The 272837-nt window shown below is 54.1% G+C and overlaps 21 protein-coding genes and 1 long non-coding RNA gene across 38 annotated transcripts; 9 read left to right on the top strand and 13 right to left on the bottom strand.

Annotated features, from left to right (window-relative positions):
- Window positions 1-14167: 14167 nt before the first annotated feature.
- Window positions 14168-15208, top strand: LOC308235810 (galactoside alpha-(1,2)-fucosyltransferase 2-like; the record flags this gene model as incomplete). Its single annotated transcript, XM_080644953.1, has 1 exon — window positions 14168-15208. One exon carries the CDS (start codon window positions 14168-14170, stop codon window positions 15206-15208), a length of 1041 nt encoding a protein of 346 aa, XP_080501079.1.
- A 12191-nt stretch (window positions 15209-27399) lies between these two features.
- On the bottom strand, window positions 27400-31975 carry MAMSTR (MEF2 activating motif and SAP domain containing transcriptional regulator; the record flags this gene model as incomplete). 5 transcript variants are annotated; one of them, XM_080646100.1, is made up of 9 exons in its annotated part: window positions 27400-27683; window positions 27816-27870; window positions 27951-28136; window positions 28400-28594; window positions 28900-29002; window positions 29343-29527; window positions 29703-29911; window positions 30484-30522; window positions 31918-31975. In XM_080646100.1, 9 exons carry the CDS (start codon window positions 31973-31975, stop codon window positions 27400-27402), a joined length of 1314 nt encoding a protein of 437 aa, XP_080502226.1. The 5 variants fall into 5 exon arrangements, with proteins under 5 accessions (XP_080502226.1, XP_080502227.1, XP_080502229.1 ...); XM_080646101.1 differs by having other exon boundaries at window positions 29343-29524; window positions 29703-29878; XM_080646103.1 differs by having other exon boundaries at window positions 28900-29014; window positions 29703-29848.
- Window positions 31976-34420: 2445 nt separating this feature from the next.
- Window positions 34421-48652, bottom strand: RASIP1 (Ras interacting protein 1). The gene is made up of 12 exons (XM_080644654.1): window positions 48541-48652; window positions 48163-48303; window positions 46958-47643; window positions 44143-44495; window positions 40305-40958; window positions 39595-39632; window positions 39212-39363; window positions 38992-39095; window positions 37610-37853; window positions 37234-37406; window positions 35397-35544; window positions 34421-34837 (listed from the first exon to the last, which is right to left on the bottom strand). The coding sequence occupies exons 2-12, from the start codon at window positions 48297-48299 to the stop codon at window positions 34638-34640; spliced, it is 2889 nt and encodes a 962-aa protein (XP_080500780.1). The 5' UTR covers window positions 48300-48303; window positions 48541-48652; the 3' UTR covers window positions 34421-34637.
- Window positions 48653-48924: 272 nt separating this feature from the next.
- Window positions 48925-52788, bottom strand: IZUMO1 (izumo sperm-oocyte fusion 1). 2 transcript variants are annotated; one of them, XM_080644653.1, is made up of 9 exons: window positions 52113-52788; window positions 51660-51734; window positions 51218-51304; window positions 50945-50965; window positions 50565-50645; window positions 50277-50377; window positions 49878-50031; window positions 49296-49559; window positions 48925-49078 (listed from the first exon to the last, which is right to left on the bottom strand). In XM_080644653.1, the coding sequence occupies exons 1-8, from the start codon at window positions 52345-52347 to the stop codon at window positions 49312-49314; spliced, it is 1002 nt and encodes a 333-aa protein (XP_080500779.1). In that variant the 5' UTR covers window positions 52348-52788; the 3' UTR covers window positions 48925-49078; window positions 49296-49311. The 2 variants fall into 2 exon arrangements, with proteins under 2 accessions (XP_080500779.1, XP_080500778.1); XM_080644652.1 differs by having other exon boundaries at window positions 49316-49559; window positions 52113-52621.
- Window positions 52789-54457: 1669 nt separating this feature from the next.
- Window positions 54458-56806, bottom strand: FUT1 (fucosyltransferase 1 (H blood group)). Its single transcript, XM_080644633.1, has 2 exons — window positions 56590-56806; window positions 54458-56098 (listed from the first exon to the last, which is right to left on the bottom strand). The coding sequence occupies exon 2, from the start codon at window positions 56094-56096 to the stop codon at window positions 54993-54995; it is 1104 nt and encodes a 367-aa protein (XP_080500759.1). The 5' UTR covers window positions 56097-56098; window positions 56590-56806; the 3' UTR covers window positions 54458-54992.
- Window positions 56807-59217: 2411 nt separating this feature from the next.
- On the top strand, window positions 59218-60890 carry FGF21 (fibroblast growth factor 21). The gene is made up of 3 exons (XM_080643850.1): window positions 59218-59629; window positions 59836-59939; window positions 60497-60890. The coding sequence occupies exons 1-3, from the start codon at window positions 59398-59400 to the stop codon at window positions 60782-60784; spliced, it is 624 nt and encodes a 207-aa protein (XP_080499976.1). The 5' UTR covers window positions 59218-59397; the 3' UTR covers window positions 60785-60890.
- A 13480-nt stretch (window positions 60891-74370) lies between these two features.
- On the bottom strand, window positions 74371-87788 carry BCAT2 (branched chain amino acid transaminase 2). 2 transcript variants are annotated; one of them, XM_080645910.1, is made up of 11 exons: window positions 87761-87788; window positions 82801-82875; window positions 82280-82483; window positions 78552-78662; window positions 78353-78472; window positions 78069-78232; window positions 76237-76379; window positions 75998-76083; window positions 75658-75798; window positions 75512-75586; window positions 74371-74784 (listed from the first exon to the last, which is right to left on the bottom strand). In XM_080645910.1, the coding sequence occupies exons 3-11, from the start codon at window positions 82460-82462 to the stop codon at window positions 74746-74748; spliced, it is 1062 nt and encodes a 353-aa protein (XP_080502036.1). In that variant the 5' UTR covers window positions 82463-82483; window positions 82801-82875; window positions 87761-87788; the 3' UTR covers window positions 74371-74745. The 2 variants fall into 2 exon arrangements, with proteins under 2 accessions (XP_080502036.1, XP_080502035.1); XM_080645909.1 differs by lacking the exon at window positions 87761-87788 and adding an exon at window positions 86435-86509.
- LOC308236335 lies at window positions 77566-78465 on the top strand. The gene is made up of 3 exons (XR_013959261.1): window positions 77566-77684; window positions 77903-78008; window positions 78365-78465. It is a non-coding gene; the product is annotated as an uncharacterized lncRNA (long non-coding RNA).
- Window positions 87789-88112: 324 nt separating the features above from the next.
- Window positions 88113-111013, bottom strand: HSD17B14 (hydroxysteroid 17-beta dehydrogenase 14; the record flags this gene model as incomplete). Its single annotated transcript, XM_080644131.1, is given in 11 exon segments — window positions 88113-88181; window positions 88183-88275; window positions 88566-88618; window positions 89400-89499; window positions 89502-89519; window positions 99596-99657; window positions 99660-99686; window positions 108769-108835; window positions 110240-110318; window positions 110896-110971; window positions 110974-111013. Coding segments are annotated over 11 exon segments (684 nt in total).
- Window positions 111014-111334: 321 nt separating this feature from the next.
- PLEKHA4 (pleckstrin homology domain containing A4) lies at window positions 111335-140450 on the bottom strand. The gene is made up of 20 exons (XM_080645419.1): window positions 140132-140450; window positions 139584-139767; window positions 138024-138131; window positions 135979-136051; window positions 135771-135871; window positions 135504-135613; window positions 133901-134116; window positions 133249-133528; window positions 132400-132474; window positions 129771-129818; window positions 129558-129638; window positions 129021-129170; window positions 128003-128101; window positions 123518-123658; window positions 122228-122327; window positions 122079-122155; window positions 114127-114288; window positions 113216-113274; window positions 112051-112163; window positions 111335-111776 (listed from the first exon to the last, which is right to left on the bottom strand). The coding sequence occupies exons 2-20, from the start codon at window positions 139665-139667 to the stop codon at window positions 111514-111516; spliced, it is 2340 nt and encodes a 779-aa protein (XP_080501545.1). The 5' UTR covers window positions 139668-139767; window positions 140132-140450; the 3' UTR covers window positions 111335-111513.
- Window positions 140451-144355: 3905 nt separating this feature from the next.
- Window positions 144356-148536, top strand: PPP1R15A (protein phosphatase 1 regulatory subunit 15A). The gene is made up of 3 exons (XM_080644310.1): window positions 144356-144600; window positions 145595-147544; window positions 148100-148536. Exons 1-3 carry the CDS (start codon window positions 144541-144543, stop codon window positions 148448-148450), a joined length of 2361 nt encoding a protein of 786 aa, XP_080500436.1. The 5' UTR covers window positions 144356-144540; the 3' UTR covers window positions 148451-148536.
- A 1315-nt stretch (window positions 148537-149851) lies between these two features.
- Window positions 149852-156985, bottom strand: TULP2 (TUB like protein 2; the record flags this gene model as incomplete). Its single annotated transcript, XM_080644670.1, has 11 exons — window positions 149852-149985; window positions 150250-150421; window positions 150659-150757; window positions 150844-150958; window positions 151469-151581; window positions 153519-153622; window positions 154857-154976; window positions 155243-155380; window positions 155908-156034; window positions 156496-156547; window positions 156954-156985. 11 exons carry the CDS (start codon window positions 156983-156985, stop codon window positions 149852-149854), a joined length of 1206 nt encoding a protein of 401 aa, XP_080500796.1.
- Window positions 156986-157803: 818 nt separating this feature from the next.
- Window positions 157804-182193, top strand: NUCB1 (nucleobindin 1). Of its 4 annotated transcripts, none has more exons than XM_080644271.1 (13): window positions 157804-158087; window positions 158487-158623; window positions 161782-161889; window positions 164657-164789; window positions 170548-170651; window positions 174298-174483; window positions 174772-174862; window positions 179253-179311; window positions 179562-179654; window positions 179741-179833; window positions 180108-180278; window positions 180934-181039; window positions 181220-182193. In XM_080644271.1, exons 2-13 carry the CDS (start codon window positions 158498-158500, stop codon window positions 181330-181332), a joined length of 1383 nt encoding a protein of 460 aa, XP_080500397.1. In that variant the 5' UTR covers window positions 157804-158087; window positions 158487-158497; the 3' UTR covers window positions 181333-182193. The 4 variants fall into 4 exon arrangements, with proteins under 4 accessions (XP_080500397.1, XP_080500398.1, XP_080500396.1 ...); XM_080644272.1 differs by having other exon boundaries at window positions 157824-157886; XM_080644270.1 differs by having other exon boundaries at window positions 157848-157886; window positions 158487-158665.
- Window positions 182194-188849: 6656 nt separating this feature from the next.
- Window positions 188850-202929, top strand: DHDH (dihydrodiol dehydrogenase). 2 transcript variants are annotated; one of them, XM_080643811.1, is made up of 8 exons: window positions 189515-189679; window positions 190028-190139; window positions 191496-191659; window positions 194483-194735; window positions 198417-198541; window positions 199304-199457; window positions 199704-199814; window positions 202470-202929. In XM_080643811.1, exons 1-7 carry the CDS (start codon window positions 189590-189592, stop codon window positions 199811-199813), a joined length of 1008 nt encoding a protein of 335 aa, XP_080499937.1. In that variant the 5' UTR covers window positions 189515-189589; the 3' UTR covers window position 199814; window positions 202470-202929. The 2 variants fall into 2 exon arrangements, with proteins under 2 accessions (XP_080499936.1, XP_080499937.1); XM_080643810.1 differs by lacking the exon at window positions 202470-202929 and having other exon boundaries at window positions 188850-189679; window positions 199704-200101.
- A 3785-nt stretch (window positions 202930-206714) lies between these two features.
- Window positions 206715-211809, top strand: BAX (BCL2 associated X, apoptosis regulator). 2 transcript variants are annotated; one of them, XM_080644729.1, is made up of 6 exons: window positions 206715-206806; window positions 207364-207415; window positions 207502-207651; window positions 208200-208335; window positions 211022-211126; window positions 211539-211809. In XM_080644729.1, exons 1-6 carry the CDS (start codon window positions 206773-206775, stop codon window positions 211641-211643), a joined length of 582 nt encoding a protein of 193 aa, XP_080500855.1. In that variant the 5' UTR covers window positions 206715-206772; the 3' UTR covers window positions 211644-211809. The 2 variants fall into 2 exon arrangements, with proteins under 2 accessions (XP_080500855.1, XP_080500856.1); XM_080644730.1 differs by lacking the exon at window positions 207364-207415 and having other exon boundaries at window positions 206730-206806.
- A 2442-nt stretch (window positions 211810-214251) lies between these two features.
- On the top strand, window positions 214252-215966 carry FTL (ferritin light chain). The gene is made up of 4 exons (XM_080645887.1): window positions 214252-214717; window positions 214876-215022; window positions 215347-215472; window positions 215641-215966. Exons 1-4 carry the CDS (start codon window positions 214613-214615, stop codon window positions 215791-215793), a joined length of 531 nt encoding a protein of 176 aa, XP_080502013.1. The 5' UTR covers window positions 214252-214612; the 3' UTR covers window positions 215794-215966.
- A 1399-nt stretch (window positions 215967-217365) lies between these two features.
- On the bottom strand, window positions 217366-236300 carry GYS1 (glycogen synthase 1). 4 transcript variants are annotated; one of them, XM_080645442.1, is made up of 16 exons: window positions 235979-236300; window positions 234282-234463; window positions 230769-230960; window positions 229723-229908; window positions 229359-229503; window positions 227752-227869; window positions 227364-227484; window positions 226302-226408; window positions 224836-224895; window positions 224666-224744; window positions 222551-222664; window positions 222166-222292; window positions 220342-220437; window positions 220044-220207; window positions 219074-219154; window positions 217366-218828 (listed from the first exon to the last, which is right to left on the bottom strand). In XM_080645442.1, the coding sequence occupies exons 1-16, from the start codon at window positions 236094-236096 to the stop codon at window positions 218505-218507; spliced, it is 2214 nt and encodes a 737-aa protein (XP_080501568.1). In that variant the 5' UTR covers window positions 236097-236300; the 3' UTR covers window positions 217366-218504. The 4 variants fall into 4 exon arrangements, with proteins under 4 accessions (XP_080501568.1, XP_080501570.1, XP_080501569.1 ...); XM_080645444.1 differs by lacking the exon at window positions 235979-236300 and adding an exon at window positions 235092-235287; XM_080645443.1 differs by lacking the exons at window positions 234282-234463; window positions 235979-236300 and adding an exon at window positions 233759-233924.
- A 210-nt stretch (window positions 236301-236510) lies between these two features.
- On the top strand, window positions 236511-251851 carry RUVBL2 (RuvB like AAA ATPase 2). 3 transcript variants are annotated; one of them, XM_080645439.1, is made up of 15 exons: window positions 236511-236812; window positions 240918-240972; window positions 241733-241788; window positions 242065-242206; window positions 244486-244615; window positions 244772-244838; window positions 246877-246983; window positions 247068-247161; window positions 247457-247580; window positions 248015-248109; window positions 248205-248323; window positions 250558-250677; window positions 251033-251162; window positions 251505-251619; window positions 251744-251851. In XM_080645439.1, the coding sequence occupies exons 1-15, from the start codon at window positions 236801-236803 to the stop codon at window positions 251767-251769; spliced, it is 1392 nt and encodes a 463-aa protein (XP_080501565.1). In that variant the 5' UTR covers window positions 236511-236800; the 3' UTR covers window positions 251770-251851. The 3 variants fall into 3 exon arrangements, with proteins under 3 accessions (XP_080501565.1, XP_080501566.1, XP_080501567.1); XM_080645440.1 differs by having other exon boundaries at window positions 236683-236812; window positions 251747-251817; XM_080645441.1 differs by lacking the exon at window positions 236511-236812 and adding an exon at window positions 238369-238419.
- A 159-nt stretch (window positions 251852-252010) lies between these two features.
- Window positions 252011-252727, bottom strand: LHB (luteinizing hormone subunit beta; the record flags this gene model as incomplete). The annotated part of the gene is made up of 2 exons (XM_080644983.1): window positions 252011-252253; window positions 252545-252727. The coding sequence occupies 2 exons, from the start codon at window positions 252725-252727 to the stop codon at window positions 252011-252013; spliced, it is 426 nt and encodes a 141-aa protein (XP_080501109.1).
- A 1123-nt stretch (window positions 252728-253850) lies between these two features.
- On the bottom strand, window positions 253851-256537 carry SAXO3 (stabilizer of axonemal microtubules 3; the record flags this gene model as incomplete). Its single annotated transcript, XM_080644130.1, has 5 exons — window positions 253851-254162; window positions 254629-254756; window positions 255667-255810; window positions 255911-256114; window positions 256382-256537. The coding sequence occupies 5 exons, from the start codon at window positions 256535-256537 to the stop codon at window positions 253868-253870; spliced, it is 927 nt and encodes a 308-aa protein (XP_080500256.1). The 3' UTR covers window positions 253851-253867.
- A 2179-nt stretch (window positions 256538-258716) lies between these two features.
- NTF4 (neurotrophin 4) lies at window positions 258717-261578 on the bottom strand. The gene is made up of 3 exons (XM_080644488.1): window positions 261490-261578; window positions 260546-260669; window positions 258717-259628 (listed from the first exon to the last, which is right to left on the bottom strand). Exon 3 carries the CDS (start codon window positions 259614-259616, stop codon window positions 258984-258986), a length of 633 nt encoding a protein of 210 aa, XP_080500614.1. The 5' UTR covers window positions 259617-259628; window positions 260546-260669; window positions 261490-261578; the 3' UTR covers window positions 258717-258983.
- A 4548-nt stretch (window positions 261579-266126) lies between these two features.
- KCNA7 (potassium voltage-gated channel subfamily A member 7) lies at window positions 266127-268816 on the bottom strand (the record flags this gene model as incomplete). Its single annotated transcript, XM_080644202.1, has 2 exons — window positions 268220-268816; window positions 266127-266942 (listed from the first exon to the last, which is right to left on the bottom strand). Exons 1-2 carry the CDS (start codon window positions 268772-268774, stop codon window positions 266127-266129), a joined length of 1371 nt encoding a protein of 456 aa, XP_080500328.1. The 5' UTR covers window positions 268775-268816.
- Between the last annotated feature and the right edge of the window lie 4021 nt (window positions 268817-272837).

The following is a 272837-nucleotide window of genomic DNA, read 5'->3' as shown; positions in this document are numbered from 1 at the left end:
GCAACTGGACACTCAGTGGTCCCCTCCCTGGTCTCCTGTCCCTTGTGGGGGCGTGCCCACCTCGGGGCCTCCTAAGCAGACGGAGGGTCCATCCCTCGCCCCCAGGCTCCCACCTGTCCTGCCCCTAGCACCCCACGGTCTGACCTCCAGGCCGCCCCTCCTTGGCGCCGGTCCCTTCCTTCCCTGCAGACCTATTCCCTGAGCGCCGACCCCCTCTGTCACCGCCCCCCCCCACACACAGACCGATGCCACCTGCTCCCGTCCCCCGCCCCCCCCCCCCCTCCAGCCACCAGTTCCAGCCGCCAACGGGGGAACAGAGGTGCAGATGCAAGGCCGGGGCAGGGCGGTAGGAACTAGTCTCCTGTCCGCTCTTAGGGTCTGCCCCCCTCCTCTGGGAGGTTAGCAGGACCCCCCCCCCCCACAATGGAACACCACACACACTCGGGACCCAGGTTCTCAGGGACCCCAGGCTGCCACCCCCACCGGGAAGCCCGCCGTGGCTCAGAGGCGGCCTGATCTCTGGCTCCCGAATCCCACCCGAGTCGCCCCTCTGTTCCAGGCCAGAGAATGCAGTTGGGGATTTCAGGGGCAGCACCCCCGCCCCGCCCCCGTTTTGTCCTAACCCCTTCCCAGGGTTGTGATGCTGTCCATTTGGGGCCGGGATGGACGGGGCCAACCTACCCGAGCACACGGGAGGGGAGCGCGCCGGCAGTTGGGTGGGGACCGACTGGGCGACCCGAGCACCTGGGGGGGGGGGGGCGGGGGGATGGAGGCTGGGCGGGAGGAGGGGTTTCAGCGCAGCGGAACGGGACCGCGAGCCGCAGGGCGTGGCTGGGGTGGGCGGGGGAGGGGGCAGCTGTGACTTTGCCTGGGGTGGTGTTGGGGGGGAGCCCTGGGAGGCTGTGAGCAGGGGCGGGGCAGGGCCAGCTCTGGGTGTGGGGACAGACGTGGCGGGGGGTGGGGGGGGCCGCGCAGGAGGCTGGGCCAGGCTCCACGGGGGAGAGGAGGAGGCGGGTGGGGAGAGAGAAGTGGGCAGGATTTTAATTTAAACGAAATTTTCAGCAGATGTGGCCCCACTTTTCTGAGCAACCTGGAGGCCGGTTTCCTCATCCAAAGTTGGGGCTTCATTCCATTCTGTCTGCCAAGGACACCCCGCCAGGGGACTGGGGTGGAGGAAGGGACTGGGACCCCTCCTCTCATCACCACCCCCCCCCCCTTGCCTGGCCCGAGTGCCTGGCGCAGCTGTAGGGACTGAGGACAGGTAACCAGGTGGACTTCCTGACCTCGGAGGACTGCGGAAGGGCTGGCTCCTCCCACTGACCAGAAGCAGCCCCCAGCCGGTGCACCCCAAGATTTCCCACTGATAGGATGCCGGGGCTTTCCCAATTTCCCCACCCCAGCTCCTCGCCCAGCCCTGGCCTTGCCCCAGCTCCCACCCACCATCCCTGATCCTCTCTGAGCCTCAGTGTTCAGGCCTCACAGCCAAGCCCCACTCCCAGGCCCTGGGTTTCTCCCCTTGTGGCTCGCCCCACCTCTGCCTCCTCCACTCCAGCCTCAGTCAAGGTCAGGGGTCAAAGCCTGGAGGCAGTTCCTAACACTCCCCTTCCTGGGTGAGGAGGGGGAACAGCTAAGGAGGCTGACAGATGGTGTTCTAGAATGTTCTGCCTTTCTCTTCACCCAAAACCCCCCACAACGATCCCTACTGTCTTTTTGTCTGCTGTAAACAAATGTTGGGGGACATTCAGGGACAGCTGCTGCCAGCCCAGATATTAAGACGTTTGATCGTGAAGGTCTGCTCTTCCAATATTCATTTTTTCACCTACTAGGCGCTGGGAATGGAGACAAAAAAAAAAAAAAAAGAAAGAAAGAAAGAAAAGAGGGGGTGTAGGCACCTGAGAAACTGGAGCCAAGGCGATGCTGGCAGAGAGTCAATGCGAGAAGGAAGGGAAAAACAACACAGATGAAGCCAGACAAGGACTTGACAAAGGTGGAGACCGTATTCTGTTAAAAAAAAAATTCACCTGCCCTGGCCGGTTTGGCTCAGTGGATACAGCATGGGCCTGCGGACTGAAGGGTCCAGGGTTCGATTCCGGTCAAGGGCACATGCCGGGTTGTGGGCTCGATCCCCAGCGGGGGGCACGCAGGAGGCAGCCGATCCATGATTCTCTCTCATCACTGATGTTTCTCTCTCTCTCCCTCTAGCAAATCAATAAACATATATTTTTAAAAATTCAACTGAGTAAATGTATTGATTTGAGAGAGAGAGAGATGGAACATCAGTGATGAGAGAGAATCATCGATCTGCACGTGTGCCCTGACTGGGAATGGGACCGGAACCTCCTGGTTCATAGGTCAACGCTCAACGCCGGCCGGGCTCTGCTGAGTGAGTGAATGTAAAGATCTTACTGTCTTTATTCAAGGCTCCTGAACGGGGCAGCATCCCTCAAGCAGATAGAAAGGAGGTCAGAGTAGCCATACAAAACGAGAGCCTTTTATAGGCAGAAAGGAGAGGAAGAGGAAGCTACTCTAGGAAAAAGTGGGTTGGTTGTGGCAAGGTCGCCTTCAGGGGGACGGCAGGGTCTGTCAGGCGGGGGACGGCCTGGGTGCTGAGTAGATTTCTGACGGACCCGCCGAGGACGCCGCTCCTGGGAGAAGCTGACTCTGGTCTCTGTTGGGTGACCTGGGGCTGAGCATAAGCGACTCCGTTGTGAGCCGGTATCTTCTTTGTAACCATTCCCTCTGCATATATGTCCTGAGCACCTACTATGTGCCCAGCCCAGTTTCCGAGGATGGTGGGGGGTATGCAGGGAGCAGAGGACACCGTCCTTTCTTCATGGAGCTGTTTGTCATAGGCTGAGAACAGAGCACCTACTATCTGCCCAGCCCAGTTTCCGAGGATGGTGGGTGGGGGGTGTGCAGGGAGCAGAGGACACTGTCCTTTCTTCACGGAGCTGTGTCTGTCATAGGCTGAGAACTGAGCACCTACTATGTGCCCAGCCCAGTTTCCGAGGACGGTGGGGGGGGGGGTGCAGGGAGCAGAAGACACTGTCCTTTCTTCATGGAGCTGTGTCTGTCATAGGCTGAGACCTGAGCACCTACTATGTGCCCAGCCCAGTTTCCGAGGACGGTGGGGGGGGGGGTGCAGGGAGCAGAAGACACTGTCCTTTCTTCATGGAGCTGTGTCTGTCATAGGCTGAGACCTGAGCACCTACTATGTGCCCAGCCCAGTTTCCGAGGACGGTGGGGGGGTGTGCAGGGAGCAGAGGACACTGTCCTTTCTTCATGGAGCTGTGTCTGTCATAGGCTGAGACCTGAGCACCTACTATGTGCCCAGCCCAGTTTCCGAGGACGGTGGGGGGTGTGCAGGGAGCAGAGGACACTGTCCTTTCTTCATGGAGCTGTGTCTGTCATAGGCTGAGAACTGAGCACCTACTATGTGCCCAGCCCAGTTTCCGAGGACGGTGGGGGGTATGCAGGGAGCAGAGGACACCGTCCTTTCTTCATGGAGCTGTGTCTGTCATAGGCTGAGACCAGGAGATGCTGAGAGGGACTGATGGAGAAAGCGAGGACTGGGACGGGGCGGGAGCTGCCGGTGGGACGGGAGGGGACAGTCCATCCAGCCTGCCTCCTTACTTCTCTGTCTCACTGTCTCTGGCAACCTGTTGTCTCTCTATTCCTATCTCTGTCTCTGTCTCCCTGCCTCCTCCTTTTTTTTTTTTTTTTACATATTTTTATTGATTTCAGAGAGGAAGGGAGAGGGAGAGAGAGAGAGAAAGAAACATCAATGATGAGAACGAATCATTGATCAGCTGCCCCCTGTACGCCCCCTACTGGGGATCAAGCTCACAACCCGGGCATGTGCCCTTGACTGGGGAATCAAACCAGGGACCCTGCCGTCCGTAGGCCCACATACTATCCACTGAGCCACACCGGCTAGGGCTGCCTCCTTCCTTTTAATCGTTGATGATGAAAGTATCTCATACGTCCTCTTTTCCCCCGTTGACCCCCTCCCGCCCCCTCCTCCTCCTTCTCTCTGTCTGTCTCCTTGTTTCTCTCTCTTCTTGGCTGTCTCCATTTCTGTATGCCTCTCAGTTCCCCGGCTCTTCCTCTTTTTCCATCTCTCTCTCTTCCCTCCCTCGGGTCCTCCTCCCTCCCTTTTCTCCCTCCACCCTTCCCACAGCCACGTCCTTGGCCCCGTTGTCCCATGTTCCCTACTTGGCAGATTAGGAGCCAAACAGAGGAGCCAAGTTTACTCCTTGCCTTTCAAGTGCTGGTCTAGTTGGAGAAAGGGAGAGAGCAGGGCCCGGACAGGGGAGGTGGGAAGACACCAGGCGGCCACCCACAGGGAGTGCTCCCTCTGGGCTGGGTGTGCCCTCCTCCCCTCCCCTTCCTCCTGCCGCCCAGTCCCCAGTCTCTCTCCTCCCCGATCCAGGCGATCCAGGCCGGGTCTTAGTGGAAGCGCTGCTGGCCTGCAGAGAACGAACCCGGAAGCCACCAGGCACAGAGATGCTTTCTGTCTCTCCCTCGTGTGGTCCACCTCTCTCTTTTTTAAAAAAATATTGTTTTATTGATTTCAGAGAGGAAGGGAGAAGGCGAGAGAGAGAATCATCAATGCTGAGAGAGAATCCCTGATCGGCTGCCTCCCGCACCTCACACTGAGGACGGAGCCTGCAACCCGGGCACGTGCCCTGACCGGGAATGCACGTGGCCTGGTTCATAGGGCGACGCTCCACCACGGAGCCTCTGAGCTCGCCGGGCTCGCTCTGTTCTCAGGGCTGGATCCTCCCCGGGATGCCTGCTCCTCCTGGCCTTTCCTGAGTTGTCTGGGATGTGGCTTAAGGCGGCCGCCCTGGCTGCCAGGCCTCCAGTGCACGGGCCTCTATGCTTCTGCACCACGTTCCCAAGCAGAGTGTCTGCTCGGTGCAGCTTATTCTCTGGAGTCAGGACACACACACACACACACACACACACACACACACACACACACGTCATGGGCCGGCCACTGACGGGCCATTCTTGGGCCATTGTCATATGATAGAGAATGGGCTGCATTTTAGTTTTTCCTGTTTTAATTCTCATCCGAGGATATGTTTTTATTGATTTTAGAGAGAGAGGAAGGGGGGGGAGAGAGAGAGAAACATCGATTGGTTGCCTCCCATATGCACCCTGACCGGGGGTCAAACCTACAACCTAAATATGTGTCTGACTGGGAATGGAACCCGAAACCTTTTGGTGTATAGGATGATGCTCCGACCAACTGAGCTACCCAGCCAGGGCAGTTTTGTTGTGTGTGTGAGTGTGTGTGTGTGAGTGTGTGTGTGTGTGTGTGTGTGCGCGTGTGTGTGTGTGGGGGGGTGTGTAGGGGGGTGTGTGGGGTGTGTGTGTGGTTGTGTGTGGGTGTGGGGGTGTGTGTGGGTGTGTGTGAGTGTGGGTGTGTGTGTGTGGGTGTGTGTGTGGGGGTGTGTGTGTGGGTGTGTGTGGGGCGGTGGGGGGTGTGTGTGGGGGTGTGGGTGTGTGGGGATGTGTGTGTGTGGGGGGGTGTGTGGGTGTTTGTGGGGAGGTGTGGGGGTGTGGGTGTGTGTGTGGGGGTGTGGGAGTGTGGGGTGTGTGTGTGTGGGTGTGTGTGTGTGTGTGTGTGTAGGTGTGTGTGTGGGGGGTGTGGGGTGTGTGTGTGTGGGTGTGTGTGTAGGTGTGTGTGTGTGTGTGTGTGGGTGTGTGTAGGTGTGTGTGTGTGGGTGTGTGTGTGGGGGTGTGTGGGGTGTGTGTGGGTGTGTGTGGGGGGGGTGTGGGGGGTGTGGGTGTGTGGGGATGTGTGTGTGGGGGTGTGTGTGTGGGGTGTGTGTGTGGTTGTGTGTGGGTGTGGGGGTGTGTGTGGGTGTGTGTGAGTGTGGGTGTGTGTGTGGGGGTGTGTGTGTGTGGGGGTGTGTGGGGGTGTGTGTGGGGCGGTGGGGGGTGTGTGTGGGGGTGTGGGTGTGTGGGGATGTGTGTGTGTGGGGGTGTGTGTGGGTGTTTGTGGGGGGGTGTGGGGGGGTGGAGGTGTGTATGTGGGGGTCTGGGGGTGTGTGGGGGGAGTGTGGGGGTGTGTGTGGGGGGGTGGGGGTGTGGGTTTGTGTGGGTGTGGGTGTGTGTGGGGGTGTGTGGGGGTGTGGGTGTGTGTGTGGAGGTGTGTGGGTGGGTGTGTGTGTGTGTTTAATATATAAAGGTCCCACTCCTATTGGATTAGAGTACATCTTAGGGTGACCTCATTTGACTTGGTCACCCCTGTAAAGACCTCCCTCCAGGTAAGGTCACATTTGAAGTTCTGAGGGTTAGAATTTCACCCTCTATTTCTCTTTTTTCTTTTCCTTTTCTTTCCTCGCCTGAGGATATTGTTCCCATTGCTTCTCAGAGAGAGTGAAAAGGAGAGGAAGAGACAGAGAGGAACACTGATGTGAGAGAGACACATCGAATGGGTGCCTCCTGCAGGCACCCCGCATGCAGCCCACATGTTCCCCAACCAGGGCCGGGGTCCAAGCCTGCCACCGCTATGTGCCCTTGACTAGGATTGAACCCAGGACCCTTCAGTCCATGGGCCGACGCCCTCTCCACTGAGCCACACCGCTAGGGCTCATCTATCTTTCTTAGAGGGGCCCAATGCAGCCCATAATAGGCTGTAGCAAGGGCTGTGTGTTGGGTGAGCAAAAGTGTGCTACGTTAATACAGCCCACTCCCTGTTTGCCCATCACATATGCTCTTTCTCCCATATCTTCACCTCCATTAAAAAAAAAAAAAAAAAAAAAAAGGCCCTGACCGGTGTGGCTCAGTGGACAGAGTGTTGGCCTGTGGACTCAAGGGTCCCAGGTTTGATTCCGGTCAAGGGCATATTGGGGGTGTGCAGGAGGCAGCTGATTGATGTTTCTCTCTCATTGATGTTTCTAACTCTCTATCCCCCTCCCTTCCTCTCTGTAAAAAATCAATAAAATATATTTTTTTAAAAAGAAAGTAGCCCTGGCTGGTGTGGCTCAGTGGATGGAGTGTTGGCCTGCGGACTGAGGGGTCCCGGGTTTGATTCAGGTCAAGGACACATGCCCGGGCTGTGGGCTCGGTCCCCAGTGCAGGGCGTGTGGGAGGCAGCCGATCGGTGATTGTCTATCATCACTGATGTTTCTACCTCTCTCTCCCTCCCCTTTCCTCTCTGAAATCAATAAAACTATATATATTTTTTTAAAAAAGTAGCCAGCTTGGCCGGTGGCTCCATTGGTTGAGAGCTGTCCCATGCACTGAAAGGTCCCCTGCTTGATTCCTGGTCAGGGCACATGCCTGGGTCGTGGGTGTGATCCCCGCTCCGGGTGGGTACGGGAGGCAGCTGATGGATGTTTCTCTCTGGCATCAATGTCTCTCTCTCTCCCCTCCCTCCCTCTCTCCCTCTCCCTTCCTTTCTAAAATCAATAAAAAACATTTAATTAAAAAAAAAATCAAACATCAACCATGGCAGGTGGAATCCACGGATGCACTCACCCACCCCCGAGGGACGAACCCCAAAGTCAGCTCTGTCCATTGCCGCTGCATCTGGTGACACGGGGCTGCCCCGGTGGGACCCAGAATTCACAGCCTCTGAGCGAGCCGGATCCTCCTCCAGGTCCGTTCCCGTCTCATTCCTCCGTGACTCCTCCCAGTTCTGCGAGCTGTGTGGTGGGAAAGCTAGACTGACCAGGACCAAAATCCCAATGTGGAAAGCGGGAACCCCCTCCCCCCCCGCCCCGGTCCTTGGCCCAGAGCCCGTACAGAACGCGCCCTTTGCTTTGTCTGTGAAAATATCAAAAACCTATGGCACGTGCATGTGCGGGGGGCCGTTTCACGCCTCAGAGAAGTGAAGTCAGGCACCTAGAACCACACAGATGGTGAGTGTGGGAACCGGCAGCGTTTGGCTAGAGCAGGAGTTCTGCTCGGCTGGGTGACGAGGGCAGGGGCCTTCTGGGCGTGGCCCGTAACTTGTGGGCCATCAGACAGAATCCCCTGTGGAAGAAACCTGCCCAGCAAACTCAGCCTCCCTGTCTCCTTTCATTCCAGTCCAAGGGGGCTGGAGGGGTTGTACCAGCCAGGAGCCTATTTCTGGTTGGGCTCCGGGGGCCCAGACCCCCACCAGAATTGGCGAAGTTCAAATGCAGACACCTCGTGGACAAGCCGGAGTTTCTTCTAGAAAGATACCTTTCCCTCTATCCTCGTGGGCTCTGAAGCTTTGAGTGACTGCAATTCAGCAGCAGGGATGTGGCTAAGTTGGGACCCATGCCAACTTTTATTAGCCTTAGTTACCCGTAAAGGGCAAGGGCAACCCTTTAGAGTGCCTGGCACAAAGTAGGTACTCAATAAATATTTGTCCAATGAATGAGCCAATGAGGTCACCCTGTTTCTCCCCCAACTTTAATCCCAGAAGTCCTCTGGGGAAGGAAACCTCGATCTCCTTGCTCCAACCCCACCTGCTTCTGGCAGCTTGCCAGGTTCACCCAGGCCACACCCTGCTTGGTGTAGCCCCAGTGTTCTCTTAATGGCCATTGGGTTTAACACTTTGACCGGGAACTCCGGCCCTGAGCCAGGCCAACGGGAAATCTTTTGTCTCTAATCTACCTGTGCGAGGAGCCTCCAGGATCCTGGGCAGATTAAAGCCTGCTCATGAGGAAAAGTTTGTTTGTTTTTTAAAATACATATTTTTTAATTGATTTCAGAGACAGACAGAAGCATCCATGATAAGATAAGTGAGAATCATTGATCTGCTGACTTGTGCACGCCCCCCCATTGGGGATGGAGCCCACACCCCGGGCATGTGCCCTGACCGGGAATTGAACCGTGACCTCCCGGTCTATAGGTCTACACTCAACCACGGAGCCACACGGGCCGGGCAGGAAACGTTTTAGAAAGAGGGGGTGGGAAGCTCACACTCACCAGGAAGGAAAGGGGAATTTGGGAAGAGCTGGGAGAGCGGAAGGCCCGCCTCCCTTGGCTCCTCACTGCCGTCACTCAGGGCCCCATCTTGCTCATGTGGCAACATGGTGCAGGTGTGGGTCCCACTCGACTACAGAACGGCAGAGCCCACCAGTCATTTCGAGCTGGAATCTTTAGCAATAATAAAGTCACGAGGCGCCCTAACCAGTTTGGCTCAGTGGATAGAGCGTCAGCCCGAGGACTGAAGGGTCCCAGGTTCGATTCCGGTCAAGGGCATGTACCTCGGTTGCAGGCTCCATTCCCTGGCCCTGGTTGGGTTGTGTGCAGGAGGCAACCAATTGATGTCTCTCTCTCACATTGATGTTTTCTCTGTGTCTCTCCCCCTCCTTTCCACTCTCTTTAAAAATCAATGGAAAAATATCCTCAGGTGAGGAATAACAAAAAATAATCCTATATAATAAAAGGCTAATATGAAAATCGACTGAACAGCAGAACAACCGGTTGGTATGATGCACACTGACCACCAGGGGGCAGATGCTTAACGCAGGGGGAGCTCTGCTCAGCCAGAAGCCAGACTCACGGCTGGCAAGCACAGCTGTGGTGGTGGGATCCTCTCTCAGCTCTGCGGCAGCACTAAGGACTCCTTGGGGGATGTCCGACTGCTGGCTTAGGCCCGCTCCCCAAGGGGTCCCAGACTGCGAGAGGGCACAGGCCGGGCTGAGGGACCCCTCCCCCACCCCAGTGCATGAATGTCATGCCAGGCCTCTAGTAAATAAAATTAAAATAAAATAATGATGCCAAGCGATAGTTGCTCTCCTTCTCTTTGCTGGCTTCTGGCCACATCATGGTGGATGGGAACAATTCACTTCCTGCTCTACTCCACTTACAGCCACTCTGCTTAGACTCAGCGACCACGTCTTTAAGTCTCATCCTTTTGGGGCCTTTGACTTGCCCTAAGGGTTCCCAGATGACAGATCAATTCACCTCTTCCCTCCACGAACCACCGGTTCAAGTTGTAAGTCCCGGGATGCGGGGTTCTCAGGGCCCCACCTGTTACCGAAGACCGGAGAAAAACCAAGCCACACTTAGAGAAAGGGAGTTACATTTTATTATGCACAGGCCCAGAGAAAAATGTGCCTTTCAAATTCTGGGTGCCCCCCTCCCCCCATATGGAGGAAACCTTTTCTATTTATACTTTTTCTAGCTCTTTTGTCTCCCAAATTTGGAATGACACTTCCGGGCTTCTGGGACAGAAGGCCTGCATGCTGTTAAAGGGCCATGAGACCATATCTCAAGGCCTGGCCTGGTGCCAGCACTGACAACTCTGGGGCATAGTCCACGGCCTCTCTGGAATGGGAGTAGTCTTATTTTCCTTATTATTTAAGCCAGCAAGCCTTTACAGAAGCCAAAACAGCAGGGTTAACATTTCAAACAGCAGTTTTTATGTAAGATGGACGCTTCACTACCTCCTGCGAGTCCCAGGGGTTCTCGGGAGGCGGGTGCCCTGCAACCACCCGCTCCTGCCACTGACTCCTACAGTGACCAGAGCTGAAAGAACAGGCTGTGTCATCGCTCAGCTGCGCCCCCGGGCCAGGAACTGCCGATCTGCTGCGGATTCCTTGCGCGTGTGTTCCGGTGTTTTCTGGTTGCCAGCTCCCTCGGCTTCAGCCCGAGTCTGTGCTGGCCAGCGGCTCCGCCGTCTCCGCAAATGGAAGGCATTTGGTCTTTGAGCCTGGCTCCGGGCACAGCTCAGAAAAGCACTAGCATTTCCTGAGTGATAAGGGTGATAGGAGTGTTTATTGTTCGATACGGGGACTCTGGACAGTTTTAGGATGGGGTCAGGTCCACAGAAAAACCAAGCCTTGGTTAGAAGACTGGAACTTTCAGTCCCACCCCTCAACCTCTGGGAAGGGGAATGAAGACAGACTTAATCACTAACAGTCGATGATCTAATCGTTCACGCGCACCTGATGGCGCCTCAACATGAAAACCCCAACAACGGGGCTCAGAGAGCCTCTGCCTTGGCACACACACCCCAGCTCCCCCAGGACGGAGCCCCAGTGCAGGGCCCTTCCGGATCACCACCCTCGGTACCTCTCCTGACTGTTCATCATCATTATAAATGGCAGGCAAGGGCCTTGCTGAGTTCTGTGGGCCATTCCAGGCAGTTATCAAAGCTGCGAAGGGGGTCATGAGAACCCCAATTTATAGCTGGTCAGTTGGAGTATGAATGGCCCGGGACTTTGTTTGTTTTGTTAATCCTCATCTGAGGATATTTTTCCATTGATTTAAAAGAGTGGAAGGGAGGGGGAGAGACAGAAACATGGATGTGAGAGACACATCGATTGGTTGCCTCCCATACAGATCGAGCCTGCAACCGAAGTATGTGCCCTTGACCAGAACCGAACCTGATACCCTTCAGTCCGCGGTCCGACACTCTATCAACCCGGCTAGGGCGGCCCGGGACTTTTGATCAGTGTTTGAAGTTGGGGACAGTCTTGTGGAACGGAACTCTTTGACCTGTGGGATCTGATACGAACTCTAGGTAGATAGGGTCAGAATTGAATTGAGTTGTTGGACACCCAGTTGGTATCAGGAGGGGAAACAATCCTCTCATGCGCTCCCTGCCTTCTGAGCCTTTTAGTAAAAATTCTCAAGATAAAGAACTGGCCAGGTCACCTCACAGAGCCACAGGCCAAGCCAAGATGGAGGAGCCGCCGTGGAGACAGCGTATGTCTATCTCAGGCTCAGCCTGCTGTGTCCGGAGGGCGGGCGGGCCAAGCGGTTCATTCTGGGTGGGCCTGGCAATGTCCCCTCAAAGGGGATGTAGACGGCAGGGCCTGCAAAGACTGGCATCTCCAGAAGCGGGGTCCCCAGCAAATAGAGGCTCATATACGTGTACTCGCATATACAGACACCCACATATGTATACTCTCAGGCTATAAACACACAAGTCAACATACACTAAAGATGCACATAATGTATGTCCACTCATATCTCTACACTCACATAGACACACAGTCACGTGTTCCCAACCACCGGCACGCTCTCTATGTGTCACACAACACGTGTGCGAAAGGTTCGGAGTGGGCCGGGGTTGCGCACCTAGGACAGGAGGCCGTAATGTACCAAAAGAAATTCTATTCCAGGCACCTGAGTGCAGGTGGGCCGAGTCTGAGAAAGGGATCGGTGGAGACGGGAGGGAGAGAGAGGTTTTCATTGGTCCTTCTGGCTGCAAGCCATTCTGCTGAGGGGGGGCTGTCCATCCTTGGCTGCTCCCTGAGCCAGAGGTCTAGTCATCTGTGCTGTGCGGTGCTCAAGGCTGCATGCTTTCTGCAAGATGTCTGCCAAGCGCACTACGTTTTCTCTGCCCCCTTCATTCTCTTTAACCCCCTCAGTGTGTACACAGTACACACATACCCATACCATGCAATGGCCACACGTCCGGCTGTATACACAATGTTAGATGCCCAGATGCGCATACACACACTCTATATACACACGCGCACACACACGTGTATTCATACAGTGCACGTACCACGTGTATGCACACCATGCATACATACCCACATGTGTAAACACACACACACACACAACCCACTCTAAAGACAGACCCGCAAACACATCTGAGTATTGACACTCATTTACATGCACACAAAAGGTAAACCCGCCCCAGCCGGTTTGGCTCAGTGGATAGAGCATCGGCCTGCAGACTGAAGGGTCCCAGGTTCGATTCCTGTCAAGGGCACATGCCCGGGTTGCGGGCTCGATCCCCAGTGGGGGGCGTGCAGGAGGCAGCCGATCCATGATTCTCTCTCATCATAGATGTTTCTATCTCTCTCTCCCTCTCCCTTTCTCTCGGAAATCAATCTCTCTCTCTCTCTCTCTCTCTCTCTCTCTATATATATATATATATATAGCTCCTATCTAATAAAAGAGTAATATGTAAATTGACCATACCTCCGCCACGCCCACCAGCCAATCAGGAGTGAGTATGCAAATTAACCCAAACAAGATGGCTCCGGCCATGGAGAGAGCAGGAGGCTTTGGTTGCCCCGGCAATGGAGGAAGTCAAGCTTCCTGCACACCCTGGCTGGCCCAGGCCTCCGCTGAAGGCTACAAAGTTTCAATTATAGAAGATAAATAAATCCCAACAAAAATGGCTGCAGCTACGGAGCGAGCAGGAGGCTTGGCTCCACTCAAGGCTACAAAGTTTCAATTATAGAAGATAAATAAATCCCAGATACCAGGGCCTCCGCTTGGGTTGCCGGGGGGCATGGCCGGCCTGCAAACCACCACAGGCCCCTCGCCCAGGCAGCGTCACGCCCCAAGGGAACCCCCACCCTGATCCATGACACCCTTCAGGGCAAACCAGCCGGCCCCACCTGTGCACCTGGCCTCTATCCTATATAATAAAAGAGTAATATGCAAATTGATCATCACTCCAACACACAAGATGGCCACCACAAGATGGCCAGCAGGGGCGGGCAGTTGTGAAGAATCAGGCCAGCAGGGGAGGGCAGTTGTGAGTGATCAGGCCAGCAGGGGAGGGCAGTTGGGAGGGACCAGGCCTGCAAGGGAGGGCAGTTGGGGGTGACCAGGCTGGCAGAGGAGGGAAGTTGGGGGCGACCGGGCCTGCAGGGAAGGGCAGTTGGGGGGGACCAAGGCCTGCAGGGGAGAGCAGCTGGGGAGGGACCAGGCCTGCAGGGGAGGGCAGTTGGCGGTGACAAGGCCTCCAGGAGAGGGCAGTTAGGGGTGACCAGGCCTGAAGGGGAGGGCAGTTAGGGGCAATCAGGCTGGCAGGGGAGCAGTTAGGCATCAATCAGGCTGGCAGGGGAGTGGTTAGGGGGTGATCAGGCTGGCAGGCAGAAGTGGTTAGGGGCAATCAGGAAGGCAGGCAGGCGAGCAGTTGGGAGCCAGCTGTCCTGGATTGTGAGAGGGATGTCCGACTGCCTGTTTAGGCCCAATCCTAGTGGGATTGAGCTTAAACGGGCAGTGGGACATCCCTCGAGGGGTTCCAGATTGGAGAGGGTGCAGGCTGGGCTGAGGGACACACACCTCCGTGCACGAATTTCGTGCACCGGGCCTCTAGTATATATATATATATATATATATATATATATATATATATATATATATATATCCCCCCAGGCACACCCACCCACACGTCTGCACACACAACCCGCGCCAGGCGCACGCAGCCCCAGGGCTCAGCCCGCTAACCTTCCCTGCTCTCCTGCCCACAGCCATGCCCAGCACCCAGGGGCCCTTCTTCTTCCCCATGGCCCACTTCGTCCTCTTTGTCTTCACGGCTTCCACCATCTTTCACCTTCAGCAGCGGCTGGTGAGGATCCAGCCCCCGCTGGCTGGGAGGCTGCAGCCCCCGGAACCCGAGGACAACGCCTCCAGCGCCCCGAGCACCCCAAGCGCCGTGCCCCGGGGCATGTGGACCATCAACGCCATCGGCCGCCTGGGCAACCAGATGGGCCAGTACGCCACGCTGTACGCCCTGGCCAAGCTGAACGGGCGGCCCGCCTTCATCCCCGCCGAGATGCACAGCGCGCTGGCCCCCATCTTCAGGATCTCCCTCCCGGTGCTGCACGGCACCGCGGCCCGCAGCATCCCGTGGCGGAACTACCACCTCAACGACTGGATGGAGGAGCGGTACCGCCACATCCCCGGGGAGTACGTGCGCCTCACGGGCTACCCCTGCTCCTGGACCTTCTACCACCACCTGCGCCCCGAGATCCTGCGGGAGTTCACCCTGCACGACCACGTGCGGGAGGGGGCGCAGGCGTACCTGCGCGGCCTGCGCGTGAACGGGAGCCGGCCGGCCACCTTCGTGGGGGTCCACGTGCGCCGCGGGGACTACGTCCATGTCATGCCCAACGTGTGGAAGGGCGTGGTGGCCGACCGCGCCTACCTGCAGCGGGCCCTGGACCGGTTCCGGGCCCGCCACCCCTCCCCCGTCTTCGTGGTCACCAGCAACGGCATGGCCTGGTGCCGGCAGAACATCGACGCCTCCCGGGGCGACGTGGTGTTCGCCGGCGACGGCGTGGAGGGCTCCCCCGCCAAGGACTTCGCGCTGCTCACGCAGTGCAACCACACCGTCATGACCATCGGGACGTTCGGGATCTGGGCCGCCTACCTCGCGGGCGGAGAGACGGTGTACCTGGCCAACTACACCCTCCCAGACTCGCCCTTCCTCAAACTCTTTAAGCCAGAGGCCGCCTTCCTGCCCGAGTGGTTTGGGATTGCCGCCGACCTGTCCCCGCTGCTCAAGCACTGAGACCAGCCTGCCCTGGGCACCCCTTCTCCTTCTCTGGCTCCCCCAAGCTCAGATCCAGGCATGAGGAGCGCCCTGGTACATGGACCAGGACCCTTCCCTCTTGCATCAGAATACTTCCCGCCGCCTGTAAGAGTCTCAGCAAACTTGTTCAACCTAGTCATGTGACCAGAGGTGGCGCACGCCCAGGGTCAGTTAACTCAGCAGCTCAACAATGTCACCAGCGTCCCACTTCTACCCTTCAGATATATTATTGACTGACTTTAGCAAGAGAGCGGAAGGGAGAGAGAAACATCAAGTAGTTGTTCCACTTATTTACGTATTCATTGGTTGCTTCTTTTTTTTTTAAAATATATTTTATTGATATTTTACAGAGAGGAAGGGAGAGGGATAAAGAGTCAGAAACATCGATGAGAGAGAAACATCGATCAGCTGCCTCCTGCACACCCCCCACTGGGGATGTGCCCGCAACCAAGGTACATGCCCTTGACCGGAATCGAACCCGGGACCCTTGAGTCCGCAGGCCGATGCTCTATCCACTGAGCCAAACCGGTTTCAGCGGTTGCTTCTTTTTTTAAAAAAAAATATATTTTTTTATTGCTTTTGAGAGAGGGAGAAAGGGAGAGGGAGAGAGAGAGAAACATTGATGTGAGAGAGAAGCATTGATCAGCTGCCTCCTGCACGCCCCCATCCCGGGATCGAGCCCACAGTCCAGGCACGTGCCCTGACCAGAATCAAACCAGCAACCTTTTGGTGCACAGGATGACACCCAACCAACTGAGCCACACCGGCCGGGGCCCCCATTGGTTGCTTCCTGTATGTGCTCCGGACTGGGGATCAAACCTGCAGCCTTGGTGTATTGGGGACGATGCTCTAACCAACTGAGCCACCCAGCCAGGGCCCAGTTCTGGCCATCTCATTGAGCCGCCTTTATCTTCTCTCAGGCTGACTCCCTCACGGTCCCAAGAGGACCGCCACACGCCCAGGACTGTCACCTGCAGACACCCTCTCCCCAAGGCAGCAAGAACAGGTTCATTCTGGTCTTGGGTCCCTTTGGAAGAGGGAGGAAGACCTGCCGACGCCCCCAGCCACTCACTGCCCCTCGGTGAGATAAGCCCCTCATATCTCATTGACCAGAAGTGTGTCACGTGTCCACGTGAGCCGTCACAGGGCAAGGCGAGTGACCCCTGGGATCGGCTGAACTTCACCTCACTGAGACGTGGCCGCTGCAGCCGAGGATTTGATCTGCCTCCCGAAGGACATGGCTGCTGGCAGGAAGAAACGTGGTGCGCTCTTACCGAGGAAGGGGGGGGAATGGCTGCCGAGAACAAAGCAGGGGAGCCCTGAACTGTTGTGGCCCGTTGTTCCCTACACAAGGGTATGGGCCAAGAAGGCAAGTGGGGCTTGAGGAGAGCCCACGATCTGCTCTCCAAGCCGAGCGTCCTTGTCCTTGGGCCACGCCTACCCAGGGGACTCTTTTTTTTTTCTAGTTAGTCCGCCCACAAGAGTGACATACTGGCTGGTAGCTGGTGTGCATCCAAGACCAGGGAGCCTAATGCCCAGGATGATTACTGTTGAGAACTCAGAGACCAGCATGGCTCCGTGAACTTGAGGGAAATGTTTGTGATGGTGAGCCTACCAGACAGACACCCTGCTCTCAGGGGTGCAATAGCAAAACATAGTGGCCTGAAATGACAGCAGTTTATTATTTCCCACAATCCTGTGGGCCAGCCGGTGGTCCCCGGCGCCGGGCGATGTTGGCCGAGGTCTCGCACGCAGCTGCATTTTTGTGGGGTTCGGTGGGAGCGTCTTGAGCTCTGTGTGGCCAGTCCTGCAGGAGAGCTTGGTCTTCCTCACAACACAGCTTCCAGCTTGTTTGCTAGAATGTTCACTCTTGGAGCCCTCGTCATCATCATCATCACGTAAGAAATCCAACTAGCTGAAGCCGCCATACTGTGAGGAAGCCCAGCGTCACTGAGAGGCCACATGTAGGCGTTCCGGTTAACAGTATTAGCTGAGCCCAACGTCAGGTCATCTTCCCGCAAGCATCAGATACGTGAGTGAAGACGCCTGTCGATGCTTCCACAGCTGTTCAAACCAACTTATCACTTTTAGTGAGCCAGTGAGGCTCCTGACAATGTGTTACAGGGATGAGCCGTCTCTGAATCCCTGATTCACAGATTCTGTGAACATAATAAGACTGTTTTCTGCCACTACGTTTTGAGGCCGCCTAATATGCAGCCGTAGATAACGGGAACAAACGGAACAACCTAGTCTCTGCCTGCAGATACTTGCATGACTTTGACATGAATGTGGTCAACATGAACTTCCCCATCGGACTTGGGAGTCCACGTGCAAGTGTCCTGTGGCAGCGGGGAGTGTAGTTATACATGAGAGTGAATGGAGGCCAGTGGCTAGAGCACATGGAGCCGGATGTGGACGGGGACGTTAGCAGGGTCAGGCCTGTGTACGCTGACAAGGACTTTGGGTTTATTCTGGGACCAATGGGAAATATCAGAGGGTTTTCATCATGGAAGTGACATGATCTGATTTTCCTGGGTGTGAACATACCCAGCTTCTTATGTGGAGAAGAGGCTGTGGGGTTAAGACAAAGAGACCAATGAGAAGGCCACGGTAGCTGTCCCAGCAAGTAATCGTGGTGGGCCACGGAGGGAGTGGTGGAACTCGCGACAAGTCTCATTTCAGGGACCCAAGACAGACTCTCGGTGTCTCTGCCAGTTTCGCTTTCCTGAAAGAGACCATCTGATTGCCTCCGCTCATCTACCATGAGCCAATCAGCGGAGGCGGTGGGGAAGGCTCACCTAACACACACATGGCGGCCATGCTCCGTTCCAAGAGAAGGCAGTGGGAGGATGTAAAGATTGGGAAGATGCTCCCCAAATGGCAACACGGGGGTGAGGGGGGGGGTGTGTGCTGCTCACACTGCAGTGACTGCAGCAGGTCGCCTGGTCACACCCAGCTTCCAAGAGGACAAGCAAGAGTAACCCGTCCCCACGCCCCACAGTATGTATGCCCAAGTGACCACCTCACATCTCACCGGCGTGCACAGTCCCTCCTGCAGGTTCTCCCGGGGCCTCTTTCTTTCTTTCTTTCTTTCTTTCTTTCTTTCTTTCTTTCTTTCTTTCTTTCTTTCTTTCTTTCTTCCTCCCTTTTTTTCTTCTTTCTTTCTTCTTTCTTAAAAATTGACTATAGAGGGAGAGGAAGGGAGAGATAAAAAGAGAAAGCGAGAGAGGGAAACACTGGTTTGTTGCTCCACTTACCAATGCATTCATTGGTTGAGTCTTGTATGTGCCCTGACGGGGGATGGAACCCGAAACCTTGGCAGGCCTGGGGCGCCTTCCTTTTGGTTTGGCACCCACAGAACGGGGTGCCACTGCACTTGCTAGGCCAATAGGCTCTGTCTCAGTAACTATTTAAGTTATCCCCTCTCAAGTTTCCAGTCTCATTTTATTTTATTTTTATTTTTTATAATATGTTGTTTTTTAAAATATTTTTTTATTGCTTTCAGAGAGGAAGAGGGAGATAGAAACATCAATGATGAGAGAGAACCATTGTCCAGCTGCCTCCTGCACGCCCCCGACTGGGGATCGAGCCCGCAAACCAGGCATGTGCCCTTGACTGGAATCGAACCAGGGACCCTTCAGTCTGCAGGGCAACGCTCTATCCACGGAGCCAAACCGGCCAGGGCTTTTAGAGATAGAAGAAGAGAGAGAGAAACATTGATGAGAAACATCGATTGCTGCCTCCTGCACGCCCCCCACTGGGGACCGAGCCTGAAACCCAGGCATGTGCCCGGACCAGGAATCAAACTGGTGACTTCTTGGTGCGCGGACAGCCCTCAACCAGCTGCACCACACAGGCCAGGTTCCAGTCTTACTTTACGTAGATCGAACACGTGGTGGCCAGGGGACCAGGTTTGGCTGCTAAACACAGATAATCAATCCAGCGTGAGCTTGTTCGTTAGCTCACACTCTCTCCTCCTTGATGGGTGTTCCTAAAAGTGTCCCACCTGCTCCGAAACGAAAGCAGCGCCCTGGCTGGCTGTAGCTTCCAGGGGCAGCCCTGACAACATCCCGCCTGGATTCTAACCCTCAGACCTCCCTGCCCATCCCCCCGCACCACCCTTCCACTTCAGCCTGAAACTTGAGCTCACCCTGACCTCGTGTTCCTGCTCTGCCATCGCCCTTCAGCCCAAGTCTGTCTCTCCCTCTCCCTCCCTCTCCCTCTCCCTTCCTCTCCCTCTCCCTCTCCCTCTCCCTCTCCCTCTCCCTCTCCCTCTCCCTCTCCCTCTCCCTCTCCCTCTCCCTCTCCCTCTCCCTCCCCCTCCCTCCCCCCTCTCTCCCTCCCTCTCCTCTCCTCTCCCTCTTCCCCTCCCTTCTCCTCTCCCTCTCCCCCTCCTCCTCCCTCTCCCTCTCTCCCTCCCTCTCCCTCTCCCCCTCCCTCTCCCTCTCCCCTTCTCCTCCCTCTCCCTCTTCCTCTCTCCCTCCCTCTCCCTCTCTCCCCCCGTCCCCCTCCCTCTCCTCTCCTCTCCCTCTTCCCCGCCCTTCTCCTCTCCCTCTCCCCCTCCTCTCCCTCTCCCCCTCCTCCTCCCTCTCCCTCTCCCTCTCTCCCTCCCTCTCCCTCTCTCCCTCCCTCTCCCTCTCCCTCTCCCTTTTTCTCCCTCCCCCTCCTCCTCTCCCTCCCCTTCCCCCTCCCTCTCCCTCTCCCTTCCTCTCCCTCCCCCTCTCTCTCCCCCTCCCCTTCTCTCCCCCCTCCTCTCCCTCCCCCTCACCCTCCCCCTCCCCCTCCTCCTTCCCCTCACCCTCTCTCTCCCTCTCCCTCTCCCTCACCCTCACCCTTACCCTCTCCCTCTCCCTCTCTCTCAAAATCAACACAAAATCTAAACGAAGAGAAAGAAAACAGTCCTTAAAGACCTAGCCCAGTTAAGCTATGGTCACTGGGGTGGGCCCTAATCCGATATGACTGAGGCCTTATGAAAAAGGGAGGCTTGGGCCCTGACCGGTTTGGCTCAGTGGATAGAGCGTCGGCCTGCGGACTGAAGGGTTCCAGGTTCGATTCCGGTCAAGGGCATATACCTTGGTGGTGGGCACATCCCCGGTGGGAGGTGTGCAGGAGGCAGCTGATCGATGTTTCTAACTCTATCCCTCTCCCTTCCTCTCTGTAAAAAGTCAGTAAAATATATATATATATTATTATTTTTAATATATATATATATAATTTTTTTAAAAAAGGGAGGCTTGGGCACAGAGAGACACACAAGGAGAAAGCCAGGGGAAGAAGGTGGAGATCGGGGGGGAGGTGCATCTACCTGCCAAGGAACCCCAATGATGGTCCCCAAACCATTAGGAGCTGGAGAGATGCAGGGAAGGGGCCCTCCAAAGGAACCAGGCCTGCGCGAACCTGGATCTTGGACTTCTCGCCTCCAGAACTGAGACACTCCATGTCTGCGGTTAAGGCGTGCAGTGTGGGGTGCTTCCTTAGGGAGCCCCAGGAAGCTGAGGCCCGGGCCTAGGCAAGGGGGGGTGAGTGCGTTCCTGCCGGCTTTGTACCGTTCCTTCAGTCCTCCCAGCGTCCGCAGCATGCTGGCTGCTGCCCCGGCTGTTCGTTTCCACTCCAATCATGTTCATGGTCACGGGCTGTTTCTGCCAAGTCTTGGTGTTCCCCGGGGTTCTATCCGGGGCCCATGGTTCTCCCAGGAGGGTCCCATGGTGTCACATGCTGTATATAGATGGCTCTCACATTAAAAATATTTATATATTTTTTTACTGATTTCAGAGTGGAAGAGAGGGAGAAAGAGAGACAGAAACACCAATGATGAGAGAATCATTGATCAGCTGCCTCCTGCATGCTCCCCTCCCCCACTGGGGAAAGAGCCCGCAACCCAGGCACGTGCCCTTGACCGGAATCAAACCCAGGACCCTTCAGTCCGCAGGCCGACGCTCTGTCCACGGAGCCAAACCAGCCATCGCGGCTCTCACATTTTTATTCTGGGGTCCGAAGCTTCACTTTGGGGGAGGAAAAAAGTGAACCAATAGAATAAACTTTTAAAATTCCCAAAATAGAGAGCGCTGAGCCAGGCAAGCTCTACCAGGTGTTAAAAAATCATGTTAAGTCTCAGTAAGTAAAACAGTGTGATCCCAGTGGGCGGGGAGACCGATGAAAGGAACTGCCTCGCACAGGCAGAAGCCAGTTGGAGAGTGTAATGTGTTTTGAGGGTGGCGTTACACATTTGTAAGGAAAGGATGTCTTCTGAACAAACACTGAGCCACCGAGGGGGGGGAAAGTCCATAAAAAAAAAAAAAAGAAAAGAAAAGAAGCTTTAAAAACTTTAAATTAAATTAATAAATGTAAAAAGGCCAGAAGTCATTTTTGTGGTGGTTGTGTTTTTTCATGTGGAATCCCCCAAACTTTGGCGACTTGCTTTCCCCTTGTAGCCTGCTTGTAGCTAACACCTTTGCTTTTGGTAGTTGCACAAGAGTCCATCGTATTGGTGGACGGCGGCACACGCATTCTCCAGCAGAAAGGTGCGGGCGGCTGGCTGCTGTTCGTTTCTGTAACTGTGCCGACGAGCCCTGGCCCGGGGCTCAGTTGTGGGAGCATCGCCCTCTCCACCAGCAGTCAGGGAGCATGCCTAGGCTGAGGTTGGCTACTTACAGGAGGCAACCAATCGATAGTTCTCTCTCACATGGATGTCTCTCTCTCTCTCTCCTTTCCTTTCTCTGAAAGCAATAGACATATCCTTGGGTGAGGATTAAAAATAATAATAATAGCCCTGACCGGTTTGGCTCAGTGGATGGAGCGTTGGCCTGAGGACTGAAGGGTCCCGGGTTCGATTCCAGTCGAGGGCATGTGCCTTGGTTGTGGGCACATCCCCACTGGGGGGCGTGCAGGAGGCAGCTGATCGATGTTTCTCTCTCATCGATGTTTCTAGCTCTCTATCCGTCTCCCTTCCTCTCTGTAAAAAATCAATAAAATATATTTTAAAAAAATAATAATAATCCTATATAATAAAAGGGTAATATGCAAATAGACCGAATGGCAGAATGACCAGAACGCCTGTGGCCCCTCGCCTGGGATGGCCTGGCCCCCCAGTGGGCACCCCCACCCCGATTGGGGGCAGAGCTGGCTGGAAAACTGCCCTCGGCCCCTTGCCAGGTCAGCCCCGCCCCTGATTGGGCCTGCTGGACCCCACCAGTGCATGAATTCGTGCACCGGGCCTCTAGTAATAATAATAATAATAATAATAATAATAATAATAATGCCAAGGAGAATGTCCTTGTTACTTATGTCCGTTGGCTGAAGCGTGGGAAATCTTTATGCATGCTAATATCACTTTGTAAGGATCTATTATTAGAAGTGACATTGCTGGGTCATGCAGCATGCATTTAAACTCAATCCTGCTGTGTGCTTTGTGACAATTTTATGCTCAGTGCAACCACGTCTGAGTGCTCATTCTCCCACAGTTTTGTGACCCTGGCAGCGCGGTGCAGGGGTCCCCTGGGGCTGCTCAAGACTCCCCAGCTGACTTCCTGCTTCCTTGGCCCCCACTTTGGTTCAGCCCTCCGTTTTCCCCGATATCCCCCTCCCCCACCCACCCGGGGGAGGCTTAGCTCTCTTCTCGGGGAAGGAGGGAGGGACTGACATGTGTGGAGAAAGGCTGGTGACAGGCCTCAGCGCAGGATCAAAGCGGTTCCCCTGGCTCTGGGCTCACACTCCCAGGCCTGCGCCTCCATTCAAATCTCCACCTTCGGCAGAATTCCTCCGCCGCCCACTCTCTCCCGGGCCCCAGAGGCTCTCAGCGCACGGCTGCCCCCTTCTGGACGCAGGAGAGATGGAGACGGCGGCAGGGACCGGAGCCGGGGGGAGAAGGGGCAGATGCAGTGGAGATAGACACAGCCTGAGACCTCAGGCGCGCCCAAAGGGAAAGAGAAACAGAGGCCCGCCACGCCCCTTCCTGGTGTTTTCAGGCCAGGCCGTGCCCGTTTCCCGCCGGTGTTCAGCCGGACCTGAGGGGCCCTGCAACACCCAGCTGCCACCCCAAGGCGTGCCCTTCACCCTCAGCTTTGCCTGTTCTGCCTGCACGAGGATGCTTCCTCTACCAGCTCTTCCTGGGCCTTCAAGTCAGCAAATCCTCTCCCGGACCCTCTGCCCATCTCCCCGCGGCGTCTGGCCTTCTCCAGGCGTCATGGCCCTGCGGTCCCATGTGGGACTCTGTGGTCCCGCGGTGGGACCCTCTCTTTGCAGATGTCAGAGCTTCGCCAGAGCAGAGATTGAGGCTCCTTGTTGTTGTTGTTGTTTTAACTCTGAGGACTCGAGCTGCGGACTCAGGAATGTGGACTCATGAATTGAAAACCCCACTCCAGCCCAGCCAGCGTGGCTCAGGGAACGAGTGTGAGATCGCAGTTCGATACCTGATCACAGCGCATGCCCAAGTTGCGGGCTCAGCCCCCAGCAGGGCGTGCAGGAAGCAGCTGATCAACGATTCTCTTTCATCATTGATGTTCCTCTCTCTCTCTCCTCCCTCCCTCCCTCCCATCTGTGAGACACTGGCCATATCACTCCCCTTCTCTGATTTTCCATGACTTCATCTGGAAAGGGGTTCTTCTTCTGAAGACCAAAGATTGCCTTTGGCCTTAGCCGGTTTGGCTCAGTGGCTAGAGCATCAGCCTGCGGACTGAAGGGTCCCGGGTTCGATTCTGGTCAAGGGCACATGCCTGAATTGTGGGCTCATCCCCAGTAGGGGGCGTGCAGGAGGCAGCCCATCAATGGTTCTCTCTCATCATTGATGTTTCTCTCTCTCTCTCACTCTTCCTTCCTCTCTGAATTAATAAAAATATATATTTTTTTTAAAAGATTGCCTTTGCTTCACGGTACCGAGCATGCATTCCCTTGCCTTTTTCATGGGGGAACTCTCATGTCGAGGCACTAGGATTGTTGACTGTAAACTAATAATGGTGATTACTATTCATTGGCACGTCTCCCACGCCAGGTCCGGTTTGTAGACACTCTCAGCCACACGGTGCTATAGGTACAGGTGAGGAAACTGACAGCGGGACAAGGGGACATCACTGGCTCTCGGTCCTGTCACAGGTATTGTCCTGATATTTTGTCTTTTCCCACCTGTGTGGACACTGCTAGGGACCAGCCCAGGTCCCCTTACCACTTCTGTTCAGCCAGCCCCCAGCTGCTGTGAGCTTTGTGCATAAATAACGCCTTTCTCTTCTTCTGTACATCTCGGTAGTGTTTTGACATCTGGGGCTTTGCTGACCTTGGGGGGGCTGCCCCACAGGGCTAGCCACTCCCTAGCAGTAACAAAGAACTCGCCTGTGCACAGGCCTTTCCTATGCAGACCTAGCAACCCACCGCCTGGACTCCCAACCACTTCCCAGGACACTATCCTCTGCCTCATTGCCCCGGGGCCAGGCTCCAGACACCTGGGGGCCCAAGAGCCTGCTGAAATCACTCACACCAGCCAATCTCACACCGCTCACCCTGCCTCATCGGTTCCTTTTTTAAAAATATATCTTTAGCCCCAACCGGTTTGGCTCAGTGGATAGAGCGATCGGCCTGCGGACTCAAGGGTCCCGGGTTCGGTTCCGGTCAAGGGCATGTACCTTGGTTGCGGGCACATCCCCAATAAGGGGTGTGCAGGAGGCAGCTGATTGATGTTTCTCTCTCATCAATGTTTCTAACTCTCTCTCCTTCTCCCTTCCTCTCTGTAAAAAATCAATAAAATATATTTTTAAATATATATATATATTTATTAATTTCAGAGAGGAAGGGAGAGGGAGATAGAAACACCGATGGGAGAGAATCCTTGATCGGCTGCCTCCTGCATGCCCCCCACTGGGGATCCAGCCCACAACCCAGGCATGTGCCCTTGACCGGAATCAAACCCAGGATACTTCAGTCTGAGCCAAACCAGCTAGGGCTCTGCCTCAGCTGTTCCTTCTTGAGGGAACCACAAGAAATGCTCTTCCCCTCTCTCCCTCTGCCTCCTGCTGACACTGGGGCTTCCCCATGTGGCCCTACATGGCTTGGAATATTCCCTTCTTTTTTAAAAAACACACACACATATTTTTATTAATTTCAGAGAGGAAGGGAGAGGGAGAAAAAGCCAGAAACATCAATGATGAGAGAGAATCATTGATCGGCTGCCTCCTGCACGCCCCCTATTGGGGATCAAACCCACAACCTGGACATGTGCCCTTGACCGAAATCAACCCTGGGACCCTTCGGTCCACAGGCGGATGCTCTATCCACTGAGCCAAACCGGCTAGGGCAGGGGTATTCCCTGCTTTTGGGAACTGAGAATAACAAACTCTTTTCAATGGCGATCGGATCCTGATCTGTTGACTTCGTCAAACCTGAATAATACCAATATCTACATTTTAAAACTTTGCTGCTAACAACGTACCCTGTGACCTTCTTCCCAGGATCACCCGTGGGGTCAGAGTACTTGAGAGTTTGTGTCCTAGCCCCCTCTCGGGACCCATAGCCCATGACTAACTAGAGGGGTGTAGTAGAAAGTCTAGCAATGACTATGCCACCACCACCCCGATATTAACACGTTTTAGTAGTCCCTCCCATATTCAGCCTGGATTGGCCTGACTTGCATTAACAAATAGAAAATGGTGCCCGGCTGGTGTGCCCCTGTGGTTGAGTGTTGACCTATGAACCAGGAGGTCAGGGTTCGATTCCCAGTCAGGGCACATGCCCAAGTTTCCAGCTCAATCCCTAGTGCGGGGCGTGCAGGAGGCAGCTGACCAATGATTCTCTCATCATTGATGTTTCTCTCCCCCTCCCTCTCCCTTCCTCTCTGAAATAAAAAAAAATCTATTTTTTTAAAAAGAAAATGGTGAAAGTTCTGCTTCCTCCCCTAGAAACACTCACTTTGGGGAGCCCTGAGCTACCTACCGTGTGAGGAGTCCATGCCTCTGTTGGGGAGGCCACGTGGAGAGGGAAAGGGCGGAGACTGCGCAGAGAGTGAGAGAAACCCAGATGACCACAGCCCAGGCGAGTCCAGCCTAGTAGCCGTCCCTACCAAGGCGCCGGCATGTCTGCGAGCAGCATCGTGGATTTTGTAGCTGATTGGGCCCTAAGGTGACTGCAGCCCTAGGTGACATCAGACAGTGCTGAAGAACTGCCTTGCTGAGCCCAGTCCACCCATGGAATTGTGAGCAATCGTAGTTATTATTTTAAGACGCTACCTTTTGGGGCGGTTTGGTATTCAGTGATAAAAACCGAAACTGGGATCTCCCTTTGCCTTAAAGGGCCAGTTCCCTTTTTCTGAAGGTGGGAAAAGGCCCTGCACCTTTTGTTTTTGTTTTTAATATGGCTTTATTGATTCTTAGAGAGAGAGGAAGGGAGATAGAAAAATCGATGGGAGAGAAACATCATCAATCGGCTGCCTCCTGCATGCACCCCTACTGGGGATGGAGCCTGCAAACCAGACATGTGCCCTGACCAGGAATCGAACCGGTGACCTTTTGGTTCCTGGGTCGACACTCAACCGCTGAGCCGAACCACCGGGGCACGACCCTGCAACTTAATTCATCCTGGGGATTGGGCTGAGATCAGGACTTCACTTGACTTCCTCCTCCTGTTGGTCTTCTCCCCCTCACCGCCCTGTTTCACCCACTCCTTTTTGGCTTCTCCTGGGAGCATTTCTTTAATAAATCACGGGCACATGAATGTTGCCTCAGGCTCTGCTCAGAATCTGACCTGGGACACGACATTTCTGGTTTTCTCATCTCCAACCAGAAGCCAAGGGTCTAGCTCCCGATTCTCCCTCCCCACGCCTCCCTACCCCTCTCTGCATCCCTTCCAGATGCCCCAGCCACAGGTAGCCACGCAGTTGGTGGGATGAGAAGAAGACATCAGAGAGGTCTCTGCAGGAAGCAGCAAGCAGCTTGTTTGCCCGGGCCAGCAGCAAATGGAACTCCCGCCCCCAGCACTCAGCCCTGGAGGGGAGCCTGTGAGGTCGGGCAGGAAAAGTCAGGTGGTTGGTGAGTCACAGCAGTTTAGGGCTCAGGTGAGATGAGAGTTGCTTCTGATTCTGGGTCTGTGGTGGGAGGGGACTCTCCCAGTTGTTCCAACCCCTCCCTCAGGGAGTCTGTCTCTGTGACTCCCCATCCCTACCAGTTCTCCATCCCTTGAAACCCTAGAATCCATCACCATGAACCCTCCAGCAGGTCCCACAGCCGGGGGCCACTGGAGTCAGATAAATCAGCAGAGAAGATGCTGGGGGCTGGGGGACCACAGCCCAGCGGAGGACCCCCACTCAGAGCTTCCAGCCAGTCCAAAGAGTCCGTGGGGCCCCTGGGAGAGGGGGATGGGGAGTTTGTGGGGGACGGGAGCGAGGAAGAGAAGACAGAGGAGAGGCCTTCAGAGTCTGGGGAAGGGGACAGCACGTCGAAGGAGCCAGGGAAGTCCAGGGGGATGGGGGGCAGCAGGTCTGCAGGGGAAGAAATGGAGTGTGAGCTTAGGAAGGCAGGGATCCGGCCCCCAGTCCCCTAGGGGTTTCCCGTTTCCAGGAGTCCAGAACCTCAGCCCCCTTTGCCCCCAAATCTAGGAGTTCGGCTTTTACCATCAGGCTCCTCCTGAACCTCCAGGATATCATCGATGCCCCGGTTCGGAAGCAACTGCGGACAGGCAGAAGCGGAGTGAACCTGGGACTCTGGCCCGAATCCCGACCAGAGACCTCTAGCCCACGGCCTCTCACCTGCGCCCTCCGGATCGCTTCCTGCAGCTCCTGCTCCAGAGTCAGGGCTGCTGCGGCTGGTGCTGAGGGAGGGGTCGGTTCTACAGCCGGAGCTGGAGCCGGAGCCGGAGCGGGAGCCGGAGGGGGCACGTGGGTTCCCAAGGCACGAGAACCCGGCGGTGGGGGAGATGCTGGGCTGAGCTTGGACTAAGAACCCAGAGGAGGATGGTCCTATAAGCCACGCCCACTCGGCGCAAACCCCGCCCACTCCTAACCCGCGTCTCCACCCCCTGGCCCTGGCCCGCCCTTCCCTCCTGACCATGGCCACGCCCCTTATCTTCTCATTGGCTTCTCTTCCCGCCCATTTCCTCTTAACCACGCCCCGCGCTTTCCCGGCAATTCTCTTTTCCACCTCCCGCCCGTCCGCTTCGTCTTCTCATTTGCCCACACGCGCATAGCCCCGCCCTCACCGAGCCGTGTCGTCGGGCGGCGGCGAGGGCCTTGGGCCTGAGGCGTGGCCAGGGCGCGCCCCCGGGACCTTCTTCGCGCCGCGATTTAGGCCGCTCGCGGGATGGAGCGCCTCCGCGCATGCGCTCCAGGAGCGTCGACTTGGTCCCCGACACCGGGAGGCCCCGAAGGCGCAGCTGCTGCCGGAGCTCCGAGACCTGGGGCGGGGCGGGGAGAGGCCTCGCTGGGCGGGCTCCAGGGCGCGGGAGGGGGCCGGGCTGGACAGTGGACACCGAGAGGAGGGATTGTGGACACGCGCACACACGCGCACACACACAGCTCCTGGATCTCTCTCTCTCTCTCTCTCTCACACACACACACACACACACACATACACACCCGCTCCTGGATCACACGCACACCCCACTCTTGGGTCTCTGATGGGGCAGAAGCCGCAGGGTTAGCCTCCTGCGTCCCCCCACCAAGGGGGAGGGCAGCCTGGAGAGTTGCTCCCCACACTCACCGTCAGCTCCTCCAGTTTCAGGGTCTGAAGTTCCAACTTGTGTGGAGGAGGCGAGGGGCTGGAGACCCCTGGGAAGCCCGCGGGGAGGGAGGTGGCCTTCATCCTGGCGATGGTCAAACGGGGGTTAGAGGGCGCACAGAGGAAAGGCATTCGCGGCCGTGAAGACGGGGACTGGTGAAGATGCAGGAGAACAGGGGCCCGGCATTCAGGTCTCCGAGGAGCAAACCCAGGAGGCCAGTCCTGGGCGTGGGAAAGGAGGGGCAGGGCGCGGGCTCGGGCTGAGCGGGGCCCCTGGGAACTGCAGGGAGAGGGGCTGGGAGCCGGACTCTGGCGTCCTGGGGGAGGTGGGGTCTATGGGCCCACGCCCCTGACCTTGGACTCTGGGTTTGAAGGAGGAGGAGGATGGGACTTGAACTTCCCGAGGACAGAAATGGGGGCCATACCTAGGAGGTGGCTGCTGTGAGTTTGTCTCTGCCCAGGCAAGTGGCCGAGGGGCAGCCACGGCCGACCCTCGGGCCTGGGAGTCTGCCCTTGCCCCTTGTCTCGGCTCTGGGGGCAGGTACCGGTGGTATGTCAGGTTCCCCGTGGGCTTGGCCTCCGTCCAGCGTTGGGAGATCGTGGGAGACGCCTGGAAAGGCAGGTGTGATGTCGTATGCCGCAGCTCTGCTCCTCCTTCCCTGCTGAGCCCCATGTGAAGTAGGGGGTTAGCTTGGCACCGCCCGCGAGGGGCGAAGAGGCCAGCAGGAAAGAGGACCAAGGCTGGACTGTCGGGGGCACTTCCCCTCACTCTGGTGGAGACTCACATCCTTCAGGGGCCTCCAAGGGCAGCGTCGTGGCTCAGGGTGCAGGACCCCAGGACTGGAGAGGAAAGAGGCGGGGCCCGAGGGCGAGGCTGGGATGGGGGCCAGAGCCGGGCCTGAGGCTGAGATCGGCGGATCTGGGTCCGAGACTGGAGAGGTGGTGAAGGATCCCGAGAGGCCTTCAGGCAGCACGCCAGGCAGGGAGGAAAAGGCTGTGTGGGAAAGAGGGTCCCGGAGGCCTCAGACACCCCCACCCCACCCCACCCCCGTGTGGGGCAGCAGGACCAGGGAGTGAACCCCAAGTGGTGGGAGCTGGGTGCCCCGACGTCTGGATCTATGGGCAGAAGTGCTTGAAGCCCAGACTTTTCTGTTCTCAAGAAAGGCAGGAATCCTGTCCGCAGTCCCCAAGGGGTGTGGTGGCTACGGATCACGGATCTGGGGGGTTGCTGGAACGGGGTGGGGCCAGTACTCCTGGTCTTGAGGAGAGAGGAAAGCCGAAAGCCATGTCCTGAGACTCCTGAGACTCATGTGTTGCCAAAGGTGGAGCCTGGGGCATTGTCTTCTGGGTGCACGCATTTCACTGGAGTGGGGACACCAAAGAGCTCCGAGGGGGGGGGGGTGCAGGGGACCTGAACTCCTGGGACCTCCGGAGAGGATGCGTCTCAGTATCTCCAGGGAATAGGGACTCAGGCTCTGGAATCAGCCAGGAAATCCGGCAGCTAAACTCCAGGGGGCCCCCGGGGAGTGGGGCCCCCATCCCCTCCCGCGCCGGGCCCACACTTACTCAGGTCCTGATACCGTCTGTGGATCCGGAGCTGGAGGACTGTGGAGGGAACGAGGGAGTGGGAGGAGAGAGGCGGGAGGGAGTGTCCAAGAGCCTGGCCTGGCAGGCGGTTCGAGCTGCTGTTGTTGGCGGGACGCGCGTGCCCAGCCCCCTTACACACACACACACACACACACACACCCCTGCGGGCGGGTGGGCAGGCAGCCCGCTCCCTTTCCTGGGCCTCCCGCCTGCTCCCTGCCAGCAGAGCGCTGAGGGCCAGAGCCATTCTGGGGCTAGGTGCCAGCCAGCGTGCAGGCAGGAGGCAGCCCTGCCCCCCGACTCCACCTGCCCCCTTTAGGAGTGTGTGCCCACCCAACCCTGGCACAACCTCCATCTTGGCAGGCTGGCCTGTTTGCACCTCGCCCGCCTGGATCAGGCACTCCGCTTCGCACGCACTGCGGCCTTCTGAGCTGCCTCCGGGCCTCCCCAGTCGCCTCCTCTGCACACCCACCTTCGAACACACGTTCCCCTGGGCCCTAGTTTTGCACACACGCCGCTTCTGTGCCCTTGTGTGTACCTTTGACACTCACTCTTCAGCCTTGGCCCCTCACGGAGCCACATCAGCACCCTTATTTGCACAGTCAGGATCTGGTCCCTGCGCACATTTCTGCTCTTGTGTACCTGCACTCTTTGCACGCTCCTTGCTCTTTTTTTTTTTTTTTTTTTTTTGGTTATTGTGTCTTTGCACCCATCCACGTAGCACACTCATTGGCACACTCAGGTGTCTTTTGCCTACTCAGAAACTGACCTCTAGCCCTAACTGGTTTGGCTCAGTGGATAGAGCGTCTGCCTGCGGACTTAAGGGTCCCAGGTTCGATTCTGGTCAAGGGCATGTACCTTGGTTGCGGGCACATCCCCAGTAGGGGGTGTGCAGGAGGCAGCTGATGGATGTTTCTAACTCTCTATCCCTCTTCCTTCCTCTCTGTTAAAAAAATCAATAAAATATATTTTTTAAAAAAAAGAAAAGAAACTGACCTCTAGTTTCACTCACTTGCACACTTTCCACTGACACTGGGACCTAAAATACAACGCTGACACTTTCAAGGCTTAATAGCTCACTGTCCCCCACAGGCCGCTCTGAAGTCTCGCTCTGTGCACTTCACTTTGCACGCGTGTCAGGTTAAGCTCCTGTTCCTTTGACCCTCTGCACACCCACCTCTACCCGCCCACTCCCCACCGTTCACAGGAGCATTGGACTAGCCATTTGCACACTCATTGATCCAACACAACTTGACCCCCTTGCTGAGGCCTCCTTTATGCACGAGTGCTCTTTTGCACAGAAAAACACATACCGCTTGGGTCCCACCGCCCCCCTCCCACCTCACCCCACCCTGCACGCTCCCGGAGTTATAGTACTTCCCAGGCCCAGAGAACCCCTTCCCTACATCTCACCAGAGCGGAACTTGGAGCGAATGATTTGGGAGCGCTGGGAGGAAGCCGCCAGGGTCATGGCCAAGGCTGAGATAGGGACCTGGACTGGGGGGAAGGCAGGACCCCCACAGGAGGCAGGGTCACAATGGAGGTCAGGAGGTTGCCCCTGCACGTGAAGACTAAGAGACAGGAGAGGCTTTGGGCCACAACTTCTGGATCCTGGGGAAGGAGGAGGCTGGGACCCGGACTCCTGGGTCTGAGGGAGGAGGGGCTGGGAGCCTGGGCTCCTGGGTCTGAGGGAGGAGGGGCTGGGGGCCTGGACCCCTGGGTCTGAAGGAGTAGGGGCTGGGGGGATGGACCCCTGGGTCTGAGGGAGGAGGGCTGGGGGCCTGGATTCCTGGATCTGAGGGAGGAGGGGCTGGGGGCCTGGATTCCTGGGTCTGGGGGAGGAGGGGCTGGTGCCTGGACCCCTGGGTCTGAGGGAGGAGGGGCTGGGGGCCTGGATTCCTGGGTCTGAGGAAGGAGGGCTGGGGGCCTGGATCCCTGGATCTGAGGGAGGAGGGCTGGGGGCCTGGACTCCTGGGTCTGAGGGAGGAGGGACTGGGGGCCAGGACTCCTGGGTCTGAGGGAGGAGGGGCTGGGGGCCTGGACTCCTGGGTCTGAGGGAGGAGGGGCTGGGGGGCCTGGACTCCTGGGTCTGAGGGAGGAGGGACTGGGGGCCAGGACTCCTGGGTCTGAGGGAGGAGGGACTGGGGGCCAGGACTCCTGGGTCTGAGGGAGGAGGGACTGGGGGCTGGACCCCTGGATCTGAGGGATGAGGGCTGGGGCCCTGGATTCCTGGGTCTGAGGGAGGAGGGCTGGGGGGCCTGGATTCCTGGGTCTGAGGGAGGAGGGCTGGGGGGCCTGGACGCCTGGGTCTGAGGGAGGAGGGGCTGGGGGCCTGGACTCCTGGGTCTGAGGGAGGAGGGGCTGGGGCCTGGACCACTGAGTCTGAGGGAGGAGGGGCTGGGGGCCTGGGCTCCTGGGTCTGAGGGAGGAGGGCTGGGGGGCCTGGATTCCTGGGTCTGAGGGAGGAGGGGCTGGGGGGCCTGGATTCCTGGGTCTGAGGGAGGAGGGGCTGGGGGCCTGTACCCCTGGGTCTGAGGGAGGAGGGGCTGGGGGCCCTGATTTCTGGGTCTGAGGGAGGGGCTCAGGGTCCCAATTCCTGGACCCTGGGGGAGAAAGGACTTGGGGTCTGGGACCTCTAGGTCCTAAAAAGGCGAACACTGGGGCCGTGGTCCCCTGGGTCTATGAAAGGAAGGAAGGAGAAAAGGGAGAAGGGCTGGAACTCATTTCTCGGAGGGGACTAGAAGCCAACATCCTTGATCAAGAGGGGAGGAGACCTGGTAGGCCCTGGGCATGGAAAAGTCTCCTCCATCTCATTTGAGAAGGGAGCGGATGATTGTCAGCCACCAAGGTCTGTGGGGAAGGGACTGAGTCCAGAGAGGTGACAGAAGAGTTAAGACGGGTCTGACCCCCACCCCCTACCCCAGGGGCTTCTCACCGGGTGGCTCAGTGTCGCTGTACTCTGGAGCAGGTTGAGTCCAGAAGTGTAAGCTGGAGGCTGCGAGCTGCACCCCACCAGCCTGGGACCCCTCCCCCACTTTGGGGCGTGCTGGGAGTCCGTGAAGCGGGGCGGGGAGACAGGAGCCCCGCCTGGGACCGTGAGAAGGGGCGGGAGCTGGGGCTGAGAGAGACTGGGGCGGGGCGGACGTCGGGGTTCCCCCGCTCGCTCCTCCTCTGCGTCCTGGGGCGGCGGGTCGGGCGGGGCAGCGGCGGGTCGGGCGGAGCAGTGGCGGGCGGACTGACAGAAGCAGGTGCGGAGAGTGGCGCCGGGTGAGCAGCAGAGGCAGGTGGTCGCGTCCCGACCCCACAGGCAGGTGCCACCTGTCGCTTAGTTTTTCCCTGACGCAGCAGCAGGAGTCGGGTTCAGGGGAGTGAAAAGTTCAACTGGATTCCCGGACTCCCGGGCCTGAAGGAGGGGGAAAGGGACCTGGATTCCTGGGTTTGAAGGAAAGTGGGCGGGGCCTGGGCTCCTGGGTGTGAGGAGTGGGCAGGGAGCCCAGACTTCCGGATGCTGGGAATAGGGACTAGAAGTGTTGGGACTCGGCAGTGTGCCTGACAGACAGAAAGGTCCAGAATGGGCTGGGAACCGACTCCTGGGTCTGAGGGAAGAGGGGGCTCGAGTATGGACTTTGGGGATCAAAACGAGAGCATGAAAAAAAAAAAAAAAACCCTCGAGGATGGCTGGTTCCCACTGGCAGGCCCGAGGGGCTGATATTTGGAGAGCAAGCTTACAAGCTCTGTCCCGAGATTCGTGGGAGGCCCCCGTGCTCCTGGGTTGGATTACGTGCAAGAGGGCAAGCTGAGGCCGTGGTTATAAATACCTCCTCGCAGTGGGCAGGAGCCCAGTGCCCCGGGCAAGAGCCCAGGTGCTATATTCCGCAGAAAATCATCACTAACGTTTCCGGGTCTTAACAAGTGAGACGTTGTCAATACCACAGATACCTTTATTGCTCCTGGCACTCAAACCCCAAACCCATCTACCCACCGTCCCATCCTCTACGACCCAAAAACTCAAACTCCCAGCATTCCAAGCGGGAAAAGAACTACAACTCCCAGAAAGTTCTGCGCTCAGGAGGGATCCAGTGAGTAGTAATCCAAGAATTTTCAAGGCTCGCGCGCTCGTTTGCTATTGGTTCTCAAGGAGGCGTGGCCACAGGAGGTCCGTGGCGGTGATTGGCCGGCAGTTCCTGCTGCTCAAGGTCCCAGAGGAGGCGGCGGAGTCTGCGCAGTTCACGGTGCAAGGCATCGTCCGTCACCGGCCCGGTGAGGCGCAGGCGCGAGCTGCCCAAGGGCAGGATGAGGGGAGGGTGGGAGGAGAAGCTTTCGAAAATGTCACCTATGAGACCGAAAACGCAGAGTTAAGTTATGAAAATGGGCGTTAGGCAGCAGTGTCAGAGAGAGGCTAGCTAGGCTGTGTCACGTCCGAAGAAAGGAAAACTTAAAACCCCCAGCAACTCCTAGAGGTCCATTCCAACGTGACTCTTGGAGTTCCCAAGCATCATGGGAGTTGTAGTCCACACTATAAAAGGCCACCGTTGCCTGGGAAACGGGCGATGTAGTTAGGTTCTTGGGTCCACGAGGAAGGAAGGGCTGGAACTTAGTTTTACGGATTCCTTCGAGTGGAGGGCCTGGAGCCGGGACTCCTGGATGATGGGGAGGGAAGTTTGAGGGGGAAAGAAGCTGGGGGTCTGAACCCCAAGGAAAAAAAGAGGGAGCTGGGGGCTTGAAGTCCTGTATACTGGGGAGGAGGGGATTGAGGTCCAGCACTTAGGTACTGGGGGAGGCGAGGACGAGGGGTCCAAATCCTGAGTAAGAAGGAGGAAGGGGCTGGGGCTATGGATTCCTAGGTCCCAAGGACAGAAGAAATGGGGATTCCTGTCCCCATTTCTCCTCACCTGTGTCCACAGCATCCCGGTCTGCAGGGAGAGGGTCCCAAGCAGGTGGGGGCCCGCGGCCAGGACCCAGCTGGTAGTGGCTGAGCAGATGGTGAAGCTGAGCAGGGGTCAGTGTGGGGTGGTCAGTTCGTAGGCTGCTCCATGAAGCCTGGCGGGAAGATGAGGTGAGAAGTCTGTGGTCATTGTGGAGCCGCTGAGAAATCCTAAACAGAGAGCTCTCCATAAAGGGGCTGGATGTAGGGGGATGTACTGCTGTCTGTGCAATGTCTTGAGGGCACTGTGAGCCTGGTTGTCACTGAAGTGAGGGTAGGGAAGGCCGTGCTATCAGCTTTTTTAAAAAATGTGATTTGCTGCTCAGCTGGTGTTGCTCAGTAGTTGAGCATCGACCCATGAACCAGGAGGTCGTGGTCAGGGCATATGCCCAGGTTCCAGGTTCAATCCCCAGTCAGGATGTATAGAGAAGGCAACCTATTCATGCGTCTCTCTCACATCGATGTTTCTCTCTCTCACCCTCTCCCTTCCTCTCTAAAAAATTAACAAAAACATTTTTTAAGTGATTTGCTGCAGAATAAATGAAGATAGTAGTAGGCAGGGATGGAGAAGAAACGAACTTAGCCATTCCTTCATAGTATTGAAGCTGGTGATGTGTACCTGGGGATTCATTATTCCACTGTGGCTACTTTTTCTGTCTGTTTGAAAATCTCCACACCTGACCCAGCTGGCATCAGAATCATCAGTGTGGTCAAAACCAGAGACTGGACCCAGACTGACTGGGTTCAGAAACTCCAGTTTGGTGACTTACTACCTTCTGGCAAGTCACTGTGCCTCCCTCTCCTCCTCTGTAAATTGGGGGAGATTAGGAACTGCTACTAGGGTTGTTATAATGATTCAATATGGCAAGATTCTAAAGCACTTAGAACATGGCCCGGTGTGCCAAAACCGGTTTGGCTCAGTGGATAGAGCGTCGGCCTGCGGACTGAAAGGTCCCAGGTTCGATTCCGGTCAAGGGCATGTACCTTGGTTGCGGGCACATCCCCAGTGGGAGGTGTGCAGGAGGCAGCTGATTGATGTTTCTAGCTCTCTATCCTTCTCCCTTCCTCTCTGTGAAATATCAATAAAATATATTTAAAAAAAAAAAAAAAAAAAAAAAAGAACATGGCCCGGTGCTTATTAAATGCTCTGTACAAGTTTGACAAATAAAAATAAACAAATGAAGTCAAGAGACCTAGCCTACCTAATTCTCAGTTTCCTTGTCTGAGAAAAAATTGTCAATTAGTAACCTACTTCATGGGGCTTAGCATTCAACCAGAAGTGCTAAACTGCCTGGCATGTCGTTTTATGTTCAATTAGTGTGTTTCTTTAAAAATATATTTTATTGATTTCTACAGAGAGGAAGGAAGAGGGATAGAGAGTTAGAAACATCAATCAGCTGCCTCCTGCACAACCCCTACTGGGGACTGAGCCTGCAACCAAGGTACATGCCCTTAACTGGAATCAGAACCTGGGACCCCCCCAGTCTGCGGGCATATGCTCTATCCACTGAGCCAAGACGGTTAGGGCCAATGAGTGTTTTAACTATCCCATTCCTTGGTCTCATACCCGACTTCCTGAATCAGTATGTCTGAGGGTGGGGGTCCTGGAAACTATTATCAGTCCTGTGGAGATTCAGATGCAGCCCAGTTTGGACACTTGTTGGATACTTCCTTCAAGCTGCCAGGGCATCACCCATGGTTTCTGAGCTGGGACTGAGGATAACATGGAGACGCAGGGAAGACCCAAGGGGGAAGCTGAATACTGAGCACGGCTGAAGGGCCAGGGGCCAGGGGTCAGGAATCACCTTGAGCAGGGAGGTGCGAGGCACACAGAGCAAGTTCACAGCCATGGAGAGTTTCCGGAAGAACTCCATGGCAATGTCTCCCAGTCCAGCCCCCTGCAGCCAGTCCAAGACAAGGTCCAGGTTGGTCCGGATTTGGACAGCTCGAGACCACTGATAGAAAGGTCGGCCTTGACCTGTGGGGGAAGGGATGAGCAGTGATGGGTACATGGACCCTGCCCTTCTGCCGCCCAGGCTCTTCCTGTCCTTCAGCGTGGGGCCTGGAGCTTGCTTTCCGGAGTGCCTAAGAGTCAGGCCTTAGCCTGTGATGGGTCTGACTTGACCTGGATCTCAGGGACTCCTGTCTCTGCCTCCTCGCCCTTCCCCGTCTGACGCTCACCTCGTTCCATCAGTGAGTTGAGAAGGGATGCATTGGAGAAGAAGAACAAGTAGCCGAAAGTCTGAGACACAAGGTCCGGGTGCAGTTCGCACTGGCTGGTCAGCTCCAGAGCTGCCTGGAACACGCCCAGGGTAGGTCTCAAACCCGGAGGCATGGCCTCCAGCTCTGCGCCAGGGCCGGGAAGCTCTGCCCCCGCTGTGAAAGGGTTACTATCCAGGAGAGCTGGCAGCGTTGAATACAGAGTCTGAGGAGATACAGAGATGGAAACAAGATCAGACTACAACTCCCAGAAGTGTCAGGGTAGCAGCATATGAAGATACTGGGGAGCTCCCCCGAAGGTTTCTGGGAATTGTAGTCTCATTTTGCCTTCAACACCCTAAAGATCTCCATGAGTAAATTCCTACTTTCCAGTTGGGTGTCTAGCATGCATCGGGCCTGGGGCACCTCCGGTCTTAAGAAAGGCTTTGCAGAAGTTTCTTGGGCATTTTAAGACCACCTCTGATGCCTTACGGGACTTTCATTCTCAACAGAGACAACTCAAGGAAGACAAAGGATACTGAGCAAAGAGGCCCCCTTTAGTCAAAGAAGTATTTGTCCAGAATTCCTGAAGGAAAGAAAAAGAATGGAGAGTCAGGAAGTGGGAGGGGGGTGGCAGTTAGCCAGTGGAAAGTGAGATCAGGCCAAGGACAGGAAATAAAGTCAGAGCCAGAAAAAAAGTCAAACCACACTTGGCAGGGATGTACAGGAAGTGAAGCCTTCAGAAGGAAAGGGGTTCACCAATCAAGGCTCCTCAAGGAACATAGACTATCTGCTCCAAAAGATCCCCTTTGATTTTATAGATAGGGAATCAAGTCCGCCATATGCCAGAAACCCTGAGAATTCCAAGAAGCAATATGAAGGTCAAGGGTGGTGGCGAGGAACTGGGGCAGCAAACAGGTCCTGTAGGATGGGCACTCCAGAGAGAAAAAGGTCTGTGACTCAGAAAAGGGAGTGAATTCAGTTACAGAAAGTGAGGTCAGCAAACACAGGAAGGAAGGGCTGGTTAAAGAGGACCTTTAGTTTAAATGACAGTAGTTAACACTATATATATCTATATACCTATATATCCATCTATCAACTTATGAGTGACTGAAGAATTGACTCAGGAAAAGGGAGCTTGGGAAAGTGATATGATCAGGTAGGGAGACTAGACTGTCGAGAGGGGGTGGGTGCAGAGACAGGAAGAGAAGCCAGAAGGCAGGAAGTGATGTAGGCTCAAACAGGGAGTGATGTCAGAGAAGCAGGAACTCTTGTGAGGGCAAATGGGAAGTGACATCAGAGCGATGTGGTGTAGTTAATGGGAAGTTATGTTAGGCCAACAGGAAGCAAAGGTCAAGGCCAACCTTGGTGAGGTAGTAGACAGACTGCTGGAAGGTACACATGATGACTTCATCCAGGAGGGCCATGGCCTCATCACATAATTCCAAGTCATTGCAGAGCTGTGGGTCTGGGGATAGGCGTCGGGGTGAGAGGGAGAACCGGAGGCTGGCAGAGAGGAGCCGGGCCCCAGGGTCAGGGACTGGCAGTGGGCTGGGAAGGGCTGGGGTCTGGGTCCGAGCTCACCCTCCTGGTCAGCCTCCTTCTCCATCTCCAGCACCTTCTCCTGCACAAAGCTCAGCAGTTCTGTGGTGTTGGCCATCCACAGCATGAGTGGCCGCAGCTCCACGGACACAGCCTCGGGCGTCAGCGGCTCCTCAGGGACCCCCTCAGGGTGGCTGGGGAAGGAGGATGGGACCTGTGATCCTTGCCCAGCCCCACCATAGCGTCCAAACCCCGAGATCTGCGTCTAATTGTGGGTTGAATCTAACCCCCATCTCACAGCCGGAATAGTTGAGTAGAAGCAGGAAGAGCAGAAACTTGCGCTATGACATGCATGGAGTGGACAGAACTGACTCAGATCCCAACCCCCACATCCCTCTAGTGGCTTCTCCCAGAATTTCTCTTACTTCTCTGGCTGACGGTCTCCAATTTCCTTAATCTTTTCCTGTGGAACAATAAGGTTAGAGTCAAAGTGAGGGGGATCAGGGAGGCAGGCCCGGGGTTAATACCCGGATCTTTCTAGAAGCACCTTTTAGACCGAGACTCTCCGCGCCTTTCTAATGGACTCAAGCTTCGAAATGGTCTCTCCTCATCTTTTAAAACACACACCTCTCTCTCCCCCAGGTCCACTTCCCTAACAGAATTTCTTCTTACCCCCAAGAAACTTCCGAAATCTTCTAACAGGCCCACGCTTTTTAGAGCGCAACCCCTTCATTGCTTCTCCCTGGCAATTCCAGGTTTGTTCCCCCTCACCTCTAGCAATGGTCTCACGCACTACTTCGGACCCAGTGAGCTTCCTGCCTCACTTCCCACAATGATCTCTTCCAATTTTTCATACAATGGGTTCTCTTCCTCCCTCCCCACATCTCCATCTCCCAGAACGGTTTCTTCCATTAATCCCACAGCTGCAAAGGCAGGTACTGCACCGAGGATGAATCCACAACTCCCAGCATCCCATCGGATCCCTTTGCTTTATAGCCCAAGCCCCTCCTGAGGCACCATGGGAGATGTAGTTTCTCCCCGCCCACCGGCAAAACTGGGGTGGGAGGTGGCTAGCGGAGGCTGGACAAAGGACCTGGGGCGTAAGCGGAGCCCGACAGTGGTTTGGGTCGCTCACCCAGACAGACTCCTTGATCAGACGGGCCAGGCGGCCTAGCAGGCGCGGCAGGTGGCCCAGCTCCAGCTCCCGCGCTGAGTGCTGCACGCACAGCGCCAGCAGCGTGGCGGGCCCGAGCGGCGGCAGGTCCCCGGCGCCCGCAGCCGCGGTGCGCACGATCTCCCCCAGCAGCGCCTCTTCCTCGCGCGGCCGGAAGCGCAGCACGGGCTCGCGGCCGTCCAGGTAGGCGGCCAGCGCCTCGCCGCGCTCCTGCAGCCCACGGCCACACAGGCGGCAGGAGAAGGCCCAGCCCGGGCCCGGAGGCGTGACCCCGGGGCGCGCGGGCAGCCACGGCGGCCGCGCGGGCCCCGAGCCCCCAACGCGGGGGTCCTTGTACATGAACAGGAAGTGCTCGCCCAGCCCCAGCAGGTCGCCGGGGTGCAGCTCGGCCTCCCGCAGTAGGAGGCACCCGTTGTGCGTGACCGGGGCTCCCCGGGACGGGCGCACCGTGGCCGGGGATTCGGGGTCTGCACGCACTGTGCAGTGACGCGGCAGGATGTCGGGGGCGTTGAGAAAGGTGTCCACATACGGGGCCGGAGACCCACCGCGGGCAGAGGAGTTCCCGCCCCGGCCGAACACGTGCTGCACCCGCGTCATCACATAGACCACGAAGTCCTGCAGGGAAGGTGAAGATGCACTAAGGGAACAGTCCCCGGGTGAATGGATGCTTCCAAAGAGACCTCTTTATCATTGACTCCCCCATCAACTCCCTCACAGGAACACTTCCAAGGAGGTCTCCCGGGATCCCAAAGGACTCACCAACCACCCCACCCCCAGGAGTGGACTCTTCAAAGGCACTTCCCATGCTGGACTGTCCCATAACATCCAGCCTGAAGACCTGATACTTCCAAATCTTTTTTTTTTTATTATTATTATTTCAGAGAGGAAGGGAGAGGGAGAGAGAGAGAGAGAGAGAAACAACAATGATGAGAGAGAATCATTGATTGGCTGCCTCCTGCACATCCCCCACTGGGGATCGAGCACAAAAACAGGGCATGTGCCCTGACCGGGAATCTAACCTTGACCTTCCAATTCACAGGTGGACACTCAACCACTGAGCCACACAGGCGGGGCAGGAAACCCCATCTTGACATGGGCTCTACCATTCCCCTCCCTCAAAAAATGGATGATTCCCAGATCTTTCTCCAGTAGATTCTCCCATCTTCTCACCTCCTCTGAATGGACTCTTTCCAAGTGATCCCTACAGTGGACTCTCCCATCATATCCAGCCCAAAGAATGGGTACTTCCAAGGACAGTGTGCCCCCATTACTAAAATGGGCAATTCCATTACCCCCCCAAAGGAAAAATCTTTCTCCAAGGAACATTCCCATTTCCCTAACCCTTGGCCCCACTTACCCATCATTCCACCCCCATGATGGAGGCTTCCAAAGACATTTCCCCTTCTAAATATAGTTTCTTTCAATATTCCTAAAGCAAGGAATGGATATCTTTAAAGAGACTCCCCCCTTGAGCAAAGATTTCTTCCATTATCTCCACCCCATGAATGGACACTTCCAAGGAGACCCCCCTTTCTACAATGGACTCTCCTTTTTCCCCATCCTATGATGGACTCGCTTCCGAGGAGACATAAGCGTACAATGAACTCACCTATTACCCCCTCTCCCATGATGGATGTTTCCAAAGATGCTCTCCCATTGATGGATGCCCTCAATATTCCCATCCCCCAAAAAGGATATCTCCATGGAGGGGCAATTCTAGGAACCCCACCTTATTAACATGTTTTCAAGGACCTTCTTATCATGGAGGGTCCCATTGCACCCACCAAAGGAAGAGGTGCATTGCAGAACACCCCTTCCTAAAAATGACTCTCCCATCTCCATCCCATAAAAATGGAAGAGCTCCGTCTGATCCGCTTCTGACATTAGACCCTTCTGTTCTCCATGCTTGTCTGAGAGAACAGTCATTCTGATATTCATAGATCCTCTTCCTACACTGAGCTCTCCCATTACCTTTACCCAGCGGGTGGACTTTTCCAAAGGGACCCCTTCCTACAATGGATTTGCTCATCTGCCTCTAGAAAAAACAGACCTTTCCAGTCTGACCTCTTTCTGAAGGTACATGCTCCCATTTTCCATCCCTGTCAAAGGAATGGAATGATCCAAAATATTTGGCCCTAGCTGGTTTGGCTCAGTGGATAGAGTGTCGGCCTGCGGACTGAAGGGTCCCAGGTTCGATTCCGGTCAAGGGCACATGCCTGGGTTGCAGGCTCAATCCCCAGTAGGGGGTATACAGGAGGTAGCCAATCAATGATTCTCTCTCATCATTGAGGTTTCTATCTCCCTCTCTGAAATCAAAATATATTATATATATATATATATATATATATATATATATATATATATATATATATATATATAGTGAGCCCCCTTTCTAAAATGGGCTCTTCTGTTCCAAGAAGGGATGCTTCCTTAGCAGACACAGTGAACTCTCAGATTACAGCCACCACGAACAGAGGCGTGCAAATAAATTTCTTTCTATAGTAGACTCACCTCTTACTCCTTTTCCCAAGGAATGGACACTTCTCATAAAGCCTCTTTCTCACAAAGGAATTTCTCATGAACTTCACCCAAAAGAATGGATGTTTCCAATGTCTCCCCCTCTTCCCATATAGATCCTTCCAATTTGACCACATTCCCAAAATAGACCCTTTTTTTCTCCAACCTTGTCTGGAGGAATGAGCTGTTGTAATATATGCATACCCCTTCCTACAATGAACTTGCCCCATCCTGTTGGTCAACAAAGGAATGACTTCTGTTCTGTGCAAGCTCTTCTCTGAAGAGACTTAAACTCTCACCCACATACGCTGCTAAGCTGTGAACCCGCTGGATCTCTCTCTGACAGTAAAAACAGGACTGTTCCGTTAGCTCCACCACCTACAGTGGGCTTTCCCATTGATCCCAACCATACCTGTTGAGCTTGGCTGCCCAAAAGCAGACAACACTATAAGGATAATTCTCCTAATCATCACACACAAATATGAGTATTTCCACTAATACATTACAGTTCTATGAATGGAATAACTTCCCACCAACTCCCAACTGCTAGCCCTTTCTCCCTCTCTGCTCCTTGACACTCAGACAAATCTACTGCCACCCAAATATGTAAAATAAAAAGATCAGTACCACCTGCCCCCATCAATAATGGCCAAATCCTTCCAGTGTAAGCCACCTTTTAAAAAAGGATTGGTCCGGCTCTATCCGGTTTGGCTCAGTGGATAGAGCGTAGGCCTGCGGACAGAAGGGTCCCGGGTTCAATTCTGGTTGGGGGGGCGTGTACCTTGGTTGCAGGCACATCCCCAGTGGGTGGTGTAGGAGGCAGCTGATCGTTGTTTCTCTCCCATCAATGTTTCTAACTTTCTCTCCCTCTCCCTTCCTCTCTGTAAAAAAAATCAATAAAATATATATATTTTTTTTAAGAAAAAGAAAAAAAGGATTAGTCCGCTCCTCCCCAGGAAATACAGGCTCACCCAGAAGACAGACTCTCCCATTACTCCCCCTCAGGGCACTTTTACGGAGATCTTTCTACAACAGGCTCTTCCGTTCTCCCGTGGGAAAGACAGTGCTTTCCCCAACTTTGAATGAAGGGAACTATTCCCTACTTGTCTGGGTATCTTTCTCAGCCATCTATCCTCCCCCAGTCCTGCTATCCTCTCCTACCTTGCTGGGGCCACACCTTCCAGCATACGGTAACCCAAGGAATTCTGGGGGTTGTAGTTCTGTCGCCCTTTAACCTAAGGGTGGGGCATCGGGTTCTCTGGGTAAGAGAGGCTGAGCTTACCTGGGCATCCTGGTAGCCCTGGAGCAGCAGGAAGTAGGGCCGGTTGCTGGGGGCCTGGATGAGGCACTGGGTCAACTGGTCGAAGTCGCTGGGGTCTGTAGGTACTATTTGGGCGTCGGCTGCCCCCGGAGCCATGCTGAGTGCCTGCTGCCTGCGCTCCTGCTGCCGCCTTCGCCGGCCCTGCAGGCTGAGCTCGGACACGCTTCGCCGCAGAGAAAGATTTTCCGAGCGCTCCTTGCCCGACCCAGCCGGGGTACCTGACCCCGACCCGGGGCCAGGGCTGGCCAGGGCCGCCCCACCGGATGCTGCCCGGGAGCGGTTCTTCTGTGGCCTCCACAAGGCGGGGCCTGTGCCTGCGGAGAGAGTTGAAGAGCAATAAGGCTGAAACTGGAAAACGACGCGGGGAGACAGACTCAGAAATGGGGCGGTTATCAAGAGACAAAGAGCCCTAGCTGGTATGGCTCAATGGATAGAGCGTCAGCCTGCAGACTGAAGGGTCCCAGGTTCGATTCCAGCCAAGGGCACATGCCTGGGTTGCGGGCTCAGTCCCCAGTAGGGGGCATGCAGGAGGCAGCCAATCAATGATCCTCTCTCATCATTGATGTTTCTATCTCTCTCTCCCTCTTCTGTCTTCTCTAAAATCAATAAAAAATATATTTTAAAAAAAAGAGACAAAGAGTTGGCTCCGGAGAGATGGGGCTGCTTCCCACGTTTAGGTGTTGCCTATGCTGTACCCTGTGCCAGGAATATATTTTTTCCACCTGACTCCTACCCATCCCCATCTTTAAGTTTTCACCTCAGAAATTCATTCATTCTTTCAACGAACGTATTTTGAGCCTCGTCTAGTATGTGCTGGGCTCTATTCTGGCCACTAGGGACTTTGCAGTGAACAGAGAAGACCCTGCCCCATGAAAACAGAACACCCTTCCCTGACATTCCAAGTTGAAGCAGAGAATGGCACCCTGGGCACTTTGGGCTCTGTCTGGGCCCAGCACGGCCCTGGCATACAGTAGGCGTCTAGTGGATGAGGTGAACCAGTGAACCGATGTGTTTCTCACTCGGCTGTAAAATCTAGGAGGGTGGGAACTTCACCTGTCACTGTCCCCACTGTATTCTCCCAGGGTCCTTAATAATGTGTGGCCCAGAGTAGGTGCCCAATGAATGCTTTTTTAAATATATATATATATATATATATTTTATTGATATTTTTCAGAGAGGAAAGGAGAGGGATAGAGAGCTAGAAACATCGATGAGAGAGACACATCGATCAGCTGCCTCCTGCACACCTCCTACTGGGGATGTGCCCGCAACCAAGGCACATGCCCTTGACCAGAATCGAACCTGGGACCTTTCAGTCCCCAGGCTGACGCTCTATCCACTGAGCCAAACTAGTCAGGGCACCAATGAATGCTTTTTGAAGAATAATTTTTTTAAAAAAGAAGGAAGACAATAATGGCCTAGCTGGTGTGGTTCAGTGGTTGAGCATCAACTCAGGAACCAAGAAGTCACCGGTTCGATTCCCAGTCAGGGCACATGCCGGGTTTCAGGCTCGATCCATAGTAGGGGGCATGCAGGAGGCAGCCATGATGTTCCTCTCTCATCGGTGTTCCTATCTCTCTATCCCTCTCCCTTCCTCTCTCTCTAAAAATCAATAAATTTTTTTTAAATCCTCACCCGAGGATGATTTTTCATTTAGTTTTAGGGAGAGTGGAAGAGAAAGGGAAAGACAGGGGAAAACATCAATGTGAGAGGAACGCATTGATGGGTTTCCTCCTGCACCAGTCTGACCGGGGGAGGAGCCTGCAACTAAGATAAGTGCCCTTGACTGGAATCAAACCCGGGACCCTTCAGTCCGCAGGCGGACGCTCTATCCACTGAGCCAAACTGGCTAGGGCTAAATACATATTTTTTAAAGAGACAACGATAGTTACAATTGTCATTCCTTATTAAGCAACTAATGCGCCAAGCACTGGGCTAAAACTCTATACACTATCTCGTTGAATCTTCTAGCACTTTGCTGACTTTAACTGGCTAAGAACGGGTTGGAATCTCAGCTTGAGTTCAAAGCCTATGAGCTTAACTGCCACACCACTCAATCTCCCAAAAGGGGACTCAGAAACAGAAAAGCGGTTACAGCACTCCCTGAGCGGCCCCTAGCCCCGTGAGCCTGGCCCCACGCCTGCCAGGCTCTGCCCCACACTTGCCACTTCACCAATGGCACCACCTCCAGTTCCAGGCCCGATCTTCCCTGGTCTCCACCCTCAAGCCCCAGCGCTCAGACTTGGAAGCCAACCCTGCTTCAGGCCACCAGCTCCAAGGCCCGCCCCACTGAGGCTCCACCCATTCTCAGGCTTTGATCTGGCAGCCATTTCTTCGCGCTCCAGGTCCCTCCCCCTTCTAGTCTCCATCCGCAAAGGGCTGCCTGCCCTCAGGAACTACTGCTCCAAGAGGCCTCCTGCCGCAGGAACCCACGCCACACCCCCGCCCCGCCCAACACCTCCAGCTCCAGGCTCCTCTATTCTGCAGGCCCCGCCCCAGCACCAGAAGCCCTGCCCGTGGGCGCTGCACCTATCCCGAGGGCTCTGGCCTAGCACATCTGGCTGACTCGGGTCCGAACCCAACCTTTCCTCGGCTTGACCCCGTGCTATAGGTCCCGCCCAGTCCTTTTCCAGGGGCTTCGCTTCCAGCCCTGCAGGCCTGCCTCGCCCTGGCCCCGCCCCCAAACCCGGCCCATCCCTCCGCCTGGCCCCGCCCCTGGGTCAGCTCCAGCCCCTTTCCGCAGGCCCCGCCCCCAAGGCCCCGCGGGCCGCCTCACCTTCGCCGTCGGAAGCCCCGTAAGCCTCCTGCTCCAGGCGGCGAGCTTCCTCGCGGCCACGTAGCTCGAAACGCCGCGCCCAGCCCGGCCGCGCCCGCCACAGCTCCTGCACCAGCAGCGGGCGCTCCGCGTCGCCCAGCACGCGCAGGTGCTCCGCGCGCCACTCGCCGTTCCCCAGGCCGCCCGCCGTGGGCCGGCCCAGCGCGTCGCACAGCGCGAAGGCGTCCACGCAGTTGCTCTCGCCGGGGCCGCCGCCGGGGCTGCCGGCCAGCCCATAGCGCTCCAGCGCCTCGGCCACCAGCTCCCGGGCCGTGGAGCGCGCCGTGGCCAGCACACTCTTGTAGTTAGCGCCCGACGCCAGCCCGGCGCCGAAGATCTTGAGGACCCCCGGGGGCGCAGTGGCGCGATTGGCCAGTGGGGGCTCGGGGGCCACGCCCGCCGCCAAATCGGGCAGCTTCTTCTCGCTGGCCCAGCGCTGCGCGCTCCCCGGGGTCCCGGGACCTCCCGCAACGCCTGATCCCGCGACCCCGGTTCCCGAGCCCCGGAAGAGCTGGGAGATGCGCTTGGCGCGACTCCCCGAGGCTCCCCCGGCCGCCTTCACCGCGCCCACTCGCCGCAGCTCCACGTGCGACGGCGGCGGGGGCAGCGGCTCGCTGCTGCGGCTCCCCGTGTCTGAAGAGGAAGACCTGGGAGCCCGCCGAGGAGTGGAGATGCGGGAGAGAGAGAGAGACACGCAGAGACGCGGGAGTTAGAGAAGGAGGGAGGTGGACAAAGACCCAGATTGGGGGAGAGGGGGACAGAGACCCAGAGACGGAGTGACAGAGACCCATTGAGACGGGACAAAGACGGACAGAAAGGGGAGAAGCGTAGGGTGTATGGAGATGAGAGGTGGGCAGAAGCCGGAGACAAGGAAAGAGATTAAATAAATAAATAAGTAGGCGAGTCTCACAGAAGGGAATCTCAAAAGGTGATCAGGGAAAGAAGGGAATCAAATCCATCTCCTTCTGGGTCCCCACCCTGTGTCCACGCCCAGCACTTCCCCCACCGGGCCCTGCATCGCTGTGGCCCACCGTGTCCTTCCCACCGCCAGCCCATTCAGAGGCCCCTGGCACTGCCTAGTGCAGGGACTGGGTCGTAGACAAGGACGGGCAGGAGGCCGACCGGGCAGGGGCAGGGGCAGGAGTTCCGGGGAGGAGGGCACTCACTTGACAGAGGCTGCGCTGGGCCAGCGCCGCCCCAGCTTGGCCAGCTGCTTCCTGGGATAATTGATCCAAAGGCCCACTGGGAGATGCAGCTTCCCGAAGCGGGGGCTCCCGCCCTCCTTCCGTTCACCAGATAGCATGGCCCTACGGGAGGGTGGGCAAGGGCCCCAGCTCCTGAGGCTTTGAGTCGTGGGGAATGGGCTGGAGGGGGGCCTGGACTTGGGTCAGAACCTGGAGGGGGTTGGGACCCAGACTCCTGAGTCTGGGGAGAGGAACGGGAAGGGATCCTGGACTCCTGGGTGTGGGACGGGAAGTGGCTGAGGACTGAGTCCTGGATCTGAGGGAGGAGGGATCTGGAACTCCTGGGTCCCCCGCTCTTACCCTGCTTCGGGTCCCAGCAGCACCCCGGGGGGCCCTGGCTCCGTAGGCCTGGGTCTGTTCCCGACCCTACTGCTCCTGTTCAGCCTTTCCTCTGCCCCAGCTCCCAGCACTGGGTGGGGGACAGGAAAAGGCAAGAGGAAACCGGGCAGGAAGAGCGGGGAGGGGGCGTCCTGTGAGGGGACCGGGCCTGGAGGAGGAGATCTGGGTAGCCCTGGCTCTGCCCCACTCCTTAGTTCTGGATCATGCTGCAGCCCGTTGGGCCCTGCCAGGACCCACAGGGCCTGCCTCCAGCCCCTCCTCTCTCTGATAGGAGACTGTCCCCAGACCTCCCCGTTTGGGGGAACCAAGCGTTGAGATCAGTATGGAGGAGTGAGTCAGATTCTTAAACAATCAAATAAATCTTTATTGGCTCCTAGATTTTTTGGCCTTTTTCTCTGGAACCTTGGGGCTCTGAGCAGCCTCCTTGGCAGTGCTGACCCAGGACTTTATGGAATCAATGAAGTATCCAGGATTCTTCTCAGACCAATAGCAGAGCATCCTGGCAGACAGGGAGGTGCAAACAGCCAAACCGGATCAGATCCCAGCCTCCGTATATATTTGATCTTATTCTAGCAATTATCCGAGCTCCGCCCTCCTAGGTAAGCCCCAACTTGTTTTCTACACCCCATCCCCCATGGCAGTCCAGCTCTTAGGGTTCCATAGCTCCCACACCCACCTCTGCACTGGTAGTCCCACCCCTCACTCCAAGCCCTCACTTCCTCAGCAGGCTGCTCACAAGATGACGATGCTGGCTATCAGCACCACAAAACCCCAGATCAGCAGCCCGACCAGGAGGCTTCTCAGCATGTTCTCCACCGTCGGAGACGGTGCCGCGGAGGACGGTGACGGAGGTGGGATGGTTGTGGACGACTTGTTGGGAGCCCACGTCACTTCATCCAGGGCCACGTCCACGTCCAGGTCCTCCTGGTTTGGGACGATGCTTGTTGACGGCGTCTCCTCCACTATTCTTTTGGGCAACACTGATAGAGGAGGAGAAAGGAATAATCCTGGGAAAGCACGAAGAAGGTCCCAGCACAGCCAAGGCGAGCCCTCCCTGTCCCTGCCTGCCCCAGGACCCAGCCCCACCGGGAGGTAATCAACGTGCCTCCCATGGCGTGTAGCCGGAACCCACCCCGAAGAAAACCCTGCCTACGTGGCCAGAGCCACACGTGGGGCAGGAAGTGACACTCTCCTGGCCTAAATCCACACCGCGGCAGGAAGTTATTCCCCCACACACACCCCTGAAGCAGACCGCTCCCAACCCCGGACCCCTGAATCCTATACTCCCCAGCACTGACCTCTGACTTGATAATGGATGATCGTGGCTGGGTTGGATTTCACGGTGTCCAGCTGGCAGCGGTAGGTGCCCGCATCCGATGGCTTCACCATGGTCTTGGTCAGGGTGGGCGCTGTCCCCTTGTACATCAAGCTCTCAGATTTGTTCCTCCAAACCTAGACCCAAGCTCAAGGGGTCACAGAGGCCTGGGGAGTTCAGGGGTTGGGGGAGTTCAGGGGTAAGAAGGTTACGGGTCTCAGTGGGGGAGATGGGAGTCCTGTGTACTGGTCAGGGTATGGGGTCCTGAAGGGGTCATTGGCAGCCAAACCTAGTAGGTCATGGGTCATGGGGATTGTGAGACAGGGTTCACACAGGCCTGATGGACCTGGAGCTCAAGGGTACAGGGGTTGGAGGGCCCCACCCTGTAAAAGCTGTAATCAGTCAGGCCTTCAGAGGCGTGATGCCAGTTGAGCTCACAGTCCAGGATCATGTCTTCCATTTCATGGACCTTGATTCTGCGCTCTGGGAATAGGGGGTTACAGTGGGATGCTCCTTTATGGCTCTTGGCCTTCCCCCAACTCCCATCCACTGGGTCAGCCCCGCCTTTCCTCTTCAGCTGACTGTGGTCTTGGCCTTCTCTATACTCAGTCACACCTCTGGCTCCACCCCCTTTGCGCCAACCCCCGACTCTTGGGCCCAGTTCTCGCACCCCCGCAATCCATGTTCTTCCGACAAGCGTGAACCTTCTTATCGCAGGAATCGCACCAGGTCAGAGTCTGCAACATCATACCTGCAGGAGCAGGGTCAAGGCTGTCTGCACCCACTGAGAGGTGGGACTCGAAGGAGAGGGCCAGGGCAGGGCAGGGCAGGGCAGGGCAGGTCTCAAGTGCAGCTTGGTGGAAGCCGAGATCTAACCAGGCTCAGGAAAGAGTGCTCCCCCAGATGGCCTTGGTGCAGAAGGAATGCTGGAGACCCGGAACCTCGCAGGCGCGGAGAATGAACACCGAGACCCAGCAGGGGGAGGAGAAAGGCTGGGTATTCATAGTAGGGGCGAGGGAAAGAGGACCAGCTCCCATAATCCGCACTCACCACATTTGTTGGGACATAAAGCTGCCTCGGAAGAGAAAAAAAAGACAATCGTGTTGTTAAGTTAAAGGGGATGAGAGAGGGGGCAAGGGTAGGGGCTGGTGCTGGAGCTCCCAGCTTTGCGGGAGGAAGGACCTGGGTGCCTGAACCCCTGGGTCTGAGGGAGGAGGGTTGGGAGAGCTGAGGGACCAGACTTAGAGAAGCAAGGGGCTGGGGACAAGGACTCTTGGACTGTGGATGGAGGGGTGGCGGTCCAGGACTCCCATCTTCCCTCACCATCTTTTTGGAACAGAGAAACGTGTCTGGCCAAGGTCTCCTTTTGGTGTTTGAACATCCAGAACAGCTCCTTCACGAGGAGCTCACCTGGGAAGAAGCAGGATGAAGCAGAGCGGTCCCCTCCCCGCTTCAGGTGTGAGTGAGGAACAGGAAGTGTGCCTCTGTCTGCAGAGCCTGGCGCTCTGCTTTTCGGCTTCTCCGGGAAGAACAGTGAAACTGAATGGCCACTTAACATACTGGCTAAGCAACAACTGGGACGAGAGCACTGGTGTGGTGTCCATTTTAGGGTGACGAAGCTGCAAGGCCACACAGCTAGGAAGTGGCAGAGCCAGGAACTGAACCTAGGCAGTCTGGTTCCAGAGCCCAGTACCTGACCAGGCATCACCATCCATCACTACTGAGAGATTCCGGAGCCCCTTCCCTGTCCCCTCCATGCATTTACCTTTTACATCACTGTCCGTGATGCGTTTCAGTTCCTTCAGAAAACTCCAGGTTCCCTTTTCCAGTGTGGGATCATCTGTGTGTGTGTGTGGAGGGGGGCGGGGGGGGGGGGGACAGAACCTCAGATTCCAGTGTTACCGTATCAAGGAATCACCTAGTTTTAGAAACTACAATACCCATGGGGCCACTGGGCAAGGATAGGCCTGGTTAGGGGATTATCCGCCTGTTGCTTTCTGGGAATTGTAGTTTTGTTGCATAAAATTGCAGGATCAGGGGTAGGGGAACACAGTATTTGCTAGCCCTGGGGAAACCCCCTAAATCTGTACCCAAGCCTACTTCATTCCCAAACCCAGAAGACTCTGTCTCCAGCCCTCTCACCCCTGCACCCAGCAACCCTAGTCCCAGGCCCCTCCTTTCCCAGGACCCAGGAGTCCCGGCTCTGCCTGGCCCTCACCGATGACCTCCATAAAGGACTCCTCCTCAAGCTGCAGGTTCGCGAAGTCCTTCATGGCATTCTCTATCTTTTCCACCACGTTTTTCTGATGCTCAGCCCCCAGGTGGTCAGGCAGGTAATCCGTCTCCAAGGATTTTAGCGCATCCACGACCTTTTTATCACATAAGAGACAACCCAGGGCAGGAAGCAGGCAGCTGCCCAGCGCGGCCACCAGGAGGAGAAACCGCGGCACCATTGAGGCCAGAGCGTTCAATTCACGCCGACCTCCGGGAAAAGTCCTTTCCCCCGGAGGAGGTGAGCCCTAAACGAAGAGATGCCCTTCCCCGAGACTAAGGGACCCCCAATTTGCAGGACGCACACTTCTCGTTAGGAAAAGGAGGAGTCCCGATGCACCCTAATCAGCCACGGCCCGATCTGGACTCCAGAGTCTTGTGCTCTCAAACACCAGGGTTCGCTGAAGAGCCGACTCCAGGTTCTGAGGGCTTTGAGAGAGGAGGACCTTCCACTCTAATATTTTCCCATTTCTAAAATTAAGGGTTTTGTTAGGGGCGAGGGTGAGGTTGGTTGCGTGATATAGAGAGCATTTGACTAGGGTCAGAGGCACGGTTCGCCCCTATCCACAAGGTACTCCCACAGCCTCCGTCTTCTAACTTCCTATTTGGAGCCCCGAATTCCCAAGGGACACTCCCTGGGGGCTTCCTTTGCCCCGCCCAGAAGCTACACTCCGAGTCTGATTGGACCGCAACAAAGAGAGTCCCCGCCTATCGTGCTTTGATGTCACAGAGGCGGCCGCCTTTCAGACCGGAACTTTCCCAGCATTTATTGAAGAAGTACCTTTTCTGCTCTGGCTTTCCGGACACGAGGAAAGGAATTCCAGCCTCAGCTCCCTCCCCAACCCGGGCCCCAGGACCCAAGCTCCCAACTAGATGCCCAAGACCCCGGCGTCGACGTAGGAGGACGCGAGAAGCGGCCCTTCCCAGCCCTAGGAATACAACTCCCAGAAGGCCCCCGGTCTCTCTCCAGAGCGCCGCAGCCAACCCCATAGCATTATGGGAAATGTAGTTCAAGAATTAGCCCTGACTGGTTTGGCTCAGTGGATAGAGCATCGGCCTGCGGACTGAAGGGTCCAAGGTTCGATTCCAGTCAAGGGCATGTACCTTGGTTGCGGGCACATCCCCAGTAGCGGGTGTGCAGGAGGCAGCTGATCGATGTTTCTCTCTCATCGATGTTTCTAACTCTCTATCCCTCTCCCTTCCTCTCCGTAATAAACCAATAAAATATATTTAAAAAAAAAAAAAAAAGAATTATACTCCGCGCTCACTTCCTCCTCCACCTTCTCTCCCAGCCTCGGGCTGAATATCAAGATCCTGGAGGAAAGTGAGGTCTGGGGGGGGGGGGGCAATATTGAGAGGTGAGAATGGAATCGGGGCTCAGAGACCACAAGTCTGACAACAAGAGGCTGACAGATCTGAGCAGGGAGGATACCCTAAGACATGAGCCATGAGAGTCCCTGGAAGATCACTTTTCCTCCTAACACACACACACACACACACACACACACACACACACACGACTCCAAAAAAATTACAGAGGCAGAGTTTGGTGATGTGGACTTTTAATTCATACCTCCCTCTCCCACCTATGGCAGCTGAGTAGGGAATAGTCCCCCCCACCCCACCCCACCCCCCAAAAAAACTCCATGAGAAGACTAGAAACAAGTCTGTAATAAAAGTATCTACCTTCATCCCCTTCAAAAAGCATCAAGGGGTTCCTGAAATCTGAGTCAAGAATCCAGTCCTCCGTGGCCAGGTCCTCGCCAAGGGTACTCCTGCTTGGGTATGAGGCTAGTCCAGGGTCTGCACACCCTTGGATCTTTCCATCCCTCACTTGTCCAAGGCCAGAGTCAGAGAATTTAGGGGCAGACAGACAGTGGTTGGCAAGGGGGACAATACCAGCGGCTTTCTGCCAGCCCAGAGGGCACATTTATTCCGTCCCATCTCCCCCAGCAGCTCAGCTTCGGAGGAAGGACCACCCTTCACTGGGAGAGGCATCTCATACTAGGAGCCAACATGGGCAGTGCTTGTCTTTGTCAGTTTCTGAGCTTAAAAAAAAAAAAGTCTCACTACATTTCTGGAAAGTCTTGCAGCCAGAAGTCCCAGCATTTCAGCAGCCACCCCCTTCCTCCACCTCCCACCTTTCCGCCTATCTGCTGGGGGGAGGGGGAGTGTCTTTGTGGTTTTCCTCAGGGACTGAGAGTTGACTAGGGTTTCGCTCTTCTCACAAACTGCCCCAGCTACACACAGTTTGTCTCCCATCCATCTTCATGACAGAAGTGAGGTGCTGAGCTTTATTCAACTCTTCACCAAAGTGATCCAGAATTCCAGGACCCCCCGTCCCTCTGCAGGGTTCCTCACGGGCAGTGGAGCGGGCCCTCTCTAGAGCAAATGACCCATCTGGAACCACTCCAGAAACACAAGGGGCGTTGGCGGGTGCTTGCTCTAGAACACCCATGAGTTCCTTCAGTCCTGAGGGTCCAGGAGAAGAAAAACACCTCTTCTGGAAAAGACCTGAGCATTAGCACTAGAGAGGGTAGTTCCCAGCTGCTGGGCGACAGCCATCCATATTGTGGATAAGGGCTGGGAACTACAGGCGGCCACTGTGCTCTGCAGATGATCATGAGCCTCCCCAGACATTGCCAGTCAGGAAAATAGTTCCTGCTGGTTCTAGAATGTTCAGGCAGTTGCCGGAAGCCTCTCTTTCTCTGAAAGTCTAGCCAACTAGAATCTCTCTCGAAACGGTGCCCACCTGCTGCAGGACTGCCACAAGCTTCTCCAGAAGCAGCTGGGCCCCTGGAGACGCCTAGTGCCGGCCCTGGATGGGTCAGGCGATTCCCGAAGGCATTTTCTGGAGTGGAGACAAGTCAGCATTAATGCCCACCCACTCCGGCAGGAAGGCGGCCTCCGGCCTGAAGATCTTGAGGAAGCCGGAGTCGGGCAGGGTGAAGTTGGCCAGGTAGACGGTGTCTCCGCCAGCCAGGTAGGCGGCCCAGAAGCCGAAGGTGCCGACGGTCATGATGGTGTGGTTACACTGTGTGAGCAGCGCAAAGTCCTTCCCCGGGGAGGCCTCCTGTCCATCGCCGGCAAAGACCACGTCCCCCTGGGACGTGTCCACGTTCTCCCGGCACCAGGCCATGTCGTTGCTGGTGACCACAAAGATGGGGGCTTCGTGCCGGGCCCGGAACCAGTCCATGGCCTCCTGCAGGTAGGCGCGGTCGCCCACCACCCCCTTCCAGCGCTGGGGCATAATCTCCACATAGTCCCCCCGGCGCACGTGGACACCCACGAAGGTGTGCGGGAGGCCCCCGGTGCCCGGCAGGCGGAGCTGTGCCAGGAACCCTTGGGCCCTTTCCCGAAGGTGGTCGTGCAGGGCGAACTCCCGGCGGATCTGCTCCCGGAGATGGTGGAAGAAGGTCCAGGAGCAGGGGAAGCCGGAGAGCTTCAGCAAAGGCTGCTGCAAGTGGGCATACGCCTCCGACATCCAGTCGTGCAGCTCCAGGCTCTGCCAGGGCACGTGGCTGTCCACCTCGGGCGCCAGCACGGGCAGGGTGATGCGGAACATGGGGGCCAGGGCAGCGTGCATGGCGGGCAGGATGAAGGCCTGGCGGCCGTTGAGCCGGGCCAGGGCCAGCAGAGTGGCGTACTGCCCCATCTGATTACCGAGCCGGCCAGCTGGGGAGATAGTCCAGGCTCCCGAGGCGGGGGCAGGGAGCTGGGGACAGGAAGAGGAGGTGTTGAGGGCCATCTGAGCGCCTGACGGGCAGAAGATGGCAACCGGGGCCCCCACCAGGTGTCGGTCTGCACACAGGAAAGACAGGTCCAGGTCGCCATGGAAGAGGCCGTGGTAGATGTGGAGGAAGGAGATTCCCGCAAGAACACACAGGAGCAGGAAAGTCAGACAGAGGTGATGCCGGCCGAGGGTCCACATGGCTGCGGGGAGAAGAGGTGAACGAGCAGGAGCTCAGAGTCTGCGGAAGACTCGGGGAATCGCGGCCCCAAGGAATGAGGGGCCTGAGGGCGGAGAAGCTGGAGGTTTGGGATTTGGGAGTGGGAGGGTGATTTCCAAGACAGCAATCGTCCAGGGCCCAGCACCTGGTCCCCACATCCTGCAGCCTCCTGCCCCTGCCTGTCAGGCCCACATGCAAATTCCATGGTTTGACTGTGTTCCAACTCCTCTGTCAGGTGAACCTGTGTGTGAGCCACCGAATCCATCCCGGAGGCCACAGGAAGAGACACGCCAAACAGAGCTGAGGGCTGGAGGCCCAGGACTGATAAGGGATCTTGCCCACCCCAACCCCCCACGTGCCCCTCGCCTCCAGGAGCAGGAACTGGGGTTGTGGGTGCAGGAGGCTCCTCAGGTCATGGGGGTTAGAGGCTGAGATTGAACTCCTAGGCTTGGGGTATCTGCACTCCCCACTAACCTGAGCTCCTGGCAGGTGGCTGGCTGATCCGCTGCTGGCTTGGTGTGGGCGGAGCGCAGTCCCCAAAAGCAGTCTATATCCGGCCGCCCAGAACCGCAGACTCCAGGTTCCCAGGACCCGCAACCCTTCCCTCCAGCCTCCTCCCCTCGCTGGCCGCAGCAGCGCCGGGAGCAGGGAGAGCGGGCCCGGTCGGTCTGCCGGTTCCCGGCCTCTACCTCTCCCAGCCCAGCCCGGCCCAGCCCACAGCGGCCAGGTGGAGCCCCGCCCCTTCCCCGCGCCCCCAGCCAGGCTGGTAGTCCTCCCGCCCTGCCCTCTGGGCACCCACCGTCCTCCCTCCCCGCTCCCCAGCCGCACCCCCCCCCCCGGACTTTGGCCAGGAGGAGGGGTCCGTCCCGGGCAGCCTACCCGGCCACCCGGGAGCCGCATCCTCTGCAGGACTTGCAGGAGGTGCCATGCTGGACCTGGGCGATCCAGTCCGTCAACCTCTGCATCTTCCCCTCGGGTCCTGGGCTCCCGAGTGTCTGGATGCGCCCAGTCAGGCCTCGCCCCAGCCGCTTGGGGTGGGGCCCCCGACTCAGAGCCCGGCAGGGAGGGCAGTTCTGGCAGCCTGAGTCCTCCCGAGGGGAAGGAGAACCTGTTTGCCAGGTGGGAAGCCGCCTCCAGCTTGCAGGGTGGGTCCGGCCCGAGGGTGTCCCTGCTTCACCAGGGGCCCCGATCCCCACCCCCCCAACCCCACATTCCACAGTCACGCCCTCAGCCTCTCCTTTGGGGAGATTTTAGGGTCTGTGCTGAACTGCAGCTTTCTAGGCTGGCAGGTCCTGGAGGCACCCCTCCCAAGCATGGGGAATGGGAAATGCCAGAGTGGGAGAGTGCCTCTTTCTTGCCTGTCACAGACCCCAGCGCCCAGCACCCGGAGCCCGGACCCCAGCGCCCGGAGCCCGGAGCCCAGAGCCCGGAGCCCGGAGCCCGGAGCCCGGAGCCCAGCGAGAGAGCACAGGCCTGCTGCCCCCACAGGAAAGGAGGTGCCATTGCTAAAGGGGCCTGCTCACCGCACCCAGCGCCCCAGCAGTCTGAACCAAGAACTCTGGATTTGACAGTTGATCATAATCCCCAGACCAGGGCCGGCTGAGAAAATCCAGGCCGCCAGCACCTTCCTCCTTCAGAACTGGGGGTCCAATCTCTTCACCCGTAGGTTTCCAGAAATTGCCAATCTCTCATTCCTCTTGGGCTCTTGGGTCTAACTTCCTTCTCCGGAGCCTGGCTCACCTGCCACCTCTGAGTTAGAGACCCCACCCTCCACCCAGGCTGTGCTGGGGGCACCTTGTCTGGACTGAGGCCAGAGGAGGAGGCCCGGACGTTTGGGTACCAGCTGCTGGGCAGGGCTGGTGAGGTTGAGGGGAGGTTGGCGCCAAGCAGGTGAGAGGCTTCTGGTCCAGGACAGCTGTGTCTCCGGGAGGACAATGGTCACGGGGCACGTGTTCATTTCCTGATGCCTGAAGCAGCTCAGTGTCTGACTGCCAAAGCCAAGGTGTCCAGGCGGAATCAGACACAAGCTGCAACAGTCACTGCGGAGGCAGGCAGTTCACAGGCCCCCAGCCCCTCCTCCCCCAGACCCAGGCCCCCAGCCCCTCCTCCCCCAGACCCAGGCCCCCAGCCCCTCCTCCCTCAGACCCAGGCCCCCAGCCCCTCCTCCCTCAGACCCAGGCCCCCAGCTCCTCCTCCCTCAGACCCAGGCCCCCAGCCCCTCCTCCCTCAGACCCAGGCCCCCAGCCCCTCCTCCCTCAGACCCAGGCTCCCAGCCCCTCCTCCCTCAGACCCAGGCTCCCAGCCCCTCCCCCCTCAGACCCAGGCCCCCAGCCCCTCCTCCCTCAGACCCAGGCCCCCAGCCCCTCCCCCCTCACACCCAGGCCCCCAGCCCCTACCCCCTCACACCCAGGAGCCCATGCCCCCAGCCCCTCCTTCCTCAGACCCAGGGGTCCAGGCCCCCAGCCCTTCCTCCCTCAGACCCAGGAGTGCAGGCCCCAGCCCCTCCTCCCTCAGACCCAGGGGTCCAGGCCCCCAGCACCTCCTCCCTCAGACCCAAGAGTCCAGACCCCCAGCCCCTCCTCCCTCAGACCCAGGGGTCCAGGCCCCCAGAACCTCCTCCCTCAGACCCAGGAGTCCAGGCCCCCAGCCCCTCCTCCCTCAGACCCAGGAGTCCAGGCCCCCAGCACCTCCTCCCTCAGACCCAAGAGTCCAGACCCCCAGCCCCTCCTCCCTCAGACCCAGGAGTCCAGGCCCCCAGCCCCTCCTCCCTCAGACCCAGGGGTCCAGGCCCCCAGAACCTCCTCCCTCAGACCCAGGAGTCCAGGCCCCCAGCCCCTCCTCCCTCAGACCCAGGAGTCCAGGCCCCCAGCACCTCCTCCCTCAGACCCAAGAGTCCAGACCCCCAGCCCCTCCTCCCTCAGACCCACGAGTCCAGGCTCCCAGCTGGAAGGACCCCCTGCCTGATTGCATCACCCGTTCAGGCTGACCTGGCCACGGTGGAATCGGTGCTCCTGCCAAGTGGGTCAAATATCACGGGTCAGGCGTGGAGAAGGTGACTGGGCGGGTCCGTTTGGATATAAATCCTGGAGCTTCTGCATCTATCCCAAGAGACTTGGTTGTCCCATGGTCTGGGAATCCACGTGCAAAAGGACGCAGACATTTGGAGTACCTGAGCAGCAGTGCATGAATTGCTGTCCCAGACACCCAGGATCCGAAACAGAATCCAGACCCTTCAGTGATTGAGACTGCAGACTGAGACCTCGCCTGAGGACGGAGCCATTGATGGGCTGGGACAGGGCCTGGTTTCAGCACCCAGGACTGTGGGTCCCTGTGCTGGCTGTGCTGCTGGGAGCCTGCCAGGCACTCCCCATCCCAGACTCCAGCCCCCTCCTCCAATTTGGGGGCCAAGTGAGGCAGCGGTACCTCTACACAGACGATGCCCAGGAGACAGAGGCCCACCTGGAGATCAGGGCTGATGGCACAGTGGCTGGATCTGCACACAGGAGTCCCGAAAGTGAGTGTGGGGGCAGGGTCTGGGTCTGAGGGAGGAGGGGCTGGGGGCCTGGACTCCTGGGTCTGAGGGAGGAGGGGCTGGGGGCCTGGACTCCTGGGTCTGAGGGAGGAGGGGCTGGGGGCCTGGACACACCCCCCCCCCCGTCGGTCTGAGGGAGGAGGGCTGGGAAAAGGTCATCTGAGTCTCTGACCACTTTCTTCCCTCAGGCCTCTTAGAGCTGAAAGCCCTAAAGCCAGGGGTAATTCAAATCTTGGGAGTCAAGACATCCAGGTTCCTGTGCCAGCAGCCAGACGGGAGACTGTACGGATCGGTGAGTTTCCGGGGTACCCCTCCTGGGACCCCGTCCTTCCTCCCCCCATGTCACCATTGTGGGACCACCTCTGGCACTGGTGGCCCAGGCGAGGCCGGGTTCTGTGCTCTCTTCATGGCCGGAACCCCCCACCCCCACCGGAAACCATGAAGCCAGGCTGTTGTTATCCATGTTTGCAAGAAGGGGAAACAGGCTCAGGCAGTGATGGATACCATGGCCCCGAGTCACGAGGCCTGTGAATGAGAGACCGAGTCTTGTGTCCCTTCGCCCCTGCTGACCCCACAGGCTTCCACGTGTCTGGCTCACGTCTGGCTCACGTCTGGCTCATGGCCTGTACAGTGACCTTGACCTTAGGTGGCAGCCAAGGCTCCCTGCTTGGTCCTGGGGGGGCCTCAACTGTCCCCTGGGCTGGAATGTTAGTCTCTGTGACGTGGGCCCCGGAAGTGGGCCTTGCAGGGCTCTGTGGGGGTGTCCTCGAGGCCGGGGTGGGAGGCTGGACCCTGGGTCCTGCAGCGGGAGGTGTGGCCGTGGCTCTGACCTCTTTCCTGTGCCCTCAGCTCCGCTTCGACGCCGAGGCCTGCAGCTTCCGGGAACTGCTCCTGGAGGACGGCTACAACGTCTACCAGTCCGAGGCCCGAGGCCTGCCGCTCCGCCTGTCCCACGGCCCCCTGACCGGGGACCTGCCTCCCCGGGGGCCCGCCCGCTTCCTGCCGCTGCCCGGCCTGCCCCCAGCGCCCCCGGAGCCGCCAGGGGGCCTGGCCCCTGCACCGCCCGATGTGGGCTCCTCAGACCCCCTGAGCATGGTGTGGCCCTCGCAGGGCCGGAGCCCCAGCTACACTTCCTGAGGCCGCCGGCTGGTGATTGTTGGGTCTCCTCCTTATTTATTTGCTTATTTATCTTATTTATATTTTTATTTTTCTTACTTGGAACAATAAAGAGTCTGAAAGAAGGATCCGAGTGAGCTTGTGTGTTGGAGGAAGGGAATGGGAGCTGCCTCCCTGTCTCTCAGGGATCCCCAAAGCCCCTGCTCCCCGCGATTGCTGAAAGGATGTGAGAAGGTCCCAGCATCCCCCTGAGCCTCAGTTTTCTGCTCCCCTAAGATGTCCCCAGGGACCCTGGACTATCCCTGCCCTTTGACAGCACAGAACGTATCCCCATTCACTGTATCCCAACCTCCCGTTAGGGTTGTGGAACTGTTTCTCAGAGGTACCTCCCTAGCAGGGGGTTATTTTTAATGACACTGCCTGCCCACAGCCTCATGGGAGATGTAGTTTTCTGGGCTCATTTGGCACTAGAAATGGGAAGGCTTCTTGTCCTCAGAACTAAGACAAGGTTTCTTGCATCTCTCTCTAAAAATCAATTAAGAAAAAAGAGAGAGAGATTCTATTGAGTCATTCTAAGATCTCTGAGGGCCCAGAACATACCAGCACCTTCCATCTTCCCGTAGTCTCTTACTATTGGAGCTTGTCACACACGCACGCACACGCGTGCACACACATGACATGTGACTGCTGCTGCTGTTGTCATGTTCTCACCAAGCCCTTGACTGTGAGGGCAGCCTCTCCTCCAGGGCTGAGGGCTGGTGGGGGAATTCCAACCTCCACATTCCCTTCCCCCCTGTAACTGGTACTGGCTTGGCCCCACCCACTTATATTTCGGGGTCCGTGGGGCTCCACGGTCAGCTGGCTTGTGGAAGATGTTCTCGGTGAACTTCCGCTCTCCTGCTTGTTCTACGGGGGCTTTTGGGGAGTGGGATTCAGGAGATTAAGAAACTGCTGCCTCACCTGAGTCTAACAGGGAGGAAACGCCCCGGAATTCCAATCCGGGGACTTGCTGCCAAACAACTGGCCTTGGCTCAGAAAGGGTCAAGGTCCCCCTGACCGGTTTGGCTCAGTGGATAGAGCGTCGGCCTGCGGAGTGAAGGGGCTCAGGGGCTCAGGTTCGATTCCGGTCAAGGGCATGTACCTTGGTTGCGGGCACATCCCCAGTGGGAGGTGTGCAGGAGGCAGCTGATCGATGTTTCTCTCTCCTCATCGATGTTTCTAACTCTCTATCCCTCTCCCTGCCTCTCTGTAAAAAATCAATAAAATATTATTTTTTTTTAAAACAAAAGAAAGTGTCAAGGTCAAGAAGGAGAAAGACAGAGGATCTGCTCAGGTGAACGGAGACCAGAGAGAAGCCCCTGGGACGCAATTCCAGGAGGAGGCACTTCCCGCCCTGAACTTCCTGCCTGGGTGGCGTTTGAGTGGTAGATTGTAGGAATCCGTCCACCTTACACTTTCTGATTTTGATCGTCGTATTGTGATTCTTAAAAGGAATGCCCTTGTCCTTAGCAAATACACACTGAGGTATTTAGGAACAAAGGGACCTGGTATCACCAATGTTTTCTCAAATGTTTCTGGAAATGTAAATACATGATCTAGAGAGAGATAGAGAGTGAGCAATAGAGCAAATGGGGGTGGGAATTGGGGAACCTGGGTTTCAAGCCTTGTACACGGGGTTCTCTGTACAAGGCTTGAAACTTGTCTGTAAGTTCAAAATTATACCAAGTTCAAGTTACTCCTGACAAAAAAAATCCACGCTGCAGCCCCTTGGAGATGCATGGATAAGCTGATAAGAGGAAAGAGAGCCCAGCTGGCCGGCGTGGCTCCGGGGTTGAGCATCGATTCCCGGTCAAGGAGAAGAGGTTGGCCCTGGCTGGTTCAGTTCAGACTGAAGGGTCCCGGGTTCGATTCCAGTCAAGGGCACATGCCTGGGTTGCAGGCTTGATCCCCAGTAGGGGGTGTGCAAGAGACAGCCAATCAGTGATTCTCTTTCATCATTGATGTTTCTCTCTCTTTCTCTCTCTCTCTCCCTCTCCCTTCACTGTGAAATCAATAAAAGAAATATATTTTAAAGAAGAAGAAGAAAGAGAAATCTCCAGGTGCCCCCCCCCTCCATCGAAAAAGAAAGAAAGACAAGGAAAGGGAAAAGAAGGGGAGGGGAGGGGAGGGGAGGGTAAGTGAAAGAAGCCAGACCCACAGGGACGGAGACTATGAGCCCACTCATAAAGAAACACCTACAACAGGCACATTCATAAAATAGGAAGTAGGGTGGGGGTGCCGGGGCTGGGGGGGCGGGGAGTGGAGGCCGTTTCCTGGCCCAGAGGTTGGATTTGGGGCCACAAGAGCGCTACGGTTGAGAACAATGTGAATGTACCTGACGCCACCGAGCTGCACTCAACGTGGTTCACATGCTACGTGGGTCTCACCGCAATAAAAAAACCCACCAGCCCTCGCCGGTGTGGCTCAGTGGACCGAGCGTCGGCCTGCAGACTGAAGGGTCCCAGGTTCGATCCGGTCAAGGGCACGCACCCACCTCAGTTGCAGGCTCGGTGCCCAGTCCTGGTCACATGCAGGAGGCAGCCAACGGGTGTGTCTCTCTCACATGGATGTTTCTCTGTGTCTCTCGTTCCCTCCCACTCGCTCTAAAAATCCATGTTGAGGATTAACAACAACTCCCCCAAACTGCACTCAGAAACCTCAGCGGGGCCTCCCGTTTCTGTCTGAGCTCTGGGTGGGGAAGGTGGTTCTCTGTTTAAAAACTGTGTAACCAGCGGGGCCGACCAGTCACGTGGATGGGTCTGAAGTCGCCCCGGGTCGGGGAAGCTTGCCCCAGCTGGGAACCCACTGGAAGAGCGGTTGGACGAGTGACAGACCCAGCGCTGCCGGCCAAAGCAAAGGTCTCTGGAGAGACGCCACCCGACTCAGATGTCACAGAGGAAGTCGTGAATGAGTTCAAAATCCAAAGTCACAAAATTCACCAGGGCTCAGGGCACGTGGCATCTGCCTGCAGAAACACCGAGGAGACGACACAGCCCCGCCCACAGTCAGTGCAGTCAGAGCTGTCAGCGAAAAATGACGGTTCGAGACCTATTTGTTTGTTTGTGTGTTTATTTTGTTAATCCTCACCCAAGGATATCTTTTCTATGGGTTGTTTAGAGAGAGAGTGGGAGGGAGGGAGGGGGAGAGAGAGAGAGAAACGTCAATGTGAGAGAGACACATCCATTGGTTGCCTCCCACGCTTGCCCCCACCGAAGCTGGGGATCGAACCTGCAACCCAGATACGTGCTCTTGACTAGGAATCGAACCTGTGACCTTTCCGTGCATGGGCCGATGCTCTAACCACGGAGCCACACTGGCCAGAGCTCAAGATCTTTTTTTTTTAAAATATATATTTTTATTGATTTTTTACAGAGAGGAAGAGAGAGGGATAGAGTGTTAGAAACATCGATGAGAGAGAAACATCGATCAGCTGCCTCCTGCACACCTCCTACTGGGGATGTGCCCGCAACCAAGGTACATGCCCTTGACCGGAATCGAACCTGGGACCCTTCAGTCCGCAGGCCGACGATCTATCCACTGAGCCAAACTGGTTAGGGCTAGAGCTCAAGATCTTTAAAAAAAAATTTGTGATCAAATACACACAGCATAAAATGTACCATCTTAGCCCTGGCCAGTGTGACTGAGTTGGTTGGAGCATTGAACCCTAAAAGGTCACGGGTTCAATTCCCAGTCAAGGCACATGCTCAGGTCTTGGGTTTGAACCCCTGTGGGGGCGTGTACAGGAGGCTGTTCAATGTTTCTCTCTCTCATCAACGTCTCTCTCTCTCTCTTCCTAAAATCAATGAAAGCATATCCTCAGGTGAGGATTAAAGATAATATAATCACCCCAGCTGGTGTGGCTCGGAGGTTGAGAGTTGTCCTATGTGAACCAGGAGGTCACGGTTGGTTCAATTCCCAGACGCATGCCCCGGTTGTGGGCTCAATACCCAGTAGGGGGCGTGCAAGGGGCAGGTGATCAGTGATTCTCTCTCATCATTGATGTTTCTTCTACCTCTCCCTCTCCTTTCCTCTACTGAAATCAATAAAAAAAATATTATTTTAAAAAGCAAATTTGAAGACACTGCTTAGTTAGTTAGTTAATCCTCACCCGAGGATATTTTTAAATTGATTTTTAGAAAGAGTGGAAGGGAGGAGGAGAGACAGAGAGCGAAACATTGATGTGAGAGAGACACACTGATTGTAGCCTCCTGCACTTGCCCAGAATTGAGCCTGCAACCGAGGTACATGCCCTTGGCCTGAATCGAACCGGGGGACCCTTCACTCCGCAGGCCGACGCTCTACCCCCTGAGCCAAACCGGCGAGGGCCCCCCTCATTCTTTTGCAGGCGGGGATCCAGTTTTCCCAGCACCGTTTGTTGAAAAGATTATGATGAAATCTTTTCATGTGGGAAGAGCTTTTGTGCATGCACACAGCCATTCACAGCTATTTGATTTTTTGGTAATGATTAATTAATTTTTAAACCATCAACTTTCCTCTAATCACTCAGTGACTCATTCCACGGCTAAAAATAGCAAGCCATGAATTTCACCATCCTAGATTTCCCCAAACACTCGAACATTGATTGTAGATTCAATCAATGAACTTGTAACAGTCTGGTATCGCAGACGCCTTTAAAGGTGGCTTGAGTGAAGCGATTAGAAAGCACAAATTGCCGGTCATAAAAGCAGTCACGGGGACATGAGGCACAGCGTCGGACACACGGTCACTCACGTTGTAAGGACCACGCATGGCGTCAGAGGGGCTCTGCACGTATCAGGGTGATCGCCTCATACGTTATATACATGTCCAATCACTATGGCATTTATCTGAAACTAACATAACCTTACAGGTCAACTGTAATTGGGGAAAAACTTGAAAACAATACCAGTACGTGGAGAGAAAGTGCCTTGAATAGAAGAAAACCAGTAATACAATCTTTTTAAAAATTATTATTTTTTTAAATGTTTTTTTAATTGATTTTTTTACAGAGAGGAAGGGAGAGGGAGAGAGAGTTAGAAACATCGATGAGAGAGAAACATCCATCAGCTGCCTCCTGCACACCCCCCACTGGGGATGTGCCCGCAACCAAGGTACATGCCCTTGACCGGAATCGAACCTGGGACCCTTGAGTCCCCAGGCCGACGCTCTATGCACTGAGCCAAATTGGTTAGGGCTTGATTATATTTTTTTTAAAATGTTTTTATTGATTTTCAGGGAGAAGAGAGAAACATCGACGTGAGAGCACAAACGTGGATGGACCAGCTGCCTCCTGCACACCCCGTGCTGGGACCGAGGCTGCAACCCAGGCATGTGTCCTGACCAGGAACCCAACCGCAACCTTTCCGGGCGTGGAGGACACCCAACCAACTGAGCCACACCGGCCGGAGCCTGCTTCTGCCTCTTCCCTGGGATTTGTCTCACGGAGGACAGAGTTCTCTTAGCTAAGATTTTCCTAGGAGTTAGGCTTGGCTCATGCACCAGGTGAGGTTAGGTTCGCAGTTTGATGGTTGAAGGTTCGGCCCTGGTCCCTCCCACGTCCAGTCTCACCCAGCCGGAGTTCCAGGACGAGACCCGTTTTTGTTGCTGTTGTTTTTTGTGGGTTTTTTTTTTCCCCCTCATTAAACAGTCTCATGATCACATGACTTAGGAAGTTGATTCTGGGGATCCTGAGTTATCTCACATGTTTTCTCAGCGTCAGATCTTTTTTTTTTTTTCAGTGTCATATCTTTATAGCCCGGAGAACGTGTCCTACGCGTCATGTTTTTATTGCATTGGTTAATAAAGTTCCATAGGTTTCCCGTGTACAATTCTTTTTTTTTTTTTTTTTTAATATACATTTCAGAGAGGAAGGGAGAGGGAGAGAAAGACAGAAACATCAATGATGAGAGGGAATCATGGATCAGCTGCCTCCTGCACGCCCTCTACCGGGGCCTGAGCCCACAACCCGCGCATGTGCCCTGACAGATTCGAACCTGGGACCCTTCAGTCCGCAGGCCGACACTCTACCCACTGAGCCAAACCGGCCAGGGCTCCCGGTTACAGTTCTTTCCTACATCACCTCCAAGAGTCACAGCGCTGTCGCAGCCTGGGAGGCCAGGGCGCTTGGCAGCTGTCTGTTCCGGGGTCTCCTCTGCGGAACGCGCGCGGGGACGGTGATGCTTTAGGCGCACCCAGGCCGGCCCGGGCCCCTGCCTGTTCGGGGGAGGCTGCTGCTTTCCCTTCAGCGCGAGGCTCACGTTCCAACTCCGCGACCCCCTTTGCCAGCCAACCAGAGGGACGGGGGCGGGGGGGGGGGGGCGAGGGAGGGGAGAGCCTTTCAGGAGACCCGGAGGCAGGCGGTGGGACAAAGGGACTTCTTCCCCACCTCCCGCTCCGCCTGCGCCCGGCCAGCAGCCACGGCAGCAATGGCTCCCGATTCCAGCCACCGCTCAGCCCTGCGCCCCCTTTGGCAGGGGCACCGTCCCCCAGGAACCAGGCCGCCGTGGGAGTCAGCGCCAGCTGCCTGAGTCCCACGCCGGAAGGTCTGCGTTCTGCCCTGCAGGGGCCGGTTCTCCCAGGTCCCGCCGGCCACAGGGTCTGAGCCGGGTGTGGTGACTACTACCTCCAAGCTCAGGAACTGCCCTGTTCGCCCTGGACGCGCGGCTCCGTTGGTTGGGTGTCTCGTCCAGCGCACCAAAAGGTTTTGGGTTTGCCCCAGTGGTCGGCAAACTCATTAGTCAACAGAGCCAAATATCAACAGTACAACGATTGAAATTTCTTTTGAGAGCCAAACTTTTTAAACTGAAACTTCTTCTAACGCCACTTCTTCAAATTAGACTCACCCAGGCTGTGGTATTTTGTGGAAGAGCCACACTCAAGGGGCCAAAGAGCCGCATGTGGCTCGCGAGCTGCAGTTTGCCAACCACTGCCCTAGCCGGTTTGGCTCAGTGGATAGAGCGACCACCTGCAGACTGAAGGTTCCCGGGTTCCATTCCGGTCAAGGGCATCTACCTTGGTTGTGGACTTGATCCCCAGTGGGGGGTATGCAGGAGGCAGCCAATCAGGGATTCTCTCTCAACATTGATGTTTCTATCACTCTCTCTCCCTCTCCCTCTCTGAAATCAATAAAAATATATTTTAAAAAAAGAAATTCTTCTATAAAAACAACAACAACAAAAACATATGTTCCGGTGAGGGTTAAAAAAAAAAAAGAATTGTACATTAAAAAAAAAAAAAAAGAAAGAAATTACCTTTTGCTCTTGCAGCCTCCTGGCACTTTGTAACCAATGCTGTTCAGTAAAGTCCCTGTGTTTGAAATACCTGGTGTGGTCTCTGTTTTCCTCAGCAGAACCAGGACCTGGTCTCTTCTGGTTCAATTGAAAGCCTTTGGTCAATTTTGAAATCAAACCATATCTTTCTAAGAAAGCTTAAGACCTCTAACATTGTCAACTATAAAATGAACACACTCAAATGGCTAAAGACATTTTTTTAAAGGATCAGAAATGAGAGAAACCGAGGCAGTATTAAAAGACCATGCAGGTCTTGAAAAGAACAAAGTGGAACTTCCAGCAGGAATGAAACACACACAGAAATGAAACCACCACTGAAATGACAAAGTCATCAGAAGAGCCGAACAGCAGATTAGAAACAGCTGAAGGGAGAGTTCACAAACTGGAAGACATATCTCAGTGTCTTACCCAGGAGGCCACCCAGAGAGACACTGCTGAAAAACTGAAGGAGAAATTAAGAGGCAGGAAATAGCATGAAAAGTTCCAATAAACTTCCAGAAGAAAACATAGAGCTGAGGGGAGAGGTAAGCTTCAGGAAGATAATGGCTGAGGCTGGCCTGGCCGGTTTTGCTCAGTGGATAGAGCATCGGCCTACAGACTGAAAGGTCCCGGGTTCGATTCTGGTCAAGGGCACATGCCTGGGTTGCAGGCTCAATCACCAGTAGGGGGGCATGCAGGAGGCAGCCGATCAATGATTCTCATCATTGATGTTTCTATCTCTCTCTCCCTTTCCCTTCCTCTCTGAAATCAATAAATATCCTATATAATAAAAGCATAATATGCAAATCAACCCAATGGCTGAACAGCGGAACGACCATCCAGACGACCATCCGGATGACCATCTAGACGACCACGCTATGACACCCACTGGCGCCAGGCCAGCCAAGGCGGGTGCGATGCGATTGGTCGGGGGCCAGGCCATCACCCCTGATCGCCCGCAGAGGGAGGCCCAGGCCACCAACCGGCGGTGCGATCAATTGGGGAGCTGCCAGGACCCCTCCCTGCAGGGATTGCTAGGGGACACTTCTGACTTGAAAACGGTGCTTGGGGAAAAACAACAATCATTTTTTGCTCTCTTCCACTCACAATACGCCCCAAAATATCAAAAAGAACACCTTGCTCTAGCTGGTTGGCTCAGTGGATAGAGTGTCAGCCTGTAGACTGAAAGGTCCCGGGTTCGGCCCTGACCGGTTTGGCTCAGTGGATAGAGCGTTGGCCTGCGGACTGAAAGGTCCCAGGTTCGATTCTGGTCAAGGGCATGTACCTTGGTTGTGGGCACATCCCCAATAGGAGGTGTGCAGGAGGCAGCCGATCAATAATTCTCTCTCATCATTGATGTTTCTGTTTCTCTCTCTCTCTCTCTCTCCTTCCTTCCTCTCTTAAATCAATAAAAATATATTTTTAAAAAAAGAACACCTTTGTGCCCCTGATTTTTTTCACCGAGTGCTTTAATTTGGAGCTCTTTCCACAGGAACTCCTGGAGGGCCTTTCACTTCTTACACGGCAGCATAGTATTCCACTGGCCGGAGGTGCCATCAGGGACAAGGCTGTTCCCTTTTAGACTCTTTCCACGTCAAAGAAGGCTGCAGTGAAGAAGCTGTAGCTACTTTATTTGGCATGCACCAGTGTTTAGAGCACTTGTAGGCATTCTAGGCGGCAATTTGGCAACATCTGTAACATTGTAAATGTATCCTTTGGCCCAGCCATCCTATTTTGTGGGACTTAGTGTATATAATACACACATCTATATATTAGGTCTATACACACACACACACACACACATATTAGGTATATGTACCTTTATCTTTTTCCATATCTATTTATGTATATGTTTTTATGTATTGATTTGAGAGAGAGAGGGAGACATCAGTTTGTTGTTCCACTTACTGATGTGTTCATTGGTCGATTCCTGTATGTGCCCTGACTGGGGGTCGAACCTGCAACCTTGATGTATTGGGATGAGGCTCTAACCAACTGAGCTACCCAGCCAGGGCTTATGTATATATAAGGCTAATATGCAAAGTGTCCCCTTTGGAGTTCCACCGGGAGTTTGATCGCTCACTATGACATGTGCTGACCACCAGGGGGCAGCACGAAATGAAGGAAGGCCCTGATCAGCCCCGATCACAGGCCAGGCCCAGGGACCCTACCCGTGCGCGGATTTCATGCACTAGGCCTCTAGTTTGTGTATATTGAAAACCGTGAATTTATAATGCTATATATCCTGTTCAAGTCCAACACCCCTCACTTGTTCCCTTTCCATACTTATACCCCCCTTCTCCGGACGTGGGGAATCTGACGTCCATTTTCCTTAAATCGCCTCTTTGATAAATTCCCCTGTGTGTTCCCCATCCCCTCCTCCCCCCTCTCCCAAACCCCTGTCACCCAGCGTGGGTTTCCACTCCCCTCTCCCACTTGGAAGCTTCCCTCTGTGCTCAGCTGCCATGTGAGTGAATGCCCTCCACACCCCTCTACGGTCCTGACCCCCATTCTGGGCCACTGTCCCACCCCCACCCCAAGCTGGCCCGGCCTCCTCCGCCCAGGGGCCTTAGGACTTATATTGTTCAGGAAGGGAAGGAAAGGGAAGAGGAAGAATGTGTGACCCTATTTTGTGCATTTAAACGTATCAGTGTTCCTGTGTGTTTGTTTTTTCTGCCTTTTTTTTTTTTTTTTTAACGGCTTTTGGATTCTGAGTTCAAAAGCTTCCCTCCACACCCAGGTTGTAAAGGAACTTTCTAATGTTTACTTCTCATTCTTTTATGGTGTCACATGTTCCACTGAAATCTTTTTTTTTTTTTCCACCGAAATCTTTGATCCCTGTGGAGTTCAATGAGCGTATTATTTTCCCCCATTCCTTCCTTCTGTTGAGCTGATGGGGGTTATTTTCCTTTTTTGGTATTTATTCTTTTTATCAAAGTGACATATGCACACAGTCAAGTCACAAAGTGCTACCTGTTCAGTTTAAACGTCTACATCCTGGCCCTCCGGCCATTGATCCCCGTATGAGATAACCACCGAGGCAAACCAACTCTGAGATACCCATGGCGTCCACTACGGAGTTTTATTTCTCCTTCATGTGAAGTCCAATCAGCAGAGGGGCAGAGGGGCAGGAACCCAGGCTGATGGTAGCTGGGTTGTCTTAACATGCGACTCCCAAATTCTTCCTGGGGGTGGCAGCCAGACTCCAAGATGAACCCCAACAATCCCCACCTCCTGATAGCCCCTTGCTGCATCGTCCTCTCCCACAGTGCACTTGGGTTGGTCTGTGTGACCCATGGCATACAGAAGAGGTGAAGGGGTATTACCTCTTAGAGTAAGTTATAAAGACTATGGCCCTGGCTGGCTTGGCTCAATGGATAGAGCGTCGGCCTGCGGATTGAAGGGTCCCCGGTTCGATTCTGGCCAAGGGCACATGCCTGGGTTGCGGGCTCAATCCCCAGTGCAGGAGGAAGCCAATCAGTGATTCTCTCTCATCATTGATGTTTCTATCTCTCTCTCCCTCTCCCTTCCTCTCTAAAATAAATAAAATATATTAAAAAAAAAAAAAAAGACTATGGCCCTAGCTGGCTTGAGAGTGTCGGCCTGCAGGCTTGATTCCAGGTTTGATACCAGACAAGGGCACATGCCCGGGTTGTGGGCTCAATCCCCAATAGGGGGCGTGCAGGAGGCAGCCAATCAATAATTCTCTCTCATCATTGGTGTTTCTACCTCTCTCTTCTCCCTTCCTCTCTCTGAAATAAATAAAAAAATATTTTTAAAGACTATATGGCTCTCTCTCTCTCTCTCTCGGAGAGACTAGCTGCTGTGCCATGACGATGCCCAAACCACCAATGGAGGGGCCACCTGGCAGCAAGGAACTGAGGCCTCCAGCCAGCAGCCAGGTGAGTGCGCTTGGAAAGGAACCGTTTAGCCCAGTGGTTCTCAACCTTCCTAATGCCGCGACCCTTTAATACGGTTCCTCATGTTGTGGTGACCCCCAACATAAAATTATTTTCGTTGCTCCTTCATAACTGTAATTTTGCTACTGTTATGAATCGTAATGTAAATACCTGTGTTTTCCGATGATCTTAGGCGACCCTGCTAGCGGTTCTCATTGAGCCTCCAGGTGGTTGCAGTCCTGGTTACACAGCTTGGCTGGAACCTCATGAGACAGCCGGAGGCAGAACCCCCTGGTGACGCTGCTCTGGATCCAGACCCTCAGAAACCATGGGACACAGGCAGTACACGTTTGTTACATTAAGCTGTGAGGATTTGGGGGGTTACTTGTTACGCGGCAGTCGATAACTAATACACTGGCAGCACCATCCCATGAGCAGGTGGAGAAGGGAGAAGAAGGAGACACGAAGGTTCCGGGTGGTGGCTGGCTCCCCTGGGTGTGGTGCCTGGGAATGGGCCAGTTCCCTCTGCTCCTGGCTCAGTCACACACTTCCAGTGCCCGGGGTTGTTGGCCGCCCCAGTGGTCCGCAGCTTCCCAGGGCCAGCTGGTCCCGGACAGCGTGCCCAGCACAACTGTCCTATTTAACCCTCCCAACGGGCCCATGAGTGAGGTGCTGCTAATAACTCCATTTTATAGATAACAGAGGAGATAGATCCTTATCAGATATTTGATTTGCAAATTTTTTTTTTCTTCTTTAAGAAGTCCCTGGAGTGCCAAAAGCGGTTTGGCTCAGTGGATAGAGCGTCAGCCTGCGGACTGAAAGGTCCCGGGTTCGATTCCGGTCAAGGGCACGTACCTTGGTTGCGGGCACAACCCCAGTAGGAGGTGTGCAGGAGGCAGCTGATAGATGTTTCTCTCTCATCGATGTTTCTAACTCTCTATCCCTCTCCTTTCCTCTCTGTAAAAAAATCAATAAAATATATTTTTTTTAAAAAAAGAAGTCCCTGGAGTAGTTCTTGTCATGCTGGTTTGGTGGTGGTGAACCCCTTTAGCTTTCTCTTTTCTGGAAGCCTCAATGTAATCGTGTTTTTCTTTTTTAAATATATTTTATTGATTTTACAGAGAGAAAGGGAGAGGAATAGAGTTAGAAACACTGATGAGAGAGAAACATCCATCAGCTGCCTCTTGCACGCCCCCTACTGGGGATCAAGCCCACAATCAAGTTACATGCCCTTGACCAAAATCAAACCCAGGACCCTCAGTTCGCTGGCTGAGGCTCTATCCACTGAGCCAAACCAGCTAGGGCTCGATTTAATCTTATTGTTCATTGTTTTTTCTTATAACAAAGAAGATATGTATATAAGTGAATACTTTTTATCACCGCTATTTTTATATAATATCAGGTGTTCCTGAATAGAACAGAATTGATTTTATTAATATTCTTGGTCATTCATTAACTTAGAATTGGTACTTAGCATTCACAGATTAGACTAATCTGATTTTTTGGGGAAGTCATTATGGATAAGTTTTTGGTGGTGTTTTTTTGTTGTTGTTAGAAACCAATAAAAATGTTCACATCTAAATGCAGTATTGTTGAACTTGATTAGCAAAATTAAAACATTTCGTTTCAGAAAATCAAATCTGCAAAGTGGCTTTAGTACATGAACCCAAATATATTTTTGTGAATTTTTCCGAATTCGGATTACCAAATTAAATGGAAATTCACATGTTGGTTCTTTCCACTTAGCGCACACTTATCATTTCAAATGAAGAACATCCTGAAGCATGAATCTGGCTTGAAATATGCTGAAGAAAATCAATTTCCTGAAGCCATTAAGTCCCCTAAGTATTGAATAATTAAATGCATCCAATCTTTACAGATATCCATTTTTGCACAGAACTGAACAACTTTTTGGATAAAGCTAAAAAATGACAAGGCAAACTCAGTTGTCAAAAATAAGAGCAATTTTACAGCACTTTACAGGTAAATCACTTAACCCTGCTTGGCCTTGATGGATGGGCCCTGTTATCCTTATTTTAAAAATGAGAAAACGGAAGCTCACAGAGGTGAACTCACTTCCCCAAGGTCAGTTACTAGGGAATTCTTTCTATAAGAGTTGATCTCTAACTAGGCAATGTAAGAGGGTTATCTGAAATGTGAATATGTATACTTCCAAATTCTCTTCTTCACCCTAAGTGTGGCCCAGTGGGACTGTCCCCACGATGGGGACGTGGGGGAGGCGCAGGTTAGTGGGGCGGGGGGGGGGGGTGCGGGGAGAAGCTAAGTTCAGCAGTTTGTGATGAAGGAAGAATTTCCCAAGTCAGCGAAACCGCCAGGGCATTGGGAGCTCGGATGGAAAATGAATCCTGGTTAAGACCCTGGAGTCCCTGAGTGGTGACATCACTGGAGATGACAGCCGAAGTCTTGTATTTGGCATTTTATTTCAAAATTCCAGCAAGAAGAAGAAATCAACGGCAGCACTAGGGAGATCCGGTCTGAGAACGGAGAGGTGCAGAGTCGGGGCCAAGGAGTATCCTTGACCCTCAGCACAGAGCAGCGGGGAACCGAATCCCCAGGCCTGAGAGGCGGAGCTGGGGCCGAGACTCCTGGGCCCGGCCCTTAAGGCTTTGGGAGTGTAGCGACCACGAGGGGGCGCCCGAGACCCAGGCGTCCCGGCCCCCGGCCTTTCATTTCATATTGCACTTCAGGTTGAGTCCTTGGTAGGGAGGTGAGGATCCGGCAGGGGCTGGATGCTACGCGCCGGTGGATCCGAGGGGCGGACGGGCAGTCTGCAGCATCACACCTGGAGCACCCACTCGTGGGCCTTGGCTCCGTACTGCGGGCAACAGAGGCAGAGCGTGAGGGAAGCCACACTGGGTTCCCGAGGGCTGGGGCGTCCCCGGCAGCTCCTAGGAAATGCCACCAAGTACGGGGAGAGGTGGCGGGGGCAATCATTGCAAAGGTGGCGCAGAGGCTCAAGGGAGATGTAGTTCTGCAGAGGAGTTATTGTAAGGCCCTGAGAGCTGGCGGGGAGGCGGGGAGAAGGCCGGGAGAGTACGGAGAAGTGCAGCTCTAGGTCCCCATGCACAGTTCGAAGCTCACGGGGCAGGTAGCTCTGCGAGAGCCGCGTGCCAGCCTGCGCCGAGGTTCGCAGGAAAGATACCGTGGCCCAGCGAGGGAACCGCTTCCAGGGGTTATGAGAGGAAGCAGTCCTGGCCACCGCGGGCCCAGGGGCTTGTGGGAGAGACTTCTCCGGCCACAGGGACAGCCCAGGGCTCCAGGGGCATCCGCGGGGAGCGGACTTCCGTGGCTCCAGGTCCCAGAGCTCGTGCGAAGGGGGTGCCTCCCACGGGAAGGACACCCGGGGCCGCAGAGGCTCAGGGAGAGGGTCACCGAGCCCCAGGAGGTGTCCTAGGCCCCAGGCTGCAGGGCCCCAGGCCAGTGGGAGGGCCCAGGTCACCTCCTGGGACTACTGGGGGGGGGGGGGGGGCGGGGGGATGGGCTCCTGGGCGGGAACCTCTCGGGAACCAGCCACCGGCCGCCTCCCAGCCAGCGCGCCTCACCTGGATTGCCTTCAGCTCCTTCTGGAAGCGGAGGATCAGCTCGGGCCCGTGGTCCATGGTGGGAATGTGGAGGTTCTGGAAAGACCGCGCCGTGAGCACGCGGCCCCTCCCCGCCGGCTCTCCCACCTCCGGGGCAGCCACCTCACCTGGCCTTGGTACAGGACTCGATGCACAGGGCACACCTGGCAAGCGGTGCCTGAGCCGAAGACTTCCCGGACCCGCCCCTCCTCCAAGGCTCGCAGAAGCTCCTTCATGGTGATCTTCCGCTCCACCACGCGGAACTCACCCTGCGGGCCCCAAGCGGTGCCGTGAGCCGGCGGGCGTCCGGCTGCAAGGCCTGCCGCTCCCGCCATAAGGACGGTGGGATAGACAGAGACCCAAGGGGGGAGACGGACACCAGAGGACCAGAGGAGGGGGACAGAGACAAGCCAGTGCGCCCCCCGCCCGCACTCCCCCCTCCCCCATGCCCCCGGCCCTCCGCCTCACCCAGGAGCGGGCCAGGTCCAGCAGGCTCTGTCTCACGACTCCGGGCAGGATGACCCCCTCCAGCGGCGGGGTCACCAGTTCCAGCACTGGGTCAGGGGCGAGGATGGGGTGTCACCTCACACCCTCACACCCCTCCGTCCTCTCAGGAGCCACCCACCCCAACCCCCGAGACCTGCCCTCTGCTAGGACTGTACCACCCGCTTCCAGCAGGGCCCGCGGGGGGTGGTGGGTGGGCTCACCCCCGTCCTCGTGGGTCCAGTAGATGAAGATGTTCATGGTGCCCACCTCGGTGAGCTGGTGGTCAGGCCCGTACAGCCAGAGGACCTGCTCGCAGCCCTTCCTTTTCGCCTCCTGCTGCACAAATACTGTGGGCCCATAATTCCTGGTGGGGGACAGCGTGATCGCCCGGGGCCAGGGAACCAGCATGGCCCTCGGCGGGTCTTCCCACCCCAGGACCCACCCTGCTCCTCCCCAACTCACATCCTCCCCCCGCCCCGGGCTCCCAGGACCCAGGACGGTTGTTTGGGGTCAAGGCTCTAAGTAGTCCGTCCGCCCATCTCCAGGTCACGAGTGCATCCCCGTTTCCTTTTTGTGTTTTCGCTTTTTAAAAGTATTTTTTTATTGATTTCGGAGAGGAAGTCGGGGAGAGAGAGAGATAGAAACATCAATGATGAGAGAGAATCATTGACCGGCTGCCTCCTGTACACCCCTGACTCAGGATCAAGCCCACAACCCGGGCATGTGCCCTGACGGGGAATTGAACCGTGACTGCCTGGTTCGTAGGTCGATGCTCAACCACTGAGCCACGCTGGCCGGGCCCTGTTTCCTCTTCTGGGATCGCCTTCCTCATCCAAGTCCCCAGTGTCCTTCAAAACCCCGTGATGGCGCCTGCTCTCGGGGGCGTTTCTGAAGCTCCAGGCCGGCTGCAGGCCTCTGCACTCCCCCAATAAATCGGGCCCCCGCAGTGATCTCCCATGTCACTTTAACACCATCTCTCACCCAAAGCCCGCCTCACCCATCACCTGCTCACAGCCTCCCATGGCTCCCCATCATGGGGACTAGATCACATGCCCGGGTTGTGGGTTTGGTCCCGAGTGGGGGGCAGGCGGGTGCAGGAGGCAGCCGATCAATGTTGATGTTTCTCTCTCTCCCTCTTCCTTCTTCTCTCTCTCAAATCAGTAAAAACATATTTTGAAAAAGAAAAAGAAAAAAAGATCAGAGCCCCTCAGTGTGGTGGCCAGGCCGGGCCTGCTCTGCACGAGAATTATTTCCTCCCTGGACGCCCATGACCGCCCTGCTCCCCGCCCCGAGCACTGGTCCCGGATGAGCAGCTGTTCACCATGGTCTGCACCCAGGACCCGTCTCCTTCCCACCCTCGGACTCACTGAGGGTCACCACCTCCTCTGTGAAGACTGACAATGCCCCTCGCACCCCAGCAGAGCACACGCTGCCCTGGACAGGGGGCTCCCACAGCTTCTGCGTCCCCAGCTTCACTGGGCACAGGGCCGGGCCCCAGCCCACCTCAGATGTGTTTGGAAGGACCTGAGCAAACCCCCAGCTGCGACCACACTCGCTGTCCCAACACGCCGGTCCCCCATCCTCTGCCTCCATCATCCCCCGGGAGGCCCCCCCTGCCGTCCCCAACCAAGGCCCTGGTGACAGTCGGACACAGGAAGTCCCCACGCAGGTGATGGGCGCTGCGGCCCAAGGGCCTGGGGAGCTGGGTGGGGGGAGGGGGGCGAGCCTGGGTGCTCAGGGGGGAGACCAATGAACTAAGTGTAAATTTATTGCTGGGGGCTTCCCAAGGGCCAATCCTGGTTTCCTCACTGACCTCCCCCTCCCCCCACACACACACCGCCCTCACCACCATGGTGCCAATGACATCACATCTCCATTTATGGGCAGAGCTGTCCCCAACCGTGTGAAACAGGACGGGGAGGGCAATGGACATCCAAGGACACCCCCAAAGCATGGGTGCTACACCCTGAGACTGACTTCCAGTGGACCAGAGGTACAGGAGCGGGGCGCGGGGGGAGGGAGCAGCATGGGGGGGCGGGGAGGGACTACTTACCCGCCCAGCTTGCAGTCCCCGACCCCACCCACCCAGGCGCGGATGAATCCTGGGTCGGCCAGGAGGGACACAGGGCTCATGGCGTCTCCCGGGAAGTAAGAGCCCACGGGGCAGAGGATGACGAACAGGAGGGCTCGGCTGGCGCTGGAGACACCCAGCGAGGGCTGCGATGGGCGGAAGGGGCATCAGAACCCCGAGAGTCAGGCCTGCAGCCCCTCCGCTGACCCAGGGGTCCGGGTCCCTAGCCCCCCACCCCCACCCCCAGCACTGAGCGCCGGGCCCACCTCGTTCCCCAGGAGCACGGGCCGGATGTAGAGGCTGGCGCCGGCGCTGTCGGGGACCCAGTCCTTGTCCACTTCCACCAGCCGGCGGATGCACTCCAGCAGCTCGGCCTTGTCGAAACTCTGCACGGGATTCCCACGAGTCAGGGCCCGCGAGGCCCTCCTGCCCCCGCGCCCTCCTCTCCGGGTGCCCGGGCCTCACCGGCAGGCAGAGGCGCAGGGCCGAGCGCAGCATGCGGTCCATGTTGAGCCAGGGGCGGAAGAGGCGCACCTGCCGGTCGCCGCCCTTGAACGCCTTCATGCCCTCAAAGAGCTGCGGGAACAGGTGGGCGCGGCTCAAAGACCACCTCAGGCGCCAGGGAGAGGCGGTGAGAGAGACAAATGCACCAGCAAACAGGGGCAGAGACCAGCCGCTGAGCACACGGAGGAGGCGAGGGAGACCCAGAGACACTCGAGAAAGCAGAAGAGAGAGACCAGAGACAGAGGTGCAGAGGCCCAGAGCGAGAGGCGCAGAGGTCATGCTGCCCTGTTACTGGTAGATCTGATGATCCTGTGGGAGTTACGTTTTTAAAGAGCCCTTGTGGCCCTAACCGGTTTGGCTCAGTGGATAGGGCGTCGGCCTGCGGACTGAAGGGTCCCAGGTTCAATTCCAGTCAAGGGCATGTACCTTGGTTGCAGGCACATCCCCAGTAGGGGGTATGCAGGAGGCAGCTGATCCATGTTTCTCTCCCATCGATGTTTCTAACTCTCTATCCCTCTCCCTTCCTCTCTGTAAAAAATCAATAAAATATATATTTAAAAATAAATAAAAAATAAAGAGCCCTTGTGCAGCCCTGGCCGGGTAGCGCAGCTGGTTAGAGCGTCGTCCCCATGTCCCAAGGTTGCAGGTTGGATCCCTGATGGGGGCACACACAAGAGTCAACCAGTGAAGGCATAAATAAGTAGAACAACCAGGCAACGTTTCTCTCTCAAATCAGCTTTTTAAAAATGTAGAAAAGAGTCTTTGTGTCTTAGAGGAACAGTGAAATAGCTACAGATGAAATAATACAATGTCCAGGTTTTACTTTAAAATCCCACAGAAAGGGGGAGGGCAGATGAAAAAAGACGGTGAGCAGCCATTATGCTAACTGGTGAAGCAGAATGATGGGGGTGGGGGTGGGGGGGGCAGGTCCTATCGCTCTACTTTTACATTTGAAGTTTCCCATAATAAAAACACTTTTTAAAATAAATTAAAAAACACGTTGGCCTGGCCAGGTGGCTCAGTTCATTCAAGCATCATCCTATTCACCAAAAGATTGTGGGCTTGCCGAAACCGGTTTGGCTCAGTGGATAGAGCGTCGGCCTGCGGACTGAAGGGTCCCGGGTTCGATTCCGGTCAAGGGCATGTACATTGGTTGCAGGCACATCCCCAGTGGGAGATGTGCAGGAGGCAGCTGATCGATGTTTCTCTCTCATCGATGTTTCTAGCTCTCTATCCCTCTTCCTTCCTCTCTGTAAAATATCAATAAAATATATTTAAAAAAAAAAAAAGATTGTGGGCTTGATCCCCGGTCAGGACACATACCAGAATCAAGAATCAACCAATGAATGCGTGAATAACTGGAACAACAAATTGGTGTTTCTCTCTCTCTCTCTCAAATCAATAAATACATTTTAAAGAAGGCAGGATGCCCAACAGTGAGTATGACGTCTGCTACCTTTTGTGTGAAAAGAATGGGAATACACACATTGGTGTTGCTACCTAGAAAGCAGAGCTCGGGGCGGACTGGGGACAGGTGTGGGGGCCGCTGCCGGAGGGCAGCTGGGGGGCTGGGGGCTGGGGGCTGGCGAGGTATGTTCCCTCTTTCACACTTAGAATTCTGAACTGTGTGAATAGATGACCATTTTTTAAAAACACATTTTAATTTAAAAACACTCCAAATAAAATTTTAAAACTTTAAATAAGGGGGGGGGTTAAGGACAGAAAGCAGATTTTTGATGTATTATTCTGGGTGTGTATTATTACAACTGCAATAATAATAAAACAACAATACAAGTGGTCCATTTGTTATTCCACACGTGCCCAGTGTGAAGATGACGGGAAAGGGGTTTCCCCATGCCCTCGGCTCCTCATGAGCTTTAAACGAGAGGGGTCACAGAAAGCCTCTGTTTTGGTCCTGGCTGTTGTGGCTCAGTGGGTTGGACATCGTGCCGTGCAATGAAAGGTTGCTGGTTATTCCCGGTCAGGGCACATGCCTGGGTTTCAGGCTCGATCCCTGGTAGGGGCCATGCAGAAGGCAGCCCATGGGTGTTTCACTCTCACATCCATGTTTTTCTCTCTCCCCTCTCCCTCTAAAAATCTTTAAAAAACACACAAAAGCATATGTTTTGTATGCCAGGGCCTCCAAACCCTTTCATCTGCACTCCCTCAACTGCAGGAGGGAGTGCTGGGTCCTCGGCCGGAAGACAGAGAGGTAAATAAATGGTGGTTTCCAGAAAGCATCTTCCTGTGGTCAAAATCCCCACTGTCCATCCTTAGCTTCTAACTGCCACTGACGGCATGTCTCCTCTGCACAGAGTTGGCTGGTTCTAGTCAAATGTCCAGAGGGGAGGGGATGGGGGGAGAAGGCCTCAAAATTCTTAAAAGCATGCCTCATGCCACAGAACCATCTCCAAAGGAACAGAAGTTACTCAAACTGCAAACCAGCTACCAGAGCTGTAATATGTTCATTCAAGTCCCATCACAACTCAAGTCTCTGCAGGGAGAACGAGCCCTCAGCCAGAGCTTTAAGTCGCAAGCCAAATACCCTGGCTCTCTCCTCACAGGCCCCCACCAGCCCTGCAGAGCCGATCGGCCTCCCGAGTCCCCATATGCTCACAGTCCACGGACCTCCTGGTCACCCAGCCAAACCTCTGGGCACCATCCTCGCCCTCCCCTCTTCCCTCGTCCAGCCTGCCAGTCCCTCAGGTCCCTGAATGTCTTTGCCCCGTCACCTCCTGTCCAGCTCCCAGCTCCAGCCCCAGCGCAGGCCTCCTCACCCGCCTATTTTCTCCCACCTGGACCTTTGCCCCAGCCTGGCCTCCGGGCCTCCAGTCTCCCGCTCCACCTCACCCTCCACATGCCCTGAGCGGGGTCTCCCGGTACCCAGCGCTGGCCCTGCTCCGCGCCTGCTCAGAGCCTCCGTGGCTCCCAGCGCCCCGGCGAGGTCCCAGCCACTCAGCTTCTCTGTGGCCCTGATGACACCCTCCGCCTCTGCCACCGCACTCCAGTCCCACAATTCCCCCAGATATGCTGGGCTCTTCTTTGCACCATGCCTCTGTACTGGCTGTCCCCTCTCCCTCTATTGCCCTACCTTCTCCTCTTTGCCTGGACGGACCCTACTTTCTTTCAAGTTACAGGTAGAATTGGGTCCCTCCTCTGGCTTCCCACAGTGCCTTGGCCGCCTCCATCAGGGCTCAGGTCACACTAGCTTGTAACCAAATCATGGGGCTTCCTTTTTTTTTTTTTTCGTCCTCACTCGAGGATAATCTTCCATTGTTTTTTTAGCAAGATTGGAAGGGAGGGGGAGAGACAGAAAGAGAGAAACATCAATGTGGGAGAGACACATTGATTGGTTGCTTCCCACATGCACCCCGACTGGGGCTGAGGATCGAGCCTGCAACCGAGGTCTGTGCCCTTGACCCGAATCGAACCCATCGATGCCGTATCCACTGAGCCAAATGGGCCAGGGCAAATGGTGGGGTTTTCAAGGGAAGGAACTGGATCTGCTCATCTTGGGGACCTCAGCATCAGCCAGCACAGGGCCTGGAACATGGGGAGCCTCAGAGAACAGATGATGAAGACACGGAAAGAGGATACAAGAAGCAGACCCAGGGAGGTGGACCCGGCAACAGACACAGCAAGAGGGAAGAGATGAGAGAGAGGGGGACGGAGGTCGGCTGCCATGCCACCTGCAGTGAGTAGTGGAGAGCGGAGCAGGCGGGGTGCAGCGTGAGGTTCTGGAAGGGCTGGATTCTGGGGTGGCTCCAGCCCGTCTTCTCGGCCCATTCCACCATCAGCATGTGGTCGGTGAATGTCTTCCCGAACACCAGGGTCTCATTGGGGTCAGGCTTCTTGTGAGGCTTCTGTGTCATTTCCAGCTGCAGGTCTGCAGCCTGAGAAAAGAAAGGGGACTGGGTATCCTGGAATCTGCCACAACCTCCAAACTGGGGGAAAACTACAACTCCCATGAATCCCTGGGGCTAAGACCCAGACAGAAAAGGGTCCTGTGGCTCCAGAGGCTTCTGGGACGTGCAGTTTCAACTCTTTCCCACAGCCTGGTGGCAGGCAATCAGGCTAGCCCATTGCTGCCCACCTTGACCTTTGAACCGTGGACCTTTTGGAGATTCCCAAATCCCACCTTCAGCTCCCTCCTTCCTCAGACCCAGCAGTTCAGGCCCCAGCCCCTCTTCCTTGGGATCCTTCCTTTTACCTTGAAGCTGGATGAGGCATATCTTCTGGGGCCACACAGAAGCCAAGGGACAGGGAGAAGTTTTCGGGCCCAAATCTGGGGATGGGGACAGAAGAAAGGTGGTGAGGCAGGAGAGAGGGAGGGCAGGCCTTTGCTGCCTCCTTCACTTGGGAGGCCCCCCCGATCTGTTTTTTTCCAGGCCCAGGGCCCTCTAAGGGGCCATGTGGCCTGGCCAAGTCTTCCTCTGCCCTGACCAGAGGTGGCAGGAGGGGCTCCTGAAGGAGGCCAAGTCCCTCCCCCCTACGACGGCCACCCCTAGAAAGAGCTGACTCAGCTCCCATTCCCTCCTCCATGCTGGGCAAAGTCAAACACAGGCACCTCCCACCCCAGGGAACTTTGGCCCCAGCCCTGAGACCAGTTCAGACAGAAGACGACAAGGGAAAGTACACAGGTAAGTGAGGGCCTTGCCGGGGGACTCAAATCCCGATAAGAGTGGGGGACCTAAGGTCATGCTCCCCCAGAACCCAGGATCTATACCCCCACCTCCCTCCTCCCTCAGACCCAGGAGTCCAAGCCCCCATCTTCCTCCTCCCTCAGACTCAGGGGTCCAGGCCCCCCAGCCCCTCCTCCCTCAGACCCAGGAGTCCTAGTCCATATTCGTTCAGGGTATTAGATCCACTGAATTCAGATGACTTGAAGCCCCCAGTCCCACGCTTTGGACACCAGGGATTCCACTTCCCTTCAGATCCCAGCGCTGAGGGGTAGCCACGCGGACCTGGAGGCCACCCCAGTCAGCCATGGGCACTGCCAGGATGAACACTTCCCAGGTCTGGCTGCGCACAGCAGGGTGGCCTCTGCCCAGTGTCCTTGGGCCTCACAATGCCTCTTTCTCCAGCCCAGGGGGAAGGCAGCTGGGTCATGAGGCTGGGGGAGACGACAGTCTCGCTGCGCCTGCTCCTGTGAGCTGGGTGAGCTGACACCAAGCAGCGAGAATGGATGTGAATGGCAGCCGTGACTGGTCCGCAGGTGAGTCATGGGCAGAGGGGGCCGTGGGGCTTCCATGACGGAAAGTCTGGGCCATGAAGTCTGAGGAGTAGCCCTGGATAGCGTGGGGCACCGGCTTCTGGCAGGCTCAGGGTGTTGCTCCCAAACATGGCCTCTAGGTGGCGATGTGTGGCCTGCATAAGCCTGTGGCCCTGCTTACGTCCAGGAGGGAACAGGACACCCACCGTATGGAGTCTGAGCACACAGGGCAGAGGCAGCTCTCAGAGGGAGCAGACATGGGAAAGAATAAAAGAGCAAGAGAGGGAAGCTCAAGAAGGAGAAAAAGAGACAGAGGGGAACCAAAATGGAAAAGAATAAGAGGGTAAGAGAAGAGTGCCCTGCCGGTGTGGCTCAGAGGTTAAGTGGCAATCTGTGCACCAGGAGGTCAGAGTTGATTCCCGCTCAGGGCACATGCCCCGGGTCCCCAGCAGGGGGAGTGCAGGAGGCAGCTGATCAATGATTCTCATTGATGTTTCTATCTCCCTCTCCCTCCCCCTTCCTCTCTGAAATAATAAAAATATATTTTTCTTAAAGAGAGAGGGAGAAATAAATAATAATAATAATAATAATAATAAAATAATTTAAAAATTAAGAAAAGAGAGGGAAGCCGAAACCGGTTTGGCTCAGTGGATAGAGCGTCGGCCTGCGGACTGACAGGTCCCGGGTTCGATTCCGGTCAGGGGCATGTGCCTTAGTTGCGGGCGCATCCCCAGTGGGGGGTGTGCAGGGGGCAGCTGATCGATGTTTCTCTCTCATCGATGTTTCTAGCTCTCTATCCCTCTCTCTTCCTCTCTGTAAAATATCAATAAAATATATTTTAAAAAAAGAAAAAGAAAAGAGAGGGAAGAGCAAGAATGAGAAAAAGAGACAGAGAAATAGAAAACACACGCTTGAAAGAACAGAAAAGAAGACCAAGAGATGCCAAAACAGATTGGAGAGAGAGAGGCTGAGACAAGAGACAAGAGGGAGAAAAACTCAGGGAAAGTAGAGCCTGAGAAATCAGGAAAAATACTGAATGGAATACAGAGAGGCCACGAGAGCGAGGACGAGGAAAAAGGAAATCCATGAAGCCCAGACTTCAGCAACAGAGCACACAGTGAAAGGGAGACCACAGAGATGTGGAAGGGCTGGGAGGGAGAGAATGATGCCACGACCTGGAGAGACACCGTCTCCATGATGCTTAGAGACAGGCATCTAGGAGAGAGAGATACAGGGGCAGAAAGACATACCCACAGGGCAGGGAAGGTGCCAGGCACAGCGTCCAGAGTCCCTGTCACACTGAGAGAAGCTGCCTTCACCCTCCCAGGAACTCTCTCGGGGCTGAGAGAAGGTGCCCCACCATCTGACACCCCAAGCCATAGGGATTGGACCCAAAGGAGACTCTCGGGTGGTAGGTGGGCATTTGGGACAAAAAGTGTGAAAGTATGGGGCTAATTAAGAAATGAGGAAGGTGCGGGGGGGGCAGTGTGCACAGGGCAGGGCTCTGTAACATCATGCAGCCTCCACCGTGTCTCATTATGGCCGGGACTGTCCCCACCACGATCCAGGGCTGCCTCCCCACATGGCCCAGGTGTGTCACCATCAAAGCCCAGGGTTGTCTCTGTCCTAGTCTAGCACTGTCTTTCACACGCAGGCCTGCCCCTCCCCCCCCCCCCATCACACAGCAGGGAGTCCCCACAGTAGAGCACAGGACTCTCCCATCACGGACCAGAACGGTCCTGACAGCCCAAGACTCTCCACAGCCCAAGCCCAGACTGTCCCTGTCAGTCGCACCACGATCCCCAGGGCGCCCCGGCCATAGCCCAGGCCGGTCTCCATCAGCCACTGAGACCCCAAAGGAGTACAAACCCGCCCTGCCATCCATCCAGCTGGGCTCAGAGACCCAGACCGAGTCAGGTGCCAACTTAGCAGGAAACACTTCTCCCAAGGTTATGCTGCAGCCGGCGGGTGGTAATGACCTCCCCCTTCCTAGACTTGTAACTGTTTCCTTTCCCACTGAGAAACCTTGTTCTCCAAAATCACAGGCTTCCCGAAACTCTGCTGGTTAACCCCACAGCAAGAAGGGACTATCTCAGTCTTGCCCGGAGTAGCCCTATCACTCTGGCAATGCGCCGCTGCCTCGATTTCCAAGCCAGGTGCCGAGCTCAGATAAGGGGTTCCGGGGACACAACTGCCCACAACTCTCTTAACTTTTAGTCCCAAGAAGATAGGGGCTTGAATCCAATTCCCAGGCCAGACCTGAGGATGAATTCCGCGCCTTCATCCTAACCCCTCCCCTATAGATCCCGGGAGCCCGTCTCCCGCGACCCTCACCCGCTGACTAGTCCCTTCCCAATCCCCACCCAGCCCCGCGCCTCTCCCATTACTGTCCCCTCCTCCTTCCCAGACCCCGGTCCTGGTCTCCAGCCCACAAATTATGTCCCCGCATCGTCTCTAAAGCTCCGCATTCCTTTCCAATGCCCCCCCCCCCCCCTCCTCCTCGGCGCCTCGCAACGGCCCCGGGAGCCGGAGGCACGGCGCCCAGCGGGCGGGCTTGCAGGCGAGAGGTCCTCCGGGAAGCGCGCCTCCCGCCGGCTCCGCCAGCCCCCAGCGCGGCGCCCCCCGCACCCACCTGCCCCAGCGCGGCTGCTGCCATCGTCGTTGCGGCGGGTAACTGAGCCCGCCCCGCTGAGGACGTCGCGGCCCCGCCCGCTCCACGCCCCCTCCCACCCGGCTCCCATCCTCGCGGAGCCCGGCCCGCCGCAGCGCGCATGCGCCGGGGCGCGGGCGCGGGGAGTCCGTCCAAACCCCTCTCCCCGCCCCCACCCGCGTCGGTTCCAGCCGCATCCAGGCTGCTCGCGGGCAAAAATGCATTTCGATCGCTTCTACCACGGAGCGCGAGAGCAGAAAAGCAGCCCGAGGTAAGAGGGGAAAGGCCGGGACCCCGCGGGTCTCCATCCCTAACTTAGACCCGTCGGCGGTGCTTGTCACGTGAATGAAAAGGGAAAAGGCCTCTGAAGAGGGCGGCGGGTAGGGACGGAGGGGTTGCAGTCCCAAGTCCTGTTTGCATATAGTTTTTCTTCCTAGCGAGAAGATGTGTGTTCTTTATAACTTTTTAAGAGGTAAAAACGCACGCGGTTCACCATGCCTCCTTCCAGTCCCCTTCATCAGTGGGGCCGGAAAGTTTCCAATCCCCCAACTTATCAATGAGCCTCTAAGCATAGCCTAGGGCAGGATTTCCTGGTTACGCCCCTTCCTGAGTCTCCCCAACTTCAGGACCCAGAGGCGGAGGCAGCCAATTGCTTTTGCGTCACTGTGCCCGGGGTCAGAGCGCCCCAACTCCTGCATCCAGGTGACGGTGACCTCAAACTCCGGCCCTGAGCCGCTATGCCTCCGTAATTCTACTCTGGGTCATCTTCCCCCCAAATGCTGGGCCCCAGCCCTAACGGCCACGGACCCAGGCAAATTCCGAGCGTTCCTCCCGCCTCGCCCCGCAGCCTGGGGCTGCAGGGGTGTGGCGCCCGCAAGACTGCTCGGTCCCGCCCCTGCCAATCGGAGCTCGCCGCACACCCCCCACACCCCCCGCTGCGGCCAATCCCCGGCGGCCCTGCAGCTCCACCCCCACCCCCACCTGGGGTGCAACCCCCGCCTGGGCCCCGCGCCCCACTGGGGTAGTCCGGGGTCAGCCCTCCTAAGCGGAGGGGCCACGACCCCCAGTTTTCTACCCGCCCGTTTTCTCTTCTCCCAAACCAGGAGTCTCAACCCGCAGCCTCCTCTTCCCTCAGATCTTTCAGCGCCGGCCACCCTCCTGCTCCGCAGGCGGCGAGGTCAAAACCCCTTTCCCCTTACGGCCAGGAACAAAGAGGAGGCCTTTGGCTCACCTCCCGCATTATCTCCTAATTAGAACTTAATTTCCTGTCCCCTGCGGACCTTTAACTGGGGCACTGGTGAAACCAACCTGCAACTTCTCCCTGGAGCCCCCGGCGAGAGGCTCCTGCCGCAAGGCCTGCTGGGAGTTGCAGTCCCTTGGGTCCGCTGCTCGAGGGCTGGGGGAGGGGGACTGGGGGGAGGGGGGGCGGTGTGGCCGGACTCACAAAGGACGGAAAATAAATGTAACAATGCCCACCTCCTTCTGGCTGCCAATTGCTTTTGTGGGAACCTGTGGGGTGGATTGGCACATTGGTAAACGGGCTTAGCGTCTGGAGTTGGGGGTGGCACCCCAGAGGCAGAGGGCAGCAACCAGAACTTGGGAGACTGAGTTTGGAGAGGGAGAGACCTAGTCAGGGAAGCCCACGCGGAAATGTGGCAAATCAGGAAGGGATGGCAGGGGCCTCCATGGGGGTCCTCCACGGGGCCTTGCCCCTGCACCCCAGCTCTGCAACCCCCGGTCAGCAGCAGCACCTCGATGCCTGTGCAGAAGCGGCCTTCGGAGGCCAGGAACACCGCAGCAGCCCCCACCTCGGCCGCCAGGGGCTGGGGAGAGGAGGTCATGAGGAGCCCTCACCTGGGGCCCACGCACACCTGGGCCATTGTGCCCTCTCAGACTGTGGCCAGGCGTTGAGGCGGCTGGCTCCTCCCACAGTGGGGTCCAGATGTTTCCCAGGAGACACTGGGGAAGGGAGGAGAGAATCCCGTGGGTCTGCCGCAGACACTGCCTCTCGGGCTCACTGCATCTTCCCAGCCTCCCCGCCCCCGCCCCCCGCCAGGCTCTCAGTCCAGGGAAGCTGCTCACCAGTTGACTCTGATGCCACATTGACACTCACCCAGGGCAAAGCCTTGGTCATGCTATTAGTGCCCCCGCAGAAGACAGGGCCCCCTGCAGAAGACAGGGCCCCCCTACAGAAGACAGGGCCCCCTACAGAAGATAGGGCCCCCCTACAGAAGACAGGGCCCCCTGCAGAAGACAGGGCCCCCCTACAGAAGACAGGGCCCCCCTGCAGAAGACAGGGCCCCCTGCAGAAGACAGGGCCCCCCTACAGAAGACAGGGCCCCCTACAGAAGAAAGGGCCCCCCTACAGAAGACAGGGCCCCCCTACAGAAGACAGGGCCCCCTGCAGAAGACAGGGCCCCCCTACAGAAGACAGGGCCCCCCTACAGAAGACAGGGCCCCGGGAAAGCTCAGTCCAGGGAATATGAGGCCCCGCCCATGCCCTCTCCTCCCAACCACGGGGGTCCAGCAGGGGCATCAGAGTGGGGAAGTCCCTGAAGGCCAAGCTGGCAAGCACCAGGCTCTGTTTCTTGGGAGACGCCTCGTGCACAGCAACACGTCACAGGTTTTTCTTTGTGTGTGTTTTGAAGATATTTTAATTGATTTTTAGAGAAAGAAGGAGGGAGAGGGAGAGAGAGTGAAACATCAATCGGCTGCCTCCTGCACACCCCCTACCGGGGATCTAGCCAGAAACCCAGGCATTTGTCCTGACTGAGAATCGAACCGGCAACCGAACCGGCAACCTTTTGGTGTACAGGATCAAACCGGCAACCTTTTGGTGTACAGGATGGCGCCCCCTGAGCCACACCGGCGGCCGGGGGTCAGGGCCATCACAGGTTTTTATGCCTCCGGTCTGAGCCCCTAGGGAGGGAAGGAAACAGCAGGGTACCCTGACGGCCTATCCTGGTGGCCACATAGAGAACTGCCTGGGACTGGCCATTTGCCCCCACCAGGCTGGAGATGTTGATGACATCCCCCACCCCCCTCTTCCCCACGTGGGGAGGGTGAGCTGGGGAGATGGAGGCAGAGTAAGCCTCCCAAGGCCTTGGGTCTCCCCCAGCCTCCGGAAACACCCCGATGTCTGGGACAACGGCCGTCTCCCTGGCATGCTCACTAGTTGACCTGGGTGCCTCAGCGGGACAGCATCCCGACCTCCAGCACTCCTTGCGTCCCTCCCCCCGTCTCTCCCCCACCTCTCTGGGTCCCTGTCTCCCTCTCGCTGGGTCTTTGTTTGTTATTCAAACTCCTGTCCGTCTCAAGTCTCAAGACAGAAACATGCAACACAGCTGCATTGTTTGCAAAACTATGAGGAAGCTCTTTTATCCAGGGACAGTGTCTGCGTTTCAGGGAGAACTCCGTGGTCAGAATGTGATTGGGAGGCCTTCTGAAATGCACCTCTGTCTCCCCAACTTCTCCCCTAAAACTCCCTGGCTACCTGGAGGTCCCTAAACTAACCCTCCCCGCTCTCTCTCCCTCTCCCTCCCCCTCTCCCTGCCTTCCTCTCTTTCACCAGCCATGATCTTGAAGAAACTCAACTTCTGTCCTTCCACTTATTTGCTTGGGACAGCTGAACTGGCCAGGCAAGCCTGTTCCTGCCCCCACAGGGGTTCTCAGGGTGGGGATCCGCACTGGCTCCCTCGCGGGGTCACCCACCAGCTCTCTGAGACCTCCTTTACTCTCTCAAAAACAGCCCCCACCGTGTTCCCAGTGCTGTGTCTTCATATGCGTCCCGAGTGTCCCAACCTCAGGGCCTTTGCACATGCTGTTCCCGCTGCCGAGAATGCTTTTCCTCAGATAGCCACGCGACTCACTCCTAGGTGAACAATCACCCTTGTGTGGCCAGGACCAAGGGGTTTCTGGGGACGTGGGACCTTCAGCCCACAGTTTCAGTGCTAAAGTGGGACAGTCCTGGGCAAACCTAGTCCCTCAGCAACTTCAAATCCTGTTCAAATGTCACCTTCTCAGTGGGGCCTTCCTTCCCTGGCCTGACCATCCAATTCACTAAAACTGCAGCCTGCCTGCCCCTGGGTCTCCTGGTTCCTTTCCTCCGTGGCACGCATGCCCTCCTGACGCGCCATCTATATTTTACTTACGTATTTGCTTATTTTCTCTCTCTCCCACCAGAATGCAAAGACCCACGAGGGGACCGCTGAGGTTCTTATCTTGTTTTATCCCCCAGTACTAAGGTGTCTGGCACATAGTAGGTGCTCAATTAATACCTTTTGACTAAGTGAATGAATTTATTGAGGATCTATTATGTGCTGGGCCCAGTTTATGCAGATCAGGAACAGAAGGGTGAGTGACACACACAGAGGGTCACGTGACACCCGACAGAACCAGTCTTTGTAGCTCAGCAGCCAGAGACCAAAACCATAACCGCCTAAGAATTTCTGACAACTCTAAGATAAGAACCTTAGGATGCAGCATGTGTATATGTGGGCCTTGGGGGTGGGTGGAATTCTAATCCTCCAGCCTCTCCCCCAGGACCCCCCCCCCCCCCACACACACACACATGCATTCATCTTCTCTTCCCCCTCACTCATCAGCCTTGAAACCCTCCCTCTCTCAGGCCGGGGTTTGCCCAGCCCCCACCCCAGGCCCTGCTCCGGCCATACGTCTCTCCTCAATCCAGCTACCAAACTCCCTCCCCACCACCACCCTGCGAAGGTGAGGCCTATGAGAGCTGAGACATGGTTCATTGGTCGCCCTCTTCCCAGCACTGGTAACACAGCTGCCACCAAACACTATTTGTCCCACATTCCCTTCCCAACCCTCTCACACATTCCTTGGCCACGTCCTCCCTGCCCCCCCACCCCCACCCCCGCCGCTCCCCCAAGGTCACCTAGTAACTACGTGAAGGACCTGCTGGACTCAATGGCCTGACCCCCCCCACCCCCCTTCAACAACCAACGGGGCGCTGGCTTTCCTGGATGCCCTGTAGCCTCGTTCTGGCCTGACTCCATTTCTTCTAATGTTGGAGGTCGGTCCTTCTCACTCTCCCAGCTCTGCCTGGGGAGTCCCTACTTTGTTGGTTTCTCACCAGCATCTCCGAAATCTCCCTCAGAGCCCCCACCCTTGGGCCTCTCCATCTCAGTGTCTCAAGTGCAGGAATCAGCCCATTTTCTCCAAAAACTTGCCTCTCTTCTTGGTTAGCCAGCCTCGGACATGGGGCCCACTCCCACCCGCTTCTCAAGCCACAGACGGAGCCCTGGGAATCTCCCTGAGCCTCCCTCTCTCTCAGTTCCTCCTCTGAGCCATCACTTTTTTAAAAATATATATATATTTTATTGATTTTTTTACAGAGAGGAAGGGAGAGGAATAGAGAGTTAGAAACATCGATGAGAGAGAAATATCGATCAGCTGCCTCCTGCACACCCCATACTGGGGATGTGCCTGCAACCAAGGTACATGCCCTTGACCGGAATCAAACCTGGGACCCTTCAGTCCGCAGGCCGATGCTTTATCCCCTGAGCCAAACCAGTCAGGGCTGAGCCATCACTTTCTTGCTCAAATCCCTTCCATGGCTCCCTATTGCTCTTGAGATAAAGACCAGACACCTGCATGGCCCTCAAGGCCCCATGCGACCTGCTCCCTCAACCCCTTCCTCCCTCCACTCAGCCCCTCAACAGCACCAAACCCTCTCGCACTGCCAGGCCTTTGCACACGCTGTTCCCTCTGCCCGGAACACTTGTACCTGCACCTCTGTGCTGCTACATCCAGGACCCGCTGCACTCTTATTGGCCTGACTCTCCCTCCCCTCCCCTCCCTTTGGACACCGGATCTGGAGCATCCGCTTCACCGCCCCTCTAGCTAATGCTGCCCATCATTTGCTTCCTCCAGGAAGCCCACCCTGACCTCCAGAACAAGCCAGTCTCCCTGTCACACATCTCCCAGAACCACACCTGTCTAGCACAAAACACACCCCATAAGCTCCTGTCTGCATTGATTTAGTAACGCCTGGCTGCCCCACGGCTGTGAACACCTCAAGGGCAAAGACCATGTGGTGAACCCCCGGTACCTAGAATACTGCCTGACACCCACCCAGGTCTGTTTATCTATATATATAAAAGCCTAAGTGACCAGCTGAATGGCTGACTGGATGGTAGCTATGATGCACAATGACCACTGGGGAGCAAAGGCATGGGAACATGGAACAGACTGATAAATCTCAGAGGGAAGGGGGAAGGGAGGAGGATGGGAAAAGATTAACCGAAGATCTTATATGCATACTAGAGGCCCGGTGCACAGATTCGTGCACCAGTGGGGTCCCTCGCCCTGGCCTGCGGGGATGGGCCGAAACTGGCTCTCCGACATGCCCCAAGGGGTCCTGGATTGTGAGGGGACGCAGGCCAGGCTGAGGGACGCCACCCGTGCACCAATCCATGCACCGGGCCTCTACTTGATAAATAAATAGATGAATGAATGGATAGTTCTCTAAGAACCAACCCAGCTCTGAGAGTCTACAGGGGATACTCCTTTCCTCAAACACCCGCGGATCTTTACTGCCCACGAGATCTCGTTTCTTTGGGCACAGAAAGGTCCCTAATTCCTCCACTGTGTTCACTAGCCTAGGGAATCCCAAACTTTGCTTGTGTCAGAATCCACCAGGGAGGCCACTGATGCAGATTTAGGAGGTCTGGGCTCCGGCCCAAGAGTCAACATTTCAAGAGCTTCCAAGGGATGTTGTTGGTGACGGTGGTGGTGATAATGATATTGATGGTGATGAAGATTATGATGGTGACGATGGCCATGACGATGGTGAAGATGATGATGACAGTGATGGGAGTGATGAGGATGATGGTTATATCGATGGTGATGATGGTAAAGATGATGACAATAGGAATGTGGTGGTGAGGGTGGTGATGATAATGGTGATAGTGATAATGATGGTGATGATGGCCATGATGATGGTGAAGATGACAGTGATGGGAGTGATGAGGATGATGGCTATATCGATGGTTATATGATGATGGTAAAGATGGTTATATGATGATGGTAAAGATGATAACAGGAATGTGGTGGTGAGGGTGGTGATGATAGTGGTGATAGTGATGATGGTGATGATGGCCATGATGATGGTGAAGATGATGATGACAGTGATGGGAGTGATGAGGATGATGGTTATATCGATGTGATGATGGTAAAGATGATGATGCTGATGATGGTGATGATAATGGTGATAGTGATAATGATGGTGATAATGGCAGCAACTCGCTCATTTTGACATATTTTCTTGCAACAGGCACAGTTTTTTTGTTTTATTTTTTTGTTAATAATTTTAATGTTTTACTTATTTATTTTTTATTTTTGTTGTTCTTAATCCTCACTTGAGGATATTTTTCCATTGGATTTTAGGGAGAGTGAAAGAGAGAGGGAAAGAGAAACGTCCTCACACATCGATTGGTTGCCTCCTGAACAAGCCCTGTCAGGGCTCGGGCTGGGGAGGAGCCTGCAACCAAGGTACGTGCCCTGGACCAGAATCGAACCCAGGACTCTTTGGTCCGCAGGCCGATGCTCTATCCGCTGAGCCAACCGTCTAGGGCCAGGCACAGATTTAGGTGCTGGGACAGAGGCGTGAACAAGAGACAGGGGTCTTGCCCTCCAGTAAACCGAATATAATGTGTGGACTTTGTCCGGAGCTTGGCGTGAACAAACCAACTGTTATAAGACATTTGGGAACAATGGGGTGAATTCAAATAGGGCGTGGGTATTCAGTAGTAGTGGTAGTAAAAATTACCATTAAATTTCTTAGAAGGCCTAATGGCAGTTTTTATCTTTAAAAAAAGTCTTAACTTTCATTTTTAACATAAAGTTGAAAGTATTTTTAAATTAAACCCATTGGCTCTCCCTCACCCCTTGGGTGGGGATAACTGTGAGGTGCACATTTCTCTCTGACTCCCAGAGTTCCTTGGGACTAGCGCCATGTGCCCCGGAGGTAATTTGCTCAGTGGTGCCCTGCATCAGCTGCCTTGCCTGTCCACAACCACCCCCACTCCCAGGGCAGCACTTCCGGGGGTCGCCTCCCACACATCCTGCACTCCATCCTCATCTGGGGTCTGCTTCTGGGGGATCCCCAACTACATCAAGTGTGGCCAAGGACCTGTGATGGTAAGAATTCTAATAATCTGCCCAGCCAGCGTGACTCAGTGGTTGAGCATCGACCTATGAACCAGGAGGTCACAGTTCCATTCCCAGTCAGGGCACATGTGTGTGGGTTGTGGGCTCGATCCCCAGTGGGGGACGTGCAGGAGGCACTTGATCAGTGATTCTCTTGCATCATTGATGTTTCTATCTCTCTCTCCCTCTCCCTTCCTCTCTGAAATCAATAAAAATGTATATTTTTTAAAAAAAGAATTCTAATAATCTGAATAGGAAGGTCTCCAGGTTGGCTAAGACCATGGGGTCAACATGAAGGTCCCTGATTGTTCTTGTGTTTAGGAAACGCACTCCCAAGTACTAAGGGATGAATGGACATCAGACCTGCAACTTGCTCTCCAATAGAGAGACGGAAAAATCAAGCAAATGTGGTAAAATATAAGCAATGGAGAGTCTGGGTATATGGGAGTTCTCTGTACTATTCTGGCAATATATTATAACCCTTAAATTATTTCAAAATAAAAATAAACTTTGTAATCCACTGGTAGTATTTATGAAATTCTTACTGATGAAATTATATGACGCGTGGGTAGAAGATTACAAGAGCCAATGGGTAGGACAAGTTTAACTTGGTGCTTATAATTGCTAAGCTGGAGATGGAGGCGGGGGTTCTCTTGTTCTTAGAAGACACTCGGGCGTTTCAGCCCCAGGGCCTTTGCACATTCTTTTCTTAGTGAGTGAAACACTCTGTGCCCTATTTCTCCACTTCCTTTCCTCCCACTCAAGGTCCAGCTCAAATCTCACCTTTTCCCTTTTACTTCTCCCAGGTTTCATTTGCCCAATATGTACCTCAGAGACCTCAAACTGAGGCCCTAGCCAGTTTTGCTCAGTGGTTAGAGCATCAGCCCACAAACTGAAGGGTCTCAGGTTCGATTCCAGTTAAGGGCACCTACCTCAATTGCAGGCTCGATCCCCAGCCCTGGTCAGGGCACATGCGGGAGGCAATCAATCAATGTGTCTCTCTCACATCGATGTTTCTCTCTCTGTGTCTCGCCCCTTCCCTTTGACTCTCTCCAAAAAAAATCAATGGAAAAAATATCCTTGGGTGAAGGTTAACCAAACAAAACAACTGAGGGAGGTAGATTAGCCACAAGAAACAGAATGGGACAAGGTTCATGACAAACAGTAATAACTTGGAGACAGCAAGCTCTGTGCCAGGCATGTTCTACGGGCTTGGTGGGTGTTTCACTGAATCTCATTCAGTTCTCAGAGCAGCCCTGTGAATTAGGTACCATGATTAGCCCTATTTTACACATAAGGAAGTTGAAGCCCAGAGAGATTAACTTGCCCACTGTTGCCAGTAGGAAATGGCAGAGAACTTAGGCGGGCGGCCCCCGATCTAGACCCTTTACTCACAGGTAACAGTCAGGCAGCCAATCAGGGGAGGCAGGGACTGGGTTACCAGAGCCGGCCACACTTAGCAGAATGTCACCTGCCCCCATGGTCCGGTTTATCAACTTTTCATGAGAAACCAGAAATCCAGTTGTTATGTAAAATCACTCTCTTTTTAAATATTGGCAACTAATGAGGGAATATATATATATATATATACATATATATATATACACACACACACCCCGAGTGGCCAGATTATTATGATCTCTGAACGCACAATAATCTGGCCACTCAGTGTGTGTGTATATATATATGTGTGTGTGTGTGTGTGTGTGTGTGTGTGTGTGTATATATGTATGAATTCGTGCATGGGTGGGGTCTGGCCAGCCTGGCCAGAAGGAGGGGACATGGGCGGTTGGCCCACCTGCCTGCTGGTTGAACTTCTGGTCTAGGGGACAATTTGCATATTAGCCTTTTATTATATAGGATATACACTGAGTGGCCAGATTATTATGTGTTCAGAGGTCATAATAATCTGGCCACTCAGTGTATATCTACACTAATAAAAGAGTAAGATGCAAATTGACCATACCTTTGCAACGCCCACCAGCCAATCAGGAGTGAGTATGCAAATTAACCCAACAAAGATGACAGGTTAATTTGCATATGCAGGCACCAAGCGGCCAGAGGCGTTCTGCACTGCCCCAGCTGCTCCCAGCCTCTGGGCAGTGTGGGAAGTCGGGAAGGCGGAAAGGCAGCTCTGGGCCAGAGCGAAGGCGGTGCCAGCAGCCAGGGGAAGGAAGGCCCATTCTTGTTTTCCTTTTTTTTTTTTAAATATATTTTATTGATTTTTTACAGAGAGGAAGGGAGAGGGATAGAGAGTTAGAAACATCAATGAGAGAGAAACATCGATCAGCTGCCTCCCGCACACCTCTTACTGGGGATGTGCCCACAACCAAGATACATGCCCTTGACCAGAATTGAACCTGGGACCTTTCAGTCCTCAGGCCGATGCTCTGTCCACTGAGCCAAACCGGTCAGGGCGGAAGGTCCATTCTTGCACGAATCTTCGTGCATCGGGCCTCTAATATATAAAACAAAAAACAACAAAAAAACACAACCTTTACAGGCTGTGGTATATGTGTCTTAATTGTGTGGAGATGCCAGTCCTTAGAAGGTGACAGAAACTGGGGACAGGAGGCAGGGTTCACCAGTCAGGCGGGGACGGGATGACCCAGTTGGGACATTCCACCTGGATCTCAGATCAAACCTTGAAGATAGTGCCGGGGCTTTCCCCAGCCGGTGACCCCTGACCCACTCCCTGGGCCTCTCCTGCTCTGTCTACACTCGCTTTTCTGAGCTCCTCCAGCCTCAGGCCCAGAATGTCTCCAGAATGTCTCCAGGCCTGGACCCTCAGCCCAGACCCATGATTCCCACTCCACTCGTCCCCCACCCATCTGTTACCCCCCACGGTCCTGGTAAACAACAACAACCATTTCTTTCTCGAGTTCATCCCCATATCTAGTCTATGAGGAAATCCTGACATTTCTGCCTTCAAAATGGACCCAGAATCAGGCCACTTCTCACCAAATCCACTGACCACCAGCCTGGTTAGATCCAACATCACCTCCCTCCTGGACCATCCGCCCATGATCCCCCAGTCTTCGCCCCGCCCCCCAATCTGTTCCCCAGGTGGCCATTAGGGGGCGCCGGTTCCCACTTACAGCAGTTCACGCCCTTCTGCTCCAAACCCTCCCTGGCTCCCTGCTCACTCCGTGTCAAAGCCAAGTCCTCCCCCTGGTTTACAAGGCCCCATACAATCTGGGTCCCATTGGCCGCTCTCTACCCTCACCTTGCACCCTCTCCCGCTTGCTCACCCTCCTTCAGTCACACTCCCCCTCTCACTGTTCTGCACGCCACGCAGTCCCACCCCAGGGCCTTTGCACTGGCTGTGTCTCCGCTGGACCGCTATTCCCCACTCACCTCCTTGGGGTATGACTCAAATGTCTCCTCTCAGAGAAGCACACAAGTACACAATTTAAAACAACCCCTCATCTGGTAAAGATCATGCTGAATTATTTACAGGTAGAAATACCACATCTGGGATTTGCTCTAAAATAATTCAGAAAAATAAGGGGTCTCCAAGAAAACAAGAATGGCAGGATGCTGATCATTGGTGGCATTGGGTGGTGATCAGGTGGGGTTCAGTATATGATTCTGCTTTTGTGTACACTTGCAAAATGCCATCATAAAAATAAATAAAACGCCCAATAAAAATAAAATAGCATTTGCACTTACCCCTCACTCATTATCCCCCTTCTTTTTTTTTTAATCACTTTATTGATTTTTTTTTTATATATTTTATTGATATTTCACAGAAAGGAAGGGAGAGGGATAGAAAGCTAGAAACATCGATGAGAGAGAAACATCGATCAGCTGCCTCCTGCACACCTCCCACCGGGGATGTGCCCGCAACCAAGGTACATGCCCTTGACCGGAATCGAACCCGGGACCTTTCAGTCCGCAGGCCGACGCTCTATCCACTGAGCCAAACCGGTTTCGGCACTTTATTGATTTTTTTACAGAGAGAGGAAGGAAGAGGGATAGAGAGTGAGAAACATTGATCAGCTGCCTCCTGCACACCTCCTACTGGGGATGTGCCCACGACCAAGGTACATGCCCTTGACCGGAATCGAACCCAGGACCTTTCAGCCCACAGGCCGACGCTTTATCCACAGAGCCAAACCGGTTAGGGCATTATCCCCCTTCTTTCCTTCGCTTCCTATTTACTTGCCCACTGTCTGTCTCCCTGAGCTAGAATGTCTGTCTGCTTTGTCCCTGCCGGATGCCCAGCACTTAGCACATGGCTGGTGCTAAGTGAATATTAGTTGAATGAATGGATGTGAAAGTGCTTTGATGAAAATAAACACGCTGTTACCATAGAGAATGAATATGGACGTGTAAGTGCCGCATCAGCAAGGGTGGCCGGGAAAGGCCTTTGGGAAGAGGTGACATTGGAACAGAGACGATAAGCAGAGGGCATCATGGGAAGGTTGAAAGGAAGGGCACGGGGAGAGGGGCATGCTCTTTGCTCCTAGTAACGACTGACTGGGTGGCAGAGCTGCACCTGTCTCAACCTCCCCCATGTCCTTAACAGCCCCCCCCCCCCCACACCAGTGCACAACTTTGAAAGGTCCTGAAAGGCTCACAAGAAGCATAGGCTAGCTCTAACCGGTTTGGCTCAGTGGATAGAGCATCGGCCTACGGACTGAAAGGTCCCAGGTTCAATTCCCGTCAAGGGCATGTACCTTGGTTGCGGGCACATCCCCAGTAGGAGGTGTGCAGGAGGCAGCTGATTGATGTTTCTAACTCTCTCTTCCTCTCTGTAAAAAATCAATAAAATATATTTTAAAAAAAAAAGAAAAGAAGGATGGGCTATGGACCCACCCAGGCAGCTTTTGCTGGATGTAGGCATTTGCACTAATTATTTCCTACAAAAACGGAGCCCCTGGGGAATAAGATTTAACCCAGGCACCGAACACATTCCGCTCTCAGTGGGGTTGACAGTCTCATTGTCAGGAGGCCACCTGGCACCTTGGTGCAGGCGTATGTCCCCAGCAGGTTCAGCTCCAGTAGCTGCCAGAAGCCCTGGGCGGAGTCTCCTCAGGCCACTGCGGAAGCAGGTCTAAGGGCAGGGTTTGGAGGGAGAGGAGAGAATGAGGGAGGCCTGTGGACAGGAGAAGCGGAGGGAAGTAGGGGTGATGGAGGAGGGTGGGGGACCCAGGTGGGGCTGGCAGACAAGAGGGTCAGTGATGGTGAAAAGAAGGGAGACTGCACATCAATTAATAAATAAAGCCGTGTCAGGGGCCAGGAGGCCTGGGTTCGAATCTCAGCCCTGCCATTTCCTGGCTGTGTGGTTTGGGGCAAGTCACTTGGCCTCTCTGTGCCTCAGTTTCCCCATCTGCAGAATGAAAATAACCCATCTTGAGCTTTGAAATGTCAAAGTCAATATTTGTGCCTGGCCCTAACCGGTTTGGCTCAGTGGATAGAGCATCAGCCTGCGGACTCAAGTGTCCCAGGTTTGATTCCGGTCAAGGGCATGTACCTTGGTTGCGAGCACATACCCAGTAGGGGGTGTGCAGGAGGCAGCTGATGGATGTTTCTCTCTCATCGATGTTTCTAACTATCTATCCCTCTCCCTTCCTTCCTGTAAAAAAATCAATAAAAAATATATTTTTTAGTTAAAAAAATATATTTGTGCCTGACACTTAATACCATAATGTGCCTCCTGCACGCCCCCTACTGGGGATCAAACCATTGTTCAGTGGTTTGTGAAATAGGATTGACCCTTGAACAACTCAGGGTTTAACTGCATGGGCCCACTTATACACAGCACTTTTCTTTTTTTTTTTTTTTTTTAATAAATCTTTATTGTTCAGATTATTACAGGTGTTCCTCTTCCCCCCCCCCATAGCTCCCCTCCACCTGATTCCCCACCCCACCCCATGCCCTTACCCCCCCACCACTGTCTTCATCCATAGGTGTAAGATTTTTGTCCAATCACTTCCCGCACCCCTCACACTCCCTTCCCCCTGAGAATTGTCAGTCCACTCCCTTTCTATGTCCCTGATTCTATTATATTCACCAGTCCATTCTGTTCTTCAGATTTTTTATTCACTTGATTTTTAGATTCACTTGTTGGTAGGTATGTATTTGATGTCATTTTGTTGTTCATAATTTTTATCTTTACCTTTTTCTTCTTCTTCCTCTTCTTAAAAGAATACCCTTCAGCATTTCATGTAATCCTGGTTTGGTGGTGATGAACTCCTTTAGCTTTTTCTTATCTGTGAAGCTCTTTATCTGACCTTCAACTCTGAATGATAGCTTTGCTGGGTAGAGTAATCTTGGTTATAGGTTCTTGCTGTTCATCACTTTGAATATTTCTTGCCACTCCCTTCTGGCCTGCATAGTTTCTGTTGAGAAATCAGCTGACAGTCGTATGGGTGCTCCCTTGTAGGTAACTAACCATTTTTTTCTTGCTGCTTTCAAGATTCTCTCTTTGTCTTTTGCTCTTGGCATTTTAATTATGATGTGTCTTGGTGTGGTCCTCTTTGGATTCCTCTTTTATGGGGTTCTGTGTGCTTCCTGAACTTGTAAGTCTATTTCTTTCACCAGGTAGGTAAAGTTTTCTGTCATTATTTCTTCTAATAGGTTTTCAATATTTTGCTCTCTCTCTTCTGGCACCCCAAAAATTCGGATGTTGGTACGCTTGAAGTTGTCCCAGAGGCTCCTTACACTATCTTCATATTTTTGGATTCTTTTTTCTTTTTGTTTTTCTGGTTGGGTGTTTTTTGTTTCCTCATATTTCAGATCTTTGGTTTGATTCTTGGGGTACGTTGATCTACAGTTGAGTTTCTGTATATTCTTTATTTCAGACAGTGTATGCTTAATTTCTGACTGGTCCTTTTCCATTTTTTTGGCATTCTCATTAAGATCCTTAAAGGTCTCACTATGTTCCTCAGCGGTTTACAGAAGATTCTTGAGTAACCTTATAAATGTGGTTCTGAACTCTATGTCGTCCAGTAGTTTGCTTTTCTCCATTTCTTTCATTTGTGACATGTTTCTTTGTCTCTGCATTTTGCTGCTTCCCTGTGTTGATGGAGTGGCTTTGTGTGGTAGGTGACCTATAGAGGCCAGTAGCTCAGCCTCCCCAATCACCTGAGGTGGATGCTCTTGGTACAACCCCTTTGTGGGCTGAGTGCAGAGTCTTGGTGTAGTTAAGCCTTGATTGCTGTTGGTACACTGGGAGGAATTGACCTCCAGGCCAATTGGCTGTGAGGACCCGCTGTGTCTATAATGGAAGAACTGCTGCGCTGGAGACACACTTATGGTGCAGGACTTGTTTCAGTGGGGCTTTGGTGCTCACTGAGTCTGCCTCTTGAATGTGTCACTTATGGATGTGAGGAGTTGAAATCTGGTGTCTCACACTGACCACTAGGTACACTGGCTTCTGGATCTCCAATGGGGTGCAGGTCAGCTACTGTCTGAGGCCACCCAGCAGGAGCTACAGCGAGAACTACAGTTTTCTCTTCTTTGCTTGGGGTTTGGAGGTTTTGGAGCTGTCTGACCCGGGCTGCAAGTTTGCTAGGTTAAGCTGTGATAGGGCAGGCCATTCATATGCTAAAGCCGCTGCTTGGAGCTTGGGTGGTTTTGTAGGTTGTGCGGGGTGGGGTCTCAGGGCGTCACTAGGCTAGGGCGTGGCAAACAGCAATGGCTGCCAGTTAGTGGTCCCCGCGCCCCGTGCCCCAGCACAGTAAACAATTATTCCTGCGGGCAGCCCTGCAAGCAAGCCACCCTCACTTTCCGACCCAATGGCAAACAGTCCAGCTTCTCCCCGTAGGAGTTTGGGTCCCCTGCGTCTCCCCAGAAACTGGAGTTCTGAGTAATTGGGAGCTTATCTGCCTTCGGGTTGAAAAAAGCAGCGCTCCCAGTCGCCCGCCGCCAGCCCGATTCGCACACCTGCGTACCTCAGCTTTTCAGCGCTTGTGCACGTCTCAATGCTCTTTTCTCTTTCCTTCTATTTGTAGAACTTCCTCTCAGCCAGCTTTCCCGTGGTTCTGGGTGATAGACGTTTTGTCTTTTAGTTGTAGTTTTGAAATTGTTGTGCGAGGCAGTAGTTTAGGTGTTTACCTACGCCGCCATCTTGGATCCTCCTGTACCATACACAGCACTTTTCAATAAACATACAGTTGCCCCTCTGTATCTGGGTTTTGTATCTTGGATTCAGCCAACTGCAGATCGAAAACAATAACATCTTCTTTTTAATTTTTTAAAATTACAATTTACATTCAATATTACTTTGTATTCGTTTAGGGCATACAGCATAGAACAATAGCATTTTTGATCCACAGTTGAGAATCCACGGATGCAGAGGGCTGGGTGCATGCATTGTTCCACCCCTTTTTATGTAAGGAACTTGCGGGGCCAAGGACTTTGGTTTCTGAATGGATCCTGGAACAATGCCCCACAGATACCAAGGGACTGAAATAACGTTTGAGGGGAGTCAAAAGGTACATGGGGTTTTCCACTGCGTGGGGGTCGGCACCTCTAACCCCCGCACTGTTCAGTGTTCAACAACAAATAGAAGGGCCCCCGGTGTGGCTCAGAGGTTGAGGGTCCACCTGTGAACCAGGAAGTCATGTTTGGGATGCCTGGGTTTCGGGCTTGATCCCCAGGTGGGGGCGTACAGGAGGCAGCCGATGAATGACTCTCTCTCATCATTGATGTTTCTATCTCTCTCTTCCTCTTCCTTCCTCTCTGAAATCAATAAAAGCATATTAAAAAACAATAAATAGAAGGAACGGGGAGGGGAGTAGTTAGAGGGAAAGAAAAAAAAAAACGTTCATAAGAAAAGGAGCTGGGAAGTCGGGTGAGTAGAGCCTCCCTCACCACGGGATGGGCTGCTACACACAGTCAGTTCCCATCCCTCGGGCCAGGCATGGTCTGCAAATCACCATGAACATTGAATTAGTGAGTACTGACCCACTGCTCCTGGGGGAAGTGTGCATCCTATCTAATAAAAGAGTAATATGCAGATTGACCATCACTCCAACACACAAGATGGCTGCCCCATGTGGACACAAGATGGCCACCACAAGATGGCCAGCAGGGGAGGGCAGTTGTGAGGGACCAGGCCTGCAAGGGAGGGCAGTTGGGGGCGATCAAGCCTGCAGGGGAGGGCAGTTAGGGGTGACCAGGCTGGCAGAGGAGGGAAGTTGGAGGCGACAGGGCCTGCAGGGGAGGGCAGTTAGGGGTGACCAGGCCTGCAGGGGAGGGCAGTTAGGGGCAAACAGGCTGGCAGAGGAGGGCAGTTAGGGGCAATCAGGCTGGCAGGGGAGTGGTTAGGGGGTGATCAGGCTGGCAGGCAGAAGCAGTCAGGGGCAATCAGGAAGGCAGGCAGACGAGCACTTGGGAGCCAGCAGTCCTGGATTGTGAGAGGGATGTCCCAGATTAGAGAGGTTGCAGGCTGGGCTGAGGGACACACCTCCCCCACCCCCATGCACAAATTTCGTGCACCGGGCCTCTAGTCTATATATATAAAAGGCTAAGTGTCCATCCTACTGACAGGTAGCTATGATGCGCACTGACCACCAGGGGGCAGATGCTTGACGCAGAAGCTGCCATGACATGCACTGGCCATTTAAAAATAAATGGCACCACGGACCTGGCGCTGACAATCAAACACTCAGCTATCCCAAGTGGGACACAGGCCCTGCCACCACCCCGGAGTGACACCCCACCAAATCGCAGCCAATACTGCCAAGACCCCATGGCACAAAATGCGGCCCACAGCCCAGCTCAGCCCAGCCCAGAAACGGTGGCTGTGGGCACTGGGTAGTGACCTCATGTAGCAGTGCCCAGCTTCCTCTCCCTAGCGACTAGCCTCCTTGGAGTTTCTTCAACCCAGGAACATGACTTGCTTTATAGCCAGGTGCAAACATTTTACACTTTTTTAATTATTATTATTGATTTTTTACAGAGAGGAAGGGAGAAGAATAGAGATTTAGAAACATTGATGAGAGAGAAACATCGATCAGCTGCCTCCTGCACACTCCCCCACTGGGGATGTGCCCACAACCAAGGTACATGCCCTTGACCAGAATCGAACCTGTGACCTTTCAATCCATTGGCCTACGCTCTATCCACTGAGCCAAACTGGTTAGGGCAGTGGTTGGCAAACTGCGGCTTGCGAGCCACATGCGGCTCTTTGGCCCCTTGAGTGTGGCTCTTCCACAAAATACCACATGTGGGTGCACATGTACAGTGCTATTGAAACTTCGTGGCCCATGCGCAGAAGTTGGTTTTCAGCTCTCAAAAGAAATTTCAATCGTTGTACTTTAGATATTTGACTCTGTTGACTAATGAGTTTGCCAACCACTGGGTTAGGGCAACATTTTACACTGTAACCAAATGTCTGTGAAGCGTTTTCCGTGCCTCATCTCATTTGATCCTCACAGAGGTCCTGGAGTAGGTAGATGGGAATCCTATTTTCTTTTCATTAGCCGGAAAACGGAGATTTAGAAACTTAGAAACTTGACCCGACTGAAAAGAAGAAAGAAATGGTGGACCTTGAAAATGACTTCAGGTTTTCTCGCTGTGCAGAATATAGTCAAACACTGCTGCAGTTAAATATTTTACCCTTTGTTCTCCCTGCGTAATCTACAATAATAATCTGCTTCATGTTGATATTTACTGCTGTGTTGCTGACAATTAACTGAAAGAAAAGTTGGGGTGCTTCACTGGGCTGGAAAAAGTTTAGCCAAATCAGAAAGCAGGTCTAATTAAGCAAGTTTATTCTCTCTCTATATATAAAAGGCTAAGTTGACTTGTGCATGTGCGATACATATAAAGCTCTCGCTGGCACCAGTCACACATGTATGTTTCAATCTGTCATTGTCAATCGTGAATTGGGTTGACACTTCTATTATAGAGAAAGGGCGAATAGCAATATTAAAATATTTCTTCTAGTTAATTTCCTTTCAATGTGCACAAATCCGTGCACCGGGACACGAACATGTAATAATGTGAACCTGCTATGGACTGAATGTTTTTCCCTCAAAAAATTCATGTGTTGCCCTGGCTGGTGGCTCAGTTGTTTGGAGCATCATCCCATACACCAAAGGGTTGCGGGTTCGATTGCCAATCGAGGCACATACCTAGATGCGGGCTCCATCCCCAGTCAGAGTGCGTTCGGGAGACAACCGATCGATGTCTTTCTTTCACATCGATGTTTATCTCTCTCTCTCTCTCTCTCTCTCTCTCTCTCTAAAAATCAATAAAAACACATTCTCAAGTGAGGATTTTTAAAAAAAATGTATATGCTGAAATCCTAACCTTTAAATTGATAGTGTTTGGCCCTGGTGGGTTTGGCTCAGTGGATAGAGCATCAGCCTGCGGTCTGAAGGGTCCCAGGTTCGATTCCAGTCAGGGGCACATGCCCAGGTTGCAGTCTTGATCCCCAGTGGGGGTGTGTGTGTGTGCAGGAGGCAGCCGATCAATGATTCTCTCTCATCATTGATGTTTCTATCTTTCTCCCTCTCCTTTCCTCTCGGAAAGCAATGAAAATATATATTTTTCTTAATTTTTTAAAATAAATAGATGGTGTTTGGAGGTGAGAGCTTTGGAAGGTGATTTGGCCATGAGGGTGGAGCCTTCATGAGTGGGATTAGTGCCCTAGAAAAGAACCCCATCCTCCCGGGGCTCCCGAAGCCCGCCCACCTGTGAGGACACAGCCAGAAGCTGGCCCTCCCCACGCACGGAATCTGCCGGCACCTTGGTCTTGGACTTGCCAGCTTCCAGAACTCCGAGAGAGAAATGCTTGCTCTGTGAGTCACCCAGCCTATGGATTTGTTTTAGCAGCCGGAACAGGCTAAGACGGTGCCTATACGTGTACGTATGTGTATATGTACACATAGAGAGATACATGGATATCTCACACAGATCGTCATCTTCAATCCTAGAACCAACTCCTACTGGTAAACTCTATTTGGTTGATTTTGCAAATAAATTGCCTGAGGCTGCCCCACCCACAGGCGCCCGCCCTGAGAGTCAAACCCGTTCCGCGGGCCCCAGAGCCCGAGCCCTTGGCTGCGCTGCCCCCTCGTGTCTGTCCTCCGGGCATCGCTGTGCCTGAGACCTGAAACCAGGGCAAAGCATCCTCTTGCGCAACCTCCGCGGGGAACACGCGCTGCAGACAACTCCAAGTCTTGCCGCTCTGCGCATGTCCCCGGAAACTGGAACAGCACCATGAGCGCTACTGACTTCGGGGCCCCAAGGACGTTTTAGCCGCTTTGGCTCAGTGGATAGGGCGTGGGCCTGCGCACTGAAGGGTCCCCGGTTCGGTTCCAGTCAAGGGTACATGCCTGGGCTCAGTCCCCAGTAGGGGGCGTGCAGGAGGCAGCAGACCAATGTTTCTCTCTCATCATTGATGTTTCTATCTCTCCCTTCCTCTCTGAAATCAATAAGAATAGTATATATACTATATTTTTTAAAAGCACTTTTTTTGGCAAGTGGGAATTCACAAATGTGGAATCTATGAATAATGAGAATTACCTCCCGGCGAGGTGGCTCAGTTGGTTGAGTGTCGTCCAATGCACCAAAAGGTTGTAGGTTCGATTCCCAGTCAGGGCACATACCTAGGTTTCAGGTTTGGTCTCTAGGCGGGGCACATAGGGAGATTGATGTTTCTCTTGAGCATCAATGTTTCTTTCTCTCCCTCTCCCCCTCTTCCTCTGTCTCTAAAATAAATTTAAAAATATCCTCGGGTGAGGATTAAAATAATAATAATAATGAGGGTCACCTGTATCTGTCTCCTTGTCTATTTCCTTCTATTTTCTTACTCTAGAATGTGAATCCCATGAGGACTGGAATGTTTTGTCTACTGTTTTATGAAATATTTTTTTTAATATATTTTATTGATTTTTTACAGAGAGGAAGGAAGAGGGATAGAGAGTTAGAAACATCGATGAGAGAGACACATCGATCAGCTGCCTCTTGCACACCTCCTACTGGGGATGTGCCCGCAACCAAGTTACGTGCCCTTGACCGGAATCGAACCTGGGACCCTTCAGTCCGCAGGCCGACGCTCTATCCACTGAGCCAAACCGGTTTTGGCATGAAATATTTTTATTGCCTGGCCAGTGTGGCTCAGTGGTTGGGCATGGACCTATATACCTGGAGCTCACGATTCAATTCCCAGTCAGAGCACATGCAGGTTCAATCCCCAGTAGGGGGCGTGCAGGAGGCAGCCAATCAGTGATTCTCTCATCACTGATGTTTCTATCTCCCTCTCCTTTCCTCTCTGAAATCAATAAAAAACATATATTTAAAAAATATTTTCATTGATTTTTTTTTTAGAGGGAGAGGCTAGGAGAGGGAGAAAGAGGGAAACATCGTGCGCCCTGACCAGGGCTGGAACCAGCAACGTGGCGGTGCCCAGGACGATGCCCAACCAACGGAGCCACGCCAGCCAGGGCTGTCTTCTCTGTTTTGTTCACTGCCAAGTCTCTGGTTCCTAGGACAGAACTTGGGACATAGTAGGTGCTCAGTAAATATCTCAATATCTGTTGAATATACAAAGGATGCAGAGAGAAAGGAGGAACTAGTACCCACCATCTGTTTAGTTCTCCCAACAACCTCAGAAGGAAAATGCAGCCCGGAAGGGGTGAGCCCGTGTGTGAAGAGGCCCCACTGGGTGACCTCGGGGCACACAGTTCACCTCCCTGAGCCTTAGTTTACCAGCAGGAGGCCTTCTTATCAAAGGCAGTCATGAAACTGATGGTGGTTTCCCTCCGAAGCCACCACACTGAGCCCTGTAAGCCACAGACCCTGAGCCGTCTCCCCAGCCACCAGCAAACGGAGGCCACAGCCTCACCTGACGGAGAGAGTTCTGGCAATTGCGAGGCTGAACAGTCTACCTTGTCCAATGCTCACCGCCCTGCAGGGAGGACCGCCATCATTATCCCCACCTTAGGAAGGCAGAAGCCGAGCTCTGAAGAGGGGAGGTCACACAGCGGGGACAGGCCAGGGCCAGGTGGAAGCCAGGGGTGGGGATCGCACAGCTGTCCTGTCCCACCCATGTGGACAGAGAGGAGGGCGGGGGAATCAGGGGCAGAGAAAAGGGGAAACTGAGGCTCAGGAGGAAGTGGTGGGCAGCCAGGAAGTGGGTTGACACCGGTGGAGAATGGCTCTCAGGCCTCACAACCCACGGCAGCCAGCCTTGTGGACCACACGATCCAGGCGGTCAAAACGGCGGAGGGTCTCAGATATGAGGGTCTGAGGAGGAAGATGTCTTGTGAGTGAGGAGTGCTGGCAGCTAGGGCTCCCAAAAGCAAGGCAGGAAGCGGGAAACTGGAGCCACAGCTGAGGGGACAGAAGCTAGGGAAGCGGGGGACTCCTGTAATCACCAGTCAAGGCAGGAGGAGACAGGAAGCCAGGGGGCCCCCAGCCCAGAGGTCACACTGTCCTACTTCCTCCAGAGACGTGGGTCCGGGGACAGAGACCCAGGGGGCAGGTATCAGAGAGATACTGACTAAAGCAGTGGTTCTCAACCTTCCTAATGCCGAGACCCTTTAATACAGTTCCTCATGTTGTGGTGACCCCCAACCATAAAATTATTTTCGTTGCTACTTCATAACTGTAATTTAGCTACTGTTAATGAATCGTAATGTAAATATCTGTGTTTTCTGATGGTCTTAGGCTCTACAGCAGCATTGAGAACCGCTAGCAGGGTCACCTAAGACAATCGGAAAACACAGATATTTACATTACAATTCAAAACAGTAGCAAAATTACAGTTATGAAATAGCAACAAAAATAATTTTATGGTTGGGGGTCACCACAATATGAGGAACTGTATTAAAGGGTCACGGCAGCCCGGGCCGGTTTGGCTCAGTGGATAGAGCGTCGCCCTGCAGACTGAAGGGTCTCAGGTTCGATTCTGGTCAAGGGCATGTGCCTTGTTTGCGGGCACATCCCCCAGTAGGGGGTGTGCAGGAGGCAGCTGATCGATGTTTCTCTCTCATCGATGTTTCTGACTCTCTATCCCTCTCCCTTCCTCTCTGTAAAAAATCAATAAAATATATTTAAAAATTTTTTTAAAAAAAGGGTCGCGGCATTAGAAAGGTTGAGAACCACTGGGCTAAAGGGAAGGGACAGAAACCCTGAGACAGGTGTGGCAAACTCCTACAGAAAAGGCCCACTCGCCGGCCGGCGTGGCTCCGTGGTTGAGCATCGACCTATGAACCAGGAGGTCATGGTTCGATTCTGGTTGGGGTACATGCCCAAGTTGTGGGCTTGATCCCCAGTGCGGGGTGTGCAGGAGGCAGCTGATCCGTGAGTCTCTCATCTTTAATGTTTCTATCTCTCTCTCCCTCTCCCTTCCTCTCTGAAATCAATAAAAATATATATTTTTAAAAAGTCCCACTCACTGGGAGGGACTCCTTTGTTCCAATCCACATGACAGGAGTGATAAGAATCTTGAAGAAGTGGGAGATAAAAGAGGACCCACCCAGGAGACACTGGACCCGCCAGCAGAATCCGGGAGGAAAGGACACGGAACTGAAACCTTCAGGCCTGAGCAATTTAGCCAAGAGAGGGAACAGCATATGCAAAAGCCTAGAAGAGAATGAAGCTAGAGAGAAATTGGATATAGGGGGTGGGGACAGAAAATAGGCTCACCCTCACATCTTCCTCCTGAGTCACCTCACAGAGAAGGACAGTTCCAGGAAGCTCCTGCTCCAGGGCTCGGGCCCCCCAACTTTGCAGGGAGGGAAGGGCTGGGGCCTGGGTCTGAGGGAGGAGGGGCTGAGGCCTGGACTCCTGGGTGAGAGGGAGGAGGGGCTGGGGCTGAAGACTGAGAGACCCTCACTCACTGTCTTTGTCACAGGTAACCACGTGGGCCCCGCTTTCCACTGAGTGGGAAGAGAAAGGTTACCCCAGCACAGACCTTGGAGAGGCCTCTGCTGCCCCCTTGTGGCCACCCGGAGTGGGCCTATCACCCAACTCGGTTCCCCTGGTGACCTCAGTCTCATGGTGACCCCCAGGACAAAAGGCAGAGGCCTTGACACCTAATCTCCTTAGCTACTCCAAGTACCTGCTGAGGTTCCTGAGACCACCCCCCCCCCCCAATCTCCGGCTTCCGGAGTAAACCCTAAATCTGCAAGAGACATCCCCCAAACCACCCGTTTTGTAGCTCTAATAACCGAGACCCAGAGATAGGGAGTGAGGATTTGGGACCTGCCAAAAACTCCGGCTGCAGGATACCACTCCCAGGCATTCCTTAGCTTTGCAAAATGGGATTTAATAAGATAAGAATCAGGACTCCTTCTTCCCACCTGGTCGCTCCTCTCCCAGAGAACCCCTCCCCGAAGGCTCGCACGATCCCGGCTCCGATGCCGCGCCCCGCCCCCCAACAAGGACCACCTTCCCGGCATAGCGCGATCCCGTGGCCATCCCGCGTCAGTCAGTCAGTCAGTCTGTCCCTCTGTCACACTCTGAGCCTCTCCCCACCTCCAGAGTCCGGGGAGGCCGTGGGCTGGACACTGGAAGCCCGTCCCTGGGGGGCGTTGCCAGGAAGTCCCGATGCCTGGAAGTTCGGCCCCAGCCTCCTCGGCCCTCAAACCCAGTCAGCCAGACCCCCGTTCCCTCCTCCCGCAGCCCTACCAGTCCGAGGTCCCTGCCCCTTCCTCCCCGGGGACCCAGGATTCCAGCCTCCAGCTCTGCCCTTCAGAGTCCCCGGGGTCACAACCCCAAACAGAGAGAAAGCTATTAACTAACAGTTCAAAAAGTTTTAATCCGGATTTGGACAAGTGCTGGGAAAACCCATAGAGACCACTCCCTTGCAGGCCGCCGGGGAGGACCAGACCGCGCCCCGGGTGCCTAGGGTGGCTCCAGGTCTCCGGTGGGGGCCGCCAGGCCACGCCCTCGTGTTCCTATTGGCTGCCGCCCTGGGCTCAGAAGCTGGACTGCAGCAGAGTGACGCGCAGAGGCCACGCCCCCTCGTCCTGGGTCAGGGCGGGAGGGGCCGCCCCCAAATCCCACGTGGGCGCCCAGGAGGCGGGGCCGGCGCCACGCCCGCTGCCCCGGCGGGAGAACCGGGGGGAGCGGGAATTGGCCGCCGGAGGAGACCGTGGGGGCGAGGTCAACGGGGGCTTGGGGTTTGACGGAGGCGGCGGCACCGGCGGAAGAGGTTCTCCTCCGGAGTCCAAATTTCCGCCTGGAGAGGACGAGGGAGGGATGAGAATGGCAAAAAGTGGGGCCCGAGACTCCGGACCCCCAGCTTTTCTTGTCTCAGACCCAGGAGTCCTGGGCCCCAACCCCCTGCTGCCTGGGATCTGGAACTCCCAAACCCTGTCCAGCTCTTTCCTCATCAGGACCAAGGATTTATTTCCAGGGGCCCTCGGACCCCGCCCCTCCAGGAGCTAGGATTCCAGGCCTCAGGCTGCCTCTTCCCTAAAACCCGGAGCCCGAGGTCCCCAGCCCCGCCCCACCTGTCATCATGCGGTGCCACTGCGAGGCCTCAGTGGCCAGAGCTTGAGAGAGGCTGAGGACTCGCTCCCGATGACCTTCGGACATCGGAATGTAAGGGGTGGTGTTCCTCGAACTAGAAAAACAGATTGGGGGGAGACGTGCAGTTAGCCAGCACAGTGATTGCCCCCACGTGTCCTTCTGGGAGTTGTAGTCCTTAGCACGTGTCTTCAAGGACTTTAAAGCTGGCCAGGCCGGCATAAAAAGCTCCTGTGCACTATGGAATTTCCCCTCCAGTCACCGGTAAATGTCACCCCATTTCCAGATGGTGGCGGGGGGGGGGGGGGGGGGGATATCCACCCAGGGTTGCAGTTTTAGGGACTGCTGTTCTCTCTGGGGATCTAGGGCTTTCTGATGCCCCAGGAACTCTAGAAGGTTCTTCAATCATCCTGGTCGGGTGGTTCAGTTGGTTGGAGCGTCATCCCGTATACCGACAGGTGGTGGGTTCGATTCTAGGTCAGGGTACATACCCAGGTTGCAGACTCGATCCCCAGTCAGGGCGTATACAGCAACCAATAGATGTTTCTCTCTCCCTCTCTCCCTCATTAATTTAAAAATTAAAAAAAAAAAAATAGCCCTGGCTGGTTTGGCTCAGTGGATAGAGCTTCAGCCTGTGGACTGAGGGCTCCCGGGTTTGATTCTGGTCAAGGGCATGTACCTTGGTTGCCGGCACATCCCCAGTGGGGGATGTGCAGGGAGCAGCTGATTGATGTTTCTAGCTCTCTATCCCTCTCCCTTCCTCTCTGTGGGAAATCAATAAAATATATATTTTTAAAAATAGTAATAAAAGGCCCTAACCGGTTTGGCTCAGTGGATAGAGCGTCGGCCTGCGGACTGAAGAGTCCCAGGTTCGATTCCGGTCAAGGGCATGTACCTGGGTTGCGGGCACATCCCCAGTGGGGGGCGTGCAGGAGGCAGCTGATCGATGTCTCTCTCTCATCGATGTTTCTAACTCTCTATCCCTCTCTCTTCCTCTCTGTAAAAAATCAATAAAATATATTTTTAAAAAAATAGTAATAAAAGGCTGCAATCTGCACTTCAGAACTCAGGAGACATACATAACAATGCTACTTGCCACCCCTTGGGAAATTGATTTGCCTGCTCCTCGTGGGCACCCCAGTTCCTTACCTGCTCCAGGACCCGGAGCTTCTGAGCCATTTCTGGGCTCCTGCGTGTCCCAGGCCGGGCTGCAAAGGAAACGGGGCATAGTCCTCCTCACTTGGGAGCCCCCCTTCTCATTGTGAGGGTGAAATGAAGGAGGCTCAGAGAGGGGATGAAATGGTCTCAAGACACTGGCAATGATGAACTTTATACGTAGAGAACCTGCTTTGCCGTCGACTTCAAGACACAGAGGCCCCCACCTCGCTTACCGGTGACAAAGCCAGAACAGACCCTCCAGATTCCCTCTTCACCTCATACCTGACTGGCTGAACTGTCCGTCCCCCAAAACTGGCTAGACAGAGACACACGTTTGGGTTCGTCGGACTGAGACGCCCCCTGATGGAAAAAAACAATCCTACCCATAAAATCACCCCACCTACGACTTGTCTAATTCCTCCTCGAAAAGTAAGATGAAACCACCCTGGCGAGCCACTCTGATCAGGTCTGGAGCTCCTCACTGCAATAGAATGAATAAAATCGACTTTCTTTCTCCCTCCCTTCCTTCCTTCCTTCCTTTTTCTTCCTTTTTCTTTCTTTCTTTCTTTCTTTCTTTCTTTCTTTCTTTCTTTCTTTCTTTCTTTCTTCCTTCCTTCCTTCCTTCCTTCCTTTCTTTCTTTCTTTCTTTCTTTCTTTCTTTCTTTCTTTCTTTCTTTCTTTCTTCCTTGTGAGCTGGGGGTGTTGTATCTGCCCCGCCTCCATCCCCCACCGAGATGGGGCAGGGTCGCTGCCTTGGGCACAGGTACAAGCTGGGTTGAATTGGGAAACCTGGTTCTGGGTAGGAAGGTAGGAAGCATCCCCATTTTCCAGAGAGGGAAAGTGAGGCTCACACTAGGAGCAGAGGACCCCCGCCACCCCACTGCCCTCCCTGCTCCCCTCACCCTTTGTTCCACGTCGGGCTGGCATCGGGCTGGGGACAGCGTCCTCCCCAGAGTGAGGAGCCGCGGAGAAGCGGGGCGAGGGAGAGGCCGTCCGCACTCCTGGTTTCTACGGATCCTTTCCAGCTGCTCCTGAGCACTCATCCGGGGCCGGGCCTGGGGGGCCTGGAGGACGAGAAACACCTCAGGACCCCAACCTTGGCTTCCGTTTAGTCTCTTCCCGTTTAGTCTCTTCCTTCTTAGCCTCCAGCTTGGCCCTTTCCAGTAAGTTCACCACCAGATCTCAGAGGGCTCTTTCCACACCCGGAGCTGAGGCTGTCCCTCCACTGCCCAGGCCCCCCCACCCCAGGATCCCCAAGCACAGCACTCTCGGGGCCAAGGCCTTTGAGGCCGTGAGGCCTGGTCCCCACCCACCTCTCTGCCTCAGCACACACACACACACACACACACACACACACACACTCACTCACTCAAACAAAAACCTCTGAATCGGCTTTGAAAGCAACAGGAGGCATGGGACTGGTTAACTAAATTGTCAGGAGGATCCGCTCGGGTGGGCCTTAGAGAGGGCTGATGGGCTGTCTTGCCCTCAGGACCAGAGGGAAGACGCACACAGAGAATGCCATGTGCCAACCGGAGTTCGGTGGCCACAAGCCGAGGAACCAGCTCGGAGCTGATCCTTCCCCAGCGCCCTCAGAGGCATTGCGGCCCTGCGGACACCTTGATGGTGAACCTCAGCCTTAAGGACGTAAAATGCAAGAGGACAGCGATAAAGCCCCAAAGAAATTGTTCAGCGAAAGGAAACCGGAGCTTGAAGGCTGGGGCGGTTCTCCGCCTAGTCACATTGCGAAAAGGAGAAAGCATGTTCTGGACAGAACGCCCAGGGTGTGGCCGGACAGCCGTTCGCTGAGCGATTAGGCGTGTGGCGAGCGGGGCCAGTACATGATCACAGAGGAAACGGTGCCAACTCGAACGGAAGGGGACGGAGATGGGAGTCAGAGAAGAAGGGCTGGGATGCCGCAGGCAGGAAAACGGCCAATAGGGCGAACCGGCTGAGAGCATATGATCCCGCAGGAAAGGGGGCAGTTTGGACACAGACACGCACCCAGGGAGAGAGCCACGTGACCTCGCAATTATGCGGCCACAAGCCAAGGAGGGGACCCGGAGCAATCCTTCCCCAGAGCCGCCCGCAGGAGCATGGCCCTGAGGGCATGTTTAAGGGGAAAAACACACAAAACAAAACAAAAAACAAAGGGAAGAGAACGCCTCAATGCAGCTGCAACGAGAAAATTCTAAAAACTAGAAACAGCTTGGATCCATCTGTTGCTCATGGTGGGGCCAGTCACTGTTTTACTCCAATCTGGCCAGTCCTGAGTCGCACGCCCACCTGCTGCACACAGTCCCCGCCCCCCCCTCCCCTGCCTCCCCACCCCTCCACCCCACCCCCCACCCGCATATGGCCCTGTGTCATCTATTTCTTCACAGCGGGCCAGACCACCAGACCCGGAGCCTGCCAGGGCCAAATCCAAACTTTTACACATTCACCTGTTTCAAATATAGCAGTCCAAACAGGCAGATATTTTTAGCCAGTTAAAGCCTGCCTGATGTGAATACTCCACGAAGCTGTACCCAGCATCTGCGAGCCAGAGGTAAGGTGAACCTGCAGCTATAAAAGACTCCAAGCGGCCCTGGCCAGTGTGGCTCAGTTGGTTGGGCGCCATCCCGTACACCAAAAGGTTGCCAGTTCTATTCCTGGTCAGGGCACCTGCCCGGATTTCCTTGGGGCCTTGAGGCCTGGTAGGGGGTGTGCAGAAGGCAGCCGATGGATGTTGTACTCTCACATCGATATTTCTCTCTCTCTCTCTCTCTCTCTCTCTCTCTCTCTCTCTCTCTCCCTTCCTCGCTCTCTAATATATATATTTTCATTTTTAATTGAATTATATTATATTTTATTTTTTAATATGTTATTTGTTTTTAGATAGAGAGAAAGGGAGAGAGAGATAGAAACATCAATGATGAGAATCATTGATTGGCTGCCTTCTGGACGCATCCCAGTGGGGATCGAGCCTACAACCTGGGCATGTGCCATGCCTGGGATTTGAACTGTGACCTCCTGGTTCATGGGTTGATGCTCAACCACTGAGCCATGCTAGTTGGGCTATATATACACTGAGTGGCCAGATTATTATGATCTCTGAACGCATAATAATCTGGCCACTCAGTGTATATCCTATATAATAAAAGGCTAATATGCAAATTGTCCCCTTGACCAGGAGTTTGACCAGCAGGCAGGCTGGCCAACCGCCCATGTCCCCTCCCCCTGGCCAGGCTGGCCGGACCCCACCCATGCACGAATAGTGTATATATACACTAGAGGCCCAGTACACAAAATTCGTGCATGGGGGGCTGTCCCTCAGCCCAGCCTGCACCCTCTCCAATCTGGGACCCCTCGAGGGATGTCCGATAGGATTGGGCCTAAACGGGCAGTCGGACAGCCCTCTCACAATCCAGGACTGCTGGATCCCAACTGCTCACCTGCCTGCCTTCCTGATTGCCCCTAACTGCTTCTACCTGCCAGCCTGATCACCCCCTAACCACTCCCCTGCCAGCCTGATTGATGCCTAACTGCTCCCCTGCCAGCCTGTTTGCCCCTAACTGCCCTCCCCTGCAGGCCTGGTCACCCCTAACTGCCCTCCCCTGCAGGCCTGGTCCCCCCCAAATTGCTCTCCCCTGCAGGCCTGGGTCCCCCCCAACTGCCCTTTCCTGCAGGCCCGGTCACCCCCAACTTCCTTCCTCTGCCAGCCTGGTCACCCCTAACTGCCCTCTCCTGCAGGCCTGGTCCCTCCCAACTGTCCTCCTCTGCTGGCCATCTTGTGGTGGCCATCCTGTGTCCACATGGGGGCAGCCATCTTGTATGTTGGAGTGATAGCCTATCTAATAAAAGAGTAATATGCAAATCCACCATACCTCCGCCTCACCCACAAGCCACACCCACCAGCCAATCGGGAGTGAGTATGCAAATTAACCCAACCAAGATGGCTGCAGCCACGGAGAGAGCAGGCAGCTTGGGTTTCCCTGGCAATGGAGGAAGCCAAGCTTTCTGCCTGCCCTGGCCTGCCTTGGCCTCTGCTTAAGGCTACAAAGTTTCAATTATAGAAGATAAGTAAATCCCAGATACCATGGCCTCCGCTTGGGTCACCGGGGGGCATGGCCAGCCTGCAAACCACCACAGGCCCCTTGTCCAGGCCACCCCACACCCCAAGGGAACCCCCACCCTGATCTGTGACACCCTTCAGGGCAAACCAGCTGGCCCCCACCCATGCACCAGGCCTCTATCCTATCTAATCCTCTTATCTAATAAAAGAATAATATGCAAATTGACCATCACTCCAACACACAAGATGGCTGCCCCCGTGTGGTCAAAGATGACTGACCCCATGTGGACACAAGATGGCCGCCACAAGATGGCCAGCAGGGGAGGGCAGTTGGGAGGGACCAGGTCTGCAAGGGAGGGCAGTTGGGAGGGACCAAGCCTGCAAGGGAGGGCAGTTGGGGGTGATCAAGCCTGCAGGGGAGGGCAGTTAGGGGTGACCAGGCCAGCAGAGGAGGGAAGTTGGGGGCGACCGGGCCTGCAGGAAAGGGCAGTTGGGGGGGACCCAGGCCTGCAGGGGAGAGCAGTTGGGGGGGGACCAGGCCTGCAGGGGAGGGCAGTTAGGGGCAAACAGGCTGGCAGGGGAGTGGTTAGGGGGTGATCAGGCTGGCAGGCAGAAGTGGTTAGGGGCAATCAGGATGGCAAGCAGGCAAGCAGTTGGGAGCCAGCAGTCCTGGATTGTGAGAGGGCTGCTCGACTGCCCATTTAGGCCCGATCCAGGTAGGATCCAGGGGGTGTGGGACAGCTGGCTGGGCTGAGGGACACCCCCCCCCCCGCCATGAACAAATTTTGTGCACCGGGCCTCTAGTATACACACACACACACACTGAGTGGTCAGATTATTATGCGTTCAGAGATCATAATAATCTGGCCACTCAGTGTATATTAGAAGAAAGAGAGAGAGAAGAACGGAAGGGAGGGAGGGAGGGAGGGAGGGAAGGAGAGGGAGGGAGAGAGAGAGAGAGAGAGAGAGAAAGCATACCCTATGTGGCTGCCGCCTAAGGAGTCTCCCAGAGACGCCTGCTGTGCACTGAGTGCTGTCACCCTGCCCCTGAATCCCCTTCTCAGACCTCCCCGACCCTCCCCTTGGGCACTGACTCCCACGCAATAACCTCGGGGCCTCGGGTCCTGGCTTCTCCCACAGGCAAACCTGTCCCAACGTGGTAAATAAAGCTCGTGGGTTCTACTGCCACCTCGTGGCCATCTCTTTCTCCTTGCTCAGCTCTGAAATGCCTATCCAGCCTGGGCAGGCGCGGAACTGCGCGGCTGGGAGAGGAAGAAGCAATTCCTGAAGCCGCCCCAACGATGCATGTCCATTATACACACCACGCCCTTCCTAGGAAAGACGATTGATTGTTTTGTATCCATGACAATAAGGAAGCACCAGAGGTGCTCTCAAATCTGCTTGATCATCAGGTCATCACCCCAACCACGTCTCTAAAAGCCAGCCAGCTAGTTTCTGAAAATCAGCCAATCAGCAACGGACTCAAAGCCTCCCCAGCTTAATGGTGACCAATCCCTAAATTCTCCAGGTCTACCTTGCTTAAGCAAAATAATGCATTCAGCATTGTTTCTGCATCACCATCACCTCCATGCTTTTCCCTCTGTTGGACTTTCCTACATGGCCAAGTCTTTCTCATTGACCCGTACTCAGTTTACCTATCCTTTGAAAGGCTTCCTAGCCCTAGCTGGTTTGGCTCAGTGGATAGAGCGTCGGCCTGTGGACTGAAGGGTCCTAAGTTCAATTCAGGTCAAGGGCACATGCCCAGGTTGCGGGCTTGGTCCCCAGTAGGGGGCTCTCTCATCATCGATGTTTCTATCTCTCTCTCCCTCTCCCTTCCTCTCTGAAATCAATAAAAAAAAATTTTTTTTAAAAAAAGGCTCCCTGCCAAAACCGGTTTGGCTCAGTGGATGGAGCGTCGGCCTGTGGACTCAAGGGTCCCGGGTTCGATTCCGGTCAAGGGCATGTACCTTGGTTGCGGGCACATCCCCAGTGGGGGGCGTGCAGGAGGCAGCTGATCGATGTTTCTCTCTCATCGATGTTTCTGGCTCTCTATCCCTCTCCCTTCCTCTCTTCCTCTCTGTAAAAAAATCAATAAAATATATTTTAAAAATAAATAAATAAATAAATAAATAAATAAATAAATAAATAAATAAAAAATAAAAAAAGGCTCCCTGCTCTAACCGGTTTGGCTCAGTGGATAGAGCATCGGCCTGAGGACTCAAGGGTCCCAGGTTCGATTCCGGTCAAGGGCATGTACCTTGGTTGCGGGCACATCCCCAGTAGGCGGCGTTCAGGAGGCAGCCAATCAATGATTCTTATTAACTAGAGGCCCCGTGCACGAAAATTGATGAAGGGGGGTTGCAGGGGGGGTGTCCCTCAGCCCAGCCTGCACCCTCTGGCAGCCCGGGAGCCCTCGGGGGATGTCCGACTAACAGCTTAGGCCCTCTCCCCGAGGGGAGTAAGCCTAAGCCATTAGTCGGACATCCTTAGCACTGCGGGGGAGGTGGGAGAGGCTCCTGCCACCGCCACTGTGCTGGCTAGCCATGAGCTGGATTCCGGCTGAGCGGAGCTCCCCCTGTGGAAGCGCACTGACCACCAGGGGGCAGCTCCTGCATTGAGCATCTGCCCCCTGGTGGTCAGTGCGTGTCATAGGGACCAAATGTCCCCGCCCCCCTTAGGGTCAACTTGCATATTACCCTTTTATTATACAGGATGTTTCTCACTCTCTCCCACTCCCTTCCTTTCGCTGAAATCAATAAAAATATTGTTTAAGCCCTAACCGGTTTGGCTCAGTGGATAGAGCATTGGCCTGCGGACTCAGGGGTCCCAGGTTCAATTCTGGTCAAGGGCATGTACCTTGGTTGTGGGCACCTACCTGGTGGGGAGTGTGCAGGAGGCAGCTGATTGATGTTTCTCTCTCATCGGTGTTTCTCTCTATCCCTCTCCCTTCCTCTCTGTAAAAAATCAATAATATATATATATATTTTTTAATATATTTTATTGATTTTTCACAGAAAGGAAGGGAGAGGGATAGAGAGTCAGAAACATCGATGAGAGAGGAACATCGATCAGCTGCCTCCTGCACACCTCCTACTGGGGATGTGCAGGCCGACACTCTATCCATTGAGCCAAACTGGCTAGGGCTAAAATATATATATTTTTAAAAATACATCTTTTAAAAAGAAATAAAAAGTGCCTAATATTTCTAATCTATTTTATTCTACTCTGACTTATTCATTTAGTAGATTATTGCTATTTTTAAAAACTTGACATTTAAATGAGATGTTATTTATACCTTTTATCCCATTTAATATGAATATTTATACATTTTATTGAAGAAATGTTAATATGTTTGGTTAAGGATGCTGCGCCAGACATCACTGGAGATTTTATATAATACACAGTATATATACCATATTACTGGTCTAGAATCTGCAAAATTTTGCACTTTTCCGCAATGATTTTTATTTTTATTTTTTTAAAATATATTTTATTGCTTTTTCACAGAGAGGAAGGGAGAGGGATAGAGAGTTAGAAACATCGATGAGAGAGAAACATCAATCAGCTGCTTCCTGCACACCTCCCACTGGGGATGTGCCCGCAACCAAGGTACATGCCCTTGACCGGAATCGAACCTGGGACCCTTCAGTCCACAGGCCGACGCTCTATCCACTGAGCCAAACCAGCTAGGGCTCCCCAATGATTTTTAGAGAGAGGAGAGAGAGAGGGGAGGGGGAGAGAGAGAGAGACATCAATTGGTTGCCTCTCAAACATGCCCAGACCAGACTGGGGATTGAACCTGCAACCCAGGTATGTGCCCTTGACCGGGAATCAAACCCGAAACCCTTCGGTGTGTGGGCGAGCACTCTAACCATCGAGCCACACCAGCCAGGGCTACAGTAAATTGGTTGTTTATGATCTGCCTCTGACATCCACTAGAACACCAGATTTATAAGGGAAATTTTTTTTTTCTCTCATTTTGTTCACATCTGCGATTTCAGTGCCTAAACACCTCTGTGCATTAGCACTTTCTTTGATGATGTGATGGAAGTGTTTTATCTGCTCCTGAGCAATGGCAATGTGCTGAGAGTGAGTGAATTTTTAACTTTATTTCATTTAAATTTATTTTTTTAAAATATATTTTATTGATTTTTTTACAGAGAGGAAGGGAGAGGGACAGAGAGTTAGAAACATCGATGAGAGAGAAACATCGATCATCTGCCTCCTGCACACCTCCTACTGGGGATGTGCCTGCAACCAAGGTACATGCCCTTGACCGGAATCGAACCTGGGACCTTTCAGTCCGCAAGCCGACGCTCTATCCACTGAGCCAAACCGGTTAGGGCTATTTCATTTAAATTTAAACAGCCACATGTGGCTATTGGCTACCTTATAGGACAGTGAAGAGGATATTGAATCAATATTTGTTGAGTCAATGAATAGATGAATGAATGAATGAATGAATGAATGAATGAGTGAATGAAGTACTTACTATACCCAGGCACTATTTCCAACCCTTTCTGGGCATTCATCTAGTCTGAATCCTCACATCAGCTCTAGGTGGTAGGCACTCATTTTGCAGATGAGAAAATGGAGGCAGAGAGAGGTTTAGTAACTGGCCCCAAGTCACACAGCTTAGAGGTGGCAGGGACAGAATTTAACCCCAATGTTCTTAAAGCACATTCTCTCTGGTCTGGGCTGTCGCCTTAGAGCCCCCTCTCCCAGCCTTTCCCCCAAGAGTGGGTGATCTGTGCTGATCAGATGGAAGGGTTACAGGATGGGCCTGAGGGGGCCGCCTACCTTGGTGCCTGGCTGCGGGGAGGGAGGGCAGCGACCCTCGGGGCTAGAAGCCTGGGAGATCCTTGGAGACCCAACACCTGGAAGGGCAGAATGGGACGTGGTGAGGACAGGGAGTGCCAGGCATGTCCCGCCCCGCCCAGGATGCTCACCTGAGCAAGGGCTGGCAGGGCCTCTGTCCCCCCCGGGGGGCCGCCCCCAGTCGGCCTCTGGGGACCGGGGTGAGCTCAGTTCCAAGGATTCGGGCAGACTCTGGATGGGTTGGGGAAGAGGAATCATGATTATCATCATTGTTATTATTACCACTTATTAAGCACCTAGCAACTGCGACACAGCACCATAGGATTAAGGTGGAAAACCAGCAGCCAGATGACCAACCTCAGCTCTGCCGTTCATTAGCTGTGTGATTCTGGGCAAGTTACTTGACCCCTCTGGGCCACATTTCAACTTCTTATATGAGGATTGAAACCTCATATAAGGCCCTTAGAACAGTGCCTGACACAGGGCAGGGCATTATAAGTGGTTTTTTTTTTAAAAAACATATTTTATTGATATTTTACAGAGAGGAAGAGAGAGGGATAGAGAGCTAGAAACATCGATGAGAGAGAAACATCGATCAGCTGCCTCCTGCACACCCCCCACTGGGGATGTGCCCGCAACTCAGGTACATGCCCTTGACCGGAATCGAACCCGGGACCCCTCAGTCCGCAGGCTGACGCTCTATCCACTGAGCCAAACCGGTTTTGGCATAAGTGGGGGGTTTTATGGTGATTATGCATCTGGCATGGTGCTAAGTACTTTTCCTGTTTTATTAGATTCCCTCAATAAATCTATGAGACACCTATTCTTAGTCTACTGAAGCTCAGGGAATGCGGTCAATGACTGATGTCACCAAGAAAGCAGAGCTGGGATCTGAACCTAGGGCTTCTCCATATATGCTCTGAAGGTCACGGCAAGCAGCGGCTCTAACCCAGATATGACAATAGTGGCGCCTGCTCCCTGAGGGCCGACTCTGTGTCAGGCACTTCCCAGACATCCTTTCTCCTTCTTACAGAGCTCTGCAGGGTGGGGTTATGGTCAGAAGTGTCTGGTAAATGTTTAAGCAATGCCTCTCTGGGAGAAAACAGCCCCGGTTTGTATGTTTGCCAGTTACCGTGGTGTAAATATTCCCACTATGGTCCACTTCAACGGGACATCATTGAATGTGGAGTTGGGAAGTGATACCGGCAGTTGGCCCTTAGGAGGTGGGGATGAGCTGGGTCCAGCACACCGCTGGCTTACGCGCATGTAACAAGGAAACTAAGGCTTCCACGGCTTAGGATACTAGTCTGAGGTTGGTTAGTCGGTCAAGGGAGAGGGAAAGAGGTGAGTGGGTGATGAGTTTGGCCAGGGGCAGATGGGACAGGAAGCTGGGAATGGGAAGAGAGGTGTGTAAACCTCACCTCTCTCTCTGAAGACTCCTCGCCTTGGAGTGCAGGAGATGGGGAATCAGGCTCAGTGCTTTGGGGTGGTTTCTGGGGGCCCCCCAGACCTGCCAGGGTGTCTTCCATCATCCACAGCTGCTGCTGAGCAGACGTTCTGTCCTAGCGGGGAGGAAAGGAATGTGGTTCTCAAAGGTGGGAAAACGCAAGAGGGTTAAAGCTGATAGGCCACAGGCAGGATCTGAAACCAGCTGGGCTGTATTTATGGAGTCATAAATGGACTATGGCCCTAGCTGGTTTGGCTCAGTGGATAGAGCGTTGGCCTGCGGACTGAAGGGTCCTGGGTTCAATTCCGGTCAAGGGCACGTGCCTAGGTTGGGGGCAATAGTCCCAGTAGAGGGCGTGCAGGAGGCAGCCAATCAATGATTCTCTCTCATCATTGATGTTTCTCTCTCTCTCCCTCTCCCTTCCACTTTGAAATCAATAACAAGTATATATATATATATATATATGTATATGGACTATGTGCGAATATCGAGGCTGTATTTGTGGCTATCCATTTCCATATGAATATCCCGTCACCTCACCACCATTTATCACAAACACTGTCTTCTTTACACTGCTCTGCAGTTACCTCTGTCATAAATAGGGGGCCACATACATGTACGTGAGTCTGCTTCTGAATGCCCTATTCAGGTTCTTTGGTTCGTTTGTCTAACCTTGTGTCAACAGTACCTGTGTTATTAACAGTAGCTTTCCAGTCAGACGTGACGTCCCGTTGTGTTAGTCCTCAGCTTTGTTCTGGGAGGTTGCCTAGGCTACCCTCGGCCTTTTGTACTTCCAAGTGCAACTCAGGGTCAGTTTGTCAATCTCCATACAAAAACCTTCTGGATTTGCATTGGGGTTGCTGATCCCCATTGGGGAAACTCACGTGGGGAGACTACATCTTTGCATTAGTGTACCATTCCTATCCATGAGCTTGGTATGTCTCCCCATTTATATAGGTCTTTACCTTCTCTCAATGATGTCCTGTGGCTTTTAGAGTAGGTGTCTTGCAAATCTTTCCTGTGATTTCTTCCTAGATATTTAATTTGCTTATGTTAATCATAAAACCTGCTGTTTAGCCCTAGCAGGTTTGGCTCAGTGGATAGAGCGTAGGCCTGTGGACTGAAGGATCCCAGGTTCGATTCTTTTTTTTTTTTTTAAGTTTTCAATATGCAAGTTCCATGCCCTAGAGTCTTGCTTGTTTTTGTTTGTTTTTTTAACATATTTTACTGATTTTTTACAGAGAGGAAGGGAGAGGGACAGTTAGAAACACCGATCAGCTGCCTCCTGCACACCCCCTACTGGGGATGTGCCCACAACCAAGGTACATGCCCTTGACCAGAATCGAACCTGGGACCCTTCAGTTCGCAGACGGACACTCTACCCACTGAACCAAACCGGTTAGGGCCCAGGTTCCATTCTAGTCAAGGGCACATGCCCAGGTTGCGACCTGGATCCCCAGTAGGGGGCGTGCAGGAGGCAGCCGATCAATGATTTTCTCTCATTGGTGTTTCTATCTCCCTCTCCCTTCCTCTCTGAAATCAATAAAAATATATTTACAAAAAACAAATGGCTGTTTATTTACTTTCTAATTGTTTGGCACTAGCAAACATGAGGACAATTGATATTAACCTTGCATTCAGTGACCTTGCTAAATATGCTTATTCTAATAGTGTCTCTGGAAATTATTTTTGTGGGGTTTTTTTGTTGTTGTTTTTTTAAATGTGTGCATTTATTTATTTATTTATTTATCCTCACCTGAGGATATTTTTCCATTGATTTTTAGAGACAGCGGAAGAGAGAGGGAAAGACAGAAATATCAATGTGAGAGAAAGACATCCATTGGTTGCCTCCTGAATGCACCCTGACCAGGGCACAGCCAGGGAGAAACCTGCAACTGAGGCATGTGCCCTTGACCAGAATCGAACCTGGGACTCTTCAGTCTGCAGGCCGGTGCTTTATCCACTGAGCCAACTGGCTAGAGCTGGACGTGATTTGGATATTCTACATATATGTACAATCATGTCATCTGTAAATAAAAATAGCTTTACTTCTTCCTCTCTTGTCCTGATCCCCAACTGTTTACTTCTTGTACTTGTACTGTCTAAAACTTCTGGTACGCCCTAGCCAGTTTGGCTCAGTGGATAGAGCGTCAGCCTGTGGACTGAAAGGTCCCAGGTTCGATTCCGGTCAAGGGCACATGCCGGGGTTGTGGGCTCGATCCCCAGTAGGGGGCGTGCAGGAGGCAGCCCATCAATGATTCTCTCTCATCATTGATGTTTCTATCACTCTCTCCCTCTTCCTTCCTCTCTGAAATCAATAAAAATATATTTAAAAATAAATAAATAAAACCTCTGGTACAATGTTCACTACAACAAATATCAGGAGGAAAGTTTTCCATATTTCGCTGACCACTGCAATGTTTGCTGTAGGTTTGTGATAAATACCTTTCATCAGATTAAGGAACTTCCCTTCTATTTCTGCTTTGCTGAGAGCTTTTTTATCATGAATGGGTATTGAATCTTGTCATTCTTCCTCTGCATTCATTGAGACAACCATGTGCTTTTTCTCTATTATCTTGTCAAATGTGGTGAAATACATGGGCTGATTTTCAAGTGTTAAAACTAACCTTGCATTCCCATTGCAAACCCAATTTGGTTGTGATGTGTTTCTTATTCTCTTCCTATATTCCTGGTGGTAAGTACTATTTAACACCACTAGGGGGGGTTAGTGTTAAATGGTGGATTTTAGGAAGAAGTTGGGAGGGTTTAGTATGAAGAAGTCAGGGTTTAAATCTGTAAGTACACATTTAATACTAAAGTCAATGATTTTAACTAAAGATATATTATTTTGGCCCCAGCCTGCATGGCTCAGTGGTTGACCATCGACTTATGAATCAGGAGGTCACGGTTTGATTCCAGGTCTGGGCATATGCCCGCCATATCAATCCCCTGTGTGGGGCATGCAGGGGGCAGCTGATCAATGATTCTCTCTCGTCATTGATGTTTCTATCTCTCTTTCCCTCTCCCTTCCTCTCTGAAATCAATAAAAAATAAATAAAATAAAATAAAAAAAGATACATGATTTTGGCCCTGGCCAATGTGGCTCAGTTGGTTGGAGCATTGTCCCATGCACTGAAGGGTCACAAGTTCAATTCCCAGTCAAGGCACATGCCTGGGTGACCAATCCAATCCCCTGGCAACCAAATTATTTTTCTCTTTCAAATTGATCTCTCTCTCTCTCTCTCCCCCACTCCCTACCCCTCTCTTTAAAATCAATAAAAACGTATCCTCAGTTGAATATTTAAAAAGATAGATGATTTTTAAAAAAATATATTTTATTTACAGAGAGGAAGGGAGAGGGATAGAGAGTTAGAAACATCGATGAGAGAGAAACATCGATCAGCTGCTTCCTGCACACCTTCTACTGGGGATGTGCCTGCAACCAAGGTACATGCCCTCGACCGGAATCGAAGCTGGGACCCTTCAGACTGTAGGCCGACGCTCTATCCACTGAGCCAAACCGGTTAGGGCGATGATTTTGAAACTTGGTTGCTAGGCCTAGAATGAAGAGGTGGATCTGAGGCTAAGTAACAGGGCTTATCCTTCAGAAGTGGGCCTCGAACTAAGGGATTGGATTTAGGACTGGAAATGCAGAAGATACATTTAACAGCAAAAGTCAGGATGAACTTGCAGGGTGGGGACAGGCTGACGAGTGGAGTTTTGACGCAGAGAGTAGGGCTTTAAAATTTAAAACCAGAGGGAAAGTGGTTCTGAACCCGGAGGCAGGTCTTTTTTTTCTTTAATATATTTTATGGATTTTTTTACAGAGAGGAAGGGAGAAGGATAGAGAGTTAGAAACATTGGTGAGAGAGAAACATCGATCAGCTGCCTCCTGCACACTCCCCACTGGGAATGTGCCTGCAAGCAAGGTACATGCCCTTGACCAGAATGGAACCTGGGACCCTTCAGTCTGCAGGCCGACGCTCTATCCACTGAGCCAAACCGGTTAGGGCCTGAAGGTAGGTCTTAAAGTGAAGAGCTTGGTGTTAACTATTATAAGGGATTTAAAAGGAAAGAAAATAGCCCTGGCTGGTGTGGCTCAGTTGGTTGGAGCATCATCCTCTACACCTAACGGTAGTGGATTCAATTTCCGGTCAGGGCACATACCTAGGTTGGGGGTTCGATCCCTGGTTGGGGCACATAAGAGAAGTAACTGATCAATGTTTCTCTCTCACATTGATGTTTCTCTCTCTCTCTCTGCCTTCCTTTCTCTAAAATCAATAGATATATCCTTGGGTGAGGAATGAAAAAAAGAAGAAAAGAAAAAGGAAGGAAATAAGGGAAGGGGAGGAGCTTGTGAGAAGTACTTCAAATCTGGGGGAGGGGCTTAAATGCCCAAAGGGTTTCCAGGTGGACCTGGAGTGGAGGGTGGGGCTTGGGGTTTGGGACAGGGATGTACCTGGGGGGACCCAAGGTGCAGCAGGTACTCCAGGGTCTCTCTCAAGGTGCCCAGCTCCTGCTCCAGGCCGCTGTACGTGTCCCAAACCCGCTCTCGCTCCTCGGGTCCCAGAAAGGGGAGACACAGGGTTAGCATGCCTGCCCACTAGATCTTTCCTACTCCCAGTTTTCCCAGATGAGGAGGAAGAAGGCAAGCCTGGTCCCTGGTGTCCTGACGGAGTATGTGGACTACAATTCCCAAAGGCCTTTTTGCTCCAACTACCGGGAACCCCAGAGTCTGTAAGGAACCTGCCATTCCAAAAAGCTGCTAGTGCAGAGAAATAACATCTTTCTCTGAACCCTCACCTCTGTGCCGCCCTGGGGCACATCTGGTGAATTCTTGGGCTAGTCAAGACCACACCCCTCTGCACTCCTGGACAGCAGAAACCTCCTTACCAATGCCAATAGTAATAATTATAGCAGCTAGTATTTATTAGGCACTTAAGGTGGGTTAGGCACTGTTCTTGGCACTCATTTAATTCTGTGCTGTAGGTACTATTAATGTTTCCATTTTACAGGTACTAATATTCATAGCTAACACAAATACTGCTTATCAGATGCCAGGTACCTACGTGTTAACTATTCATTCATTCATTTGCTAGTACAAATATTTATGAAATCTTCACAATGACCTAAATACTATATTTTTCATCTTGAGTTTACAGAAGATGCATCTTATGGGATCTAAGGCCCAGAGGGGTTAAGTAACTTTTCTAAGCTCACACAGCTACCGTGAGTGGGAGCTGAGATTCAAAGCCAGGAATCCATATCAAACCCCCCTCTTAAACCACTAAATTAAGTTCTGCAGCTTCCTGGCTGCTCACCCTCTAGCACAGACAAGAGCCCAGGATTAAAATTTGGGGAGAGGGCAATTCTCAAGGACTACCTTCCCATGAGCTCTTGAGGTTAAGTCCCCTTCAGGAACAACCTGTTGAGTCCTGGGGCCCCCCAGGAGGGTATGTCCCTTCCCAGATGCTCACCTGAGTCAAGTGACAAAGAGTGGCCCTCACACTGACCAGTCTGTCCTGCAGGAGGCGCTGGCGCCCCCAGGCCCTCGGGGGAGCCGCAGCCTCCCTGGCTGCTTGGCCCAGCTGCTGCCTGGTCAACTCCAGGGCTGCTTCCAGCTGCTCCTGCACCGAGAGGGGAAGAGATGACCTTCGCTGGGCCAGCGTGGCTCAGTGGTTGAGCATCTGCCCATGAGCCAGGAGGTCACAGTTCAATTCCTGGTCAGGGCACATGCCCAGGTTGTGTGCTCCATCCCCAGTAGGGGGCGTGCAGGAGGCAGCTGATCAGTGATTCTCTCTCATCATTGACATTTCTATCTCTCCCTCTCCTTCCTTCTCTCTAAATTCAATAAAAATGTATTTTTAAAAAAATATTAACCTTCTGAAGTCACACCCAGCCCCAGGGAGAGAGAAAAAGTGTCCTCCCTCATCCTGGTCACCCCCATGCTGAGGATCATGGAGGGCTAAGGGCGGGGGGAGGGGCTGGTGTCTCTTCCCCTCCCAGAGCCCCACCTTCTCCTCCTGTCTCTGGTCTATTTCCTCCTGCAGCCTCTTCAGGAGCCGGTCCTGCCCACACAACTTGGTCAACAGAGTCTGGAAAAGGAGAACGGGACCAGATCTGGCTCTTACCCCTAACCCGCCCCCCCCTCCCCCAACACACACACCCCTAGAATATTCTCTCCCCAGCTCTGGAACTCAGCAGGGGTTGGATCCGGGAGAACTTACATCTGTCTCCAAGCTTTGGTGGAAGGATGAGTCCAGGGGAGGGCCCGGCTGAGGAAAAGGAGAAAAGCCGGGGTCACCTGGGCAGTCGGGGCCTTACTGTAGCTCACGCTCCGTTTGTACTGACAGACACCCCCCTCCTTAATGTGCTCTGTTAACAAATAGCTATAACAAATATTGTAATTAACGGGGAAATTCAGACATTTCCTTTACTGCTGAGAATAAACCAGGGATGCCCACTAACACAGGATTGGAGATCCTAACCAACGCTGTAAGACAAAGAAAACAGCCCAGCCGGGTGGCTCAGTGGTTGAGCATCATCCTGTGCATCAAAGGGTTGTCAGTTTGCCCAACTGGGTGGCTCAGTGGTTGAGCGTCACCCTATGAACCAGCAGGTCATGATTCAATTCCCGGTCAGGGCACATGCCCAGGTTGCAGGCTTGATCCCCAGTGTGGGGCCTGCAGGAGGCAGCCGATCAATGATTTTCTCTTATCTTTGATGTTTCTATCTCTCTCTCCCTCTCCCTTCCTCTCTGAAATCAATATATATATGTATACATATACATATATCCTTCTTATATAATAAAAGCCTAATATGCTAAGTGTCTGACCAGTCGCTATGACGTGCACTGACCACCAGGGGCCGATGCTCCCACCAGTAGGTTAGCTTGCTGCTGGGGTCCAGCTGATAGGGACTGGGCGAGTCGGGGGCAGACACGCCCTGAAGCCCTCCCACGTGCCCCGGTGGGGTCCCTCAGCCTGGCCTGCGGGGGATCAGTGGAAACCGGCTCTCCTACATCCCCCGAGGGGTGCTGGATTGCAAGAGGGCGCAGGCCAGTAGTGCACCTGGCCTCTCGTATACATAACTAGGTTGCCAGTTTGATTCTTGGTCAGGGCACATGCCCAGGTTGCTGGCTCATCCCTGGTGAGGGGCGTGCAGCAGGCAGCCAATCAATGAATCTCTCTCGCCCTAACCGGTTTGGCTCAGTGGATAGAGCGTCGGCCTGCGGACTGAAGGGTCCCAGGTTCCACTCCGGTCAAGGGCATGTACCTTGGTTGCGGGCACATCTCCAGTAGGAGGTGTGCAGGAGGCAGCTGATCGATGTTTCTCTCCCATCAATGTTTCTGACTCTCTATCCCTCTCCCTTGCTCTCTGTAGAAAATCAATAAAATATATTTTTTTTAAAAATGAATCTCTCTCATCATGGATTTTTTTTCTCTTTCTCTCCCTTCCTCTCTCTCTAAAAATCAATTTTAAAATCTTTAAAAAAAGAAAAGAATAGGAAGGGGAGAATAAAACCATAATTTACAGATGATATGCTCATCTACCCAGAAAAGCCAACCAACAGAATCAAAGATTAGAACAAAGAGAATTCAGCGAGGATGTCACATGCAAGGTGAAGCTACAAACACTAATAGCATATCCCTAGCCCGGGCCGGGTAGTTCAATTGGTAGAGTATCATCTCAAGGTTGGGGGTTTGATTCCCGTCAGGACACATACAAGAATCAACCAATGAATGGAATGAGTGAGTGGAACAACAAATTGATCTCGCTCTCTCAAAAAAACCAATCAACAAATTTTTTAAAAATAGCATATCTCTACACCATCAATAACTAGAAAACATAATTTAAAAGATGATGCCAGCCCTAACCGGTTTGGCTCAGTGGATAGAGCACTGGCCTGTGGACTGAAGGGTCCCAGGTTCGATTCCGGTCAAGGGCATGTACCTTGGTTGTGGGCACATCCCCAGTAGGAGGTGTGCAGGAGGCAGCAGATGGATGTTTCTCTCTCATTGATGTTTCTAACTCTCTATCCCTCTCCCTTCCTCTCTGTAAAAAATCAATTAAAAATATATTTTAAAAAAAGATGATGCCATTCAAATAGCTATAAAAACTGTCAGGTATTTAGGAGTTATCTTAACTAAGAACACATAAGATCTCTATGGAAAAACTTTAAAACTCAAGTAAAAGATCTAGAACAGTGATCTGCAAACTGCGGCTCGCGAGCCACATGCGGCTCTTTGGCCCCTTGAGTGTGGCTCTCCCACAAAACACCACATGCGGGCGCCCACGTACAGTGAGATTGAGACTTCGTGGCCCAGGTGCAGAAGTCGGTTTTCGGCTCTCAAAAGAAATTTCAATCGTTGTACTGTTGATATTTGGCTCTGTTGACTAATGAGTTTGCCAACCGCTGATCTAGAAGATGACATGACTGAATGGAGAGAGAGTCTTTCAGGGGTCCTCAAACTTTTTAAACAGGGGGCCAGTTCACTGTCCCTCAGACCGTTGGAGGGCCAGACTATAGTTTTAAAAAAAAACTATGAACAAATTCCTATGCGCACTGTGGGCCCGGGACGAGTCGGCTGCTAAGCAGGACAGGCAGCGGCACCCGGTGGCCGGATAAATGTCCGCATGTGGCCCGCGGGCCGTAGTTTGAGGACCCCTGGTACATGCTACCCAGTTTGCGGCAGCCTGAGGAAAGTAATTGAAGCCCCTGCCTAAGGACCTCGAAACATCCGACCTGGTCTAGGCACTAGTCCAGATGAGGGCAGCTTAGCCAGGAAAACAAGGGAGCGAGGGGGGGGGGGGGTGGTGGCCTCTGGCAGTTCCGAGGTGCCCCAGGATATTTACCAATAAAACGATGGAAGCCCGAGTCCCAGGAGATCTTGGGGGAAGCTGGATATAAGTGGAGGAGCCAGAGGGGGCCTGGGAGGAATATTGAAAAAGAGATGTTTAGAAATTGGTGTGTCTTAGCAACAAATATTGAAGTGGGTGTGCCCAGCCCTAGCTGGTTTGGCTCAGTGGATAGAGCATCAGCCTGCAGATTGAAAGGTCCCAGGTTCGATTCCGGTCAAGGGCACATGCCCAGGTTGCAGGCTCAATCCCCAGTAGGGGACGTGCAGGAGGCAGCCAATCAATGATTCTCTCTCATCATTGATGTTTCTATCTCTCTCTCCCTCTCCCTTCCTCTCTGAAATCAATAAAAATAAGTTGGTCCAACGGTTGTGGGTTATGGTTAAGTTGAAATCAATAAAAATATATATATATATTTTTAAAAGTGGGTGTGCCCAGAACTGAAGTGCCATAAGAGGCCCTTTGAGGTTCAAAACTGGGCCCCCAAACTGCCTCAACTACCTGCTCTCCTGCAGGCCGTGTGTACTGCAGGGACACGCAGGATGGTAATAAAGAGACAAGCCTGGCCAAACAGCCTCAGGGGCGGATGGGCGTTGCCATCTGCCCTCACCCTCACTCTTGTGGTTAGCTGCGGATATTCTGGGCTACAGTCCCATGATGCTCAGAGAAAATAGCAGGCGACCAACTTGGAAAAGACGAACTGGAGACACGAGGCAGTTGCAACCCACACCCCTTCTCATGTCCTTGTCTTGGCGGAGAGCACGCTGGACCACAATCCCCAAAATGCTGAAGGTGTCATGGCCCGAGACCAGCCTGGAACTACAGCCCCATCTCCTCTCTACTCACCGGTGTCCTGGCCTCCTGATTCCAGTGCTGGGGACTCCTGGGGGGCCTTCCTCCCCCAGCCTCGGAGGAGGGTCCTCGGCGGGGCGTGGGAGGCCGGGAAAGGGCCTGGCGCTGGGGGCCCCATTCCGAGGGAGGGCGCACGTCGATGCGACTCAGTGGGGTGTGGGGTCTGGCGGGGAGTGCGGTGTCACCTGAGGAGGGAGGGAGCCTGCGTGCAGGGGCAGACCGGGGCCGGGGGAGGCTCAGAGGGGAGGGCGGGCGAGAGAGGGGTGTGAACAGGCTGTGGGGAGGAGAGAATCGGGGAACTGGCTCAACTAGAGCCCCTCGCCCCACCACCCATCAAGTCAGCCTCAAAGACGTGTCTCCCTTTGCTGTGTCTCACTGTCCCTCTGAGAGCAGAACCCTCCTCTTGGCCCGATCCTGAATGATTTCTCCCTTTTTGGCATCTCCTCAAGGCTTTTCCCCTACAGGCTGTCACCCCACAAGAACCCCGGCAAGTCATAGTAAAAAAAAAAAAAAAAAAAAAAAACCGCTAAGCCACGCCCCCAACCAATCCCAGTCCCCGCCCTTCTCTTAGGCCACGCCCCCAACTCAGCTTTTCCCCTGAAGCTCAATAGAACTTTCTCCTCCCAGACTCGCCGGTCCCACTCACTCCGGGCTCCTCGTCCTCTGAATCCCGGGTCCAGATTGGAGGTCGGCTGTGGACGTGGGAGTGAGCGGCCCGGGGCGGCCACGCTCTCTGGAAAGCCGAGCCACTTGCGGCGATTCTACGCTGGGCCCCTCGTCCCCCTTGTTCACCTCCGGAGGACCACCGGGGCCGCCAGGGCCCTCCCCAGGCTGGGGACGTGCGGGGGACCTGGGTCGCCCACTAGCGAGTGAGCACAGAAAAAGACAACACTCCTTTGCACCTCATAACAGCCCTTATTCTCAATGCACAGACAAAGGCACAGGGACCTACACAGAAAAAAAAGGGGGAGGTAGGGCCCTATAAATCGTCTCCATTTGCAGATGGGGTAACTAAGGCCCAAGTGTGGAAGACTTGTAGAGGGCCACAAAGTCCATTCAAGCCACTGAGCCCAATGCCCCAGACTATGAATCTCCAGCCTGAAGACTCGGCCAGATCCGGAGAGAGACAGTCTGAAGCCTTAAAAAAACAAACAAAAAAACCCTGAGCCCTGACCGGTTTGGCTCAGTGGCTAGAGCGTCGGCCTGCGGACTGAAAGGTCCCAGGTTCCATTCTGGTCAAGGGCATGTACTTTGGTTGCGGGCACATCCCCAGTAGGAGGTGTGCAGGAGGCAGCTGATTGATGTTTCTCTCTCATCGATGTTTTTAACTCTCTATCCCTCTCCCTTCCTCTCTGTAAAAAATCAATAAAATATATTTTAAAAAATTTTTAAAAATCTGACATTAAGAGAAAGACAAGTATCACATGATCTCACTTATGTGGAATCTAATTGACAAAATAAACTGATGAAGGGATTGGATCCAGAGACATGGAGGCATGGAACAGAGTGCAGAATCTCAGAGGGAAGGCAGGGGAGGGAGGTTGGGTGGGAGGTGATCAACCAAAGACCTTGTAAGCATATATGCATGACCCATGGACACAGACAGTAGGGTGTTGAAGGGCAGAGGCTGGGTGGAGGCAGGGGAGGGGCAGACTGGAAGGGGTTAATGGGGGGAAAAAGGAGACATATGTAATACTTTCAACAATAAAGATTTAAAAATAAATAAATAATAAAAAATCTGACATTGTGGCCCGGCCAGGGTGGCTCAATGGTTGAGCATTGACCTATGACCGGGGAGGCTGAGGTTCGATTCTGGTCAAGGCACATGCCCGGTTGTGGGATCAATCCCCAGTAGATGGCGTGCAGGAGGCAGCTGATCAATGATTCTCTCTCATCATTGATGTTTCTTTCTATCCCTTTCCCTTCCTCTCTCTGAAATCAATATATTTTGATCAAATATTGAGTGTTATTTTAAAAAAAACCGACATGTGTAGGGGGCAACCTCTGGGTGTAGACTTCTGAGGGAGCCAATCAGAGAGTGTGGAATATTGATAAGGGGGCCTGGACAAAGTGGTGGGCGGAGCTTAGAGGAAAAGACTGCATTTCTTCCAATGCAGGGGCCTGAAGGGCGGAGTCTCTTTAGCTACAAGACAAGCGATTGAGTGTTGAGGGCCTCAAAGGGCGGAGTTGGGGATGAATAGGCAACCCAGGTTGGAGCAGCAGGGTCAGGTGCGTGGCCTGTAACTCACCAATCATCTCCCTCCGCGCGGGAGGCCCTGCCCAGCGCGCGCACCCATCCCCGCAGGTCCTCTAGCGTGTCAGCCGCCAGGATGTAGGTCCTCATGCCCGGATGCTCCGCCTGCGGGAAGAAAAAGCTGGAGACCTGGACGCCCGGGCCCTCCAATAAGGAGGATGGCATCCATCCCAGCCAAGATCTTTGATCTACAATAAAGGTTGCCCCAATGCCTCCCGCATCGCCTAGTCCGCATAGTGCATAGGTGGATGGAGGGACCCACGGTGAAGGTGAAGCGCCGCCCCCGGGGGGCTCCTGGCCCATCTGGCCGGACACTGTAGCTGGGGAGCAGAACGCTGCCCAGGACGCTCTCCTCGCGGCTGTCTGCAAAAAGAGGGTCTGAGGTCAGGGGTCACACAGAGATCGGAAGGCCCAGAGGCAAGGGAGCGTGGGAGGGGCATCCGTCACCCCATGCCGGCTGCAGTACTGACCCTTGTAGTAGAAGAGGCAATGGCCAGAGAGAACGAACCAGCGGCGTTTCCAGAGCCGGAGCCCTGAGCTGTCCTGGGGAGAGAGAGGGAGGAGAGGATGAGTACAGGGGAGGGGGGAAAGGAGATGGAGACAGTGACACTTGGGGACAAAGACTCAGAGAGAGGGGAGAACAGAAACACTTTTGATGCAATAGATCCGGATGGAAGACAGGAGGTTGAGAGGAGGTAAGATTCTGGACACTGTCAGACCTGAGTTCAACTCCCAGCTCCACCACTTTCAGACTACGCCCTTACACACTCATTTTCCCACGGGGATCCTCAGGTGTTCTCATCTGTCAACTGGGGGTTGAGACGTTATGGAAGCCATAGCTAGTTTGGCTCAGTGGATAGAGCATGAGCCCGCAGACTGAAGGGTCTCGGGTTCGATTCTGGTCAAGGGTACAGACCTCGGTTGCAGGCTCAATCCCCAGCCTCAGGTCAGGGCGGCAACCAATCTATGTGTCTCGCTCACATCGATGTTTTTCTCTCTCCCCCTCCCTTCCACTCTCTCTAGAAATCAATGGAAATATCCTCCGGTGAGGATTAACAGAAAAATGGAGAAGTTACGGGAAAGTTGGAACACATACATGCCACTCGTGGGCAGGGGTTGGATATATCTGATTATTCTGGAGCCTGAGACACAGAGAAGTGAGGAAGGTGGCACTGAGTTAGTTATACCCCGAATCCTGCATCTCCCCATCCTCTCTGCCAGCACTACTCCACTGCCAACCGGGGCCCCTCTTCTCTTCAATCCCTGCCCACAGAAGCAATAGAATCTTTCAAAATAAAGCAGAGCATGTGAGTCCCCTGCTCAAAAACAGAGCTTACCATCACACTTAGAATAAATCGCCAATTCCTTACCCTGGTCTACTGGCTTCCGGGGTATCTGAAACTTGGGCGCGCAGAAGACTCACCAGGAGGCTTTGTCAGAACCCCATTCCTGGGTCCAGTCCTCACGGTTCAGAGTCAGTGGACCTGGGATAGAGCTGGACGGCTCACCTGTCCAGCAAGTTCCCAGGTGCTGCTAGCCTGGGGCGCACTTGGAGAATCACTGCCTCTCTGTCCCCTTGGCTTCTCCAGACACCCAGCGTTGGCCTGCTGTGGGGCCTTTTGCTTTTGGCTTCCCTCTGCCCCCCAGATCTTAGCATGGGGGCTCCTTCTTGTCATTCAGTTCTCAGGTCTAATGTATGTCATCCCCTCAGAGACGCCTTCCCTGACCAACAGACAAAGGTAGCTTTCATCCCTCAGCCACTTTACAAAACTTCCGTGTTAGTTCCTCGCAGCACCTCATTTCACAGAAATTCCTATGATCTGAAATCATCGATTTCACATTGACTTTATTTACATACTAGAGGCCCAGTGCACGAAATTCGTGCACTCAGGGGGGAAGGCCCTTCAGCCCAGCCTGCACCCTCTCGCAGTCTGGGAACACTCGGGGGATGTCTGACTGATGGCTTAGGCCCGCTTCCACAGGGAGAGTCGCCCGCCACCGCGCTCACCAGCCGTGAGCCAGGCTTCTGGCTGAGCAGTGCTCCCTCTGTGGGAGCGCACTGACCACCAAGGGGCAGCTTCTGCATTGAGCATCTTCCCCCTGGTGGTCATTGTGCGTCATAGCGACTGGTCATTCTGCCCTTTGGTCGATTTGCATATTAGCCTTTTATTATATAGGATTATATACAACATATTATTTCAACATTTCCATTTATTTGTATACTAATTTGTTAACCACTCCTGCCCCACCCCCATCTTGAATGGACTATGGATACTTGGCCTGTTTGCGTGGGATGTGACCCTGGGCTTGGCACACTATCATGTCGAAGAAGTTGTCATTGAATGAAGGAATGGATGAATGAAACCATGACAGAACAAGGGGAGAAGAAGTGAGAGCAAAAGCAAAACAAAGCAACACAAATGCAGAAACTTGGAAGGAGAGAAAGAGCAGGCAGCCAGGGACACAGGCTCTAGCGTCGCTCGGAGCGTCTTGTCCCTTCCCCCGCTCACTCCACCTGCTTATGCAGCCAGCCTCTGATGTGCACCGGGAGGTTGGGGTCCCTTCTGAGCGCATTGCCTCTCTTCCCGAAGGCGTGCACCTTGCTTACTGCCCGGGTGGGCTTCTGAGGAGAGAAGGAGACAAGTGAACAGGGCTTGGGGGGGTGAGGGGGACAGTGCAGTGGGAGGCGGGCGACCCCCTGGTCTGGTGCCATGGAAACCAGGCCCAGGAGGGAGCTGAGTTTTGAGGTCAGAATGGGTGTGCATAGTGCAGAGCTGAGACACTTTTCACAGGTGGGGAGAGGTGTTCAGAGGCAGGGAAGAGGCTGGCCCATGGGGAAGGAATGTTGGGGTGAAGGGTCCATTGCCAAGGAGAGGATGCCCTTGGGCACCAGAGCCGGAGATATGGGACAGCCTTTGAGATCTGAACTGGAAATATCGCCTGGGAAGTCCCCATAGTCAGGAGGCCTCCATGCCGGGTCAGAATCAAAGGACGCTCAGTGCCAGGGAGAATCATCCCTTAGCAACCATGTCCAGGGTAGAGGGGCCTCCGAATCATTCCATCCCAATAGACCAGTGGTTCTCAACCTTTCTAATGCCGCGACCCTTTAATACAGTTCCTCATGTTGAGTTGACCCCCAACCATAACATTATTTTCGTTGCTACTTCCTAACTATAATTTTGCTACTGTTATGAATCGTAATGTAAATATCTGTGTTTTCTGATGGTCTTAGGCTCTACAGCAGCGGTTCTCAACCTGTTGCGACCTACAGGTTGAGAACCGCTAGCCGGGTCGCCTAAGACCATCAGAAAACACAGATATTTACATTACGATTCATAACAGTAGCAAAATAATGTTATGGTTGGGGGTCACCACAACATGAGGAACTGTATTAAAGGGTCGCGGCATTAGGAAGGTTGAGAACCACTGCAACAGACAGAGGCCCTCTCCCGGGCACACAGGGTCTCAGGCATCCATAGCCACATTCCCACAGATGCCCGCAGGGATGGTGCTGAGCAAGGTCAGGTTTGAATCTATGGACTCTGAACTTGTGAAAGTGGGAATGAGGGAGGGGAATGGCGGGAAGACAAGGAAACCAGTGTCACCGAACTCTGGGCTGGGCGACCAGGTGGGATGCAGGTATCGTGGGCCTCATGGGGCCTTATTGACAGAGAAAGGTCTTTCCTTGTCGGATTTCAGGCCTGGGTGCATTGGATGGCTAGAAATTGGGCAGGGAGTTCAGTAGTCACCGAGTAGCCACTGCATTGGAGTGCCTTGGGGGCGTGGCTCGTGGCTGGGGCGTGGCCTACTTAGCAGCCAGACTTGATCGGGTTGTGCCTCTGGCTCTGAATCAGGAAAATGCAAGGGGTGGGGACGGCTGGAAGTGCCTCGGAATTCCTAGCTGCAGCGAGTGGTCAATTCGGGCCCTAACTAGGTCTGGCAGACCCCGTTGCTAAGGATCTTTCCTCTTAACAACCGGAGTCCCTGGGGTGGCCTCCACCCAGGGCTAGGAACCGGGAGGATGGGGCAGCCCGGAGCCCCGCCCTCCTCCCCGGCCCCACCAGGAAGCTCCCACCTTGGCGCTCAGGCTGCTGAGCGACGAGATGGTAGAGGCACTGCTGGCCAGGCTGAGGCTGCTCCGAGGCCTGCCCTCCTCCATGGAGGGCTGGGGGCGAGGAAGAGAGGGCCTGTGTGCGCGGCTCTGCAGCTGACCCGGCTGGGGACAGAGCCGAGGTCAGGGGCTCGCAGGTCGGAGGAGGCTGCAGAGAAAGAGCCTGTTGTTTGGGGACCGGGGGGCTGGGCGAAGCCGGCCTGGGCCCGCATACCAAGAATGATGCCAAGAGAGGTGGGCGGCACTGGCAGCTGCGGGGAGGGGGCAGCTGCCCATGGCCCAAGACAAAGAATAGGGGCTCCTTTATTCTTGCCTTCCCCCACCCCCCAACAATGGTCAGGAATTTGACCCTCTCTGTGCTTAGGGACCCCTCATTCCCTGCCTCTTTCCGGCTTCCTCCAGCTACTGTCTCCTGCGCCCCCTCGCCCCTCCAACACGCACCCCAAACCATCCCTGCCAAGCCCTGGGGCACCAGGCATGTGCACCCCTTTCAGCCCAGCCAGGGAACTTACCAGCTCTGGGTCCCAAGGACAGGGGGCGAGAGGGCGGTGTGGGCCCCCTGCCCATCAGGTGCTGCCTCTCAGAGGCCGGTCTCACTTCTCTGCTCTCTCACCCGCTTTGTGTCTCTTACGGTCTCTCTGCCTCTCGCTCTCCCTTTCTTTCAAACTGTCTCTGTCTCCGGCCTCACCTTGTGTCTCTCTCCCTCTCTAATCTCTGTCCCTTCCAGTCTCTCTTACTCATGTCTCTCTCCGTCCCTCACACACACACACACACACACCCATATCACTTTCTCTCCCAAACTTTGTTTCTGTTTCTGTCTAAATCTTTTCCTCTGGGATTCCCAGAGTCTCTTCCTTAAGTCTCTGCCTCGTTCTTCCCCTCTCTCCCTCTGTGTCTAGCCGAGTCTCTCTCTCCCCGCCCCTCACATTCAATCTCTCCCTCTTACTCCCTCTTTCTCTCTCTAGCCCTCCACTTCTGCTGTTTCCTTCTCTCCCTGCTTGTCCTTTTCACTTTCTCTTCTTCCCTCTCCCAGTTTCTTTCCCTCTGCTGGTCTCTCCCTCCCTCCAGCCGCCCACGCTGCTGTCTCCCCTCCCAATCCCCGCTGACCCCGCCCCTCTTGGCCTTCCCCACCACAGCCTGACCCCTGGCTCAGCTGCCCCCACAGCTGAGGGGAGGAGCTGGGCCCCCCTGACTCCTGGGTCCCTGCTGAGCTGGGGCCTGGAGAGCCGGGGTCCCATAAGGGCTGAGGCTGGGAGCCCGAAATGTTTGGAGCGTAGGAGCTGAGCCTCAACGCCAGGATCTCCATGGGCTGGTTGGGGTCAGAAGCCTGAGATACTGGTACCCAGAATGGAGATCACTTGGCTCTTGGAAGGAAGGGCTGGTGTTTCAGAGCCCTGGGTGTCTGGAAAGGTGTGAGCTAGGACTCAGGACTCCTGAGTTGTGAGTGGAGCCAGGGCCAGGAAGTGTGGCTCTGCGGGTGGGTCCAGGTCCTCCTGGGAGGAGGGAGTGGCCTTGAAGTCCTGGATTCTGGCTATAGCAGGGTCAAGTTGATGGGTCAGATATCCACCTCAGATGCCGGTGAGAATTCTGCTCCAGACTAAGACGGACCGTCCCCCTCAGGAGGGAGACATGGTTCCGGGCATATTTTGAGGAGCAAAATGATGGGCCAGGTAGGGGTGTTACCGGAAAGGGGACCTGGCCCTGAGAGGGTTTGCCTAGTGCCAGTGGTAGTGCATGGGTTTTTGACTTCCTGCAGGAAAAAATTCACAACAGGAATCCAGGTGAATTTTAGAGGATGTTTACTGAAGCTGGGGACAGTGAAACACGGAAGGGCTGGGGAAATGAGCTGGGCTGGGCTGCTTTGGCTCACTGAGAAGTCAGAGAGGGGGGGGTTGGGGGACAGGTCCAGGGGTTTGCCCTGGATGAGCTGCCACTGCCCATTGCTGCTCTGGTTGCAAGCCTCCTGGGGTCCCTTAGAGTTTAGGAGATGCAGGCCTGTGGGGGAAGAAGCGGTGGGAGGGGAAAGGCTAGGGGTGCTCCTGGGAAGGAGAGCACTTGCTAGGACCTTTGTGTGTGTGTGTGTGTGTGTGTGTGTGTGTGTGTGCGTTTCCCCCTGATACCTCCCCTAAAATCTCCACCTTTAAAACCCTTAGGACAGAGGACCCTGAGGGTTCTCCCTCCCAGGAGCACTCCTTTGCCTCCCCCACCCCCTACCCCAGGTGTCAACTTTACCTTCCTCACTTCTAAGCTCCAAGGACCCTTCCTTTGCCTCTGTAACTTGTTTCCTAAGCCTATTTCTTCTACGAATTACTTCTTCCACCGCCATGATTTTATAAATAACTGTTCTCTTATAGTTTGAGTCTTTTTTAAAAAATATATTTTATTGATTTTTTACAGAGAGGAAGGAAGAGGGATAAAGAGTTAGAAACATCGATGAGAGAGACACATCAATCAGCTGCCTCTTGCACACCTCCTATTGGGGATGTGCCCACAACCAAGTTACATGCCCTTGACCGGAATCGAACCTGGGACCTTTCAGTCTGCAGGCTGACGCTCTATCCACTGAGCCAAACCAGTTTTGGCTATAGTTTGAGTCTTGGCTCTGAATTCTTTCGTAGCCAGAATCCAAGAACCAAGGTCGCTGAACCCAAGTATGGTCTGACCCCAGAGGTCTAACACCTGTGTCCTTCCCACTGCCCCCGGTGGTACTAGTTGCTACAATGTGACATCACCCCAACATTTGTCGGAGGCACCTTTGTTTAAATCAACATTTTATTCCACAAATCGCAATTTGGCCCTTCGGTCTAGTGGTGACCTTTCTGTAGAACCTCCTTCATGTCACTCAGTTTACTGTTCCCAGCAACAATAGTAGAAATTAGTCCATGAAGTTGTGGACGAAAGGGGCCACATGCTGACCTGACAAGCTCAAGGGAGGCCTGCATGGCGGTCTTGCAAACTCAGAGACCTAAAGGAACCACAAAGGATGGTCTGAAATTAAACTTTAACTAAACGCAGTTAGGGTGGGCAGTTACATCCTAGGCCGGTATCTTCACTGACAAGGTCAACCTTTACCTTACCTGAGCCTGTCTGTCTACCCTAGAAATGTCTGGGTAACTTGTAACTTCCCTTTTTCTGGAGCCCCAGGGGCACAACCTAATGTGCCTGGGCACCAGGACAGAGACCACAAATTTCTTCATTATCATGTTGATTGTTCCTGCACCCACCTAAGTATGTGTCCATCATTTTACTTTTTATCAAATCCCAGGGGTTCTCCCCCTGCCACCCTCCCTTTTTGCTTTATCCCACCTCCTTAATCTATCACCAATGAATTTCATGTAACCCACCTACCGGTATGTCCCTCCTTTGATTGCAATGTATAAATACAAATGTAACCCGCCATTCTTCGGAGCATTATCTCAATTTGTTGAGGTTCTGCTTCCCGGCATATGTCGACAGTTTGGCTCAAATAAACTCATGAAAATTCTTTACAGGTTTCAATGTTTTTTTTTACATTAACAAAGATTTGGTGTATTCCTCTTAACCAGAAGACACCTCGTGTTGCTGTTCAGACTGGAAAGCCTACACAGAATACATGTAAGCTCTAGCAAATTCATCGTGCTGCTAGTGGTAATTAGCCATAACTCAGGAAATGGTACTTGACCTTTAATATAAGTTTTGCTATGTATTATGAAAGATAAAGTGAAGGAAACTCAGTTTGCAGGTGGGGTTAAAAATTCTAACTGGAACAGATGAGCCAATTAAATGTTTATATCACAGACTGAATGAACTGTCTGATTTATGCTGATGTACCAAAATGAGATTTATTACCTTAATCTCATCTGTCCTTGGGTGTGATTGGCAAGTAGCACTGATTGGATTTCTGCCTGTCCCATTTACTCTTTTAAGTGTCCTTGGTTTAGGGAAGATGGGATTTACTAGGTGGCTGCTACTTAAGTGCCTCAGTTTCCCTATTCCACTTGTCCTGGCTTACTCGCCTCCCAGGGGGTAGGGGATTGGGACTGTGTCCCCAGGTCTGGAACTTTTGGCAGAAGACCACCCGCTCCCATCAGATTCATTCGATGCCACCCAACCAGGATTTCAGTTTGTGTAATCAGAGCTCTTGGATGATTTTGAAGTGGGTGAAATCCAGGCATGGAGCCTTGTGCATGAAACCGGGAAGGGGTGTTCACTCACTAAATATTGGTTGAGTACCTACTATGTGCCAGGCACTGAGAAGAAAGCAGTGAGCAAAATAAAGGATCTTCCTTCAGGATGCTTACATTCTGGTTTTCATTTGCTATGAATCTACACTCCGCTGTGACCACCTTGGGCAGGCGACTCCATTCCCAAGCCTCAGTTTCTTCATCTGTGAAATAAAAACAATAAATACTCTCCCATACTGGGGAGGAAGCCCACCGGATGCTAAGGTGGGGGACTCTAGACTGGGGCCTGCGGGTTAAATTGGGGTAAGAAGGCGTTTGCCCTAAACGGGGATTCAGAGAGCTCCCTTACTGCTAGAGCCGATTACGCATTTGATTGACAGCTGGCTTGTTTCGGGGCGTGATCACGCTTAAAATGCCGCGGTGACGTCACAAAGCCCGGAATGTCCGCGAGAATTCCAACCTTATTTCCCTTCCTGTTTCTCTGCTTTTCGTTTCGAAGCTCCGCCTCTTCTCAAACGTAAGCACGTCCGGACGCGTAAGACTATAAAAGCCCCGCGGAAGGTGCGCACGCTACTTGGATCCCTTCCCAGCTCAGTTGTTATTTTCGTGCGCCACTCCGCGAGACCCTGCTACTCCTCGAGACCCCGCGCCCGTTTGTCGCGACCGCGCTTGCAGCAACCGGAGATAGTTTGAACACCGAACCCGACGCCGCAGGGCGAGATGAAAGCGTTGGCCTCCCGAGCCGTCCGGAACCGCGAATGCTCGTGGCAGCCCAAGCCGGCGCTTTTGCCCCCGAGGTGACGCGCAGCCCGCAGCCGGTGAGTGAGGGGCGGGAACGCCAGGGTCTCGGTGGGCTCGGGATCAGACTTTTGGTCGTTAATGAGGAGGGAGCTTGGACCTCTGGGTAATGAGACAGGAATGTTCGGGGCCGGGGCTCCTGGGTCCTGAGGAAGAGGCCTGGGAGCCGGACTTCCTGTGTCTGGGGGGCGGCGGGGCGGGGACCGGCTCCAGGGCTCCGACGTAAGGAGAGGGATTGGGAGCGTGGAGTGCTGAGCCTGACAGAAGAGGGGTCCTCAGTGAGGAACCAAGGGGGTTGAGGAGGCTGGAATTTTTTATTTATTTTATTTTTTTGCTTAAAACAAATTTATTCTCTCTCAGTTCTGGAGGCTAGAAGTCTGCAGTAAAGATGGCAGCAGGGCCACGCTCCCTCTGAAAGCCCTAACACAGAATTCTTCCTTGCTTCTTATTTTCTGGTGTTTGTTGTCAATTCTTGGAATTCCTTGACTCCTAGGGGCACCACCCCAAGCTCTGCCTCCGTTGTCGCATGGCCATCTTCCCTCTGTGTGTGCCTCTAGTGGCCATCTTTTATTATTTTTTTAATGTTTATCTTTATTGTTGAGAGTATTACAGATGGCGGGGTCGGAATTTTTGAGTCTCCAAGGGAGGCGGGTGTTGTGGGCCTGATTTGTCAATCCTCAGGAGGATGAGAGAACCAAAGACTAGGACTTTATCCCAAAGGGGAACAAATAGAGGACCTGTGTTCTCCCTACTTGGGACTGGGAATTGTGGGTCTGAAGGAAAATGGGGGCTTGGACTTTTGGGTCTAAGGAAGGAGAGAATGGGGACCCGGACTCCTGGGTATTGAAAGGAAAGAGAGGCAGGAACCTAAGGACAGAGATGGGAGTGGCTGGTCATCGGAAAAGAATGTTGGCAGGGACTCGCATGTTGCTCTCTGTGTTAGTGTTTCCTTGCTGACTCAAGGTTATCCCCTGATGCTGTTTCCTAAATGGCTTCTTACTCCCCTTTCCCCAGCCCAGACAGATGGCTCCAGGCCAGGTGCCCCAGCCGCTCCTCTGGAGGGATGCCCACCCTTTCTACCTCCTGTCCCCGCTGATGGGCCTTCTCAGCAGGGCCTGGAGCCGGCTGAGGGGCCCAGGACCTCTAAAGCCCTGGCTGGAGGAAGCAGTAATGAGTGCAGATCAGGGAGAAGCTAGCCTGGAAGAAGCGACAAAGGCTGCTTTGACCACCCACTATGCCCCGTGGGGTGGGCACCCTCAACAGGAGCCTGGAGACAGTGGAAGAGCTGTGGAGGATGGCAGATTATCCTGGGGGGCCTGCCCTGACCTAAAGGCCAACAGTTTTCTTCTTGAAGCCTGGGAACTTTCAGATGATGATGATGAAGAATATGGTGGGGAAGAAGCAACCAGCATCCCTAAAGAGCAAGGAAGTGAGTATATAGGTGGCCAGTCTGCTCCCAGGTCCCTCAGCCTTCTGAGAACCCTGCAAGACCCTCCTGGGGAAGAGGGAGCTGAGGAAGGAGGAGTTGCTGAAGATAAAGTGATCCAGTTCTTCTCTTCCCCTCCACCACACTGGGAGCATTGTCCAGGGATGGAGGAGGAGGAGGATGGAGAAGGTGTAAATAAAGTTCCCAAAACATCTACTTCCCCCTCATCTCCACGATCCAAGCCCAGTGCTTGGGTGTGTGCTGCAGGGGAAGAAGAGGCTGGAGCTAAGGAGGAAGAAAGAACAGAGAGTAAAGAAACCAGGAAGACCTCCATTACCTCTTCATCTGCAGGCTCCCGCCCCAGCGCCTGGGAGTGTGATTCAGGAGAGGAATCTGAGGAGAAGGATGGAAAGGCTGAGAAAGAAGCTGACCCAGAGCCACACTCTTCAGTTCTAAGCCACAGGCCCCTGCTCGGGACCTGGCATCATCAACCCAAAGAGGAGGAGGAGGAGGACAATGCCTCAGTGGAAGCTGAGGGTCTGTCTACCATCCCCACCACAAGTGCTTTCACAAAGGCCTGGATGTGTTGGCCAGGAGAGGACACAGAGGAGGAAGATGAAGACAGTGATTCAGGAGCAGCTGAGGAGGAGGGAGAAGCTGAGAGTCCCTCTTCCATTCCCCCCACAAGTACCTTCTTGAGGGCCTGGGTGTACCAACCAGGAGAGGACACAGAAGAGGAAGATGAGGACAGTGATTCAGGAGCAGCTGAGGAGGAGGGAGAAGCTGAGAGTCCCTCTTCCATTCCCCCCACAAGTACCTTCTTGAGGGCCTGGGTGTACCAACCAGGAGAGGACACAGAAGAGGAAGATGAGGACAGTGATTCAGGAGCAGCTGAGGAGGAGGGAGAAGCTGAGAGTCCCTCTTCCATTCCCCCCACAAGTACCTTCTTGAGGGCCTGGGTGTACCAACCAGGAGAGGACACAGAGGAGGAAGAGGAAGATGGTGATTCAGGAGCAGCTGAGGAGGAGGAAGAAGCTGAGGGTCCCTCTTCCATCCCACTCACAAGTACCTTGAGGGCCTGGGTGTACCAACCAGGAGAAGACACAGAGGAGGAAGAGGAAGACAGTGATTCAGGAGCAGCTGAGGAGGAGGGAGAAGCTGAAGGTCCCTCTTCCATTCCCCCAGCAAGTGCCTTCTTGAGGGCCTGGGTGTACCGACCAGGAGAAGACACAGAGGAGTATGAGGAGAATGAGGATGAGAAAGATGATTCAGAAACAGCTGGCTCGGGCCCACGTTCTTCCCTTCAGGCCCAGAGTGTCCTCCTCAGGGACTGGACATATCCACCTGGAAAGGAGACAGAGGGAGTGGAAACTGCTGAGGAAGCTGAGCCCTTCCGAGTGGCCATCTATCTACCAGGAGAGAAGCCACCACCTCCCTGGCCTCTTCTTCGGCTGCCCCTCCGACTGCAAAGGCGGCTCAAGTCTGCAGGAACCCCCACCCAGCAGCCGGACCCCGAGACTCCCCAAAAGGCCAGAAAGGTTGGTGCTGAGGGCTCTGATTCCCTTATTTTTTTAAGCTGGGGACAGTAAAACAAGGGCTTAGGATAGAAGAAACAGGAGAGAGCCTAGGCAAGGCTGCTTTTGCTCACTAGAAAGCTGAGAAAAGGGGGCCTTAGAGACAGGTTCAGGGGGTTAGCCCCAGACGAGCTGAAAGGCATGGGCCTGCCCCGGGAGGGAGATCACCTGGGATTCGAGGGAGAGCACCTGGGATTCTCGAGTGTTCGGGAGGAGGGAGCTGGGACTTGGGTCCCCTGTGTGTTACAGAGGGTTGCATGTGAACTCCCCTGGGAGGGCTGTGCTCGTTGTAATGCAATCCTTTGCAAGAGGCTGGGCTCCCCTGGGAGCAGCTGTGGGACTTGTCAGCCCAGAGAACCACCTCCGTCTTCAGTGAGTCAGATGGAGAATGTGGTGGCAGGCAGGTGACTAGTCAGATAGCAAGCATTTTTGTGTAATTTTTGTCTGGTTCTCTCTTCCCTCTCCCACCTGTGACCATGTGTATCCTGTGTCTGTATGTCTGTGCCGGTCTGTCTCCAGGTGCACTTCTCTGAGAAGGTCTCCATCCATTTCCTGATTGTGTGGGCTGGACCAGCCCAGGCTGCCCGAAGGGGCCCCTGGGAGCAGTTTGCCCGGGATCGAAGCCGCTTTGCCCGTCGAATTGCCCAGGCTCAGGAGAAACTGGGCCCCTGTCTAACCCCTGCAGCTCGGGCCAGGGCCTGGGCACGCCTCGGGAACCCTCCCTCTTCTCTGGCTGTCATACCTGCCACAACCCAGACCTTGCCCACATCCTCTGTCCAGGCCACGCCTTTGAGCCATACTGTGGCCTCTCCCTCCCCTCTTTATGTGTCAGTGTCTCCCGCCTTAGACCTCAGTGGGAGGCGTGGCTAGGATCCTGTGGTTTTTGTGTTATTCACTATTTATTTTTTTATCAGTTGGTTTAAGAAATAAAGTCTTTTGGTTTGTATTGAGCAATGTCACCTTGTGTATCTGAACTGACAGTATCTACCTCTCCCGGGTCCTGGAAGTAGTTGAGGGGAATAGGAAAGAGGCAGTGCCTTAATAGAGGATAAACTACATTTCCCATCATCCCTCAAATTTGCCTCTTCTCCTGAGGCTTCTTTTGAACAGAAGGCTGGTGAGTTTTGTAGTTTTTCTTTGGCTTCCACCTAAATTTTATTAGACTTGGGACAATTATCTCCCCAAAGGGGGCTGGGAGCTAGACTCACAGATCTCTAACCAAGGGTTAAGCTCCAGTTTTCTGAATCTCCCTGGAATATACAAACATCCTCTTACTGGCCTTTACATGGTGAGTTCCTCAAGGTTTTTCAACTGCCTTGATTTAACATTTACAAGCCCTGTGTCCATTGCCTCAGTTTCCTTAATCTGTAAAACGTGGCTAACAACTACATATACCTTATGGGATTACAAGGGCCCCAAAGGAGTTCATGTTTAAAGTAATGCTTGTTGCCCAGCCATATCAGTGGTTGAGTATCGACCTATAAACCAGGAGGTCACTGTTCGATTCACCATCAGGGCACATGCCCAGGTTGCAGGCTTGATCCCCCAGTGGAGGGTGTGCAGGAGGCAGCCTGTCAATGATTCTCATCATTGGTGTTTCTCTCCCTCTCCATTCCTCTCTGAAATCAAAGATATTTTTAAGAAATAATAAAATAATGCTTGTCAATTAAATGTGTTAGCCGGTATTGTAATTATTCTCCCTCACCCATGCATGTCTTCAGTTACCCATCCAAGTTTATGTCTGCAGCTTAGAACATTCCTCTGACCTGGTAAGATCTGTCCAGCAGTTCAGACAAAGAGCAGCTTGTCCAGCCTCATACCCTCTCCCTCCTCCATTGGTTCCCCAGGCTCCTACCACACTGGCCTTTCATTTTCCAAAACAACCTAGTTCCTTTCCCCCTTGTGACCTTTGCATGAACCCTGCCTACTATCGGATGTTCCCATTCCTGCCCCCTGGTGAATCGGCTAGTTCCTTGTGATTCTTCAGGTGTAGTATGAAAACACTTCAGAGGTCCCTTGCTTTGACCCAGCTGACTTGTGCTTTTCTCCTTCGTAGCAGAGGAGCAGTTTGATTTTTTGTTGTTTAAAAGACCCGTCTCCCATAATGCACTGAGTGCCACCAGAGCAGGTGCTGCTCAACAGCCCACTCCCTAGAACCCAGAACACGTCTAATAAGTGTTGGTTAGTAAGTTGGTGCCAAGGAAGGCATGCTGGAGCCGTTCTCCAAATGAGGAGGCACAGGAGCTGTGGAGAGGAATATATTTTATTGGATTACTCACACGCCAGTTTCCCATCGAAACTGGACAAGCAGATAGCAAAGGCTTGAAGTGGACAAAGCGGGAAGCAGAAGTCCATGGTGAACATGTCTGGGGCCACGCGGCCGAACTGAAGCACCAAGTAGTCGGCTGAGGAGGAAGTTAGAAACCTAGTCAGACTCTCCCTGCCCGGACCATAAGAGCTCAGAACACTAAGAGGCTGTGCGGCGCCCTTTCTTTGCCCGGAAACCCTATGAGTGCCGTATAAACTACAGTTCCCAAGAGGCTTTGCAACAGCGTGGAGTGGGCCTTGCCCAGAGAAAACCTTAAGTGTTGATGGGAGTAGTAGTTCTTGTCCGTTGGTACCCCCGTTCCCTCCGCCCCCCACCCCCAGCCCGGTTCCTAGGAGCTCACGGTCATCCGGATACACAATCTGGAAGTTCTTGACCGAGGCCTGAGTGACTCGACCATGAAAATTGAGCACGTAGGCGCCAGTGTCGTAGCTCCACGATGGGGCTTTGTTTTGCAGGAGGACCAGCCCCTGGTTGGCCCCCCGTTGGATGCGACTCATAAGGCAGTCCCGTTCCTAGAGGGCAAAGTAGGGGGCGTGGTTAACCTACCACAAACTAGTCTTTTTTTTTTTCTCTGGACACACAATTTTGAGTCCCTAGCCTCCCCTCCCTGCGACACATAAATCTGACAAAATCCTTCGGGCTGCTCATGTGACCTCAACCATGGGCCCCTCCTCCCTTAGGACCTAGGGCCTGTAGCCTAGCCCTTCCTCCCCTATCGACCCAGAGATTCTCAACCTCAGCCAACTCACATTTTGTGGCTGGACTCTGATTCTCTTGTTCTGGCCATCAACTCCTGGAATGATCACAGACATTTTCCGGGGCCCTCGGAATCCCAAGACGTTGGTCTCCTAGGGTATTATGGTCTAGTTGGCCTGGTTCTTTCTCCCTCCCCACCATTCTGCTCCATTCACTCTCTAGTCTTCTGGATACTTACATAACACACAACGCCCAGCTCCTCCCTGATCCGACCAGTGTCTGGGATGAAATACTTTTTTTCAGGATTCACCCCACTGTCGAAAATGGTGAATTTGGTGCCCAAGACATTAGATCTACTCCAGGAAGGCCGTGGCCAGAATAAAATAATAATCGTTACCGTTATGCTGTACGTTAACTGCTTTCCCATGCCATCTTATCAATTCTTCCCATCAGTCCTCTACGGAAGACTCATTTCCATGTATCCACAGTCCCAGCCCTGTGATCCATGATTTTTCATTTCCTGCCTCAGCCCTTTAGGAACTCTCTTCCCTCTAATACCTGTTGGTTATTATTAGAGGGAACTCCTACTCAGGAACGTAGGAGTCCCAACCCCTTGCCTTTCAAGAAGTCAAATGTCTTAAATGCTAGGCTGTGCTCCAAAACCTTTAGTTCTATTTCTAACCACCCTGGGGTTACAACCTGAAGAACTTCAGAGCCCACCAGTCCCTAAGAGAAAAGGTCCTAGAACCGGTAGACCGTGCGCTTTATGGCCTGTTGGGAAATGTAGTTCAATTCTCCCCTTCTTCCCCCAGGTGCCCTATCACCTGCCATCTGTTTCTCACACCCATCAGGGCTCTGCCTACCTGACTTTGCCCACAAAGTTGCTCCCATCCCGAGACAGGTCTGTGGGGTCCAGGGAAATTAGATAATTAGAGGTTGTGCTCATTTTTCTCTTGCGCCCAGCGAGAAGGAAGTGCTGTGGATGTGAGAACAGCCCATCAGATTCGATTTCGGGTACTGGGCTAGGGCTAAGGGTCCAAAGACAAGGAAATATTATGTCCGTGGGGGGACAGAGGAAAGGGTGATGGGGGCAATAAGCGTCCCAAGGCTTGCTTGGGAGATGCAGTTCTCACTGAAGGAAGTCATCAGCTGGGTCCTGAAGGGGAGCTACACATCTTCATGTCTCCCCTACAGGCAGAGCCCAGGCAGGCCTGACTGGACAATAGGAACATTGCAACAGGTCGTTAGTAGGTGTTTCATCTTGGGAAAGTGGATCTGGCTCTGAGTAGGAAAAAGCCCCTTTCTGGGAGAGAGTGCCTTGAGAGGCAGCCACAAAGAGAGGGGAATGGCTAGGCTGAGAGGGGCGTGGCTTTACTCTGGATAGGAAATCCACCAAGGGAGGGGCTTGGTTACTGAGGGGGCAGGGATTATCCCAGGATTGGGTGAGGCCTTATAGCAAAGAAGGCTCAGTGAAGCCGCCAGGCTTGGACCTACAAAGATGAGTTGTGGAGGATGTATAAGGGTGAGGTTTTGGATCCCGACAGGGCGTGGCCTGAGTTTGAGAAAGCCGGGCCTATCTCCACAGTGGGCAGGCCTTGGCTGTGGGATGGGCAGGGCCTTTGCCACTGGGCTCTAAGGAGCTCAGTTCTGGGAAGCTTTGGAGCTGGAGTTGACAGGTGATGAGCAAGGCCTGGATTCGCGAAAGTCAAGCCCCTGAGAGATGGGGGCTTGCCCCCGCAGCCAGACAGCACCTTCCGGCCGTGGCCATTGATCGCCTCCAAGTAGAGATAGTAGAAAGGGAACAAGCCCTTGTCTACGCCACGCTTGTCGCGGCTGATGCAACACTGCACCGTGCAGCCGCGCGCCGCTGGCTGCAACACATATTCTTCCATGTCCCCGCCGAACCGAAGGCTTGGGGCGAGGACAGACGAGAGGGACGAGCTCCTCGCATTGCTGAAGCCCCCGCTGCCCTCGCTTTCCAGGGCCTCGCACATCTCGTCAGCCAACCCTGGGAAAGTCCTCACTGTAGACTTCGATTCCTCTTTCTTTTCTTCCAGGTCTTCTCCCTGGCCCACATGCCAAATTCAAGTTGAGGTGCAGCCCAGACCAGGCCACGCCCCCTATGTCCCGCTAGTAAAACACTGATTGGTCATCCCAGCTCAGGGTTACACCCACTCTCGACCATGTATTCTGCCTATTGGTCAAACTTCTCGGCCACTTGCTGATTGGTCAATCGCTTTAAGGATTCCACCCAGCCAAGCCCCAGTGGCTTCCCTCTGCTGCCTTGCTCACTCCATCTACCGATTGGAGAATTTCTTTGCACGGCCCATTCAGCTAAAACATGTGTTGAGATTCCATCTAGATAACTTAATATGGCCCGGATCTATCCAACTGAAACTATTTCGTTGTTGTTCTTAATCCTTACCGGAGGATATATATTTTTTCTGTTGATCTTTTTAGAGAAGGAAGGGAGGGAGAGAAGGGGAGAGAAGAAGAGAAACATCTATGCGAGAGACACATCTACTGGTTGCTTCCTGCACGCACCCTGGCGGGACGGGGGGGGGGGGGGATCAAACTTGCAACCCACGATGCTCTGACCACTCAACACACTGGCCAGAGCCCAATTGAAACTATGTATCTCGCGTTCATCAATACCAAAGTGAGTGCCAACTGGCCCTTCCCTATCGCTGTGTCACCCTCCCCCAAGCTCACAGCCTTCCGGTGGGCTGGGTTTTGATGTGCTCACATCTCTTCAAATCCTCTAGTCTAGATGGTAAATGGGGTACTCACAGAGCCTCCGGGAGCTCAGTCAGCACAGGTTCTACCCACCAGGAAAAGGGGCCTCTGATTGGGCTGCAGAGTTTTAGCACCACCCTCCTCTGCCTCTCTCTTACGGGCTGCACCACCTCTCACCCTGTTGGAGCCCGAGTCTCCACTTCCCCCATCACCATCCCTTTCAGGCGACTCGTATTCATCTCCACCATCCTGGGATTCGTTTTCATCCTCTGTACTGGACCCTAAGGGATGGAAGAAGCCGGAAGAAGACTGGGCTCGGGACACCTGGGTCCCAGGAGCTTGGGACGAGGTCACCAGTGGTAGCTGGAGAAGACCAGAATTCCTCAGTTTCTGGCACCTACTTATGGCTCATCGCCCTCACTTGCCAGACCCCTCACCTCCCCCATATGCAGGGGGTCTACACAGGTCCAGAAGTCTCTGCCTGCCCTGGGCCTAAGGACAGAGTGGGATTTGAGCTCCCCCTTCCCTTTGTGCCAGAGAGAGCAGAGGAGAGACTGGGGATCTAGGATGGGGGTGGAGAGAGTGTGGAGTTTTGGGGTGATAATTATGATTCCTGTTTTGGAATAGTGAAATAGTCATGAGAATAAAATGTCATTACAATGAAATATTAAAGAATAAAAGGGAAGCCCTAGCTGGGTTGGCTCAGTGGATAGAACGTCGGGCTGTGGACTGAAGGGTCCCAAGTTCAATTCTGGTCAAGGGCACACGCCCGGGTTACAGGCTTCACCCCCAGTAGGGAGCATGCAGGAAGCAGCCAATCAAGGATTCTCTCTCATTGGTGTTTCTATCTCCCTCTCCCTTCTTCTCTGAAATTTTTAAATAACAACAGGGAATGAAGTACTGATAATACCACAATGTAGATGAACCTTAAAAATATGCGAACATGCCGAAACCGGTTTGGCTCAGTGGATGGAGCGTCTGCCTGCGGACTGAAGGGTCCCGGGTTCGATTCCGGTCGAGGGCATGTACCTTGGTTGCGGGCACATCCGCAGTGGGAGGTGTGCAGGAGGCAGCTGATCGATGTTTCTCTCTCATCGATGTTTCTAACTCTCTATCCCTCTCCCTTCCTCTCTGTAAAATATCAATAAAATATATTTTTAAAAAAATATGCGAACATGAGAAGCCTGTCATGAAAGATCATATTCTGTTTATCTGAAATGTTGAGAAGAGGCAAATCAGAGGAGCCAGAAAGCAGGTTAGTGGTTGCCTAGGGCTGGGAGAAAGGGGGGTGGTGACTGGTAAGAGGTACAGGTTTCTTCTGGGGGTGATGAAAACGCAGGAAAATTGATTGTGACGATAGGTGCGCATCTCTGTAAATATACTAAACACCCTGGAATTGTAAACTTTAAATGAGTGAATTCTATGGCATGTGAACTATATCTCAAAAAGGCTGTTACAAAAGGGAGGAGGATTTGCCACTTGGAGCAGAGGGCCTGAAGATGTCCCCCAAATTACCATGTCGCCGGTGGGGTATCCAACCCCCCCTGCGTCTTATCCTTGGGGGCCCTTTGAAAGGAGGGCGGAAGGCGGGAACATCCGCCGCGAAGACCTCCTCCAACTCCGGATAGGACGTGTCTGGTAGGCAGAAGAGAGAAGGCACCTGGAGACTGGGATCCTAGCGGAGGGGAGGGCTGGGGACCAGATGACTGGGTGTTGGAGAAGGAGAAGGCTCAAGACCTGGACTTGGTGTGGATTTCAGGGCCCCTGGGGGAGAAGGGGGGGGAGGGGAGGAGGGTCTGCACTCCAGGCTCATTTGGAGATCAAGGATTGAGGTTCCAGACGCCTGGGTTCTAGTGGGAGTGGAGTTCTAGAATATAGGCGGTCCAAGGGCTTGAGAGTACCTGCTTCCGTCGGGGATGCCAAGGGGCTGGGCTCCGGGCGGCCATCGCCACCACAGCTCATGATGCCCTGGGCGCTGTGGGTACCAGCGTGCAGATGTGCTTCTGGCACGTTCTCCCTGAGGAAAGGGTTCCGGAGGCCTGGGAGACAGGGCAGAGGCCCCTAAACTGCGAAGATCTGCCTCCTCACTGGGCTCCCAGACACAGCCCCTGATTGAATGACCACCCAAACCGCCGAGACCCACTCAGAACCCAACCTTCATTCCAAGGCTCAGGCGAGGACAGCCCAACCACTCAATTGCTGTGGCTCCTCGCGTAAAGCACCCCAGCCAGGTTCTCAGTCGGTAGGACCTGGTTTCTAAGTTACCCAGGTCCCCGGGCTTTGCCAGTTTCAGCCCTGGTCCTGCTTTTCCAGGCCTCACCCCCCAACTCTACCAGGACCCGCCCCAGCCCTCCCCAGACCCCGCCCCACGCTTTTGGGCGGTCCCCGGCTCTCGCAGGCTCCGCCCCCTAGTGGCCTTACAGGGGGACCGCACCCGCGCTCTCCCTGGGGTCCCCACTGGCTGTGACTCGGGCTTTTCCGGGCTCTGCTAGGTGCTCCAGGGCTCCGCCGGGCTCCCACAGACCCCTCCCTCCTGGCCTCCGAGGGGGTCGGACCCTTTCCTCACCGCTGTTCCCCGCGAGGCGCTCCGACCTCAGTCGCGGTCGGCAGGACCGCTGGGAGGCGTCAGGATTGGCCTGAACCATGAGAAAATCTTGGCGTTTCCGCCGCTGCTTCTTCTCAAATAGCCGCCGCTGCGGGAGCGGGAAAGGGGTGTGTGGGGGCCAGGAGTCCTGCGGAAGACTCGGGTGAAAATGGGCCTGGGGAAGGGGAGCCCTGGGGAAGGGGAGCCCTCGAGGAAGGGGCGGCCTGCATCCGTGGGAGAATTTTTGGAATCCAAGCACTCAGTCCCTCGTCTCCTCCTTCCTCAGAACCAGGGGTCCTGGCACCTGGTCCCCTCCGCCCCCAGTATCTGGGAGTCCTGCCCTCAGAGCCCTTGTTCCTTAGAAGTTTTGGAGTCTCGTCCCCAAGGTCTACTTCTCTTGGATCGTGAATTCCTATTTTCTCATTTCCCAATTGCAGAACCTGAAGTTCAAGAGAGCCACGGAGGGCCCGCCAGCCCAGGGCAATCCTTGGGGGATGGGGCTCCTGGGGAGCTTTGAAGGGGGCCCGAGGGGGGGGGGGAGGGGCGCGGTAAGGGTTCCTAGCACAGTACCTGCTGTTCCAGCTTCTGCAGCCTTATGGCAGCGAGCTCATCCCACAGGACCCTGAGAGAGAGGCAGGTTTGTGCCCCAGAGTCCCTCCCAAGTTAGGATTCTGAGCACTTGTGAGGTCACAGAAGGGGTAGAATCTGAGCCTGTCCCTCAGTTCTAAAGCTCCTTCTCCCAGCACTGGTCGTCTAGAATCCAGGAGTCCGAGATCCCAGGGCCCTCCAGTGTCAGAACTCAGGAGTCCAAGCCCCTCCCCTTTCTGACCCATTACTCTTCATCTTAGGCTGCTCCCTTTAGGTAGGACTCAGAAGTCCAGGCCCCCAGCCCCTCCCAGCAAGGCTGATGGTGCTGAACCTGTAAAGGCGGTTATGAGGCCAGAGCTGAACGTGTGTGGGCATAATCCAACTCTCAGTTCCCTGTGCACCCCTTTGTCCACTCCTGTCCATTCCGGTGCCTTACTCACTCTTTTTTCCATGTGTCATTCTCCTGAGACATTCTGGAGAAACAAGAAGGAGAAGTCAGGACTCAGACCCCACATCCTAATGGGCTCTGTTCCCCCCCAACATCTGATCTTAAGCTCTACATTTTATCCAGGAATCAGGAAGCCTGAATTCCAGCACCTATTCCTGTCCAGGGAAACAGCAGCCTTATTCCAGTTTGTGGCACTATCAGGGGCCCAGGAGTCCAATTCTCTCTCCCCCAAATACCTCTCTCCTACACCCAGGCATGGGAATTCAGAAATCTGGGCCCCAAACACCAGACCACCAGCACCCATCTATCCTCCCCCCTCCCCCCCCCCGTGCCTGCAGAGGCTTTTCACATTCACACCTCAGTGCTCTGCCTCTCTGGCCAATTTCTAAACATACCTGAATAATTTTGGGGGGAGCTGGGGACCTAATCTCTGGGTCTCCGCGAAAAAAAGCAGGGGAATAAAGAGGGCTCCGAGGGAGGAGCGATTCCCTTTCGGATCTACCGGAATCCCCTCCCTCCAATTCCCTCACGCTCAACTTCCAACAAAGCAATGACCCCTGGCTTTCTGCCGCAGCCAGGCTACCCTGCTCAGGGGGTTCTAAATTGGAAGGGGATGCGAGTGTTCCTTAAAGGGACCCCAGAGAGGTCGCAGCGCAATCTCGTTCTACACCTCTCACTAATATAAGAAACTTGTAAGGCGACCTGGACAATTGCTATTGATCTGTAACTTGCCGCCACTTCTTGGGGATAAAAACAAATGGGAAAACTACAACTCCCATGAGGCAAAGGGGCCAAGATGGTGCGGAAGTTAAGTCATTTTACCCCGGCCTACAGGAAGTTGTAGTTCGTTTTGAAAGTCTCCGTACCGCTTTCGTCTAAGAGGCAGGAAATGTGTCGTCAAGAATTTGAGCTTCCAAGAAAGGAGGCAAGTCTTTCGAGAAAAGGCGAGCCACTTCGACAAGGGGCGGGACCACTAGGCAAGAACCAAGCGGGCGGGAGCCAGCGTGGACCAATCAGATAGCCGAAGGCGGGTCTTTTGCGGAAAAGTGGGCGTGGCCTGGGGAAAATCGCCTAGAACGTAGCGGAGGTCCCAGCCCGGGAAAACGCCCTCTGCGGTGAAGGAGAGGTGAGGGGCTGGGATCTCTGGACTCCTGGGTCCCAGGAAGGAGGGGAGGTGGAGGACTAGAGGGCTGGAGGCTGAATTCCGGAGGAAGACGAGCTGGGCACTAGCTCTCCTAGATCCTAGGATAAAAAAGGGGGCTGGAGGCTTGGATCTTTGGTCTGGGGGACCCAGACTTGAAATCCCGGATTCCTGAGTCAGTGAGCGAAGAGGCTGCAGGGAGCCCGGACTCTTGGGTTTAAGGAAGGAAAGGCCGGAGGCTCGGAATATTGGGTCCCGGAAAACGAGACGCTTTGATTCTTGACTCTTGGAAGGGAGAAGAGCGTGCGGTGCTGGGGGCCTGACTTCTGGGTCCAGGGAAGGAGGAGGCTTGGGACAAACATTCTCCACTCTCCGCCCGCACAGGTCACGCCGCCATGCCTCCCTCCGGGCCCCGCGCAGCCCTTCTCCTGCTGCCACCGCTGCTGCTGCTTCGCGCTGTCCTGGCCGTGCCCCTGGAGCGGGAGGCGCCCAAGGAGGAGAGCCCCGCGACCGAGAGCCCCGTGAGTGGCCCTGTCCTGCTCCCCAGCCAGGTGTTTGCAGGGGTACGACAGTCCCGCGGACCCGTGGCCCCGGGTGGATACTCCCCCCCACGACACGGCGTGGAGTTTGCCGGCCATTCTTTGTAGTCCCCGGGCTTTGACGTGGTGAAAAACTAGGGCGAAGGTGGGGGGGCGGGCGGAGGGAGCAGATGTCCAAGTCCCTGACTCTGAACTGTGGGAAATCAGACCAGATGTTAAGTGAAAAGTCGGCATCACCTCCCCCTCTCCCCCGCTACACACACACCTAAACCTCTCTGTTTTGGGGAGTGTTGGGTTGTTGTTTTTTTTTAAAGACTCCCCTCTCCTCAAGCAGGAATTTGAACAAAAGAACTACATTTCCCAGTAGCACCTTAAACAGGTGTTGTGTTGTTAGCTAATTGGGCAGTGCTCACTTCCTGGAGCTCGTGGGAGTTGTAGTTCAAATGACAAAGGGGCTTATAAGCCGCTCCGTTAAGTAATCCCAGTAGGTTTTTATTCAACACTGTGAAACCTTTGCTCTTAGGGCGTTTGGTACTTGGAACTTGAAGGATTTCCTCAAGGCCAGTGCCCTGATTTATGACCGGAATCCTCCCACTAGGAGCCGGCCTGTCACTATCTCCAGAACAGATAGCGCCAGGCTCCTGTGTGGCCGGTCCCCACCCAGTCACTGAGGCCTCTGCCCAGTGAAATCTTTGCAGACACAGAAGGGTGCCTGTGCTGTGCCAGCACAGCCAAGGGTTCAGAGAGCCTGAGACGGGGATTGAAGAAAAGACAAAGAGAATAAGCTGGGTCTAGGTGGATCTCCTGTGCCTGGCTAAGGTCACAGAGAGATGATCCAGACGGCAAGCTGAGCCTTTACTTTATAGCCAGAGGTAAACAAGGTAGTGGTCACCATAGTTACAATGTTCTTGTGAGTTTCACTTGTTTTGGCAGCACTTACTGCACCTCCCACAGCCCATTAGCTACCCAGATAGGATCTAGGGAGCATCATAAGGTCAAGCTTAATTATGCTAAGCTGGGACTTGTTTGTGGCTTTGCCAACCGGCCAGTCCAGAGCAGGCGTCCTCAAACTACAGCCCGCCGGCCACATGCGGCCCGCCGAGGACATTTATCTGGCCCGCCGGGTGCCGCTGCCTGTCCTGCTTAGCAGCCGACTCGTCCCGGGCCCGCAGTGCGCATAGGAATTTGTTCATAGTTTTTTTTTTTAAACTATAGTCCGGCCCTCCAACGGTCTGAGGGACAGTGAACTGGCCCCCTGTTTAAAAAGTTTGAGGACCCCTGGTCCAGAGGCTTAACCCTATAGCCGCTCCCTACAGGCACCCTTTTCCTCATTCACTCCACACATTTCTTGAGCATCGTCTATGAGCCAAGCACAGGGCTCACGCAAGCCCAATCCCGTCGTAGGCCAGCCTAGCTCGCTGGGCTCCTGAGAACAGACACGAGGAGTGATGGCCATTGAGGTGAGATCTGAAGTTCAGGGAGGGACCTCCGACTCCAGGCGGAGGGAGTAGCCGGGGCAAAGGCTGTGTGGCGGAAGAAGCCAGTGTGGCTGGAGCTGAGTGAGCAAGAGAGGGGACAAGGCAGGTCACGGGGGGCCTTGTGGGCCATGGTAGAGAATGTCTTTACGCTGAGACTAGTGGAAAGCACAGGATGTTATAGACATCAACAGCAACAGGTGGGTGAGGAAACTGAGGCACAGAGGGATTAAGTAACTTGTTCAAGGACTAAGATTGCCAGACTTAGCGAGTAAAAACACAGGACACTGAGGCATCATGGCAGTCCTAACAAGATTTCAGCCCACTGTGTTTGGCTGAAAAATGGTCCCCAAAGATGTCCCCGCCCTAATCCCCTGAGCCTGCGAATATATTACCTCCTGTGGCAAAAGCGTGTTCCCGGGTGTGACTGAGTTGGCATCTTTATGTTTTTATTTTATTTTTAAAAATATAGTTTTATTGATTTCAGAGAGAAAGGGCGAGGGAGAGAGAGAGAGAGAAACATCAATGATGAGAGAGAATCATTGATTGGCTGCTTCCTGCACGCCCCCCACGGGGGATTGAGCCCGCAACTGGGGCATGTGCCCTTGACCAGAATCGAACCCGGGACCCTTCAGTCCTCAGGCTGATGCTCCATCCGATGAGCCAAACCAGCTAGGGCGAGTTGGCATCTTTAGGTGGAAGCATTATTCCGGGTCATGTAGGTGAGCCCAGTGGAATCAGAAGGGTCCCTCTAAGAGGAAGGCAGGAAGGCCAGCATCAGAGGCGATGTGATGATGTGAGATGTCAGCGTGATGCAGGACCACGAGCGGAGGAGAGCAGGCAGCCCATCGGAGCGGACAAGACAAGGAAACGCTCTCCCCTGGAGCCTCGGGAATGAGCTGAGCCCCGCCATCCCATGTTGCACTTCTGGCCTCCAGAACTCTGAGAGAATCAACGTGTGTTGCTCTAAGCCACTTACTTTGTGATACTTTGTTTTAGCAACAATAGGGAAGACTGCACCCAGAGTGGCATAGCTGGGTGATTCGCTTACCTTGTATTAAGCACCTACTGTGTGCTCCTCAACTGATGTAGTGAGAGCTAGAGGAGACAGAGTGTCTTCTGCCAGGCTGTCGATCTCATTTTCTGTTCTGCGCAGCTCTGAGAAGTGGTGCCAGGAGCCCAGAACTTCATGTCTGTCTTGTTCGCTTGCTGTATCCCCTATAGCAGCACCTGCCACGTGGCAGGGGCTCAGAGGATGCTAATTGAATAAATGAATGAATGAATGTTCTCTGCTCGCCAATAAGTTCCCGTGTGTCTGCTCGGTAAGCCCCACGCCGTGAGCGGTGTTGGGCTTGTGTTTGCCCTTGTGACACACATTTTGTCTCCACTACAGACCTGGGCAGAGGTGAGAGCTGTGGCCTGGAGGTCAGCAGGTTCCCGGGGGTTACAGAGCAGATGGGGGTTAGGACCCGTCTGCTGGCTGCAGATGCAGAGCCTTTATCCAGGGAGCAAGCCTCCTGCTCCAAGTGGGGGCGCCCTAGGTCCCTCCGCAGATGCCTCGGGGAGCAGGGTGTTGGAACCCGGCACCGGCCCGCCCCAGAACCTGCCCACCCAAGTGGCCTCTGGGTGGGGACTGAGCTGCTCTGTCCATCTTTATCTCCTCAGGACACGGGTCTGTACTACCACCGCTACCTCCAGGAGGTCATCAACGTGCTGGAGACGGACGGGCACTTCCGAGAGAAGCTGCAGGCCGCCAACGCCGAGGATATCAAGGTGCGGCTGGGCGGGAGGGGCAGGAGGGGGCGCGGGCTCAGAGGGAGAGTGTTGGGAAGGACCGGGTTCCTTAAAGGGGCCACGTGGCCCCAGCCCTCACCAAGGGAGAAATCGCCATCCCGGGTCACACACCTGGGAAGGGACTTGGGGAACACAGAGTGTGTGGTTAGGCCCCGGGGCGGATGTCGCAGGCTCCCAGCCTCAGCTCCGCCACTTACCAGCTATGTGACCACCCCTTGCTGTGCCTCAGTTTCCCCGTCTGTAACATGGGGTATGACAGAACCCACCCCCTGGGGTTCAGGTTTGGTTTATCGCAGGTTAGACTTGTACAGGGTTTTGACAGCCACAGTAGGCGTCCTCCTTAGTAAGTGCGTGAGCACTCAGCACGGAGCACAGTGCTTTCTGCATGAGGAGGATCGGCCCTGGTTATCCCCATCTTGCAGAAGAGAATGCTGAGGTCCTGAGAGCAGTGTTTCTCCTTCCTGTGGGCCCCGGTCTCACCCCCTGAGCCCAAAGCCCACGCCCTGTCCCCGCCCCGAGGCAGTGTCCCAAGTCCCTGCCCCGCTCCGTCGCCCCACCCCACCGCTCCCAGCATCCCTGGGTGCTGTCAGAATGTCCCTTCTGCCTGGCCCAGGTGACTGAGTGGTTGAGCGTCGACCTATGAACCAGGAGGTCATGGTTCCATTCCCGGTCAGGGCACATGCCGGGGTTGCGGGCTTGATCCCTGGTGTGGGCATGCAGGAGGCAGCCGATGAGTGATTCTCATCACTGATATTTCTCTCTCCCCTCTCCCTTCTCTCGGAAATCAATAAACATATATATATTTTAAAAATGTCCCACCCTAGCCGGTTTGGCTCCGTGGATAGAGCGTCGGCCTGCGGACTGAAGGGTCCCAGGTTCGATTCCGGTCAAGGGCATGTGCCTTGGTTGCAGGCACATCCCCAGTAAGAGGTGTGCAGGAGGCAGCTGATCGATGTTTCTAACTCTATCCCTCTCCCCTCCTCTCTGTAAAAAAATCAATAAAATATATTTTTTAAAATGTCCCTTCTAGAGGAGACACCCCAAGTTCTTCAAAACCTGGGCCCAGGACCTGAAACTGGTGGGGTGGCAGCCCTGCTCCCCCCAAAAAACCTCCCAGCATTCCTGGGGTTCTTATCTGTCCTTATCCACTCTGCCCTTGAGGAGAAACAAGTAAAAGCTAAGATAGTTGAGCCCAACCCCTCCCACTGCCCAGATGGGGAAAACGAGGCACAAGAGGCCACTGGGCTTGCCCCCCAAGTTGCACAACTGCGAAGCGAAGTCAGAAACAGAGGCCACTTGGGTGGGCAGGTTCTGGGGCGGCCGGTGCCGGGTTCCAACCCCAGGCCCCTCTCCCCCGCGCTCCCGGGGTCAATGCTGCACCCCGTGCGCCTCGCTTTCCTTCTCAGAGCACGGAGGCTGGTAACACTGTCCCCGTTGTGAGGGGTTGTGCAGATCAGCGGTAATCCCCCCAAGTGCCTGGCCAGGCACATCGCGAACCTGCGGGAGATGTCACCACTGGCGGCGATGGTCTGAGCCCACTGCTGAGGCCCAGCAGGGGAAGCGGGTGGAGGGACCGGTCATGGGGGAGGGGGAGCTGACGCCGGGAGGGCACCCTGGCCTCCCACCCTCACGGAGGGGCCTTGGGCACGTGGCTTGTCCTGGGCCTCAGTCTGCTCGCCTGAGCAGACAGCCCAGTGGGCCCAGCACAGAGCTAGGCCCAGACCGTGCTCGCCTTGCCCTGCTGATGGGCAGGGCCACGCGCCCCAAGAGGGCTCACGCGACCACGTGAGTCATGAGTGACAGGGAACCATCTGAGATCTGAGAGGTGGCTTAGGCGAGGGCGCGGCGGGGCGGGGGGGGGGGGGCGCGGGGGACACCCCAAAGAGGGTCCATCCGGTCTGACAAGCGGGAGGTCGCCTCTAGGGGAAGGACACCCGGGTGAGGGTGGATTCTGAGAGGGGGTGTGGGGGTATGGAAGGTGAAGTGGGCGGGGATGGGATGGGGCCGTAGGAACTGTGTGTGCAAACCAAGCTGCTGGTACGTCCGCTGCTGGCGTTTCCTTGTGACTGACAAAGACCAGCAGACGGGGCTGGGGCGGTGGGTGAGTGCTGAGCCCAGGAATTCTGTCCTGGGGTCTTTGGAGAGCCCTGGGGGCTCTGATTGAGAAACAGACATAATCCTAATGGTAATGGAGGCAGCTCAGCGAAGGCATCCCGCTCAGCACAGTGTGTGCGCGTGCGTACGTGCATGTGTGTACATGTGTGATTGTGTGCACGTGTATACATGTGTGTTTGCATGTGCGTGTGCGTGTGTGTGTGTGTGTGTGTGTGTGTGGCAGGGCCGAGAGGGTTGTTGGGGGGATTCTTCCCAAGGGAGGTGCCATCTGCTTTGAGCTTGCAGGACAGCGAGGGTCGGGTCAGGCTTGGGAAGCAGTGGTGGGAGAGCTTCCCCGGCAGAGGGCCCAGCATGTGCAAAGGCCCGGGGGTGGCAAAGGGCCTTGAGCGTGGGGTCCTACACCCAGTGAGAGTTGCTGGAACCAAGAGTATGATTGGATGAGTGACGGGAGGTGGGGCTACAGGAATGGGCAGGGTTTCGAATGCCAAGCTGAGGGGCCGGGACCTTGTCTCGAAGCCTCTGTGGAGCCCTCGGAGGCATGAGAAAGCTTGTGGAAGGTTCCAGGGAGGCCAGAGACAGTGCCCCGTCCCGGGCCTCCAGCCTGACCGGTGTCCCCTCACTCTCTGGCCAGAGCGGGAAGCTGAGCCGGGAGCTGGACTTTGTCAGTCATCACGTCCGCACCAAGTTGGACGAGCTCAAGCGGCAGGAGGTGTCACGGCTTCGGATGCTGCTCAAGGCCAAGATGGATGCAGAGCAGGAGCCCAGTAAGCAGGGGTGGGGCTGGGGGCAGGGCCCAGTGAACAGGGGTGGGGCTGGGGGCAGGGCCACCTCCATCCTGGGCTTCTGGATGGTTTTGTATTAGGCAGTGGGGCCTCCTGATAAAGTGCATGGAAGGCTGATAGAATAGTCTTCTTAGAACAATAACTGTTTGGTTGTTTTTCTGTTTGGGGGTTTTATTCTTTTTTTTTTTTTTCAAATATTTTATTGATTTTTTACAGAGAAGAAGGGAGAGGGATAGAGAGTTAGAAACATCGATGAGAGAGAAACATCGATCAGCTGCCTCCTGCACACCTACTGGGGATGTGCCCACAACCAAGGTACATGCCCTTGACCGGAATCGAACCTGGGACCTTTCAGTCCGCAGGCCGACGCTCTATCCACTAAGCCAAACCGGTTTCAGCTGGGGGTTTTATTCTTATACTAGAGGCCCGGTGCACAATTTGTGCACCAGTGGGGTGCCTCGGCCTGGCCTGCGGGACCGGGCTGAAACTGGCTCTCTGACATCTCCTGAGGGGTCCCAGATTGCAAGAGGGCACAGGCCAGTCCGAGGGACCCCACTGGTGCACAATTGGGGCCAGGGAGGGGTTCGGGAGTGTTGTGGGGGCGAACCCTGGAGTCAGAATAAGACCACCAGAGGCTGCTAATGGATTTAAAAAGCAGGCAAGGATTTATTGAGCTGGCCAGCGACGGCCGCGAGAGCACCACACGCAGGTGGAGTCCACACTCACGACCGCGCTGTTCCAGGTGTAGGCAGTCCTTTTAAAGGTCTAAACCACAAAAATTTTCCTTTGTTCTAAATTCTAAATTCTAAATGCTGGGAACAGCCCGCAGGGTCGTTCCCAGCCACATCCTGCTGGACGTTGGAATGTGGACCTATCTTACGAAAGCAGATTCTACTAAGAAACAGAACTGAGCAAAGTTAATAATCTCTAAAGGTTATCTGCAGTTCCAACTCCTGGAGCTACTGAGTCAGTGGGAATCAATCTCCTGTGGTTCTGGTCCACAGGCTCAGGAAAATTGCCTTTGTGATGTGGGATGGGTTTATGTGAGTTTCCAGGTCTCAATCTGGAAGCTGAGGTAACTACCCCATTGTTCAAGCAAGTAAGTGCGTGCAGACGCCAGAATAGCCGGGTTAAAATTCAAACAGCAGTTTTTACCCAAGTATGGTTGTTGCTACCATACTTCAGGGAGGTTGGCCAGCCAGGGCATGTCCGGCCCTCTCACTCAGTCCCGATCAGCCGGACCCCAGCAGCAACCTAATCTACCAATTGGAGTGACTGCCCCCTGGTGGTCAGTGCACATCATAGCGAGCGGTTGAGCAGCCTTAGCATATCATTAGCATATTACGCTTTGATTGGTTGAACGGCCGACTGGGACAACCAGACACTTAGCATATTAGGCTTTTATTATATAGGATTTAAAAAATCATGGTTGTTTAAATATTTGATGTAACTTCAGCCCTGGCTGGTGTGGTTAGAGCATTGGCCCATGCACTGAAGAGTCCCGGGTTCAATTCCCAGTCAAGGGCAGGTTTGATCCCCAGCCCTGGTCGGGGCATGTGCAGGAAGCAACCAATTCATGTGTCTCTCTCACATTGATGTTTCTCTCTCCCTCCTCTCTCTCTTTCTCTGCCCCTCACTTCCTCCTTCCCACCCTCTCTAAAACCAATGGAGAAAATATCCTTGGGTGAGGATTAACCAAAACCAAAATTTTTTGATGTAACTTCAAACTTACAAAAAGTTGCGAGAAAAGCAGCAAAAATCTCCTGAATACCCTTAATCCAGATCCTCAATTGTTACCATTTGCTCCACTTGCCTTTCACTCACATTTGCCAGTTCCTTGCGGCCACCGTGTCCCTTTACGCCCACATATTTCAGTGTGATTTTCCTCAGACCAATGACATCTGCCTGCGTAACCACAGCCCGGTGACCGGCTCAGGACGGGTAACGGGTTACACTACATATTTTCCTTTGCTTAGTTACCCCCCTTCCACCCCCGAGCCCTGCTAGGATGATACTAATTTGCTGGCATTTATATCTGAGGCTATGTTTTGTAGTGCAATTACTTGGATTAAAGAAAAGAAAAGAAAGTGTGCCTGGAAGAGAAAGGTTTGGGTTTAGGTTCCAAATCCCAGCCTATTTCTAACATTCCTAGATGTGGTTTGTTGAAGTGTGTCTACCAGCCGTGGGTAAACTACGGCCCGCGGGCCGGATCCGGCTGTTCTATCCGGTTCTCTTGCTCTCCCCTCCGCTCCTTTACTTTGAATTTATATTAGTTCACACAAACACTCCATCCATGCTTTTGTTCTGGCCCTCCGGTCCAGTTTAAGAACCCATTGTGGCCCTCGAGTCAAAAAGTTTGCCCACCCCTGAACCCTGCTATTTCTTTTAACTGGCTTTATGGAGATATCACTCATCTATCATACAAGTTACCCATTTAAAGTATATGACTCGGGGGTTTCAGTATATTCACAGGGATGCGCAACCATCACCAGAGTCAACTTTAGAACATTGTCGTCACCCCAAAAGGAAACCCGTGTCCTTTAGCCATCACCTCCTAATTCCTCCCCCCAGCCCCCCCCCCCACCCACTAACCTACTTCCCGTCTCTGTGGATTTGCCTATTCTGGACATTTCATGTAAATGAGTCATGCGATAGGTGACCTTTTGTCTCTGGCTTATTTCCCTTTGCATAATATTTCCAAGGTTCATCCACGTTGTAGCATGGGTCAGTGCTTCGTTCCTGTTCAGGGCCGAGTAACATTCCACCGTGTGGATCTCCCACACCGGGTTTATCCACTCATCACTCAGTGGACAGCTGGGTTGTTTGCACTCTCTGCTACTGTTTACTTACTGTCAGTTTGTGGTATGTTCTGCTGCTGCTGGAACACGTTTCGGCCCATCACGAAGTATAAGGACATGACTTTTTTTTTTTTAATATATTTTTATTGATTTTTTAATTTTTATTTTTTTAGAGAGAGTGGAAGGGAGAGGGATAGATAGAAACATTGCTGAGAGAGGAAGTCATCAATTGGCTGCCTTCTGCATGGCCCCCCTGGGGGATCAAGCCCACAACCTGGGTATGTGCTCTGACCAGGAATCGAACCGGCAACCTCTTGGTTCCTGGGTGGACGCTCAACCACTGAGCCACACCAGCTGGGCAGGCAGGACATGGCTTCTTTATTGAGATTCGCCTCCAGCTCCTTTCATCTCCTGACACCCCGGGAGGCTCCTGTGTTGCCGATGGGGATTCTGTGCGTTAGCGGGTGATGCTAAGGGTCCGTGGGAGAGCTGGCCTTGTTTTTATTTCTGCCTGGCTCCATTTATCCATAGACCAAACAGGTCTGAGTCCTACTGTGTGCTGGAGCGGGAAGGTGAGCAGACAGGCTCGTCCCCGGCCTCCTCTGCGTGACCGCCACGCCCTCTCTGCCCTGCTGGTTCACTATTACAGTGTCAGAGTCTGCTTCGCTTTCTGGTCAATGAGATGTCCCCTGTCACTAACAGGAGAAATGTCCCCTGGAGACACTCTGCTTGTTATGTCCCAGGCACCACGCTCTAGACTTTGTCCCTTCGACAACTCAAAATAGCTCCCCAGCCCTAGCCAGTTTTGCTCAGTGGATAGAGCATTGGCCTACGGACTGAAGGGTCCCTGGTTCGATTCCGGCCAAGGGCACATGCCCGGGTTGTGGGCTCGATCCCCAGTGGGGGGCATGCAGAAGGCAGCCGATCAATGATTCTCTCTCATCATTGATGGTTCTATCTCTCTCTCCTTCTCCCTCCCTTCCTCTCTGAAATCAATAAAGAAATATTTAAAATATATATATATATATATATATATATATATATATATATATATTGACATCAGAGAGGCAGGGAAAGGGAGAGAGAGATAGAAACACCAATGATGAGAGAGAATCATTGATCGGCTGCCTCCTGCATGCCCCCCACTGGGGATCGAGCCCACAACCCGGGCATGTGCCCTTGGCCGGAATCGAACCTGGGACCCTTCAGTCCGCAGGCCGACACTCTATCCACTGAGCCAAGCCGACAGGGCAATAAATATATTTTTTAAAAAAATAGCTCCCTAATTGGCCACTTCCCTCAGGTCCCGCTTGGACCTCTGCTGTCTCCCTTCCCCTGCCCCCCATGCTGTTCTCCCTGTTCCTTCTTTCCCACCGGCAGCCAATGGGATCCTGTTAGCACCTGTGTCATTCCCTGTGGCCACGGTCACAAATTGCCACACACTTAGTGGCTTAAAATAACACTCATCTGCCCGGCCGTGTGGCCCCTCAGAAAGTGCTGCCCTGACCGTGTGCATGAAGGAGCCTCTGCGTGAGTCCTTCGTGGTCACCTGTGTGTCCCTTACACACCTGCTCTCGGCCTCTGGACTGGGTGCTCTGCGGGGCTCACCGCATCTGGGGCGTGAGAATGAAGCGTGAGTTTCAGCTCCTGAGCGCCTGTCCCTCCTCGGGGCTGGCGGCGGCCACGCTGCTTCCCTCCACGGCGCCCGGGGCACCTGCGATCGGGCCACCTGGGTGTGTCTCCCACCCCCTGCTGGCCCTGGGCACACGGGAGGGCCGGCCCGCCCGGTTCACATCTGGGCCCCCGGAGGCCTGGGAGACGGGAGTTCAGTGACTGAGTGCGCGCTCCCCTCCTGCCCCTGCCTGCCCTGTGCTGACTGCTGGCGGGCCCTCTGTGGGGAGTTGCACGCTTTCCCAGGGTGTGTAACCAGCTACCGCAGATTAAACCACAGGCGCCTACTGTCACAGGTGTGGAGGCCAGAAGTCAGGTCCAGGTGTGGGCAGGGCTGGCCCTCGGGGGGCAGAGGGAGGATGTGTTCTGGTCTCTGTAAACGGCCACCTTCGTCCTGTGTCCTTTCACGTCATCCTGCCTCTGTGTCCAAATGTTCTTTTTTATTTTAATACATTTTTTATTGATTTCAGAGAGGGAGAGAGAGATAGAAACATCAATGATGAGAGAATCTGATTGGCTGCCTCTTGCACGCCCTCTACTGGGGACCAAGCCCGCAACCCGGGCATGTGCCCTTGACCGGAATCGAACCCGGGCCCTTCAGTCTGCAGGCCGATGCTCTATCCACTGAGCCAAACCGGCCAGGGCCTTTTTTTTTTTTTTTTTATGGCTACCAGCCATACTGTATTTGAGTCCACGCTAATGACCTCACTGTCACTGCCTCGCCTCTGTAAAAGCCTTCTCTCCAAATAAGGTCACATCCTGAGGTCACAGGTTAGGACATCAACAGATGAATTTTAGGGCCCACAATTCAACCCGTAACAGGTTGAGCGCATGCGCTCCAGAGCCCAGCTGCTGGGTCTAACCCTCGCTCTGCCACTTCCTAGATGGTGACTGAGACAGGCCACTCCCCGCTCGGGGCCTCACTTTTTGCTTTCATAACATGGGAAAGCATAGAACCTCTGTTGTAAGATACTTGTGAAAAGTTAAGGCATTAATATAGTTAATGTGTTTAGAGCTGGGCCTGGCATTTGGGAAGTGCTCATACATGTTAGTTGTTGTTATGGTTATTATTGTCGGAAGCATGACACTCGGTTCTGGCATCACCTCCTCCAGGAAGCCCTCCTGATTGCCCCCGGTTCAATCAGGCTGCCCTCTGGGCTTCCTCAGAGCCCTCTGTGGCCTCGTTTAGAGCACATCTGGCCCAGGGTAGGGATTTTGAAAGCAAGAACATTCTATGAGTTGGGTTTTTTCCCTTCTTTCCCCTCACCCAGATGTACAGTTGGATCACCTGAGCCTCCTGAAGCAGTTTGAGCACCTGGATCCTCAGAATCAGCACACGTTCGAGGCCCGAGACCTGGAGCTGCTGATCCAGACGGTAGCATGAGGGGGGATCTATAGGCAGAGGACTGAGGGAGCTTTGTGGGGCGGGGGGGGGGGGGGAGAGGGGAACAGAGCCCGGGATGCAAGCCCGCTCACTTCTGTCTGGCGTTCTCTGAGGTCGGCAGCTGAAGAGGGCCTGGTGGAGTCTAAAACCCCTTCCCAGAATCTCCGCAGGAAAACAGAGGTGTAGGCAGCAGCAGGGGCTCAGTTCCACCGAGACCTGGTTTCAAATCCCTCCTCGGCTCTGTCTTTCCCATGTGACTTGGGTGGGGCTGTTCCTTTTGTGCCCTTGTGGGAGGCAGAATAATGGCTCTCACCAAACATGTGCCACCCGGCCCTGGCTGGTGTAGCTCAGCTGGTCGTCCTGCACACTGAAGCGTTGCCAGTTTGATTCCTGGTCAGGTCACATGCCCGGGTTTCAGTTTTGATCCCTGGTGGGGGGCAGGCAGACGAAAGATGTCTCTCTCTCTCCCTTCCTCTCTCTTCAAAAAAATCAATTAAAAAATCTTTAAGGACCAGCCGACGTGGCTCAGTGCTTGAGCTTTGACCTATGAACCAGGAGGGGTCCCTGGTTCAATTCCTGGTCAGGGCATATGCCCAGGTTGCAGCCTTGATCCCAGTGTGGGGCCTGCAAGAGGCAGCTGATCAATGATTCTCTCTCATTATCGATATTTCTATCTCTCCTTCTCCCTTCTCTCTGAAATCATTAAAAAAAAAAATAAATGAAAAAAAAAAAAAATAAATAAATAAATGCACACACACACACACACACACACACATATGTATGTATTTTTAAAATCTTTAAAAAAAAAAAAAAAAAAAAAGCCCAGCAGGTGTGGCTCGGTGTCACCTATGAACTGGGAGTTCATGGTTCAATTTCCAGTCAGGGCACATGCCCGGGTTGTGGGTTCAGTCCCCAGTGGGGGGTATGCAGGAGGTAGTCAATTAATGATTCTCTCTCATCATTGATGTTTTGATTTTTTTTACAGAGAGGAAGGGGGAGGGATAGAGAGTTAGAAACATCGGATGAGAGAGAAACACCCGATCAGCTGCCTCCTGCACGCCCCACACTGGGTTATGTGCCTGCAACCAAGGTACATGCCCTTGACCGGAATCGAACCCGGGATCCTTCAGTCCGCAGGCCGACGCTCTATCCACTGAGCCAAACCGATTAGGGCAAAAATATATATATATTTTTTAATCTTAAAAAAAAGGGGGGGGGGGGAGTCCCTGACGGGTTTGGCTCAGTGGATAGAGCATCGGCCTGCGGACTGAAGGGTCCCGGGTTCGATTCCGGTCAGGGGCATGTGCCTTGGTTGCAGGCACATCCCCAGTAGGGAGTGTGCAGGAGGCAGCTAATTGATGTTTCTAACTCTCTATTCCTCTCCCTTCCTCTCTGTAAAAAATCAATAAAATATATATTTTTTTAAAAAAGGATGTCCCACCCTCTTCCATGGACCCTGTAGATATGTGACCATTTCAGGCAAAAGGGATTTTGCAGATGTGACTACGTTGAGGGTCTTGAGCTGGTGGGCTGATCCTGAGTCACCCAGATGGGCCCCAGATCTCATCACAAGGGCCCTTGAAAGAGGGAGGCCAGGGAGATGTGAGTACACTTCTCAGCTGCGTGTGACCCCTGAAGCCAGACGCTCCCAGAATCCGGCTCTATAAGCTGGAAAAGGCAAAGAAGCAGATTCTCCTCTAGTCTCTGGAGGGAGCACAACCCTGCCGACACCTTCAGTCCAGTGGAACTCATTTCAGGCCTCTGGCCTCCCTCCAGCCTGTAGGATGATAAATGCGTCTTGTTTTAAGCCACCAAGTCGATGGTAATGTCACGGCAGCCACCGGAACACATACATCCTGCTCTGAGAAACGGGATCTACAGCCCTGCCCATTGCAAAGGCCAAGTGTGGGAGGGATGCCCCTGCCTCTGCCTGCTCACTGCCCTTCTCTGGGGACAGAATCCACCCCTCAGCCTGGCCTGGCCTGGACCCTGCTTTCCTGGCCTCCTGGAGCTCCACCTAGTGGCCACGAAGATAATAGCAGCAGCTAGTTGAGTCCAGCCCAGCACTGGTCTGTTTTTGCCACTTGTTTCCAGAACATTCGAGAAACTGTCCGCTTTGCTCCAGCCCCACTGTCATTCCCCCGGTCTCAGTTCCCGTCAGCTGCTTCCTCACTGGGCACCTTGCTTCTGCCTTCCATGCTCGCCAGCAGGGTTTTCCAACTCAGCCCTCTTGACGTTTGGGGCTGGATGATTCTTAGACATTGACCATTGTCTCCTGTGGCCACAGTGGTCCCAGGATGAGAACCCCAGTTATACCGTCTATTCCCCACACGACAGCTGTATCAGCTTCCTGTTGCTTCCACATAACAACCACAAACGTAGCAGCTTAACACGAATGTATTATTCAGTGGAGGTCAGAGGTCGGGAAGGGCCTTCCTGGGTGTGCTCGTTTCTTGAGGCTGCCGTAACACATTGCTACAGACTCGGTGGCTGAAAACGGCATACATGTCTCCTCTCACAGTTCTGGAGGCCAGAAGTCCAAAACTGGTATCACTAAGCCAAAGCCAAGGTTTCGGCAGGCCTGTGCTCTCTTCAGAGGCTGTCGGGGGAAACCTGCTCCTTGCCCTTCCAGCTTCTGGAGGCTGCCAGCATTCCTTGGCTTGCAGGCACATCACTCCAGTCTCTGCCTCCATGGCGTTCTCCCCAAGTCTCTCTGGGACTTCTCTGTAGCTTTCTTATAAAGAAACCCATCATTGGATTTAGGGCCCATCCTAACCCAGTAGGTCCTCATTTTAACTGATTACATCTGCAAAGATCCTACTTCCAAATGAGGCCACGTTCTGAGGTTCTGGGTGGACATGAGTTTGTGTGTGTGTGTGTGTGTTTCCCCCCCCCCCCCCAATATATTTTTATTGATTTCAGAGAGGAATGGAGGGAGAGGGAGAGGGAGAGAGAGATAGTAACATCAATGATGAGAGAAAATCATTGATCGGCTGCCTCCTGCACGCTCCTACTTGGGATCAAGCCTGCAACCCGCACATGTGCCTTTGACTGGAATTGAACCTGGGACCCTTCAGTCCACAGGTCAGTGCTCTATCCACTGAGTCAAACCAGCTAGGGCTGGACATGAATTCTTTTGTGTGGGGGAGACACTATTCAGCTCTGTGTAGTATTATTATCTCCATTTTCACAGAGGTAGAAATTGAGGCACAGAGAGGCTGAGTTAATTGCCCAAGATCACACAGTTAGTGGGATTTGTTCACACAGCAGAGCCTGGATTTGAATTCTGAGCAAAATAATTAGAGACCTCATCTTCTTTACCCCCAAGCTGTGTTGCTTTTCATATTAAATACACCTTGTGTGGGGGTTTTTTATTACTTATTCCTCCAAGATCTTGACATTGCGGGGAACTTGAAAGAGGTGAGTTAAAGTAACCCTCCTAATCTCCTTTGAACAAACAGGCTGTGTTATGGGACAAGAGTGGGTCAGAGACCAAGTGCTGTGAGATCAGGATATGCGACCCAGGACAGGGTGGAGGTTGGGCCAGGTTCAGAGTCAACGGCCTGGCATTTGAAGGTTGGACATTTGAAGGTTGGATGTAGAGGTGAGACGAGAGTGACTGTCTGCCTTTCCCCAGGCCACTCGTGACCTTGCCCAGTTCGATGCAGCCCATCATGAAGAGTTCAAACGCTACGAGATGCTCAAGGAACATGAGAGACGCCGTTACCTGGAGTCGCTGGGAGAGGAGCAGCGAAAGGAGGCAGAGAGGAAGCTGGAAGAGCAACAGCGACGGCACCGAGAGCACCCCAAAGTCAATGTGCCTGTAAGGAACATCATTCCTGCCCACCTTCCCCATCGTCCCCCCCAACCCCCATGTCTAATTCCTTAAGTTCCACAAAGCAAGAATTTAGCTGAAAAACTACAACTCCCAGCAAACCCTGAGGCAAGAGTCCCTTTTAATGTACCTACCTCTGCCCAGGGGCTTCTGGGAGTTGTAGTTTTCTTGCTTGAGGGGAATGACTTTGAGATATGGGGGCATAAAGGGTTCTCTAGCTTTATCCCATAGGACCTAGACTTCTTACTCATGAGCCTCTCGCTCTTACCTCCACAGGGCAGCCAAGCCCAGTTGAAGGAGGTGTGGGAGGAGCTGGATGGATTGGACCCCAACAGGTTTAACCCCAAGACCTTCTTCATACTGCATGGTAAGGTGGGGAGGGTGTCCTAAGACCCAGGCTGAATTCTGAGGCTCTGACCTTTGGAAACGAGGACCACAGGATTAAGAGCCTAGAATGACAATTTTTGGTAGCCTGGTCAGGAAAGGTTTTCTAGACCAGCATTGTCTAGTACAGTGGTCAGCAAACTCATTAGTCAACAGAGCGGCAAACCGCGGTTCGCGAGCCTCATGTGGCTCGCGAGCCGCGGTTTGCTGACCACTGGTCTAGTAGAACCTTCCACGCCGATAGAAATGCTCTGTGTTCAAATGGTCTTTGTACAGCAGCCACCAGCCCCACGTGACCATGCAGCACTTGAAATGTGGCTCTTACAACCAAGGAATTGGATCCTTAGAGTCGATAAATTTTTTAAGACTTGTGAGTCTGGTAAAATACATGTAACATAAAATTTCCCTTCTCAGCTATCTTTAAGTGTCCAGTTCAGTATGTTAAGTACATTCCCATTGCTGTGTAACTGGTCTCCAGTACTCTTTTCGTCCTTGTGAAATCAGAACTCGTTATTAATCAACTAGAGGCCCGGTGCATGGATTTGTGCACCGGTGGGGTCCCTCGGCCTGGCCTGTGAGGATTAGGCCAAAACCGGCAGCCTGACATCCCCCGAGGGGTCCCAGAGTGGGAGAGGGCACTCCGCAAAATTGCTGTTGCTTGGCAGCTCCTATGTTGAGAACCTGCCCCCTGGTGGTCAGTGCGTGTCATAGCTACCAGCCAGTCAGCTGGTTGGCCAGTCGCTTAGCCTTTTACATATATACTAGAGCAGCCGTGGGCAAACTAGGGCCTGCGGGCCGGATCCGGCCCGTTCGGCTGTTCTATCCCGCCCGCGGAGCCGAAAGAGCGGAGGGTTCTCTTGCTCTCCCCTCCGCTCCTTTACTTTGAATTTATATTAGTTCACACAAACACTCCATCCATGCTTTTGTTCCGGCCCTCCGGTCCAGTTTAAGAACCCATTGTGGCCCTCGAGTCAAAAAGTTTGCCCACCCCTGTACTAGAGGCTCAGTGCATGAAATTCGTGCAAGGGGCTCAGCCCTCACAGCCACGGTGGCTTGCCTCAGCCCTTGTAGCACCGCTTCATCTGGAAGGTCGTCCAGGTCATTTGGCTGTCCGGTCTAATTAGCATATTACGCTTTTATTGTTATAAATAGATAACTCTCCATTACTCCTCCCCCCAGCTTCTGGAACCCTCTATTCTTATTTCTGTCTCTATGAATTTGACTACTCTCGCTACCTCAAATACGTAAAATCACACAGTATTTGTCTTTTTGTGACATAATGTCGAGGAAATGAGTTTTTAATTAGATGGTTATTGATTGGAATTAATTTGCCCCATGTGGCTAGTGACGGCTGTGTTGGACAGCACAGTTCTAGAGAGCTGAGATTTGAACAAAGACCGTGATTGAGGGGCTGTGGCTTGCAGAGATTTGGGGCAAGAGCGTTGTAGGTGGAGGGAACAGCAAGCACACACAAGAAGAGTGGACTTGGTGTAAGGAATTTGGACTTTATTCTATCATGAGACACCACAAAAAGGCTTTGAGCAGCAGACTGACACCCTCTGCCTTAAAGGTTGACAGACTCCATCTGTCTGCTGTGTCAAGAACAGACTGTAGCCGAAACCGGTTTGGCTCAATGGATAGAGCGTCGGCCTGCGGACTGAAGGGTCCCGGGTTCGGTTCCGGTCGAGGGCATGTGCCTTGGTTGCGGGCACGTCCCCAGTGGGGGGTGTGCGGGAGGCAGCTGATCGATGTTTCTCTCTCATCGATGTTTCTAACTCTCTATCCCTCTCCCTTCCTCTCTGTAAAAAATCAATAAAATATATTTAAAAAAAAAAATTAAGAACAGACTGTAGGTGTGAGGGCCAAAGCCAGGAGCCTACTTAGAGAGCACGAGATGCTGGGGGCTGGACCCCCGGAAAGGAAGGAAGAGTGGTCAGTTTCTGGATTCATCTTGAAGGTCAAGCCTGTACGACTTGCAGATGGACTGGATTAGAGTTATGAAGGAATAAAAGGGTCAAGGGTGACTCCAAGGTATTTGGCCTGAGAAACTGGGAAAACTGAATGGCAAGAGCAAGCATGTTTGGGAGGGCAGATTGGGAACGGGGTTTCTGTTGAATTAGAGACGCCCGGTAGACACATGCATGGAGATAAAGAGTAGACAGTGAATATTCAGGTGTGGAGGCCGCTTATGGCTGGCATCGAAAGCTGAGGGACTGGAGGAAACATCTAAGCAAGTGCCGGCCATTAGCACTCTCTTTGTGCCCTGGCCTTTGTGGCTCAGTTGGTTAGGGGTTGTCCTGTGCATCAAAAGGTTGCCAGTTCCATTCCCAGTCAGGGCACATGCCTGTGTTGTGGGCTCCATCCCCAGTAGGGGGCATGCAGGAGGCAGCTGATCAATGTCTGGCTCTCACATTGATGTTTAACTCCCTCTCCCTTCCTCTCTCTAAAAATCAATAAAATTTTTTTTTAACCCTAGCCGGTTTGGCTCAGTGGATAGAGCGTCGACCTGCGGACTGAAGGGTCCCGGGTTCCATTCTGATCAAGGGCACATGCCTGGTTGCAGGCTCGGTCCCCAGTAGGAGGCGTGCAGAAGGCAGCTGATCAATGATTCCTTCTCATCATTGATGTTTCTATCTCTCTCTCCTCCTCCCTTCCTCTCTGAAATCAATAAAAATATATTTTAAATAAATAAATAAATAATAGCACTCTCTTTGTAATGATTGAACATGTCCTGTGCCACCCTGGGTGGCACCCACCAGCCACATATGGGCTATTCAGCATTTGACTTGTAGCAAGTAGGCTGATAAGCTGAATTTTTGTTTAAATTTTAATTTATTGAATTAAGAGAGAGAGAGAGAGAGAGCCCTGACCGGTTTGGCTCTGTGGATAGAGCGTCGGCCTGTGGACTGAAAGGTCCCAGGTTCGATTCTGGTCAAGGGCATATGCCTTGGTTGCAGGCACGTCCCCAGTAGGGGGTGTGCAGCAGGCAGCTGATGGATGTTTCTAACTCTCTATTCCTCTCCCTTCCGCTCTGTAAAAAAATCAATAAAATATATTAAAGAGAGAGAGAGAGAGATGCTGATTTGTTGTTCCACATATTTATGCATTCAATGGTTTCTTGTATGTGCCCTACCCAGGGATCAAACCCACAACCTTGGCGTATCAGAATGACGCTCTCACCAACTGAGCTACTTGGCCAAGGCAATAAACTGAAATTTTTATCTTATTTAATACTAGAGGTGCAATGCACGGATTCGTGCACAGGGAGGGGGGTTCCTCAGCCTGGCCTGCACCCTCTCGCAATCCGGGATCCCTCAGGGGATGTCCGAAACCGGCAGTCGGACATCCCCTTAGGGATGTAGCAGTGTGCCCAGTGGCAGGCAGCCAGGGAGGAACCCAAGCCGGGGCCACATTGCTCATGCTCATCCCAGCCCTTTGTGCATGCCACTGCCGCTTGGTAGCGCTGCCGCAGCCCGGCTCCTGGCCGAGCGGCGCTCCCCCTGTGGGAGTGCACTAACCACCAGGGGGCAGCTCCTACATTGAGCGTCTGCCCCCTGGTGGTCAGTGTGCATCATAGCAACTGGTCGACCTGTCGTTCTGGCTGTTTGGTTGTAATGGTCGCTTAGGCTTTCATATATATAGATTAGTCAATTTAAATTTAACAGCCCATGTGGCTACTGGCTCCCTTATTGAACATTAGACAGAGACAAGGCCCTGGGCCTGAGCCGTGGATGTACCAAGGTGTAGAAGTCAGGAGGAAGAGGAAGCCAGCAAGGGAGAGAGGGAGCTGGAGAGGAGAGAATGATGTTCTGGAAACCACAGGCAGAATCAAGTTAGACGTGGACTAAAAACCACTGGTTTTGCAGGGCCAGGGGTTCCGGCCACCTCAGCAGGATGAGTGCGGGTGCTGATCTGTCTGAGCAGAGGAGGTGGAGACAGTGAGCACAGTCCATGCGCTGGATGAGCTGGGTTGGCAGGGAGTGGCTCCTCTGGCAACTGGAGTTGGCCTGGCTCTCTGGGAGGGGAGGCCCCCGAAAACCCAGGATCCTGTGCAGAGGAGTTGATCCTGGCCCATGTCTTTATTATTAAACCTAACTGCTTAGGGATCAAGTCATCCTGCATGACAGGGGCCCCAAGAACAGTCCCACCTTCATCTACTCCATTCTTGGGACCCTGGTTATAAGGGAATGGACTGTCCTAGCAGCAGGCCTGGAGGGCACTAAAGCTGGAGGCCACCATTCTACCGTTGGAGACTTGTTACCTGTCCTCTAAAACAGGTCCCGTATCAGCCCAGATTCCTTCTCCAGCTGGTCCCTCAGGGACCTGACCCACCCCATCCTCAGTCCCCCACGATATGTGTCATCTCCCCTCAGATATCAACAGTGATGGTGTCCTGGATGAGCAGGAGCTGGAGGCTCTCTTCACCAAGGAGGTGAGTGTCCGGGAAGCCCTGGCTGCAGGGGGATGCCCAGATCAGCTACGTGGTCCTTTCTTAGCCCCCGCTGGAGGTAAGTTCACAGAAAACTACAACTCCCAGCAGCCCTAGGGGCAAAGAGTGAAAAAAGGCTGCCGAGAATGTCAGGGTGCCCCAAGGACTAATGGGCGTCAGCTTGGGTAGGGAGGTGGAGTAGCTTGGGAAAGAGGTTACCTCAACATGTCTTACCTCCCGCTTGACTCTTCAGTTGGAGAAGGTGTATGACCCAAAGAATGAGGAGGATGACATGCGGGAGATGGAGGAGGAGCGGCTGCGCATGCGGGAGCACGTGATGAAGAATGTGAGGGGGGACCCGGGCCTGGAGGGGGGTGGGGGCCAGGTGGAGGGGGGCCCAGCTCCATGGCTGACCCTTCCCTGGCTCCCCAGGTGGACACAAACCAGGACCGCCTTGTGACCCTGGAGGAGTTCCTCGTGTCCACCCAGAGGAAGGACTTTGGGGACACCGGGGAGGGCTGGGAGGTAAGGACGTGTCTCTCCCAGCCCCAGGCCACTGCTCTTAGGCACTGCCTTCCCCCCACCCCCACCCCCCCCACACACACACCCCACTCCCGCACACAGCCCCTCTGTCCTCGGCTCTCTCTGGTCTCCATGCCCCTCCGGGTCCCACTCGTCCCTGCCGCCCACCCAGGGCCGGCCTCCCAGCCTCCCAGCCCTCCACGGGCAGAGCCCTCCAACAGGGATGGCCGACACCGGAGTCCCTGCTAACGGCTCATCCCCTCATCCCGGTCCGCAGACGGTGGAGATGCACCCTGCCTACACGGAGGAGGAGCTGAGGCGCTTCGAGGAGGAGCTGGCGGCCCGGGAGGCCCAGCTGAACGCCCAGGCCCAGCGCCTCAGCCAGGAGACGGAGGCTCTGGGGCGCTCCCAGGGCCGCCTGGAGGCCCAGAAGAGAGAGCTGCAGCAGGTGACTGCAGGCAGCCGGCCGCCTGGGGCCCTGGGCCTGTTTGTCCAGAGGCTTGGAAGCCTATGGTCTCTGTTTAATTACTGATTGGTCATCATATGGTGGCCGCCATCTTGAGTGAGGGCGGAAGTCCCGCCCTGACAGCTCCGCAGCTGCCATGTTGGATAAGGGCAGGCGGTTGTAAGAGGGAGAAAGTGGGAAAAGCGAGGACAAGGGTAGATTGCAGTAAGAGCTCAAGGAGGGCCCTAACTGGTTTGGCTCAGTGGATAGAGCATCGGCCTGTGGACTGAAGGGTCCCAGGTTCGATTCCAGTCAAGGGCATGTACCTTGGTTGCGGGCACATCCCCAATAGGGAGTGTGCAGGAGGCAGCTGATCGATGTTTCTCTCTCGTCTATGTTTCTAGCTCTCTGTCTCCCTTCCTCTCTGTAAAAAATCAATACAATATATTTAAAAAAAAAAAAAAAGAGTTCAAGGAGGGCTTTTCTGTCCCAAGGTGCATCCCGGGCCATGAGGAGGGAGGTTGAACAGGGTCTTTATTATTAAACCCGACTGTCAATGAGGAAGAAGAACGAAGCCCCATAGAGAAAGGACTATGAGCACTTGGCAGGATGGGGAGACTCACACCCTCCTGCCTGTGTAACCCTCCACCCCCCACAGGCGGTTCTGCAAATGGAACAGAGGAAGCAGCAGCAGCAGCAGCAAGGCCACAATGCCCCAGCCCCTGGCCCCGAGGGACAACTCAAGTTCCAACCCCACAACACAGGTGCTGGCCCTGCCCCCAGGCGGTGGGAAGGACTGAGGGCTGGACTTCCAGGTCTGAGGGACGAGGCTGGGGGCCTGGACTCCCTGGTCTGAAGGAGGAAGGGCCGGGGCCTGGACCCCCGGGTCTGAGGGAGGAGGGGCAGGAATGTCTAGTGCTACCTTTTCCTCCCTTCATCTCTAGATGACGCTCCTGTCCCAGCTCCCGCCGGTGACCAGAAGGATGCAGTGGCTTCAGAGAAGAAGGTTCCTGAACAGCCCCCGGAGCTGCCCCCGCTGGATTCCCAGAACCTGTGATCTCCAGGAACGTGGCATCTGGGCTCCTACCGCCGCCGCTGATGGGAGGATGTGGAACTGTCACAATCCGCCTCCTCTGAGGACAACACTTGGCCTCCTAGGGGAGTGGGGTGAGGCGGCACTTCCCACATTGCTACGCAGGCCCTATCTGCTGCTTAGCTTCCAGTCTCCCAGTTTGTGGTCCCTTGTCTGTCCCCCTCCAGGGACCTGCTCATCGTGTTCAGTGGGGACATTCACAGGGTCAGCTAGCTTAGGGGGCTTCCTCTCTCCTGGGGGGAGGGGGTCTGTGGTGTCCCTGCTTTGTAGGTGGACCGGCCTCGCTGCTCCAGGTTGGGGCCACTCCAGCATCCTGCATCCCACAGCTGCTGGTCTGGGCCCGTTTCTGCTGCTTTATGAGGCGTGGGTGGTCCCTCGAGACCTTTCTCTGCCTTTTGTGGGACCGGCGATGCCTTGAAGACAGTGTGTGGCCCATGGCTGGGCCAGGCCCAGGCGGCAGAGTCCTCAGCAGAGCCCTCAGCAGAGCGGATCAGCTGCCGCCCGGAGGGCTGACTCCCTGACCCCTGGCTTTCAGCCTCCTCAGCCTCGGCCCCTCCCTGATGGCTGGGCCCCTCTCCCCTTGCCCACTCAGCCACAGGATCAGGTTCCCGCCCCTCAGCCTCGGTGGGAGGCCTATGCCCTCCTTCCCGGCCTTATCTCACACTGCTGTGTGTCCTGCTGTGTATCCAGCTCCATCCAAATACACTTCCTGGAACAAACCCAGGCCTCTGTCTTTGTAGGTGCCATTCCCTCTGAAACCCCATCCCCACGTCACCTGCCAAAGTCCTTCTCGTTCTTTTAAGATTCAATTCAAGCTTTTGTGAGAGGCTGCCTCCGGGCCTCTTTCTGTTCTCTGCTGCTGAGTCCGCTGCCCACCGCACGCACACACACACACACTCTTCAGTGGGATCCTTCCAGCCACAAGGACAGAAAACCCAAACCTAGACTTAACCATGAGGAAGTGTGCAGTCACCCAAAACAAGAAGGCCCGAGGTAGGGGGGCTCCAGACCCTCAGGGACCAGGGTCTCCCCTCTGGCTCCGCCGAGGTCGCGTGGATGCTGCGCTCTTGTCCCAAAGTGGCTGCAGCTGCTCCGAATGTCACACCTGTCTTCCCCGACAGCTGATGGAGGAGAGGGACAGAGGCTCCCTGCTAGTCCCCCCACCCCCACCCCGCCCATTCCTCGAGAGCTGGTGTGCCAACACAGCACCGGACATGGGGTAGATAAAGGAGCCCCTAGAAATTCCCGGGAGGCCTGTGACCGTGTAGTCCCAGATCCTGGGAAGTCACATGTGCCACACCACCCGCCCCGCCCTCCTTAGCTGAACTTGAATGACAATTAGCTGCTTCTCTTGGGAAACTGGAAGCTGGACTCATGCAATCGGGGAGACAGGCCCACAGGGGTAGCGGGTCCCACCATTCTTTAAAGGACTGGATCGTGCACATGGTGATGTGGCTCCCGCCAGAAATTTGAGGTCAGTTTTTAGGGACCTGCTCCTGGCTCCCATCTCTAAGGAGACCTGTCCAGCCCCCACCATTTGCAACTCTTCATTGGCAAGTGTCTCCCCCAAAGGACGCCAAGAGGAACAGAGGAGAGGGAGGCCCCTGGTGTCACCCCGAGCGCCCTGCACACGTGGGCGAGAAGGGAGCCCTGCCCTGGAGCAGCCCCCACCCATCCCGCCTCCTGCCTGACCTTTCATTCCAAGCTTAAAGGCCAGACTCATACCTGATGGACCCTTTCTGTTAATCTGAAAATGATTCCCTTTTGGTCTGTGTGTGCAAAGGGTTTACCATGGTTGCTCTCTCACCCTGGCCGGTGTGGCTCAGTTGGTTAGAGCACCATGTGCACAAAAGGGTTGCGGGTTCCATCCCTGGTTGGGGTGTGGAAAGGAGGCAACCAACCCATGCTTCTCTCACATCCATGTTTCTCTCCCTCTCCCTCTCTAGAATCCATGAAAAACATCTCAGCCCTGGCTGGTTTGGCTCAGTGGATAGAGTGTTGGCCTGCGGACTGGGGGGTCCCAGGTTCGATTCTGGCCAAGGGCATATGCCAGGGTTGTGGGCTCGATCCCCAATGGGGGGCGTGCAGGAGGCAGCCGATCAATGATTCTCTCTCATCATTGATGTTTCTATCTGTCTATCCCTCTCCCTTCCTCTCTGAAATCAATAAAGAAATACATTTTAAAAAAAAAGAAAAACATCTCATATCCTCGGGTTGGGGATTAAATTTTTTTTTTTTTCTAAGAGAACACCTCCCAAAACACCGTGGTTTCTTTATTTTTAATTTTTTTCAATACATTTTATTGATTTCAGAAAGGAAGGGAGAGCGAGAGAGAGATAGAAACATCAACGATGAGAGAGAATCATCGATCGGCTGCCTCCTGCACACCCCCCACTGGGGGATCAAGCCTACAACCTGGGCATGTACCCTTGACCAGAATTGAACCCGGGACCCTTCAGTCCACAAGCCGACACTCTATCCACTAAGCCAAACCAGTTAGAGCAGTGGTCGGCAAACTCATTAGTCCACAGAGCCAAATATCAACAGTACAACGATTGAAATTTCTTTTGAGAGCCAAATTTTTTAAACTTAAACTTCTTCTAACGCCACTTCTTCAAAATAGACTCGCCCAGGCGGTGGTATTTTGTGGAAGAGCCACACTCAAGGGGCCAAAGAGCCGCATGTGGCTCGAGAGCTGCAGTTTGCCGACCACGGGGTTAGGGCAAATGTGGGTATCTTTGGTGGGGACGTCAGAAGGCCTACCACATATGGTGCCTGTTCCCCCACCAGAGGGGGCAGGGAGTAGGCCGAGGTTCGTCGGTGGGTCCCCAGCATCGCCCAGCGCGGGGCCAGGTCAGGAGTAAACCTGTTAACGGAGGGAATGTGAGTCACATCCACAGTGGACGCCACAGCAAAAGCTCACGGTTCGCCCTGGGCTCCTGCTGCTCCGCTGGAACCCCCAGGGCCCTCTCCGAGCTCGTGGTGGCTTCTCCCCCGCCTGCTTCCCCAGCCCGGCTTCCATCCCACTCACTCCTGCCTCTTTTCTTCAGCCACCCGGACTGTTTTCCACACCCAGAACACCCTAGGGCTTTCCCACCTCTGAGCCCTCTCTCATGCTGTTCCCTCTGTCGCTGTTCCCCACACCAATTCCACTGGACTGACCGCTAGCTGCGTGAGGGAGGACACAGAAAGCATGTCTGGTTTCCGCGGTGTCCCCAGGACCCGGTAAATATTTGTGTCCATTTGGCTCTTTCTGGAATTCCTGGCTGTGCACTGACTGGGGCAGGGCCCTCACCTCTCACCATGATTCCTGCCCACGCCCCCCCACCCACCCCCCAGGTCTCTAGAGGGGATTGCCAGCAAGTCCTGGAATGTGCTGGCACCCGTGCTCACACGAGTAGGTGTCCAAGCTCAGACGGGGCACCTCCTAGCTGACAGGGGTGGGCAAACTTTTTGACTCGAGGGCCACAATGGGTTCTTTTTTTTTTTTTTTTTTTAATATATTTTATTGATATTTCACAGAGAGGAAGAGAGAGGGATAGAGAGCCAGAAACATCGATGAGAGAGAAACATCGATCAGCTGCCTCCTGCACATCCCCCACTGGGGATGTGCCCGCAACCAAGGCACATGCCCCCGACCGGAATCGAACCCGGAACCCCCCAGTCCGCAGGCCGACGCTCTATCCACTGAGCCAAACCGGTCTCGGCCACAATGGGTTCTTAAACTGGACCGGAGGGTACAGCTCTGAGAGTTTCCCAGGGGAACAGAGCTTCTACCCAGGATAGAAATCGCTGGGCCATGCCATACCCTCGTTTTAATCCCCACCCAAGGATATTTTCCCATTGATTTTTAGGGAGAGTGGAAGAGAGAGGGAAAGACACAGAGAGAGAAACACAACGATTGGTTGCCTCCTGCATGTGCCCTGACTAGGACCTTGGCCAGGGAGAAGCCTGCAACCAAGGTACATGCCCTTGATTAGAATTGAACCTGGGACCCTTCGGTCTGCAGGCCGACCAACACTCTACCCGCCGAGCCAAACTGGCTAGGGCAGTGGTTTGCCGCTCTGTTGACTAATGAGTTTGCCGACCACTGACCTAGACTCTCGATTCCAATAATTACAGGCTGTTCTTGTTCCTTGTGATTAAGCCCCTAGCCCAGTGGTCGGCAAACTCATTAGTCAACAGAGCAGCAAACCGCGGCTCACAAGCTGCATATGCCTCGCGAGCTGCGGTTTGCCGACTCCTGGGCTAGGGCCATACCCTCATTTTATACTTCATCAGATATTGCAAAATGATTTCTCTGGGTACACAAACTCGCTGCCAGCAATTTAATTTTTTAAATTTTTGTCGTTGTTTTGTTAATCTTTGCCCGAGGATATTTTTCCATTGATATTTAGAGAGAGTGGAAGAGAGAGGGAGAGACGGAGAGAAACACGTCGATTGGTTGCTTTGTGCACGTGCCCTGACCGGGGGCCTGGGCTGGGGAGGAGTCTGCAACTCAGATAAGTGCCCTTGACCGGAATCGAACCCGGGACCCTTTGGTCCGCAGGCCGACGCTCTATCCACTGAGCCAAATAGGCTAGGGCCTGCCAGCAATTTTAAATTGTAAGTTTTTATTTGAAATCGTTTTAAGAAGTTGTACCCGGCACCCAGCTTCCCCCAGTGACATCTGAGGTAACTATAGTACTTCCTGAAGGCGGGGAATGGATATTCCTATTATGTAACCAGTTTCAGACCTGGATCAGATGTCTTCAGCACTCAGAGCTCTAAGAAATGTTATTGAATGTGAGGATTTGAGTATCCATCACCACAATCAGTATACAGAACTGTTCCTTCCCACAAAGACACTCCCTTGTGCTACCCCTAAATAATCGCACCCTCCCCCACACCCTACCAGCGGTGGCTTGTCTGTTCTCCATCACGAACTTTGTCACTTGGAGAATGTTATATAAGTGGAAATCATACACCATGCAACCCTTTGAAATTGGCTTTTTTCATTCTACCTAATGCCCTTGAGATCCATTCAAGTTGTTGCTTGTATCAATTGTTTATTCCTTCTCGTTGCTGAGTGGTATTTCATTGTATCTGTGCACCAGTTTGCTTATCCATTGGCTGATAAGGGACACTTGGGGTGTTTCAGATTTGAGCTATTACAGATAAAGCTGCTCTAAACATTGTATACAGATTTTTGCATGAAGGATAAATACCCAGGAGCATCCATTTTTTAAAATTCTCTTTTTTCCACCCAGTTGGTGTGGCCCAGCAGTTGAATGTCGACTCAGAAATCAAGAGACCACTGCTTTGATTCCTGGTCAGGACATATGCCCCGGCTGCAGGCTCAGTCCCCAGTGGGGGGTGTGCAGGAGGCAGCCAATCGATGATGTTCCTGTCTCATCGATGTTTCTATCTCTCTATCCCTCTCCCTTCCTCTCTCTCTAAATGTGGGGCGTGGCTACAGTGTTTGGACAGGTTCAAGCTTTGGACTGATGAGAGGGCACAGTCCTCTCGTGGCCACGTGCAAGTCCCAGCTTGGAGGGCAGAGCCCTCCCAGCACAATGATAGCCAACAGCTATAGTTGTAAGCTTGAACCTATGGTCCGAACCCGTGGCCCCACCTGCCTAAGTGATATAGGCTGCAAGTAAACAAAGCTTGATCAGGTGCATGTAATTGAGTAGGATCGAAACCCACAAGAATGCTGTAAACATCTTGACCACGCCCTTACTTTGCCTCGTGGCACCTGCTATAAAATAAAGACACGGCTTGTGGGTGTTGGCACTGTCTCTCAGGAAGCAGCGTCCCACTGAGACCCAGCTTTCATTCTCTTGTCTGTCTTTTCTAAGCCTTTCAGCCGCCCCCTCTCAGGGTCACTGAACCTGGCTGAGCTGGCGCGGCCCATAAGGTGCCCTAGAGCTGAGTATGCCATGGCCGTGCCAGCTCCATCTAAAAATCAATTAAAAATATTTAAAGCCCTGACCAGTTTGGCTCAGAGGACAGAGCGTCGACCTGTGGACTGAAAGGTCCCAGGTTCGATTCCGGTCAAGGGCATGTACCTTGGTTGCGGGCACATCCCCAGTAGGAGGTGTGCAGGAGGCAGCTGATCGATGTTTCTAACTCTCCATCCCTCTCTTTTCCTCTCTGTAAAAAATCAATAAAATATATTTAAAAAATAATATTTAAAATTCTTTTTTCCTCTCCCCAACCCCCCAGGATTGATATTGTGTACTCAGTGCAATCCATTCATATTTTTAAAATATGTTTTATTGATTTTTTTATAGAGAAGAAGGGAGAGGGAGAGAGAGTTAGAAACATTGATGAGAGAGAAATATCTATCAGCTGCCTCCTGCACACCCCCTACTGGGGATGTACCCGCAACCAAGGTACATGCCCTTGACCGGAATCAAACCTGGGACCCTTGAGTCCGCAGGCCGACGCTCTATCCACTGAGCCAAACCGGCCAGGACCCATTCATATTTTTATTCAGCAGTTTGTGTGAGCTTGGAACCTGTGAGTCCCTATGGGAAACTCAGGTCTTAATTAAATGTCTACAAGGGAAGGGAAAGGGATTAATTCTCTGTGGGTGATGTTGGCCAGCTCTTTGCCAATTGACTTAGAGAATAATCATTTGTTATATTTCACCTACTAGACCCCAGAGCTGTTAATCCTCTTAGCTCTCTATTGTGACCTCTGTTTTTCAAAATAGAAAAGTGAGACTCAGGCCCAGCTGTGGTGACTCAGTGGATTGAGCATTGTCCCATGGAGGTCCCGGGCTCGATTCCCAGTCAGGCACATGCCCGGGTTGTGAGCTCAATCCCCAGTAGGGGGCGTGTAGGAGGCAGCCAATCCATGATTCTCATCATTGATGTTTCTATCTCTCTTTCCCTCTCCCTTCCTCTGTGAAATCAATAAAAATATATTTTTGTAAAAAAGAAAAGTGAGCCCTGACTGGTTTGGCTCAGTGGATAGAGCGTCGGCCTGCGGACTGGAGGGTTCCAGGTTCGATTCCAGTCAAGGGCATGTACCTTGGTTGCGGGCACATCCCCACTGGGGAGTGTGCAGGAGGCAGCTGGTCAATGTTTCTCTCTCATCGATGTTTCTAACTCTCTATCCCTCTCCCTTCCTCTCTGTAAAAAATCAATAAAATATATTAAAAAAAAAAAAGAAAGAAAGAAAAGAAAAGTGAGACCCAGAAAGGGAAACCCCTCTGCAAAGCAATAGAGCCAGGAAGTGGCAAGGAGGGTTTGGGAACATGCCAGCCTGGCTCCGGGGTTCAGAAGCACTGCAGCCCGACTTCTGAAACGATGGTCTTTGGAGGCAGCCCATTTGCAGGTCTTCATATTCTTGGCTGTGAGACCTCGAACAAAATTTCCGAGGCACTCTGAGTCTGTTTCTCTCTGTAAATGGGGGCAATAGAAGCTAGTGCGCAGGTCCGTGGTGAGAAATTCGAGATGAGGAAAGTAAACGGGCCCTGGACTACAGCCTGTGTTCTCTAAATATTAGTAATTAGTATTATCTTTGCTATTACTATCCTCTCTCTTTGTGTGTGTTTTTAAAGAATGTTTTTTTTTTCATTTCATTTCATTTATTTATTTATCTTCACTTGAGGATATTTTTCCATTGATTTTTAGAGAGAGTGGAAGGGGGGGGGAGAGAGAGAGAGACGTCAATGTGAGAGAGAGACATGGATTGGTTGCCTCCCGCACGCGCCTGACGGGGGCCAGGATGGAACCTGCAACCGAGGTACCTGCCCTTGACCCGAACGGAACCCGGGACCCTTCAGTCTGCGGGCTGAGGTTCCATCCACTGAGCCACACTGGCTAGAGCTATCCTCTCTCTCTTTGGACAATGCCTAAGGGTGCGCGACTTTCTCAGCAAAAGAGTGGGGGAGGCGGGGAAGCAGGAAGGGAAACAGGCTCCAAGGATCAAAACTGACAAGAAAAGAAAGCCCTCTACACTCGTCCTGCGGTTCAAGTCCAAAGGCGGCCGCGAGGTGTTTCTGGTCCCACCCCTAAGGCGGAGCCAACGGTCCGCTCTTCCAATGGGGACGCTAGGATTAAATGACCTCTTGGCATTGGGCGGGACGCGCAGGCTGGATGGCCAATGAGACGCGGCGTAGGGCCAATGGGCGCGGAGAAAGGGGCCACGCCCCCGGTGGGCGAGGCGTCGGGGCCTGATTAGTTCCCACCGGGAGAAAGTAGCAGGTGTTGGGACCTCGGTTTCGGCGATGGCGCTTCGCTGGGGCATCGTGTCCGCCGGCTTGATCTCCAGCGACTTCACGACGGTGCTGCGGACGCTGCCTCGCTCCGAGCACCAGGTGCGCCCTCCCCCCGGGGTCCTGGGGCAGGGCTGGCGGGGGCCGGGACTCCCCGCCGAGTCCTCAAGGCAATGGAACAACTGTTCCCTCCTCTCTCCTCTCTCCACTTCTGTTATAAACGCGAGCTCCGTGAGGCTTGGGAGGGTCCAATGAAGAGAAGGCATTTAGCGAGTAGGAGGCTTGACCATCGCTTGCCCCATCACTCTCCCAGGACCCCAGTGTCCAGCCTCCGGTCACCTCCCCCCAGGACCAAACTCCCCCTCCCCTTCGTGGGGGAGTAATTCCTGCTTCCCTCGGGGCCTTCTCCATCACCTCCCTCCCATCACAAGTCTCCCGCGTGTGTCTCAGGTGGTGGCCGTGGCGGCCCGCGACCTGAGCCGCGCGAAGGAGTTTGCACAGAAACATGACATCCCCAAGGCCTACGGGTCCTACGAGGAGCTGGCCAAGGACCCGGACGTGGGTGAGTGACCTGCGCGGGGCGGGGGCGGGGGGCGAGGGCGGGGGAAGCGGTGTGCTGCCCCCAGGTGCTCCGCAGCAGGTGCAAGGTCCGCGGGATGGGCCTGGCCCTTTGGACTTGGAGAGGGACCTCGGCTGGGAGGTGGGCCATAGGCAGGGCTTTGGTCTGGGGTTAGCCGTCTAGTATGAATTGTGCGTAGGAACCAGGCCTCCACGGTGAAAGCGGGTCTTGAATTTCTTTAAAAATATATATATATATATTGATTTTTTACAGAGAAGTAGGGAGAGGGAAGGGATAGAGAGTTAGAAACATCAATGAGAAAGGAACATCGATCAGCTGCCTCCTGCACACCCCCTACTGGGGATGCGCCCACAACCAAAGTACATGCCCTTGACCGGAATCGAACCTGGGACCCTTCAGTCCGCAGCCCACGCTCTATCCACTGAGCCAAACCGGTTAGGGCGGGTCTTGAATTTCTTAAGGGAGCGGGTTCAGGCTTCAACCATGTCCGGTGGCCGTGACTCTGTGTTCCGGCCGGGCCTGGTTCGATAGGAGGGACAGTGTGGCTGGACAAGAGCCTGGCCCTGGGGTCAGGCTGCCTGGTTTCCCTCCTCTGCTTGCCCTTCTCAGTGCCCTTATTTTTATTTTATTATTTGTTAATATATATTTTTATCGATTTCAGAGAGGAAGGGAGAGGAAGAGATAGAAACATCAATGATGAGAGAGAATCATTGACCGACTGCCTCCTGCACGCCCCCTGATGGGGATGGAGCCCACAACCTGGGCAGGTGCCCTGACTGGGAATGAACCGTGACCTCCTGGTTCATACGTGACCCTCAACCACTGAGCCACGCCAGCCGGGCTCAGTTTCCTTATTTTTAAAACGGGCAAAATGGCCTGGCCAGCGTGGCTCAATGGTTGAGCGTTGACCTATGAACCAGGAGGTCACGGTTCAGGGCACATGCCGGGGTTGTGGGCTCGATCCCCAGCAGGGGGCGTGCAGGAGGCGTGCAGGAGGCAGCCGATCAGTGATTCTCTCTCATCATTGCTGTTTCTATCTCTCTCTCCCCCTCCCTTCCTCTCTGAAATTAATAAAAATATATTTTAAAAAACAGCAACTACAACGGGCAAAATAATAGCATCTCCAGGTTGGTGTTGTGAGGATTAAATGATTTCATGTCACTGCAGAGGGCTACAATGACCTAGAGGAGGGGCATGGTAGCCAGTGGCTAGGGTTTCACCAAGGCGGTAGGACTTGGTCCCAGGTTGGGGGGGACCCCGATCCCTTGGATGCTGGAGGCGAGCCTTGGGGGCCTGGTGGGGCGTCCGATCTCTTGACCCCCCTCCCTGTCACCCTAGAGGTGGCTTACGTGGGCACCCAGCACCCTCAGCACAAGGCCGCCGTGTTGCTGTGCCTGGCGGCGGGCAAGGCCGTCCTGTGCGAGAAGCCGATGGGCGTGAACGCGGCGGAAGTGCGAGAGATGGTCGCGGAGGCCCGATCCCGAGGCCTCTTCCTTATGGAGGTGAGCATGGAGCGGCTCTCTCCACATCCCACGCAGCGTCCTGCCTTCACCAACCAGGGTCGCCCGAGGACACTTTTGGAGGGACACATGGGAGGGGTTTACCACGAGTTAAGATGACCACAACATGGCCCGGCCCGGCCCGTGTGGCTCAGTGGTTGAGCGTGAACCTATGTATCACCCAGGAGGTCACGGTTGGATTCCTGGTCAGGGCGCATGCCTGGGTTGCAGGCTCGATCCCCGGTGGAGGGCGTGCAGGAGGCAGCTGATCAATGATTCCCTCTCATCATTGATGTTTCTATCTCTCTATCCCACTCCTCCCTTCCTCTCTGAAATCAATAAAAATATATTTCAGGCAACACCGTTCATGGGCGGGAGACATGGCTTTGGGCACCTAGCCACCAGGGCTGCCTGAAGGACCCTCTGTCAGACGCTCTGGCAACGATGCCAGCAGTGAAGGGCACAGAGTGGCCGTGGGCTCCGTCGGGGTGGGTTTCCGGGGATGGAAAGGACCAAGGGACACCGACAGCCCAGGCATTCTTTGTGTTTGCCCTTATCAGGCTTGGATATGCGCAGAGGACTTTGACATCTTGCAGATTGCTAGTAATTCAAGTGGCTGCTGCAGGGCAATGAGTAGCAGCGGAGTAAGATGGCCACCACATGGTCCCTAGAAGCTATTTTAGTGTTAAAGAATATTATGTGTGTTTTTTTTAAATTTATTATGTTTTAAAATATATTTTTATTGATTTCAGAGAGGAAGGGAGAGGGCGAGAGAGATATAAACATCAACAATGAGAGAGACTCCTTGATCAGTTGCCTCCTGCACACCCCACACTGGGGTTTGAGCCGGCAACCTGGGCCTGTGCCCTGACCAGGAATCGAACTGTGAGCTCCTGGTTCATAGGTTGACACTCAACCACTGAGCCACGCCGGCCGGGCTGTTATGGCTTTCATACCTTGTGGGTTCTGACAGTAGTAGCAACAGCTGCCTCTTACTTCCCCGTGTCCTACGCAGCTGTCATAAGCCTCCCAGTCTGTAAAACTCCATATGCCCAAGAAGTAGTCGAGATTTATCACGGTGACTCAGTGCCTTCTGGTGCTCCCTGTGCCTGCCAGCGCCAATGTTCTGTGAGTTTATTGCTTCCGCATTTTTTATTGGCCCCTAATGTGTGCCACATCCAACCCCAGGACCTGGGAGCTCATAACGTATAAGACGCGGGCTCAGTTTTCAAGGAGTTCAAGGTCTGCTACGGTCACGGAAACGGGCAACCCCAGGGCTCAGCTGCATGGGCTTTTGTGGACCTGGTACTGGGTGGGCAGTCGACAGAGCCCCGTCTGGGGGTTGGTCAAGGAGGTTTCCTCCAGGTAGGGACTGGCCTGAGCCTTAAAGGAACAGGAAATTGCACAGGTAAATAGGCCAGACGGGGAAAGCAGAAGCAAGATTTAAAGAAAACCAGCATGGGCAGATTTCATGTATTTAGTATGAACTTGATCCTGGATTAGTCACGATTCCTGGCTTTCGAGTGAGAGGATTCTAGGCTCCCGTTTCCCAGTTCCTATCTCTGTGACCTTGGGCGAGTAATACGACCCAGCTCAGCTTCAGTTTTCCCAGGTGTGAAATGGACATGAGGACAGCTACCTGGCAGGCGTGTTGGGAGGATTCGTTATGTAAAAGCTGTACGCGGTGTCTCGTCCAGAACACACACACATAGCCAACAAATGGGAGCTGATATTAGGCGATGGGAAACCCTAGGAGGGGGTTGGGGAGGGGTGAGGCTGGATCAGCTCCAGGAGAAGCAAAGACCCCTCTGGGGCCATGTGGGACCCGGACTGGAGGGGAGAGGCGGGGAGTCAAGTTCGCTAGAGCTGCCATAACAAATGCCAGACTGGGTGGCTTAAACAACAGAGATATATCCTCTCACACATCTGGAGGCTGGAAGTTTGAGATAAAGGTGTCAGTAGGGCTGGTTTCTCCTGAGGCCTCTCTCCTTAGCTTGGAGATGGCCATCTTCTCCCTTTGTCTTCACACGGTCTTGCCTCTGTGCATGTGTGCGTCCTCATCTCTCTTTTTTTTTTAAAATATATTTTTATTGATTTCAGAGAGGAAGGGAGAGGGAGAGACAGAGAGAAACATCAGTGATAAGAGACAATCATTGATCGGCTGCCTCCTGCACGCCCCCTACTGGGGATTGAGCCCACATCTAGGGCATGTGCCTTTGACCGGAATCGAACCTGGGACCCTTCAGTCCCCAGGCCAAGGCTCTATTCACTGAGCCAAACTGGCTAGGGCCTCATCTCTTCTTATAAGGACACTAGTCCTACTGGATTCGGGCCCACCCTAAAGAACTCATTGTAACTTAATTGGTTCTTTATAATTACCTCTTTAAAAACCCTGTCACCAAACACACTCATATTGGGAGGTACTGGGGGGTTAGGACCACCACATGAATGTGGCGGGGACAGAATTCAGCCCATAACATTGGGAGACTGGGGTAATGATACGGATAAGAAAGGACAAGGCTGGAGTTGGGGACATGGGTGTCAAGAGCAGGGGAGAGGGCAGAGAGTCGGGCAGGACACAACTTGGGGACTGATAGGCTGTGAAAGGAAGGGGGTGGGTCTAGTTTGGAGACTGGGTAACAGTGGGTATCCCTTCAAGATTGAACCCCATGGGGGGAAAAGGAGACATATGTAATACTTTAAACAATACAGAATTTAAATAATAATAATAAAGAAGATTGGACCCCAGAAGGGAGAACTGGTTGGTTCACTCCTGACCCCTTTCCTCCCCTTTCCCACCTGCTTTCCTCCCTCTGTGGGCTTCAGGCCATCTGGACCCGCTTCTTTCCCGCTGTAGAGGCTCTGAGGGCTACTCTGGCCCAGGGAACTCTGGGGGACCTTCGAGTGGCTCGGGCAGAATTTGGGAAAGACCTCACTCATGTACCGAGGGCCGTGGACTGGGCCCAGGCTGGCGGTGGCCTGCTGGACATTGGTATCTACTGCATCCAGTTCATCTCCATGGTCTTTGGTGGGCAGAAGCCGGAGAAGATTTCAGCCATGGGAAGGCGCCATGAAACAGGTATGGTCTCTTCTGAACTGTATGATGGTGATAAGAGTGATCCTCTCTTGCCAAAACCGGTTTGGCTCAGTGGATAGAGCATCGGCCTGTGGACTGAAGGGTCCCAGATTCGATTCCGGTCAAGGGCATGTACCTGGGTTGTGGGCACATCCCCACTGGGAGGTGTGCAGGAGGCGGCTGATCGATGTTTCTCTCTCATTGATGTTTCTAGCTCTCTATCCCTCTCCCTTCCTCTCTGTAGAATATCAATAAAATATATTTTAAAAATAAATAAATAAATAAATAAAGAGTGATCCTCTCTTACTGGGAATAAGTCTCCTGGCCCAGTGGTCGGCAAACTGCGGCTCGCAAGCCACATGTGGCTCACAAGCCACATGCAGCTCGTAAGCGCGGTTTGCCGCTCTGTTGACTAATGAGTTTGCCGACCACTGTCCTAGCCCATGAAAATCAGGCGAGACTGCTGAAGAAATTTCCTGCAAGAAGTTAAAGAGGATCAAGTATGGTCAGGCTCTGTATTAGGATTTTGCTGTGTGATCTTACTCAAGGAACTCAATCTCTCTGTGTCTTAATTAGTTACTTACTGAACCACGTCCAGCACGTCCAGTGGTGAACCTGAGGGGGGGCGGTGAAGGATTAAAGAAAACAGACAAGAGAATATAGCTGAGGCCAGGTGGATCACTGCGCCTGGATGAGAAAACAGCGACACAGCCTGTAAGCCGAGTCTTTATTTTATAGCCAGAGCAAAACAAGGGAGTGGTCAAGATGTTTACAATGTTCTTGAGTTTCAAGTCTACTTAGTTAAATGCACCTGAGAACTCTACCAAGCTTTGTTTTGGCAGCACTTGCTGCACCTCCCACAGCCCACATCCCTCAGCAACCTAGGACCACAGTGTCGGACCATAACGTCAAGCTTACAACCATAGCCTTTGGCTATAATTGTGCTGGGAGGGCTTTGCCCTCCAAGCTGGGACTTGTGGCTTTGCCACCAGAGGACCGTGCCCTCTCATCAGTCTGAGGCTTGAACCTGTCCAAACGCTGTAGCCGTTCTCCACAACTTACTGGTAAAATTTCAATAATAGGGCTGTTATAAAAAGTTAATGAAGTAACCGTTGAGGCAAATTAAGCAGTTAATAAATATAAAGGATTATTTTTTAAGTTGTCTCGGTTAGCCTTTGCTGCATAACCAACTACCCCAAAATGTGGTGACCTCAGATAACAATCATTTATTCGCTTGTGATTCTGTGGGTTGGCCATTTGGGCTGGGCTCAGCTGGAGTGGTTCGTCTGCTGGTCTTACTCATGCAGCGGCCATCAGCCAGCTGTGCCACTGGAGCAGGATGGTCTAGGATGGCCTTTCCAGCTGGCCAGCTCAGGTGCATTCACATCTCAGAGTTCTGGCTGCAGCAAAAGGAGGGCAGGCCCGATTGTGTTTGCTAACTGTTCCCTGGCCCAAAGCCAGCTCAGATGTCAGAGGTGGCCAAATAGACTCTACCTCTGGATGGCAGGAGCTACAAAGTCATATCGCAAAGGGGCCCACATTGGGAAATAAGAGGATTTACTGTGGCCGTCTTTGCAAATAGTACCACAGAAGGCAACAAATAACCAGGAAAAGAATACCTGAGGTAAAGACCACATTTTTTAGTTGTTGTTGTTGTTAATCCTCGCCCGAGGATATGTTTCCATTGATTTTTAGAGAGAGTGGAAGGAAGGAGAAGAGACAGAGAGAGAGACAAACATCAATGTGAGAGTGACACATCGATTAGTTGCCTCCCAGGGCCAGGGATCGAGCCTGCAACCAAGGTTGACTGGAATCAAGCCTTCAGTCTGCGGGCCAACTCTCTATCCACTGAGCCAAACCAGCTAGGACTGAAGGTCACATTTTAGAAAGCTGTCTCAGTCTACTATATGGCCAATTTCTAGGCTAAATAGTAGCTCTAACAACAGATCCCACTGATTAAGTGCTTCCTCTGCAACAAAGTTTTATTATAGGTACTAGGGACCCAGTGCATGAAATTCGTGCATGGGTAGGGTCCCTAGGCTTGGCCGGTGATCAGGGCCAATCGGGGCCTTCCTTCCTTCCGCGCCACCCCTTGGTGGTCAGCACACGTCATAGCAAGCGGTCAAACTCCCAGTGGGTTGAACTCCCAAGGGGACAATTTGAATAATAGTCTTTTATTATATAGGATGATCTCTCTGAGGTAAATATATTACTGTTGTCCCCATTTTACAGATGAGCAAACTGAGGTTCAGAGACAGGAAGTGACTTGTCTAGGCTCACACAGCAGATCCAGCATTAGAACTTGGGCTTGTCTGGGACCAAAGAGAACTGGCTCAGTAGGTTCTTCCAGCCATTGCATGTCCGATGTGTCCCAGAAGCAGGCTGATACTTTACTGTATTTAATTTTTTTGACGCATTTAAAAAAGTATTTTTATTAATTTTAGAGAGAGAGGAAGGGAGAGGGAGAGAAACACTGATCAGCTGCCTCTCCCATGCCCCCTACTGGGGGTGGAGCCCACAACCCCAGGCACGTGCCCTGACCGGGAATGGGACCTGCAACCTCTCGGTGAATGGGATAACACTCAACCAACTGAGCCATGCTGGCTAGGGCTATTTAATTATTTTTTTAAAGTTTTTTAAAAAATATATATTTTATTGATTTTTTATAGAGAGGAAGGAAGAGGGATAGAGAGTTAGAAACATCGATGAGAGAGAAACATCGATCAGCTGCCTCCTGCACACCCCCCACTGGGGATGTGCCCGCAACCAAGTTACGTGCCCTTGACCAGAATCGAACCTGGGACCTTTCAGTCCCCAGGCTGACACTCTATCCACTGAGCCAAACCGGTTTTGGCAAGGGCTATTTAATTTTTAACTAATGCTCACCTCTCTCTTATTCTGATCTAAATAGACTAAGTGCTTTATGCATTTTACATCCTTTAATGTAATACTTACAGCAACTCTGTGAGGCAGGTTCTATTATCTTCATTTTAGAGATGAGGAAATGGATTCTCACACGCCTATACAACAAGTATTTATGAGGAAGAAACTAAAGTTCAGAGAGGCAAAGTCCCTTTAATTTTTTTTTTAGCATTTATTTGTTTATGTATTTTGGTAACAGCTTACTGAAATCATTCACATACCATACAATTTATTCATTTAAAGTGTATCGTTCCAGCCCAGCTGGTGTGGCTCAGTGGTTGAGCATCAACCTATGGACTAAAAGGTCACAGTTCCATTCCTGGTCAAGGCACATGCCAAGATAATTGCATAACTTTGTGAATACACTAAAGCCATGGAAATATACATATATTTCCATGGCTTTAGTGTATTCACAAAGTTATGCAATTAACACTATGATCAATTTTAGAATATTTTTATTACTAAAATATAAAACAATAAATAATCCAATTCTCCCAAACCTCTGAGCCCTAAGCAACTACGAATCTACTTTCTGGCTCTGTGGAGTTTGCCAAATATTGGACATTTCACACAAATGGAGTGGCCTTGTGGGTGTGGCTTCATTCCCTCACCGTGACTGCTTACAGGGTTCCTCCCTGGGGTCATACATACCAGCGCTTCGTTCTCTTTCATTGCTGCTGCATGAGAGACGAGACCTCTCGCCCGAGGTTGCACAGGCAGGATTTGCGGCGAGGCTTGCCCCTGTCCTGTGCCTCTCCCCAGGTGTGGACGACACTGTGTCTGTGCTGCTGCAGTACCCAGGTGGGGTCCACGGCAGCTTCACCTGCAGCATCACGGCCCAGCTCTCCAACACGGCCTACGTGAGCGGTACCAAGGGCATGGCCCAGGTGAGGCGCTGCCACCGAGCTGGGACGGGCCCTTAGCACAGGACTGGGCATCTGTGGCTGTTGGAGCTGGATGTGGGCTGAACCAGCCTTTTCCCCCCATTGCCAAGAAATCCACCCTCAACCACCAGGCCACATGATGGGGTCTGGACCTCCGGGCTCCTTCCTGAGGTGAACCAGTGGGCCTGTTAAAAACCCTTAGTCCTGATAAGAAACCAGTTCTTATCAGCCCTGCTTAGAGGGCAGTGGTGACCTTTGGAACCGCTTCCAGGACAGGATCCAGGAGTTACCACAGAGCGGCTTCATGGGCTGCCTGGGCCAAGTTGCTGGAAAGAAACCCTATTCTTAGCAGAAGAATTTGGACCTTGCCCCAGCTGCATCTCTGCATTTCCATTTTGGCCTAGAGTTGGGTATGGGAATAAGCTAGGCCCCCAGGGCTCTGGAGCTAATAAAAAGTCTCCTGGTGGATAAGAAGGTGCTGGATGGTGTCAAAGTGGAGATGGGACGATAACCATCTCCCCTAGGCTTAAGCATCCCTTTAGAGAAGGAATTGCCCCTGAGGACAGGGACATACAGGCTTCTAGTGAGGTGAGAAACAAACTCCCAGCAACCAGGTTTGGGGGCCCCAACCTCCCTAAGGATGGATAGGGGGCAGCCAGCCCTTAACCACCAGGTGAGGGATGGAAGCCCCTGAGCATCACCAGGCAGGAGCCCCCAGCCGCCCTGTTGGTGAGGGCAGTAAGGCCACCGGTTTTCTCCCCCCAGATCCTAGACCCCTGCTGGTGTCCAACAGAACTGGTGGTGAAGGGAGAGCGTAAGGAGTTCCCGCTGCCTCCAGCCCCAAGCCAGGAGTTCAATTTTACAAACGGAGCGGGCATGCGTTATGAGGCCAGGCATGTCCGGGAGTGCCTGCGAAAGGGTAAGGATGTGGAAGGCAGTGGGGTGGAGGGGTAGGGGGTGGGAGGGCAAGCCTACCCCTAAGGGAGGAAGGCCCTCTCCACCCCTCAGTTCTCAAGCAGCTGTTTAGAACTACGTCTCCCAGGGCCCCATGGAACATCATTTGCCTGAACCATGCATTACTGTGCCTCGTGGGATTCTGGGAATTGTAGTTCTTTTTCGGTCTTTGGGGCGTGAGAAGGGGTTTTCTAACTGCACTCTCCCCCAGGCCTGAAGGAAAGCCCTGTGATTCCCCTGGCGGAAAGTGAGCTCCTGGCTGACATCCTTGAGGAGGTGAGGAAGGCCATTGGAGTCACCTTCCCCCAAGACAAACGCTGATGTAAGCCCTCAATAAATAAAGACATGGTTTCCACAGAGATATTGGTGGTGATGGTTTGGTGGGAGCCGGAGAGAGCCCACTATCAAAAGAGTGACTAGAGCCCTAACCGGTATGGCTCAGTGGATAGAGCATCAGCCTGTGGACTCAAGGGTCCCAGGTTCGATTCTGGTCAAGGGCATGTACCTTGGTTGCGGGCACATCCCCAGCGAGGAGTGTGCAGGAGGCAGCTGATCGATGTTTCTCTCTCATCGATGTTTCTAACTCTCTATCCCTCTCCCTTCCTCTCTAAAAAATCAATAAAAAATTTTAAAAAAGAGTGACTAGAGAATAGGTGGGGAGAGGGAGGGGGAGGGGAAGGAGAGAGGGCAGGGGAGGGGAGGGGAGTGGGGAGGGGAGAGGAAGGTGGGGTCAGGACCACATTTCCCACATCTCCTGGAGCAAACACCTGTTGGTCTGTCTCCTCAGTAAACAGGAGAGAGTACTAACCACCTTCTGGTGAGGATTAAAGGGGGTGGTTGATGAACAGCCCATAGCAGACAGTATGTTCTCAACAAATGTTAGCGGATGGCCCTTCCCTTGGAGGTCAGGCCTTTCCCATATTGGCCTCCAGCAGCTCCAGGCCTCCGTGAAGGTACAGAGAGTCATTTCAATAGGAAAGAAGGGATTTGCCTTCACAAGTTTCTCAGTGGCCTTGTTAGTAAAGCCTGGGTCACATGCCCTCTGTATAGCAGGGGTGAGGTCATTCCCGCCCAAATTACCAGAGTGGAGTGGGCTCTAAGTAGGTGCTTAGTCAGGCAGTTAGGATGAACTCTGTGCTGTAGGCAAGATCTAACTTTCCTAGTTTCTATAGCAGTGAGTATAGGTTAGGTTATGCTGCAGTAAGAAACACCCCCCCACCACCAAATCTCAGCATAACAAGGTTATTTATTTATTTATTTATTTATTTTAATTTTTCATCCTTATCCAAGGAGTGAGGATATTTTTTCCATTGAGTTTTAGAATGAATGGAAGGAAGGTGGGAGAGGGCGGGGGGAGAGAGAGAAACATTGGTGTGAGAGAGACACATGGTTTGGTTGCTTCCCTCACGCACCCCAATGTGTGTGTGTGGGGTAAGGTGGGGTGGAGATTGAACCTGCAACCTTATGGTGCACAGGTCGACACGCTAACCACTGAGCAATGCTGGCCAGGGCATAACAAGTGTTATATTTTGGCTGAGGGTTCCGATCAGTATACATCTGGCAGACAGAACCACTATAATCTAGAGTCCTGCCAGCCACTGTGGCCAGGGAAAAAATGCCCTGAAAGCGCTTTCTTTTTAAGATAATAGTTTTTGTTTCTTTACTTTAAATATATTTTACTGCTTTTTTACAGAGAGGAAGGGAGAGGGATAGAGAGCTAGAAACATCGATGAGAGAGAAACATCGATCAGCTGCCTCCTGCACACTCCCCACTGGGCATGTGCCCGCAACCAAGGCACATGCTCTTGACCAGAATCGAACCTGGGACCCTTGAGTCCTCAGGCCGGCGCTTCACCCACTAAGCCAAACTGTTTAGGGCAGGGCTGTTTCTTTAAAATGTTTTTATTGATTTTAGAGGAAGGGAGAGGGGGAGAGATAGAGAGAGAGAGAATCATTGATGTGAGAGGGAAACGTCAATCAGTTGCCTCCCAAATGCGTCCCTACTAGGGATCAAACCTGCAACCTGAGCATGTGCCTTGACCGGGAATTGAACCTGCTACCCTTTGGTGCCTAGGACGATGCTCCCACCAACTGAGCCACACCGGCCAGGGCTTAGTTTCCATCTTGTAATTGTGTGGCAGAGATGCTGGGTGCCTCTAAGTAGTCATTCACCTGTGACAGCAAAGCTACATCGGACACTAGGTGCACAGCTAACGACTGCATCTCCCTGGCTCCCTCACAACTAGCTTCTTGCCATGTGACTCGCTTCTGGCCTTAAAAGGCAAGGGGCGTGGCCTCCTTCTTAACCTCTCCCTTCCTTCGACTGCAGTGGGTGGGGTATTGGGCATTGGCTTGACCATCTTACCCTGTGTGAGGGAAGTCACATGTTGTGGATGGTGGAGCCAAAAGCTAGAAGGACCGAAGAAAGACATTCCGCCCTAGCCGGTTTGGCTCAGTGGATAGAGCGTCGGCCTGCAGACTGAAGGGTCCCGGGTTCGATTCCGGCCAAGGGCACATGCCCGGGTTGTGGGCTTAATCCCCAATAGGGGGTGTGCAGGAGGCAGCCAATCAATGATTCTCTCTCATCATTGATGTTTCTATCTCTCTATCCCTCTCCCTTCCTCTCTGAAATCAATAAAGAAATATATTTTTAAATAAAAGAAAAAAGAAAACAAAGGAAGACATCCCTATGGAGGTAGGCCTGCCCCAAGATCTGCTGGTTGAATTGGCAACTGGAGACCCAGGAGAGCTGATGTTTTAGTTCAAGTCCAAGTCCGAAGGCCTGAATACCATATCAGGAGAGCTGGTAGTGTAGTTCTTTTTTCTTTTTTTTTATTGATGTCAGAGAGGAAAGGAGAGAGAGAGAAACATCAACGATGAGAGAGAATCATTGATCGGATGCCTCCTGCACACCACACCCTGGAGTTCGAGCCCGCAGCCCAGGCATGTGCCCTGACCGTGACCTCTTGGTTCCTAGGTCGATGCTCAACCACTGAGCTATGTCAGCCGGGCAAGGTGGCGTAGTTCTTGTCTGAAGGCTGGCAGCTCAAGACCCGGAAAGAACCAATGTTTCCGTTGGAATCTGAAGGAAGAAGGCTGATGTCTGGTGCTAAGGCGGCCAGGAAGAATGCTTTCTCACTAGAGTAGGGTCAGTTTTTTTGCTCCATTCAGGCCTTCAACGGATGGGATGCGGTCCGCCCACCTTAGGGAGTGCCATCTGCTTTGCTCAGTCTACCGACTTAAATGTTCATCTGACCCAGAAACACACAGAATGAGGTTCCAGTCACCCTGTGGCCCAGTCAAGTTGGCACATACAATTAAATGAACCATTGCAATTCCTGACACTGGAACGTTAGTCACTGTTAATATCACTTGGGATTGCACATTCTTGGGCTGTTACATGAGAGGGAAATAAACGTTTGTGTTGTTCACGCCAGTTCTGCAGTTGAATTAGAATGCCACCTTATATCTTTCAAAGATGTCTCCAGTCTCCACTCACTTCCCCCATTAAGAGGTGGAGTCTCGTCCCCCTTCCCTTGAAATTGGGTTGGCTCATGACTCACTTGTAGCCATGGGAACACAGCAGAAGTGATGCTGGATGACTTGAGGTCAGGTCAGGAAAGGTAGTGTAATTCCTTGTGAGCTTAAATACTCTTGAACTTCAGCCACCCTGCAAGGAGTTCAGCTGCCTTGAAGCCACCAAGCGGTGAGGAAGCCCAGTGTATCCCACACAAAGAAACCATGTGGAAAGCCGTGAGGCTCCATGAAAATAGGTGTTTGATCAGATCTTGATCAAATCCAGGCTGAGCCTTTCCCAATGTCATCAACCATAGGCCTATGGGAGATAATAAAATGATTGTTGTTTTATTTTTAAAAAATTTTTTAAAATATATATTTTATTGATTTTAGAGAGGAAGGGAGAGGGGGGAGAGAGAGAGAGAGAAACATCAATGAGAGAGAATCATTCATTGGCTGCCGCTGCCTTCTGCACGCCCCCTACTGGGGATCGAGCCCACAACCCAGGCATGTGCCCTTGGCCAGAATCGAACCTGGGACCCCCCAGCCCGCAGACCGACACTCTATTCATTGAGCCAAACCAGCTACAGCAAAATGACTGTTGTTTTAAACCACTAAGCTTTGGCCTTATTACTTACACGGCAATAGCTAACTAGAAAAACTGGTATAATTTTTACACTGTGAGAGATCAATTCAGCTTTAAGATGTCTAAGCAGAACGGGAACCCCCAAATCCTACCCATTGTACAACTTTGGCAAGTCCATCTCCATCCCTGGCCTCTGACCTCCTCTTCTGTACATAGGCTAATTTATCCTGGGTGTATTAGTTCTCTATTGCTGTATAACAAATTGCCCCCAAACTTAGTAGCTTAAAACAACAATAAACGTTTATTATCTCACACCATCTCTGAGAGTCAGAAATCCACGAGTGGCTTAGCTGGGTGGTTCTGGCTTAAGATCTCATGAGGTTGCAGTCAGGGTGTTGGTGTGGACAGGTGTCATCTGAAGGCTGGACTGGGGCTGTAGCATGTGCTTCCAAAGTGGCTCACTCACATGGCTGGGGACTTGGTTCTGAGACACGTGTTTCTCCAGAGGATGACGGCTAACGTGTCTTCACAACATGGCAGCTGTTTCCTCTAATGCTAGTGATTTAAGAGAGATCAAGGCAGAGCTGCAGTGACTTTTATGACCTAATCTTGGAAGTTATACTCTGTCATTTTCACAGTGCCCTGTTAGTCACACTGGTCAGTCTTATCGGTGTGGAAGGGGTATGAAGACCTGGAGGTGAGGCTCACTGGGGCCCTGTTGGAAATGGACTAAACAGTTTCAATATAGCATCTTAGGCATTGTAAACAATTTTGACTTCAGAATTATCTAAAAAGTCTTCTCCCCTCTACTCACCAGCTGTACTGTTTAAAGGTCTGTGGCTGCAGTGAAACACTGTCTTCCCTTTTCTGTTACTGAGGTAGAGGGACAACTAATTTAATGAGTTCAAATAACAGTCACAGAAAAATCCAGCTTCAAAGTTAATAGGAAACATCATTTCTCCCAAGGACATGTTTTCTTTTTTTTTTTTTTTAATATATTTTTATTGATATTTTACAGAGAGGAAGGGAGAGGGATAGAGAGCTAGAAACATCGATGAGAGAGAAACATCGATCAGCTGCCTCCTGCACACCTCCCACTGGGGATGTGCCCGCAACCAACACATGCCCTTGACCGGAATCGAACCTGGGACCTTTCAGTCCACAGGCCAACGCTCTATCCACTGAGCCAAACCGGTCAGGGCAAGGACATGTTTTCTTAACTCACAGAGAAACTGTTCTCTAAAATCATGAAGGGCCCGGCCAGTGTGGCTCCATGGTTGAACATCAACCCAGGAACCAAGAGGTCAGGGTTCAATTCCTGGGCTCGATCCCCAGTACAGGCGTGCAGGAGGCAGCTGATCAATGATGTTTCTCTCTCATTGATGTTTCCATGTCTTTATCCTTCTCCCTTCCCCTCTCTCTAAAAATCAATAAAACCATAAAAATAAAATAAAATCACGAAGTGTTGGAAATTCCATCAGTGAACATGAAACATCCCATTCTCGCCTGTTGGATCTAAGCCATTTGACACAAAGTAGCAGCCTTGATTTTCAACCCCGGTGCAGAGCTTCCAAGGGATTCTGGAACCAGCGATTCACGTCTACATTCATCTTGTCGTTTCCAAGGGTGCAGGACCCTGGAGGGATGCAGGACCCTGGTCCTTCACAGTCCCCACCTGATGTTGACCCTACTTTGCTTTGAGCCCGTCCTCTAGTTGTCACCTAAGTCCCACCCTTCCTCCAAACTCTGTAACTCTACCTTCTGCTAGTTTGTCAAGGTGCTCCATGGTTTCTGTTGCACGGGCTCCATTGTTGCAATGGGTCCAATAAACTTGACTTTATCAGACTGTGTTCCTGGTGATGTTAGGCTGATGGACTGGAACACCGATGATCTTCTATTGCTGTGGCTCCCCGCCACCTTTGGCACATAGATCCCTTCTCTTTTTTGCCCAAACCCTTCATCGTCTGACCCCAGCCTATTTTTCCAATCTGAGTTCTTTCTACTTATTATTATTTCTTGGTAAAAGAGATGTAATAACTTCCATATAGTAAAATGCACGTTTTATGTGTACGGTTCAGTGAATGTTTATTTTATTTATTTTTAAAAATATATATATTTTATTGATTTTTTCCAAAGAGGAAGGGAGAGGGAGAGAGAGTTAGAAACATCGATGAGAGAGAAACATCCATCAGCTGCCTCCTGCACACCCCCCACTGGGGATGTGCCCGCAACCAAGGCACATGCCCTTGACCGGAATTGAACGTGGGACCCTTCAGTCCGCAGGCCAACGCACTATCCACTGAGCCAAACCGGTTAGGGCTTATTTATTTTTAAAAAATATATATATTTTTATTGATTTCAGAGAGGAAGGGAGAGGGATAGAGAGATACCGTAGAAACATCAATAATGAGAATCATTGACCAGCTGCCTCATGCACGCCCCCTACTGGGGATCAGGCCTGCAGCTTGCACATGTGCCCTTGACCAGAATCAAACCCAGGACTCTTCAGTCCACAGGCTGACGCTCTATCCACGGAGCCAAACCGGCTAGGGCGAGAATTTTTAAATATGTGAATAGAAAGCAATCACCACCCAGATCCACATATGGCACATTTCGGGCACCCAGGGAGCCTCTTGGGGCCCCACCCTGTCTGTACCCATCCAATCTATCACCAGAGATTAGTTTTGCCACTTTCGAAGTTAAGATTTATTTTATTTTCACATAAACATTCATTGGCTTTAGTCATCCGAGACGTCCTACCTCAATGAATGTTATTTTTGGCCTCTGCTCTTCCTCTCTGTTGTGCACTTTGCACTTGATGTTTCTTCTGCCCTGGAGGGTTCAAGCCACACCCCAAACTTCTGAAAATATTGCAATGATGAATGAATGAATGAATGAATGAATGAATGAATGAATGGACAGCTATACTGTGATTGAATGGGTGGCGGGTGCAATGGCGCCAGGACAAGTTCCTAAAGGGCAGTGCTGATCAGTCACGTGATGAGCGAGGCAGGTGCGGCGAAGTGAGCGATGGCCCTGCGGGGCAGAGCCTCACGGCGGCCATTTTGCGGGGCGGTCACGTGGCTCGACGCACGCTCAGCGGGCTGCTCACGTGATCGGGGGCGTGCTGCAGCCGCCGGGGCAGACCCGGCGAGAGGCGGCGGCGAGAGCGGCGGTGATGGACGGGTCCGGGGAGCAACCCAGAGACGGGGGTGAGGCGGGAGGCAGACGGGCGGGAGGAGGGCGAGCCCCTCGCCGGCCAGCCCCGCGATCCCGCCTGCGGGTCTCGGGGCGTGCGATCTTCACGCACTCCGGGTCAGAAACTCCCGGATCGGGTGCTGCCAGCCTCCAGCCCCCTCCTTCCCCGAGGTTCCCTGGCTCTCTGGCCTCCGCGCCCTGATCCCTTCCTGCCTGGCGCTCTGGGACCCCCGATAAGCTAGAGACCCCAGAATTCAAGCCCCCGGGCAAGCCCGGGCTTGTCGCCGGCACCACTTCCTGGTGGGAGGGGCGGGTCTCCCCTGTGTCCCCTCAGGCCAGGATGCTTTAAGGGTTCCCCGAGTCTCCTTTCCCGGAAGAATGTGGGACACAGGCCCAGGCTCCCTGCCTTTCTCCGTCAGGGACTCAGTTGTCTGGGCCACCAATCACTTCATCTACCAGGGACCCAGAAATCCAGGGCCCCCTCGCATTGACCTCCATCAGGGATCATGAACCACCCCAGGTCCCCTAGGACCCATGAGTCCAGGCACCTCTTCCCTCCTTTCTCCTCTAGGGCCCACCAGCTCTGAGCAGATCATGAAGACAGGGGCCCTTTTACTAAAGGGGTGAGTGTGAGGTCTGATTATTGTGGAGCGGATTTGAAGAGTGATCCCCGGTTCTGATTGTGCACCCTCCTCCATTCCCACTCTAGTTTCATCCAGGATCAAGCGGAGCACATGGGGGGAGAGACGTCCCAGCTGCCCCTGGGGCCCAGGGTGCCCCAGGACGCATCCACCAAGAAGCTCAGCGAGTGTCTCAAGCGCATAGGAGACGAGCTGGACAGTAACATGGAGCTGCAGAGGTGTGGCCCCCGGAACCCAGGAGTCCCAGCTCCCAGCCCCTCTTCCCTTAGGAGCACTGAGTCCAGGTCCACAGCCCCCATTTCCCGCAGATCCAAGGCCCCACCACTCAACTCAGCAATCTGACTCCCAGCCCTGCCCTCCTGAAGGATCTTTAAAAATATATATTTTTTTTATTGATTTCAGATAGGAAGGGGGAGGGAGAGAGAGAAATATCGGTGATGAGATGAAATCCAATGGGCTGCCCCCTGCATGTCCCACACTGCATGTGCCCGGACCAGGAATGGAACCGTGACCTTCAGGTTCAGAGATCAATGCTCAACCACTGAGCTGTGCCCGCTGGGCCCATAGGATCTTGAAACCCTCCTTCAGGGAGTCATTTCCCCACTTTCCTAAATGTCCATCTGGTCCCTTTCCCCTGCGTTGGCTTCTTGCTTTTCGTTTCAGCGGGGCTTGGGCCTCAGTTTTCTTATCTTTGGTGTGGGGTGGGTGCCACAGTTTCCACACTCTGCCTGATCCCCTCGGTCACTGGCGCCCCTCTTTCCTGCAGGATGATCGCGGCTGTGGACACGGACTCCCCCCGAGAGGTCTTTTTCCGAGTGGCGTCCGAAATGTTTTCTGATGGCAACTTCAACTGGGGCCGGGTTGTCGCCCTCTTCTACTTTGCCAGCAAACTGGTGCTCAAGGTGGGTGGCTGCAGGGTAATGAGCCCAGGAAGGCTCCCCTCAAACCTGCGGGGGACCTGGGAGGTGTGACGTCAACCCCTGTGGCAACCCAGATGGACCAGAAGAGATGGCTATGAGCCAGCTGTCTGCTCCTTCCTTCATGTATTCATCCAACAGATATTTATTGGGCCTACTATGTGCCCATCCTGTACTCTGCATCCCGGATGCAACACCAAACAAAGCCGGCTAGGTCCCTGCTCTCGAGGAGCTCACATCGAGCAATGAGTGCTGAGAGCAGTAAGCTAGGGTGATGTGGTTTTGGGCAAATTGACCGGGAAAGACTTCTCAGAGGAGGTGACATGAAAGCTAAAGTTGGAATGACAAGAAAGATGCAGTGATATATAAGGATTGGAGGAAAGGCATCGGGAGCGGGCACAGCAAGTGCAAAGGCCCTGGGGTAAGACCAGACCTTATGGGTTGAGGAGGCCCTTGTGGTTAGAACAGAGTGAGGAGGGGAAAAGGGTAGGAGATGAAGGCAGATTTTTGAGGGGTCTTATGGGCCCCTGTAAAGACTTCAGCTTCACTCGGAGTGAGATGGAGTGATTAGCTGGTTTTATTTTATTATTACTGTTTTAAATATGTTTTCATTGATTTTAGAGAAAAAGGAAGGGGAGGAGAGAGAGAGAGAGAGAGAGAGAAACATCGATGTGAGAGAGAAACATCGATTGGCTGCCTCCTGCACGCACCCAAGCGGGGAGAGCCCTCAACCTGGGCATGTGCCCTGACGGGGGATGGAACCCGAAACCTTTCAGTGCACAGAGGACGCTCACACAACCGCCGCACCCCCGCCAGGGCGATTGGCTGATTGTAAACAGAAGAGTGAGGTGACCTGATTTATACGCTTAAAATATTATTCTAGCAAGTGTAGCAAAATGTTAATTATAGAACCTAGGTTGCAGGTGTATGGTTGTTCACTGTGAAATTCTTTCAACTTTTCTCTGAAGATTCTCATGATAAAATATCGGGGGAGGTCCTGGCCGGTTTGGTTCAGTGGATGGAGTGTCAGCCTGCGGACTGAAGGGTCCTGGGTTCGATTCCGGGTTGCGGGCTCGATCCCCAGTGTTAGGCGTGCAGGAGGCAGCCGATCAATGATTCTCTCATCATTGATGTTTCTATCTCAATCTCATTCTCCCTTCCCCCTCGGAAATCAATTAAAAATATATATATATATATATATATATATATGGGGAAGGGAAGCCCAACAAATTGTTCTGGCCATTGTGAGTAGAAAAAGGGATTATGGGACAGAAGGGCAAAAGCTGAGGAGCTGGGGAGGGGGCACCTATAATAATTAGTCCCTGCAAACAATGACTGACCTGGACTCAGGTAGTAGCACTAGAAGTGTGGAAATATATATGTTTTTATATGTTTTTTTTATTGATTTCAGAGAGGGAGAGATAGAAACATGAATGATGAGAGAATCATTGATCGGCTGCCTCCTGCACACCCCCTACTAGGGATTGAGCCCACAACCCAGGCATGTGCCCTAGATTGGGATCAAACCTGGGACCCTTCAGTCCACAGGCCGACACTATCCACTGAGCCAAACTGGCCAGAGCTGGAAATAGATGTTTTAAAAATATATTTTTATTGATTTCAGAGAAGAAGGGAGAGGGAGAGAGAGATAGAAACATCAATGATGAGAGAGAGCCCTAACCGGTTTGGCTCAGTGGATAGAGCGTCGGCCTGCGGATTCAAGGGTCCCAGGTTCGATTCCAATCAAGGGCATGTACCTTGGTTACGGGCACATCCCCAGTAGGGGGTGTGCAGGAGGCAGCTGATCGATGTTTCTCTCTCATGGACGTTTCTAACTCTCTATCCCTCTCCCTTCCTCTCTGTAAAAAATCAATAATATATATTTGGAAAAAAAAAATGATGAGAGAGAGAATCACTGATTGGCTGCCTCCTGCACACCCCACACTGGGGATTGAGCCTGCAACCCGGGCATGTGCCCTGACCGGGAATTGAACCGTGACCTCCTGGTTCATAGGTTGATGCTCAACCCTTGCGCCATGCCCGCCGGGCGAAATAGACTGTGTTTGTGTTTGGGATATTGAGCTAGTGGGGTTGAATGTTGGAGGTGAGGGGGACAGCAGTCATGGTGACGGTGGGGCTGGGGACACCAGGAGGGGAGAAGCAGCAGATAGAGTGGGAAGGGGACGTTCCGGGAAATGGAGAGCGGTCATATATGGAGGGTGTGGAGTCATACCTGGTCTGAAGGTCAGAAGAGCCCTCTCTGGGGAAGTGACCTTAGACCTGAGCTTTGAGGGATGAGTGAACATTGGTTTGGTTGAGGCCCATTTAGGCCCAGGTATCCGCATGTGCAAGGGTCCTCGGGGCAGGAAGCGTTTGGTGGGAATGAGGGTGGGAAAGGGCCCTGAGGCGCAGAAAAGGAGCCATACATTGGATTGCTGTCCATCAGACATGCCCTCTGCTCTATCCCACGGGCACTGGGAGCCATGGAGGTGAGTGGGCAGGGCAGCTGACAGTGGCAAGGTCCAGGTGACAATGTGTGAAGCTCATTCTGACTGAGTGAGAAAGAGGCTGCGGGGCTGCAGGAGGAGGCAGAGCTGGGAAAGGGGGCTTGAGGCCACTCTCTCAAGGGGCTGGGGACAAGCCTGCTCCTGAGGCCCACCCACTCCCCCAGGCCCTGTGCACCAAAGTGCCTGAGCTGATCAAGACCATCATGGGCTGGACAATGGACTTCCTTCGAGAGCGGCTGCTGGGCTGGATCCAGGACCAGGGCGGTTGGGTGAGGCCCCGAACCCCCCTCTTCGCCAGGGACTGCCCGCCCCCCCCCAGCCCACCACAGCGGTGTCCCCTGCCCTCCGCATGTTCACCTCATCAGATGTGGTCTGTAATGCATTTCGTCACGTATCTGATCAACCCTTGATTCCTTGGGGACCTGCTGACCTTGCTATGACCTTTGACCCGATGACCTCTGACCTCCCAGTGACCCCTGACCTGACTACTACTTTCTGCCCTCCCTGGTGCCTCCACTTCTTCTGGAATCCTCAAGTTCTGTGATGACCCTTTGACCCCAACTCTTGAATACCTGTTAGTCTTAGGCCCTTGCCCCGACTCCCGCCCTCTGACCTCTTCCTGACCCCCCCTGCCCTGGCCCGAGGCTGCATCGCAGAAGTGACCGTTGTCCCTGTCCCCAGGACGGCCTCCTCTCCTACTTCGGGACCCCCACGTGGCAGACCGTGACCATCTTCGTGGCCGGGGTGCTCACCGCCTCACTCACCATCTGGAAGACGATGGGCTGAGGCCACCGGCTGCCTTGGACTGTGTCTTTTCTGAATAAATTATGGCATTTTTCTGGGAGGGGTGGGGATTGGGGGTCAGGGGCCTTTTTCTTACTTTTGTAATTATTGGGGGTTGGGTGGGGAGGAGTGGTTTCGGGGGGGGGGCAATAAACCTCTTTCGGGCCACACTCCTGCGTCTGAGTCACTGGGCCCCTCCCTGGCTGTCGCAAGAGACCAGGCTCCACGCGCTGACACGGTTTTCTGAGGGTGCCCAGTGCCCTCTGGGGGTTAGTGATGCGATAGGTCCTGGCCCTGCCCTCCAGGAACCTGCAATCTTGAGGGGAATGGAGGTGACTTAATGATCACTTATGTTACAACTTAGGGTGTTGACCAAGACAGAGGAGCCCAGGGCCGAAGTGGGGTGGGGCGGAGGGCAGGGCAGCAGGGTACAGAGCAGGCCTCCCGTGCCGGGAAACCTCCACTATATGGCAAGTTGCACATTTGCTGAGGTGGAACCTGGGGGAGGAGGAAGGTGGGGTGCTGATTGGACCTTGGGAAGACTCGGGGAGCAGGAGAAGCTACTGGAGGTAGGAAAGCTGATGGGGGGTTAGGATAGGAGAGTCCTAGGGAGCAAACCAGGCCCAAACTTGTGGGGGGGCCACAGCTGGAGATGGGCTGTGGGGGGAGGGGCTGGAGGAGGAGGCGTTCTGGAGTCTGGCCTGGTAACTGGGTGGGGCCTCCAGAGGGGAGCAGGCCCAGGGAAGATGGGCTCCTTAAGGCCAAGTACATGTGGACACCAAGAGAACAGGGATTAGAGAGAGGAGGATCACTCAGTCACAGGGTCTTGTCCCTTTACGCCAGGCCCCTGTCTCTAGGTGTCTGTCCCCCCTCTGTCCCTTCTTTCTCAGTCTGCACCAGTTTCTCCGGGTCCCTGTCCCTCGTCCTCTAGGAGGTCTGTCTGTCTCCATATTCCAGGATCTCCTCCAACCCCCAGATGTCTGTCTGTCCTGATCATCGTGGTCTCACCTCTTCCTCTCCTACCTGTGAGCACCCTGAGATTAAAGGTCTGCAGGCTGCGCATGAAACCTGGTGAATGTGTAACTCAGGCCCCGTGGTGGCTGTGCTGGGGCAACTCCCCTCCCCTAGGGCCTGTTCCCTGAGTTTCCAAGTGAAGGGAGATCTGTCTGGCAGATAAGAGCAGGGAGGGGAGACTGAGTCACTGCCCAGAGAGGGGACAATGTGGCCACCGGCGGCAGCACGAAGGAAATCGGGAGGGAACTAAAAAGGCAGTAAAGGAAGACAAAGCGCACTCCAGGCTGCACTTTGGGGGAGGGGGCCAGACTTGGGTCAGAGCCAGCCGGGCCTAGTTCCCAGGGTCCCGGCGGCGGGGGCAGCCGCCCACTGGGAGATGAGGTCAGTGAGTAGCCCGCCCCGCCCTCCTGCCTGAGCCCCTTCCTGAGCTGAGTTCAGCATGACTCAGCACTGCTGTTCTGGCCACGGGCCCAGACACCCCTGCAGGACCCCAGGCACCAGCCGGGCCCCCTCTTCCTGTCAGGGGCACCCTGCCTGGGCTGCTCGTGTGGCTCCGCTGCAAATGGCCCTGACGTGCAGGTAAGTAGTGTGTGGGCAGCCTCCCTGAGGGCCCTTCCACAGGGTCCAGGCCTGCCCTTTCCCCCACAACAACAGGGCTCTCCCTGAAGGCTCCGCCTCCCAGACCCCAGCCTGGACCTGGCATAGTTTAAAAATGTACTTTGGTCGAAGACAGACATCCCATCCGCAGGCCCCCGGAATCCAGGGCTTCCCTTTGTGACTTAGAAGGAGCACGTGTCAGGCGAGGCAGCGACAACCTCAGAGAGACTGTTTCAGAGCCAGAGGGCATCCCAGCGTCTGGCTGCCCTCGAATCAGTCTCCAGGAAAGGCAGCCTCGGAGAGACCCCACCCCATCTCAGCTCCCAGAAAAACAGTGGACCTCTGAAAGAGGCCCGAGGTATTCCAAGGGTCCCTGACTCACTCTCAAGGGCTCTCCAAGACGCCCTTTGAAAAAAAAACACCTACATACCAGGCTTCCAAAAGCACCCTTCTCGCCCAATCCGGGGGTGACACCAAGGCTCTAGAACCCCTGCTCTTTTAATCTTGCAGCTCGCCTCAAGGGCCTAAAGACCCCCAGAAGTTTCCAGAAAAATAGGTCTTCCATTGTGAACATTAAGGCAAAAAAAATAAAAAATAAATAAAAAGTAACCCCACTTTTGAGTGAACCCCAGGGCTTCCCTCCAGCCCATCTTCCAGAGAGATCCCCAAGGTTCCAGAAATACCATCTCACTGTCTTCTAAACTTCCCAGTGATCTGGGGAACCCTCAGCTCCCAAAGCAAACCCCAGTAATTCGGAGGCCTCTGCACCCCCAGGGTTCCAGAAAAGCCCATGCTCCCAGAGAACCCCAGAATTCAACCTACTTTCCTGAGGCACCCCCAGGACCACAGGATCATTCTTCAGGGTTCCCAGTGTTTGCATTAATCTGCCTATTAGAGACCCCAGAATCCCTTGACTACCCCAATCAGCCCCAGACCCTTGCATTCCCCCTTCCAAACCCCTCCCCTCAGGTTCCCCATTTCACCACCGCCTCAGGCGCGTGACTTCCCCAGGCGGCGTCTGGGACTCCTATCTGCTCCGGATTGGTCACTCGGGGGCTCCAGGCCCTGCCCACCACCACCACGGATTGGTCAATTGCTCGCCCCTGAAAGCCCACCTCCAGGGCCCCCCAGGTCTATAAAAGAAGCTGCCTGGCCACAGCCTCTCGCAGCGCACTCGGAGGTCCCGGATCTGTCTCTTGCTTCAACAGTGTTTGGACGGAACAGACCCAGGGACACCCGTTCTTCCAGCCTCGGGCCACTCTCCTGCGTCTCATCCAGTCACCACCTTCAGAACCACCTCGGGGACCAGCCAACACACCGGTTTGTTTTTTTCTACCTTAACTCCTCATTGCTGAACAACCATGAGCTCCTCTCAAATTCGTCAGAATTATTCCACTGAGGTGGAGGCTGCGGTCAACCGCCTGGCCAACCTGCATCTGCGGGCCTCCTACACCTACCTCTCTCTGGTAAGGGTCCCCGGGACACGCCTGGCCCAAGTTTCCCCCAACTGCGCACTTCTGGCTCTCCTCCCGCGGGCCCTCTTTGTTCTGCTGGGTGGGGGGCGGAGTCTGCACGCAGGGCCTGGCCTCCCGCTAACCACTGTTCCCGCCATCTCTTCCCGCAGGGCTACTATTTCGACCGCGACGATGTGGCTCTGGAGGGTGTGGGCCACTTCTTCCGCGAGTTGGCGGAGAAGAAGCATGAGGGCGCGGAGCATTTCTTAAAGTTGCAAAACAAGCGAGGCGGCCGCATTCTCTTCCAGGATGTGCAGGTAAATAGTGTGTGGGCCTGTGGACTACATCTCCCAGCAGTCCTTGCGTGCGGGGTGCCTTCCCCCCCCCCCCACCGTTAGGGGCTGTGTGGGCTTCTGGGAGGTTTTCTGATCTGTGTGGGTTCTTCTTGTGGCTGGAAATGGAGGCGCGCAGAGTGGTCTCCTGGGATGTGTAGTTGTAGGAGGGGCAGGGGGCAGGGGGGAAGGTGATAGAGGTCTCTTAGGCTAGGCCCTTTACCCCTGGAAATGTTGGGGGATGTAGTTTTTAGTCCTTTGTGGGGTTTGTGGCCAATTCTGAGCCTCTGAGCCTTCTGTCTTGTGTAGAAACCTTCCCAGGATGACTGGGCCAAAACTCAGGACGCCATGGAAGCCGCCCTGGCCTTGGAGAAGAGCCTGAACCAGGCCCTTTTGGAGCTGCATGCCCTGGCTTCTACCCGTGCAGACCCTCATGTGAGCACCCCCTTTATCCGTACCTGCCCATCCCCAGACCTTCCCTGAAATGAAGCTTCTATTCTAAGCCTTGGCCTCGCTTGGGCAAATTTCCTTGTGAACGTTGTTGTCTGTCTGTCTGTCCCACTGTTATCTACAAGTGGCAACAATGTCTCTTCTACCACTTAGGTCTGCGACTTCCTGGAGAACCACTTCCTGGATGAGGAGGTGAAACTGATCAAGAAGATGGGTGACCACCTGACTAACATCCGCAGGCTGGCCGGCCCCCAGGCTGGGCTGGGCGAGTATCTCTTCGAAAGGCTCACCCTCAAGCACGACTAGGAGCCTTTGGAGCCCAGAGGCCTTTCAGAGGCCCCCCGCCCCCGCCCTGCATCCCCCTGGTGTCTCTGGCTTTTACCTGAGCCTCTTCCCGAAACTACTAGCCATTCTTTTAACCACCCTGGAGCCCTCTCCCCTGCATTGGACCAAATGAAACAATAAAGCTTTTTGCAGCAGTTGGTGGTTTTGTGTGCGTGCTGTGGGAAAGGAAGCGGGATCTGTTTTCACCAGGCTAACGGCACTGGGCGGGCAGGGAGGGAAGACCGGCTCTCACCTGCCACCTGCGGAGGTGTTGCTTTAGCGGTTCTTGGCTTTGTCAGACTAACCGCCCCACCTCCAGGGTGGAGCCCAGACTCCAGGGAGGGGCTGGTGGCTGCAAACAGACACTTAGGAATATCAGACAGAAACCATACCCTTTTAGTCACCGTGCTGTGCCAAACAGGCTCTATCGGGGAGAGGTCTAGAATTGCCAGCCCCTTTATATGGGTGAGTGGAGGGTATTAGTATGTAAATAGCCCATGGCAACCAGGAGGCACACCCAGACCTGACCTGCTCGAGGCTGCTTGCTACCTTTAATTCAAGGCAGGCGACAGGGAGACAGACAGGTGAGTCAGGGGCTGGGAGCACATGATGTGCACGAGTTGCTGAGCCAGGGATCGGGGGTCAGCACAGAAACTGGGAAGTGAAACGGGGCCAAATCATCAGAATGGGAACTGAAGAAATTTGAAGCTGAGTCCCAGTTACACAGTGACCCGTTTTGGGTAGAACCTAAGAGGAAGTGGGTGCTGGACACATGTCCTTTTGTCCACTCAGCACCCTGTTCCTGCTTGTCACCCCACTTTGATGGTGACTGGTGATCCTGGTGGGGGAGGGAGGGGCTTGTGTGTGTGTCACCAACACCGTGGCTAACCGGAAGGATGAGCACACATCCAAATCCAAACGTCGGAGCTACTTACTCCCCTGAAGAGCGACGGGGACAGAGCTGTACTATGACCTAGTAAAGACTACAACTGAAAGAACAAATATTTTTCCTGAAAATAGAACTCTGCAGGGGACAGCCTGGTCCAAGACCAAAGGCCACAGAGCCCTGGACACGTGCCCTCAGCTGGCACTGTCCAGCAGAACTTGTTGGCCGTGATGAAAATGTTCTATAACTGCACCCACCGACGAACAGGGGAGGCACCAGCCACATGTGGCTACCTGTGGCTACTGAGCACTTACTGCTAGTGCTGAGGGATTTAAAGAGCCACACACGGCTCCTGGGTTCCATGTGGATCCATTTCCAGTGACAGAGCCCCTTTCTGTCACAGAGAGCTTGACCCAGGTTTTTGCTACTGGCAAGTTAGGTCCCAGCTGAACAAGACAGAGGTGCCTTCCCTTGAGAGAACACTGGAATCCACAACAGCAATCCAAGTCTCTCTGGGAGAGCAGAGTGACACAAGGAATTGGGGACCCGGGGTTCGGGTGGGGGGTGGGGGGAAAACAGAGGAGGGAGGGAAGAGAAAGAGGGTAGAGGCCAAGAAGAGGGAAGAGGCCAGGTGAGAGGCCCACCAAATCCTCACATTGGATCAGACCTTGGATTCTTAAATATAGATGTATTTTTTTTTTTTCATCTCCACACACACTTCAATCATACCCCTTCTGCCCCCACTCCCAAGGGCAAATAAGTGCATCGCATACGTGAGGGGCACCTCCCCTCACCAAAGCTGGGGACAGGGCACAGCTTGGGGACAGAAGAGCCTTGAGGTAAAAAAATGGAAGTTCTAGAACCCCAGTGGGCTGTTCCAGACCAGGGTGCAGCACAGTGGTGAGGTTCTAGATTCAGCAGCCGGGACCTAGAACCCAGTGGTTTCACGGTGGGCCTGGCGGTTGGGGGTTGTAAGACAGCCAGTTCTGCCCTCAGCTGGGGGGCTCCCTGGAGGGCACAGGGTCTTGAAATACGGGGGGAAACTCAGACTCAGGGAAGGAGCAGGGTCTGGTCTAGAAAAGGCCAGAAAGGCATCTAGACCAATACTGCACGTTCTCCAGTAGCAACGAGATGCCAAGTGGTTCTGCCCCCCACCCCACCTTTGCTTGGCTAAAGGGTAGAGGAAGAGAGGGCGAGGGGTAGGGGGGGGTCCTCCAGGCAGAACCCGACACCACAGGGAGGGCCAGACCAGAGGAAACACGCGGTGTCCTGTCTGGAGCCCGAGTTCTGGAGTTGAAATGGAGGACCTTCTGCATTCGGTTAACTCAAGTCCTGGAAAGTGCTTCAGCTCTCAACTTGATTGTCCCTTTAGCACGGACACTGCGTGACCTCCAGCGCTCGGTGGTCCCCAGGCCAGGCCCGAGCAGGGCGTGCTCTGTGGTGCTGTAGGGTTTGCCAGCCACGGAGTGTTCTAGGAGCCCCAGCCTGGAAGGCGACAGGCCAGGTTCCCTAAAAACCCTGGCACCATGACAGGGTATTGGCAGATTCCTGGCTTCTGTGACCCAGGCCAGACCTGCGAGACGCAAGGGCACAGATTTCACATTCTGGAACCGGGAAAGGCACGGCGTTGTAGATTCTGGAGTGTGGGGGGCTCCAGGGCAGAGCTGGAGGGGCTGGAGTGGACGGTAGAAGGGGCGGGGCTGTGGACCCCAGGCAGGTCCGGGATCTGGCGTGGGTTTAGGAACAGCGCCGCTCTGCATCTGCCCTCGGGACCAGGGAGGCGGGGCGCGCAGTGTGGCGCGGGGACTTAGTTGCGCTCCTCGCCCAGGGAGCTGGCGGGGCTGAGGGGCTCGCTGGGGCTGCTGGCCGAGCTGGAGGGCGCCGTGTCCACCGAGTTGCGCTTGCTCCCGCCGGTGGAAGAGGTGCAGTTGGAGCGGCGCGGCCACTCGGGGGCTCGGATGTTGCGCCGGTCCTTGGCGGCCTCCTTTTCCTCGTCGTAGCGTTCGCCTTCTTCATTCGGCAGCTGGTCCTGGGGGTCCTCCTCGTCCTCGCTCAGGTGCGGGCTCGAGTGCCGAGACAGCGAGGGTGAAGGCGGCACCGAGGCGGGCCGTGGGTAGCGGTAGCCCTGGGTCTGTGCGCGCCGGTGTGAGCACAAAGGGCCAGGTGAGCGGAGGCGCCTGGTGCAACCCGGGCGCCCAACCCCCCAAGCGCCCAACCCCCCAAGCGCCCAACCCCCCCAAGCGCCCAACCCCCCAAGCGCCCAACCCCCCAAGCGCCCAACCTCCCAGGCCTTCTGAGTCCAGGAGAGAGCGCTCCACTCCCAGCCCCGCCCTCTAGCCCCTGGCCCACTAGACAGAGGGACCCCAGCCAACTCACCGTGTCAGCCTCGTGGGGCTCGTAGGTGAAGTGTTCTGGAAAGGCCTTGGCCAGTGCCATGTGGCGCGCAGACATATAGTACTTCCGGGAAAGGAGAGGGACATCAGGGGGCGGGAACCCTTGGCAGATGTGGAAGAGGGTGACCCCTCCTCCCCCCCAACACACCCCTTTTATGCAGATGAGCACACTCTGCAGCATCTTCCACTAGACCTTTAAGCCAGCGATTTTTAACAGGTGTGCAATTTTTAAAACATGCAATTCCTGCCCTAACAGGTTTGTCTCAGTGGATAGAGTGTCAACCTGCGGACTGAGGGGTCCCAGGTTCGATTCCGGTCAAGGGCACATGCCGGATTTGCCACTTGATCCCCAGAAGTGGGTGTGCAGGAGGCAGCTGATCAATGATTCTCTCTCATGATTGCTGTTTCTATCTCTCTCTCCCTCTCCCTTCCTCTCTGAATCAATAAAAATATATTTAAAACAAACAAACAAAAACAAACATGCAATTCCTGACTGTAAATGAGATCAGGGGCACTGATCTCTTTTAGATTGTCACATAAAAAAAACGACAGCACAAACACAATAGCCGTCAGCTGTGGATGAATCTAAATTATACATGTTTTTTTGGCCAGATCAACAAAAAATGTATTTTTTGATTGGCCGCATAATTTACTAGTTTATGTGTGCCATGAGCGGAGACAGGTTGAAAATAGTTGGCCTGAGCCAATTATCCATTTTTTGGGCTCCGCCCCTTATGTAGATTGCAGAGCTGTGAATGGACAGCCTGGTTTCTCTGGCCGCAGTTATGCAAATAGCAGAACTTCGGGCCCACGTGGTTTTCCTGCAGAAGTTGAATAATTTCTTAAAGGGACAGCAACCTTTACAAGTAGGAGGAGCCATCTGCCCCTTTGAGACTGAAGAACCAGAGACGCAGAACCGGAAGCACAGGGCAGGAGAGGGAGTTAGTCTATACCCGGCCCAAGTATTTCCAGTCCAGAAGGTCGGAGAGGCGCTCGGTGCGGTTCCGCTGGATGATGCGCTGACGCCGGCTCTGCTGGCAGAAGCTGTAGAGGAAGGAGGTGAGCTGCGAGCAGGAATCATCCAGGCTGCGGAACCGCCGGTCCAGAATGTAGATGCCTGGGGGCGCGGGGGCGAGGATGAGGGACTCAGAAAACAGACTGGGGAAGCCTTCCTTCTCCCTGGGCCTCTGTGACACCAGGACCCCTCCTCCCCAGGGTCCAAGGGTCCCAGTTCTCAGCCTGGGCGCTGACCGTATGCTGAGGGGTCTGCGATGTGTTCCTCCATGAAGCAGCCGAAGCCGGAGAGGTTGGTGGAGATACTGGGGATGCCCATAACGGTGCACTCAGCTGCGGGAAGGCGGGAGAAAAAGTCCCCTTAGCTTTTCCCTCGGAACCGGCTTAAATCTCAATAAAAGCCTCAACAGCGCCCTCTACTGGCGCCTTTACCAAATGCCGGGCACTGTACTGAGCAAGTCAGGAGCTGGAAAACCCAATTCCATTTATAAGTAAGATCGTGTGATATTTGTCTTTCTCTGACTGGCTCATTTCACTCAGCACAACACTCTCAGTATATAATACTTACTGTCCCTATTTCTTAGAGGGGAGGCTGAGAGGCTCTGAAAAAGAAATTCACTTGCCCCAAGGCCTCAGAATAAGGAAAAGTCTAGAGTTGGGCCATAAGGATGCTAATTTATTGAGTTCTGGGCCAAATGTCTGCCATTCTCCTTAATCCTCACCACCTGGAAGAAACTTTCTTATGCCAGACCATACTGTTTTGGTTATCATAGCTTCGTAGTCTGTTTACACAGGAGGTAAGAAAAGTTCTCTCGTTATTACTATTGCTGTGTACAGAGTATTAGGCTTTGTTTACCACCTTAAAGAGCGCTGAGAGGCGGATCAAGGAGTTTATGAATTCTTATATAATGTCTCTAAAAACTTTTGTTAAGCTACAAAAGCAGACACTAAATATAACAGGACTTATGGGGAAAATGGGGTAGGGGCTGACCACACAAAACCTATGCACTGTTTTCACCATGGATGAAAGAAAACTGGCAAAATTCCTAATTCTCGTGCAAGCATAGCTCAAAAGACTTATTACATTACTCATAAATTGTCCCAGCCTGTGTTGCTCAATTGGTTGGAGCACCTTCCCTTACACTAAAAGGTGGCGGGTTCGATTCCCAGTCAGGACACATACCCAGGTTGCAGGTTCGGTCCTCAATTGGGGTGCATATGGGAGGCAACCATCAATGTTTCTCTCGCTCTTCCTCTCTCTCTCACATCAATAAAAACATATCCTCGAGTAGGATTAAAAATGTTCTTAATTACTCAAAATGAAGAAAGACTACAGCAAATGTGGTATTTATTTAGCCTTAAAAACATATGAAAGTAGTTGGGTTGGAAAGGGTGTGAGGAGGGTTGAACTTGGGGAGATCACAGCAGAATAGCCCGAAATGAGAGAGAATTGCAAAGAAGCTGATCCAACTTGGAGCCCGTGTTTAAAAGGAGCCAACACGCCCTAGCCGGTTTGGCTCAGTGGATAGAGCATCAGCCTGCGGACTGAAAGGTCCCATATTTGATTCCGGCCAAGAGCACATGCCTGGGTTGCGGGCTCCATCCCCAGTAGGGGGCATGCAAGAGACAGCCAATCAATGATTCTCTCTCATCATTGATGTTTCTATCTCTCTCTCCCTCTCCCTTCCTCTCTAAAATCAATAAAATATATTTTTAAAAGGAGCCAACAGGAGGAAGGTGGAGGGGACGGGTGCTGGGGACCGCTCAGGGAGACTGTACCACATGCAGCTGTGTTAGTGGACTGTGCATTAAGCTGCTGTTATTGGGGGGCGTGGGGGCTAATGTCAGCAAACTGGGGGAGTCACATGTACACTGTGACATCATTCCTCCAGTTCCCCATCACATGAGCTACAGTGTCCAGAGACACATGCTGTAGCAGAACAGACTGTTCCCATTGCCCCTGGTTTTGCAAAGGAGGAACTTGGGGCTCAGGGAGGGCGCGTGCCTTGTCCCAGGACCATGCCAGATCTGGCCAGACCCCCAATGCCATGCTGCACTCACCTGGCGTGTAGCCCCAAGGCTCATAGTAGGAGGGGAAGACCCCAAGGTGGCAGCCACGGACGAACTCCTCATAATCCACGGGCAGCAGGGGACTCGTGGAGGACAGGAACTCCGGGTGGAATATAACCTGGCAGCAAGAAAGAAGGACTCAGCAGAGGCACCCGCTTTGTCTGGGGTTCCAGAGTGGCCCACAGAGAGCGAACATTTTGAAGTCCCATAAGTCAGGGGCAGGACAAAGATCTGAATCCCAGTCTGCCTGCTTCCAAAGCTAAGGTTTTTTCTAGACATAGAAGTCCTTTGATAAATTAGGTGAGATGGGGAATGTGAGGCCCCGACTCCCCCCACCCTCCTGCAATGCCCAACCCACCCTGACCAGTGGCCTCACCTTGACCCTGTCCGCGCTGCTATTGAAGAGGCCAATTCGGCGAATGGTGGTCAGGATAGGGTCTGAGGAGTCGTCCAGCATATTGTGGGTGCACACAGGCGGGAAAGACTGCCGCTGTAGGGGCCACACATGGGGTGGGGGTCAGGGAAGGGACATGCTGAACTTGGGAATCCAAAGAGACTACAACTCCCACCAGGCTGTGGGGCAACAAGCCCAAGAGATTACCAGGATTAAAAAAAAAAATAAAAATCTCTTTTGTAGAGCCTCTCCTGTAAAAGAGATTTATTGGCCGAATGAATAAATACAAGTCTATTACCAGTTATAGACTTCCTACTTGGCTCTATCTGTAAAAGTTCTTTTTTCCTTTTAAGCATCATAAGCTAAAAATAAACTACAATTTCCAGCTGTCTTTGAGGCAGAGCCAGCGTTAACAAGCCCCAGGGACTACAGGGAGTTGTAGCTATCTTGTTCTGTATTCTTGTCTCTATCATCAAAAAAATTCAAAGAGCCCTAACCGGTTTGGCTCAGTGGACAGAGCGTCGGCCTGTGGACTGAAAGGTCCCAGGTTCGATTCCGGTCAAGGGCATGTACCTTAGTTGCGGGCACATCCCCAGTAGGAGGTGTGCAGGAGGCAGCTGATTGATGTTTCTCTCTTATCGATGTTTCTAACTCTCTATCTCTCTCCCTTCCTCTCTGTAAAAAATCAATAAAATATATATATTTTTTAAATTCAAAGAAATGAATGTCCCCCAGTGGACTCTAGGAGGTGGGCAGAGACTGTGTCAAGCCCCAGGGGCTGCTGGAAGTTGCAGTTTTCTTATGAAAATCCTAGATTTATTTCTCTCCAAGTCCCTTTACTCTCCATCCTGTAATTCCCTCCACTTCCACCCCCACAGAGGTCCAAAGAAGCACAATTCCCAAGAGGGGTATTCCCCTGAATTCTTTCTTCAGTTCCCCACTGGAGGAGGAGGATAGATAGAGCCAAGGTGACAGAAGTCCCCGGCCGGGGGGGGGTGGGGGGGGGAAGAGGTACTGCTGGGATAGTCAGTTTTTTGCAAATATTCCATCATTTCTCTCATTAAGTGTTCTACACACCTTCAGTCTACTGGCTCCAGCAAACCAAGAAACTACAACTCCCAGCAGCCCCCAGGAAGAAACATGCTCACTGAGGCCGACGGCCTTAGGGACTAAAACAAATTAGTTTGGCCAAAAACAATTCTTTCCTTGTTTGTGTTGCTTGACTGTTTAGGTTTCCATTCCCCAGGAAATGATTCACCAACCCTGACCACAAGCACCAAAGACCCTTGACGCCAGAGAATACAAAACTCTAACTCGCTGAAGTCTCTGGGGCAAGGGAAGCATCAATGTAGCAGAAAGACCCACGGGCTGCTGGGAATAGTAGTTTTCATCTGGTGTCTGACAATTTGTCTGAAACAGCAACTGCGGAGTTTTCAATAGTCTTCAGAGAATTATAGGCGCTTTAGCTGACCTCCTGACTACCCCTAAAGAGGCCCAACAGCCGAAACCGGTTTGGCTCAGTGGATAGAGCATCAGCCTGGGGACTGAAAGGTCCCAGGTTCGATTCCGGTCAAGGGCATGTACCTTGGTTGCGGGCACATCCTCAGTGGGAGGTGTGCAGGAGGCAGCTGATCGATGTTTCTATCTCATCGATGTTTCTAGCTCTCTATCCCTCTCCCTTCCTCTCTGTGAAATATCAATAAAATATATTAAAAAAAAAAAAAAGAGGCCCAACAAAGCTACCGCTCCTGGCAGTCTCTGCGGACAGAGGTGGAGCTGGTCTGCAGCAAGGCTTTAGGACATGTGGAAGTTGGGGTTCTCCTTTTGTAGCTCTCTTGGCTTAAGTTCCCCTTCACCTATTGTCCATTGACCATGGGGATGCAAAGAAACTACAACTCCCAACAGCCTCACGTGGCAGAATACGTCATGGGAAAGCAGGCTGCCTTAAGGGCTTCTGGGAATTGAAGTTCCGCCAGTCAGCTCACACCCTTTTCGGAACCTCAGAACTCCCAGCAACCTCTGGGGTCAGAACTAACTTGGCAAGCTGCCTCTGGGGCTGCTGGGGACAGCCATTCCTCTGCTCAGGGGTCCGAATACCTGCGTGGCAAAGATGGCTCTCTTCATCATAGTGAAGTCCTCCTTGTCCAGCATCTTGTTCATGTCCGGGAGGCTCCCCCTGCAGGGTGAACAGGGATGTGCATCTGAGGAGGGGTGAAGAGAGGGGTTAGGGCGCAGGGCCATGCAGGGCTGAGGGGAGGGGCACTCACACCAGCAAGGATTCATAAAGCTTCCTTCCGAATTTCTCCTTCACTGTGTTGGCCGTATCCCTGGAAAGAGCAGAACAAGATCACGTATACACCAGCCATTTACTGTGAGGTTTCTGGGGCAGCCACGATACTGAGGTCTGAGCAGAGAAGCCCTGGGGACTCCGGGCTGGAGGACGGGGACCCAGCGAACAGGTCCTGGAAGGCTCGATCCCTTGGGCCTCGCATCAGCTGTGTGTCCAGGGATAGGTGGCCTTCCCTCTCTGACTTCAGTGACTCATCGGTCAGAGGGAGATAAAAATAGAACCAACCTTAGAGGTTTGCAGGGAGGACTTGATGAGGTCATGACTAAAAGTACACAGTGCCCAGCACACAGTGCGCCTTCCAGAAATGTCAGCTATTATTAGAGCCTGTCCTGGTCCTGGTGGTAGCCATGCAGGGCCCCATTTTATAAAAAAGGAAGATTATGTTGAGAGAATAAAATTTATGTACACAAACAAGGCTAGCAAGGAGTGCCACCCTAACAGCCCCATTGACATCCCTGTTCCTAGTCTTCCCATAGCTCTGGCCTCTTTGTCAACGCTCCTAGCCTAGGACTGTGGTCGGCAAACTGCGGCTCGCGAGCCACATGCAACGCTTTGGCCCCTTGCGTGTGGCTCTTCCACAAAATACCACGGCCTGGGAGAGTCTATTTTGAAGAAGTGGCGTTAGAAGAAGTTTAAGTTTAAAAAATTTGGCTCTCAAAAGAAATTTCCATCGTTGTACTGTTGATATTTGGCTCTGTTGACGAATGAGTTTGCCGACCACGGGCCTAGGGCCCTCTTCTCCAGCCCCACTGGTCTCCTCACTGCTTCTCATACAGGCCCCAGGGCCTTTGCACATGCTCCGTTGCTGTTCCCCAGACACACCCGGGGCTTCCCCCCTCATTTCCTCTATTGGTCTCTACCCAATGGCACTCTCGCAGTGTGGCCTGTCCCGACAACCCTGTCTCATCTTCCTGTGCTGCTTCTCACCCCCTCACCCAAGAGCACTTTCTATAGAATTTTCTGGAAAGAGAGCTCAATGAGGGTAGGGATTTTTGTCTTTTTTGTTTACAGCTGTGTTCCCAGGACCTGGAACAGTGCTTGGCACACAATAGATGCTCACTGAACGTGGGATGGCTAATGTGTGGGTTTAACAAATGAGGAAGCTGAGGCTCAGAGAGGGCCAGTGGTTTGCCTAAAGTCAGAAAGCCAGCAGGTGGCATGCGTTAGACCTCATTGGTTTGATATCAGGGCCCTGGTCCCGCTGCCACACTTGTCCCGCCTGCGACTTCTTACTGCTCCCCAGCGGAGGTGTCTTAAGCGAGCGACTTCGCTAGGAAAGTCGGTGGGGGCAGGCTGGACCAGTTACGGAGGACAAAGCGAGATTCCAGGAGAAGCACGGGGCCCAAAGCACACAGCGGGGGTCCTGGGCCGGGGGCTGCTGACCAAAGCTGCTTGCGCACGGCCTGGCCCTTGAGGGTTTCCACGTTGAAGTTGTTGGTCCGTGCCGGCATGATGAAGAAGGCGACCACTGTCTGCTCACTGTTGTTGACCTGCGGCACAGGACGGCGGGGGTGGGGGGGTCAGGATCACATGGGAGGAGGCTGAGGCCACTCACTCTTTTCCACCCACTGAGACAGCTAGGACCCTGCCATGCCCCTTCCTGTCAAGAAGAAGTACAGGCCCTGGCTCACTGGATAGAGCGTCAAACCTGCGGACTGAAGGGTCCCGGGTTCGATTCCAGTCAAGGGCATGTACCTTGGTTGCGGGCACATCCCAAGTGGGGGGTGTGCAGGAGGCAACTGATCGATGTTTCTAACTCTCTATCCCTTTCCCTTCCTCACTGTAAAAAATCAATAAAATATTTTTTTTAAAAAAAGAAGAAGAAGTACAAGACAGCCCAGCCGGCATGGCTCAGTGGTTGAGCACTGTCCTATGAACCAGGAGGCCACGGTTCGATTCCCAGTCAGGGCACATGCCCAGGTTGCGGGCTCGATCCCCAGTGGGAGGCAGCCGATCAACGATTCTCTCTCATCATTGATGTTTCCCTCTCTCACTCTCCCTTCCTCTATGAAATCAATAAAAATATTTAAAAAGGAAAGAAGTATAGGAGAGTTACCATGCCCCCTGCGACTCCATCTCCTCTCTGGGTTTCTATACTTCCCACAGAGGATTCCCCACCCCCACCTCTCTGGGTCTCTGTTCTTTTTTTTTTTTTTAATATATTTTATTGATTTTTTACAGAGAGGAAGGGAGAGAAGGATAGAAAGTTAGAAACATTGATGAGAGAGAAACATCGATCAGCTGCCTCCTGCACACCCCCTACTGGGGATGTGCCCGCAACCAAGGTACATGCTCTTGACCGGAATCGAACCTGGGACCCTTCAGTCCACAGGCTGATGCTCTATCCACTGAGCCAAACCAGTTTCGGCGGTCTGGGTCTCTGTTCTTGGCAGTATGTACTGATTTCCTGGTCCTCCCTCTGCCCCCTCGCGGCCCAGGACTTACTCTGAGCAGATAGTTGAGCCGGGCCAAGGCCTCCAGGAAGATGTCGGCCCCCTTGTTGGAGAACTCGTAGCGGCCGGCGATAAAGAAGTACAACGTCTTGTCCAAGTTGAAGTCCAGATGCCTAAAGAAGCCATAAGGCAGGGTGACGCCGAGACCCTCACGCTCTAGTCCTGCCCTTGAGACTACAAACCCCAGAAGCTGCAGGGGCAAAGAACATCATAGACAGTGTGGACGCATCATGGAGACTCCTGAGATTTGTGGTTCTTTTCTCCTCGGGTGGGGATCTAAGATCCTTCAATACTCAGCCATTGTTCTCCGCGCTCAGGAACTCAAGAGGCTGAGCTCCCAACCCCTCCTCTCTAGAGACCTAGGTATCTGGGCCACATACCCATAAAAATGGCCCCGCACGAACTCCTGGATTCGGGCCTTGCTCTGAGCGTGGAGGTTCTGGAACTCATGCATGGCAGAGAACTTCTTCACGTTCAGTCCATTGGGGGTCACGATATCTGGGAATGAGGGAGAAGGGCCCAGGTTTCATTTCTTCATTCAGATCAATGTGGCCGAATGAATAATTGAAGGAAAGACCCCTTTCCTTTTGTAATTTCTTTGTTTTAATAGTTCCTCTGTGAGTTCCCTTGGTGACCCGGCTGCCCTGCCACTCAGATGCCTTCTTTTTTTTTTTTTAATATATTTTATTGATTTTTTTTACAGAGAGGAAGGGAGTGGGATAGAGAGTTAGAAACATCGATGAGAGAGAAACATCGATCAGCTGCCTCTTGCACACCTCCTACTGGGGATGTGCCTGCAACCAAGGTACATGCCCTTGACCGGAATCGAACCTGGGACCCTTGAGTCCGCAGGCCAACGCTCTATCCACTGAGCCAAACTGGCTAGGGCTCAGATGCCTTCTTGCCCAATAACTACAACTCCCATCAGCCTCTGCAAATGGCTAATCAGGCAGGGAACTAATCTACATTGGGGTTTCTGGGAGTTGCAGTTCTTTTGTTTGCCCTATACTATCCTGAGCTGGAAATGATTAAACATCTCCAACCTGCTTCTCCCAGAATATACCCTCCACTTTTAGGGTCCAAAGCCTCTCTTAGTGTCCCAAACATTTTCTATCCTCACAAAAATTAAAGCACATCATTGAAAAACTACAACCCCCATCAGCTCCTGGGAAGAAATTTTAGGAATATAAGGAGCTGACCAGCCAGAGACCTTCTAGACACCCTGGTTCTCACCTTACATCCATTGAGAACTGATGCTATAGTCTGGGAAAAGTAAGTGGTTCTAATACTGCTTTTTTCAAAAACAAAATCCAAAGAACCTCCATCCCCTTTCAGAAGACCTATGTTAGCCAATAGAAGAACTTTACAATTTCTGAAATTAACATCAAAGAAACTACACCTTCCATTAGCCTCTAGAGCAGTGGTTCTCAACCTTCCTAATGCCGCGACCCTTTAATACGGTTCCTCATGTTGGGGTGACTCCCAACCGTAAAATTATTTTCGTTGCTACTTCCTAACTGTAATTTTGCTACTGTTAATGAATCGTAATGTCAATATCTGTGTTTTCCGATGGTCTTAGGTGACCCTGCTAGCAGTTCTCAACCTGTGGTCCTCAACCTGTTGCGACCCACAGGTTGAGAACCGCTGCTGTAGAGCCTGAGACCATCGGAAAACACAGATATTTACATTACGATTCATAACAGTAGCAAAATTACAGTTATGAAGTAGCAACGAAAATAATTTTACGGTTGGGGGTCACCCCAACATGAGGAACCGTATTAAAGGGTCGCGGCATTAGGAAGGTTGAGAACCACTGCTCTAGAGTGTACAGGTCACCTCATAGCCAGGTCACCAACCGAGGGCCTTCTGGGAGTTGTAGTTCTCTGCTCTTTACAGTAAAAAAAAAAAAAAAAAAAAATTGGTGCAGGCCTTGGCATAGGTAACCAACTACCTCATTCATGTCTAGGGATCCCAGCCTATCACCTACCTGGTTTCCTCTTGAGAAGGTGCTGAGCCTCGATGGCGGTGATCTGGGACACGGTAGCGAAGACATGAGCGCAATGCGCTGCTGCCCGCTCCATGCAGTAGCGGTGATAGATTTGCCTCTCACCTGCTTCCTTGTCCACATTGAACTGGGCGGGAAGAAAGGGCACCCAGGTTAGGAGAAATGGGTAGAAGCCTGGAGGTTCAGACTCTGGAGCCCTGGGGGAGACTGGAGGCTGGACGCCTGGGTCTCAGGGAGGAGGGCTCTGGGGATGTGGGACTCCTGAGTCCTGAAGAGGGAGCCCAATCCCCCCGGGGTTCTGCAGACCGCTCTGGGCAGCCCCCACATGGCCACACTCCAAGCTCACGTTCTCTAGGTTGTTGTAGAAGTCCACGGCACCGGCACACAGGTATCGCCCCAGCAGTGTGGCGTGGGTGGTGAAGATCGTAGCCACAGGCAGCCGCCGGGCCCGGCACAGGCAGAGCCCGACCCCCGCCAGCCATTCGTGGAAGTGTGCAACCACGTGTGGCTTCTCCTCACTCTGGGCCAGGAACTGTGGGGCAACAGGAACAGGGCCACTGTGTCTCCACGTGTTGTGAAGACAATCAGCAATCCCCAGTGCGGAGGAGGCCGCCTCGGAAAAGTAAATCTACCACAACCGCTGCGCAGAGCGAATGGCAGCCCCCTGCAATCCCCAGAAGACAAGAAACTACACATTTTTGAGGCAGCGGGATCGGCTGAGGCTGATGGGAGCTGGGGTTATTTTGGCCAGCCTTCTAAGTCTCAGCAAGGCTGAATTGGAAAGACTGAAGTTTTAGTGTCCCCAAGTTCTGGACACAATTCCTAGAGACCCTTGATCTCCATTACGAATAGACCTGCCTTCAATATCGGCGAAAGGACTACAACTCCCAGAATGCCCTAGAAGCAGCCAGTTCATAAATTGTTCTTCCCAGGGCATGGGAAATGAAGTTTCTTGAGCCTTTTAAAACCTAAAAGGGGATCAGAACCAAGTTTCCTGGTTCAGACATAGGCTGGCATTTCCCAAACATCCAGGGCTCCATCTGAGAGCCAAGTCCAACCACTATCAGACTAGAGAACTACAACTCCCAGAATTCCCTGGGTGAGCCCTCCAGCCAGGCCAACCTCTCCAAGAATTAATGGCTCAGAATTCCTAAACTTGGGAGGTTAGAGTGAATAAGGCTGAGGTTGGGAGTTTGGGTCCCTGAGGGAAAAGAGTCTGAGTCCTTGGACATCCAAGTTTCCAAAGATAAGAGCTAATCCTTAGGCTAGAGGACCCACAACTCCTAGAACGCCCTGGAAGAAACCAGTTCCCCTCTGTCCCCACCCAGACCCTGCTGTAGTTTGGGGCCTGGGGCCAAAAGGAGTGACATGGGGACCAGCTATGGGACCTACCTCACCCAGGAACCAGGTGGTGAGGAAGCCAAAAAGGACGGCGTCGTTGGCCTCTCGGTCGTACCAGGGCACCCCGATGTTGCAGGTGTCCCAGAGCTCCCCCTTCCAGCGCTCCAGGGCCCAGGCTGACGCTCCTACATCCAGGAGTACCACCAGGGGGCCCCCTTCGATCAGCCAGCGCCCAAAATACACCTGGGGAGACCCACAGGGAGGCTTAGGGCTTTGACCACAGTCTCTGGGCACAGCATCTGTGCTTCTCCCACCAGCAGGCAGGTGTCTGGGCTTACTGCCTCAGTTTCCCCACCCTGTTTCTGCATCTGCTGCTAATTTCTCATCTGCTGCCTTATTTCTCTATTTGCTGTTTGTTATTCCCACCACAATTTTTTTTTTAATACATTTTATTGATTTTTTTACAGAGAGGAAGGGAGAGGGATAGAGAGCTAGAAACATCGATCAGCTGCTTCCTGCACACCCCCCACTGGGGATGCGCCCGCAACCAAGGTACATGCCCTTGACCGGAATTGAACCCGGGACCCTTCAGTCCGCAGGCCGATGCTCTATCCACTGAGCCAAACCGGTTTTGGCCCACCACAATCTTTTTAAAAAAATGTTTTAAATTGATTTCAGAGAGGAAGGGAGAGGGGAAGAGAGACAGAAACATCAATGATGAGAGGGAATCATTGATAGGTTGCCCCCTCACACCCCACTCTGGGGATCGAGCCCCAACCAGGAATCAAACTGTGGTTCACAGGCGATGCTCAACCATTGAGCCACACCAGCTGGGGAATCTCATTTTAGAGAGGGAGGAGGGGCGAGAGAGAGAGAGAGAGCACGCAAAACATCGATGTGAGAGAGTTACATTGATAGGTTGCCTCCCCTACGTGTACTGACCAGGTTGAACCCACAACCTAGCCATGTGCCTGGAATCGAACCAGCGAACTTTCAGTACAGGGGATGATGCTCCAACCAACTGAGCCACAGCCAGGGCCCACCACAATCTTTTCTCTTAAAAAAAAAAAAATACATTTTTATTGATTTCAGAGAGAAAGGGAGAGGGAGAGAGAGAGAGAGAGAGAAACATCAATGATGAGAGAATCATTGATCAGCCGCCTCCTGCATGCCTCACACTGGGAATCGAGCCCGGGCATGCGCCCCAACCAGGAATCAAACCGTGACCTCCTGGTTCATAGGCTGACACTCAACCACTGAGCCACACCGGCCGGCGCCACCACAATCTTGTCTGTGTCTGTTGCAACACTTTTCCTGTCCCTTGCTTCGTTTCTGTAACTGCCGCTCTCTCCCACCTGCTGCCTCTCCTCTATTTCTCTTTTTTTTAAATATATTTTTTATTGATTTCAGAGAGGAAGGGAGAGGGAAAGACAGGTAGAAACACCAATCAGCTGCCTCCTGCACGCCCCCCACTGGGGATGGAGCTCGCAACCCAGGCATGTGCCCTTGACCGGAATCAAACCTGGGACCCTTTAGTCCGCAGGCAGACACTCTATCCACTGAGCCAATCCAGCTAGAGCTCTCCTCTATTTCTAACCGCACATCCGCATTCCCGTCCCTGAGCCCGCGCTGCCCGTTTTCCCACCTGCTAACCATTACTCGGACCTGCGGGCTTGCTTGTTTGCTGCCACATTTCTCTCCTCGACCACCATGATGCTTTCTGCCAGGATCCTTTCTTCCTGCTGCGAACTCCTCCCCCGGGATGCTTCTTTCGCTGTTCTCGCCGCCACATTTCTTCCACCTGCTGCCTTGTTTCTGACTCTTTCGCCATATTTGTCACCGGTCGCCTCTTTCCTCTGCCCTTAGGCTCCTCCTGTACTTTGCAGCCACACTTCTACCACCGTCCGCTCTTGCCCTGTCACACGGCTGCACTGTTCTACCCACTGCCACGTTTCTAAGCCTCGCTGTCTCATTTCTGCCCCTGCCACATTCTCCTTGTCCGGTTCTTTTCCTCCCGAGATCATGGCCTGGGTCCCGGGCCCGCTGCCACAGCGCCATCCAGCTGACGAGCAGCAACCCGCCTCCCCGCCCGGGTTTTTCCCAGCCTTGGGAGCCTGTCCCCGACGCCCCGCCCCCTCCCAGCTGTTGTCTGCCCTTTTGCTGGGGGGCCTATTCTTAGGCCCCCAGCACGTGGGGAGCAGCTGCCATAGGGGGAGGGCTGGGTTGCTCTAGGGTTCCTTAGGGACACCTCTGGCCTGAATGGGCTCCAGACCCCACCCCAAACCAGAAGCTGTGAATGAATGAAGAAACCACTGTACTTCTCCCCCCCAATCTGTCCGTCCTTCAGCCTCTGCCTCACAGCCCTCTCCGTGGGCAGCAGCCACCTCTCTGTACTCATCCTCCAGCCCTCACCCGGGGCCCTGGGACACTCCCTTCCTCTCTCTTTAAAAAAAAAATAAAAATAAAATGTGTATATATATATATATATATATATATATATATATATATATATATTGATTTGAGAGGGAGAGAGAGATGCAAACATCAATGATGATAATCATGGATCGGCTGCCTCCTGCATGCCCCTACTGGGGATCAAGCCCACAACCTCGGGAATGTGCCCTGACCGGGAACTGAACCATGACCTACTGGTTCAGAGGTTGACACTCAACCAGTGAGCCACACCAGCCGAGCTCCCCTCTTCTCTTTAATCCCTGGCTCTGCTCACCAAAACTCTGTCCCCTGGGTCTGCCTGCCAACCTCTCCGCCCTTCATCAGTATTCCATCTTCCTCTCTCCTTCTAGGTCTTTCTCTCTGAAACATCGGGTTGCTTCTCTTCTGTATCTAGACTCTGTCTCCTTCCCTATGGCTCTAGTCCCGGGGGGGTGGGGGGTGGGGAGCCACCGTCACCTTTTGGGACACTCACTGTGTCTCCATCCATCTCTTTCCCTTGTTTGCCTGTCCACCTCCCTCTGCAAGCCCGGCTGTTTATAGAAATAATGATGATGGTGATAATAATAACCACAACGATAATAGCTCACCCGCAGCGCTAACTTCATGCCAAGAACTGGGCTGAAGAATTCATTCACTATTTCATCCTCCCACAACCCCATCCAGGCAGATGCTGTTGGCCAAGGTCACACGGACAGGAAGCGGAGAAGCCAAATGTGAACGTCCGGCTGTCGAACACCTACTCCGGCCACCTGCCTCCTCCAAACCCGCCTTCCCTGGCTTCTGGCTGCCTGTCCTCTGCGTCTAGCTCTTTTTCTCTCTCTGGGTCTGAGGATCTTGGAAGCGTCCTTCAGTCTGTCTTGTAGCTGCTGTCTGTCTGCCTATTTACCAATGTCTCAGAGCTTGGGGTTCACCCACCCACTTCCTACATCTGTCTAAGTGTCAATCAGACCACCTCGGCGTATGCCCGGGGGAGTACCAGGTCATCCGTGTTTCTGTCCATGCCTCTCTCTCTGCCTGAGGCTGTGTCCCTCCCCCCACCCCGTTTCTCCACCTGCTCCCACCCTGACTGCAGGCACCCACCTACCTGCCCTCGGCGGAGCCCTTTCCCACCTTGCAGCCCTTGCTGTTCATGGAGTCCAGCGTCCTCTTCAGAGCCTGGGTTGGGGGCTCCAGCAGCTCCACCTGGGTCCTCACTCCCTGCTCCGTGTACGGTCCCACCAGGTAGTAGTTGTCGCCCCACTCATCTCCTGTCACCTTCGCCTTCGTCTGCAGCACCGTGTAGATGCCGCCCACTGTGGGCCGAAACCCATGAGGACAGGCCCCAACTGAGTTCCACAGGTCTGAACCCTGGGCCAGGGTCGGGGGGGGGGGAGGGGAAGGGACATGGGAGGCGCTGGGGCCCCCAACTTCTGGCTTAGAGGGAAGAGGGGACTGGGAACCCATACATCAGAGGCAGAGGGAGGAGGATAGGGGAGCTGGAGGACAAGTCCTCCTGGGTGGAAGGGAGAAGGGGGGTGGGGTTGGAGCTCTGAGGGAGGAGGGGGCTCAGATTAGGCTTCTGAGTCTGAGCGGGGGGGGGGGGGGGGGGGCTGGGGGCCTGAGCTCCTGGGTCTGAAGGAATTAGGGGCTGGGGCCCCAAGGATGACAGAAGCTGAGAGGATTAGCAGGACCCAGTTCCCCAGTTCTCAGCTTACAGGAGCTGGGTTTGAATTCTCCATCAGAGCTCTAGGCACGGTAGGCCCCTATTCAGCTTCCCACAATTGCCCAAGAAAAGTTGGAATTGTTATTTCTTGCCCCCCAGGGACTCTGCTGACCTATCCCCCAGTCTCCTCTCCCCAGCTGAGGACACGGGCAGATGGGACCCTGCCCCTCCCAGGACTCCACTCCAGACCCAGGAGCCTGAGCCCCCAGCCTCCTTACCTCCTGACACACAGCTCTGTGTTCACAGGCCCCGCCCATGGTGTAAGACCCAGTCCCTTTCTCTCCCAAGATTCACCTAAGCAAAAAAAACCCCACCACCCTCTCTTCTGAGGAGCAAGACTGCCCAGTTCTTGGGCTTCCAGCCCCACCTGGCTCTCCACATCCAGGATCTCAGGCCCTCTGAAGCCCCGGACACAGAAATCTAGGGCCCCAGCCACTCCCATCCCAGGGCCCAGCCCCTGACCAACTTAGGACTTCCCAGCCTTCCCTCATTCCAATCTCCAAGTATCTGTGGCCACAGGCTCCTCTACTTCCAGGAACCCATAGTTCAGGCCTTCAGCTCATTCACAGCCTAGGCATTCAGGTGCCCAACCCTCTCCCATGCTAGGATTAAGAATTAGGGCCTCCGGTCCTTTCCCAGTTTTACTCTCGAGTGACCAGTTCACCTATTCTCCCACCACGACTTAGGCATTCTATTCCCCAGTCAGCTCTCTCCCAAATCCAGAGGGTCACAGGTCTGAAACTCAGCCATTTCCCAGGTTTGCACTAAGAATTTCCAGCCCCCCATCTCTTTCCCTGTTCAGGGACCCCGGTCTCTCAGAAACCTCCCTCTGGGACCTAAGAATCTTTCAGGTTAGCCCCTCTTCCCTAGGACCCAGGACCGGACTTCCAGCCTCCTCTTATCTTCACAGTCAGGAGACCCATCTCCATCACTCCAGGGCGCAGGAGACATATCCCAGACCCTCCCCAAGGACACATGAGTCATAGGCTCCTTGCCCAGAACCCAAAAGTCATGGTATGGAGTCCCGTCCCCCTATCACTCACGAGCCCCGGGCCCTCATCCCCGACTGCTCTTCTCGCCTGGGCCCCGCCGCCTGCGTGCTCACCTTTGTTGGCCACCTCCCAGGCCACTTCGAAGAGCACTGTGTTCTCCAGGTCGAATTCATCCTCCCAATCTTCCAGTCCTGGCAGTGAGGACATGGACAAAGTGCGGCTTAGAGGCATGGCGGACGCGGGAAGGGAGTTCTAGGGGCCACAGGTGGAGGATCCGGGGGTGTCTGTGGAATGCACCCGACAAGACGTGGAGCCAGGTAGCTGGTGCCCGAAGGGAAGCTTGCAACGCCCTCGGCTTCCTATTGCACGACCGCACCCCCGGACCTAAGCAGGAGGCGGCCGCAGCAGCACTGAGCCCTGTGGGGCCCCTGCAGTAAAACCTTGCGGCCGCCAGGAGGCGGCGCCCGCCCTCCCGGCCAGCGCCATTGGTCAGCGCCCGGGGGGCGGGGTTCCCACGTCTCTCATTGGTGGAGAGCATAGGGCTCGCTCTGCCCCTTGGAGATGGCTGCGCTAGATGATTGGTCTTTAGCGCTGTCAATCCAAAGCTTGAGGCCCCTAAATTGCGGGGGGAGGGCAGTGGGCGGAGTAAGGAGGAAAGGGAGCGTGGGGGACGTGTGGTTGCCCACAGAAGTGGTAAGAATTTTGCAATCGGCCTCAGCAAGGAGGCTTGGGTAAAAGGAGGAGGGGCCAGAGGGAGCTGGGAACTGACCCAGGAGTTTCGGCCTAAAAAGTGACAACTCGCCCTACAAGGAGAGTTTGCATATTTATGAGGAACCACCGAGATCTTTGGAGGATCTGACGGTCTAGAGGGGCCAGAACGCCTCGTTCTTAGCACGTTTCCGTTTCCGTTAGGATATTAGCGGTTGGTGAGCATCATGGCAACCGTGGTAAGTGTCGGCATGCGGAGGACTGAGGAGCGAACCCGCTCTCCTGGGTCCGAGGGAGGAGGGAACTGGGGGCCTGGACCCCTGGGTCTGAGGGAGGAGGAAACTGGGGGCCTGGACCCCTGGGTCTGAGGGAGGAGGGGCTGGGGGCCTGGATCCCTGGGTCTGAGGGAGGAGGGCTGGGGACTGGACTCCTGGGTCCGAGGGAGGAGGGGCCGGGGGCCTGGACTCCTGGGTCCGAGGGAGGAGGGAACTGGGGGCCTGGACCCCTGGGTCTGAGGGAGGAGGGCTGGGGACTGGACTCCTGGGTCCGAGGGAGGAGGGGCCGGGGGCCTGGACTCCTGGGTCTGAGGGAGGAGGGGCTGGTGCCCTGGACCCCTGGGTCCGAGGGAGGAGGGGCCGGGGGCCAGGGGCCTGGACTCCTGGGTCCGAGGGAGGAGGAAACTGGGGGCCTGGACCCCTGGGTCTGAGGGAGGAGGAAACTGGGGGCCTGGACCTCTGGGTCCGAGGGAGGAGGGTCCGGGGGCCTGGACTCCGGGGTCCGAGGGAGGAGGGGCCGGGGGCCTGGACTCATAGGTCCCAGGGGAAGAGGGTCCGAAGACCCAGACTCTCCGGTCTGAGGGAGGAGGGGCCGGGGCCTGGACTCCTGGGTCCGAGGGAGGAGGAGCTGGGGGCCTGGACCCCTGGATCTGAGGGAGGAGGGGCCGGGGCTGGATTTCTGGGTCCGAGGGAGGAGGGGCCGGGGGCCTGGATCCCTGGGTCTGAGGGAGGAGGGGCCTGGGGCCTGGACTTCTGGGTCTGAGGGAGGAGGGGTTGGTGCCCTGGACCTCTGGGTCCGAGAGAGGGGGAGCAGGGGGCCTGGGGGCCTGGACCCCTGGGTCCAAGGGAGGAGGAAAGAAAGGGTTGGATCCTGGAATCGTGGGTTCCAGTGGATATTTACGGTCTCAGTGGTCAGCTCTGATGGCAACTCAAACTTCCAGCTCTCTGGGCACAATCAACGGCCAGTTCTGCAGTCCTTTGCCCTGAAGTCTGTTGAGGGTTTCAGTGTCTTGGGCCCCGAGCCATCCAGGAACCTTTGTTATTCGTGGTGGGAATGGCAGCTGAGTCCCAGGGAGAAGCGCAGGCGGGACCTGTCCTGTGTGCTTGAGAGCCTGCGGTCGCTTAAGTGAATCTTGAGCCAAAAAAGGAAGAGTGTTGGGAACTCGGAGGGTGTCTGTGGAGAAGGGAAAGGGCTCCGGACCCCACATATTTCCAACACCTCATAAGGGGCATGCCCAGTGTGGGTGCTTAATGAATTATTACTTGAATCTTGAATGAATGAGTGAATGGGAACTCCATAAAAGAGAGACCAGAGCCCTAGCTGGTTTGGCTCAGTGGATGGAGCATCGGCCTGTGGACTGAAGGGTCCCGGGTTCGATTCCGGTCAAGGGCATGTACCTTGGTTGCGGGCACATCCCCAGTGTGGGGTGTGCAGGAGGCAGCTGATCGATGTTTCTCTCTCATCCATGTTTCTAACTCTATCCCTCTCCCTTTTTCTCTGTAAAAAAAATCAATAAAATATCTTTTTTTAAAAAAATGAGAGAGACCAGGTACACTGGGGCTGGCACCAAGTATGTGCTCAAGAAACATGTGCGGCCAAAACCGGTTTGGCTCAGTGGATAGAGCGTCAGCCTGCGGACTGAAGGGTCCCAGGTTCGATTCCGGTCAAGGGCATGTAACTTGGTTGCGGGCACATCCCCAGTGGGAGGTGTGCAGGAGGCAGCTGATCAATGTTTCTCTCATCGATGTTTCTGACTATCTATCTCTCTTCCTTCCTCTCTGTAAAAAATCAATAAAAATATATTAAAAAAAAAAAAAGAAAAGAAACATGTGCGTGGAGAAGGGATGTGGCCTGTGCGGGGGGAGGGGGGTGGGGGGGTGGTAGGGGGGGTTGGACTGGGCTTGCAGATGCCTGGGTTCCCATTATGACTCCAGTCAAGAAGGGGGAAGGGGGGTGAGTGACTGGTGTCTGGGGGGTGAAATTGGAGTCTAGCTGTTCCATGGGCAGCAGGGGATCCATTGGAAAGGCTCATGGGGAAAGGAGGGGCCTGCAGGAGGTGGGTCTTAGTTGGGATTGGGAAGGGAAGGGTTGGGGTTTCTGGATCCATGTCTTTTTTTTTTTGGGCCTCAAGTAAGGTCTGGTAGGCTGTGTAGGGGTGTGTGGGTATGCTCTCAGTCTCCTGACAGTGGTTTGGGGACCGTGACCCATGCTCTTGGGTTCCAACTTCTTACGAGGCGAGAGGAAGTGGGAGGAGCCTTGTGACCATGTGGAGGTCAGGGCATCTGAACTCTTGGTTCCAGAGCCAGGAGGGTTCCCTTAGGGTGGGTGCCTGCATCTCCTCTCATTCCCGTGGGAGAGAGACTTGTGGGAAGGAAGGCGGGTTGGGGGGCAGGTGGCCAAGGAGCTGAATGAGCATGCTGGCTTCTCCCGTTTCCCTTTCCTTATTAGGAATTATGAAATACTCCGAGGTGTCAGAAAATAATACAACAGACACCTAAGGACCCGTCACCCAGATTTTTTGTAAACAGAGTTATTGAGATATAATTCATAGCCCATACAGTGTACCCCTGTAAAGTATGTAGCTTATTCGCAGAGGTGCGCATTCTGTCGATCAATTTTAGAGCATTTTCATCACCCCCGAAAGAAACCCCATTCCTTTTACCCGGTGCCCTTCAATCCTCCCATCCCCCCAGCCCTAGGCAACCACTAATTGCCTTTCTGTCACTATGGCCTTGCCTCTTCGGGACATTTCGTATAAATGAAATCATACGGAGTGTGGCCCTTTGTGCCTGGCTTCTTTCTGAGTGATATTTTGGAGGTTCACCCATGTTGTATCGTGGATCAGCTCTTCCTTCCTGTTTTTTTTATGGTTGAATAATATTCTCTTACATGGCTGTGCCAAATTTTACCTCTCTGTTCATCAGCTGAAGACGTTTTGGGTTGTTTTCATCTTTCGGTTATGAAGAATGCTGCAGTGCACATTCACGTGGTTCTCCAGGGGGTTCTTACATTGTCCCAGGTGGTCTTACTCATCGCTCTTCCCCCACATGAGAAGGGGTGGTGGCTGGCTTCACTCTTTGGAGAGCCAGGGACATGGGGGCCTTAGTACCTGCCTTTTGTTTTGTTTTTTAAATATATTTTTATTGATTTCAGAGAGAAAGGGAGAGGGAGCAAGAGATAGAAACATCAATGATGAGAGAGAATCATTGATCAGCTGCTTCCTGCATGCCCCACCCCACACCAGGGATGGAGCTCGCAACCTGGGCATGTGCCCTTGACTGGAATTGAACCCGGGACCCTTCAGTCCGCAGGCCGACGCTCTGTCCACCGAGCTAAACCGGCTAGGGCAGTACCTGCCTTTTGAATGAGCTCAGCACCTTAGTACATCATTCATTCAAACCCAAGCATTAAGTCCTGAGGTGAACAAGTGAGGTGTGGGCTGTGCCCGTCATAGGACACACATCCATTGGAGCCAAGAACATTGATTTACTGGTCTCCCTCGTGAAAGCGAGGTTACCGGGGAGATTGGGTTCCCTGGGGAGGCCCTTCCTTCTGTCTGGACACCCAGGGACCCTAGAACTAACCTGGCAGGGGCGGGATCAGGGAGGGCCTCCCTTAGTGAGCAGAGCTTGGACTCATTCAGTGAGGGGGGCAGGGAGAGCAGGCTGGACTCAAGGACTTGCATGTGCAAAAGTAGTGACAGAGCTGGGGCATCGCAGCGCAAGGGCAGCTGGGAAATCAGCAGGCCAGACCATGCCCACTTGATGCCCGCTCTACGTTACTGCCTGTCCTTAACAGTTACAGGTGGTGGGAAGGACTTCTTCCTCACCAACTATTGTGCTAGGCCGTGGGGAGGGAGCTGTGGGTGAGACACACCTAGTCTTCATCTTCCTGGGACTCCGGGTATAGTGGGGTCACCCAGCAGCATTAATGGTGACAGCCGAGAGGGTGGGAGAGACTGGTGTTGGGCCGTCGGCCGGCCTGTGGGGAGGAGTGGCAGGAGGGACAGAGGGGGAGTTGGTGGAAACTGGGATGACAAGGGCTCTGACGTGCCTTCTCCACCCCCAGACGGCCACAACCAAAGTGCCAGAGGTCCGCGATGTGACAAGAATTGAGCGTATTGGTGAGTGAACCCGGATCAGGAGCAAGACTAGACCCTGCCTGCCCTGTGCACCCCTGGAAAGCCAACCTGCCCAGGACCCCCGAGAAGCATGCATCCTGCGTACCATCTCCCTATCTGATGGTGGGGGCAGGGGGGGCTGAGTTCCAGAGAGGTGTCAGACGGCACAGGGGGCACCATGCCGGACCCCAATCCCAGGCTGCAGGCTTCGCTACCCTGCGGGCTCCTGAGTGCCCCGGCCTCCTGCTTGGAAGTCACAGAAGTGGGTGTTTGCTGAGTGCTTATGTTTGGCTGTGTACTGACTGCCCCACACACCCGGCACGCACTCGGCATCAGCTTCTCCCGGGCAGGGACCGGGCCTGGCTCGTTCCCAGCTGTGTCCCCAGCACAGGCCGTGGCAGAGCAGATGCCAGCAGATGGCCATTGAATGCATGAGTTTGATCCCGTTGAATCCTTGCAGTTGCCCCTCGAGGTGCACACTGTGACTGTCATCCCATTTTAGCTGAGGCTCAGAGACTCAAGTCACCGCTCCCAGCTCACACAGCGCGTGAGCCATGGGTGGTCTGCTGTGCTGTCTTCTAAGAAGAGCCCTCTCGTTTACTGAGCATTTATCATGTCCTGCCATCCTTCCAGTGGGGTGGGGAGTCAGGCCCCCCATTTGGCCAAGGAGGAAACCAGGGCCTGAGGGGAAGCCCCTCACCTCCGGCCACACACTGCCACGAGCTGGCCAGTAACTGCCTTCCGGTCCTTTCTCTGCTCACAGGCGCTCACTCGCACATCCGGGGGCTGGGGCTGGACGATGCCTTGGAGCCGCGGCAGGTACAGCTGATCGGGGCGGGTGGGAGGCCTGCTCCCTGGAGGCCCCGGGATTATGGAGCCATTATGTTCTTCCAGACCTGTAGCTACATGTTTATAAAATTCAGCCCCGTGTACACTTTTATTGGTCTTAGAAAACTTGGGGTGGAAAAGGCTTTTTTGGCTTTTCCCCAATGTCCCAGCCAACATCCACTTTCATCTCACGAGGCGGGAGGTGGTAGAAACGCAGGGGTGGCCCAATGGGAAGTCACCTGGTGTGCTCTCACCTGCCACCCACAGGCGTCCCAGGGCATGGTCGGCCAGCTGGCGGCCCGGCGGGCAGCGGGCGTGGTGCTGGAGATGATCCGGGAAGGGAAGATCGCGGGCCGGGCCGTCCTCATCGCCGGCCAGCCGGGCACCGGGAAGACAGCCATCGCCATGGGTAAGACACCTCTCGGGACAGCAGCTCCTCTGGTCTCTGCCAGATAATCCCTCCGTGGAAGTCAAGATCCGATTCAGGCGCATTTAACAGAAACCAAACGTGGCTGTGGCTTAACCACGCAGGGTTCATTCTCTCAGGGAGAAGAATGAACGTAGGCCATTTGCAGCCTGTTGAGCAGTTCCACGAAGCCTTCTACTTTCCCGCCTCAACATTCTCTGCACTTGTTTCCCCGTGGGGATCGCTCCGAGTTCCCAGAGGGCTGCCGAAGCGCCAGCCCTCCCGCCCATACTCCGTGTAGCAGGAAGAAGAGAGAGGAATTGCAGGAAGGTTCTGCTCCCTTAGGCACTTGTTTTGGGAGCTCCACACACTTTTGCTCATACTTTATTGACTAGAATTTTTTTTATAACATTTTTATTGATTTCAGAGAGGAAGGGAGAGGGAGAGAGAGATGAAACATCAATGATGCGGGTGAATCATTGATCGGCTGCCTCCTGCACACCCCCTACTGGAGATAGAGCCCACAACCTGGGCATGTGCCCTGACCGGGAATCAACCGTGACCTCCTGGTTCATAGGTCGATGCTCAACCCTTGAGTGCAGCTGGCCGGCTGGGCATATTGACTGTAATTTAATCGTATGGTCACTTTGCTGCAAGGGAGAGTGAGACATTAGAATAAATTTTCTATTTTAATTTGGACCATTGCTACCTTAATGAAAGGGGGGGTTCTGGAACTAAGGAAGAAGATGGGCGTTGGTTAGACAACCAGCACTCCCTTTTGCAATTCACTAGCAAGTTAAGCACTTTATACTCCTAACTGTCCCTTTATCCTCCTTGTTGAACTATCCATCCTTCCAAACCCTACTGAGGAATCTCTTGCTCCTTGAAGCTTTCCTCGACCCTCCTATCTTCCCACTCCCACCTTTGTGCTCAGACTGAGAGGCCAGGCCGTGAGAATCAGGGTAACAGCCAGGTTTTTAGTTAAGATGAAGCAGCACTTGCCCTGCTGATGGGGCTCGGTTGGGTGTTGTCTTCTGCGCCAAAGAGTTGCAGATTCAATTCCCGGTCAGGGCACATGCTTGGGTTGCAGGCTTAACCCCTGGTAGGGGGCGTGCAGGAGGCAGCTGATTGATGTTAATCTCTCACATTGATGTTTTTCCCTCTTTCTCGAAAAGAAAAGAAAAGATATGTATATGTACTAGAGGCCCGGTGCACAACATTCATGCACCTGGAGGGGAGAGTCCCTCAGCCTGGCCTGTATCTGGACCCCTCGGGGGATGTCCGCCTGCTGGCTTAGGCCTGCTCCCTGACTTAGCGGGCCTAAGCCAGCAGGTGGGCATCCCCCAAGGGTCCTTAGTGCTGCCATGGAGGCGGGAGAAGCTCCTGCCACCGCCACTGTGCTCGCAGTGAGCCGGGCTTCTGGCTGAGCGGCGCTCCCTCTGTGGGAGCACACTGACCACCAGGGGGCAGCTCCTGCATTGAGCGTCTGCTCCTGGTGGTCGGTGCGCCATAGCTACCAGTCATTCCACCTTTCCGTCGATTTGCATATTAGCCTTTTATTATATAGAATATGAGGAAGCAGCACTCATCCAAGGGTCCTGGTGTGCGGGGTGTGCCGAGCCCTGGCCCAGACACTGGGAACACATAGATGAGGAAGACCCAAGCCCTGACTTTAAGGAGCCTCCTGCCCAGGGAGGTGGTTGTGGACACGGTGCCTCGCAGTGTGATGTGTGCCATAATGGACAGAGGGGGCTCCTGACCTGCCGGGTCGGGGACATAGTGGCGGTCGTCAGAAGAGGCTTCCCAAGACTTGCAGGGTGTCTGGGAGTGTCCCGGACAGACAGCAGGCAGCAGGCTCTCCGGGCACAGAGTGTGACGCATCTGAAAAGGGGACGAGGAAGAGTTCCCACCGCACACTGGTCAGGAGGGAGCCGTGACTTCAGTCTGTGAGATGTGGCTCGGAACGGCAGGGCCCTCGGGAGGGCTGCTGGGAGGGGGGCTCAGTGCTTGCTGAGAGCCCTGCTGTCACCAGTCAAACCCAGGCCTCACGCCATAGAGGAGCCTGGCCTTGCTGGTAAGATGATAGGGTCATAAAGTTTATCCTCAGACAGTGCGGGTTCTAACCCAGGGCTCCTGTGGAGGCCTCTGCCCTGGCTTTCTTTGCGTCACCCTGGCTTTCTTTGTGTCTGCCCCATAGCACCAAGAGCTGGTGTTGCCACAGTGAATTTTGGGGGACAGGGTGCCAGGGCCGCCCCCACCCACCCAGACCACCCTCTCCCCAGGCATGGCGCAGGCCCTGGGCCCCGACACCCCATTCACAGCCATTGCGGGCAGCGAGATCTTCTCCCTGGAGATGAGCAAGACAGAGGCGCTGACACAGGCCTTCCGCAGGTCCATCGGCGTTCGCATCAAGTAAGCACAGGGCCCGGGGCAGGGGCGGGGCCGCTCCAGCAGCCTCAGGACCACCCCTGTCCCAGCCAACTTGGCCTGTGCCCAAGGGCTGATGGGAGTTAGCGATTCCCCGGGGCCAGGTGTCAGGTGCTCTGCTCAGATCTGCTCTCTGGTTAGGGAGGAGACGGAGATCATCGAAGGGGAGGTGGTGGAGATCCAGATCGACCGGCCGGCCACAGGGACGGTGAGTCTGCCCCCGAGTCCAGGCCTCCTCAGGCGCTAGGGTTGCACTGAGGTCAGAATCTCATGGAATGTTCCAGCTGCCGATTGGAGCATCTGCGTGCCTGCAGTAGGGGTTATTTGAATTGACAGCAGCTCGTTAATTTGTGAGGGACACCGTGAGCAGTTAAAACCAAGTGGTGGAATAAGAGAAGGTCTGGAAGTTTCTTCAGGGAATTCCTAACAGGTTAAACGCCTGCCCTGTGGATTTACACAGCTCAGATTCTCTCCCTTTTTTTAATCTAAGACTTTTTTTTTTACCTTTTGAGCAGTTCCATGAAATAAGTAAAATAGATACAAGGAAACATCTAAAAGAAGTATGAAGTCTAATAAGTGATTATAAAGCAAATACCTTCATAACCACCCCCAAGAGCAAAAACTAGAACTTTGCCAACCCCCAACCCCTTCTTTCTTCCTCTTTCTACACCCCCAATTCTCCCTACAGAAGTAGCCACCCTCGCTCGTTACCACGTCTTTTCGTTTTGTTAGTTTTATCACCCAACTGTGCGTTCTTATACACCATAGCTCCTACTGCGCATTTTTTAAATTTCTTTTTAAATATTTTATTGATTTTTTACAGAGAGGGAGGGAGAGGGAGAGAGAGTTAGAAACATCGATGAGAGAGAAACATCGATCAGCTGCCTCCTGCACATCCCCCACTGGGGATGTGCCCGCAACTAAGTTACACGCCCTTGACCGGAATTGAACCTGGGACTCTTGAGTCCGAGGGCCGATGCTCCATCCACTGAGCCAAACCGGTTAGGGCCATTTTTTAAATTTCATGTCTCTTAAATCTTTTTCATGGTTTGGTTTCCCCTTTATCTCTCCTATTTACCTAATAATTTATCTGTTGGTCTCTCTTTTTTTAACTTATTGATTTAGAGAGAGAGAGAAACATTGATTTGTTGTTCCACTTATGTATGCATTCATTAGTTGATTCTGGTATGTGCCCTGACCAGGGATCGAACCTGCAACCTTGGTGCATTAGGACGACATTCTGAGTACCTGGCCAGGGTGACACCCTCTTTTTTTAATTTGCCACCCCAATAAGAATTCTAAGAATAAAACTACAGTAGAATATTTAAATATAAGGAAAGCTATTCCCAAGCTAGTTCTCCTGTACACCCTACACTGGGGATCAAGCCCACAACCCGGGCATGTGCCTAGACCGGGAATCAAACTATGACCTCCTAGTTCATAGGTCAACACCCAACCACTTAGCCATGCTGGCCGGGCCAGCTTATTTTTGTTTGTTTTTTGTCATCTTTTTATTTTATATATATATTTTTTTTATTGATTTCAGAGAGGAAGGGTGAGGGAGAGAGAGATAGAAACATCAATGATGAGAGGTAATCGTTGACCAGCTGCCTCCTGCATGCCCCCCACTGGGGATCGAGCCTGCAACCCACGCATGTGCCCTTGACCGGAATCGAACCTGGGACCTTTCAGTCCGCAGGCAGACGCTCTATCCACTGAGCCAAACCAGCCAGGGCTTTTTTGGGTATCTTTTAGGATTTCGTTTGTTTACTGGGTTTTTTTTGTGTTTTTTTTTTAAATATATTTTATTGATTTTTTACAGAGAGGAAGGAAGAGTGATAGATAGTCAGAAACATCGATGAGAGAGAAACATCGACCAGCTGCCTCCTGCACACCTCCCACTGGGGATGTGCCCGCAACCAAGTTACATGCCCTTGACCGGAATCGAACCTGGGACCTTTCAGTCCGCAGGCTGACGCTCTATCCACTGAGCCAAACCGGTTTTGGCTGTTTACTGGTTTTTTATAATAGCTTTGTTGAGGAGCAATTGACATGCAGTAAGTTGCCCACATTGAAAGTTTCAGGATGTTAAGTTCTGACATACGTGTGCACACATGAAGCCACCGCCAGTCATGGCAGCGACCACGCCCATCGCCCCCAAGCTTCCCTGCGGCGTGCCTGTTTCCACGTTGTGTTGGAGAGACGTTGGGGCCTCTCTGAGCCTTGCCGGCATGTCGCCTCCTCAGGGCTCCAAGGTGGGCAAGCTGACCCTCAAGACCACCGAGATGGAGACGATATATGACCTGGGCACCAAGATGATCGAGTCCCTGACCAAGGACAAGGTCCAGGCCGGGTGAGCAGTGGCAGGCCGCCTGCACTCGGGGTGGGGGAGCTCGGGCACCTTCCTCTGCTCACTCCCGCCCTCCTTCCCCTGCAGGGACGTGATCACCATCGACAAGGCCACGGGCAAGATCTCCAAGCTGGGCCGCTCCTTCACACGCGCGCGGGACTACGACGCCATGGGCTCCCAGGTGCTCCGGGGCTCGGGGCACCCTCGCTCCAGGCGCCAGCATGTTTCCCTGGACCCTCCCGTCACCCAACCCCTTGTCCCTAGCACTCCTGGTTCTTCCCTGTACCCGCTAGGACGGGGGCCCCTCAACTTGGCACTGTGCTCATGGTTCCTGGGGTTTCCAGGTAACCCCCACTTGGATTCCCAGCCCCTTTGCAGGGAGCCCTGATCTCCCCCAGACAGAGCCCCTGTGGGCCCCCTTCATGCTCTTCTCTGCCTTGTCTCCAACCCCACCCCTCCCCCATCCTGCCCCGTAGACCAAGTTCGTGCAGTGCCCAGACGGGGAGCTCCAGAAGCGCAAGGAGGTGGTGCACACCGTGTCCCTGCACGAGATCGACGTCATCAACTCCCGCACCCAGGGCTTCCTGGCCCTCTTCTCAGGTGAGGCCCGACCATCCACTCATCCCGCCTGCTCCCCCCTCTGCACCCGCTCACCCCTCCGCACCCGCTCCCCCCTCCCCACCCGCTCACGCCTCACCCCATCCTCCCATAGGGCCCGCCCCTGCCCGGGCTCTTCAACCGATCCCTTGCTGTCTTCTGTTCTCCCTCTGTGTGTGGTCCGTCCCTCTCCCTCTGCTAAGTCCCTCTCTCAGGTGGTTTGATGGGGGCACAGCCCTCCTGTTCTCCACCCTGAGTTCTCTGCCTCCTCTCGGGGACATCACAGACCCCTTGCCCTCCTGTCGCTCATCCACGCCAGTCTCGGTCTCCCTTCCCTCTGTCCCCCATACCCTGTCTTCCTCCGTCTTCGCCCACGTCCGGCCCCAGATCCCTGTCTCCTCTCTGACCCCCGCCCCTGTCACCCCTGCCTCCCACAGGTGACACAGGGGAGATCAAGTCAGAAGTCCGAGAGCAAATCAATGCCAAGGTGGCCGAGTGGCGCGAGGAGGGCAAGGCGGAGATCATCCCTGGGGTGGGTACCGGGCGTGGCGCTTTGGGGGGGGCAGTGGGAGAAGAGGGACAGGAGGCCCGGGGTGCGGGAGTTTGACACGCCCTGATGGCTCCCAGGTGCTGTTCATTGATGAGGTCCACATGCTGGACATTGAGAGCTTCTCCTTCCTCAACCGGGCACTGGAGAGCGACATGGCGCCCGTCCTCATCATGGCCACCAACCGCGGCATCACCCGGTGAGCTGGCATCGGGGAAAGGGTGCTCTGGGCGGGGATGGCCACAGGGTGAAAGGGCATGCTTGTTGCACACCTTGGGGAGGTGTGGGCTTAGCTGCTGTAACAGGCTCCCCGCCGGGACCACGGCCCAGGCCAGAGGGTGGACTTTTCCCTTAAACAAGGTAGGGGTGGCCTGGCCGGCGTGGCTCAGTGGTTGACTATCAACCTATGAACCAGGAGGTCAGGATTCAATTCCTGGTCAGGGCACATGCCTGGGTTGCAGGCTCGATCCCCAGGGTGGAATGTGTAGGAGGCAGCAAATCTCCCTTTCCCTTCCTCTCTGAAATGAATAAAAATATATTTATTTATTTTTTAATATATTTTATAGATTTTTTTAAAGAGAGGAAGGGAGAGGGACAGAGAGCTAGAAACATCGATGAGAGAGAAACATCGATCAGCTGCCTCCTGCACACCTCCCACTGGGGATGTGCCCGCAACCAAGGTACATGCCCTTGACCAGGATTGAACCTGGGACCTAAAAATATATTTAAATTAAAAAAAAACAACAAGGTGGGTTGTGGTCAGGGTGGGTAGTCTACTCCACAAGGAAGCCCCGGGACTGGATTTTCTGTTGCGTTGCTCCTGTATCCCTTAAGCCTATAGTTTCTCAGTCTGTGTGCCGGGGCACCCCAGGTACTGCATTAAACACAGGAGTTCGGTGGGAGAGCTTAACTTCCTGAGGGATGCACAGTAGCGTGTGTTGGACACTGTATCAAGCACTACATGAACTCACTCAGACCCAACTGCTTAATAAATGAAGCGGAACTGCGTGTTTCCATCGGCCTGAGGTACTGAGGACACTTCCTGATGCGTGAAGGGCACTGGGCTCTGGTGAAGCTTGGGAACCTCTGTCCTGGGGTGTTGCCAGCGCCCCATGCCCTGTAGTCCTCCCGGCTGGCTCTCTTCACACCTGTCTGTGGTTTGGCCCAGAGGAGGGGAGAAGGAAGTGGGGAGCAAACAGCCCCCTGGTAGGCTGGAGCCCGGAGGCCGCACCGCTCAGGGCTCGGCTGTGCCTGGTGGCAGGGGCGGCGGGGAGGGTGGTCTCCAGCTGCAGCCGTGTGCCAGCTGAGCGTGCCCAGTGGGCTGGTTTTCACTGCAGGGAAGGAACGGGCAGGGCTATGGGGCAGTGGCGGATTCTTCCCTGGCTCTGCGCTGGCACTTTTCCCAGACGAGCTGCTCGGAACCTCAAAAGAAGCTCAGGATGTAGATACTGTCTCAGTCCCATTTCCAAATGAGGACAGCAAGGCCGGGTGACTGCCCAGGGTGGCAGGGAGACTGACCTCCGAGGGCTGAGACCAGGAGAGGCAGCGAGAGTGTGTGTGGTGGGTGCAGCTCAGGGCGTGGGAACGGCGTCCCGGCTGCTGCTGGGAGAGGCGGAGGTCCAGTCGCTCCTCGTTGGGGGCAGATTCGGGATTTGCGAATCTGCTGCTAAAACGTATCTGTAACCCCCAGCTCGGTATTCGTGATGCTTTCTCGGTCGCGGTCTATTTAGTGCCGCCTTTGTCACATCAGTGCTTGTTGATGGTGGTTTTGCTGTCTAAAACGGTCCCCAGCTGCTGCAGGAGCAGGGGGCTCAGTCTTACAGAGGAAATGCATGTTAGGTGAACTTGATTACGGCACGCGTTACAGTGCGGTTAACCATGAGTTCAGTGGGAGGGAGTCAGTAACATGTATTAAGTAAGCTGTCTTCAGACAAAACACATGAAGCCAGGCGATATATTGGCTGGTTGGCAAATAGCGACCAGAGGCTCACAGGAACCTAACCGTGTATCTCCCCAGGAGTCGGGGTTCAGTTTTGAGTGTTTGCCCCATTTTATAGAGCGTAGCTCTCACCAATAATGAGAACCTCCTGTATTCCCTAGCACCTGCCTGTGCCAGCCCGGGGCTGGGCCAGGTGCACAGGGAACAGGACCCGCGCGGTCCCTTCCCTGGGTCACGCAGGGGAGGGGGACCTTGGTCCAGTAATCCTGGACAGAGCCGTCACAGCTAAAACAAGCCGCTCTCCAGCGGGATTGACGCAGTCGGCTCGGCCGCACAGTCAGGCACTGACGCCAGCTGGGGGCTGAAGGTTACGTGGTATTTGGCCCAGTGGGTGGGCTGTGCTGGAGGGGGTGGGTGGGAGGAGTCCGAGTAGAAGGAATGGAGAGCCAGGCTCTGGAGGCTTCACCCTGACAGCCCTCCTTTCCCCTCCTCAGGATCCGGGGTACCAGCTACCAGAGCCCACACGGCATCCCCATCGACCTACTGGACCGGCTGCTCATTGTCTCCACCTCCCCCTACAGTGAGAAGGACACGAAGCAGATCCTCCGCATCCGGTGCGGGCAGGCCGGGGTCCACCCTGTTTGACACGTGGGGACACTGAGATCTGGGGGGGGGGACTGGCCCAAAGTCTCTGGGCCTGAAAGAGGTGGAGCGTGGCCTCCGATGCAAGGTGGGGGCCCCTGTGGGGGAGGGAGGGAGGGGAAGGACTGGTAACTGACGTGGAGGAAAGAGCCTGTAAGGGGAGAGTCGAGGCCCCGCCTGTGCCTCAGTGGCCCTTCTTGCCCAGCGTTCTGCAGTTCTGAAGACTCAGACTCCACATGTTCCCGGGGGAGCGGAGAGGGGGGGGCTTGGGGCATGCTGCAGTCACAGGCCTGACCTTGTCTGACCCCCACCCCCACCTGCCTGCAGGTGTGAGGAGGAAGATGTGGAGATGAGCGAGGACGCCTACACGGTGCTGACCCGAATTGGGCTGGAGACCTCCCTGCGCTATGCCATCCAGCTCATCACAGCGGCCAGCCTGGTGTGCCGGAAACGCAAGGTCAGCCCGCCAGTGAGCCCTCGGGGCCGGGGCCAGTGAGAGACCCACTACTCCAAGGGCTTGGAGTCGATTGTTGCATTTGGTCCTAGAACATATGTCTTCAGAGGCAGGGAACTTTGTCTCTCGGGTTTATTTGTGTGCCTCCTGGCCTGACACAGAGTAGGTATTCGGTAAACATCTTTTGACTGAGAGTTGATACTGTTAAGTCCGTCTTACGGATGAAGGAATGGAGAGATGGGGCTCAAAGCCAGGAGGTGGCCGAGGCGGTATTTGAACCCAGGCGATGTGGCCTGAGTCCCTACCTTGGGAGGGCCCCCTGAGTTCTCCCTGTCCCCCCCTCAGGGCACGGAGGTGCAGGTAGACGACATCAAGCGGGTCTACTCACTCTTTCTGGACGAGTCGCGCTCCACGCAGTACATGAAGGAGTACCAGGACGCCTTCCTCTTTAATGAGCTCAGTGAGTGTCTTTCCCGCCCACCCCCCACCATCCCCAGTCCCCAGGGTGGCCTGTCTGGAGAGGTGGGAGGGAGCCAGGCCTGGCTTCTGGGCCACAGTGACCACGTGACCTTCTTCTCCTACAGAAGGCGAGACTATGGATACCTCCTGAGCTGATGTTCCTCTCCCCCTCCTCCCCGTTTTCTACCAGAGTTCTGACACTGTGACTTTGTATAAAATGTTCTGAAACTGGACCCCTCGTGTGTGTATTGTGTGCGCTCACGTGCATGTGCTCCCTGAGCCCAAAGAAAGGCAGCTCCAGGGCGCGGTGTGAGAAGCCTTTATTGAAGGAGAGGAGCAGCTGCTGGCTCTGGGGATGGGGGTGGGCATGGGAGGATGAGGTTGGGGGATCCTTAGAGGAAGAGGAGGTCTGGGAGGGCGGGGCGGTCACAGGCCAAGGGTTGGGCTCTGGGACCCCCACAGTCGGAGCTGCTGAGGCGGCAGGGCCCACAGCGACAGCTGAGGGCCACAGGGAAGGAGACCATCGGGTCCACACCAGGCGGGCAGCCCGGGAGCCGGATGGAGGCAAAGCTCAGCTCACGGTAGGTGCATACCGGCTGGGGCACAGGCGGCAGAGGGGCCGGCAGCACCCGCACCTGGAGGCAGTGCAGAGGGGGAGCGGCATGGCATCTGTCTGCCCAGGGCCAAGCCCTCCCCTGATCTCCCCTCTGCCCCCTACAAATCCAAGACTCGGGTATCCAGGGGACCCTCTGTACTCTCCCTCCCACATGCCCAGCTCTGACTCCAATTCCCAGCCCCTACCCAGCCACCCTCCCGCCCCTGCCGCCTGTCTCCTGTGGGCCAGGCCTGAGCGGTCCACCTGGTGCGCAGGTGGCAGCACCGTCCTCAGGCCGGGAAAGCTGGTCCCCTCCAGGTCGGCAGCTCACCATGCTGGGGCAGTAGCCGGCACAGATGCTGGTGGTGAAGGTGATGCAGACTGGACAGGCCTCGTTCTCGGCAGCCAGCGTGGCATTGACGGGCCGGCACAGTGGCCGCAGTGGCTCCCTGGATGCCCGCACCCCACCCACGCTCAGCAGCAGCCACAGCAGCAGCCCCTGGGATAAGGCCATTTCCTCAGGGCCAGCCTGAGACCTCTGCCGGGGTCCCTACCCTCCCGTTCCCTGCATACACACATTCAGGGCCAGCCCCTCCATTCTAATCCCCCATCCCACACTCAGGGACCCTGGGACCCACCCTCAGACCCCACCCCACTGCTTCCAGCAGGAAGCCCTCTGGCTGTCCACACCCTTCTAGAAAGAGGCCGCCTTCACCCAGTCCCAGGACTCCCAGTCTTACCTGGAGCATCTCCATCCTGTGTGCCTCCCTAACGTGTTTACCTGGTCTTATACCTGTAGGCTGTGGGGGCGGCAAGGCCAGGGGGTGGTGGCATGGCGGGGTAACCTGGACACTAATCTCCTCGGGGGCGAGAGGCAGATAAGGTCAGGGATGTGCAGGAGTGGCTAAGTGAGCACCCCCTCCCCCCATTCCCTGAGTGGCTTGGCACCAAGAAGCGGGAGACACCCAAGATGACGGCCGACTTTAAAGACTCCATCCTTAGGTGCTAGAGAGGTTGTGCTGGGGCAGGGAGTAGGGGTAGGGAGCCCTTGGCTGTGCTGGCAGGCTGTGTAGCCCTGTCTCTGCCCATCACCGGGGATCCGGGGGAGGGGTCTGGAGCTCGCCCCTCCAGCGACCCTGCAGTGGTGATGGAGGGAGCCTCAGCCCTGCTCCACCTGCCATAGACCGAAAGCCAGAATCCAAACTTAGGAGGGGCTCGGCTCCATGTTGCCTTCTGTGCTCAGGAAACGGGTCCGCCTGCTCCCAGATACCCCCTCCACAAGGATTCAGTGGGAGCGCCTTCTCCCCACACTCCGGCCCCCAGAAACCAGGATGCAGAGCCCAACCCAGCAAAGAGCGAGGTGTAGACTATTTCACTGTCATTGATTAAGAGAAGCTCTGCCGCAGGGGGCATGCCCTGCCCGCTGGCCCACAGCCCCAAGTACATATTCCAGGCCCGCTCCCGCCCCCACAGTCGAGTGGGTGTAGGTGGGGTTCGCTCCGCCCACGGCCAGACTCTGTCCTGCCCCCAAGTGGTGAGCGGGGTTCCCAAGCTCAGCCCCGCCCACGGTGTGCCCAGTGGCTGGCTTCCAGGCTCGGCCCCGCCCCTGCTCGGGGGACCATGTCTGCGGCGGGGCTGGCGGCTGGCGGGGCGCTCAGACCAGGGCGGGCTTCGAGCTGCCGTAGTTGGAGCTCTCGGTGCGGTAGGCTTGCGGCACGTTGTAGATGCCCGGCACGGGGTTCCTGTGCGGGACTCTCCAGGACAGCTCCAGCGGGTAGAAACGGTCCAGCCGGCGGAGCGGGTGCAGCGGGAGGCTGTAGGACTCCTGCGCCAGAGACAGCGCCCCGCGGTGCGGCACCGCAGGCGTCACCGGGCGGGCGCGGGGCACCCGACAGGAGGGTGGACAGGGCGGCTTCTGGGGTCCATGGCCCGAGGGTAACAACTCCTTCCTATTGGGGGAAGCAGGGTGGGGACGAGGCTGAGGGTTCAGACCCGCCTCGGGTCCTGAGGAGGCAGCAGGCCTGAACTCTCCTGCATTTTGAGGAAAGGGCATATTTTTAGGAGTCGGGGACCACTTAGAAAAAAATGGGGTTGGGGACTCCTAGCCTGGATTCCTGGGTCCTCCAGGTACTTAAACGCCTGGAATCTGGGGTTTTCTCACCCTTGGGCAGTATCTGGGGACTCAAATGTCAAATTACCCCGCCCCAGATCGTCAGGGCCCGGCTCCTAGATCCCTCCGCAGGCTTCGTGTTCCTGAGAGCGGACACTGAGCGCTAGGGTAGGGGCTGAGATCTGAACACCTGGTTCTAAGTCAGAGAGGGGGAGCCCATACCAGGGGTCTGGGCGGTCCAGCAGCCTAGGATGGGGTGGGGGGGGGGGTGCAGGGGGCGGTGCCAATGGAGGACTCGGGCTCACTTCGCGTAGGCTCGGAAGTCCCCGGCAGCGGTGGTCAGGTAGAGCTGAAAGTGGTCTAGGATGCCCTGGTTGGATACTATGAAAGGCCGGCCGGCCAGCTCCGGACTCATCCTCCAGGGAATGAGGGTCTGAGGAGGCACAGGCAGGAGGAATGACCAAGAAAGCGGTTTTATGTCCCTTTTGAAGCCTTGGGTCCCAGACTGAGAACTCCTCTTCCTTCGGACTCACCAGCTTCTCTTCTCTGGACCAGGCCTCCACACCCGCCCCCAGAATCAGAGTCCTTTCTGGCCAATCGCAGGCCAGCGCACGTTAGCTTCGCTCCCCAAATCAGAAACTCCAAAACCCAATCGCTTTTTGCTCACCATCCAACAGAAAGGCCAGACCCCAGACTCAAACCTTCCTTGTCCCGCCACAGGAATTAAGCCGCACCTCGGCCAACAATTCCTCCTAACTTCAGCCCCTCGCAGAAAGCCTAGCCCCGCCTCCCGCCTCCCGCCCCGGCTCCCACCTGGTCCTGGAATATTCAAGACCCGCCCCCTAGTACAGTCCTCTTCCTGGCTCTGCCCCAAGCCTCAAAACCACCCCCTACCCGAAGGGCGTAGCTCAGTGGTTGAGCATCGACCTGTGAGCCGGGAGGTCACGGTTCGATTCCCCGGTCAGGCCTGGTTGCGGGCTCGATGCCCCCTGGGGGCGTGCAGGAGGCAGCCAGTCAATGATTCTCATCATTGATGTTTCTACTCTCTCTCCCTTCCTCTCTAAAATCAATAAAAACATATTTTTTTAAAACCCTCCTAACCCACGTCAACATTTATTACTTGCGCCCCAGAGGTTATTAGCCCCAGAGAGCTGGGATTGCGGGTCTTCAGTCCCCTCCTCCTTCTGGCCCCACCTCAAAATGTCCAACCCCCTTACCCAGTCTTTGTACTTGTCCCAGGCCTCCCTTTTAGCCACGCCCCCAGATTAAAAATTCATACTGGCCCCGCCCCAGAGTCCCAGTCGGGCCCCCCACCCCCGCGCCCACGCGGTCTCCTCCGCTACCTGGGAAACGCCGGTGAGGTGGTGGTCGGCGAACCGCAGGGGCCGGGCGCGCAGGTGCAGGTCGGGCCAAGCGGAGTAGTGCGCCCGCGCCTCGCTGCACTGGTGCTTTGTGGTCAGCGGGAGGCGCCAGCCTTGGCGACTGAGCTACAGGAAGACGATTCGGGGACCCAACCTGAGGGTGGTCGGGACGGAATTGCAGTCCTCAACCCTGTCCCCCGCGGACCTCGGCATCCTAGAACCTTACCTTTTCCCCTAAATCCTTCATCCCCACAGACCGCTCGAGGTCCTTCGGCTTTGGGACCTTGGGCTGCGCATAGGGCCCGCCGTGGGTCTTGAGCACCCCGTGAGCCGAGCCAGAGGTTGTCTCCCATCTGCTGATGACCTCGTCGAAAGCCCAGATGTGCAAATCCTGCTTTGCGGGTGGGGGCAGGGGCTCCGCCACCGTGGACTGGGTAGGAGGCGCGGGACGTCAGCTTAAAAAACTCAGGAGTCCGGCCCGCCAGCCCTGATCTCTCCCGGGCGGTCCCCAGCCCTTTCCTCCCTCCAGTTCCAGGCATCCAGGTTCCTGGCCCTTCGTCTGTCAGGCCCAGGACTCCGTGACCCCCCTCCTTCAGTTAGGAGGACTCCAGGCCACATTCCCCTTTTCTTTCTGCAGGTGCCTGGATCCCCGCGCCTCCTTCACACGCAGGAGTCTGGACTTCCAGGCTCCTCTCACCTGGAGAGTGGGCGGGCGAAAGGGCACGGATGGGATAATGTGGTGGGCGACACCACTGCTGGTGAGATGCCAGTTGGGCCAGGATCCTGGATCCTCGGTCCCAGAGACGGGGGGCCAGGGAGCGCCATAGCGCAGAGCTTGGGTCCGACCTGCCATGATCCCTCCCCCGCCCTTTGGCCAAGCTGGAGGCTTGTTGTGGCTGTTGCCATAGTGACAGAACCCTCCTCGCTGAATCCAGCCAATGGAGGACCTGCAGGCTGTGGATGGGGAGAGTGAAAAAAAGGTCTCGGCACAGAGGGGCATGGACTTTGACAGAGAGGGGCAGAGACCCCAAGAGGGGCAACAGAACCTCAGAGAAGTTGTGGGGAGGGCGACCCAGACAGACAGGAGGGCAGAAATGGGGCCCCGAGGAAGGTGAACTGGAAGTTCAATTTTAGACTTTTAGAGACAGAGACCCCTGGGCAGGGGGAGACAGAAATTCACAGAGGGGACAGCAGAGAGGGGGACATAAACCTGGGGGGGGGGGGCGGTCAGAGATCCAGGAAGGGAGTAACAGAGACTCTGTGGGGGAGGAGGATACACTACCCAGCACATCAGGAAATCCATGGAAAACACCCCCATTCCTATAGGGATCCAGCCCTGCTGACTGCCTGCTCCCTCGGCCAGGCCTGTCCATGGGGGGCGGGGGGGGGGGGGGAGTTGACGCAGGCTGTCCCTCCTTCCCTGTGTGTGCGGAGTCAGCATCTGTCCTACTGCCTTTGATTTGAATGAAAACTTCCACCTGGGAATGGGGGTGGGCAGAGGGAGGGACCCACAGAGGAATGCACAGGAAAAGACTTCACCAAAAAGGAGGGTGGTAGTGGTGCAGAAAGGGCTTTGATGAATGAGAAAGACACGCAAGAATGGGTGAGAGATGGTGACTAAGAAACAAACAGAAAGGGAGCTACTGATGCAGAGACAAGAGACGGAAGTTAGAAGAAGAGACAGGGACGTGGCAAAAAAGAGTAGAAGTGCAGACTGAGAAGAGATGTAGCCACAGAAACAGCCAGACCCTACCCTGCCCTGTCGCCCACCCTTCCTGGGGACCCAGTCTGTGATGGTGGGGGGTGAGGGTTTCTATGTCCTTCGCCGAAAGCTGGCCCTAAAATAAAGTCTGTGAGTTGGTAACGGGTGTGGAGTGGTAATTCATGAAGGGGTGTCCTGAGGATGTGGGGTCTGCCCCTGTCACTGCCTCACTTTAATCCTCACCCGAGGATATTTTTTTTCCCCATTGATTTTCAGAGAGGGAAAGACAGAGAGAAACACTGATGTGAGAGAAACACATTAATTGGTTGCCTCCTGCACCAGCCCTGACCGAGGACCCTGCAACCTAGGTACATGCCCTTAGCTGGAATCGAACCCAGGACCCTTTGGTCCACAGGCTGACGCTCTATCCAATGAGCTAAATCAGCTAGGGCGTCACTGCCTCACTTTAAAGACCTTTTGGTCAAGCCCTCTGTCTCCTCAGGCCCCACTAACTCATCCCACCAACCCATTCTACAGGCAGGGAAAACTGACACTGCCTTCAGATCCTCTCATTCAGGCTTCTAGGGTCCCTTCTCCTGTTGGACTTACCTGGCCCACTCAAGGCCTATCAGTGTGCAAATGACCCCTGATCCTCCACAGAGGTCAGGCCAATTGTCAGAACCTCATGCTTTACTCAAACGGGACAGTTTTTAGAGTTTATTTCTTTCTCAGTGTGGAATAAAAGTTGAGACAGGGAAGGGTAGTAGAAACCTGACTCCAAGTCCCCACCAGAGCTGAATTCTCTAGCATCCTGACCTCCTATCACTCATCCTTACTTGTGTTCTGACTGTGATGGGTAGGTCAGAACAGAGCATTCTTGCCCTAGCCAGCTCAGTGGATAGAACATTGGCCCATGGACTGAAGGGCCCTGGGTTCGATTCTGGTCAGGGCGTGTGCCTCAATTGCAGGCTCAATCCCCTTGTGGGAGGCAACCAATCTATGTGTCTCTCTCACATCAATGTTTCTCTGTGTCTCTGCCTCTCCACTCTCTCTGAAAATTAATGGAAAAATATCCTCAGTGAGGATTAACAAAAAACAAACACAACACAGCATTCTTGCCCCATCTGACCTAGTAAACTGCCCATTCGAGTCCTAGCTCCCAGTTAGTTGCTTACATGTTCCAGTTTTTATGCTCTGCCACCCACTTCTTGATATATTTCCCCCTTGTCGCTTTCCCCATAATGAGCTAGGATCTAGCTGCTAGGTGATCATATAGCAGCAACTTCGAAGCTAAAGGCCTCCAATGTTCAAATCCACCAGAGTTGATCTGACAAGTTGTGTATTAGAGCTCTTAAACAGTAGGCACTCAGAAAATATAGGCTATCATCATCATCATCATCATCATCCACCCTGGAGTTCACAGGAGAACTCCTATTCATCCTTCAAAACCCCATCCGTTTTTACCACCTGTCTTGTACAGATTGAGCTGACTTTGTGGCTACTTAACAAGTTTCCACAATGAAGCCCAGGTCACCCCTGAGGTTCCCTCAGCATCCAGCTCTTCTTCCTCAGCTTGCCCAGTTCCTGCGCACAGGCCTCAGGCCCGGCCAGTCCGGCTGAGGAGTGTGCAGACGCAGGCAGTGTCGATTCGAATCCATCGCCAGCCCACACGGCCCTGAGCATCAGTGGTCAATGCCCGCACGTAGGACTGCTTGGCCTTACACTCGGACACCCAGTGCCTCCGGTCCACACCCCGGCAGCCCCCTCCGCCTGCACCAGGGCCATCTTCCCCGGTGTTGTCAGCCTTGCAGCGGGTCTCAAAGAAGTACTGGCGCAGAGGACTGCCGCCAGCTGCAGGCACCTCGCCCAGAACCTCCACCTCACGCCCACGCAAGTCCACAGCTGTCCGACGGTCTGTCACCCAGCTGCTGACTGCATCGCACACAGCCAGCTCTCCCCGGCGACTTGCTGGTGCTGTCTCGCTCACTCCTCGCCGACTGCGGTTAGCAGGGCTGCCCGATGGCTCCCCGAAGGCCCCAGTCTCCAGTAGGAAGAGCAGAGGGGGGCCTGCGGGGGCACCCCTGGAGAGCACCACTCGTGGGGACAGGAGGTCCCACTCAGGGGCTGGAAATGGGGGCAGTGGAGAGGGTGGGGGATGGGGTTCCACTGGGACACTGGGGAGGAAGCAAAGGAGGAGGATGGGGAGGGACCATGAAGGGTGGGGCAGCATCTCGCTGAGCACCTGAGGATGGAGAAGAAAGCTGGAGTTAGAGAACAGGGTAATAATTTAGGGGGGACCTGCAAGCCAGAACCATAGGGAGGCCCTTGTTCTAGAACCTTGTGGAACCTATATTCTAGGGCTGAATAATGCCCAACTTCCAGATTATCCTACTATTATCTATATATATAAAAGCCTTAGCAACCCTTCCATCATTCGACCAGTAGCTATGATGTGCACTGACCACCAGGGGGCAGACGCTCAATGCACAGGCATGGAAACATGGGACAGACTGATGAATCTCAGAGGGAAGGGGGAAGGGGAGGGCAGAAAGAGATTAACCGAAGATCTTATATGCATGCTAGAGGCCTGGTGGGATCCCTCGGCCTGGTCTGCGGGGATCAGGCTGTAACCGGCTCTCCCACATCCCCCAAGGGGTCCTGGATTGCAAGAGGGTGCAGGCCAAGCCGAGGGACCCCACCGATGCATGAATCCATGCACAAGGCCTCTAGTTACTAATAACAGCCAACAATTTGGGGGAATTCAGGCTCAGAGAGGTTAGTAACTTGTACCAGGTCACACAGCCAGCAAATGCCAGAGTTGGAACTGGAACCCTGTCTGAGCAACCCCTACTCGGCCATTCTGCCTCTACAACCCCCAGGAACCCTAAGTCCTGCAGCCTGGAGGAGGTTTGAGGTTCCAAAATTTGAGAAAGGCCAGTTCTGAAATCCTAGAGAGATTCAACTTTAGCTCAAAATTGCCACTAAGAGGGCAAGAAAATCCCTTGCCTCTCAGACAGGGCCTCAGTTTCCCTGTCTGTGAAACTGATCTGGGGCTGGGAGATGCAGGCGAGGTGTGGATACTGCCTTTTCTGTACAACATTCTGGAGGCCTGTGATTCTGGGAAAGGGTGAGGTGGAGAGAACAGGGTGGTTACCAGACCTGTCAGCACCTCCTCCGCCTCCGAGCTCCCGGGCTGGGGGCCCCCAGGCTCCAGGGGGCCCCTGTGGGGGACGCAGGTGGCCCCCTCCTTCCTGACATCTCAGGAGAGGAAGGGGGCAACCACCTAGAGGAAGAGGGGAACAGGAATGTCATACAGGCAGGTGGGGGAGGGGGCCTGAACCCCTGGACACTCTCCTTCCCGGTGTTCCTCTTAAAGTGTAGGGTACCCAACAGCCAAGGCCACGCCCCCTTTCCAGAGGCCCCTTCCCTGCCCAGGTGATGGCTCCTGGCTGGGATGGGAAGCAGATGGGGGGAGGAGAGGGGACCGCAGAGGCTGGAAAAGATTACATCCTCCTCGGCCCATTCATCTCTCAGACAGGGTGGGGGTGGGGCCGGGCTGGACACCCGGGTACCTGAGGGCCCACACTCAAGAAGCCCTGGGTCCCCGAGGCTGCTTCCTGGAATGTTTTCCCCACACAGGACAGGCCGGGGCCCGTCCAAGCCTTCCGCTGCACATACCTGGAGTGGCTGCCTGCCCTGGCTGCGAGATGCCGAATGGGAAGCTGGGGTGTGAAGAGGGGCGCATGCTGACCCAGCCAGGACCAGGTGTCCAGGCCCCCAAGTCCCTCCTCCCTCAGGACCAGGAGTCCAGGCCCCCAGCCCCTCCTCCCTCAGACCCTGAAGTTCTGGAGTTCAAGGCCCCGCCTCCCAGGTACTCAGAAAAACGGACTCCCAGAAGATTCAGGTTGGGGTCCGGACTCCTGAGACCCCTCTGGGGGCGACTCCACGGGGGGGTAACCCCCGCTGCTCATCGGGGACTTTTCTCTTGCCTCAGTTTCCTCCGCCAAGCCCCGCCCCCGCCGGCCCCGCCCACGTCCCTCCCTACCCGGGGGCAGGGCGACCGGGACGCCGGATCCCGAAGGAGGAGGCGCGGAGGCTCTTACCTGGGGCGCCCGCCTCGGCTCCCTCGGCTCCCCCGGCGCGGCGGCGGCTCCTCCTCCTGCTCGCTGGCGGCAGGGACGCCCGCTCACCCGCCGGCTCCTCGCTGCACACGCTCCGGAGGGCCCGGGTCGGGGGCGGAGGCGGGGCGGCGCCCGACGGCGGAGGAGGGGCCGGGGGATCCCGCCTTCCACACGCGGGCCGGGACCTCGGGAGCCCAGCCTGGCTAGCTCAGCCCTCCACCCGCCTCAGTCCCAGGAGGCCAGGCGCCAGCCCCCTCCTCCCTCAGACCCTGGAGTCCGGGCTCCCAGCCCCTCCTCCCTCAGACCCTGGAGGAGTCTGGACCCCAGCCCCTTCTTCCCCTAGTTTCAGCCCCCTCCTCCTCCCTCAGATCCAGGAGTGGGGACCCCCAGCCTCCTCCTCCCGCAGACCAGGAGTCTGGGCCCGCGATCCCTTTGCATTCTTTAGCCAGTTAAGTGTCAATCCCCAGGCAGATTCCCACCCTCTGCTCTCATCCCCACGCTCCCAGGAGCTCCAGGCCAGACATTAACCAGCTGGGCTTGGGCAGCGATAAGGCCCCCGGCCGGGGGGACAGTGGATGTGGGGGGCTCTCCCACAGAGTCCTCTCTCCTGGAATTTCCTGGGTGGGGACTGGGGAGAGGGTCTTGTCCTGAGCTCAGAGAAGAGAAATTCAAGGTGTTATAGGCCTGGGAGATAGATTTGATTTGGGAACAAAATGACCTTAGATAAAGAAAGTGAAGGGATACCGGGGCGGCGGGGGGGGGGGGGGGGGAGGAGGCACGGAAAAGGGGACAGACTCCAAGAGAAAGAGGGGCGACAGAGACCCAGAGAGAGAGAGAGAGACCCTGAGACAGGGGGAAGATGGGCGTTGGAGTCCAGGACAGCCCTGTGGCCAGGCCTTCACCCCTCCCCAGAGTTGTTTTCAGGGGAAAGCTGACACTTGTCTTGGCGGGGGGGGGGGGGGGGGGGAGGGGGAGGGCATCCCATACCCCTCCCTCAGCCTAAATATAGCATGGCAAGGTGGCAGGAAGGGTGTCCCCAGACTAGGGTGTTCCCCTCTCCTCTTCCCCATCACAGCCAAGGCAACATAGAAGGCGGCCAGTTGTTTATTGGGGTGGGGGAGGGGCGCTTCCCAGGCTTTGAGTGTCCACTGGAGTCACCTCCCTGACTCACCAGCTCTTCCCCACCCCTGAGCACCCAGCATGTGCCAGGCCTATCAGAGGGCCCCCAGGGTACTCCGGGTCTCGGGTTGGGTAGCACAGGAGAGCAACTGAGGAATTAGCAGAGGAGGAACTGGGCAAAAGTCTCCGTCCCCCGCTCTGTCCGTGTCTCTGTTGCCCCCTCTCTCTGGCTCCTGTCCCCCTCTCTAGATCTGTCCCCCTCTCTCTGGGTTTCTGTCCTCCCCCTGGCCTCCGACCCCCCTCCCAGGCCACTGCCTTCCTCTTCCCAGCTGCCGCTCCTCCCCGTGGGTGTCACTCTTTGCCTCTGTCTCCGTCCCTCTCTGCAGGTCTCGGTTCCTCTCTGCCTGTGTCTCCTCCTCTTCGGGTCTCTGTGCTGGACTCTGTGCCTGCCTCCAAGACGCTGCCTCGTGTCTGTCACCATGAGGGGGCCTGTCTTCGTTTCTGTCCAGATGTGCCTCTCTCTCCATTTCAGAGAGAAGTGACAACCTAAAGGTTATATTATTTCCGAACTTTATCATACTCTTCCCACAATCTGTACCTTCTTCGATCTCTCTGTATGAAAAGGTAGGTGGGTCGCCCTAGCTGGTTTGGCTCATTGGATAGAGCCTCGGCCCCGGCCCATGGATTGAAGGGTCTCAGGTTCAATTCGGGTCAAGAGCACATATCTCGGTTGCAGGCTTGATCCCTGGCCCTGGTAGGAATGTGTACGGGAAGCAAGCAATTGATGTGTCTCTCTCCCTTCCTTCCACTCTCTCTAAAACTCAATGGGGTAAAAAAAAGAAAAAATAAACAAAACAAAAAAAATAAAAATCAATGGAAAAATAGGGTGATGATTAACAACAACAAAAAGGTAGTTGGGTTAAATAGGGGTTCCAAACTGAGTTTCTCAGCTGCATTCTGAGCTGTCAAGAGGGACTTCATAAGAGGTGTGTTCCTTGCCCTGGCTGGTTTGGCTCAGTGGATAGAGCGTCGGCCTGCGGACTGCAGGGTCCCAGGTTCGATTCCAGTCAAGGGCATGTACCTTGGTTGCGGGCACATCCACAGCTGATCGATGTTTCTCTCTCATCGATGTTTCTAACTCTCTATCCCTCTCCCTTCCTCTCTGTAAAAAATCAATAAAATAAAAATCAATATATATTTTTAAAAAGAGGTGTGTTCCTTGCCCTAGCTGGTTTGGCTCAGTGGATGGAGCACAGGCCTGTGGACTGAGGGGTCCCAGGTTTGATTCTGGTCAAGGGCACATGCCTGGGTTGTGGGCTCGACCCCCAGTGGGGTTGTGTAGGAGGCAGCTGATCGATGTTTCTCTCTCATCGATGTTTCTAACTCTCTATCCCTCTCCCATCCTCTCTGTAAAAAAATCAATAAAATATATATTTTTTAAAAAGAGGTGTGTTCCCCTCAAACCAGTTCCCTTCTGATGCGTCACCCTGCTGCCTCTAAGTAATATTCCATTTGACCAAAAAAAGGGGGGTGTTATAGCTAAAAATAACAACAACAACACTCTGCAAACCACTGGATGGGTTTTAATAAATTAATATGGGTTAAGTACTTTGAATGACGCCTGGTGCATAGGAAGCCCTATATGTGTTAGTGATTTAACCCTCTTCCTCCTCCTCCTCCTCCTCCTCCTCCTCCATCTCAAAATGCCCTTTAAGACGGAAAGACCTCTAAACATGTTTGGCCTCGTGACCTTGGGTGACACCCTCCCCTCTGAGCCTCAGTTTCCTTGTTTGTGAGGCTGTGTGGGCTCAGGAAGTCCGGTGCGTCCCAGCAGGCTGACAAGACACGTGGGGTCAGGCAGCCTGCCACCGCGCTGGCCCCAGGGACAGTGACGGGTGCCTGACCTTGGGGAGCTCTCATGCGCTGAGACTCTGGCTTCTCCCTGCTTTGTCTGACAGCCTTCCTGGGCTGTGGGAAGAGGGGGCGGGGCACCCTGATGTGGGATTCTCATCTCTTTCAGGCTCAGGGGCACTGCCTTTCCCCTTTTTGGTTCTCTATCTCTGGGGTACTCCGGTCTGCCTCCAGCTCTGGGTGTCTGTCCCTCTCTCTCTCTCTCTGGGTGCCGGACACCCCGCTGTGGCTCTCCATCCCCCACTCTTGGTCTCTGTCTCCCTCTCCTTTGGATTGTGTCCCTCCCCCTCCCTCTGGGTCTTTGTCTCTGAGTCTCTGTTCCTCTCTCTTTGTGTCTTCATCTCCTCGTCTCTGGGTTTCTCTTTCTCTGAGCCTCTGTCCTTCCCCAGGCCTCTGTCTGCCCCTCCTCTGGGTTTCTGTCACTCCACCATGTAGGGACAGAGTACAGTGACTCCCCCTCGCTCCTTCCCCTTGTGCTTCTGATGTCATGTCTGGAAGCAAAACTGTAGGCGAAGACAGAGAGTAAGGGGGTTTCGATGGCAAAATGAAGTAGGTGTGGGGTGAATGGAGGGAGTGTCCAGTTCAGTTTGTCTCCCAGAGTCCACAGCACCATATTTGCTCCCTGAGGCAGGATTCCTCCTCAGTGCTGGTATCCTTGGTGCTATCACTGAATCCAAAACCAACCAACATGGCCCTATGGAGTTCATGCATACAGTCCAGCTCAACCCAACATTCTCCCAGACTCACAGTGACACAGTCAATGTAACGCAACTCAGCATGGCCCCACGACCTGGTCCTACGAGACTCACATGATTATACAACTCAATGTGGCTCAAGTCCATGGAGCCCTGAACACTTCCAGCCACATAACACTACACGATTCAACCCAACAGAACCCTGAGAGACTCATACAGTCATACGTTCCAACCCGACTTAACCTAACATGACCTAGAAAGCTCACATTCTATCACTTGACTCTTCTACATGACTCACAAGTTCACAGAACCTAAAATAACATAGCCCCAGAAGAATCACAAAGCCACACCACTTCCACCGTGTCTCAACGCCACACCACCACGCATGAACACGCAAGCAGTCCCAACAATGCCACGGGTGGACACATCTCTTGACCCAACATGGCCCTAGGGGGGCTCATAAAACCACAGAATCCCGCACATGCAGTTGGACAAGACTCACCCAGACTCACCACCCAACCCAACCCAACCCAACCCAGAACAAGGAAACTCACAGAACCATGTGGCCAAATCTATCTCAACCCTAGCCTAAGAGGCCCCACAGCCTTGCAGAAACCAATGTGGTACAAACCAATGCAGCCCCCGGCTCAGCTCAGCGTAACTCATTGCCATTCACTGCCGCCTAAGGAGGTACTTACAGGAGTACCAAACCACAACTCAAGAGCCAATAAGGCTCCGTGTTCTTCAACTCATTACCACCTAGCCTAGTTCTTCCTAGACCCAACCCCTCCCCATGACTTCCCCTCCTCCCTCCCTCCCTCCCTCCCTCCCTCCTTCCCTCCCTCCCTCTCTCCCTCCAAGGAAATGTGAGGTCCTGCAGGCTTCAACTGTCCCTCACACTTCGGTGACCATGTGTTTTCCAGGGGCGGGCCAGAGTGGAGGTGACAGCTCAGGCACCTCTCCATCCACCAATCCCCCATTGACCTTGCCCTCCAGTGGGCCACAGGGCTGCGTGTCCACATGGCTGTACATTCCGGCCTCTTCGCCCTCCGTCTCCCGGTGGTAAAAGTAGCTGAAGTTGGAGACGATAACTGGCACAGGCAGGGAAATGGTCAGCACACCGGCGATGGCGCACAGAGAGCCCACTATCTTGCCACCCACAGTGACGGGGGCCATGTCTCCGTAGCCCACGGTGGTCATGGTGACCACTGCCCACCAGAAAGACTCAGGGATGCTGGTGAAATAGGAGTCTTCCCGGTCGACCTCGGCAAAGTAGACGGCACTGGAGAAGAGGACCACGCCGATGAAGAGGAAGAAGATGAGAAGGCCCAGCTCGCGCATGGAGGCCCGGAGCGTCTGGCCCAAGATCTGCAAGCCCTTGGAGTGCCGAGACAGCTTGAAGATGCGGAAGACGCGCACCAGCCGGATGACTCGCAGGATGGCTAATGACATGGCTGGCTGGCCCACCCCCCGCTGCTGGGCCAGCTCGGTGCCCAGCGCCACAAAGTAGGGCACGATGGCCACGAAATCAATGAGGTTCATCACGTTCTTGAAGAAGGCCGTCTTGCTCGGGCAGGCCAACAGGCGCACCAGCAGCTCGAAGGAGAACCAACAGATGCACAGCGTCTCCACCACGAAGAACGGGTCATCAAAGGGTGTGCGAGGTGGGGGTCCGGGCACAGGGCTGGAGCCGTTCAGCCGAGAGGGGAACTGCAAGGAGGAAGGGGTTCAGGGAGGACCACACCAGGGCCGGGACACACTGGAATGGCCATATTCGTTGTTTAAATATCCAACTACTTATCTACAAATCGGTCAACAGCCGCTGCTCCCAGGCCAGCAGTGACCTGGCTGTCATAGACGCTTCCAGGACCCCGGGATCATCCCTGCTTGGCTACTCTATGGTCCCTCATCCACTGCCGGGGCCTCCTGAAATGACGCATGGCTGGGGCTCCAGTCCTGCCCCCAGCATGAATTCTCCAGTCAGGGAGGGTCCCTAAGCTGGCCCCACTCCCCCTGGCCCCACTCCCTTGGACCCCACCCTCCCAAAGCCAGCCCAGACTACAATGCTATAATGGTCAAAGACCTTTCTGTCTGCCAAACCCTGGGCCCCCTGCTCTTACAGCTCCCGGCTTTGTTTGGGATGGATTCCTCCTACCCTAGCCCTCAGGACCCACCACTTTGTCTACAGCCACCTCAGCTTCTTTTTCTTCCTTCCTTCCTTCCTTTCTTCCTTCCTTCCTTTCTCTTTCTCTCTTTTCCTTCCTTCCTTCCTTCCTTCCTTCCTTCCTTCCTTCCTTCCTTCCTTCCTTCCTTCCTCTCTCTCTTTCTTTTCTTTTCTTTCTTTCCTTCCTTCCTTCCTTTTTGGTTTGTTAATCTTCACCAGAGGTTTGTGCCCTTGACTGAGAATCGGGAAACGAACCCATGACCCATCAGCACGCAGGCTACGCTCTAACCACTGAGCAAACGGGCCAGGGCCTCAGCTGCTTTCTTCAGGTCCGACCCTCACCACCTCCAGTCCATCCTTCCCATTGGTTACCATGAGCCGCTCAGACCCCAGATTTTTCAGGCTTTCCCCTACCCCCAGCTTTGATTTCTTAATGTACCTGTACTCAGGTACTCCTGCCCTCCTCCTCAAGCCAGGTTTCTCGCCTACCTTAACCCAGCCTTCTGATAGGAGGGGTCCTTCTATTCCGATCCTGAGGCCCCGCCCCTATTAAGCACACCTGCGCCCTAGCTTTTAATGGTGGAGTCCGCTGACAGGCCTGTCCGTGGGTTGCTCATTCCTTAAAGCCCCTTGCCCCACCTGAAATTGGCCAGGTCCGCCTACCAGACCCCCGTGCCCCGCCCACCTACAGCCAGATCCCACCTTCCTGAGAGGCCCCGCCTCCCACGGCCCTGAACCCGCTTTCTGATAGGCCAGGGACCCACGGAGCCCGCCCATCTCCCCATAAACCCCGCCCCTCTCCGCCGAGGCCCCGCCTCCTCACCGGTCCCGCGGCAGCCACCGCTGCAAGCCCCGGCCTGTCGCGGTCGTCGCGGAAATCGGGCAGCGTCTCGAGACAGAAGACGACGATGGAGACGAGAATGACAAGCACAGAGACGACGGCGAGCACGCGCGCGGCCTGCGAGCTCTCGGGGAACTCGAAGAGCAGCCAGAGCTGGCGCGCGAAGGCGCGACGGGGCATGGGCCGCTCGGGCGGCAGCGGGCAGCCCTCGTCCTCGCGCAGGCGCGCCAGCGCCGACGCGCCCAGCCCGTAGAAGGCCACCTCCTCCAGGAAGACGTCGAGCGGCACGTGCGCCGGCCGCCGCAGCCGCCCGCCCGACTGGTAGTAGTAGAGCACGGCGTCGAAGCTGGGCCGATGCCGGTCGAAGAAGTATTCGCGGCGCGCGCCGTCATAGAAGCGGCTGCGGCGCGCCGGGTCCCCGAGCAGCGTGTCCGGGAAGCGGCCCAGCGTGCGCGCCCGCGTCTCGAACCGCAGCCCGGCCACGTTGAGGACCAGCCGCTCGCAGCAGCCGCACGGCGGCGAGCACCGCGGCTCCATGGCGCGCGCAGCCCCAGTGACCCGCGGGCGGACGTGTGGCCCCGACGCCCGACCCGGCCCGGCCCCACCTCGGCCTCCGCCGCCGCCGCCCCAGCCTGGTGTCCGATGTCCACGCGTAAAAATAGCCCAGCCCTCCGGCCAGGGCGCGGGGGAGGGGGCGCCGTGACCCCGGCGGGGCAGAGGGTACCCGCGCGCCCTCTGCCGGGGCACCCGCCCTTACCCCCCAGCCACCGCCGAGCTGCGCTTTCTCTGCGTCTATCCCGCTTTCTGATCCCCTTTCCATAGCCCAGGACCTCTGTCCTGCGTCTTTCCGGGTGTGTCCCTCGCCTCTCTCTCTCTCTCTCTCTCTCTCTCTCTCTCTCTCTCTCTCACCTGAGTCCCTCTGTTGGAGTCACAAATTTCCACCCCTTTCTCTCGTTCTCTGGTATGTCTGCGTCTGGCCAGGCCTTTGATTGGGGCTGTCAGGAATGTATGTCTGTGTGTCTTTATGGGGCAATTCTCTCTGAGTTTTGCCGCTCTGCGGGATTCTGTGTCTTGGTTTCTCTGATCTATGTCTTTGACTCTTTTTCTCAAGAGTCTGTCTCTGTTTATCTGTTGTCTCCCTTGGCCTCTGTCTCTCCCCTCTGTCGAGGTCTCTCTGCTTTTCTTGCTGGGTCTCCTCTCTCAGTATCTCTTAGCCTGCTGTGTCTCTGTCCGTGGGTTTCTCTGGGGCGAACCCTTTGGTCTTTCTTTCCCTGAAGTACTGCGAGTCTCTGTCTCAGGGCCTCTGGAGGACTCCGTCTCCGGAGTCACCTCTCTGAGTCTCTCTCTGACCATCACTCTTAGGTCAGCTCCGCCACTGTCCCGGTGGTTGCCTGGCCCTGGGACGCTCCAGCAGCTGCAAACCGTGAGCAGGTGCGCCCCTCACCCGGTCCCCTCGGCAGGGTCTCTCTGGGGCTCTCCACCTGGGTTCTCCGCCAGATATGCTGAGAACCAGCGAGACCTGAGCTGTAGCCCTCCGTTGTTGCCAGAGGCGGCAGGGCCTGCTTGGCACAGGTGGGGGTGGGCTGGGAGATGTCGCAGGGTCACTCCAAGGGACCGAAGGACAGACGGACGATGGCCTTCCAGCCACGGGTGTCCTATGACATCGCATAAAAATAGCCCCATCAGTTGGGCTTTCAGCGACAGGGAGTGGTGGATTGGTCACCTGGGCACCTGCGAATGCGGTCTCCGGCGCCCCCTGCTGGGCGAGGGGAGAGACAGTGAAGGTTTTACTCCCTGCGAATCCCCGCACTCTTCTCTTCCTGTCTACACTGTTCCGATGTCACCATCCCTCCGGATTTCTGTGTCCCGCTCTTTGGGTCTCTTGCCTCCGTCTCTCTGTATTGGTCTCTCTCTTTCATGATCTTTGACCTTCCTTGTCTCCGGGTTTCTGTCCCCCCCATCCCTCTGGTCTTTTCCATTCTCTCTGGTCTGTTTCTTTTCGTCTCTGTCTCCTCTTTCCTGTCATTCTCCAGGACCACAAAGAGACCCCTCTTGGTGGGTCTCAACTCTCTGTGGACCTGACCCCCGCCTTCCCTCTGCAGCCCTGTCTCTTACATCCGCACCAGCACTGAGCCTGGGGGCAGGTGCTCCTCCTTGCCACTTCCAGACGATTCTCCCTCCCTCAGCTCCTTTGAAGCTCAAGCCGTCCATGGACACCTCTGCCCACGCTTCCCTGATGAACTCCCCTTTCCCTTCTGGCCCCTCCCGCTGTCATGGGAGATTTCAGACTTCATCATTCTTAGAAATGTCAATGTCCGATGATCCTCCTGGAACCTGGCCCGCACCGGATCGTCTTTTCCCAAAAGAATCGTATTTCTTGTCCTACAAAGTAGCCCGAGCCTTACCACACCCTCACTAGAGGACTCCATGCCCCTGGCTTTTGGTCATTCGCTCAACCAACAGACTGTCTCGTGGGAAGCCATGTGGTTTCCCAGGTTGGGATATAAAAGGCAACTTTCCATCCCACTGTTTCCTCGGAACACTTCTTTTTTTTTTTTTTAAATATATTTTATTGATATTTTACAGAGAGGAAGGGAAAGGGATAGAGAGTTAGAAACATCGATGAGAGAGAAACATCCATCAGCTGCCTCCTGCACACCTCCCACTGGAGATGTGCCCGCAACCAAGGTACATGCCCTTGACCGGAATCAAACCCGGGACCCTTCAGTCCGCAGGCCAACGCTCTATCCACTGAGCCAAACCGGTTTTGGCTTCTTTTTTTTTTTTGGTTAATCCTCACCTGAGGATATCTTTCCATTGACTTTTAGATAGAGTGGAAGGGAGGGGGGAGGGAGAAAGAGAGAGAGGTGTGAGAGAGACACATCGATTGGTTGCCTCCCACACCTGCCCCAGCTGGGGCCAGGGATCAAACATGCAACTCAGGTACGTGCCTTTGAGCAGGAATCGAACCTGAGACCCTTTAATGCACGGCTGATGTTCTAACCACTGAGCTTCACCGACCAGGCCTCCTTGGGACACTTCTGCAGGCCAGGTGGCCAGGCCCCTGTGAAGAGGACTTGAGGCTACTGGCCCTTGGTCCTGGCTAAACTCGGCTGATGACCAGTACCAACCTGTCGCCATCTGAGCAAGTCACCCTGGAAGCACCTCCTCTTGCCCCAGCCAGGCTACCCCCACGGATGCTTCTAGAGCCAGATAAGCCCCTCCCACGGCTCTGCCCAGCTTGAAGATTTGTGAGGTTATAGAGTTCTTTTTGGGGGATAAGGTGAGATACCTCAGAGACAGAGTTCCCTTCTCATTAGGCCCGGTGCACGGAATTCAGGAACGGATTGGGTCCCTAGGCCTGGCTGGTGATCAGGGCCCATCAGGCTCCCCGCCTCCCTGCCTCTTCCTTCCCACACTTCCTCGCCATGCCACCGTTGGTTGCCTGCCATGTTCTGTGCTGCCCCCTGGTGGTCAGCGCATGTCATAGCTAGTGATTGAACTCCGTTCTCCCCGTCGAACTCCGGAGGGGACACTTTGCATATTATCCTTAGATAGATAGATAGATAGATAGATAGATAGATAGATAGATAGATATTGGGTGCAAGAGGTTGATATGTCTTACCACAGGTGACTTCAGTTTGATCACTTGCTTAGAGTAGTGTCTGCTGGGTTTCTCCACTGTAAAGTCATTATTTTTTCCCCTTGTAATTAATGAATGATTGAGAGAGCCATCTTTTTTTGCTCAGTCAAGTTTATGGAGGTCAATTTACATGCAGTAAATTTAACCTTTATAGCCCACACTTCCGTGAGTCTTGGCAAATGGATAGAGTCATGTGACTGTACCACAATCAAAATAGACAACCGTTTTGTCACTCCCCAGTTTCCTCCTTTGTAGTCAATGCCCCCTCCTTCCAGCTCTCGGAAACTACTGCTCTGTTTTCTCTCCCTCTGTCCCTGTCGTGTGTGTGTGTGTGTTTTTTTTTTTAGAATGTCAAATAAATGAAATCATAAGTATGTAGCCCTTGATCAGGCTTCTTTCACTTAGCACAATGCATTGAGGATTCACTCCTGTGGTATGCATCGGTAGCTCTTTCTTAACTCTCATTCCAAGGCATGGATGTATGCCCATCAGTTTATCCATTCACTGTGTGAGGGATGTTTAAGTTACATTTCATTTGCAGTTATTATGAATAAAGCTGATGTAGAAACCTGTTTACATGGTTTTTTAAAAAAATATATTTTATTGATATTTTACAGAGAGGAAGGGAGAGGGATAGAGAGCCAGAAACATCCATGAGAGAGAAACATCAATCAGCTGCCTCCTGCACACCTCCCACTGGGGATGTGCCCGCAACCAAGGTACATGCCCTTGACCGGAATCGAGCCCGGGACCCTTCAGTCTGCAGGCCAACGCTGTATCCACTGAGCCAAACCAGTTTCGGCTGTTTACATGTTTGTTTGTTTTTTTAAATATATTTTTATTGATTTCAGAGAGGGAGAGAGAGAGAGAGAAACATCAATGATGAGAAACATTGATCGACTGCCTCCTGCATGCCCCACACCGAGGATCGAGCCCGCAATCTGGGACTGTGCCCTG

The sequence above is a fragment of the Plecotus auritus genome, assembly GCF_963455305.1.
Source record: "Plecotus auritus genome assembly, chromosome: 10".
NCBI classification, from domain to species: domain Eukaryota; kingdom Metazoa; phylum Chordata; class Mammalia; order Chiroptera; family Vespertilionidae; genus Plecotus; species Plecotus auritus.
Note: the sequence above shows the minus strand (reverse complement) of the source record. Positions and strands in the feature narration are given on the sequence as shown.

Excerpts from the sequence above, each read along its gene's own strand:
- NUCB1 (XM_080644270.1), top strand. The coding sequence starts at position 158,498 with ATGCCTCCCTCCGGGCCCCGCGCAGCCCTTCTCCTGCTGCCACCGCTG. Across the intron at positions 174,863-179,252 it reads GACCTTCTTCATACTGCATG|ATATCAACAGTGATGGTGTC; the intron begins GTAAGGTGGGGA and ends ATCTCCCCTCAG. Across the intron at positions 179,655-179,740 it reads GGGAGCACGTGATGAAGAAT|GTGGACACAAACCAGGACCG; the intron begins GTGAGGGGGGAC and ends CTGGCTCCCCAG.
- NTF4 (XM_080644488.1), bottom strand. The coding sequence starts at position 259,616 with ATGCTGCCCCACCCTTCATGGTCCCTCCCCATCCTCCTCCTTTGCTTC.
- GYS1 (XM_080645442.1), bottom strand. The coding sequence starts at position 236,096 with ATGCCTCTAAGCCGCACTTTGTCCATGTCCTCACTGCCAGGACTGGAA. Across the intron at positions 229,909-230,768 it reads CCACCTGGTTCCTGGGTGAG|TTCCTGGCCCAGAGTGAGGA; the intron begins GTAGGTCCCATA and ends GTTGCCCCACAG. Across the intron at positions 218,829-219,073 it reads AGCCCCACGAGGCTGACACG|ACCCAGGGCTACCGCTACCC; the intron begins GTGAGTTGGCTG and ends CGGCGCGCACAG.
- BAX (XM_080644729.1), top strand. The coding sequence starts at position 206,773 with ATGGACGGGTCCGGGGAGCAACCCAGAGACGGGG. Across the intron at positions 208,336-211,021 it reads CCAGCAAACTGGTGCTCAAG|GCCCTGTGCACCAAAGTGCC; the intron begins GTGGGTGGCTGC and ends CCACTCCCCCAG. Across the intron at positions 211,127-211,538 it reads TCCAGGACCAGGGCGGTTGG|GACGGCCTCCTCTCCTACTT; the intron begins GTGAGGCCCCGA and ends CCCTGTCCCCAG.
- DHDH (XM_080643811.1), top strand. The coding sequence starts at position 189,590 with ATGGCGCTTCGCTGGGGCATCGTGTCCGCCGGCTTGATCTCCAGCGAC. Across the intron at positions 190,140-191,495 it reads GGCCAAGGACCCGGACGTGG|AGGTGGCTTACGTGGGCACC; the intron begins GTGAGTGACCTG and ends CTGTCACCCTAG. Across the intron at positions 191,660-194,482 it reads GAGGCCTCTTCCTTATGGAG|GCCATCTGGACCCGCTTCTT; the intron begins GTGAGCATGGAG and ends TGTGGGCTTCAG.
- RASIP1 (XM_080644654.1), bottom strand. The coding sequence starts at position 48,299 with ATGCTATCTGGTGAACGGAAGGAGGGCGGGAGCCCCCGCTTCGGGAAG. Across the intron at positions 37,407-37,609 it reads CAACTCACTGATGGAACGAG|GTCAAGGCCGACCTTTCTAT; the intron begins GTGAGCGTCAGA and ends CTTCCCCCACAG. Across the intron at positions 34,838-35,396 it reads CCGGGATGCTGTGGACACAG|GTGACATTTTCGAAAGCTTC; the intron begins GTGAGGAGAAAT and ends TCGGTCTCATAG.
- RUVBL2 (XM_080645439.1), top strand. Across the intron at positions 244,839-246,876 it reads ACCGGCCGGCCACAGGGACG|GGCTCCAAGGTGGGCAAGCT; the intron begins GTGAGTCTGCCC and ends TCGCCTCCTCAG. Across the intron at positions 250,678-251,032 it reads AAGCAGATCCTCCGCATCCG|GTGTGAGGAGGAAGATGTGG; the intron begins GTGCGGGCAGGC and ends ACCTGCCTGCAG.
- BCAT2 (XM_080645909.1), bottom strand. The coding sequence starts at position 86,458 with ATGGCAGCAGCCGCGCTGGGGCAG. Across the intron at positions 78,663-82,279 it reads CTCTCCACTACTCACTGCAG|CTCTTTGAGGGCATGAAGGC; the intron begins GTGGCATGGCAG and ends CTGTTCCCGCAG. Across the intron at positions 74,785-75,511 it reads AGGAGCTGAAGGCAATCCAG|TACGGAGCCAAGGCCCACGA; the intron begins GTGAGGCGCGCT and ends TGTTGCCCGCAG.
- FTL (XM_080645887.1), top strand. The coding sequence starts at position 214,613 with ATGAGCTCCTCTCAAATTCGTCAGAATTATTCCACTGAGGTGGAGGCT. Across the intron at positions 214,718-214,875 it reads CCTACACCTACCTCTCTCTG|GGCTACTATTTCGACCGCGA; the intron begins GTAAGGGTCCCC and ends CTCTTCCCGCAG. Across the intron at positions 215,473-215,640 it reads CTACCCGTGCAGACCCTCAT|GTCTGCGACTTCCTGGAGAA; the intron begins GTGAGCACCCCC and ends TCTACCACTTAG.
- FUT1 (XM_080644633.1), bottom strand. The coding sequence starts at position 56,096 with ATGTGGACCCTCGGCCGGCATCACCTCTGTCTGACTTTCCTGCTCCTG.
- PPP1R15A (XM_080644310.1), top strand. The coding sequence starts at position 144,541 with ATGCTCGTGGCAGCCCAAGCCGGCGCTTTTGCCCCCGAGGTGACGCGC. Across the intron at positions 144,601-145,594 it reads TGACGCGCAGCCCGCAGCCG|CCCAGACAGATGGCTCCAGG; the intron begins GTGAGTGAGGGG and ends CCCTTTCCCCAG. Across the intron at positions 147,545-148,099 it reads CTCCCCAAAAGGCCAGAAAG|GTGCACTTCTCTGAGAAGGT; the intron begins GTTGGTGCTGAG and ends GTCTGTCTCCAG.
- FGF21 (XM_080643850.1), top strand. The coding sequence starts at position 59,398 with ATGGGCTGGGACAGGGCCTGGTTTCAGCACCCAGGACTGTGGGTCCCT. Across the intron at positions 59,630-59,835 it reads TGCACACAGGAGTCCCGAAA|GCCTCTTAGAGCTGAAAGCC; the intron begins GTGAGTGTGGGG and ends TTCTTCCCTCAG. Across the intron at positions 59,940-60,496 it reads ACGGGAGACTGTACGGATCG|CTCCGCTTCGACGCCGAGGC; the intron begins GTGAGTTTCCGG and ends CTGTGCCCTCAG.
- PLEKHA4 (XM_080645419.1), bottom strand. The coding sequence starts at position 139,667 with ATGGAGGAGGGCAGGCCTCGGAGCAGCCTCAGCCTGGCCAGCAGTGCC. Across the intron at positions 135,872-135,978 it reads TTGCCTCTTCTACTACAAGG|ACAGCCGCGAGGAGAGCGTC; the intron begins GTCAGTACTGCA and ends CTCTTTTTGCAG. Across the intron at positions 122,328-123,517 it reads AGGAGTCTTCAGAGAGAGAG|AGTCTGCCCGAATCCTTGGA; the intron begins GTGAGGTTTACA and ends CAACCCATCCAG.
- IZUMO1 (XM_080644652.1), bottom strand. The coding sequence starts at position 52,347 with ATGGTGCCGCGGTTTCTCCTCCTGGTGGCCGCGCTGGGCAGCTGCCTG. Across the intron at positions 50,032-50,276 it reads CTGATTACAGCTTTTACAGG|GTTTGGAGGAACAAATCTGA; the intron begins GTGGGGCCCTCC and ends GCTTGGGTCTAG. Across the intron at positions 49,560-49,877 it reads CATCCATTATCAAGTCAGAG|TGTTGCCCAAAAGAATAGTG; the intron begins GTCAGTGCTGGG and ends CTCCTCTATCAG.